General features: G+C 49.5%; 3 protein-coding genes and 1 long non-coding RNA gene across 11 annotated transcripts; 1 reads left to right on the top strand and 3 right to left on the bottom strand.

The window, feature by feature from the left end:
- Positions 1–12,384: 12,384 nt before the first annotated feature.
- LOC132388747 (uncharacterized) lies at positions 12,385–15,749 on the bottom strand. Its single transcript, XR_009510326.1, has 3 exons — positions 15,599–15,749; positions 14,110–14,238; positions 12,385–12,519 (listed from the first exon to the last, which is right to left on the bottom strand). It is a non-coding gene; the product is annotated as an uncharacterized LOC132388747 (long non-coding RNA).
- A 2,891-nt stretch (positions 15,750–18,640) lies between these two features.
- On the bottom strand, positions 18,641–22,709 carry LOC132388748 (cystatin-B-like). Of its 2 annotated transcripts, none has more exons than XM_059961134.1 (3): positions 22,569–22,709; positions 21,114–21,224; positions 18,641–19,099 (listed from the first exon to the last, which is right to left on the bottom strand). In XM_059961134.1, exons 1-3 carry the CDS (start codon positions 22,629–22,631, stop codon positions 18,968–18,970), a joined length of 306 nt encoding a protein of 101 aa, XP_059817117.1. In that variant the 5' UTR covers positions 22,632–22,709; the 3' UTR covers positions 18,641–18,967. The 2 variants fall into 2 exon arrangements, with proteins under 2 accessions (XP_059817117.1, XP_059817118.1); XM_059961135.1 differs by lacking the exon at positions 22,569–22,709 and adding an exon at positions 21,322–21,348.
- A 37,077-nt stretch (positions 22,710–59,786) lies between these two features.
- Positions 59,787–189,687, top strand: LOC132388750 (cystatin-B-like). 2 transcript variants are annotated; one of them, XM_059961143.1, is made up of 6 exons: positions 59,787–60,189; positions 63,196–63,317; positions 92,663–92,715; positions 101,604–101,655; positions 187,204–187,314; positions 189,213–189,687. In XM_059961143.1, the coding sequence occupies exons 2-6, from the start codon at positions 63,294–63,296 to the stop codon at positions 189,336–189,338; spliced, it is 366 nt and encodes a 121-aa protein (XP_059817126.1). In that variant the 5' UTR covers positions 59,787–60,189; positions 63,196–63,293; the 3' UTR covers positions 189,339–189,687. The 2 variants fall into 2 exon arrangements, with proteins under 2 accessions (XP_059817126.1, XP_059817127.1); XM_059961144.1 differs by lacking the exons at positions 59,787–60,189; positions 63,196–63,317; positions 92,663–92,715; positions 101,604–101,655 and adding an exon at positions 185,034–185,151 and having other exon boundaries at positions 189,213–189,680.
- On the bottom strand, positions 61,538–150,670 carry LOC132388749 (NACHT, LRR and PYD domains-containing protein 3-like). 6 transcript variants are annotated; one of them, XM_059961137.1, is made up of 12 exons: positions 150,547–150,670; positions 116,040–116,207; positions 114,597–114,693; positions 112,061–112,402; positions 110,392–110,558; positions 105,546–105,717; positions 105,372–105,437; positions 88,692–90,429; positions 62,870–62,956; positions 62,544–62,714; positions 62,218–62,388; positions 61,538–62,062 (listed from the first exon to the last, which is right to left on the bottom strand). In XM_059961137.1, exons 3-12 carry the CDS (start codon positions 114,604–114,606, stop codon positions 61,891–61,893), a joined length of 3,096 nt encoding a protein of 1,031 aa, XP_059817120.1. In that variant the 5' UTR covers positions 114,607–114,693; positions 116,040–116,207; positions 150,547–150,670; the 3' UTR covers positions 61,538–61,890. The 6 variants fall into 6 exon arrangements, with proteins under 6 accessions (XP_059817120.1, XP_059817123.1, XP_059817121.1 ...); XM_059961140.1 differs by having other exon boundaries at positions 116,040–116,203; positions 150,547–150,655; XM_059961138.1 differs by lacking the exon at positions 150,547–150,670 and adding an exon at positions 128,096–129,645 and having other exon boundaries at positions 116,040–116,203.
- Positions 189,688–288,358: the final 98,671 nt, after the last annotated feature.

The following is a 288,358-nucleotide window of genomic DNA, read 5'->3' on the forward strand; positions in this document are numbered from 1 at the left end:
TTGAATCAGAATGAGGTCGCCACCTCTTCTGGGGTAGGGGGTTCTGTACAAAAGTGACGGGTTACAATTGAATCAGAATGAGGTCGCCACCTCTTCTGGGGCAGGGGGTTCTGTACAAAAGTGACGGGTTACACTTGAATCAGAATGAGGTCGCCACCTCTTCTAGGGCAGGGGGTTCTGAACAAAAGTGACGGGTTACACTTGAATGAGGTCGCCACCTCTACTGGGGCAGGGGGTTCTGTACAAAAGTGACGGGTTACACCTGAATCAAAATGAGGTCGCCCCCTCTTCTGGGGCAGGGGATTCTGTACAAAAGTGACGGGTTACACTTGAATCAAAATGAGGTCGCCCCCTCTTCTGGGGCAGGGGGTTCTGTACAAAAGTGACGGGTTACACTTGAATCAAAATGGGGTCGTCACCTCTTCTGGGGCAGGGGGTTCTGTACAAAAGTGACGGGTTACACCTGAATCAAAATGAGGTCGCCCCCTCTTCTGGGGCAGGGGATTCTGTACAAAAGTGACGGGTTACAATTGAATCAAAATGAGGTCGTCACCTCTTCTGGGGCAGGGGGTTCTGTACAAAAGTGACGGGTTACACTTAAATCAGAATGAGGTCGCCACCTCTTCTGGGGCAGGGGGTTCTGTGCAAAAGTGACGGGTTACACTTGAATCAGAATGAGGTCGCCACCTCTTCTGGGGCAGGGGGTTCTGTAAAAAAGTGACGGGTTACACTTAAATCAAAATGAGGTCGTCACCTCTTCTGGGGCAGGGGGTTCTGTACAAAAGTGACGGGTTACACTTGAATCAGAATGAGGTCGCCACCTCTTCTGGGGCAGGGGGTTCTGTACAAAAGTAACGGGTTACACTTGAATCAAAATGGGGTCGTCAGCTCTTCTGGGGCAGGGGGTTCCGTATAAAAGTGACGGGTTACACTTGAATCAAAATGGGGTCGTCACCTCTTCTGGGGCAGGGGGTTCTGTACAAAAGTGACGGGTTTTACATTGAATCAGAATGAGGTCGCCACCTCTTCTGGGGCAGGGGGTTCTGTACAAAAGTGACGGGTCACACTTGAATCAGAATGAGGTCGCCACCTCTTCTGGGGCAGGGGGTTCTGTACAAAAGTGACGGGTCACACATGAATCAGAATGAGGTCGCCACCTCTTCTGGGGCAGGGGGTTCTGTACAAAAGTGACGGGTTACACTTGAATCAGAATGAGGTCGCCACCTCTTCTGGGGCAGGGGGTTCTGTAAAAAAGTGACGGGTTACCCTTGAATCAGAATGAGGTCGCCACCTATTCTGGGGCAGGGGGTTCTGTACAAAAGTGACGGGTTACACTTGAATCAGAATGAGGTCGCCACCTCTTCTGGGTAGGGGGTTCTGTACAAAAGTGACGGGTTACAATTGAATCAGAATGAGGTCGCCACCTCTTCTGGGGCAGGGGGTTCTGTACAAAAGTGACGGGTTACACTTGAATCAGAATGAGGTCGCCACCTCTTCTGGGGCAGGGGGTTCTGTACAAAAGTGACGGGTTACACTTGAATGAGGTCGCCACCTCTTCTGGGGCAGGGGGTTCTGTACAAAAGTGACGGGTTACACCTGAATCAAAATGAGGTCGCCCCCTCTTCTGGGGCAGGGGATTCTGTACAAAAGTGACGGGTTACACTTGAATCAAAATGAGGTCGTCACCTCTTCTGGGGCAGGGGGTTCTGTACAAAAGTGACGGGTTACACCTGAATCAAAATGAGGTCGCCCCCTCTTCTGGGGCAGGGGATTCTGTACAAAAGTGACGGGTTACAATTGAATCAAAATGAGGTCGTCACCTCTTCTGGGGCAGGGGGTTCTGTACAAAAGTGACGGGTTACACTTGAATCAAAATGGGGTCGTCACCTCTTCTGGGGCAGGGGGTTCTGTACAAAAGTGACGGGTTACACTTGAATCAGAATGAGGTCGCCACCTCTTCTGGGGCAGGGGGTTCTGTACAAAAGTGACGGGTCACACTTGAATCAGAATGAGGTCGCCACCTCTTCTGGGGCTGGGGGTTCTGTACAAAAGTGACGGGTCACACTTGAATCAGAATGAGGTCGCCACCTCTTCTGGGGCAGGGGGTTCTGTACAAAAGTGACGGGTTACACTTGAATCGGAATGAGGTCGCCACCTCTTCTGGGGCAGGGGGTTCTGTACAAAAGTGACGGGTTACACTTGAATCAGAATGAGGTCGCCACCTCTTCTGGGGTAAGGGGTTCTGTACAAAAGTGACGGGTTACAATTGAATCAAAATGAGGTCGCCACCTCTTCTGGGGCAGGGGGTTCTGTACAAAAGTGACGGGTTACACTTGAATCAGAATGAGGTCGCCACCTCTTCTGGGGCAGGGGGTTCTGTACAAAAGTGACGGGTTACACTTGAATGAGGTCGCCACCTCTTCTGGGGCAGGGGGTTCTGTACAAAAGTGACGGGTTACACCTGAATCATAATGAGGTCGCCCCCTCTTCTGGGGCAGGGGGTTCTGTACAAAAGTGACGGGTTACACTTGAATCAAAATGAGGTCGTCACCTCTTCTGGGGCAGGGGGTTCCGTATAAAAGTGACGGGTTACACTTGAATCAAAATGGGGTCGTCACCTCTTCTGGGGCAGGGGGTTCTGTACAAAAGTGACGGGTTACACTTGAATCAGAATGAGGTCGCCACATCTTCTGGGGCAGGGGGTTCTGTACAAAAGTGACGGGTCACACTTGAATCAGAATGAGGTCGCCACCTCTTCTGGGGCAGGGGGTTCTGTACAAAAGTGACGGGTCACACTTGAATCAGAATGAGGTCGCCACCTCTTCTGGGGCAGGGGGTTCTGTACAAAAGTGACGGGTCACACTTGAATCAGAATGAGGTCGCCACCTCTTCTGGGGCAGAGGGTTCTGTACAAAAGTGACGGGTTACACTTGAATCAGAATGAGGTCGCCACCTCTTCTGGGGCAGGGGGTTCTGTACAAAAGTGACGGGTTACCCTTGAATCAGAATGAGGTCGCCACCTCTTCTGGGGCAGGGGGTTCTGTACAAAAGTGACGGGTTACACTTGAATCAGAATGAGGTCGCCACCTCTTCTGGGGTAGGGGGTTCTGTACAAAAGTGACGGGTTACAATTGAATCAGAATGAGGTCGCCACCTCTTCTGGGGCAGGGGGTTCTGTACAAAAGTGACGGGTTACACTTGAATCAGTATGAGGTCGCCACCTCTTCTGGGGCAGGGGGTTCTGTACAAAAGTGACGGGTTACACTTGAATGAGGTCGCCACCTCTTCTGGGGCAGGGGGTTCTGTACAAAAGTGACGGGTTACACCTGAATCAAAATGAGGTCGCCCCCTCTTCTGGGGCAGGGGATTCTGTACAAAAGTGACGGGTTACACTTGAATCAAAATGAGGTCGCCCCCTCTTCTGGGGCAGGGGGTTCTGTACAAAAGTGACGGGTTACACTTGAATCAAAATGGGGTCGTCACCTCTTCTGGGGCAGGGGGTTCTGTACAAAAGTGACGGGTTACACCTGAATCAAAATGAGGTCGCCCCCTCTTCTGGGGCAGGGGATTCTGTACAAAAGTGACGGGTTACAATTGAATCAAAATGAGGTCGTCACCTCTTCTGGGGCAGGGGGTTCTGTACAATAGTGACGGGTCACACTTGAATCAGAATGAGGTCGCCACCTCTTCTGGGGCTGGGGGTTCTGTACAAAAGTGACGGGTCACACTTGAATCAGAATGAGGTCGCCACCTCTTCTGGGGCAGGGGGTTCTGTACAAAAGTGACGGGTTACACTTGAATCGGAATGAGGTCGCCACCTCTTCTGGGGCAGGGGGTTCTGTACAAAAGTGACGGGTTACCCTTGAATCAGAATGAGGTCGCCACCTCTTCTGGGGCAGGGGGTTCTGTACAAAAGTGACGGGTTACACTTGAATCAGAATGAGGTCGCCACCTCTTCTGGGGTAGGGGGTTCTGTACAAAAGTGACGGGTTACAATTGAATCAAAATGAGGTCGCCACCTCTTCTGGGGCAGGGGGTTCTGTACAAAAGTGATGGGTTACACTTGAATCAGAATGAGGTCGCCACCTCTTCTGGGGCAGGGGGTTCTGTACAAAAGTGACGGGTTACACTTGAATGAGGTCGCCACCTCTTCTGGGGCAGGGGGCTCTGTACAAAAGTGACGGTTTACACCTGAATCAAAATGAGGTCGCCCCCTCTTCTGGGGCAGGGGGTTCTGTACAAAAGTGACGGGTTACAATTGAATCAAAATGAGGTCGCCACCTCTTCTGGGGCAGGGGGTTCTGTACAAAAGTGACGGGTTACACCTGAATCAAAATGAGGTCGCCCCCTCTTCTGGGGCAGGGGATTCTGTACAAAAGTGACGGGTTACACTTGAATCAAAATGAGGTCGCCCCCTCTTCTGGGGCAGGGGGTTCTGTACAAAAGTGACGGGTTACACTTGAATCAAAATGGGGTCGTCACCTCTTCTGGGGCAGGGGGTTCTGTACAAAAGTGACGGGTTACACCTGAATCAAAATGAGGTCGCCCCCTCTTCTGGGGCAGGGGATTCTGTACAAAAGTGACGGGTTACAATTGAATCAAAATGAGGTCGTCACCTCTTCTGGGGCAGGGGGTTCTGTACAAAAGTGACGGGTCACACTTGAATCAGAATGAGGTCGCCACCTCTTCTGGGGCTGGGGGTTCTGTACAAAAGTGACGGGTCACACTTGAATCAGAATGAGGTCGCCACCTCTTCTGGGGCAGGGGGTTCTGTACAAAAGTGACGGGTTACACTTGAATCGGAATGAGGTCGCCACCTCTTCTGGGGCAGGGGGTTCTGTACAAAAGTGACGGGTTACCCTTGAATCAGAATGAGGTCGCCACCTCTTCTGGGGCAGGGGGTTCTGTACAAAAGTGACGGGTTACACTTGAATCAGAATGAGGTCGCCACCTCTTCTGGGGTAGGGGGTTCTGTACAAAAGTGACGGGTTACAATTGAATCAAAATGAGGTCGCCACCTCTTCTGGGGCAGGGGGTTCTGTACAAAAGTGATGGGTTACACTTGAATCAGAATGAGGTCGCCACCTCTTCTGGGGCAGGGGGTTCTGTACAAAAGTGACGGGTTACACTTGAATGAGGTCGCCACCTCTTCTGGGGCAGGGGGCTCTGTACAAAAGTGACGGTTTACACCTGAATCAAAATGAGGTCGCCCCCTCTTCTGGGGCAGGGGGTTCTGTACAAAAGTGACGGGTTACAATTGAATCAAAATGAGGTCGTCACCTCTTCTGGGGCAGGGGGTTCCGTATAAAAGTGACGGGTTACACTTGAATCAAAATGGGGTCGTCACCTCTTCTGGGGCAGGGGGTTCTGTACAAAAGTGACGGGTTACACTTGAATCAGAATGAGGTCGCCACCTCTTCTGGGGCAGGGGGTTCTGTACAAAAGTGACGGGTCACACTTGAATCAGAATGAGGTCGCCACCTCTTCTGGGGCAGGGGGTTCTGTACAAAAGTGACGGGTCACACTTGAATCAGAATGAGGTCGCCACCTCTTCTGGGGCAGGGGGTTCTGTACAAAAGTGACGGGTTACACTTGAATCAGAATGAGGTCGCCACCTCTTCTGGGGCAGGGGGTTCTGTACAAAAGTGACGGGTTACCCTTGAATCAGAATGAGGTCGCCACCTCTTCTGGGGCAGGGGGTTCTGTACAAAAGTGACGGGTTACACTTGAATCAGAATGAGGTCGCCACCTCTTCTGGGGTAGGGGGTTCTGTACAAAAGTGACGGGTTACAATTGAATCAGAATGAGGTCGCCACCTCTTCTGGGGCAGGGGGTTCTGTACAAAAGTGACGGGTTACACTTGAATCAGAATGAGGTCGCCACCTCTTCTGGGGCAGGGGGTTCTGTACAAAAGTGACGGGTTACACTTGAATGAGGTCGCCACCTCTTCTGGGGCAGGGGGTTCTGTACAAAAGTGACGCGTTACACCTGAATCAAAATGAGGTCGCCCCCTCTTCTGGGGCAGGGGATTCTGTACAAAAGTGACGGGTTACACTTGAATCAAAATGAGGTCGCCCCCTCTTCAGGGGCAGGGGGTTCTGTACAAAAGTGACCGGTTGCACTTGAATCAGAATGAGGTCGCCGCCTCTTCTGGGGCAGGGGGTTCTGTACAAAAGTGACGGGTTACACTTGAATCAGAATGAGGACGCCACCTCTTCTGGGGTAGGGGGTTCTGTACAAAAGTGACGGGTTACAATTGAATCAGAATGAGGTCGCCACCTCTTCTGGGGCAGGGGGTTCTGTACAAAAGTGACGGGTTACACTTGAATCAGAATGAGGTCGCCACCTCTTCTGGGGCAGGGGGTTCTGTACAAAAGTGACGGGTTACACTTGAATGAGGTCGCCACCTCTTCTGGGGCAGGGGGTTCTGTACAAAAGTGACGGGTTACACCTGAATCAAAATGAGGTCGCCCCCTCTTCTGGGGCAGGGGATTCTGTACAAAAGTGACGGGTTACACTTGAATCAAAATGAGGTCGCCCCCTCTTCTGGGGCAGGGGGTTCTGTACAAAAGTGACGGGTTACACTTGAATCAAAATGGGGTCGTCACCTCTTCTGGGGCAGGGGGTTCTGTACAAAAGTGACGGGTTACTCCTGAATCAAAATGAGGTCGCCCCCTCTTCTGGGGCAGGGGATTCTGTACAAAAGTGACGGGTTACAATTGAATCAAAATGAGGTCGTCACCTCTTCTGGGGCAGGGGGTTCTGTACAAAAGTGACGGGTTACACTTGAATCAAAATGGGGTCGTCACCTCTTCTGGGGCAGGGGGTTCTGTACAAAAGTGACGGGTTACACTTGAATCAGAATGAGGTCGCCACCTCTTCTGGGGCAGGGGGTTCTGTACAAAAGTGACGGGTCAGACTTGAATCAGAATGAGGTCGCCACCTCTTCTGGGGCTGGGGGTTCTGTACAAAAGTGACGGGTCACACCTGAATCAGAATGAGGTCGCCACCTCTTCTGGGGCAGGGGGTTCTGTACAAAAGTGACGGGTTACACTTGAATCGGAATGAGGTCGCCACCTCTTCTGGGGCAGGGGGTTCTGTACAAAAGTGACGGGTTACCCTTGAATCAGAATGAGGTCGCCACCTCTGTCTGGGGCAGGGGGTTCTGTACAAAAGTGACGGGTTACACTTGAATCAGAATGAGCTCGCCACCTCTTCTGGGGTAGGGGGTTCTGTACAAAAGTGACGGGTTACAATTGAATCAAAATGAGGTCGCCACCTCTTCTGGGGCAGGGGGCTCTGTACAAAAGTGACGGGTTACACTTGAATCAGAATGAGGTCGCCACCTCTTCTGGGGCAGGGGGTTCTGTACAAAAGTGACGGGTTACACTTGAATGAGGTCGCCACCTCTTCTGGGGCAGGGGGTTCTGTACAAAAGTGACGGGTTACACCTGAATCAAAATGAGGTCGCCCCCTCTTCTGGGGCAGGGGGTTCTGTACAAAAGTGACGGGTTACACCTGAATCAAAATGAGGTCGCCCCCTCTTCTGGGGCAGGGGGTTCTGTACAAAAGTGACGGGTTACACTTGAATCAAAATGAGGTCGTCACCTCTTCTGGGGCAGGGGGTTCCGTATAAAAGTGACGGGTTACACTTGAATCAAAATGGGGTCGTCACCTCTTCTGGGGCAGGGGGTTCTGTACAAAAGTGACGGGTTACACTTGAATCAGAATGAGGTCGCCACCTCTTCTGGGGCAGGGGGTTCTGTACAAAAGTGACGGGTCACACTTGAATCAGAATGAGGTCGCCACCTCTTCTGGGGCAGGGGGTTCTGTACAAAAGTGACGGGTCACACTTGAATCAGCATGAGGTCGCCACCTCTTCTGGGACAGGGGGTTCTGTACAAAAGTGACGGGTTACACTTGAATCAGAATGAGGTCGCCACCTCTTCTGGGGCAGGGGGTTCTGTACAAAAGTGACGGGTTACCCTTGAATCAGAATGAGGTCGCCACCTCTTCTGGGGCAGGGGGTTCTGTACAAAAGTGACGGGTTACACTTGAATCAGAATGAGGTCGCCACCTCTTCTGTGGTAGGGGGTTCTGTACAAAAGTGACGGGTTACAATTGAATCAGAATGAGGTCGCCACCTCTTCTGGGGCAGGGGGTTCTGTACAAAAGTGACGGGTTACACTTGAATCAGAATGAGGTTGCCACCTCTTCTGGGGCAGGGGGTTCTGTACAAAAGTGACGGGTTACACTTGAATGAGGTCGCCACCTCTTCTGGGGCAGGGGGTTCTGTACAAAAGTGACGGGTTACACCTGAATCAAAATGAGGTCGCCCCCTCTTCTGGGGCAGGGGATTCTGTACAAAAGTGACGGGTTACACTTGAATCAAAATGAGGTCGCCCCCTCTTCTGGGGCAGGGGGTTCTGTACAAAAGTGACGGGTTACACTTGAATGAGGTCGCCACCTCTTCTGGGGCAGGGGGTTCTGTACAAAACTGACGGGTTACACTTGAATCAGAATGAGGTCGCCACCTCTTCTGGGGCAGGGGGTTCTGTACAAAAGTGACGGGTTACACCTGAATCAAAATGAGGTCGCCCCCTCTTCTGGGGCAGGGGATTCTGTACAAAAGTGACGTGTTACACTTGAATCAGAGGGGGACGAATATTCCTGCGGGCAGATGTTTCTGGAGCTGCTCGGAGTGCTTTAAACTAGTATGGCAGGGCGACGGGAACCAGTATAACAGAGCTGAGGATGTGTCAGCAAGTGGATGACGGGTGTCACGTGAATGTCAGGAAGGACAAGCCGATGGTTGGGCACAAATGCAGATCGAGCAAACTGTTCAATTGGACCACAGAGACAAAACTCAAACGGGCGGAGAATGCAGGACTGAAGGTGCTGTATTTAAACGCGCGCCGCAATCCCATTCAGGCGGACGAACTCGTGGCTCAATTAATATTGCTCGATGTGACATTGTGGGCATCACGGAGCCGTGGCCGAAAAAAAAAGGCCATAGTTCGGAGCTTAACATCAAGGGATAGACTTTTGTATCGAAAGTACAAGCGGGACAGCACAGGCAGTGATGTGATTCTGTTGGTAAAAGGTGGAATTATATCTTTGAAAAGTGGCGATATAAGATCAGAGAAAGCTGTCTCTTTGTGGGCGGAGATATGAAATTGCAAAGCTGAAAAACCATTATGGGATCATATATATAGGCCTTCAAATAGTAGCTTGGATATGGGATTGAGACTGTAAATGGTGCTGGAAAGGACATGTAATGTGGGAAATGACACAGTTGTAATGGGTGACTGCAACCTGGAAGGCGACTGGGAAAATCCAGTTGGTGTCGGAACGGAAGAGGGGGAGTTTGCTGAATGCCTACGTGGTGGCTTTTGAGAGTAGCTTGTTCCTGAGCCTACTCAGGGAAAGGCTATCTCAGATTGTGTAGTGACCCAGATTTGATTAGTCAGCTTAATGCAAAGACACCCTGAGGGGGCAGTGGTCATAATATGATGGAATTCATACTGAGAGGGAGAGGCATAACTCACATGTATCGGCATCGCAATGGAATAGAGGGAATTACAGAGGCATGAGAGAGGCGCTTGCCCAGGTGGATGAGAGGGGAAGAGTGGCCGGGATGACGGCGGAACAGGGATGGCAGAAGTTTCTGGAAATAGTTCACGAGGCGCAGGATCGAGATGTCCCACAGAAGCAGCAGTTCTCAAGGGGCAGGGGTAGGCAACCGTGGCTGACAGGGGGAGGCTAACGACTGGATACAAGCCAGGGTAAGGGCATGCAAGATGGCAAACGTGAGTGGGAAGCTGGATGATTGGGAAGCATTTAAAATCCAACAAAAGGCAACTGAAAAAAAACTACATGAAAGGAAAATATGAAATACGAGGGCGGACTAGACAATTATATAAAGCAAGATATCAGGTTTTTTTCAGATATATAAGGAGTAAAAGAGAGGTGAGGGTTGACGTATTATCATTGGAAAATGATGCTGGTGAAGCAGTAATGGGGTGCAAAGAAATGGCAGATGAACTGCATAGCCACTTTGTGTCAGTCTTCACTGGGGAGGCCTCCAGCTGCCAGTGGTCGGTCAGTATCAGGGACCAGGGCAGGAAGTGCCATTGCTATTACGAAGGAGAACCTGTGACGCAAACCGAAAGGTCTTCCGGCGGGTAAGTCACCTGGACCAGTCGGACTGCATCCCAGAGTCCGGGGAGTGGTTGCAATGACGCGATAACTGATACATTGTTCGTGACCATTCAAGAATTACTTGATACCGTCATGGTCCAGTGGAAGTGGAAGTTTGCAAATCTCAGTCCACACTTCAAGAAGGGGGGGAAAGAGAAAAGAGAGGAAATTATCGCCCAGTTAGCCTATCCTCAGTGGTTGGGGACGTGTTGGAGTTCATTATCGAGGACGACGTTTCGGGGTACCTGGACCCGACAGATCAATGAAGACAAAGTCAGCCTGCTTTCTGAATAGGGAAACCTGTTAGAATTCCTCGAGGAAATAACAAGGATGGGCAAAGGAGAGCCGGAGGATGTCATTTATTTCAGTTTAATAAAACATGCGAGAAGCTGCCTCAGATGAGGTTGCTTAACAGGAATAAAGTCCATGGTGTAACAGCAAATGTGCTGGATGGTTAGAGGATTGGCTGATAGGCAGCGAGTGGGTAGAAAGGGGGCTTTTTGTGTTTGGCTGCCGGTGTCTAGTGGTGTTCCTCAGGGGTCAGCATTGAGACCGCTACTCTTTATGTTGCTTGTCGATGATTTAGATGGGGGATTGACGGCTTTGTGGCAAAGTTTGCGAAATAATACCGTTGCAGCGGGACAAATTGATAGAATGGGCAAAAAAAAGTGGCAGATGGAATACCATAAATTTATGGTAATGCATCTTGGTAAAAGGCGGAGTAGAGTAGATTATTGTCTGAATGGGAAGATAATTCAAACATCACAGGTACAAAACGTCTTCGGAGTCCTCGTGCCAGAGTCGCAGAGGGTTAATTCACGGGCTGAGTCTGTGGTGAAGCAGGCAAATGAAATGTTGGCATTGATTTCAGGTGGAACAGAAGGTCAGAGCCCGGAGGTAACGCTGAACCTTCATGAGACATTAGTCAGGCCGCCCTTGGAGTATTGTCAACAGTTTCGGGCCCCACACCTCAGACAGGGAGTGTGGTCTTTGGGCTGAGTCACACCCCTCAAGGAAAAGTTAATTACCAACATAATTTCCAAGAAAAACACATTCGTTTGAAACGGGTTGACCGGAGCGTGGGCCAGGCTGCAGTTACACTGAATTTCCATTCATGAGATCGACAGGCCCAAGAGGGTTGATTAAAACGTTAACCCCGGCATAATTCCGAGCCATGGTTCTTCGTCACGGACTAGCTGAGCCAAATGACCCATTTCTATTCAGTATTGTTCTCCGCCTGAATGATTAAAACTATTTAGCACGAAAGAAATGGGACAACAAGGAATGAGAAGTTTAAAGATCGGCTGGAAATGCGGAACACAACCGATGCCAGGATCTGCACCCACGCAGAACAGATAGGTTAATGATGAACGTCGATTCCAAGAAAATCAGGCACCGTTGAAGCAGTTTGCAGAAAGATGTGGGCATTTCGAGACATACACAATTCTAAAACAATAACCCGTCCCAATCTCATGCTGCATACTATTTATTATAAATTACTACAAATTGCACATTGCACATTTAGACGGAAACGTAACGTGAAGAATTTTACACCACAGTATGTGAAGGATCAGGGTAATAAAGTCAATTCAATTTAATCTTCGCCCTCCACAAGCCTATGACAACAAATGCCAGCCCTCACACACTTCATAAGATCAATGATTAATAATGACAAATACCAAGAAAGTTTTTAAAAATGTTATAAGTTTTCAACTTTACATCCTTGCTTTCATATCCTGGACATCTTGTCATGAATGCTAACATCACATTTGCCTTCATCCGCCTGCAAATTGACCTTTTGGGAATCCCGCAAAAGGTCTCCAAAGTCCGCTTGCACCTCAGTATTTTGTTTAAAATATCTTCACTCCATTCAGAAAATCGTCAGCACAAGGGGACCGAATTTTCTCCAGTTGCGGCCAAACTCAATTTTTCTGAAGGTGCAACATTACTTTCTGACCTTTGAACTCAACGCATCGACTGATAAAGAGAAGGATCCGTTCTTAACCACACTGTCGGCGGGTGTCGGCTGTCTTTTAAGTTCTGCAAACACTGTCGGGAATGAGGACTTTAGCCCAGGTGAGCCATTAGCGGACTGGTCTTGTGCCAGAGCGTTGAGGTTCAGGAAAACTTCACCCACACAGATACGATATGCAGAAACAGACATTCCCAGAAAGACAAACGATTAATCAAACACGTGAATGAAGGTGTGGAGCATTCCAGTGTGGAGTGGTGCGATGACACTGAATTTCCACTGAACAGGTCGACAAAGACAAAACGGATAATTCCGCCGCTGCCCACGTACTGACGCTTTAACCCTATCTATAATCCCAAACACAACCACATAAAACAAGTCTCAATTGCAAGCTCCAGTACGGCCAGCAAACCAGCGAACCAAATACCCTCTGACCCTCAGCAACACCCCACGGCCTACAAAACCTCCCCGCGCCACGTATCCTCGGACACGTAGACAATTCTAAAGCAATACCCCATCCCGATGTCTCACCCCACCCCCGCCTTGCATTCGCAAACCGCTGCCTACACCTGGCACAACTCATCCTCCTAATAAATCGGGAATGAACAAAGTTAGACACCGAGATCAGGAATGAATAAAGATAGATGCTGGAAAAGGCAGCTGGATTTGATCTGTGCAGTGAGATGGACTGAATCAAGACGGATAATTTCCCCACTGACCATCAGTGATACGCTTCACGCTATCTCGAGCACAAAATACTTACTGGGAAAAAATGTCTATATTTATATATACATGCCACAGACAGAGAGGAGATGGTGAACTCTGCTTAGCTGGAGGGATTTTTGAAAAGAAGATAGCGAAGGGGCAATAGGGGCATTCTGAGGGCCGCACATCGCGGGGTATAATTCAGATAACGGTAGTAGAATCATTTCATGTATGTATAAGGATTTGTCAAATGTTAACACACATTCGACTTCATACATTAAAACAAAATGGGAGAAGGGAGGAGGGATAATTATATCTGAGGAAGAATGGACAATAATATGGAGATATCAATGGAGGTGTATCAGTTCACAGAAATGGAGGGAGTTCGGATGGAAAAACTTGATATCTTATTTAATTAAGATATGTTATTACACATTCTCAGAACTCCCATTATGATTGTAACCTCCCTGTTTGCTGGAGAAATTGTGGAAATCAAAATGCAAATCATTATCATATTTTTTGGGACAGCCCTGATATCAAAGACTATTGGAGGGGAATACACAATGCCCTACAAGACATCTTTAATACCCTTAGAGAGTAAGACCATATATTTTGGGTATATACCTCAAGAATGTTTGAAAAGAGATAAATACTTAATGAATATCCTTTAGGTGGCTGGTAAAAAGACTTTTACTAGGAAATGGTTAGCACAGGAGAGCCTAACTTTAAATACATGGATGGAAATTACAATGGACATTTCCAAAATGAAGAAGATAACAGCACCTGTTAATTATAAGCTGGAACAATTTGATTCATACTGGGAAAAATGGTTTAACTACATAATGCCTCATATGACTGATTATATTCTCACACATTAATGAACATATTGTATGAAAAAAAGATTATTCCATACTTGTATGAAGTTTTGTTTTCATTTTTCTAGTTTTTTCTTTCCACTCTTTTCCATAAGTGTATACCTCAGATAATACAATGTGGAGATTTGTGATATATATGATTATATGATATAAATGTACAATGTCTGAAATACATCTTATGGACATGTTTGATGATGAACTTCAATAAAAAAACAAATTACAAAAGAAAAGAAAGAGATTTGGATTAAAAGCATCATCTGCCGTTAGAATACACTTTGGCATGGTCGGTTAGGGTGACTGTGACAATCTAAGGACTTGAAACGGGCGATAATAATTGCCTTCCTCATTTGAAATAACCTGTGAGAATCGGTGGTTTTCACAGCTTCTTTACTACACAACCAACACGGGTTCAACTCCGACCGCTGATTGCAAGGAGCATGTACGTTCCCCGGCGACCGCGTCGTTCTCCCAACGGTTGGTAGGTTACTAGAACATAAAACATAGAATAGTACAGCACATTACAGACCCTTCGGCCCACAGTGTTGTGCCGACCCTCAAACCCTGCCTCCCATATAACCACCCCCCACCTTAAATTCCTCCATATACCTGTCTAGTATTCTCTTAAACTTCACTAGTGTATCTGCCTCCACCACTGACTCAGGCAGTGCACTTCACGCACCAAACACACACTGAGTGAAAAACATGCCTCTAATATCCCCCTTGAACTTCCCTCCCCTTACCTTAAAGCCATATTCTCTTGTACTGAGCAGTGGTGCCCTGGGGAAGAGGCGCTGGCTGTCCACTCTGTCTCTTCCTCGTAATATCTTCTACACCTCTGTCATGTCTCCGTTCATCCGCCTTCTCTCCAAAGAATAAAGTCCTAGCTCCCTTCATCTCTGATCATAATCCATACACCAAACAAGGCAGCATCTTGTTAATCCATACACCAAACAAGGCAGCATCTTGTTAAGTCCCCTTTCCAATGCTTCCACATCCTTCCTATAGCGAGGCAATCAGAACTCGAAACAGTACTCCAAGTGTAGCGTAACCAGAGTTTAAGACAGCTGCATCATTACACCGCGTCATCTAAACTCTATCCCTCGACTTATGAAAGCTAACACCCCATAAGCTTTCTTAACTACTCTATCTACCTGTGAGGCAACTTTCAGTGACCTGTGGACATGTACACCCAGATCCCTCTGCTCCTCCAAACTACCAAGTATCCTGCCATTTTTTTTACTCTGCCTTGGAGTTTGTTCTTCCAAAGTGTACCACCTCACACTTTCCCGGGTTGAACTCCATCTGCCACTTCTCAGCCCACTTCTGCATCCTATCAATGTCTCTCTGCAATCTTCGACAATCCTCTACACTATCTACAACAACACCAACATTTGTGCCGTCTGCAAATTGCCAGCCCACCCTTCTACCCCCACATCCAGGTCGTTAATAAAAATCACAAAAAGTAGAGGTCCCAGAACAGATCCTTGCGGGACACCACTGAATCCACCTGGCCAAACTTCCCTGGATCCCATGGCCTTCTGACTTTCTGAATAAGCCTCACGAGTGGAACCTTGTCAAATTCCTTATTAAAATCCAAATAGATCACATCCACTGCACTATCCTCATCTTTATGCCTGGTCACCTCCTCAAAGAACTCTATCAGGCTTGTTCGACACGATCTGCCCTTCACAAAGCCATGCTGACTGTCCCTGATCAGACCATGATACTCTAAATGCCCATAAATCCTATCTGAGTACGAGATCGCGGTAAACGTAATAAAAGTAGTTAAAAATAAGATCGAATTAAAACAATAACCAAATCTGTGAAACGTACTAAGAGCTCCCACCTGAATAAATCATTTTCATTTTTAGAATCTTTTCATTGGTACATGATCTTCTACAGCTGTAAAATGTTACAAAACATCAACAGATTAATATGTAGACAATCAATAAAGCTGAAGAAAAAGAAAATCTGATCGTAGTACATAAAAATGGAATACATATTTTTCGGAAAAAGATTGAAAAAAAAGAACCCCGTCTAACCATCGTCTCAGTTTTATAAAAATTAATGAAAGCATCAGACAGAAATGCCGCCATTGTAAGGTTATTAAGAATAGGCTGAAATCCAGAGAATTCCTGAGGGTGAGTGAAAACCGGGAATATGTAATTTGGAGATAAGACCGTGAGGTCAGTTTCATCAACAGTGGGCAGATGAAAAGGCGAGTACAGACGTTTACTGATCGGTTGGGAAAGAAGCGCAAAAGCCCGCGACGCGCTGCAGAACCAGCAGCATTGAGCCAGTACAGAGCCCAGAGAGCAGGTCGCTGCATTCACCGAACGAGCAAAAGACAAACATTATGATTACAATTCAATCGAAGTGAACTGTGCGGAGCTCCGAAGCAAACTGAATGATTGTGAAAAGAAAACTGAGCAGGAACTTCAAAGGGGCGGGGTCCTGCCGGTGACGCTTATAGTGACACCACTTTGAAGCTCCAGCCTGGGAATCACCCGACCCCGCCCCCTCCACCGCACCGTCGCCGGTCCCGTCCGAAATTCCGAATTATTTCAGCCCGCTCTTGGGCAGTCTCCCGAGACAGTGACACCATCCGAACTCAGAGGAATTGCAGTCCAGACATGACGTGGGCACTACAGCGACCCCTAGCGCGTCAGGTGAGGAGGACAGCGATAATACAATAAGACTAACAAACGTGACACAGCTTGCTTGAATACAGACCAAGAGAGAGAACACGCCCAGGATTGAAGGTGAAACTATTGTCAATCAATGTATTAACAAGCTAACACCAGTGGTGGCAGTTCTAACAGCAATTGGCTAGATGATTGGCAATCCCCTGAGAGACTTTCAGTGCTCAGCCGACTCTGTGGCTGTAAATGAAGAACTGAAAGTGTTTCAAACATCAAAACTGTCATTGTCTGCACCTGAATTAAGTTTCGCTGCTACAAATAAACTATTTATCCGAGATGTTAACGATAAACACATGATGGAAGTCACACAGGAAAATATAGTCTAAGACCCTGTGTCTATGTATGTTGCAGAAATCTACAGTCTAACACAATATCACTTGCTCTCTCCCTGAACGAACACTAGGGGGCAGCATCAACCCGTCCTTTGACGCCGCGTCACAGATTCTCCCGGGGTTGCGGACCAAACCTATGGCAGTTTCTTCTTCTGCCAGAGATTTGATTCTGCAAAGCTGATGGTCCCTCAATGATTGGAAAGGCAATTCCGATGGCTGGAGTGGGCTGTTGCTCCCGGACGTGAAATACTGACATCAGGAAGCGTGGTTCCCGTTACCTCAGCGCAACGGGCAGAACTAAAGACTCGGTCGGAACTCCAATCAAGAACGGCCAAGCGGAACAAGAACTCATAAGTGACACAAAACTGCCGTCAGAAATTGACAGTCAAAAGCCACTCCAAAAAGAATAATGCGGAGTGGCGTGGGAATGCCTCCGCGGGTGAGGGTGAGGAACGTGTAGCACGGGGAGGGGTAAACGATGGTAGGGTCCTCATTATTAACTGTATGTTAACTGCATATATAAAATGGCTTCTCTGCAGCGTTATAATGAAGTGGTTTTTTTGTGGGTAACTGCTGAGGTAATGGTCTGTTTAGTCGGAATGTTTGGGTTATAATTGATAACGCAGCAACGAACCGACGGTACCAAAGTTGTTCCATTGCCAACACCCCATAAGCTTTCTTAACTACCCTGTCTACCTGGGAGGTAACTTTCAGGGATCTGTGGGCATGTCCCCTGCCGCTTCTCCACACTACCTGGTAGCCCGCCATTTACTTTGTACTCTGCCTTGGAGTTTGTCCTTCCGAAGTGCACACCTCACACTTCCCCGGGTTGAACTCGGGTCCCCCTTTGATCAGCTACTGTTGGTGAAGCTGCGTGCGAGGATTCGCAGGACAGCGGGAAGATCGACGACACCTGTTTACTGGCGTTCCCCCTGTCGTGGATTTCGCCTTGGGTTACAAATATCTCCCTCAACACAACAGAAACAGCTCTGCATTGGAACTGAACCGAACTTTCTAACATCCCATCGTCAGACTGTAACTATTCCCAGCTGAGCTTGTCTTTGTTTGGCGAACTTTATCTGTACTCCTATGGCCGCATAATGTTGCTAACCTTTGATTACCTGGTTAATTTACTATCTTTAGCAGTTACTAATAAAATAGTGACTGTTAACCGCAAACTAAAGTGCGTCCTATTGCGGCTGATAGTTTTACAGGGTTGCGAGCATGTAACAGGTACTCTCCCCAGGGTTGCGTGTACCTAACACCACGCAAACGACCGCCGCCGCGCTTGGCACAGCCTTCCTTTAACTTGCACCTGCTAACCAATCCCAGAGGCCGGCTGGTCGCTGGTCGGAGCTCTTCTTCGTGAATTGCCCCGAAACTCTGGCTTTGAAAATCTCGATCGCCGCCCCGATTGAAAAGTGTCCCTCTTACGCGCTCCCTGCCGCAGATTGTACAACACGAACCGCTCTCTCCACTCGCCCCCTCTCTCCACTGACTCCGACCTCTCCTCCCGCAAACTCCGCCCCTCGTCCCTAACGCGCCCCCTCCTCCCACGAACCCCGCCCTCTATTTCCTCTCATCCCGCCCACCTCACACACCCCGCCCTGTCATCCCACTGACACCATCCACACCTCGCAGTGATTCCCCTCCACACGCCACCTCGAACCGCGCCCCCTCCCCTTGTCTCCGTGACCGCCTGCCTCCGATTGGATCTCCGTCAGACTGTAGGTCAGCGGCCCGCATACGTCCAGCTCCCCCTCTCCCCCTCACATCCGCACTAGCTGCCCCGCAGCGTTGCCCCCGCCCCCAGCATCCGAAAGAGGGGATGGTTAAAGACGACCAGACGGCCAATCGGATCAACGCGTTTTATTAGCGAAAAGCTTGTGCGTCGAACAGCTGACGGTTCAGGTGGCCTCAGCGAGCTGGAGAGGTGGGTCTGCTGGTATTCCGGGAGCGCGGGACCTGTCGGTGAGTTGGCGGGGGTGTAGGGTCTCGGGGAGGTGGGAGTGTGTCTGGGATCTGTGGACAGGAAGAACCAAACCCCGCATTAAACTGTGGGTAGCTGAAGGGTGTCCCAACTACCCCGTGACGAGCTTTGTAGGGAGGGAGGGGTATATTCCCGAGGGGTGGGCCGCAAGCACAGCGAGGGGTTGGCATCGGTCAGGAAACTCTCGTTTCTCAGACCAAGGGTTCCAGCGGATCGCTCATCCTGAAGTTTTCCACGACCGCCAGCAGAACTGAATCAGAGATAGAGTGCTGACGAGGAACGAACACCTCAATGTGGAGGACGTTGTTGTTGCTGATATCGATCTGTGGGGAGAGTCACTCAGTTAGTCATGGGAGACCCGTCCGACAACCCCTCCTTCCCATTGCCACTTCCCTGATCCGCGCTCTCGCCAGGCTTCCCTCCACATCTCCGTCACTTCATCCCGCGCTAATCGCCTCCCCGTCTCCATCACCGCTCCCTCCCCTACACACCCCGTCTCCATCGCCCCTCCCTCCCCTACACCCACCGTCTCCAGTACACCTCCCACCCCTACACCACCCGTCTCCATCGCCCCTCCCTACCCTACACCCCCCGTCTCCATCGCCCCTCCCTCCCCTACACACCCCGTCTACATCACACCTCCCTCCCCTACACACCCCGTCTCCAGCACACCTCCCTCCCCTACACCACCCGTCTCCATCGCCCCTCCTTCCCCTACACACCCCGTCTCCAGCACACCTCCCTCCCCTACACCACCCCGTCTCCATCACCGCTCCCTTCCCTACACCCCCGTCTCCAGTACACCTCCCTCCCCTACACCACCCGTCTCCATCGCCCCTCCCTCCCCTACACACCCCGTCTCCATCACACCTCCCTCCCCTACACACCCCGTCTCCAGCACACCTCCCTCCCCTACACCACCCGTCTCCATCGCCCCTCCCTCCCCTACACACCCCGTCTCCAGCACACCTTCCTCCCCTACACCCACCGTCTCCATCGCCCCTCCCTCCCCTACACACCCCCGTCTCCATCGCCCCTCCCTCCCCTACACACCCCGTCTCCAGCACACCTCCCTCCCCTACACCCACCGTCTCCATCGCCCCTCCCTCCCCTACACTCCCCGTCTCCAGCACACCTCCCTCCCCTACACACCCCGTCTCCAGCACACCTCCCTCCCCTACACCCACCGTCTCCATCGCCCCTCCCTCTCCTACAGCCCCCCGTCTCCATCGCCCCTCCCACCCCTACACACCCCCGTCTCCATCGCCCCTCCCTCCCCTACACACCCCGTCTCCAGCACACCTCCCTCCCCTACACACCCTGCCTCCAGCACTCCTCCCTCCCCTCGTCTCCCACGTCTCCATCGCCCCTCCGTCCGCTACACAACTCCGTCTCCATCACCCCTCCCTCGCCTACAACCCCTCCCCGTCTCCGTCACGTCTTTCATCCGCTACACCCTCCCCGTCTCCGTCACCCCTCCCTCCCCTACCCTCTCCCCGTCTCAGTCACCCCCTCTCCGCTAACCCCTCCCAGTCTCAGTCACCCCCTCCTTCCCCTACCGTCCTCCCCGTCTCCGTCCACCCCCTCCCTCCCCTAACCCCCTCCCCGTCTCCGTCACCCCTCCCTCCCCTACACCCCTCCCGTTTCCGTCAACCCTCCCTCCCCTACACCCTCGTCTCCATTGCCCCTCCGCCTCCTACACAACTCCCTGTATCCATCACCCCTCCCTCGCCTACAAACCCCGTCTCCATCGTCCCTTCCTACCCGACACCCCTCCCCATCCCCTATGCCCCTCCCCGTCTGCGGCACTTCCAATCTTCCCTACACACCTCTCCGTCTCTGTCGCCCCCTTCCACCCCTACAGACCTACCCCATTCGATCACCTCCCCTACACCTCTCCCCTCACACCCTCTCCCGGTCTCCGTTCCCTCCCAGTCCTGCAGCCTTCCCGTCTTTCTTAATCCTAACCTCCCGTACACTTCTCGGTCTCCATTCCCCTCCCACCTCCTCCCGTCTCTATTCCCCTCCCGTCTCCATTCCTCTCCCAGCCCTGCACCCTTCCCGTCTTTGCTATTCCTAACCTACACCTCTCCCCTCCCACCCTCTCCCGGTCTCCATTCCCCTCCCACCCTCTCCCGGTCTCCACTTCTCTCCCACCCCCTCCCGGTCTCCATTTCTCTCCCCTCTCCCTGTCTCCATTCCCATCACACCCCCTCCCGGTCTCCATTTCCCTCCCCCCTCCCGGTCTCCATTCCCCTCACACCACTTCCCGATCTCCATTCCCCTCCCACCCTCTCCCGGACTCCATTCCATTCCCAACCCTGCCCCCTTCTCGACCTTGATCAGGTAAAGTTTTCCCAGCATACAAGTCTGGTCCTGGTCACGGCAGGTTTTCGCGATGTACGTCGTCAGTTTATGGCCGATCTGATGTTCCACACTGGATTTCACCTGGAACAACACAGACATCTGAATCTCCCGGAGAGGGCAGAGCGGGACGAGGTAGGGTGTCTGGAACCGAGTGGCGGTATCATTTTTTCTCTCTCACCCCTCTCTCCATTTCCCCGCTTTTGTTCGCTCCGACGCACGCTTTTCACATCGAACCCTTAATCCTCACTCTCCCTCGACTCTCTCCGACCTGTCATTTCATCCTCAATCCGTCACTCTCTTCCCCCCCTCTCTCCGCCTCCCCGGCTCTTTCACCCACACTCACCGTCTCCCTCTTCCCCCCTCTCCTCCTCCACTGCTCTTATCCCCCTTTCTGTGTGCCTCAATACTCTTTACCCTATCCGGGCATTTCCTCTTTCCTCTTTCGCGTCGCTCCGTCACTGATCTTTCTCCACTTTCCCTGCCCTTGCCAACACCTCCTTCGTCTCACTCTCTGCTACCTCATTCCACAGTCCCTGCTCTTTCTCACACTTTTCCCGTCACGCTCTCGCTCTTCCACCCTCCCCGTCTCTATCCTTTACCTTCTCCTGCTGGAACTCACACCTTTCATCCGTCTCTCTCTTTTTTCTCTCTCTCTACCTCCCACTCTTTCCTTCTCCTTCCCTCTCCGCGCTCGAAAATTCCCCTGCCCTCCCTCCCCTTTCTGGCCTCTCGCATATCTCTATTTTCCCTGCTCTTCTCCCCGTATCCCTGTCTCTCTCTCCCATCTCCCCACTCCCACTACTCTTTCTCCACCCTCCCACCTCTCCCTACTTCCCCTGATCTATCCCCTTCCTCTCCCCGTCTCTCTCTCTCTCTCTCTCTCTCTCTCTCTCTCTCTCTCTCTCTCTCTCTCTCTCTCTCTCTCTCTCTCTCACTCTCTTTCTCTTCGATTTTCAATTATCTCGCTATTCCCCCCTTTTGCTATTTCTCGCTCTCTCCACTCCTGGCTCTTCCTCCTTCCACCTCCCTTTCTCCTACTGTTCCTGCCCCTCGCATTCCGTTTCCTTCTCCAACTTTCCACCCGCACCCTAATCCAAACCCTCCTCCTCCTCCTTACTTCCCACTTTCGTCCCCCTCCCTTCCCAAACCCCCCTTCTCCCTCTACCTCCCTTCCCTCCCCGGTACCGACGCCCTCCCCTATCCTCTCCCATATATAGCCCCCTCACACCTTTCCCGCACTCTCCTCCTTCATCCAGCCTCCGCCCTGTCAGTGTCATCATTATCCTCCCCGTCCTACACTCAATCCTCTCCTCTCCCTTCTCCAAATGGACTTCCACTGCCTTTTCCATGCCTTTACATCTCTACCCGTCTCTCGCATGCATGTATGAGGGTAGTTTAAGGGTTCTGAAAGATTTTGCAACTCACCGCATCTGCGATATTCTGGACGTCTGACGTGGCCGGCCGTTCACCTGTCCACACTGGAGCCATCTCTCTCTCTCTGTTGCACTTGTTCGTTCGCTGATTCTCTCTCCCTCTCTCTCTCTCTCTCTCTCTCTCTCTCTCTCTCTCTCTCTCTCTCTCTCTCTCTCTCTCTCTCTCTCTCTCTCTCTCTCTCTCTCTCTCTCTCTCTCTCTCTCTCTCTCTCTCTCTCTCTCTCTCTCTCTCTCTCTCTCTTTCTCTCTCTCTCTCTCTCTCTCTCTCTCTCTCTCACTCGCTGTCTCGCTACCTGTCAGGGTTGCTTTTAAAGATCTGGCCCCTCCCCGACAGGTCCCTCCCCCGCTCAGCTATTCCCCTCCCCGTTCTGCCCTCTCTTGGGCTCTTCCCCTCCTCCTGGGGCATGGAACCTGACCCAGGCACTGCTCGAATGTGACCTATCTACAGGAAAGATGTACAGAGCATAAAGAACATTCACAAAGATGTTGCTGGGTCAGTATAGAAACATCGAAACATAGAAAACCTACAGCGCAATACAGGCCATTCGGCCCACAAAATTATGCCCTATATCTCCACACCTCAGAAATTACCAGGCTTACCTATAACCCTCTGTTTTACTAAGCTCCATGTACCTATCTAAAAGCCTCTTAAAAGCCCCTATCGTATCTGTATCCACCACCGATGCCGGTAGCCCATTCCACGCACTCACCACTCTCTGAGTAAAACACTTACCCCTGACATCTCCTCTGTACCTACCTCCAAGCACCTTGAAACTGCCTTTTTGTGTTTGCCATTTCAGCACTGGGAAAAAGCCTCTGACTATCCACGTGATCAATGCCTCTCATCATCTTATACACCTCTGGCAGGTCACCTCTCATCCTCCGTCGCCCCAAGGAGAAAACGCCGAGTTCACTCAACCTATTCTCATAAGGCATGCTCCCCAATCCAGGCAACATCCTTGTAAATCTCCTCTGCACCCATTCTACGGCTTCCACCTCCTTCCAGTAGTGAGGCGACCAGAACTGAGCACATTACTCCAAGTGGGGTCTGACTTGGACCCGGGTTTTCAGGAAACATTGAATGAGGTAGGACTGCACTATTTAGAAGGTAGAAGATTGAGAGGGGATTTGATAGAGGTTTACTGGCTTTATCCACGGTGGTTGGGTGAGACTGCAAGCAGAGATCAAGGATCAAGGGTGAAAGGTGAGAATTTTAAGGGGAACATGAGGGGGAAAGTCTTCACTCAGAAGGTCGTGAGAGTGTGGAATGAACTGCGAGCAGGAGTGGACAGGAGGCTTCTGGAAGTCTATGATCCAGCTGTGAATGGACTAGATGGGCGGAAGGGCATGACTGTATGTCGTTTATCTCTATGACTCTGTAAAGTTTGCAACAAAGCTATCGATTCCATCATCCAAATCATTAACATATAACGTAAAAAGAATCAGTCACAGCACAGACCCCTGTGGAACAGCACTAGTCACCGGGAGCCAACCAAAAAAAAGTTCCCTTACTTCCCACTCTTTGGCTGCCAATCAATAGACAATAGACAATAGGTGCAGGAGTAGGCCATTCGGCCCTTCTAGCCAGCACCGCCATTCACTGTGATCATGGCTGATCATATACAATCAGTACCACGTTGCAGCCTTCTCCCCATATCCCTTGACTCCGCAAAGAGCCAATGTTTTTTCCATGCCAGTATCTTTCCTGTAATATCATCAGGTCTTAACTTGTTAAGCACCAGCTCCACAGCAAAGAAAGTCCAGCAGCGTCTCTACTTTTTGCGAAGGCTGAGGAAAGTCCATCTTCCAACCCCCATCCTTATCACATTCTTCAGGGGTTGTATAGGGAGCATCCTGAGCAGCTGCACCACTGCCTGGTTCGGAAATTGCACCGTCTCTGATCGCAAGACCCTGCAGCGGATAGTGAGGTCAGCTGAGAAGACCATCGGGGTCTCTCTTCCCGCCATCACGGAGATTTACACCACAAGCTGCATCCGCAAAGCAAACAGCATCATGAAGGACCCCACGCACCCCTCATACAAACTCTTCTCCCTCCTGCCGTCTGGGAAAAGGTACTGAAGCATTCGGGCTCTCACAACCAGACTATGTAATAGTTTCTTCCCCCAAGCCGTCAGACTCATCAATACCCAGAGCCTGGCCTGACACCTTCATCATTTATTAATATATTGAAATTTGTCCTCTACTGTGCCTATTGTCTTGTTTATTAATTATTGTACTGCCCTGCACTGTTTTGTGCACTTTATGTAGTCCTGTGTAGATCTGTAGTCTGGTGCAACTTTTATATTGCTTTACGTAGTCTGGTGTAGCCTTGTGCTGTCTCACATAGTCTAGTGTAGTTTTGTGTTGTTTCATGTAACACCAGGGTCCTGGAGGAACGTTGTTTCGTTTTCACTGTGTACTGTACCAGCAGCTTATGGTCGAAACGACAAGAAAAAGCGACTTGACTTGATTTGACTAAACAACATCCACCGATTCCCCAGTCTCTAACATGCTTGTTATTTCTTCAAGTAATTCCGACAGATATGTCAGGCAAAAATTTCCCCCAAGGAAACCGTGCTGTCAGCGACCTATTACATCATGTTCCGCCGGGTACACTGAAACCATCTACTTCGCAACCAAGTCCAAACACTGTGGTCAGACTAACTGGCCTGTAATTTTCTTCCTTCTACCTCCCTCCCCTCTGGAAGAGTGGAGTAACATTTGTAATTTTCTATTCCAACACGAACATGCCAGGATCAATTGATTCTTGAAATAGCATTATTAATGCCTCCAACATCTCTTCCACCTCCACTTTCAGAACACTGGGATGTCTATCTTCTTGCCTGGTGACCGTTCAATGTCCCAAGTACCCTCTCCCTGGTAATGGCAACTTCACATTCTTCTTCCTCCTGACACTCTCGAACTTACAGCAGACTGTTCTGCAGTTAACATTGACGCAAAATAACTATTCAGATTTTTCCGCCATTTCCTTGTCCACATCACATCTCCCTCACGTTATTTTAGCAGTCCAATATGTGTTGCAGCCTCATTTTTATGTTTTATATATCTGAAGAAACTTTCGGTGTCCTCTTTAATAGTATTGGCTAGCTTCATATTCCGCTTTTCCCTTCTTCGGTTGGTTTCTCAAACCTTCACAATCCTCTAAATTTTCACTACTTTTATGATTACACTTTGGCTAAATGTTGGCTTTAACTTCTCTTGTCAGCTATGGTCGCGATATCCCCCTTTAGCATACGTCTTGTACTTTGCGATGAGAATATCCCTACATCTTCTGTACCTACTTCCAAGAAGCTTAAAACTGTGTTCTGTCGTGCTGGCAATTTCACCCCTGGGAAAAAAGCCTCTGACTATACACAGGATCAATGCCTCTCATTATCTCATACACCTCTATCAGGTCACCTCTCATCCCCCGTCGCTCCAAGGAGAAGTGGCCGAGCTCATTTAATCTATTCTCATAAGGCATGATCCCCAATGCAGGCAACATCCTTGTTAAATCTTCTCTGCGCCCTCTCTATGCTCTCCACACCCGTCCTGTTGCACGGCGACCAGAACTGAGCACAGTTCTCCAAGAGGGGTCTGACCAGGGTCCTCTTAAAGTTGCAAAATTACCTCTCGGCTCCAAAACACAATCCCGTGATTGACAAAGGCCAATGCACCGTATGCCTTCTTAATCACAGAGTCATCCTGCGTAGCAGCTTTGAGTGTCCTATGGACTCGAACCCAAGATCCCTCGGATTCTCCACACTGCCAAGAGTCTTACCCATTAGTACTATACGGAGAGTAAGGGTTCTAGAACAGATCCCTGAGGTACACCTCTGGAGCCCGACTTCAATGCAGATTGTGATCCGTTTAGAACCACTCTTTGCTTTCTGTGGGAAAGTTAGTTCTGGATCCATAAAACAATGTTCCCTTGGATCCCATGCCTCCTTACTTTCTCAATAAGCCTTGCATGGGGTTCCTTATCAAATGGCTTGCTGAAATTCATATACACTACATCTATTGTCAATGTGCTTAGTCACATCCTCAAAAAATGTGTATGGAACCGGACTAGATAGCAGAGGGATTGGAAAAGGTACAGAGGAGATTTACCAGGATGCTGCCTGGTTTAGAGAGTCTGGATTATGATCAGAGATTAGGGGAGCTAGGGCTTTACTCTTTGGAGAGATGGAGGATAAGAGGAGACATGATACAGGTGTACAAGATATTAAGAGGAATAGACAGAGTGGACAGCCAGCGCCTCTTCTCCAGGGCACCACTGCTGAATACAAGAGGGCATGGCTTTAAGGTAAGTTGTGGGAAGTTCAAGTGGGATATTAGAGGAAGGTTTTTTATTGGTTGGTGTGGAATGCACTGCCTGAGTCAGTGGTGGAGGCAGATACTCTAGTGAAGTTTAAGAGACTACTAGACAGGTATATGGAGGAATTTAAGGTGGGGGGGGTTATATGGGAGGCAGGGTTTGTGCGTCGGCACAACATTGTGGGCCGAAGGGCCTGTAATGTGCTGTACTATTCTGTGTTCTATGTTCTTCTAAGACTACCCTTTCACCCGGTGTTCGACACACCACAGGCTCTCTCTCACTCACGAACAAGGGAGAAAGTGATATCTCGGTTTCCCAGCGAGAGGGGAGAATCAACAAAGCAGCTCGCCAATCTGTGGTGTTAAAAGTCTGTTGCGTCGTTTTGTTTTTTCCGAGCTCGGGTCCCAGGGTGCACAGCCAGCAGCCTGCTCGCTGCTGACGATCTTTCGTGTTCCTCGACCCAGCAGGCGGCGTCACCGGCCTGGAATCTGGCCGTCTCCAGAGCCAGGAAATTCCGGCACACCGAAGGCGCACTCGTCTTCTAGGCCGCACCCTTGGCATGTCGAGAAGCGGCCGGTCGTGAGGCCCCGCAAGGAATCAAAGTCAGCGTGTAACTCCAGGTCGGGGTCTTCTAAAGAAACTGGTCAAGGAAAAAAGAAAGAGATATCAGAGATATAAATAGAGCTGTTTCCGAAGATAGAAGCAAAGGAGTCGCCATTAGACGCATTCGTCTTCCTAAAAGTCAAAAAGAACGAATAGATGGAATGCAATTATAAACTAGCTAATTGCATAAAAGAAGGTAGCAAAACATTTCTTCCGAGTTATAAAGTAATAAAAGAGAGGCGAGAATATGTATGGTAGCATGGTGGCTGGGAAGATGTTGGAGTCGATTGTGCAGGATGTCGGTTCGGTTGACCTGGAGGCACATGATAAAATAGGCCGTAGTCAACGTGGTTTCCTCGAGGGAAAATCTTGCCTGAGAAATTTGTTGGGAATATTTGTAGAAATAGCAAACACGCTGGACAAGTGAGAGTCGGTGGGTACTGTGCCCCTGGGTTTCAGAAGGCCGTTGGCAAGCAGCCACACGAGGCCGTTTAACAAGTTAAGAGACCCCAGTATTATAGGAAAGCTACAAGCATGGAAATTAGTACCGGCTACTCCTCATACGTTAACCCCTTAATTTCCGGAATAATCCGCGTGAACCTACTGTGGACTGTCTCCAATGACAACACATCCCTTCTGAGACATGGGTCCCGAAACTGTTGACAATACTCCACGTGCGACCTGACTAGTGTCTTACAAAAGCTCAGCATTATCTCCTTGCTGTTATATTCTATTCCCCTTGAAATAAATGCCAACATTGCATTTGCCTTCGTTATCACAGACACAACTTGTAAATTAATCTTCTGGCGTCTTGCACGAGGACTCCCAACTTCCTTTGCAATTCTGATGTTTGAGCTTTCTTCCAATTCACATAATAGTCTGCACCATTGCTCCTGTTACTATCAGACATTTCCAAGCACTACATTACATCTGACACTTTTATGCCCGTTCCTCCAAATTGTTTAAGTTTTCCTGCAATCGCATTGCTTCCTGAGCACTAGTTACCCCTCAACCTATCCTAGTAAATCCTGACACAAAACCATCAATTCCGATCGAAATCATTGACAAACAATGTCAAAAGTAGCGAGCCCAAAACAGACCCCTGAGGAACACTGGCAGCCAACCGGAAAAGGCCACTTTAATTCCTGCCTGACAGACATTCCTCTAGCACGCCACTATCCTTCTTGCAATGCCACAGGATTTTATCTTCTTCAGCAGCCTCATGTGTGACACCTTATCAAATGCCTTCTGAAATCTCCAAGTAAATGACATCCACTGCCTCTCGTTTGTCCATACTGCTTGTTACTTCCTCGAAGAACTCGAACAGATCTGTCAGGCAAGATTTTCCTTCACAGAAACCATGCTGACTTTGACTTATTTTATAATTAGCCCACCAACGCCATTTCAGTGGCCCAGTATCAACTTCCACCTCCTTTTAGCCCTTTACGTCACTGAGCAAAAACACCTTTAGCATTATGCTTTATATTATTGGCTAGTCAGCCTTCGTGTTTCGTCTTTTCTCATCTTATGTCTTTTCAGTTGCCTTTTATTTGCTTTGGAAAAGTTCCCAATCATCCAACTTCCCACAGACGTCTGTGCACTATACACCCTTTCCTTGACTTTTGTGCAGTCTTTCACTTCCTCTGTCAGCCACAGTTGCCTAACCCTGTCATTTCGGAGCATTTCCTTCTGTGGGAGATGTCTATCCGGCAATTGTGAACTATTCTGTCTACCGTCATCCCCGACAGAGTGCCCCTCTAACCCTCCAGGGAAAGCTCCTCCCTGCCCTGTCAACAACACCCTTATATTTACAGATTTCCTTAATCTGATTGTCTATCTGTTCCTCAATGTCCCGAAGGCTGTTCGGGGCTCCTGTCAGTCTCATTGCACGCTTCCTACTCCGCAGTCTGAGAGTGTTGAAACATTACCCGTCATCTGTTTTTCCCGACACTGCTGTGTAATCAGCTCACTTCCTCTTTGTTCTTCCAACTGTCTCAGGCTGTGATGCAATCTGTTCCCTTGGACCGCCGAGAGCTGACTGGGGTCTCTGCAGGAACCTGACCCCGACTGAGAGTGAAGTGGTGAAAATCTGAATGCGTGAAATCTGAAATCTAGCTGATTTACCTACCTAGCGTTAATGAGAAGCATAAAAAAAACTACAGCACAATTCTGGCCTTTAGGCCCACAATGCTGTGCAGAACATGTGTTACTTTGGAAATTTTTCAGGGTCTATCAGGTCAAGCGAGATCTGCAAGGCAATATTTTCCATCACAGAAACCATGCTGACTTTGACTTATTTCAGCATTTGTCTCTAAGTACCTCGAAACCTCAACCAGAATCATAGACTCCAACGCTTTCCCACCAACTGAGTTTCGATGAAGTGGCCGATAGGTTCCTTTCTTTTGCCTTCCTCCCTTTTTAAATACTCGAGTGACCTTTGCAATTTAACAGTCCTTCTGGACCATGCCCGGGGGAAGTGATTCTTGAAAGATGACGACCAAAGCTCTTCAGCAATCTGTCTCAGGACTCTGGATGTAGTCCACCTGGTCCAGTTGACTTAGCCATCTTTATTGTCTGAACGGTGTCGAGTTAGGTAAGGGAGAAATGCAAAGAGACCTAGGAGTCCTAGTTCACCAGTCAATGAAGGTGAATGAGCAAGTGCAACAGGCAGTGAAGAGGGCAAATGGAATGTTGGCCTTTGTTACAAGGGGAATTGAGTACAAGAGCAAGGATGTCCTTTTGCATTTGTACAGGGCCCTGGTGAGACCACACCTGGAATATTGTGTACAGTTTTGGTCTCCAGGTTTAAGGAAGGACATTCTGGCCATTGAGGAAGTGCAGCGTAGATTCACTAGGTTGATTCCTGGGATGGCAGGGCTGTCTTACGCAGAGAGATTGGAGAGATTGGGCTTGTACACGCTGGAATTGAGGAGATTGAGAGGGGATCTGATTGAAACGTTTAAGATAATTAAAGGATTTGATAGGATTGAGGCAGGAAATATGTTCCAGATGTTGGGAGAGTCCAGTACCGCATGGATTGAGAATAAGAGGTCAGTTATTTAAAACAGAGTTGAGGAAGAGCTTCTTCTCCCAGAGGGTTGTGGAGGTGTGGAATGCACTGCCTCGGAAGACGGTGGAGGCCAATTCTCTGGAGGCTTTCAAGAAGGAGCTGGATAGATATCTGATGGATAGGGGAATCAAGGGATATGGGGACAAGGCAGAGACTGGGTATTGATAGTGAATGATCAGCCATGATCTCAGAATGGCGGTGCAGACTCGAGGGGCCGAATGGTCTACTTCTGCACCTATTGTCTATTGACATTTGAGGCACCTGGACAAGCTCTTTACCTGGCATGAGGTCCAGTACGGCCTCTCATCCCGTTGGACCGTCAGCATGTTGATTTCAGAAACTCTCCTGGATACGCTTAATCAATTCAGCCCTGTCTGAACTCCTTACATTAAGAAGCCACTAGCTTATATTGGGGAAATAGAAACACCCCCCACCCCGACTCAACGCCATTATTTTACACATTTCCTGAATCTGAAGATCAATATCCCAGTGGCTGTTAGGGGTTGGGTAGTACAAACCCCTCAGCGTAATTGCACCCTTCGTGTTCCTGAGTTGCAAACAAATGGACTGTGTGTTTGAACCCTACGTTATGTCTCCCGTAGTGGAGCGGTGACATTAGCAGTGTAACTACACCCGACCACACACCCGAGATACCATTAATGCTCAATGTGATAAAACACCAGCGGACCTGCTGCTATTCCGGAGATGTTTGTCTGCGAGTGCTGTTGTATCCTTGCCCGTAGAGCATCGCTAACCGACTCTGTTTTGTAATCTGTTCATTTCCTCCTCATTCTTCCATCTGTTTCAGGTTGTGGTGTTTTCTCAAACAAGAGAAAACAGGCCGACGCTGGAAATCCAGGGAGCACACACGGAGTGCTGGAGGAACTCAGCAGGCCAGGCAGCAACTCCGGAAAAGAGTACAGTCGACGTTCCAGGCCGAGATCCTTCAGCAGTTCTGAGGCTGTGACTTCTAGTTCTTGATGTTCCCACAAGAGGAAACAGCCTCTTCACATCCACCTTACCTGCTCCTTTCATCATTTAGTAAGTTGCAATCTGATCCCCTTCCCACATTCTTCTGAATTCCACTGTGCAGACTCAAAGCTGGCAATCGTTCCTCATATGTTAACCCCATTCATTCCCCGAATTACCCTCGTAAACCTCATATCTTCTCTCTGCAAGGACAGCACACTCCTTCTGAGATATGGGGCCCGAAACTGATAGCAGTACTCTAAATGCGGCCTGACTTGTGTCTCATAAAAGCTCAGCATTATTTCCTTGCTTTTATGTTCCAATATCCTTGAAATAAATTCCAAAATTGCATTTGTCTTCGTTATCACAGACTCAACCCGTAACCTGACCTTCTGGGAGTCTGGCACGAGGACACCGAAGGCCCTTTGCACCTCTGGCGTTTGAGCTTTGTTCCCATTTAGATCATGGTCTGCGCTTTTCTTCCTTTTACCCGACTGTATTATCAAACATTTCACAACACTGTATACCATCGGACATATTTATGCACGTTCCTCTAATTTGTCTAAGTTCGACTGCAATCGCATTGCTTTCTGAGCACTATATCCCTCGCAAAATATCTTCGTACACTTTGACACAAAGCCATCTTTGTCACTTGGACCCTGTTCCAGGACTGTTCATCCAGTGAGCGGTCAGTCACCTGGCCAGGCTCCAACAACCAGATGTCGTGGTACATATTGCTTACCGACAACATAGGTAGGAAAAGGGAAGCGGTCCTGAAAGCAGACTACGGGGAGTAAGGAAGGAAGTTGTGAAGCAGGTCCTCATGTGCAGTAATGTCAGGATTACAGCCTGTGCCACACGACAGTGAGTATAGGAATCGGAAAAGATGGAGGATAAATGCGTGGAGCAGGGAGCGGGGATTCAAGTTTCTGGGTCATTGGGACCACTTTGGGGCAGGTGTGACATGTACAAAAAGGACGGGTTTTACTTGAGCCCAGTGGAACCAATATACTGATGGGGAGGTTTGCTACAGCTGCTGGGGAGATTTTAAACTAGAACTTCAACTTAAACGTTTTTTTGTCTAAATCGGACCGGCAGGCTGATAGTGAAGCAGTAAGGAATCTCGTACAAAAACCATTTTTATTCACCGCTCGGGGGAAAAAACGCTGGACTGCGCAGGCGCGTGACGTCAGACAGTAGAGCTCCAAAGGTCTAAACAGGCGACCACTGTATACAGCGGGCAGCGGCGTGAGAGGGAGCAGAGTGGGACGTCTTGAGCTCAACAAGCTTTGACAGAGGACAGGGTGGGTTCCGGTAAGTTTTGCTCTGTTCGCTAAGAGTGGAGAGAATGCCAGGCTGGATGTTGGAATGCTCCTCTTGCAGGATGTGGGAGAGACAACGACACCTGCAAGAAGTTAGTCCAGCTGCAGCTCGTAGGGACCTGGAGCAGGAGCTGGATGACTTCCGGATCATTCGGGAGAATGAGGGAGGTAGTTACGCCAATGGTTACCGTCAGGCGAGGGAAGGGGAAAGGGCAGGCGGTGCAGGGCTCCCCTGTGGCCATTCGCCTCAACAGCAAGTATACCGATTTGGATACTGTTGGGGCCATGAGTTAACTGGGAAAAGCTGCGGAAGCCGGATCTCTGGTACTGAGTCTTGTTCTGCAGTGCAGAAGGGAGGGGGGAAGGGAGAGCGGTAGTGGTTGAGGACTCGATAATTAGAGGTACAGACAGGAGGTTCTGTGGTAGGAACAGAGACTCCCGGATGGTTTGTTGCCTCCCGGGTGCCATGGTCAGGGATGTCTCTGATCGCCTGCACAGCATTCTGAGGTGGGAGGGGGATCAGCCAGATGTCGTGGTACACATCGGTACCAATGACGAAGGAAGAAAGAGTGAGGAGGTCCTGAAGAGTGTGTATAGAGAGCTTGGTAGCAAGTTAAAAAGCAGGACCTCGAGGGTGGCAATCTCAGGATTGTTACCTGTGCCACGTGCCAGTGAGTCTAAGAGTTGGATTCTCTGGAGGATAAACACGTGGCTGAGGAACTGGTTCAGGGGGCAGAGTTTCAGTTCATGCAAAGCTTCAATTGGAAGGGTTGTGTGTGGTGGTAATAATCATCGGAGGTGTGTATTTTACAATGCGAGGAGTATTGTAGAGAAGGCAGACGAGCTGAGAGCATTGATTGACACATGAAATTACAACATTATAGCCATTAGTGAAACATGGCTACAGGAGGGGCAGGACTGGTAGCTTAATTTTCCAGGGTTTAGATGTTTCAGAAGTGATAGAGGCAGAGGAATGAAGATGGTGGGTTGGGCGTATGACATTGATTGTCAGGGAAAATATTACAACAGTACTCAAGTAGGACAGCTTACAGGGCTTGTCTACCGAGGCCATAAGGGTGGAGCTGAGGAACAGGAAAGGGATGACCACATTAATGGGGTTGTATTACAGACCACCCCATAGTCAGCGAGACTTGGAGGAGCAAACCCATGTACACAACATCGACGGTTCTCCTTTGTCTGTCCTGCTTGTTATTTGCTGAAACAACTCCGGCAGATTTTCAGACAGGATTTTGCCTTGAGGAAACCTTGTTGACTGTAGCCTATTTGATCACGTGACTCCAAGTACTCTGAGACCTCATCCTCAATAATCGACTCCAACATCTCTCCGAACACTGAGGACAAACTAACTGTCCTATAAATAAAAATACAAAATGCCGGCAGAACTCAGCAGGCCAGACGACATCTATGGGAGGAGGTAGTGACGACGTTTCGAGCCGAAACCCTTCATCAGGGTCGTCACTACCTCCTCCCATAGATACTGTCTGGCCTGCTGAGATCTGCCAGCATTTTGTGTTTTTATTTATCTCCGGCATTCACTCGTCCCAGCCTATAGTTTACTTTCTTCTGATTCTGTCCATTCTTGACGTGTGAAGTGACATTTGCAATTTTCCAGTATTCCGGAAACATTCCAGACCGTCCTGATTCTTGAAAGACCATGACTAATGCCTCCACGATCTCTTCAGCGACTCACATCGGAGCCCTGTGTTAGACACCATCTGGTCCAGATTAATTACCTACTCTCAGACCCTTCCGTTTCCCAAGAATCCTCCATCTAGTAATGGTCATCTCAGACATTTCATGACCCCAGTCACCCGAAACCCGCAGCAAACGTTCGGTGTCTTCCATCGGGAAGACTGAAGCAAAATGCACACACCTGTTCTGCACGGACTCTCAAATTGTCACTTTTGAAGGCGATTCACCTACCGACCTTTGTTAGGAAATGCAAATCCCACTCCACAATTGCCTGGTCCATTCTGATCAGTACAGGGCTTTTCTCCAAATTATGATCGAAATCCATGGGCCTTAACTCCATTTTTTTCGCATGTCATCTTTGAAACTGTTGGTATTGTGAACACTAGATGCAAGGTATTCCCCTGCATAAACTTCCGTCACCAGCTATGTCGCATTACCAAAAAGCAGATCAACTACACACTGTCCCTGGTTGGAAAACACAAGGAAATAGAACATTGTTAATATGTTTTCGTCTTCTCATTTCCAACCAGACTATGGTCAGCGGGTTGTATCAGTGATCAAGAGCTCAATAGCTCAGTGATAAACTTCTTCTCGCCATGCTTGTGTTTGTTTCCCTGAGGTTGTGTTTACATGTTGGGATTTTTCCACACCTTATATCAAGATTCAGAACGGTCCAAGAATCAGCAATAAACGTTTCATGCGAGTGCTGTACAGCATTAGCCTGCACGATTTTCAAAACATGTTACTTCGATTGAATACATCGATATATATCTGTTTCTTCTGTTTTGTTCTGGTAGATTGAAATTGCTTGGAACTCCTCTCGGTGGCCAGTGGAAGTAAGGATGTTTTTCATTATATTGAAGGTCTGGATGCTTGATAAACCGTGGGCTGGAGATCCGAATCTACCCGAACGAAATAAAAGAAATGTAGAACATAGAACAGAACATCGTTCAGGACAGTACAGGCCCTTCGGCCCACAATGGTGCATCGACCCGTAAACACTGACTCCCATATAACCCCCTACCTTAAATTCCTCGATATAACTATCCAGCAGTTTCTTAAATTTCCCTCGTCTATCTGCCTCCACCACTGACTCAGGCAGTGCATTCCACGCACGAACCACACTCAGAGTAAAAAACCTTCCTCTAATATCCCCCTTGAACTTCCCTCCCCTTACTTTAAAGCCATGTCCTCTTGTGCCGACAGGTGGTGCCCTGGGGAAGAGGCGTTGGCGATGCACTCCATCTTTTCCTCTTAATATCTTGTACACATCTATCATGTCTCCTCTCATCCTCCTTCTCTACAAAGAGTGAAGCCCTAGCTCCCTTCATCTCTGGTCATAATCCATACTCTGTAAACGAGGAAGCATCCTGATAAATCACCTCTGTACCCTTTCAAATGCCTCCACATTCTTATTATATTGAGGCGAACAGAACCAGACACAGTACTGATCCGAATGTTCTGTCGACACCTGAACCCTGCGCTCCATATAACCCAACACCTTAAATTCCTCCATATAACCGTCCAGCAGGCTCTTAAATTTCCCTTGAGTAACTGCCTCCACCACTGACTCAGGCAGTGCATTCCACGCACCAACCACTCTCTGAGTAAAAGACCTTCCTCTAATATCCCCCTTGAACTTCCCTCCCCTTAACTTAAAGCCACGTCCTCTTGTACTGAGCAATGGTGCCCTGGGGAAGAGGCGCTGGCTGTCCACTCTGTCTATTCCTCTTAATATCTTGTACTCCTCTATCATGTCTCCTCTCATCCTCCTTCTCTCCAAAGAGTAAAGCCCATGCTCCCTTATTCACTGATCACAGTCCATACTCTCTAAACCAGGCAGAATCCTGATAAATGTCCTCTGTACACTTTCCAATGCTTCTACATCCTTCCTATATTGAGGCGATCAGAACTGGACACAGTACTCCAAGTGTAGCCTAACCAGACTTTTATAGAGCTGCATCATTACATCACGTCACTTAAACTCTATCCCTCGGCTTATGAAAGCTCACAGCACATAAGCTTTCTTAACTACCCTTTCAACCTGCGTCAACTTTCAGGGATCTGTGGACATGTACCCTCAGATCCCTCTGCTCCTCCACACTACCAAGTATCCTACCATTTACTTTGTACTCTGCCTTGGAGTTTGGCCTTCGGAAGTGTACCACCTCACACTTCTCCGGGTTGAACTCCATCTGCCACTTCTCAGCCCACTTCTGCATCCTATCAATGACTCTCTGCAATCTTCGACAATCCTCTACACTATCTACAACACCAACAACCTTTGTGTCGTCTGTGAACTTGCCAACCCACTCTTCTACCCCCGCAACCAGGTCGTTAATAAAAATCACGAAAAATAGAGGTACCAGAACAGATCCTTGTGGGACACCACTAGTCACAACCCTCCAATCCGAATGTACTCCCTCCACCACGACCCTCTGCCTTCTGCAGGCAAGACAATTTTGAATCCAACTGGCCAAACTTCCCTGGATCCCATGCCATCTGACAGTCTGAATAAGCCGACAGTGAGGAACCTTGTCAAATGCCTTACTAAAATCCATGTAGATTACATTCACTGCACCACCCTCCTCTATATGCCTGGTCACCTCTTCAAAGAACTCTATGAGGCTTGTTAGACACGTTCTGCCCTTCACAAAGCCATGCTGGCTGTCCCTGATCAGACCATGATTCTCTAAATTCCCATCGATCCTAACTTTAAGAATCTGTCAGGCCCCGGGGACTTATCCATCCTAATGTATTTTAACAACTCCAACACCTCCTCTCCCTTAATATCAACATACTCCAGAACATTAACGTCACTCATATTGTCCTCACCGTCATCAAGTTCCCTCTCAGTGGTAAATACCGAAAAGAAGTATTCATTGAGGAGCTCGCTGACTTCCACAGCCTCCAGGCACATCTTCCCATCTTTATCTCTAATCGGTCCTACCTCCTCTCCTGTCATCCTTTTATTCTTCACATAATTGAGGAATGCCTTGGGATTTTCCTTTACCAAGGACTTTTTCTCGCCAAGAACTTCTCATGCCGCCTTCTTGCTCTTCTCAGCCCATTTTTAAACTCCTTTCTTGCTACCCTATATTCCTCAAAAGACCCATGTGATCCTTGCTTCCTAAACTTTATGTATGCTGCTTTCTTCCATCTTTCTAGATTTTCCACCTCACCCGTCACACATGGTTCCTTCACCATACCGTTTAGAACTGAGTTGAGGAAAAACTTTTTCACCCAGAGAGTGGTGGATATGTGGAATGCTGTGCTCCAGAAGGCAGTGGAGGCCAAGTCTCTGGATGCTTTCAAGAGAGAGTTCGATAGAGCTCTTATAGATAGCGGGGTTAAGGGATATGGGGAGAGGGCAGGAACGGGGTACTGATTGTGGATGATCAGCCATGATCACAGAGAATGGTGGTGCTGGCTAGAAGGGCCGAATGGCCTACTCCTGCACCGATTGAGAGAGGGTCAAGGAGACTTGGGGAGGGAAGAGAGAGACTGAGGAGAAAGAGAGAGGTTGGCCGGGGGGAGAGACGGAGGAGTGAGCGGGTGAGGTCTGGAGGTGGTGAGGAATTGCGGGGAGGGTGGGGGTGATTGTCACTGGGTGGGGAGCACAGGGAGGGGATGGGAATCCTGACAAACACCCGCCCCCCCCCCGGTTCCTTCTCGATGGGGCGCCGGACGGCCGAGGACCCCCGGGAGGGCAAGGAGGAGGCTGGGAGCCATTCGAAATGGGTTTGTTCGTTCTGGAACAAGACGGGAGAGGGGGAGCCCCAGCCAATGTGCCCCCAGACACTCTGTCATTCCCTCAACCCCCCTCCCGCTATTTGCCCCCTCCAGCGGATGAACACTCTCCCCTCGTCGGGAAGGGAAGGGGAGAGTGCGAAGTGAGTAAGAAGTGGAGGAGAGAGGGAGGAGGTGAGATTTGAGGGAAATGGGGTGAGGGGGATAGGGAGGGGAGAGTGGGAAATGAGTAAGCAGTTGGGGAAGACGGCGGGAGATTGCGTGAAGGGGATTGGATTGAAGAGGAGGCCAGGGAGAGGGAGGGGACAGTTGGAAATGAGTGAGTGGAGTCAAGGGGGAGGAACTGGAATTTAAGGGACATGGGGTGAAGCGATAGAGAGGAAGAGGCGGACAGAGATGGAGCAGAGAGTCGGAAATGAGTGAAGAGCTCCATCTTGGGTCCAAGCCTACAAAGTACCCAGGACATCCTCAGGGAGCGGTGTCTCAGAGAGGCGGCGTCTGTTATTAAGGATCCCCAGCACCCAGGGCATGCCCTTTTCTCACTGTTACCGTCAGGGAGGGGGTACAGGAGCCTGAAGACACACACTCAGTGATTCAGGAACAGCTTCCTCCCCTCTGCCATCCGATTCCGAAATGGACACTGAACCCTTGGCCACTACCTCGCTTTTTAATAAATATATTATTTCTGCTTTTTGCACGGATTTTTAATCTATCCAATACACTGTAATTGATTTAAGAACATAACATAAGAAATAGGGGCAGGAGTAGGCCATCCGGCCCATCGATCCTGTTCAGTCATTCAATGAGATGATGGCCGATCTGTCCGTAAACTCAGCTCCATCGACCTGCCTTTTCCCCAGAACCCTTAATTACTTTGCTGTGTAAAAACCTACCTAACTGTTTCTTAAGTATATTTAATGAGGAAGCCTCAGCTGCTTCCCTGGGCAGAGAATTCCACAGATTCACAACTCTCTGGGAAAAACAGTTTCTCCCCATCTCCGTCCTAAATCTTCTCCCCTGAACCTTGAGGCAATGACCCCTAGTTCGAGTCTCACCCACCAATGGAAACAACTTTCCTACATCTATCTTATCTGTCCCTTTCAAAATTTTGTCTGTTTCTATAAGATCCCCTCTCATTCTTCTGAACTCCAGAGAGTACAGTCCCAGGCGACTCAATTTCTCCTCATAGGTTAACACCTTCATCCCTGGAATCAGCCCGGTGAACCTCCTCTGCACTGCCTCCAAAGCCAGTATATCCTTCCTCAAGTACGGAGACCGGAACTGCACACAGTACTCCCGGTGCGGCCTCACCAGTACCCTGTAGAGTTACAGCATGACCTCCCTGCTCTTGAATTAGACCCCTCCAGCAACGAAGGCCAGCGTCCTATTTTCCTTCTTGATAGCCTGCTGCCCCTGCAAACCGACCTTTTGCGATTCCTCACAATCCCCGAATCATTTTCCTGACTTGCTCCGCACAGAGCCAAGCTGGCAGTCCACAATTAGGCCAAGGGTTTCCAAGTGCCCATAAATCCTATTGCTGAGAATTCTGTCCGGCTGCTGATGGGGCAGTCGCCATTCTCTAGTTCCCAGGATGATCCCGGTCCCCTTCCTTACCGGCGAATCATCCATCAGTCCTCCGGGACCTCGCCTGCCCGCTCACCTCCGTTCAGGGCCCCAGACAGTCCTTTACATGTGTCCCCCTGTCCCCCGACACTCCCCACCGTTCACGGTGTGTGTCCCACCCTCGTACGCTGAGGTCCCCCTGTCCCTCGACACTCCCCACCGTTCACGGTGTGTGTCCTACCCTCGTACGCCGAGGTCCCCCATCCCTCGACACTCCCAACCGTTCACGGTGCGTGTCCTACCCTTGTACGCCGAGATCCCCCTGTCACTCTACACTCCCCACCGTTCACGGTGCTAGTCCTACCCTCGTACGCCGAGGTCCCCCTGTCCCTCGACACTCCCCACCGTTCGCGGTGCCTGTCCTACCCTCGTACACCGATGTCCCCCGTCCCTCGACACTCCCCACCGTTCACGGTGCGTGTCCTACCCTCGTACGCCGATGACACCCCGTCCCTCAACACTCCCCACCGTTCACGGTGTGTGTCCTACTCTCGTACGCCGATGTCACCCCGACCCTCGACACTCCCCACCGTTCACGGTGCTAGTCCTACCCTCGTACGCCGATGTCCCCCCGTCCCTCGACACTCCCCACCGTTCACGGTGTGTGTCCTACCCTCGTACGCCGATGTCCCCCCGTCCCTCGAAACTCCCCACAGTTCACGGTGTGTGTCCTACCCTCGTACGCCGAGGTCCCCCCGTCCCTCGACACTCCCCACCGTTCACTGTGCGTGTCCGACCCTCGTACGCAGAGGTCCCCCCGTCCCTCGACACTCCCCACCGTTCACGGTGCGTGTCCTACCTCGTACGCCGAGGTCCCCCTGTCCCTCGGCACCCCCACCGTTCATGGTGCATGTCCCACCCTCGTACCCCGAGGTCCCCCCCCCCTTCACTCGACTCCCCGCACCGGTCACAGTTGTCGGAGGGTGGGATCTCGCTGACGACGGTGCCCCTCCCTCCTATCACAAGAGGCTCCTGCCAAGACCATTTACGGCCCGCTGAAGGATGAGGACCGTATCTTCACCAACCTGTATGGCAGGCACGACTGGAGGTGAGAGGAATTCAGAGGCGATCCCTAACCGAGGGGAGATGGTCGCAGGCTCACGGAGGGATGGTGTCCTCTCACTGTGAGGGGAGGAAAACGGGGACGCTCTCTCACAGGGATAACATCGGGGTGACGCTTCCAGACAGTGGAAGGGAAAATGCAGGCACTCCGGGGGGGGGGGGGAGTGGAATTTGTGGGCATTCCCTCATTCAGGGATTGAGGAATTTGTGGACGTTCCCTCATTCAGGGATTGCGGTATTTGTGGACGTTCCCTCATTCAGGGATTGAGGAATTTGTGGACGTTCCCTCATTCGGGGATTGGGGAATTTGTGGACGTCCCCTAATTCAGGCATTCGGGTATTTGTGGACGTTCCCTCATTCAGGGGTTGGGGATTTTGTGGACATTCCCTCATTTTTTGGATTGGAGAATTTGCGGACGTTCCCTCATTCAGGGTTTGGGGAATTTGTGGACGTCCCCTAATTCAGGGTTTGGGGTATTTGTGGACGACCCCTAATTCAGGGTTGCGGTATATATGCACGTTCTCTAATAGAGAGGTGTGGGAATTTGTGGACGTTCCCTAACATTTGAGTTGTGTAATTTGTGGACGTTCCCTCAGAGAGAGATTGGGGAATTTGTGGACATTCCCAAATTCAGGAGTTTAGGTATTTGTGGACGGTTCCTAATTCACAAGGTTGGGGTATTTCTGGACGACCCCTAATTCAGGAGTTGGGGTATTTGTGGACGGTTCCTAAATCAGGTGTTGGGGTATTTGTGGACGTCCCCTAATTCAGAAGGTTGGGGTATTTGTGGACCCTGATAGAGGAGTTGGGGTATTTGTGGACGTCCCTTAATTCAGGGGTTGGGGTATTTGTGGACATTCCCTAATTCAGGGATTAGGGTATTTGTGGACGTCTCCTAATTCTGGTGTTGGGGTATTTGTGTACGTCCCTTAATTCAGGAGTTGGGGTATTTCTGGACGGTTCCTAATTCAGGTGTTGGGGTATTTGTGGACGTCCCCTAATTCAGAAGATTGGGGTATTTGCGGGCATTCACTAATTCAAGGGTTGGGGTATTTGTGGATGTTCCCTAATTCAGGGGTTGGGGTAATTGTGGACATTTCCTAATTCAGGGGTTGGGGTATTTGTGGGCATTCCCTAATTCAGGTTGGGGTATATTTGGACATCCCCTAATTCAGTTGGGGTAGTTGTGGACGACCCTTAATTCAGGGGTTGGGTTATTTGTGGACATTCCCTAATACAGAAGGTTGGGGTAATTGTTGACATTCCCTAATTCACAATGTTGGGGTATTTGTGGACATTCCCTAATTTACAAGGTTGGGGTATTTGTGGACGTCCCCTGATAGAGGAGTTGTGGTATTTCTGGACGTCCCCTAATTCAGGGAGTGGGGTATTTCTGGACATTCCCTAATTCCGAAGTTTTGGATATTTGTGGAATTCCCTATTTCAGAAGGTTGGGGTATTTGTGGACCCTGATAAAGGAGTTGGAGTATTTGTGGACGTCCCTTAATTCAGGGGTTGGGGTATTTGAGGACATTCCCTAATTCAGGGATTAGGGTATTTGTGGACATTCCCTAATTCAGGTTGGGGTATTTGTGGATGTCCCCTGATAGAGTTGTGGTATTTGTCGGTGTCCCCTAATTCAGGTTGGGTTATTTGTGGACATTCCCTAATTCACAAGGTTGGGGTATTTCTGGACGTCCCCTAATTCTGGTGTTGGGGTATTTGTGGACGTACCTTAATTCAGGAGTTGGGGTATTTCTGGACGGTTCCTAATTCAGGTGTTGGGTATTTGTGGACGTCACCGACTTCAGATGATTGGGGTATTTGCGGGCATTCCCTAATTCAAGGGTTGGGGTATTTGTGGACGTTCCCTAATTCAGGGGTTCTGGTATTTGTGGGCATTCCTTAATTCAGAGGGTTGAGGTATTTGTGGACATTCCCTAATTCAGTTGGGGTATTTGTGGACGTCCCTTAATTCAGGGGTTGGGGTATTTGTGCACATTCCCTAATTCACAAGGTTGGGGTATTTGCGGACGTTCCCTGTTTGAGTAATGGATCTTTCTGGGTGCTCATTTTTTAAGGGCGGGGGAACTTGTGATGCCCCCGTACTTAACGGGAGGGGGTGACTTTTCTGAAGCCCCCAAGGCGAAGGGTTATCAATTCTGAGTTGCCTCCATCTGGGACGTGAACGTCAGCACTCCCTGATCGGCCAGGGAAATTCGGATGCTCCATAACTCACAGGAAATTGGGGGCACTCCCTCGCTATCAGGGTGATAACAGGACATAAATCTTTTTCAATCCCCCTCACTCTTTTCCCCTTCTCCCCGCTCCCCTCCACTCTTCTCCCACCAGGCTGAAGGGGGCGCTACAGCGGGGCGACTGGTACAAGACGAAGGAGATCCTGCTGAAGGGGGCGGACTGGATCCTCTGGGAGGTGAAGACGTCCGGGCTGAGGGGTCGGGAAGGGGCAGGGTTTCCGACCGGCATGAAGTGGGTCTTAATGAACAAGCCTTCAGATGGAGGGTGAGGAGGGAGATTCGCTCTGTGTCTGACCCCGGGAGTGTGTGATGGGACGGTATGGAAGGAGATTCACTCTGTGTCCGACCCCGGGAGAGTGTGATGGGACGGTGTGGAGGGAGGTTCACTCTGTGTCTGACCCCGGGAGAGTGTGATGGGACGGTGTGGTGGGAGGTTCACTCTGTGTCTGACCCCGGGAGTGTGTGATGGGACGGTGTGGAGGGAGATTCGCTCTGTGTCCGACCCCGGGAGAGTGTGATGGGACGGTGTGGAGGGAGGTTCACTCTGTGTCTGACCCCGGGAGTGTGTGATGGGACGGTGTGGAGGGAGATTCGCTTTGTGTCTGACCCCGGGAGTGTGTGATGGGACGGTGCGGAGGGAGATTCGCTCTGTGTCTGACACCGGGAGTGTGAGATGGGACGGTGCGGAGGGAGATTCGCTCTGTGTCTGACTCCGGGAGTGTGTGATGGGACGGTGTGGAGGGAGATTCACTCTGTGTCTGACACCGGGAGTGTGTGATGGGACGGTGAGGAGGGAGATTCACTCTGTGTCTGACCCTGGGAGTGTGTGATGGGACGGTGTGGAGGGAGATTCACTCTGTGTCCGACCCCGGGAGAGTGTGATGGGACGGTGTGGAGGGAGGTTCACACTGTGTCTGACCCCGGGAGTGTGTGATGGGACGGTGTGGAGGGCCGTTCACTCTGTGTCTGACCCCGGGAGTGTGTGATGGGACGATGTTGAGTGACATTCACTTTGTGTCTGACCGCGGGAGTGTGTGATGGGACGGTGTGGAGGGAGATTTACTCTGTGTCTGACCCCGGGAGTGTGTGATGGGACGATGTGGAGTGAGAGTCACTCTGTGTCTGATCCCGGGAGTGTGTGATGGGACAGTGTGGAGGCAGATTCACTCTGTGTCTGACCGCGGGAGTGAGTGATGGGACGGTGCGGAGGGAGATTCACTGTGTCTGACCCCGGGAGTGTGTGATGGGACGGTGTGGAGGGAGATTCACTCTGTGTCTGACACCGGGAGGGTGTGATTGGACGGGTAGAGGGAGACTCACTCTGTGTCTGAACCCGGGAGTGTGTATTGGGACGGTGTGGGGGGAAATTCAATCTGTGTCTGACCCCGGGAGTGTGTGATGGGAAAGTGTGGTGGGAGATACACTCTGTGTCCGACCCCGGGAGAGTGTGATGGGAAGGTGTGGGGGGAGATTCACTCCGTATCTGAACCCGGGAGAGTCTGATGGGACTGTGTGGAGGGAAATTCACTATGACTCTGACCCTGGGAGTGTGTGATGGGAAGGTGCGGAGGGAGATTCTGTGTCTGACACCGGGAGTGTGTGATGGGACGGTGTGGAGTGAGAATCACTCTGTGTCTGACCCCGGGAGTCTGTGATGGGACGGTGAGGAGGGATATTCACTCTGTGTCTGACCCCGGGACGGTGTGGAGGGAGATTCACTCTGCCTCTGACACCGGGAGTGTGAGATGGAACGGTGCGGAGGGAGACTCACTGTGTCTGACCCCGGGACTGTGTGTTGGGACGGTGTGGCTTGAGAATGACTCTGTGTCTGACCACGCATGTGTGTGATGGGACGGTGTGGAGGGAGATTCACTCTGCGTATTACCCCGGGAGTTTGTGATGGGAAGGTGTGGAGGGAGATTCACTCTGTGTCCGACCCCGGGAGTGTGTGATGGGACGGTGTGGAGGGAGATTCACTCTGTATCTGACCCCGGGAGTTTGTGATGGGAAGGTGTGGAGGGAGATTTACTCTGTGTCCGACCCCGGGAGTGTGTGATGGGAACGTGTGGGGGGAGATTCACTCTGTGTCTGTCCCCGGGAGTGTGCGATATAACCATATAACCATATAACAATCACAGCACGGAAACAGTCCATCTTGGCCCTCCTAGTCCGTGCCGAACCCTTAATCTCACCTAGTCCCACCTACACGCACTCAGCCCATAACCCTCCACTCCTTTCCTGTCCATTTACCTATCCAATTTTACCTTAAATGACACAACTGAGCTGGCCTCTACTACTTCTACAGGAAGCTCATTCCACACAGCTATCACTCTTTGAGTAAAGAAATACCACCTCGTGTTTCCCTTAACCTTCTGCCCCCTAACTCTCAAATCATGTCCTCTAGTTTGAATCTCCCCTACCTGTTCACGTCAACTCTATCTATCCCTCTCAAAATTTTAAATACCTCGATCAAATCCCCCCTCAACCTTCTACGCTCCAATGAATAGAGACCTAACTTGTTCAACCTTTCTCTGTAACTTAAGTGCTGAAACCCAGGTAACATCCTCGTAAATCGTCTCTGCACTCTCTCTAATTTATTGATATCTTTTCTATAATTCGGTGACCAGAACTGCACACAATATTCCAAATTTGGCCTACGACTGCCTTGTGCAACTTTAGCATTACATCCCAACTTCTGTACTCAATGCTTTGATTTATAAAGGCCAGCGTTCCAAAAGCCATCTTCACCACCCTATCTACATGAGACTCCACTTTCAGGGAACTATGCACAGTTATTACTAGATCTCTCTGTTCCTCTGCATTCCTCAATGCCCTACCATTTACTCTGTATATTCTATTTGGATTATTCCTGCCAAAATGTAGAACCACACAATTCTCAGCATTAAACTCCAACAGCCAACGCTCAGCCCATTCTTCTAACCGGCATAAATCTCCCTGCAAGCTATGAAAATCCACCTCATTATCCACAACACCTCCTACCTCAGTATCATCAACCTTAGTTTCACTTCGTGTCTGACTCCAGGAGTGTCCGATGGGACGGTGAAGAGGGAGATTCACTCTGTGTCTGACCCCGGGAGTGTGTGATGGGACGGTGTGGACGGAGATTCACTATGACTCTGACCCTGGGAGTGTGTGATGGGACGGTGCGGTGGGAGATTCACTCTGTGTCTGACACCGGGAGTGTGTGATGGGACGGTGTGGAGTGAGAATCACTCTGTCTCTGTTCCCGGGAGTGTGTGATTGGACGGTGAGGAGGGAGATTCACTCTGTGTCTGACCCCGGGAGTGTGTGATGGGACGGTGAGGAGGGAGATTCACTCTGTGTCAGACACCGGGACGGTGTGGAGGGAGATTCACTCTGCCTATGACACCGGGAGTGTGTAATGGGAAGGTGCGGAGGGAGATTCACTCTGTGTCTGACACCGGGAGTGTGTGATGGGACGGTGCGGAGGGAGATTCACTCTGTGTCTGAAACCGGGAGTGTGTGATGTGTCTGTTTGACGAGAGATTCCCTCTGTGTGGGACCCCTGGAGTGTGTGATGTGACAGTGATGAGGGAGATTCACTCTGTGACTGACCCCTGGAGTGTTTGATGGGGCAGTGTGGGGGGAGATTCACTCTGTGTCTGACCCCGGGACTGTGTGATGGGACGGTGTGGCTTGAGAATCACTCTGTGTCTGACTCCGGGAGTGTGTGTTGTGACAGTGAGGAGGGAGATTCACTCTGTGACTGACCCCGGGACTGTGTGATGGGACGGTGTGGCTTGAGAATCACTCTGTGTCTGACTCCGGGAGTGTGTGATGGGACGGTGTGGAGGGAGATTCACTCTGTGTTCTTACCCCGGGAGTGTGTGATTGGAAGGTGTGGAGGGAGATTCACTCTGTGTTCTTACCCCGGGAGTGTGTGATTGGAAGGTGTGGAGGGAGATTCACTCTGTGTCTGACCCCGGGAGTCTGTGATGGGACGGTGCCGAGGGTGATTCACTGTGTCTGACCCCGGGAGTGTGTGATGGGACGGTGAGGAGGGAGATTCACTCTGTGTCAGACACCGGGACGGTGTGGAGGGAGATTCACTCTGCCTATGACACCGGGAGTGTGTAATGGGAAGGTGCGGAGGGAGATTCACTCTGTGTCTGACACCGGGAGTGTGTGATGGGACGGTGCGGAGGGAGATTCACTCTGTGTCTGAAACCGGGAGTGTGTGATGTGTCTGTTTGACGAGAGATTCCCTCTGTGTGGGACCCCTGGAGTGTGTGATGTGACAGTGATGAGGGAGATTCACTCTGTGACTGACCCCTGGAGTGTTTGATGGGGCAGTGTGGGGGGAGATTCACTCTGTGTCTGACCCCGGGACTGTGTGATGGGACGGTGTGGCTTGAGAATCACTCTGTGTCTGACTCCGGGAGTGTGTGTTGTGACAGTGAGGAGGGAGATTCACTCTGTGACTGACCCCGGGACTGTGTGATGGGACGGTGTGGCTTGAGAATCACTCTGTGTCTGACTCCGGGAGTGTGTGATGGGACGGTGTGGAGGGAGATTCACTCTGTGTTCTTACCCCGGGAGTGTGTGATTGGAAGGTGTGGAGGGAGATTCACTCTGTGTTCTTACCCCGGGAGTGTGTGATTGGAAGGTGTGGAGGGAGATTCACTCTGTGTCTGACCCCGGGAGTCTGTGATGGGACGGTGCCGAGGGTGATTCACTGTGTCTGACCCCGGGAGTGTGTGATGGGACGGTGAGGAGTGAGATTCACTCTGTGTCTGACCCAGGGAGTGTGTGATGGGACGGTAAGGAGGGAGAATCACTCTGTGTCTGACCACGGGTGTGTGTGATGGGACGGTGTGGAGGGAGATTCACTCTGTGTATTACCCTGGGAGTGTGTGATGGGAAGGTGTGGAGGGAGATTCACTCTGTGTCTGACCCTGGGAGTGTGTGATCGGACGGTGTGGAGGGAGATTCACTCTGTGTCTGACCCCGGGAGTCTGTGATGGGACGGTGCCGAGGGAGATTCACTGTGTCTGACCCCGGGAGTGTGTGATGGGACGGTGAGGAGTGAGATTCACTCTGTGTCTGACCCAGGGAGTGTGTGATGGGACGGTGTGGAGGGAGATTCACTCTGTGTATTACCCTGGGAGTGTGTGATGGGAAGGTGTGGAGGGAGATTCACTCTGTGTCTGACCCTGGGAGTGTGTGATCGGACGGTGTGGAGGGAGATTCACTCTGTGTCTGACCACGGGAGTGTGTGATGGGACGGTGAGGAAGGATATTCACTCTGTGTCTGACCCCGGGACGGTGTGGAGGGAGATTCACTCTGCCTCTGACACCGGGAGTGTGTGATGGGAAGGTGTGGAGGGAGATTCGCTCTGTGTCTGACACCGGGAGTGTGAGATGGAACGGTGCGGAGGGAGACTCACTGTGTCTGACCCCGGGACTGTGTGTTGGGTCGGTGTGGCTTGAGAATCACTCTGTGTCTGACCACGCGTGTGTGTGATGGGACGGTGTGGAGGGAGATTCACTCTGTGTATTACCCCGGGAGTGTGTGATGGGACGGTGAGGAGTGAGATTCACTCTGTGTCTAACCCAGGGAGTGTGTGATGGGACGGTGAGGAGGGAGAATCACTCTATGTCTGACCACGGGTGTGTGTGATGGTACGGTGTGCAGGGAGATTCACTCTGCGTATTACCCCGGGAGTTTGTGATGGGAAGGTGTGGAGGGAGATTCACTCTCTGTCTGACCCCGGGAGTGTGTGATCGGACGGTGTGGAGGGAGATTCACTCTGTGTCTGTCCCCGGGATTGTGTGATGGGACGGTGTGGAGGGAGATTCACTCGGTGTCTGACCCCGGGTGTGTGAGATGGGACGGTGTGGAGGGAGATTCACTCTGTGTCTGTCCCCGGGAGTGTGTGATCGGACGGTGGGGAGGGAGATTCACTCTGTGTCTGACCCCGGGAGTGTGTGACGGGATGGTGTGGAGGGAGATTCACTCTGTGTTTCACACCGGGAGTGTGTGATCGGACGGTGTGGAGGGAGATTCACTCTGTGTCTGACCCCGGGATTGTGTGATGGGAACGTGCGGGGAGAGATTCACTCTGTGTCTGTCCCCGGGAGTGTGCGATGTAACCATATAACCATATAACAATCACAGCACGGAAACAGTCCATGTTGGCCCTCCTAGTCCGTGCCGAACCCTTAATCTCACCTAGTCCCACCTACCCGTACTCAGCCCATAACCCTCCACTCCTTTCCTGTCCATTTATCTATCCAATTTTACCTTAAATGACACAACTGAGCTGGCCTCTACTACTTCTACAGGAAGCTCATTCCACACAGCTATCACACTTTGAGTAAAGAAATACCACCTCGTGTTTCCCTTAACCTTCTGCCCCCTAACTCTCAAATCATGTCCTCTCGTTTGAATCTCCCCTACTCTCAAAGGAAACAGCCTGTTCACGTCAACTCTATCTATCCCTCTCAAAATTTTAAATACCTCGATCAAATCCCACCTCTACATTCTACCCTCCAATGAATAGAGACCTAACTTGTTCAACCTTTCTTTGTTACGTAAGTGCTGAAACCCAGGTAACATCCTAGTAAATCATCTCTGCACTCTCTCTAATTTATTGATATCTTTCCTATAATTCGGTGTCCAGAACTGCACACAAAATTCCAAATTTGGCCTTAACAATGCCTTGTACAACTTTAGCATTACACGCAACTTCTGTACTCAATTCTTTGATTTATAATGGCCAGCGTTCCAAAAGCCATCTTCACCACCCTATCTCCATGAGACTCCACTTTCAGGGAACTATGCACAGTTATTCCTAGATCTCTCTGTTCCTCTGCATTCCTCAATGCCCTACCATTTACTCTGTATGTTCTACTTGGATTATTCCTGCCAAAATTAAGAACCTCACACTTTTCAGCATTAAAGTCCATCTGCCAACGTTCAGCCCATTCTTCTAACCGGCATAAATCTCCCTGCAAGCTTTGAAAATCCACCTCATTATCCACAACACCTCCTACCTTAGTATCATCAACCTTAGTTTCACTCCGTGTCTGAACCCAGGAGTGTGTGATGGGATGGTGAGGAGGGAGATTCACTCTGTGTCTGACCCCGGGAGTGTGTGATGGGACGGTGTGGAGGGAGATTCACTCTGTGTCTGACCCCTGGAGTGTGTGATGGGACGGTGTGGAGCGAGATTCACTATGACTCTGACACCGGGAGTGTGTGATGGGACGGTGAGGAGGGAGATTCACTCTGTGTCTGACCCCGGGAGTTTGTGATGGGATGGTGAGGAGGGAGATTCACTCTGTGTCTGACACCGGGAGTGTGTGATGGGATGGTGTGGCGGGAGATTCACTCTGTTTCTGTTCCCGGGAGGGTGTGATGGCACGGTGTGGAGCGAGTTTCACTCTGTGTCCGACCCCTGGAGTGTGTGATGTGACAGTGATGAGGGAGATTCACTCTGTGACTGACCCCTGGAGTGTTTGATGGGGCAGTGTGGGGGGAGATTCACTCTGTGTCTGACCCCGGGACTGTGTGATGGGACGGTGTGGCTTGAGAATCACTCTGTGTCTGACTCCGGGAGTGTGTGTTGTGACAGTGAGGAGGGAGATTCACTCTGTGACTGACCCCGGGACTGTGTGATGGGACGGTGTGGCTTGAGAATCACTCTGTGTCTGACTCCGGGAGTGTGTGATGGGACGGTGTGGAGGGAGATTCACTCTGTGTTCTTACCCCGGGAGTGTGTGATTGGAAGGTGTGGAGGGAGATTCACTCTGTGTCTGACCCCGGGAGTCTGTGATGGGACGGTGCCGAGGGAGATTCACTGTGTCTGACCCCGGGAGTGTGTGATGGGACGGTGAGGAGTGAGATTCACTCTGTGTCTGACCCAGGGAGTGTGTGATGGGACGGTAAGGAGTGAGAATCACTCTGTGTCTGACCACGGGTGTGTGTGATGGGACGGTGTGGAGGGAGATTCACTGTGTATTACCCTGGGAGTGTGTGATGGGAAGGTGTGGAGGGAGATTCACTCTGTGTCTGACCCCGGGAGTTTGTGATGGGATGGTGAGGAGGGAGATTCACTCTGTGTCTGACACCGGGAGTGTGTGATGGGATGGTGTGGCGGGAGATTCACTCTGTTTCTGTTCCCGGGAGGGTGTGATGGCACGGTGTGGAGCGAATTTCACTCTGTGTCCGACCCCTGGAGTGTGTGATGTGACAGTGATGAGGGAGATTCACTCTGTGACTGACCCCTGGAGTGTTTGATGGGGCAGTGTGGGGGAGATTCACTCTGTGTCTGACCCCGGGACTGTGTGATGGGACGGTGTGGCTTGAGAATCACTCTGTGTCTGACTCCGGGAGTGTGTGTTGTGACAGTGAGGAGGGAGATTCACTCTGTGACTGACCCCGGGACTGTGTGATGGGACGGTGTGGCTTGAGAATCACTCTGTGTCTGACTCCGGGAGTGTGTGATGGGACGGTGTGGAGGGAGATTCACTCTGTGTTCTTACCCCGGGAGTGTGTGATTGGAAGGTGTGGAGGGAGATTCACTCTGTGTCTGACCCCGGGAGTCTGTGATGGGACGGTGCCGAGGGAGATTCACTGTGTCTGACCCAGGGAGTGTGTGATGGGACGGTGAGGAGTGAGATTCACTCTGTGTCTGACCCAGGGAGTGTGTGATGGGACGGTAAGGAGGGAGAATCACTCTGTGTCTGACCACGGGTGTGTGTGATGGGACGGTGTGGAGGGAGATTCACTCTGTGTATTACCCTGGGAGTGTGTGATGGGAAGGTGTGGAGGGAGATTCACTCTGTGTCTGACCCTGGGAGTGTGTGATGGGACGGTGAGGAGTGAGATTCACTCTGTGTCTGACCCAGGGAGTGTGTGATGGGATGGTGTGGAGGGAGATTCACTCTGTGTATTACCCTGGGAGTGTGTGATGGGAAGGTGTGGAGGGAGATTCACTCTGTGTCTGACCCAGGGAGTGTGTGATCGGACGGTGTGGAGGGAGATTCACTCTGTGTCTGACCCCGAGAGTTAGTGATCGGACGGTGTGGAGGGAGATTCACTCTGTGTCTGACCACGGGAGTGTGTGATGGGACGGTGAGGAAGGATATTCACTCTGTGTCTGACCCCGGGACGGTGTGGAGGGAGATTCACTCTGCCTCTGACACCGGGAGTGTGTGATGGGAAGGTGTGGAGGGAGATTCGCTCTGTGTCTGACACCGGGAGTGTTAGATGGAACGGTGCGGAGGGAGACTCACTGTGTCTGACCCCGGGACTGTGTGTTGGGTCGGTGTGGCTTGAGAATCACTCTGTGTCTGACCACGCGTGTGTGTGATGGGACGGTGTGGAGGGAGATTCACTCTGTGTCTGTCCCCGGGAGTGTGTGATCGGACGGTGAGGAGTGAGATTCACTCTGTGTCTAACCCAGGGAGTGTGTGATGGGACGGTGAGGAGGGAGAATCACTCTATGTCTGACCACGGGTGTGTGTGATGGTACGGTGTGCAGGGAGATTCACTCTGCGTATTACCCCGGGAGTTTGTGATGGGAAGGTGTGGAGGGAGATTCACTCTCTGTCTGACCCCGGGAGTGTGTGATCGGACGGTGTGGAGGGAGATTCACTCTGTGTCTGTCCCCGGGATTGTGTGATGGGACGGTGTGGAGGGAGATTCACTCGGTGTCTGACCCCGGGAGTGTGAGATGGGACGGTGTGGAGGGAGATTCACTCTGTGTCTGTCCCCGGGAGTGTGTGATCGGACGGTGGGGAGGGAGATTCACTCTGTGTCTGACCCCGGGAGTGTGTGACGGGATGGTGTGGAGGGAGATTCACTCTGTGTTTCACACCGGGAGTGTGTGATCGGACGGTGTGGAGGGAGATTCACTCTGTGTCTGACCCCGGGATTGTGTGATGGGAACGTGCGGGGAGAGATTCACTCTGTGTCTGTCCCCGGGAGTGTGCGATGTAACCATATAACCATATAACAATCACAGCACGGAAACAGTCCATGTTGGCCCTCCTAGTCCGTGCCGAACCCTTAATCTCACCTAGTCCCACCTACCCGTACTCAGCCCATAACCCTCCACTCCTTTCCTGTCCATTTATCTATCCAATTTTACCTTAAATGACACAACTGAGCTGGCCTCTACTACTTCTACAGGAAGCTCATTCCACACAGCTATCACACTTTGAGTAAAGAAATACCACCTCGTGTTTCCCTTAACCTTCTGCCCCCTAACTCTCAAATCATGTCCTCTCGTTTGAATCTCCCCTACTCTCAAAGGAAACAGCCTGTTCACGTCAACTCTATCTATCCCTCTCAAAATTTTAAATACCTCGATCAAATCCCACCTCTACATTCTACCCTCCAATGAATAGAGACCTAACTTGTTCAACCTTTCTTTGTTACGTAAGTGCTGAAACCCAGGTAACATCCTAGTAAATCATCTCTGCACTCTCTCTAATTTATTGATATCTTTCCTATAATTCGGTGTCCAGAACTGCACACAAAATTCCAAATTTGGCCTTAACAATGCCTTGTACAACTTTAGCATTACACGCAACTTCTGTACTCAATTCTTTGATTTATAATGGCCAGCGTTCCAAAAGCCATCTTCACCACCCTATCTCCATGAGACTCCACTTTCAGGGAACTATGCACAGTTATTCCTAGATCTCTCTGTTCCTCTGCATTCCTCAATGCCCTACCATTTAGTCTGTATGTTCTACTTGGATTATTCCTGCCAAAATTAAGAACCTCACACTTTTCAGCATTAAAGTCCATCTGCCAACGTTCAGCCCATTCTTCTAACCGGCATAAATCTCCCTGCAAGCTTTGAAAATCCACCTCATTATCCACAACACCTCCTACCTTAGTATCATCAACCTTAGTTTCACTCCGTGTCTGAACCCAGGAGTGTGTGATGGGATGGTGAGGAGGGAGATTCACTCTGTGTCTGACCCCGGGAGTGTGTGATGGGACGGTGTGGAGGGAGATTCACTCTGTGTCTGACCCCGGGAGTGTGTGATGGGACGGTGTGGAGCGAGATTCACTATGACTCTGACACCGGGAGTGTGTGATGGGACGGTGAGGAGGGAGATTCACTCTGTGTCTGACACCGGGAGTGTGTGATGGGATGGTGTGGCGGGAGATTCACTCTGTTTCTGTTCCCGGGAGGGTGTGATGGCACGGTGTGGAGCGAGTTTCACTCTGTGTCCGACCCCGGGAGAGTGTGATGGCACGGTGTGGAGCGAGTTTCACTCTGTGTCCGACCCCTGGAGTGTGTGATGTGACAGTGATGAGGGAGATTCACTCTGTGACTGACCCCGGGACTGTGTGATGGGACGGTGTGGCTTGAGAATCACTCTGTGTCTGACTCCGGGAGTGTGTGATGGGACGGTGTGGAGGGAGATTCACTCTGTGTTCTTACCCCGGGAGTGTGTGATTGGAAGGTGTGGAGGGAGATTCACTCTGTGTCTGACCCCGGGAGTCTGTGATGGGACGGTGCCGAGGGAGATTCACTGTGTCTGACCCAGGGAGTGTGTGATGGGACGGTGAGGAGTGAGATTCACTCTGTGTCTGACCCAGGGAGTGTGTGATGGGACGGTAAGGAGGGAGAATCACTCTGTGTCTGACCACGGGTGTGTGTGATGGGACGGTGTGGAGGGAGATTCACTCTGTGTATTACCCTGGGAGTGTGTGATGGGAAGGTGTGGAGGGAGATTCACTCTGTGTCTGACCCTGGGAGTGTGTGATGGGACGGTGAGGAGTGAGATTCACTCTGTGTCTGACCCAGGGAGTGTGTGATGGGACGGTGTGGAGGGAGATTCACTCTGTGTATTACCCTGGGAGTGTGTGATGGGAAGGTGTGGAGGGAGATTCACTCTGTGTCTGACCCAGGGAGTGTGTGATCGGACGGTGTGGAGGGAGATTCACTCTGTGTCTGACCCCGAGAGTTAGTGATCGGACGGTGTGGAGGGAGATTCACTCTGTGTCTGACCACGGGAGTGTGTGATGGGACGGTGTGGAGGGAGATTCACTCTGTGTATTACCCCGGGATTGTGTGATGGGACGGTGAGGAGTGAGATTCACTCTGTGTCTGACCCAGGGAGTGTGTGATGGTACGGTGTGCAGGGAGATTCACTCTGTGTCTGACCCCGGGAGTTTGTGATGGGAAGGTGTGGAGGGAGATTCACTCTGTGTCTGACCCCGGGAGTGTGTGATGGGAACGTGCGGGGAGAGATTCACTCTGTGTCTGTCCCCGGGAGTGTGCGATGTAACCATATAACCATATAACAATCACAGCACGGAAACAGTCCATCTTGGCCCTCCTAGTCCGTGCCGAACCCTTAATCTCACCTAGTCCCACCTACCCGTACTCAGCCCATAACCCTCCACTCCTTTCCTGTCCATTTACCTATCCAATTTTACCTTAAATGACACAACTGAGCTGGCCTCTACTACTTCTACAGGAAGCTCATTCCACACAGCTATCACACTTTGAGTAAAGAAATACCACCTCGTGTTTCCCTTAACCTTCTGCCCCCTAACTCTCAAATCATGTCCTCTCGTTTGAATCTCCCCTACTCTCAAAGGAAACAGCCTGTTCACGTCAACTCTATCTATCCCTCTCAAAATTTTAAATACCTCGATCAAATCCCACCTCTACATTCTACCCTCCAATGAATAGAGACCTAACTTGTTCAACCTTTCTTTGTTACGTAAGTGCTGAAACCCAGGTAACATCCTAGTAAATCATCTCTGCACTCTCTCTAATTTATTGATATCTTTCCTATAATTCGGTGTCCAGAACTGCACACAAAATTCCAAATTTGGCCTTAACAATGCCTTGTACAACTTTAGCATTACACGCAACTTCTGTACTCAATTCTTTGATTTATAATGGCCAGCGTTCCAAAAGCCATCTTCACCACCCTATCTCCATGAGACTCCACTTTCAGGGAACTATGCACAGTTATTCCTAGATCTCTCTGTTCCTCTGCATTCCTCAATGCCCTACCATTTACTCTGTATGTTCTACTTGGATTATTCCTGCCAAAATTAAGAACCTCACACTTTTCAGCATTAAAGTCCATCTGCCAACGTTCAGCCCATTCTTCTAACCGGCATAAATCTCCCTGCAAGCTTTGAAAATCCACCTCATTATCCACAACACCTCCTACCTTAGTATCATCAACCTTAGTTTCACTCCGTGTCTGAACCCAGGAGTGTGTGATGGGATGGTGAGGAGGGAGATTCACTCTGTGTCTGACCCCGGGAGTGTGTGATGGGACGGTGTGGAGGGAGATTCACTCTGTGTCTGACCCCGGGAGTGTGTGATGGGACGGTGTGGAGCGAGATTCACTATGACTCTGACACCGGGAGTGTGTGATGGGACGGTGAGGAGGGAGATTCACTCTGTGTCTGACACCGGGAGTGTGTGATGGGATGGTGTGGCGGGAGATTCACTCTGTTTCTGTTCCCGGGAGGGTGTGATGGCACGGTGTGGAGCGAGTTTCACTCTGTGTCCGACCCCGGGAGAGTGTGATGTGACGGTGAGGAGGGAGATTCACTCTGTGTCTGACCCCGGGAATGTGTGATGGGACGGTGAGGAGGGAGATTCACTCTGTGTATTTCCCCGGGAGTGTGTGATGGGACGTTGCGGAGGGAGATTCACTGTGTCTCACCCCGGGAGTGTGTGATGGGACGGTGTGGAGGGAGATTCACTCTGTGTCTGACCCCGGGAGTGTGTGATGGGACAGTGTGGGGGGAGATTCACTCAGTGTCTGACCCCGGGATTGTGTGATGGGACTGTGTGGGGGGAGATTCACTCAGTGTCTGACCCCGGGATTGTGTGATGGGACTGTGTGGGGGGAGATTCACTCAGTGTCTGACCCCGAGAGTGAGTGATCGGACGGTGTGGAGGGAGATTCACTCTGTGTCTGACCCCGGGACGGTGTGGAGGGAGATTCACTCTGTCTCTGACACCGGGAGTGTGTGATGGGAAGGTGCGGAGGGAGATTCGCTCTGTGTCTGACACCGGGAGAGTGAGATGGAACGGTGCGGAGGGAGATTCACTGTGTCTGACCCCAGGACTGTGTGGTGGGACGGTGTGGCTTGAGAATCACTCTGTGTCTGACCACGCGTGTGTGTGATGGGACGGTGTGGAGGGAGATTCACTCTGTGTATTACCCCGGGAGTGTCTGATTGGAAGGTGTGGAGGGAGATTCACTGTGTCTGACACCGGGAGTGTGTGATGGGACGGTGAGGAGTGAGATTCACTCTGTGTCTGACCCAGGGAGTGTGTGATGGGATGGTGAGGAGGGAGAATCACTCTATGTCTGACCACGGGTGTGAGTGATGGTACGGTGTGCAGGGAGATTCACTCTGTGTATTACCCCGGGAGTTTGTGATGGGAAGGTGTGGAGGGAGATTCACTCTGTGTGTGATCCCGGGAGTGTGTGATGGGACGGTGTGGAGGGAGATTCACTCTGTGTCTGACCCCGAGAGTTAGTTGATCGGACGGTGTGGAGGGAGATTCACTCTGTGTCTGACCACGGGAGATTGTGATGGGACGGTGTGGGGGGAGATTCACTCTGTGTCTGACCACGGGTGTGAGTGATGGTACGGTGTGCAGGGAGATTCACTCTGTGTATTACCCCGGGAGTTTGTGATGGGAAGGTGTGGAGGGAGATTCACTCTGTGTCTGACCCCGGTAGTGTGTGATCGGACGGTGTGGAGGGAGATTCACTCTGTGTCTGACCCCGGAAGAGTGTGTGATGGGACGGTGTGGAGGGAGATTCACTCTGTGTCTGACCCCGGGAGAGTGTGATGGGACGGTGTGGAGGGAGATTCACTCTGTGTCTGACCCCGGGAGAGTGTGATGGGACGGTGCGGAAGGAGATTCACTCTGTGTCTGACCCCGGGAGTGTGTGATGGGATGGTGAGGAGGGAGATTCACTCTGTGTCTGACCACGAGAGTTAGTTGATCGGACGGTGTGGAGGGAGATTCACTCTGTGTCTGACCACGGGAGATTGTGATGGACAGTGTTGAGGGAGATTCACTCTGTCTCTGACCCCGGGAGTGTGTGATGGGACGGAGTGGAGGGAGATTCAATCTGTGTCTGACCCCGGGAGTGTGTGATGGGAGGGTGTGTGGGGAGATTCACTCTGTGTCTGACCCCGGGAGTGTGTGATGGAACGTGTGGGGGGAGATTCACTCTGTGTCTGTCCCCGGGAGTGTGCGATATAACCATATAACCATATAACAATCACAGCACGGAAACAGTCCATCTTGGCCCTCCTAGTCCGTGCCGAACCCTTAATCTCACCTAGTCCCACCTACCCGTACTCAGCCCATAACCCTCCACTCCTTTCCTGTCCATTTACCTATCCAATTTTACCTTAAATGACACAACTGAGCTGGCTTCTACTACTTCTACAGGAAGCTCATTCCACACAGCTATCACTCTTTGAGTAAAGAAATACCACCTCGTGTTTCCCTTAACCTTCTGCCCCCTAACTCTCAAATCATGTCCTCTAGTTTGAATCTCCCCTACTCTCAATGGAAACAGCCTGTTCACGTCAACTCGATCTATCCCTCTGAAAATTTTAAATACCTCGATCAAATCCCACCTCTGCATTCTACGTTCCAATGAATAGAGACCTAACTTGTTCAACCTTTCTTTGTTACGTAAGTGCTGAAACCCACGTAACATCCTTGTAAATCGTCTCTGCACTCTCTTTAATTTATTGATATCTTTCCTATAATTCGGTGACCAGAACAGCACACAATATTCCAAATTTGGCCTTCCCAATGCCTTGTACAACTTTAGCATTACACGCATCTTCTGTACTCAATTCTTTGATTTATAAAGGCCAGCGTTCCAAAAGCCATCTTCACCACCCTATCTCCATGAGACTCCACTTTCAGGGAACTATGCACAGTTATTCCTAGATCTCTCTGTTCCTCTGCATTCCTCAATGCCCTACCATTTACTCTGTATGTTGTACTTGGATTATTCCTGCCAAAATTTAGAACCTCACACTTCTCAGCATTAAACTCCATCTGCCAACGTTCAGCCCATTCTTCTAACTGGCATAAATCTCCCTGCAAGCTTTGAAAATCCACCTCATTATCCACAACACCTCCTACCTTAGTATCATCAACCTTAGTTTCACTCCGTGTCTGAACCCAGGAGTGTGTGATGGGACAGTGAGGAGGGAGATTCACTCTGTGTCTGACCTCGGGAGTGTGTGATGGAACAGAAACCTCAAATTAATCTCGAGTCAGACACAAGACAGGAAGATACAGTGGTTTATTGATTTTTTATGAGAAATATCAATGAAACAATGTGTGAGCTGCTAAGGTGCAGGAATAAATGATCTGCTGACAGTCACACACAATTAACTGACCAGCGACAAGGGGTGACCGGTTGAATAATAACCAGTCCCGTTTCTCACCGTCACTCTGCATCGGGGAACTGATTATAAAATTATAAAACTGATTATAAAATCATACTTCAGGGCCGTGTCCGGGATCGCTGCAGATCCAGGGTCACTGCCGAGGGATTTGTCCATTTAACATCATTATATCGGCCAGGCTGCCGAATGCACCGTCCTCAGCAAAGGGGGCAAAAGGATTCTCTCCCGGGACCATCCCCCCCACCCCGGGACACCGGTGTCCCAGACTGAGCCCCGGACCCCGGGCTCTTCCTGTCCGGGTAATTCCCCGGGGAGTCACGTGGGGAGTCTCCAACACGCACTTCCGGCGGAAGCTGCCCCGCCGGACAACAGGCGGAAACACGTCACTGCGGGACCGCTGCGAGCGACGCACACAGCGCGAGACCCGAGCCGGTTCCGTTAAAACCGTTGGGAATCAGCCCCGGCGCGCGGCCGTTAAAGGTAAGGGCGGGAGTTAAAGGGGAGGGCGGGGAGTCGGCCAAATGTCCCCACCCCGCGGGCGGGGATGTTCACACATTCAGATCCACCATCAGTCCGGGTCTGGGTTCCAGGTAAGATCAAGGTTAAAGGCTAAATGTCCTCAGATCCACTCTCAGTCCGGGTCTGGGTTCCTGTAGAGATCTCAGTTCCTTCCTCCCGGTCTCACTGAACCGATTCACCACATTCAGATGTTCACAGATCCACCATCAGTCCGGGTCTGGGTTCCTGTAGAGATCTCAGTTCCTTCATCCCGGTCTCACTGAACCGATTCCCCACATTCAGATGTTCACAGATCCACTCTCAGTCCGGGTCTGGGTTCCTGTAGAGATCTCAGTTCCTTCATCCCGGTCTCACTGAACCGATTCACCACATTCAGATGTCCACAGATCCACCATCAGTCCGGGTCTGACTCCCTGTAGAGATCTCAGTTCCTTCATCCCGGTCTCACTGAACCGATTCCCCACATTCAGATGTTCACAGATCCACCATCAGTCCGGGTCTGGGTTCCTGTAGAGATCTCAGTTCCTTCATCCCGGTCTCACTGAACCGATTCCCCACATTCAGATGTTCACAGATCCACTCTCAGTCCGGGTCTGGGTTCCTGTAGAGATCTCAGTTCCTTCATCCCGGTCTCACTGAACCGATTCTCCACATTCAGATGTTCACAGATCCACCATCAGTCCGGGTCTGGGTTCCTGTAGAGATCTCAGTTCCTTCATCCCGGTCTCACTGAACCGATTCCCCACATTCAGATGTTCACAGATCCACCATCAGTCCGGGTCTGGGTTCCTGTAGAGATCTCAGTTCCTTCATCCCGGTCTCACTGAACCGATTCCCCACATTCAGATGTTCACAGATCCACTCTCAGTCCGGGTCTGGGTTCCTGTAGAGATCTCAGTTCCTTCATCCCGGTCTCACTGAACCGATTCCCCACATTCAGATGTTCACAGATCCACTCTCAGTCCGGGTCTGGGTTCCTGTAGAGATCTCAGTTCCTTCATCCCGGTCTCACTGAACCGATTCCCCACATTCAGATGTTCACAGATCCACCATCAGTCCGGGTCTGACTCCCTGTAGAGATCTCAGTTCCTTCATCCCGGTCTCACTGAACCGATTCACCACATTCAGATGTTCACAGATCCACTCTCAGTCTGGGTCTGGGTTCCTGTAGAGATCTCAGTTCCTTCATCCCGGTCTCACTGAACCGATTCACCACATTCAGATGTTCACAGATCCACTCTCAGTCTGGGTCTGGGTTCCTGTAGAGATCTCAGTTCCTTCTCCCCGGTCTCACTGAACCGATTCACCACATTCAGATGTTCACAGATCCACCATCAGTCCGGGTCTGGGTTCCTGTAGAGATCTCAGTTCCTTCCTCCCGGTCTCACTGAACCGATTCCCCACATTCAGATGTTCACAGATCCACTCTCAGTCTGGGTCTGGGTTCCTGTAGAGATCTCAGTTCCTTCATCCCGGTCTCACTGAACCGATTCCCCCCCAGCCTGAAACAGATGGGAGAATAAAGATGGAATAAACAGATCACACAACAGTGTCAGTAACAGGGGACCGGGGTTAATGTTTCAACAACACTCACAGACAAATATCACCAGAAAACCCGCGGATCCGCTGATATTTTATCACATTGAACATTAACACAAACACTCACCAGATCAGCTCCAGACTCGGGAGGGTCAGTATGAGGCGGCGGAGAGCGGGGACAGATCGGTCTGTCAGAGAGTTTAATGTCAGGTCCAGCCAAGTCAGTGATGGGTTTGTACTGAGAGCGGAGACGAGATCCTCGGCACCAGAATCTGTGAGACCGACATCCCACAGCCTGGAGATGAGAGAGAGTGAGGGTGAAGGACACAGAGAGACAGGAGACGGTACAAATCCCCAGTGTTTATCAGTAACACAATTACTGATCACATTAATGTTCAGTGTCAGACACCCAGTGACTGTAAACACAATCTCCCACAGTCTGGTACTTACCCCAGTCTCTGTATTTTACACTCCGGGTTCCTCAGAGCCGCAGACACCAGTTTCACTCCTGAATCCCCCAGTTTATTATCACTCAGGTCCAGCTCCGTCAGTGACGGGTTTGTACTGAGAGCGGAGGCGAGATCCTCGGCACCAGAATCTGTGAGACCGACATCCCCCAGCCTGGAGATGAGAGAGAGTGAGGGTGAAGGACACAGAGAGACAGGAGACGGTACAAATCCCCAGTGTTTATCAGTAACACAATTACTGATCACATTAATGTTCAGTGTCAGACACCCAGTGACTGGAAACACAATCTCCCACAGTCTGGTACTTACCACAGTCTCTGTATTTTACACTCCGGGTTCCTCAGAGCCGCAGACACCAGTTTCACTCCTGAATCCCCCAGTTTATTATAACTCAGGTCCAGCTCCGTCAGTGATGGGTTTGTACTGAGAGCGGAGACGAGATCCTCGGCACCAGAATCTGTGAGACCGACACCCCTCAGCCTGGAGATGAGAGAGAGTGAGGGTGAAGGACACAGAGAGACAGGAGACGGTACAAATCCCCAGTGTTTATCAGTAACACAATTACTGATCACATTAATGTTCAGTGTCAGACACCCAGTGACTGTAAACACAATCTCCCACAGTCTGGTACTTACCACAGTCTCTGTATTTTACACTCCGGGTTCCTCAGAGCCGCAGACACCAGTTTCACTCCTGAATCCCCCAGTTTATTATTGTTCAGACTAAACACAAACAGACAAATTGAGGAACATAGTGATTAAAATCGTCCGTCTGAGGGCATTTCTCTCACCCGGATATTTCAGGGAACGTTAAACCCTTCAGTAATTCACTGATCGTAGATCCCATCACTGTCAATGTCCCTCACTGCCCAGCTCCAATGAATTCACCGAATGTCAGTAATTTCGTCTGTCGGTGTGACCCTGTAAACTCCACATATTCTCTCTCATTCCCTGATGGTTAGAAAAGTGTTCCTGACGTGAGACAGTCGGAAAGGGCAGGTGTGAAGGGGAGAAGTCAAACAGTGAGGAAGATTTGAGAATCGGGAAATGTCGATGGGAGATGGAGGAAGAGACATCACCTAAGGTAAAGGATGGAAAGACACAGAAGGAAGCGGATGTGGAAGAGAGATCCCAGTAGAGGAGGGGGATGGAGAGAAATCCCACAGGAGGAAGGGGGACGGGGGAGGGAGATCCCACAGGAGGAAGGGGGATGGGGGAGGGAGATACCACAGGAGGAAGGGGGACGGGGGAGGGAGATCCCACAGGAGGAAGGGGGATGAGGGAGAGAGATACCACAGGAGGAAGGGGAACGGGGGAGGGAGATCCCACAGGAGGAAAGGGGACGGGGAAGAGAGATCCCTTAGGAGAAAGCGGGACGGGGAAGAGAGATCCCTTAGGAGAAAGCGGGATGGGGGGGAGAGATCCCACACGAGGAAGGGGGACGGGGGAGAGAGATCCCACAGGAGGAAGGGGGACGGGGGAGGGGAGATCCCACAGGAGGAAGGGGGACGGGGGAGAGAGATCCCACAGGAGGAAAGGGGACTGGGAAGAGAGATCCCTTAGGAGAAAGCGGGATGGGGCAGAGAGATCCCACAGGAGGAAGGGGGACGGGGGAGGGGAGATCCCACAGGAGGAAGGGGGACGGGGGAGAGAGATCCCACACGAGGAAGGGGGATGGGGGAGAGAGGTCCCACAGGATGAAGGGGGACGGGGGATGGGGGAGATCCCACAGGAGGAATGGGGACGGGGAGGGAGATACCACAGGAGGAAGGGGGACGGGGGAGGGAGATCCCACAGGAGGAAGAGGGACGGGACAGGGAGATACCACAGGAGGAAGGGGGCGGGGGAGGGGAGATCCCACAGGAGGAAGGGGGGCGGGGAGGGGAGATCCCACAGGAGGAAGGGGGACGGGGGAGGGGGATCCCACAGGAGGAAGGGGGACGGGGGAGGGAGATACCACAGGAGGAAGGGGGACGGGGGAGGGAGATACCACAGGAGGAAGGGGGATGGGGGAGGGGAGATACCACAGGAGGAAGGGGGATGGGGGAGGGAGATCCCACAGGAGGAAGAGGGACGGGGCAGGGAGATACCACAGGAGGAAGGGGGGCGGGGGAGGGGAGATCCCACAGGAGGAAGGGGGACGGGGGAGGGGGATCCCACAGGAGGAAGGGGGATGGGGGAGGGGAGATACCACAGGAGGAAGGGGGATGGGGGAGGGAGATACCACAGGAGGAAGGGGGACGGGGGAGGGAGATCCCACAGGAGGAAGGGGGACGGGGGTGGGAGATCCCACAGGAGGAAGGGGGATGGGGGAGGGAGATCCCACAGGAGGAAGGGGGATGGGGGAGGGAGATCCCACAGGGGGAATGGGGACGGGGGAGGGAGATCCAACACGAGGAAGGGGGACGGGTCAGAGAGATCCCACAGGAGGAAGGGATGGGGGAGGGAGATCCCACAGGAGGAAGGGATGGGGGAGGGAGATCCCACAGGAGGAAGGGGGACGGGGCAGAGAGATCCCACAGGAGGAAGGGGGATGGGGGAGGGAGATCCCACAGGAGGAAGGGGGACGGGGCAGAGAGATCCCACAGGAAGGGGGATGGGTGAGGGAGATCCCACAGGGGGATGGGGGAGGGGAGATACCACAGGAGGAAGGGGGACGGGGCAGAGAGATCCCACAGGGGGAAGGGGGACGGGGGAGGGAGATCCCACGGGGAGGTAGACGGGGGAGGGGGATCCCTCGGGGGGAATGGGGACGGCGCCGAGGGATCCCACAGGAGGAAGGTGGACGGGGGAGGAATATCTCACAGTTGGAAGCGGGACGGGGGAGGGAGATCCCACAGGAGGAAGGGGGACGTGGAGGGCGATCCCACAGGAGCAAGGGGGACACGGGAGTCAGATCCCACACGGGGATGGGGGACGGTGGAGAGGGATCCCACAGGGGGGAAGGGGGAGGCGGGAGGGAGAACCCACAGGGAGGAAGAGGGACGGGGGAGCAGGATCCCACAGGGGGAGGGTGGACGGTGGAGAGGGATTCCACAGGGGTGAAGGGGGACACGGGAGCGAGATCCCACAGGGGGGAAGGGGGAGGTGGGGGGGAGAACCCAGAGGGGGGAAGTGGGACGGGGGAGCAAGATCCCACAGGGGGAAGGGGTACAGTAGAGATGGATTCCACAGGGGTGATTGGTGACGGGAATCACAAAAGGGGAAAGGTGGATGGATATCCCACGGGGGGAAGGTGGACGGGGGAGGGGGATCCCACAGGGGGGAAGGGGGACGGGGCAGAGAGATCCCACATGAGGATGGGTGACGGGGAAGAGAGATCCCACAGGAGGATGGCGGACGGGGAAGAGAGATCCCACGGTAGGAAGGGGGATGTGGCAGAGAGATATCACAGGAGGAAGGGGGACAGGGGAGGCAGATCCCACAGGAGGAAGGGGGACGGGGGAGAGGGATCCAACAGGGGGTAAGGTGGACGGGGGACGGAGAGCACGCAGGTGGGAAGGGGGAGAGAGATCCCACAGGAGGAAGTGAGACGAGAGAGAGAGATCCCACGGGGGTGAAGGTGGACGGGGGAGAGGGATCACACAGGGGGATGGGGTACGGGGCAGAGAGATCCCACAGGAGGAACGGGGACATGGGAGGGAGATCCCACAGGAGGAAGGGGGACACGGGAATCAGATCCCACACGGTGAAGGGGGACGGTGGAGAGGCATCCCACAGGGGGGAAGTGGGAGGCGGGAGGGAGAACCCACAGGGAGGAAGGGGGATGGGGGAGGCAAGATCCCACAAGGGGAAGGGGGACGGTGGAGAGGGATTCCACAGGGGTGAAGAGGGACACGAGAGGGAGATCCCACAAGGGGGAAAGGGGACTTGGATCCCAAAATGGGGAAGTGGGAAGTGGGAGGGGGATCCCACAGGGGGGAATGTGGACGGGGATGGAGATCCCACAGGAGGAAGGGGAACACGGGAGTCAGATCCCACAGGTGAAAGGGGTACTCGGGGGTCAGTTCCCACACGGGGATGGGGGACGGTGGAGAGGGATCCCACAGGTGGGAAGGGAGAGGCGGGAGGGAGAACCCACAGGGAGGAAGAGGGACGGGGGAAGCATGATCCCACAGGGGGAAGGAGGACGGTGGAGAGGGATTCCACAGGTGTGATAGGGGACGGGGACCACAAAATGGGAAAGGGGAAAGGGGGAGGGGGAACCCACAGGGGGGAAGGAGGACGGGGCAGAGTGATCCCACAGGAGGAAGGGGGACGGGGCAGAGAGATCCCACAGGAGGAAGGGAGATGGGGCAGAGAGATCCCACAGGTGGATGTGGGACGGGTATGAGAGATCCCACGGTAGGAATGGGAATGTGGCAGAGAGATCCCACAGGAGAGAAGGGGGACTTTGGTAGGGAGATCCCACTGGAGGTAAAGGGGACGGGGGAGAGGGATCCCAGAGGAGGAAGGGGGATGGGGGAGAGAGATCCCAGAGGAGGAAGGGGGATGGGGGAGAGTGATCCCACAGGAGGAAGGGGGACGTGGGAGGAAGATCCCACAGGAGGAAGGGGGAAACGGGGGTCAGATCCCACAGGGGGGATGGGGGACGGGGATCTCAAAATGGGGAAGGGGCAAGGGGAGGGGGATCCCAAAGGGGGTAATGTGGACGGGGGAGGGGGATCGCACACGGGGGAAGGGTGACGGGGCAGAAAGATCCCACAGGAGGTTTGGGGACGGGGACGAGAGATCCCACAGGGGCAAGGACGGGGGAGAGGGATCCCACAGGGGGGAAGGTGGACGGGGGACAGAGAGCCCGCAGGTGGGACGGGGGAGAGAGATCCCACAGGAGGAAGGGGGACGAGGGAGAGGGATCCCACAGGGGGGAAGGTGGACGGGGGATGGTGATCCCACGGGGAGAAGGTGGACGGGGGAGGGGGATCCCTCGGGGGGAATGGGGACGGCGCCGAGGGATCCCACAGGAGGAAGGTGGACGGGGGAGGAATATCTCACAGTTGGAAGCGGGACGGGGGAGGGAGATCCCACAGGAGGAAGGGGGACGTGGGAGGGCGATCCCACAGGAGGAAGAGGGACACGGGAGCCAGATCCCACACTGGAATGGGGGACGGTGGAGAGGGATCCCACAGGGGGGAAGGGGGAGGCGGGAGGGAGAACCCACAGGGAGGAAGAGGGACGTGGAGGGCGATCCCACAGGAGCAAGGGGGACACGGGAGTCAGATCCCACACGGGGATGGGGGACGGTGGAGAGGGATCCCACAGGGGGGAAGGGGGAGGAGAGAGGGAGAACCCACAGGGAGGAAGAGGGACGGGGGAGCAGGATCCCACAGGGGGAAGGGGGACGGTGGAGAGGGATTCCACAGGGGTGAAGGGGGACACGGGAGCGAGATCCCACAGGGGAGAAGGGGGAGGAGGGGAATGGGGGAGGGGGATCCCACGGGAGTAAAGCGGTCGGGGGAGGGAGATCCCACAGGTGGACAGGGGACGGGGCAGAGAGATCCCACAGGAGGAAGGGGGACGTGGGAGGGAGATCCCACAGGAGGAAGGGGGACACGGGGGTCAGATCCCACAGGGGGATGGGGGACGGTTGAGAGGGATCCCAGAGGGGGAATGGGTACGGGGCAGAGAGATCCCACAGGTGGATGTGGGACGGGTGAGCAAGATCCCCCAGGGGGATGGGGGACGGTGGAGAGGGATTCCACAGGGGTGAAGGGGGACACGGAAGGGAGATCCCACAGGAAGAAGGGGGACGGGGAAGCGAGATCCCACAGGAGGAAGGGGGATGGGGCAGAGAGATCCCACAGGTGGATGTGGGACGGGGATGAGAGATCCCACGGTAGGAATTGGAATGTGGCAGAGAGATCCCACAGGAGAGAAGGGGGACTTTGGTAGGGAGATCCCACAGGAGGGAAGGTGGGCAGTGGAGGGGGATCCCACAGGGTGCAAGGGGGACGGGGAAGAGAGATCCCACAGGGGGGAAGGGGGAAGCGGGAGGGAGAACCCACAGGGAGGAAGAGGGACGGGGGAGCAAGATCTCACAGGGGGAAGGGGGATGGTGGAGAGGGATTCCACCGGGATGAAGGGGGACACGGGAGCGAGATCCCACAGGGGGGAAGGGGGAGGTGGGTGGAGAACCCAGATGGGGGAGGTGGGACGGGGGAGCAAGATCCCACAGGGGGAAGGGGGACAGTAGAGATGGATTCCACAGGGGTGATTTGGGACGGGGTCACAAAATGGGAAAGGGGAAAGTTGGAGGGATATCCCACGGGGGGAAGGTGGACGGGGGAGAGGGATCCCACAGGGGGTAAGGTGGACGGGGGACGGAGAGCACGCAGGTGGGAAGGGGGAGAGAGATCCCACAGGAGGAAGTGGGACGAGGGAGAGAGATCCCACAGGGGTGAAGGTGGACGGGGGAGGGGGATCACACAGGGGTTAAGTTGATCGGGGGAGTGGGATCCCACAGGTGGATGGGGTACGGGGCAGAGAGATCCCACAGGAGGAACGGGGACATGGGAGGGAGATCCCACAGGAGGAAGGGGGACACGGGAATCAGATCCCACACGGTGAAGGGGGACGGTGGAGAGGCATCCCACAGGGGGGAAGTGGGAGGCGGGAGGGAGAATCCACATGGGGGAAGGGGGACGGGGGAGGCAAGATCCCACAAGTGGAAGGGGGACGGTGGAGAGGGATTCCACAGGGGTGAAGAGGGACACGGGAGGGAGATCTTACTAGGGGGAACGGGGACTTGGATCCCAAAATGGGGAAGTGGGAAGTGGGAGGGGGATCCCACAGGGGGGAATGTGGACGGGGATGGAGATCCCACAGGAGGAAGGGGGACACGGGAGTCAGATCCCACACGGGGATGGGGGACGGTGGTGAGTGATCCCACAGGGGGGAAGGGGGAGGCGGGAGGGAGAACCCACAGGGAGGAAGAGGGACGGGGAATAGAGATCCCACAGGAGGAAGGGGGATGGGGCAGAGAGATCCCACAGGTGGATGTGGGACGGGGATGAGAGATCCCACGGTAGGAATGGGAATGTGGCAGAGAGATCCCACAGGAGAGAAGGGGGACTTTGGTAGGGAGATCCCACAGGAAGGTGGACGGGGGAGGGGGATCCCACAGGGTGCAAGGGGGACGGGGAAGAGAGATCCCACAGGGGGGAAGGGGGAGGCGGGAGGGCGATCCCACAGGAGGAAGAGGGACACGGGAGCCAGATCCCACACTGGAATGGGGGACGGTGGAGAGGGATCCCACAGGGGGGAAGGGGGAGGCGGGAGGGAGAACCCACAGGGAGGAAGAGGGACGTGGAGGGCGATCCCACAGGAGCAAGGGGGGACACGGGAGTCAGATCCCACACGGGGATGGGGGACGGTGGAGAGGGATCCCACAGGGGGGAAGGGGGAGGAGAGAGGGAGAACCCACAGGGAGGAAGAGGGACGGGGGAGCAGGATCCCACAGGGGGAAGGGGGACGGTGGAGAGGGATTCCACAGGGGTGAAGGGGGACACGGGAGCGAGATCCCACAGGGGAGAAGGGGGAGGAGGGGAATGGGGGAGGGGGATCCCACGGGAGTAAAGCGGTCGGGGGGTGGGAGATCCCACAGGTGGACAGGGGACGGGGCAGAGAGATCCCACAGGAGGAAGGGGGACGTGGGAGGGAGATCCCACAGGAGGAAGGGGGACACGGGGGTCAGATCCCACAGGGGGATGGGGGACGGTTGAGAGGGATCCCAGAGGGGGAATGGGTACGGGGCAGAGAGATCCCACAGGTGGATGTGGGACGGGTGAGCAAGATCCCCCAGGGGGATGGGGGACGGTGGAGAGGGATTCCACAGGGGTGAAGGGGGACACGGAAGGGAGATCCCACAGGAAGAAGGGGGACGGGGAAGCGAGATCCCACAGGAGGAAGGGGGATGGGGCAGAGAGATCCCACAGGTGGATGTGGGACGGGGATGAGAGATCCCACGGTAGGAATTGGAATGTGGCAGAGAGATCCCACAGGAGAGAAGGGGGACTTTGGTAGGGAGATCCCACAGGAGGGAAGGTGGGCAGTGGAGGGGGATCCCACAGGGTGCAAGGGGGGACGGGGAAGAGAGAGCCCACAGGGGGGAAGGGGGAAGCGGGAGGGAGAACCCACAGGGAGGAAGAGGGACGGGGGAGCAAGATCTCACAGGGGGAAGGGGGATGGTGGAGAGGGATTCCACCGGGATGAAGGGGGACACGGGAGCGAGATCCCACAGGGGGGAAGGGGGAGGTGGGTGGAGAACCCAGATGGGGGAGGTGGGACGGGGGAGCAAGATCCCACAGGGGGAAGGGGGACAGTAGAGATGGATTCCACAGGGGTGATTTGGGACGGGGTCACAAAATGGGAAAGGGGAAAGTTGGAGGGATATCCCACGGGGGGAAGGTGGACGGGGGAGAGGGATCCCACAGGGGGTAAGGTGGACGGGGGACGGAGAGCACGCAGGTGGGAAGGGGGAGAGAGATCCCACAGGAGGAAGTGGGACGAGGGAGAGAGATCCCACAGGGGTGAAGGTGGACGGGGGAGGGGGATCACACAGGGGTTAAGTTGATCGGGGGAGTGGGATCCCACAGGTGGATGGGGTACGGGGCAGAGAGATCCCACAGGAGGAACGGGGACATGGGAGGGAGATCCCACAGGAGGAAGGGGGACACGGGAATCAGATCCCACACGGTGAAGGGGGACGGTGGAGAGGCATCCCACAGGGGGGAAGTGGGAGGCGGGAGGGAGAACCCACAGGGAGGAAGGGGGATGGGGGAGGCAAGATCCCACAAGGGGAAGGGGGACGGTGGAGAGGGATTCCACAGGGGTGAAGAGGGACACGAGAGGGAGATCCCACAAGGGGGAAAGGGGACTTGGATCCCAAAATGGGGAAGTGGGAAGTGGGAGGGGGATCCCACAGGGGGGAATGTGGACGGGGATGGAGATCCCACAGGAGGAAGGGGAACACGGGAGTCAGATCCCACAGGTGAAAGGGGTACTCGGGGGTCAGTTCCCACACGGGGATGGGGGACGGTGGAGAGTGATCCCACAGGTGGGAAGGGGGAGGCGGGAGGGAGAACCCACAGGGAGGAAGAGGGACGGGGGAAGCATGATCCCACAGGGGGAAGGAGGACGGTGGAGAGGGATTCCACAGGTGTGATAGGGGACGGGGACCACAAAATGGGAAAGGGGAAAGGGGGAGGGGGAACCCACAGGGGGGAAGGAGAACGGGGCAGAGTGATCCCACAGGAGGAAGGGGGACGGGGCAGAGAGATCCCACAGGAGGAAGGGAGATGGGGCAGAGAGATCCCACAGGTGGATGTGGGACGGGTATGAGAGATCCCACGGTAGGAATGGGAATGTGGCAGAGAGATCCCACAGGAGAGAAGGGGGACTTTGGTAGGGAGATCCCACTGGAGGTAAAGGGGACGGGGGAGAGGGATCCCAGAGGAGGAAGGGGGATGGGGGAGAGAGATCCCAGAGGAGGAAGGGGGATGGGGGAGAGTGATCCCACAGGAGGAAGGGGGACGTGGGAGGAAGATCCCACAGGTGGAAGGGGGAAACGGGGGTCAGATCCCACAGGGGGGATGGGGGACGGGGATCTGAAAATGGGGAAGGGGCAAGGGGAGGGGGATCCCAAAGGGGGTAATGTGGACGGGGGAGGGGGATCGCACACGGGGGAAGGGTGACGGGGCAGAGAGATCCCACAGGAGGTTTGGGGACGGGGACGAGAGATCCCACAGGGGCAAGGACGGGGGAGAGGGATCCCACAGGGGGGAAGGTGGACGGGGGACAGAGAGCCCGCAGGTGGGACGGGGGAGAGAGATCCCACAGGAGGAAGGGGGACGAGGGAGAGGGATCCCACAGGAGGAAGGTGGACGGGGGAGGAATATCTCACAGTTGGAAGCGGGACGGGGGAGGGAGATCCCACAGGAGGAAGGGGGACGTGGGAGGGCGATCCCACAGGAGGAAGAGGGACACGGGAGCCAGATCCCACACTGGAATGGGGGACGGTGGAGAGGGATCCCACAGGGGGGAAGGGGGACGCGGGAGGGAGAACCCACAGGGAGGAAGAGGGACGTGGAGGGCGATCCCACAGGAGCAAGGGGGACACGGGAGTCAGATCCCACACGGGGATGGGGGACGGTGGAGAGGGATCCCACAGGGGGGAAGGGGGAGGAGAGAGGGAGAACCCACAGGGAGGAAGAGGGACGGGGGAGCAGGATCCCACAGGGGGAAGGGGGACGGTGGAGAGGGATTCCACAGGGGTGAAGGGGGACACGGGAGCGAGATCCCACAGGGGAGAAGGGGGAGGAGGGGAATGGGGGAGGGGGATCCCACGGGAGTAAAGCGGTCGGGGGTGGGAGATCCCACAGGTGAACAGGGGACGGGGCAGAGAGATCCCACAGGAGGAAGGGGGACGTGGGAGGGAGATCCCACAGGAGGAAGGGGGACACGGGGGTCAGATCCCACAGGGGGATGGGGGACGGTTGAGAGGGATCCCAGAGGGGGAATGGGTACGGGGCAGAGAGATCCCACAGGTGGATGTGGGACGGGTGAGCAAGATCCCCCAGGGGGATGGGGGACGGTGGAGAGGGATTCCACAGGGGTGAAGGGGGACACGGAAGGGAGATCCCACAGGAAGAAGGGGGACGGGGAAGCGAGATCCCACAGGAGGAAGGGGGATGGGGCAGAGAGATCCCACAGATGGATGTGGGACGGGGATGAGAGATCCCACGGTAGGAATTGGAATGTGGCAGAGAGATCCCACAGGAGAGAAGGGGGACTTTGGTAGGGAGATCCCACAGGAGGGAAGGTGGGCAGTGGAGGGGGATCCCACAGGGTGCAAGGGGGACGGGGAAGAGAGAGCCCACAGGGGGGAAGGGGGAAGCGGGAGGGAGAACCCACAGGGAGGAAGAGGGACGGGGGAGCAAGATCTCACAGGGGGAAGGGGGATGGTGGAGAGGGATTCCACCGGGATGACGGGGGACACGGGAGCGAGATCCCACAGGGGGGAAGGGGGAGGTGGGGGGGAGAACCCAGATGGGGGAAGTGGGACGGGGGAGCAAGATCCCACAGGGGGAAGGGGGACAGTAGAGATGGATTCCACAGGGGTGATTGGGGACGGGGTCACAAAATGGGAAAGGGGAAAGTTGGAGGGATATCCCACGGGGGGAAGGTGGACGGGATAGGGGGATCCCACAGGGGGGAAGGGGGATGGGGCAGAGAGATCCCACGGTAGGAAGGGGGATGTTTCAGAGAGATATCACAGGAGGAAGGGGGACAGGGGAGGCAGATCCCACAGGAGGAAGGGGGACGGGGGAGAGGGATCCCACAGGGGGTAAGGTGGACGGGGGACGGAGAGCACGCAGGTGGGAAGGGGGAGAGAGATCCCACAGGAGGAAGTGGGACGAGGGAGAGAGATCCCACAGGGGTGAAGGTGGACGGGGGAGGGGGATCACACAGGGGTTAAGTTGATCGGGGGAGTGGGATCCCACAGGTGGATGGGGTACGGGGCAGAGAGATCCCACAGGAGGAACGGGGACATGGGAGGGAGATCCCACAGGAGGAAGGGGGACACGGGAATCAGATCCCACACGGTGAAGGGGGACGGTGGAGAGGGATCCCACAGGGGGGAAGTGGGAGGCGGGAGGGAGAACCCACAAGGGGGAAGGGGGACTTGGATCCCAAAATGGGGAAGTGGGAAGTGGGAGGGGGAACTCACAGGGGGGAATGTGGACGGGGATGGAGATCCCATAGGAAGAAGGGGGACACGGGAGTCAGATCCCACACGTGAAAGGGGGACTCGGGGGTCAGATCCCACACGGGGATGGGGGACGGTGGAGAGGGATCCCACAGGGGGGAAGGGGGACGGTGGAGAGGGATCCCACAGGGGGGAAGGGGGACTGGGGAGCAGGATCCCACAAGGGGAAGGGGGATGGTGGAGAGGGATTCCACAGGGGTGAAGGGGGACACAGGAGGGAGATCCCTCAGGGGGGAAGGGAGAGGTGGGGCGGAGAACCCAGAGGGGGGAAGTGGGACGGGGGAGCAAGATCCCACAGGGGGAAGGGGGACAGTAGAGATGGATTCCACAGGGATGATTGGGGACGGGGATCACAAAATGGGAAAGGGGAAAGTTGGAGGGATATCCCACGGGGGGAAGGTGGACGGGGAAGGGGGATCCCACAGGGGGGAAGGGGGTCGGGGCAGAGAGATCCCACAGGAGGATGGGTGACGGGGAAGAGAGATCCCACGGTAGGAAGGGGGATGTGGCAGAGAGATATCACAGGAGGAAGGGGGACAGGGGAGGCAGATCCCACAGGAGGAAGGGGGACGGGGGAGAGGGATCCCACAGTGGGTAAGGTGGACGGGGGACGGAGAGCACGCAGGTGGGAAGGGGGTGAAAGATCCCACAGGAGGAAGTGGGACGAGGGAGAGAGATCCCACAGGGGTGAAGGTGGACGGGGGAGGGGGATCACACAGGGGTTAAGTTGATCGGGGGAGTGGGATCCCACAGGTGGATGGGGTACGGGGCAGAGAGATCCCACAGGAGGAACGGGGACATGGGAGATACCACAGGAGGAACGGGGACGGGGGAGGGAGATACCACAGGAGGAACGGGGACACGGGAATCAGATCCCACACGGTGAAGGGGGACGGTGGAGAGGGATCCCACAGGGGGGTAGTGGGAGGCGGGAGGGAGATCCCACAAGGGGGAAGGGGGACTTGGATCCCAAAATGGGGAAGTGGGAAGTGGGAGGGGTATCCCACAGGGGGGAATGTGGACAGGGATGGAGATCCCATAGGAAGAAGGGGGACACGGGAGTCAGATCCCACAGGTGAAAGGGGGACTCGGGGGTCAGATCCCACACGGGGATGGGGGACGGTGGAGAGGGATCCCACAGGGGGGAAGGGGGAGGCGGGAGGGAGAACCCACAGGGAGGAAGAGGGACGGGGGAGCAGGATCCCACTGGGGGAAGGGGGACGGTGGAGAGGGATTCCACAGGGGTGATAGGGGACGGGGATCACAAAATGGGAAAGGGGAAAGAGGGAGAGATATCCCACGGGGGGGAGTTGGATCCCACAGGGGGGAAGGAGGACGGGGCAGTGAGATCCCACAGCAGGTAGGGAGATGGGGCAGAGAGATCCCACAGGTGGATATGGGACGGGGATGAGAGATCCCATGGTAGGAATGGGAATGTGGCAGAGAGATCCCACAGGAGAGAAGGGGGACTTTGGTAGGGAGATCCCACAGGAGGTAAGGGGGACGGGGGAGAGGGATCCCACAGGGGGAAGAGGGATGGGGTAGTGGGATCCCATATGGGGGAAGGTGGACGGGGGAGGGGGATCCCACAGGGTGTAAGGGGGACGGGGAAGAGAGATCCCACAGAGGAATGGGGGAGGGGGATCCCACGGGAGTAAAGGGGTCTGGGGTGAGAGAACCCACACGAGGAAGGGGGGCGTGGGAGGGAGATCCCACATGAGAAAGGGGGACACGGGGGTCAGATCCCACAGGGGGATGGGGTCGGTGGAGAGGGATCCCAGAGGGGGGAAGGGGGAGGCGGGAGGGAGAACCCACAGGGGGGAAGGTGGACGGGTGAGCAAGATCCCACAGGGGGCAAGGGGGACTGGGATCCCAAAATGGGGAAGGGGGAAGGAGGAGGGGGATCCCACAGGGGGGATTGGGTACGGGGCAGAGAGATCCCACTGGAAGAAGGGGGACGGGGAAGAGAGATCCCATAGGAGGAAGGGAGATGGGGCAGAGAGAGATCCCACAGGTGGATGTGGGACGGGGATGAGAGATCCCACGGTAGGAATGGGAATGTGGCAGAGAGATCCCACAGGAGCGAAGGTGGATGGGGGAGGGGGATCCCACAGGGTGCAAGGGGGACGGGGAAGAGAGATCCCACAGGGGGGAAGGGGGACGGGGCAGAGAGATCCCACAGGAGGATGGGTGACGGGGAAGAGAGATCCTACGGTAGGAAGGGTGATGTGGCAGAGATATATCACAGGAGGAAGGGGGACAGGGGAGGCAGATCCCACAGGAGGAAGGGGGACGGGGGACGGAGAGCACGCAGGTGGGAAGGGGGAGAGAGATCCCACAGGAGGAAGTGGGACGAGGGAGAGAGATCCCACAGGGGTGATGGTGGACGGGGGAGGGGGATCACACAGGGGTTAAGTTGATCGGGGGAGTGGGATCCCACAGGTGGATGGGGTACGGGGCAGAGAGATCCCACAGGAGGAACGGGGACATGGGAGGGAGATCCCACAGGAGGAAGGGGGACACGGGAATCAGATCCCACACGGTGAAGGGGGACGGTGGAGAGGCATCCCACAGGGGGGAAGTGGGAGGCGGGAGGGAGAATCCACATGGGGGAAGGGGGACGGGGGAGGCAAGATCCCACAAGTGGAAGGGGGACGGTGGAGAGGGATTCCACAGGGGTGAAGAGGGACACGGGAGGGAGATCTTACTAGGGGGAACGGGGACTTGGATCCCAAAATGGGGAAGTGGGAAGTGGGAGGGGGATCCCACAGGGGGGAATGTGGACGGGGATGGAGATCCCACAGGAGGAAGGGGGACACGGGAGTCAGATCCCACACGGGGATGGGGGACGGTGGTGAGTGATCCCACAGGGGGGAAGGGGGAGGCGGGAGGGAGAACCCACAGGGAGGAAGAGGGACGGGGAATAGAGATCCCACAGGAGGAAGGGGGATGGGGCAGAGAGATCCCACAGGTGGATGTGGGACGGGGATGAGAGATCCCACGGTAGGAATGGGAATGTGGCAGAGAGATCCCACAGGAGAGAAGGGGGACTTTGGTAGGGAGATCCCACAGGAAGGTGGACGGGGGAGGGGGATCCCACAGGGTGCAAGGGGGACGGGGAAGAGAGATCCCACAGGGGGGAAGGGGGAGGCGGGAGGGAGAACCCACAGGGAGGAAGAGGGACGGGGGAGCAAGATCCCACAGGGGGAAGGGGGATGGTGGAGAGGGATTCCACAGGGATGAAGGGGGACACGGGAGCGAGATCCCACAGGGGGGAAGGGGGAGGTGGGGGGGAGAACCCAGAGGGGGGAAGTGGGACGGGGGAGCAAGATCCCACAGGGGGAAGGGGGACAGTAGAGATGGATTCCACTGGGGTGATTGGGGACGGGGATCACAAAATGGGAAAGGGAAAAGTTGGAGGGATATCCCACGGGGGGAAGGTGGACGGGGGAGGGGGATCCCACAGGGGGGAAGGGGGACGGGGCAGAGAGATCCCACAGGAGGATGGATGTCGGGGCAGAGAGATCCCACTGGAAGAAGGGGGACGGGGAAGAGAGATCCCATAGGAGGAAGGGAGATGGGGCAGAGAGATCCCACAGGTGGATGTGGGACGGGGATGAGAGATCCCACGGTAGGAATGGGAATGTGGCAGAGAGATCCCACAGGAGAGAAGGGGGACTTTGGTCGGGACATCCCACAGGAGGTAAGGGGGACGGGGGAGAGGGATCCCACAGGGGGAAGAGGGATGGGGGAGTGGGATCCCACATGGGGGAAGGTGGACGGGGGAGGTGGATCCCACAGGGGGGAAGGGGGACGGGGCAGAGAGATCCCACGGTAGGAAGGGGGATGTGGCAGAGATATATCACAGGAGGAAGGGGGACAGGGGTGGCAGATCCCACAGGAGGTAAGGGGGACCTGGGAGAGGTATCCCACAGAGGGAAGAGGGATGGGGGAGTGGGATCCCACATGGGGGAAAGTGGACGTGGGAGGGGGATCCCACAGGGTGTAAGGGGGACGGGGAAGAGAGATCCCACAGGGGTATGGGGTGGGGGATCCCACGGGAGTAAAGGAGTCGGGGGTGGGAGATCCCACAGGTGGACGGGGGACGGGGCAGAGAGATCCCACAGGAGGAAGGGGGATGTGGGAAGGAGATCCCACAGGAGGAAAGGGGACACGGGGGTCAGATCCCACAGGTGGATGGGGGACGGTGGAGAGGGATCCCAGAGGGGGGAAGGGGGAGGCGGGAGGTAGAACCCACAGGGGGGAAGTTGGACGGGTGAGCAAGATCCCACAGGGGGATTGGGGACGATGGAGAGGGATTCCACAGGGGTGAAGGGGGACATGGGAGGGAGATCCCACAGGGGGAAGGCTGACGGGATCCCAAAATGGGCAAGGGGGAAGGGGAGGGGTATCCCACAGTGGGGAAGGTGGATGGGGGAGGGGGATCCTACAGCGGGGAAGGAGGACGGGGCAGAGTGATCCCACAGGAGCAAGGGAGACGGGGCCGAGAGATCCCACAGGTGGATGTGGGACTGGGAAGAGAGATCCCACGGTAGGAAGGGGGATGTGGCAGAGAGATCCCAGAGGAGGAAGGGGGATGGGGGAGAGGGATCCCACAGGAGGAAGGGGGACGTGGGAGGAAGATCCCACAGGAGGAAGGGGGAAACGGGGGTCAGATCCTACTGGGGGGATGGGGGACGGGGATCTCAAAATGGGGAAGGGGCAAGGGGAGGGTGATCCCAAAGGGGGGAAGGTGGACGGGGACGAGAGATCCCACAGGGGCAAGGAGGACGGGGGAGAGGGATCCCACAGGGGTGAAGGTGGACGGGGGAGGGAGATCCCACAGGGGGGAAGGGGGACAGGGGACAGAGAGCCCGCAGGTGGGAAGGGGGAGAGAGATCCCACAGGAGGAAGGGGGACGAGGGAGAGGGATCCCACAGGGGGGAAGGTGGACGGGGGAGGGTGATCCCACGGGGAGAATGTGGACGGGTGAGGGGGATCCCTCGGGGGGAAGGGGGACGGCGCCGAGTGATCCCACAGGAGGAAGGCGGACGGGGGTGGAATATCTCACAGTTGGAAGCGGGACGGGGAAGGGAGATCCCACAGGAGGTAGGGGGACGTGGGAGGGCGTTCCCACAGGAGGAAGAGGGACACGGGAGCCAGATCCCACACTGGGATGGGGGACGGTGGAGAGGGATCCCACAGGGGGGAAGGGGGAGGCGGGAGGGAGAACCCACAGGGAGGAAGAGGGACGGGGGAGCAGGATCCCACAGGGGGAAGGGGGACGGTGGAGAGGGATTCCACAGGGGTGAAGGGGGACACGGGAGCGAGATCCCACAGGGGGGAAGGGGGAGGTGGGGGGGAGAACCCAGAGAGGGGAAGTGGGACGGGGGAGCAAGATCCCACAGGGGGAAGGGGTACAGTAGAGATGGATTCCACAGGGGTGATTGGTGACGGGGATCACAAAATGGGAAAGGGGAAAGGGGGAGGGATATCCCATGGGGGGAAGGTGGACGGGGGAGGGGGATCCCACAGGGGGGAAGGTGGACGGGGAAGAGAGATCCCACGGTAGGAAGGGGGATGTGGCAGAGAGATATCACAGGAGGAAGGGGGACAGGGGAGGCAGATCCCACAGGAGGAAGGGGGATGGGGGAGAGGGATCCCACAGGGGGTAAGGTGGACGGGGGACGGAGAGCACGCAGGTGGGAAGGGGGAGAGAGATCCCACAGGAGGAAGTGGGACAAGAGAGAGAGATCCCACGGGGGTGATGGTGGACGGGGGAGAGGGATCACACAGGGGTTAAGTTGATCGGGGGAGTGGGATCCCACAGGTGGATGGGGTACGGGGCAGAGAGATCCCACAGGAGGAAAGGGGACATGGGAGGGAGATCCCACAGGAGGAAGGGGGACACGGGAATCAGATCCCACACGGTGAAGGGGGACGGTGGAGAGGCATCCCACAGGGGGGAAGTGGGAGGCGGGAGGGAGAACCCAGAGGGGGGAAGGGGGACGGGGGAGGCAAGATCCCACAGGGGGAAGGGGGACGGTGGAGAGGGATTCCACAGGGGTGAAGAGGGACACGAGAGGGAGATCCCACAAGGGGGAAGGGGGACTTGGATCCCAAAATGGGGAAGTGGGAAGTGGGAGGGGGATCCCACAGGGGGGAATGTGGACGGGGATGGAGATCCCACAGGAGGAAGGGGAACACGGGAGTCAGATCCCACAGGTGAAAGGGGGACTCGGGGGTCAGTTCCCACACGGGGATGGGGGACAGTGGAGAGGGATCCCACAGGGGGGAAGGGGGAGGCGGGAGGGAGAACCCACAGGGAGGAAGAGGGACGGGGGAAGCAGGATCCCACAGGGGGAAGGAGGACGGTGGAGAGGGATTCCACAGGGGTGATAGGGGATGGGGACCACAAAATGGGAAAGTGGAAAGGGGGAGGGGGATCCCACAGGGGGGAAGGAGGACGGGGCAGAGAGATCCCACAGGAGGATGGGGGACGAGGAAGAGAGATCCCACAGGAGGAAGGGGGATGTGGCAGAGAGATCCCACAGGAGGAAGGGAGATGGGGCAGAGAGATCCCACAGGTGGATGTGGGACGCGTATGAGAGATCCCACGGTAGGAATGGGAATGTGGCAGAGAGATCCCACAGGAGGGAAGGGGGACTTTGGTAGGGAGATCCCACAGGAGGTAAGGGGGACGGGGGAGAGGGATCCCACAGGAGGAAGGGGGATTGGGAACAGAGGCCCAACAGCAGGAAGCGGGATGCGGAAGAGAGATACCTCAGGATGAATGTGTATGGAAAAGACAGATCCCACTGGAGGAAGGGGGATGCGGCAGAGAGATCCCACAGGAGGAAGGGGGATGGGGGAGAGAGATCCCACAGGAGGAAGGGGATGGGAAGGGAGATTCCACAAGAGGAAAGGATGAGGGAGTGAGATCCCACAGGATGAATGTGTATGGAAAAGACAGATCCCACAGGAGGAAGGGGGATGGGGGAGAGATATTCCACAGGAGGAAGGAGCATGGGGAAGTGAGATCCGACAGGAAGAGGGGGCAAGGAGCTGAGGACTCACAGGAGGAAGGGGTTAGGAAAGAGTGATCTCTCGGAAGGAAGGGGGATCGGGAAGAGAGATCCCACGAGAGGAAGGGGGATTGGGAACAGAGGCCCAACAGCAGGAAGCAGGATGCTTAAGAGAGATACCTCAGGATACCTCAGGAAAAGACAGATCCCAAAGGAGGAAGGGGGATGTGGAAGAGAGATCCCACAAAAGGAAGGGGGATTGGGGAGAGAGATCCCACAGGAGGAAGGGGGATGCTGAGGAGAGATCCAACAGCAGAAAGGGGGAGTGGAAACAGAGAGCTCAGAGAATGAATGGGGGATGGGAACGTGAGATCCCACAGGTGGTTTGCTACCCGTACCACGTGCTGGTGAGGCTAGAAATAATGCAGCTAAATACGTGGCTGAGGGGATGGTACATGATGGAGGGGTTCATGTTTCTGGACAATTGGGCTTTTTCCAGGGGAGGTGAGACCAGTTCGAATTGGGCAGTTTGCACCTGAACTGGAGGGGAACTAACATCCTTATCGGTAGGCTAGCAAGTTCTGCTCTGGGGGTTTTAAACAAGGTTGCAGGGGGACGGGGCAGAGTTTTAGAGCAGATAGTGATGTGGAGGAGGATAATGGTCATGCGAGGACTGCCTGTTTCGACAGATATCAATGGTTTGTACGTGATAGAAATGTTCTCAGGTGCATCTATTTCGATGCAAGGAGTATTGTGTGTAAGGCAGATGAGTTTAGGGCGTGGATTGACACATGATGATCTTGACATTATTGCTATTAGTAAGACTTGGTTTGCAGGAGGGGCAGGACTGGCAGCTTCATGTTCCGAGGTTATGTTGTTTCAGACGTGATAGAGGGGGAGGGATGAAAGGGGGAGGAGTGGCATTACTAGTCAGGGGAATCTCACAGCTGTGTGCAGACGGGACAGCCCGGAGGGCTCGTCTACAGAGGCCGTATGGGTGGAGCTGAGGAACGGGAAAGCTGTGACCACACTAATAGGGTATTATTGTATACGGCCCAATCGGAGGAGCAAGTCTGTTGAGAGTTAGCACACCAATGTAAGAAACAGAAAGTTGTAATCGTAGGGGATTTTAACTTCCCACATATTGACCTGGACTCCCACTCTGTGAAAGGGTTAGATAGCGTGGAGTTTGTCAAATGTGTTCAGGAAAGTTTTCTAAATCAATACATTGAGGTACCAACAAGAGAGGGTGCAGTACCTGATCTATTAGGGAATCAGACAGGTCAGGTGACAGAAGTATGTGTCAGCGAACATTTTGGGTCCAGTGACCATAATGTCATTAGTTTCAAGATAATTATGGATAAGGATAGGACTGGTCCACCAGTTAAGGTTCTGAATTGGAGAAGGGCCAATTTGGTGGAAATGAGAGAGGATCTGGGAAGAGTGGATTGGGATAAGTTGTTTTCTGGCAATGATGTATTCAGTAAGTGGAGTTACTGAACTGCGCTTACATCCTGAGTTTGCATGTTCCTGCCAGGATTAAAGGCAAAGTTAACAGGGATAGGGAACCTTGTTTTTCAAGGGATATTGGCGATCTGGTTAAGTAGGTGTTTAGCAGGTACAGGCAACAAGGAACAAATGAGATACTTGAAGAGTATAGAGAATGTAAGGGAATACTAAAGAAGGAAATCAGGAAGGCAAAAAGAAGACATGAGGTTGTGTTGGCAGATAATGTGAAGGTAAACTCGAAGGGTTTCTACAAGTATATTAAGAGTAAAAGGATAGTAAAGGACAAAATTGGTCCCCTAGAAGATCAGAGTGGTTGTCTATGTGTGGAGCATCACGAGATGGGGAAGATCTTAAACAGTTTTTTGCGTCAGTGTCTACTTAGAAAACTGGCATAGTGGATATGGAATTAAAGGAAACAAACAGTATTGTCATGGAACGCCGCCAGTGAGTGAGTGGGCCAGTGAAGGAGTGGAAATATGAGGCTTTGACTTGAGAGATTCTGGCAGTTTTGGCAATTGGACTGTGCAAATCAAGACAACCAAGATTTGAATAGCTCAGACTCAACAGAAAGCAGCTGATTGACCAAGCAGTTTGACAAGCTCGAACAAATAAATAGAGGGGTAGCTCAAGCTGAGCGGCCCGTGGAAAGCGGCCAGTGAGTGAGTGGAGATTTGAGGCTTTGACAGGTCTTTACAATGCCTGCTGAGACGGTGATGTGCCTCTCCTGTGAGATGAGGCATTCTTGGAGGAAATCCCCTCTCCCGCAGAGTCACATCTGCCAGAAGTGTAAGCGCTGGGCGATCTGGAAGACCGTGTGAGGAATCCGGAGCCGCAGCTGGATGACCTTCGACTCATAAGGGAGAATGAGGCTGCCATAGATGAGAGCTACAGGGAGGTAGTCACACCTAGGCTGCCGGAAGCAGGTCGTTGGGTGACAGTCCGAGGGGGGAAAGCGAAGGAGAGTAGACAGGTAGTGCAGAGCTCCTCTGTAGCCATTCCCATGAATAATAAGTTTACCGTCCTGGATGCTGTTGGTGAGGACGACCGACCAGGTGTGAGCCACGGTGGCAGGGCCTCTGGCACTGAGTCTGACCCTGTGGTGTAGAAGGGTGGGACGGAGAGGAGGAGAGCTGTCGTCATTGGAGACTCTATAGTCAGGGGAGCAGAGAGGAGATTTTGTGGACGTGAGAAGGAAACCCGCATGGTTTGTTGCCTCCCGGGTACCAGGGTCCGGGTTGTCTCTGACAGGGTGCATGACATCCTGGTACGAGAGGGAAAGCAACAAGAAGTCGTGATACATATTGGTACCAACGACATAGGTAGGAAGAGGGATGAGGTCCTGAAGTGTGAGTTTCGGGAACTAGGCAGAAGGCCGAAGAAGAGGACCTCAAGGGTGGTGTTCTCAGGATTGTTGCCAGTACTACGTGATAGTGAGGGTAAGAATTGGATGAGATGGCAGTTGAATGCGTGGCTGAGGAGTTGCTGCAGGGGACGGGGTTTTAGATTTTTGGACAACTGGGATCTCTTCAGATGGGTCTATTGAGGAATATAGGGTAGCAAGAAAGGAGTTTAAGAAGGGGCTGATAAGAGCAAGAAGGGGGCATGAGAAGGCCTTGGCGAGTAGGGTAAAGGAAAACCCCGAGGCATTCTTCAATTATGTGAGGAACAATAGGATGACAGGAATGATGGTAGGACCGATTAGAGATAAAAGTGGGAAGATGTGCCTGGAGGCTGTGGAAGTGAGCGAGGTTCTCAATGAATACTTCGCTTTGGTATTCACCAATGAAAGGGAACTTGATGACGGTGAGGACAATATGAGTGAGGTTGATGTTCTGGAGCATGTTGATATTAAAGGAGAGGAGCTGTTGGAGTTGTTAAAATACATTAGGACGGATAAGTCCCCGGGGCCTGCCGGAATATTCCCCAGGCTGCTCCACGAGGCAAGGGAAGAGATTGCTGAACCTCTGGCTAGGATCTTTATGTTCTCGTTGTCCAGGGGAATGGTACGGGAGGATTGGAGGGAGGCGAACGCTGTCCCCTTGTTCAAAAAAGGTAGTATGGATAGTCCAGGTAATTATAGATCAGTGAGCCTTACATCTGTGGTGGGAAAGCTGTTGAAAAGGATTCTTAGAGATAGGATCTATGGGCATTCAGAGAATCATGGTCTGATCAGGGACAGTCAGCATGGCTTTGTGAAGGGCAGATCGTGCCTAACAAGCCTGATAGAGTTTTTTGAGGAGGTGACCAGGCTTATAGATGAGGGTAGTGCAGTGGATGTGATCTATAAGGATTTTAGTAAGCATTTGACAAGGTTCCACACGGTAGGCTTATTCAGAAAGTCAGAAGGCATTGGATCCAAGGAAGTTTGGCCAGGTTGATTCAGAATTGGCTTGCATGCAGAAGGCAGATGGTCATGGTGGAGGTAGAACAATCAGATTGGAGGGTTGTGGCTAGTGGAGTCCCGCAAGGATCTGTTCTGGGACCTCTTCTTTTTGTGATTTTTATTAACGACATGGATGTGGGGGTAGAAGGGTGGGTTGGCAAGTTTGCAGACAACACAAAGGTTGGTGGTGTTGTAGACAGTGTAGACGATTGTCGAAGATTGCAGAGAGACATTGATAGGATGCAGAAGTGGGCTGAGAAGTGGCAGATGGAGTTCAACCCAGAGAAGTGTGAGGTGATACACTTCCGAAGGACAAACTGCAAGGCAAAGTACAAAGTAAATGGCAGGATAGTTGGTAGTGTGGAGGAGCAGAGAGATCAGGGGATACATGTCCACAGATCCCTGAAAGTTGCCTCACAGGTAGATCTGGTAGTTAAGAAAGTTTATGGGGTGTTAGCTTTCATAAGTCAAGGGATAGAGTTTTAGAGACGCGATGTAATGATGCAGCTCTATAAAACTCTAGTTAGGCCACACTTGGAGTACTGTGTCCAGTTCTGGTCACCTCGCTATAGGAAGGATGTGGAAGCATTGGAAAGGGTACTGAGGACATTTATCAGGATGCTGCCTGGTTTAGAGAGTATGGATTATGATCAGAGATTAAGGGAGCCAGGGTTTACTCTTTGTAGAGAAGGAGGATGAGAGGAGACATGATTGAGGTGTGCAAGATATTAAGAGGAATAGACAGAGTGGACAGCCAGCGCCTCTTCTCCAGGGCACCACTGCTCAGTACAAGAGGACATGGCTTTAGGGTAAGGGGAGGGAAGTTCAAAGAGGATATTAGAGGAAGATTTTTCACAGAGAGTGGTTGGTGCGTGGAATGCACTGCCTGAGTCAGTTGTGGAGGCAGATACACTAGTGAAGATTAAGAGACAACTAGACAGGCATATGGAGGAATTTAAGGAGGGGGGTTATATGGCAGGCTGGTTTTGAGGGTCGGCACAACATTGTGGGCCGAAGGGCCTGTAATGTGCTGTACTATTCTATGTTTTATGGAACATATAGAGATTAAAGAGGAGGAGGTGCTTACTGCCTTACAGCAAATAAAGGTAAATAAATCCCCCAGGCCTGACATGATCATTTCTCGGACCTTGAGACAGACTAGTGTAGAAATTGCAGGGGTCCTGGCAGAAATATTTAAAATGTATTTTGCCACAAGAGCGGTGCCGGAGGATTGGAGGGTAGCTCGTGTTGTTCCGTTGTTTGAAAAAGTCTCCAAAAGTGCACCAGGTAATTACAGGCCAGTGAGCCTAACATCGGTGTTAGGTAAATTATTGGAAGGTGTTCTGAGAGATCGGATTTACAAGGAGTTGGATAACCAAGGGCTGATTAAGGATAGTCAGCATGGCTTTGTTCATGGCAGATCGTGTTTAATGAATCCTGTAGAGTTTTTCGAGGGGGTTACCAAGAATGCACATGAAGGAATGGCTGTGGATGTTGTCTACATGAACTTTAGTAAGGCTTTTGACAAGATCCCACATGGGAGGTTAGTTCAGAAGGTTCAGACAGTAGGTATCCATGGAAAGGTTGTAGATTGGATTCCAAATTGGCTGTGTGGGAGAAGACAGAGAGTCTTAGTGGATGATTGCTTCTGAGACTGGAGGCCTGTGACTAGTGGTGTGTCTCAGGGATCTGTGTTGGGACTATTGTTGTTTGTTGTCTATATCAATGTACTAGATGATAGTGTGATAAGTTGGATCAGCACGTTTGCTGATGACACTAAGATTGGAGGCGTTGCGGAGAGCGAGGAAGGCTTTCAAAGCTTGCAGAGGGATCTGCACCGACTGGCAACATGGGCCAGAAAATGGCAGATGGAAATGAATGCAGACAAGTGTGAGGTGTTCCATTTTGTAAGGACAAATCAAGGTAGGACATAGACAGTAAAGGGTAGGACACTGAGGAATGCGCAGGAAGAAAGGGATCTGGGAGTTCAGATACATAATTCCCTGAAAGTGGCGTCACTGGGAGACAGGGTTGTAAAGAAGGCTTTTGGCATCCGGGCATTCATAAATCAACGTTGAGTATAGGAGTTGGAAAGTTATGGTGAGGTTGTACAAGACATTGGTGAAGCCAAATTTGGAGTATTGTGTGCAATTCTGGTCACTGAACTATATGACGGATATCAGTAAGACTGAAAGTGTGCAGAAAAGATCTGCGAGGATGTTGCCGGCTCTTCAGGAGTTGAGTTACAAGGAAGGATTGAACAGGTTAAGACTTTATTCCTTGGAGCGCAGAAGAATGAGGGGAGATTTGATAGAAGTTTACACAATTACGAGGGGAATAGACAGGGTAGATGCGAATGGGCTCTTTCCACACAGATTAGGAGAGATAAATTACAAAAGGACTTTGCTTCAGGGTGAAAGGGGAAAGGTTTAGGGGGAACGTCCTCACTCAGAGAGTTGTGAGAATGCGGAACGAGCTGCCATCTGATGTGGAAAAAGCAGACACACTCTTTGGTTTTAAGAATAAATCTGATAGATGCATGGATGGGAGAGGTCTGGAGGGCGATGGACTGGGTGCAGGTCAATGGGACTAGCGGAATAAAGTTTTGGCACAGAGCAGAAGGGCCGAATGGCTTGTTTTCTATGCTGTAGTGTTCTATGATTTTACGATTCTATGAAGGAATATGGGGAGGTCAGTTGCCACAGGAAGAAGGGGGATGGGGAAGAGAGATCCCACAGGTGGAAGGGGGATGGAGAAGTGAGATCCCACAAGCGGAAGGCGGATGTGGAAGTGAGATCCCACAGGAGGAAGGGGGATGGGGTAGAGAGATCCGACAGGAGGTAAGGGGATGGGGAAGATAGATCCCACAGGAGGAAAGCGGAATGGGAAGGGATACCACTGGAGGGAAGGGAATGGGGAAGAGAGAACCTTCAGGAGGAAGGGGGATGGGGAAGAGAGAACCCATAGGAGGATGGGGGATGGGGAAAAGAGATCTGACAGGAGGAAGGGGGATGTGGAAGATAGATCCCACAGGATGAAATGGGAATGGGAAGGGATACCACTGGAGGGAAGGGGATGGGGAAGAGAGAACCTAGAGGTGGAAGGGGGATGGGGAAGAGAGAACCCATAGGAGGATGGGGGATGGGGAAAAGAGATCTGAGAGGAGGAAGGGGGATGAGGCAGAGAGATCCCACAGGAGGAAGGGGGATTGGAAGAGAGATCCGAAAGGAGGAAGGGGAATTTTTGTACGCGTGTGTTGTGTCTGAACAGAGACCCAGAGGAGATGCGGCCTTGCTCTCTGTGTATCTGGTAGTGAGCAAAGTCACAAACAGGAAAGGGCAGGGGAGGGCAATCTCACAATGGTATTTCTTTCCTTCTCACTGGGACAGTCTGCAGACGGCCTCTTGTCCCTCACCGGGAAGGGGGTGTGAATCTTTGACCCATCTGCTGCAGTCAGTGTCGGTCTGGGTGTCAGTAACAGTGAGAAGGAACATTGTCAATGGACGTGTCACAGGCAGCAGGAAACACGGCCATTCCTGTGATTTACTACCATTAAACCAATGGTCGTTGTTCACTGATCTGATGAAGTCTCCAACATCCCTTCACAAGGAGCCACAGAACCCTCCTGTCCTTGGGGAATTACTGACCGATCCCCTGGGCATTTGTCACAATTCTTCACAATCTGATTTATCACAGTTTATCCGAAATCCATTTACATTGAAATGACACAATAGAACAGTTTCACAGTTCCGAGTGAGAGATAAATCAAGTTACCTCAACACCTGGCACTTGTGCAGCCCGGGTCCCAGCCGCTGGATTCCTTCACACTGAATGTGGCAGTTCTCCAGGTCGAGGTGTTTTATTGTATCACAGAATCCGATGGCATGAGACAGGACCGCGCAGTCAATCGGGGTCAGTGTCAATCTACTGAATGAAAGTGTTTCCACAGATCCCAGTGCGTCCTGAGCCAGTCCACGATTCTGAGACTCAAACAGGTAGTGCAATGTGTTCAGGAGGCTCCTTTTACCAGCTTCACTCTCTGTGTTTCCACTCTGACGTTTAACCTCCTCCTTCACCCAGTCAATCACCCGGCAGGTTGTTTCATGAGGAAATGGACCCAGAATCTCCACCAGGCCCCGAGCTGTCATTGGAGAGGAGAGACCAGCAACAAAACGGAGAAATACCTCAAATCGCCCATCTGTCGTGTTGTGGGTTTCAGTGAGGAGTTTCTTAATATCTCTGCCATCTGGGATCAGGAATTGTGTCACTGCAGCTACAAACTCTTGGATGGTGAGGTGTGGGAATGTGTACACCACGCTCTGGGCAGAATCCTCTCTCTCCAAAAGCTCCATCAGGAACCCGGACAGGAACTGGGAAGGCTGAAGATTGTACTTGATCAAATCTCCATCTGTAAACACAATCTTCTTCTCGGACACTCCTCTGAAGGCCATCTGACCAACCCTGAGTAACACATCACGGGGTCTCTCAATCTCACGGCCGTGGTTTTTCAGGATGTTGTAAATATAGTAGGAGTACAGTTGGGTGATAGTCTTGGGAACTCGCTGTGGGTCCCTGACTCTTTGTGTGAAGAAGGGGCCCAGTGCCAGAGCGAGGATCCAGCAGTAGGAGGGGTTGTAGCTCATGGTGTACAGGATCTCGTTCTCCTTCACGTGTTTGAAAACAGCTTCGGCCACCGTCTGATCTTCAAAATGTCTGATGAAATATTCCTTCCGTTCCTCACCAACAAATCCCAGGATTTCAGCCCGGACACTGATATCCGCCTTTTCCAATAAATGTAACGCAGTGGGGCGGGTGGTCACCAGCACTGAACACCCTGGGAGCAGCTTGCCCTGGATTAAACTGTACACAATGTCCGACACTTCACACCACCACTCGGGATCTGGGCACTGGTGCTTTTGTTCTGTATCTCTCCGACTGTCCGCAAAATCGATTTTGTGTTTGAATTCATCTAAACCATCGAATATAAACAGCAATCCCTCTGGGTTCTTCCAGACTTCTCTCAGGATATTCCCAAAGTAAGGATACTGATCCAGAATCAGTTCCTTCAGGTTTATTCGACAGTCAATACTGTTTAAATCTCGGAATTTGAAACTGAAGACAAACTGGAACTGTTGATATATTTTCCCCATGGCCCAGTCATAAACAATCTTTTGTACCATCGTTGTTTTCCCGATCCCCGGGACTCCGGCCACTGCTGCTGAACTCCCAGATTTGGATTTACTCCGGGAAAAGCTGCTGTGGAATAACTGATCAGTACGGATTTTTTCCAGCTGTCTGCGGAGTTGTTTCTCTCTATAATGCTCATGGTCTCTGCCTCTTGCCAGCAGCTCATGTTCCACCAGTGTCCGATCTCGAACAGTAGAAATGACCGTGAGCTCAGCGTATCGATCAGCCAGCTGGAAAACCTTCACCTTCTCCGTCATCAGGATCGTGTTCACTCTCAGTGTTTCAGTTCGTGTCCGCAGAGTCTCCTTGTGTTTCTGTTGAACATCTTCCATGGGAACAGAGAACATATTCAAAACGTTAAACGGCTCATCTGACAAAGAACTTTATAACGGTATTTCAGCATTCAGTGTTTGAGATTACATGAATAAATTCAATGCTTCCATGGATATTAGAACAGAAAGTAAAATTCTGTTCGCAGGCACAGAATTGACAGCAATGGATGTCCCTGAAATTGTCCAATCCTCATGTTCCGGTTCTAGTTATTTGTGAAGGTGAACATTCCCCTGATTGCACTTTCTGAGGAAGCTTAAACAAGCATCACTCCCCACTAACATCTTAACTATGTTCTACAGAGGCGTGGTTGAGAGTGTGCTGACCTTTTGCATCACAACCTGGTACTCCAGCTGCAGTGCTGCCGACAAAAAAGCCTTGCAGGGGGTGGTTAGGGGAGCAGAGAAGGTTATTGGGGTCTCCCTACCTTCTTCCAAGACCTCTTTCAACGTCGATGCCTCCAGAAGTCACGGTACATAATTAAAAACCCCTCACACCTCTCCATGAACTGTTTGTTCATCTGCCATCAGGTAAATGTTACAGGAGCATCAAAACTAAAACCACAAGGCTACTAAACAGCTTCCTCCCACAGGCAGTCAGACTGCTAAATAGCTGCTCTATCTGACTCTGCTTTCTACACTTTTAACTTGCACCGGACACCTATAACTTGATTTAAAGCAACATGTGGCTGTTGTGTTTTATTTTTTATTGTTGTGTTTATTATTTAGTGTTGCGTTTGTTATGTTATGATTGCACTGCTCCTGGGAACCGCTGTCTCATTCTACCCTGCAGAGCTGATGTACGGTTGGAACGACAATAAAGTTTTTGAATCTTGAATATCCTATTGCAATCCTGACTGCACCTCCCATTACAACAACATTTCACTATATTTAAAGCATTGTTTGACTCATTAACAGACGATGTTAATGTTGATCTGTTGTGGAACTATGGAGAGCAGGTCACTGTGCATTTTGGCAAGGCTGCACACTGGGGAGTCACAGGTGTCCACTGCTCGCATTAAAACAGGAGCAGAATATGCGGGAAATACTCAAGTTGGGCAGCATCTGGGGGAGAATCACAGTGAAGTTGCGGATCAATAACCCATCGGAATGACAGAGATGAAAATGGGTAGTTTTCAATCGCAGTGATGGAGGATTGGTGGAAAGATGGAATCTCTGTTAATGGAAGAAGCCACAAGGGTCTGTCTCAGTGAAGTACATCGTGTCTGTGTGAGAGGGTGGTGAAGTCTTGGCAACTCTACTCATCAGTCTTGCTGTGGGGGTGTGGGGCGCTGTCTTAGGAGGCCTCTGTCTGTCAGAGTCAACCATGGATGTCCTGCCCCTGCAAGCCGGGACACTCCGATATGGAGAGGAAGCTTCTGCCGATGTAGCAAGCTCCCTCTCTCCATGCATCTGATGTGCACAAAGGAACAGCAGAGACTGACACAGCTTGGCACCAGAGGTGTCACAGGAGATGCCAGTCTGCGTTGAACACCATTTAACACTGATTCAGGGACTCCAGCTCCAGGCTTTTCCCACTGGGTTTACTCCCAAACTCTTCCCCATGAGGGGTTACAGTTACAAGGCAGTGGAGTTTTGAGATCAGAGTTTTCTTGTTCCTGGGTGAGCTGTCAATCACAGCCGACAAGCCCCATCTGCCCAAAGTGACTGGTTGTAAGGCACCAGTAACCCACCTCTGCCCCTTCTCCTGTCAGAAGAAACGCTTCCACCGGGATTAGTGGCTAAACCGCACGTGAAGGCCAGGAGCTGGACAGAGGCTACTCGCCACTGGGAGCATTTAATAGGTCGTGGCAGCTCATCCGCACTGTCACCCCCCTCCCCCCCGGTTATAACAATCTTAAGCAACCGAGGGGCGATGTATTATTGACAATGAATCGGTAAATTGGTTTATTATTGTGACATGCACCACTGTAAAATGGAAAACTTTTCTGCATACGATCCAAATAGATCATTACATCACATCGGTGCAATGAGGTTGTACAAGGAATAATGGAACAGAATAGTTCAGGGAAACAGTGTTTCAGTTGCCGAGAAAATGCAGTGCAGGCAGATGATAAGGTAGAAGGCCAAAGGATCATTGGGAGGTCAGCGTTGAGTTTTTTTGGGGCTATGTTCCTAAACTGTAGAATTCAACAGCTTAAACTACAGTACTGTGCAGAAGTCTGAGGTGTATATTAGGACTGACACATTCTGTCTTTTGTTTTCTAGTTTGCACTTTATCCCGTTGTGATGCGGTTTGAATGGCATCGTCTGGATGAAAGGTGCTTTATAAATAAGTCATTATTATTATTATTATTATTATTATTATTATCTTAGCCTAAACTGGTAAAACTTGAGGTACAGGCATAGCCAAGCATACACATGTCTCAATTCATAGGAGATTTCAGACTATTCTCGTGGTGTATAGTGTTATGGCTTTTCGAAGATTTACACGAGTATCGCCGTGTGGGCCTAATTTATTAATACTATTCTGTAAAGCCTTTAGGATGATACCAGTTATCGATATTACGATTGGGATAAATAATACCCTGTTCGTGTTCCATAGTCTTTCATTTTGCCCTTTCAATTCAATATATTTCTGGTATATTTTTTTTTACTAATTCATTTCTGTAAGTTATGTGTGTTTGGAATGGCTATATATATTTAAAAGGTTGCTTTTGCTTGTTTATCCTGTAAAATTACATCCGAACACAGATCATATATTATCCTATCTGAAATAATGATCGGATGCAGTGTGATATGAAGGACTCTAACTCCAAAAGTGGAAGAGGCTTGTATATTTAGTAAATTATGGGGTTTCTCATCAGTTGTAGTTTAAGCAATGTTTTTGTGAATGTTGTTCGCCATTTTATTTTGCTTGTGCAAGTAATGAGATTCAGTTCAACTGCAGGATCTTTTAAAGTCGGATTGTTTGTAGTTTCTCTTATAATTTTCAGCATATATCGTCTTGGACCTATTAGTCGTTTATTCTGTATTATTGATAACTACATGTGTCAACAACCTTGTCCTGTATTGCTACAATGATCCCTTCTGTTTCTGGGAAGAAGTCTCCAAATCTGAGACAGGAGCTCGACGCTTCCTTGTCGACGTCTATGTCAATGGAGCTAATTGTGGATTTCAGAAAAGGCAAGATGAGGGAACACAACACACCAGTCCTCACAGAGGGATCTGATGTGGAAAGAGTGAGCAATTCCAAATTCCTGGCTGTCAATATCTCCGAGTATCTAACCTGGACCCAATATATCGATGAAGCTACAGAGAAGGCACAACAGTGGCAATATTTCATCAGGAGTTTTCAACATCACTTGAATATTTCTACAGGTGTAACTTGCAGAGCATTGTAACTGTCTGCATCACCGTCTGGTTCACGAGGAACGGAGTAAGGTGCACACTCAACGATTCAGGAGCAACTTCTCCTCTACCATGCAGCTTCTGAATGGACATTGAACCCATCGATACTGCCTCACTAATCTCTTTTTAAATTTCTATTTCTGCACTACTTATTTAGTTTAATATTTCATATAATCACACAGACATGCACAGCTATATATGTTCAACTTCCAGGCCCTGAAGCCACTTCGCTGCTCAGCCAGATCCACCGTCTGACAGGCCACATGTCTCGCATGGACAACTCCAGGTTACCGAAAGCAGTACACTACGGAGAACTCTCTCAGGGCAAGATAGATCGTGGTGCCCCGCGCACGAGGTACAAGGGCCAAATTAAGCAGAGGCTCTCTCAGGCAAATATGGAGGTCAACGAGTGGCAGCCGCTGATCCACGGAAAAGCCAAGAATTTTGAGGAACCCAGAAGAGCTACTGCTGAAAAGAAGAGGGGATACAAGAAGATTCCAACAACCCAAGCGCCTGCATCCCAGCTGTCCCTCTGTCCCAACTGCTCCCGAGTCCACAGATTCGGAATTGGCCCCTACCGTCACCAACAATCGTATCGTCATCCAGTACCACCAACCCCCACTCACAGAGACACACACACACACACACACACACACACACACACACACACACACACACACACACACACACACACACACACCACACACACACACACTCACACACACACACACAGACACACACACCACACACACACACACACACACAGACACACACACACACACACACACACACACATACACACACACACACACACACACACACACACACACACACACACACACACACACACCTATTTGGGAAGAGAACAGGATTTCGGGTATGCTTCATGATCATTAATGCTTGGTGGAACCCCGGAATGTCCATGCCCTCAAACCCTTTTGTTCCCCGGATCTGGAGTACCTGGTGCTGCTGTGTAAACCTTTCCGGCTGCCAATGGAGTTCCCGGCTGTTATTATCACAGCTGTGTAATAACAACATCCCCCATTTCTGTGTTATTGTCACAGAGGGGAGATGATTTCCTTCAGAAATCGGTCAGGACTGCCCAAACCACAATATTTGCATCAACAGTTCCGTGTGAACAGCACTTGCCGTGTGACCGACTGCTTACATTGCCGGTGATCAGCAGGAGCTCAAGAAATTCAGCTCCGATCTGTGCAAAGTCATCCAGGCAGCGAAACGACAATACAGAGATCGTATTCAGGCACAGCTCTCCACCAACAACACACACAGCTTATGGCAAGCTCTGCACCCCAATGCAGACTTCAGAGCTAAGTGCAGTGGTGCTGCCAACATCGCTGCCTGTCTCCCAGAGGATCTAAGTCTCTTTACGCTCGGTTCGATATCGCCAACACTGAGACCCCGGGGAGAGCCGACAAAGCGACCTGCACACACACACACACACACACCACACACCACACACACACACACACACACACACACACACACACAGACACACACACACAGACACAAGCACACACACACACACACACACACACACACACACACACACAGACACTCAGACACACACTCACACACACACACACACACAGACACACACAGACACACACACACACACACAGACACACACAGACACACACACACACACACGCACACACACACACACACACACACACACCCTATTTGGGAAGAGAACAGGATTTAGGGTATGTTTCATGATCATTAATGCTTGGTGGAACCCCGGAATGTCCATGCCCTCAAACCCTTTTGTTCCCCGGATCTGGAGTACCTGGTGCTGTTGTGTAAACCTTTCCGGCTGTCAATGGAGTTCCCGGCTGTTATTATCACAGCTGTGTAATAACAACATCCCCCATTTGTGTGTTATTGTCACAGAGGGGAGATGATTTCCTTCAGAAATCGGTCAGGACTGCCCAAACCACAAAATTTGTATCAACAGTTCCGTGTGAACAGCACTTGCCGTGTGACCGACTGCTTACATTGACGGTGATCAGCAGGAGCTCACGAAATTCAGCTCCGATCTGTGCAAAGTCATCCAGGTAGCGAAACGACAATACAGAGATCGTATTCAGGCACAGCTCTCCACCAACAACACACACAGCTTATGGCAAGCTCTGCACCCCAATGCAGACTTCAGAGCTAAGTGCAATGGTGCTGCCAACATCGCTGCCTGTCTCCCAGAGGATCTAAGTCTCTTTACGCTCGGTTCGATATCGCCAACACTGAGACCCCGGGGAGAGCCGACAAAGCGACCTGCACATTGGTCATCTCTGAGGCTGAGGTTCGCAGGTGTTTCCAACGAGTGGACAGTCGCAAGCCTGCGGGACCGGACGGCGTCCCAGGGCGGGTACTCAGGATGCGCGCGGCACAACTGGCAGGTGTATCTACGGATATTTTTAATCTCACCCTCTCCCAGTGTAGAGTTCCCTCCTGCTTCAAATCATCCACCATTGTTCCTGTACCTAAAACGACTAAGGCAACATGTCTGAACGTCTGGCGTCCTGTCGCACTCACCTCAATAATAAGCAAATGCTTTGAGAGACTGGTCAAGGACTACATCTGCAGCTTGTTACCACCCACACTGGACCCCCTACAATTCACCTACCGACACAACCGATCAACAGATGACACAACAGCCACTGCTCTGCACACCTCCTTAAACATCTGGAGAAGAGGGATGCTTGTGTGAGAATGATGTTATTAGACTACAGTTCAGCATTCAATACCATCATTCCCTCCAGGCTTGACAAGAAGCTCAGAGACCTCGGACTTCACCCTGCCTTGTGCAGCTGGGTCCTGGACTTCCTGTCAGATCACCGGCAAGTGGTAAGAGTGGGCTCCCACACCTCTGCCCCTCTGACCCTCAAAACAGGAGCCCCTCAGGGCTGTGTCCAAAGCTCCCTCCTTTACTCTCTGTATGCGCATGACTGTGTCGCTACCCACAGCTCCAAACTGCTAATTAAATTTGCTGAGGATACTATATTTATTGGCCAAATCTCAAATAATAACGAGGCAGCCTACACAGAAGAAGTCACCACCCCGACAAGAAAACAACTTCTCCCTCAATGTCGCAAAAACAAAGGAGCTGGATGCAATGTCGCAAAGACAAGAGGAATGGAGACGGGCCAACCCCTATTGACATCAATGGATCTGGGGATGAGAGAGTGAACAGCTTCAAGTTCCTCGGCATTCACATCACTGAGGACCTCACGTGGTCTGTACTCATCAACTGTGTGGTGAAAAAGGGCACAACAGCACCTCTTTCACCTCAGATAGAACCATAGAACATTACAGCACAGAAACAGGCATTTTCGTCCTTCTTGGCTGTGCCGAACCATTTTTCTGCCTAGTCCCACTGACCTGCACCTGGACGATATCTCTCCAGACCCCTCTCATCCATATACCTGTCCAGGTTTTCCTTAAATGTCAAAGTGATCCCGTATTCACCACTCCATCTGACAGCTCATTCCACACTCCCAACACTCTCTGTGTGAAGCAGCTCCCCCCTTAATGTTCCCTTTAAATGTTTCCCCTTTCACCCTTAACCCATGACCTCTGATTTCTTTTCTCCCCTAGCCTCAGTGGAAAAAGTCAGCTTGTATTCTCTCTATCTGTACCCATCATAATTTTATACACCTCTATCAAATTACCTCCCATTCTCCTACATGCCAGGGAATAAAGTCCTAACCTATTCAAACTTTCCCTGTAACTCTGTTTCTCAAGTCCAGGCAACATCTTTGTAAACCTTCTCCGCACTCTTTCAACATTATTAATATCTTTCCTGTAATTAGGTGACCAAAACTGCATACATTACTCCACATTCGGTCTCACCAATGTCTTATACAACCTCACCATTACATTCCAACTCTTGTACTCAGTACTTTGATTTATGATTTATGATTTATAAAGCTCTCTTTATGACCCTATCTACTTGTGACGCCACTTTTAGGAAATTATGTATCTATACTCCCAGATCCCTCTGTTCTACTGCCCTCCTCAGTGTCCTACCATTTACCTTCTATGTTCTAACTTGGTTTGAGCTTCCGAAGTGCAATACCTCACACTTGTCCGCATTAAACTCCAACTGCGGTTTTCCAGTCAATTTCTCCAACTGGTCCAAATCCCTCTGCAAGCTTTGAAAACCTTCCTCATCGTCCACTACACCTCCAATCTTTGTATCATCAGCAAATTTGCTGATCCAATTTGCCACATTCTCATCCATATCATTGAGATAGATGACAAATAACTGGACCAAGCACTGATCCCCGTGACACATCACTAGTCACAGGCCTCCACTCAGAGTAGCAATCCACCACTACCACTGTCTGGCTTCTTCCATTGAGCCAATGGCTAATCCAATTTACTACCTCTCCATGTATACCTAGCGACTGAATCTTCCTAACTAACCTCCCATGCGGGACCTTATCAAAGGCTTTACTGAAGTCCATGTATACAACATCCACTGCCTTCCCTTCATCCACTTTCCTGGTAACTTCCTCGAAAAACTCTAATAGATTGGTTAACCATGATCTACCACGCACAAGGGCATACTGACTTTTTCTAATAAGTCCCTGTCTATCCAAATACCTGGAGACCCTATCTCTTAGTATTCCTTCCATTAATTTACCTACTACCGATGTCAAACTTACCAGCCTATAATTTCACGGCTTACTTTTTGAGCCTTTTTTAAACAACGGAACTACATGAGCTATCCTCCAATCCTCTGGCACTCGATCCGTGGATATCGACATCAGGTCATGCGGATTTATCTACTCTGATTTGCCGCAAGCACCTCCTCTTATTTAATCTGTATAAGTTCCATAACCTCCCTACTTGTTTGCCGTGTTTCCATAGACTCCATTCCATTTTCCTTAGTAAATACAGATGCAAAAAACCCATTTAACATCTCTCCCATTTCTTTTGGTTCCATACATAGCCGACCACTCTGATCTTCAAGAGGATCAATTTTATATCTTATTATCCTTTTGCTCTTAACATACCTGTAGTTCTTAAAATTATCCTTCACCCTGACTGCCAAAGAAACCTCATGTCCTCTTTTAGCCCTCCTGATTTCTTTCTTAAGTATTTTCTTACTCTTTTTATACTCCTCAAGCATCTTATTTCCTCCTTGTTGCGTATACATGTTATACATCTCTCTCTTCTTTATCACAGTTCCAATATCCCTCGATAGCCAAGGCTCCTTATTCTTATTCATTTTGTCTTCAACCCTGACAGGAACATACAAACTCTGCACTCTCAAAATTTCTCCTTTGAAGGTCTCCCACTTACCAATCACAATCACAACCTGTCCCAATCTACGATTTTTAGATCCCTTCTCATTTCTTCAAATTTGGCCCTTTTCAGGTTTAGAACGTCAAGCCGAGGACCAGATCTATCTTTATCCATGATCAAGTTGAAACTAATGACGTTATGATCACTGGAACGAATGTGCTCCCCTACGCACACTTCCGTCACCTGCCCTAACCCATTTCCTAATAGGAGATCTAATATTGCATCTTCCCTCGTTGGTACATCTATATATTGTTTTAGAAAACGTTCCTGAACACATTTTACAAACTCTAACCCATCTAGACGTTTAACAGTATGGGAGTCCCAATACTTGTGTGGAAAATTAAAATTTCTGTCTCCTGCAGTTGTCTGTTATCTCTCTGCAGATTTGCTCCTCCAATTCTCTCTGACTATTGGGTAGCCCATAATACAACCCTATTAATGTGGTCATACCTGCCTGTTTCTCAACTCCACCCATATGGCCTCAGTAGACAAGCCATCTAATCTGTCCTGCTGAATCACTGCTGTAATATTTTCCCACCACTCACCCTTCATCCCTCTGTCTCTATCACGTCTGAAACATCAGAACCCTGGAACACTGAGCTGCCAGTCCTGCCCCTCCTGTAGCCAAGTTTCAGTAATGGCTATGATGTCATAACTCCATGTGTCAATCCAGGCCCTCAGCTCGTCTGCCTTTCCCACAACACTCCACGCTTTGAAATATACACACCTCAGAAGATTATTACCAACACACACAACCTTGCTATTTGTGACTTTGCATGAACTACCAACATCATTTATTTTTACCCCCGTTCCACTATCGACTCTGGCACTCTAGTTCCCATCTAGTTTAAACCCTCCCCAATAAAACTAGCAAACCTCCCTGCAAGTATATTGGTGTCCTTGTAGTTCAGGTGTAACCCGTCTCTCTTGTACAGGTCCCACCTGTAGCTGAAGTGGTCCCGATGATCTAGAAATCTGAAACCATGCCCCCTACACCAGTTTCTCAGCCACGTGTTCATCTGCCAGAGCATCGCACTCTTACCCTCACTGGCACGTGATCCAGGCAGCAATCCGAAGATTACTACCCTCTATCTCCTGTTTTTCAATTTCCTACCAAGCTCTCTGTCCTCACTCTTCAGGACATCCTGACTCTTTCTACCTATGTCATTGGTAACGATGTGTACCACGACATCTGGCTGATCACCCTCCCACCTCAGAATGCTATGCACGCGATCAGAGATATCCCTGACCATGGCACCCTGGAGGCAACAAACCATCCGGGAGTCTCTGTCACAACCACAGTATCTCCTGTCTGTACCCCTGACTCTGGAATCCCCTATCACTACCGCTCTCCTCTTCCTCCTCCCTCCGTTCTGCACTGTAGAACCAGACTCAGTGCCAGAGATCCGGCTGCCGCAGCTTGTCCCAGGTAAGCCATCCTCCCACCCTCCAACAGTATCCAAATTGGTATACATATTTTGGAGTGGAATGGCCACAAAAGAACCCTGCATTAACTGCCCTTCCCCCTTCACTCAACTGACGGTAATCCAATTACCTGTGCCCTGTTCCTTAGGTGTAACTACCTCCTGGAAGCTACTATCTATAACCTGCTCAGTCTCCCGAATGACCCGGAGGTCATCCAGCTCCTGCTCCAGTTCCCTAACGCTATGTTAGGAGCTGCAGCTGGATGCACTTCTTGCAGGTATCATTGTCAGGGACACTGGAGGTCTCCCTGACTTCCCACATCCTGCAAGAGGAGCATTCCGACATCCTGCCTGGCATATTCTCTCATCTGAACAAAAAAAAACAGAAAAACAGTTCGGTGAGATGGTTGAGGACGTTGGGATGGGCCCCTAAATGCAAACGATTTTCTATAAGGGCACCATTTTGTGTATCCTGACTGGCTGCATCACTGCCTGATATGGGAACTGTACTTCTCTCAATTGCAGTACTCTGCAGAGAGTGGTGCGGACAGCCCAGTGCATCTGTAGATGTGAACCTCCTACTACTAAGGTCATTTCGGACGGGGTAAAAAGGGCCCGAAGGATCATTCTGGACCCAAGTCTCACCAAGCACAAACTGTTCCAGCTGCTACCATTCGGGAAATGGTACCACAGCTTAATAGCCAGGACCAACAGGCTCCGGTACAGCTTCTTCCACCAGGCCATCAGACTGATTAATTCACGCTGATACAATTCTATTTCCACAATTGTGTACATAAATACAGACTCACTGCACACACTTTACTGTAATCGTGCTGATGGCGCAGAAAAACAACTTTCACGACATGTGTCCATGATATTAACCCTGATCCTGAAAATTTTTATCTGGCTGCTGTCTCATTTTTTTTAGATCTGTTATTCATCATCCTCATACTGTCCTCGTTGATATCAATCCAAGTGCACTCCAGTGCACATGGTGTTTTCCAGAAATTGTTATTTAAATTCTTATTTTTTTGCATATTTTCCAGATCTGTTTCAGAGCAGGATAATTTACCAAAATTACACATCAAAATGGGCACAGTGAGTGTTTACTACCTTCATTATATTTTTACTGTTCAGCTCTGTTAGGCAGATTTTCTTGATCCTTGATGTAAATTCAAAGTTTGTTCAGCCAAGCAGTAAATTCAGATTTTCTTCAGCCTTGAAGTAAATTTTGTTGGAAGGTTTTCCTTTATCACACGATGATCTATTTTCTTTGCTTATTGATATCCTAAATATCCGTTTCATATTCTGTTGCATTGCATCCCGATGCTCTGTTTGATATTCTACCGGCTCTATTGCACCTTTCTTTATGTTTAATCATGTTCTGTACTTTCCTAGTCTGAAGTTCATGCTTATATATTTGGAAATTAGTTCCAGTATTTGAAATGTTTGTTTCAGCTTTACTGATGCAAGAGCAAATAATTTCAAATCCTCAATGTATAGCTGTGTCAAGGTAAAATTTGTATTTTTTTCTGATTAGATACCTGATTTTTGTCTGTTTCAGTAAATTATGAGTGGGCTTAAAACCAGACAAAACCACAGTGGGCTCAGTGAGTCGCTCTGGAAAATCCCTCCATTTATTTTGATAGTGGTCGTTGTTCCTCTCTGGTTGTTACTAGCACGATTATTTTACGCGAATGCTTCATCAGTTCTAGAAATTTCACAAGCATTGTATGAATTTTATATATATTTGGAACTTCTCTTAAACACACGAGGAACAGAACCAGATGTGTTTTTTTTATTGACAATATAACACTGTAAGTTTTCTGCTTTCCACAGTGTTTGAAATAGAATTACATAATCTGTTATCTGTTGTTCAAACCCAAACGGTATTCTGTCTGCTCTCCTGTGAGTATATTGTGATTATCGAAGTTGTTATCTGAGTTGTTATTAGTTATGAGATGTACGATGCTATCATTTTAGATATAAAATTGTCTTATTATTGTTAAGAGCCAATAATAACATAGTAGGTGACCATTTAGCAGTCTTATAAATGCAGAAAAAAGCTGTCTTTGAGGCTGGTGGTATATACCTTCAGCCTTTTATATGTTCTCCCCCATGGGAGTATGACAGAGAGGATGAATGAGGTGGTTTGGGGTTCAGTAGCAAGGCTTTGGTTCGGGTTTGTGTCTTGCCAGCTTGATTGAGCTCCTCCAGGAGGTGACAAAGGTGATGGATGCAGTTACACATGGATATTGTCTACTTGTATATTGGTAGAGTGTTTGACAAAGTTCCACATGGGAGGCTCATACAGAATATTAACATGCTTGAGAACTGTGGGGAATTGTCCTGGCTGCCGGGGACACAAACTGGGAGAAATTTCTTGGCAGCCGGGTGGTGAATCTGTGAAGTTATTGTCATAGACGGCTGAGTGAGACACTTGATTGAATATATTTAACATGCAGCTCGATATGTTCCTGATTATGAAGAATGTCAACGTTTACTGGGAAAATGGGGTAGAGAGGAATTGAAGAGTAAATTCACTGAGCCGAATGGCTTAGTTCTGCTACTAGGTCTTATGGTTTTAGTGAACATCTGGAGTCTTGTGTTCACTTCTGATTGTCCAGCTCTTGGAAGGATTGGAGAGGGTGAAGAACAGGTTCATCAGGATCTTGCCTGGAGTCGGTGACATGTGCTACAAGTAGAAGTTCGATAAACTTGGTTTGTTTATTCTGGAGTTAAAATAGAGATCTGACAGAGGTGTACAAGTTTGAGAGATGAGAGTTTGGTCGACAGCCTATATTTTGTTGTTTTATTTTTACATATGACTGGTGTCTGGTACCAGAGGGCATTTGGTTAAGGTGAGATGGGGTAAATTTACAGCAATTGTGGGTAGTTTTTTAACATAGTTGTGGGTGCCTGGAATTTACTGTCTGAGTCAACATGGCTTTGTGAAGGGAAGGTCGTGCCTCACGAGGCTAATTGAGTTTTTTGAAGAGGTAACAAAAAGCAATTGATGAAGGTACGGTAGTAAATGTGGTCGACATGGAGACACTCACGAGAGACTCATCCAGAAAGTCATGAGGCACGGGATAGGTGGAACCTTGGCTGTTTGGATAAATAATTGGCTTACAGGAAAAAAGCAGAGGGTAGTAGTGGAAGGAAAGTATTCTGCCTGGAGGTCTGTGACTAGTGGAGTGCCGCAGGGATCTGTCCTGGAGCCCCTGCTATTTGTGATTTTTATAAATGACCTGGATGTAGAGGAGGAAGAATGGGTGAGTAAATTTGTGGATGACATGGAGGAGTTGTGGATGGAGCTATAGGTTGTCGAAGGTTACAAGCGGATATAGACGGTGCAGATTTGGGCAGAAAAGTGGCAGATAGGGTTCAATCCGGATAAGTGTGAGGTGATGCATTTTGGAAGGACAAACCAGAATGCTGAGTACAAGTTTAATCGTTGGTTACAAGAGTGTGGATGAACAGAGGGAGCTTGGTGTTCAAATCCATACATCCCTTAAGGTCGCTGCACGGATTGATAGGATAGTTAAGAAGGGCGATGGGATGCTAAGCTTCATTAATAGGGAGATTGAGTTCAAGTGTGGAGAGGCAAAGTTGCAGATCTACAACTCTCTGGTGAGACCGCACTTAGAGTATTGTGTTCAATTCCAGTCACCTCATTATAGGAAGGATGTGGAAGTCATGCCGAGGGTGCAGAGGAGATTTACCAGGATGTTGCCTGGTTTGGAGAACAAGTCATGTGAAGCAAGGTTAGCAGAGCTGGGACTTTTCTCTTTGGAGCGCAGAAGGATGAGAGAGCACTTGATAGAGGTCTAAAAAACTAATAAGAGGCATAGATAGGGTGGATTGCTAGTACCTGTTTCCCAGGTCACCAACAGCAAACACTAGAGGGCGTATGTACAAAGTTAATGGAGGGAAGTTTAGGGGAGACATCAGGGGTAAGTTTTTTACAAAGGTTTGTGGGTGCCTGGAACAACTTGCCAGGGATGGTGGCGGAAGCTAAAACATTAAGGGTATTTAAGAACCTCTTGGACAGGCACATGAATGAAAGAAAAATAGAGGGTCACGGGGTAGTGTGGGTTTAGTACTCTTTTTAAAGGAATACATGGGTCGGCACAACATCCAGGGCGGAAGAGCCTGTACTGTGCTGTAGTATTCTAGTGTCTAGAGTCTAGTGACTAGGGTCATGTCGGAGGCATCTATGTTATAGATGCTTCCAGTTATACATGAATGTGCAGGAAATGCAAGGAAATGGTCAATAATATAAGAAAGGATACCAAAGTATTTTTTTTCTTTCCCGGATATTTAAAGAGTGAAAAAAGGGAGAGGGTCAATATCGGACCACTAGAAACTGTTGTTGTAGTTGCAGTAACGGGTGAAAAGGAAAATGCCAGACAAACTCTGTGCAAGTCACTGGCAGAATTCCAAAATGTAAAGAACATCAGCGAACGGAATTGCGTGTAGTGCTATTACAAAGGAAAAGGGGCTTGGAAGATGAAAGGTCTGAAGATAGAAATGTCACCTGGACTGGGTCATACAGTGTATCAGGAGCCTGCCTGGGGTGTGCGGGGATTCCCAGAGCGTGAGGACCTGCAGTGAAGGCTTCAGCAGAACCAGCAGCTGGATTAATAGAAAAGTATATTGTAGAATATTCAGGCTGCAAAGAGACACTCGTTGAACTGTTACTTAAATCCAGAGATCAGCGAATGATTAACGGCGAATTTTGATTCCCAGGTTTTGCCAAGTCACAGACTAACACTTGAGATGTGGTTTGAACTGTGCATTTGATCACTCACCTATCAGCTGAGTGGGTAATTCAGATAAACCTTGGGCGATGTTCATGTATTCCTGTGGATCAGGACCTGTTTAAATATGAAAAAAAAATCCATGGAAACAGAGCTAAAATAATTAAAATAACTAAAATGTTTATCTCAATGTGCCTTTGTGTTCAGAGCGTGGTTTTAACATACCGAGTTCCTGTATTTCCCTCAGTATTCTGTCCAACTTCGGTAACTCAGTCCTCCACATCAGAAAGGATTCCCACATCGCCCTCCGGGCCCGGGAGCCTTTGCCATTCACCAGACTGAGGAAGAGTCTGGAACTCTCTGCCCGGTTTCCCTTCTCTGTCAGTTCAGTGACTTTCTACAAAAGGAAACAATGAATTTATTGTGGAGCAGACAGACATGCATGGAGAATGTGCAGGAAAGTATCTGTTCATGGCCCCGGTAGCTTCAGAACAGATGCAGTCACTGGGCTGCTGCCTCATCCTCTCTGGGTTCAGTCATTAACAGAGAAACAGTAACTGAAGGAAATTCTAAATCAATAGTGTGTAAGAATAAGGATTTCCTGACACCCTGCAGTAGATGCAATGGATTAATTTCCTCGATCTGTCAATGTGCAGCATTACATCAACTAGATGTGACAACAAGAACGGAAGAGAGGAGAGAGAGAGAGAGCAAAATCAAATGGATGGCAGGCATCATTGAATCGTGGCTGACAAAAGTTTACAGTTGGGTGCTTAAATCCAAGGATAAATATTTAATCGAAAGGATACGCAGGTAGGTGAAAGTGTTGGGTCGAAGCTGCTGTCATTAAAAATGAAAAGTCCTGAGAAAGAGGTGATATCGGATTAGACGATGAGGATGTTAAGAAACTGCGTAGGTAAAATGACCCTGATGGAAATTATATACAGGCATGTTAACAGTAGCCAGGATGTGGGCTACAAATTACAACGGGGGAGAGAAGAGTCATTCAAAAAAGTCAATGCTAAAATTCTCACAGGGAGTTTCAATATGCAGGTAGCTTTGGAATATCAGTTCGGTGCTGAATCCCAAGTGAGGGAATTTGTAGAATGCCTATGAGATGGCTTTTGAGAGAAGCCTATGGTTGAGCCCACTACAGGAAAGGCGGGTCTGGATTCTGTGTTGTGAATTGAACCAGATTTGATTAGGAAGCTTCAGCTGAATAAACCCTTAAGAGGCAGTGATCATAAAATAGCAAAACTCAGCCAGCAGGTTGAAAGGGAGAAAGTAAATTTAGAGGGATCAGTGCGACACGAGAATAAAGGAATTACCTCGGCATGAGAGAGGAGCTGGGCAATAATAAATTCGGAAGTGACAATAACAGGGACAATGGCAGAGCAGGAAAGGCTGAAGTTTCTCGGAGGACAAATGATCACAAAGATGAAGAATTATTCTAAAGGGAGGATGATCAACCATGGCTGACGAAGTAGTCAAAGCAGCATAAAAGCAAAGGTGAGGGCAAGATTTGTCTGACTGCCAGGAAGCACAGAATGGGAACAAATAGGGCTTTCTCTGGTCGAATGTTGGTGACCAGTGGTGTTCTGCAGTGGTTGGTTTTGGGACAGTTTCTTTTTCCGTTATGTCAATGATTTGTAGGCTTTATGGCCGTTATTGTAGGCATTACGAAGATATGGGGAGGGAGGGGAAGTGTTGAGGAAGCAGGGATTTCGCGGGAGGACATGGACCTATGAAGAAATGGACACATCAGTGGCAATTGGAATGTAGTATAGTGAGGTACATGGCCATATAGTTTAGCAGAAATAATGAAGACGTAGACTATTTTTGAATCTGGGAGAAAATTCAGAAATCGGATTTGTAAAGAGTCTCTGGAGACCTGGTGCATGATTCCGTGCAGTTTGAGTCGGTGTTAGGAAAGGCAAATACAATGCTAGCATTCACTTCGAGAGGATCAGAATATAAGAACAAGCACTGGCCAGACCGCACTCGCATATTTTGATCCCCTGATCAGAGAAAATATGTGATGGCATTGTGAAAAATCCAGAGAGGAATCTAAACGAACAGAACCAGTGATATTAAACCAGATTTTGATGGGAATGGATCCTGGATGCACTGGTAATAGCCGGAGTGTGAGAGGATGAGGGGGAATCTAATTGTAACCTGTGGAATATCGGAAGACATTGAGAGGATGTGGAGATGATGTTTCTAAGTGGGGGAGTCCAGAACCAGACGGAACAGCCTCAGATTAGAGGGACGTCCATTTGGAACAGAAATGAGGATATTATTTAGCCGAGGAGTAGTGAATCTGCAGAATCCATTGGAACTGACAGCTGCGGAGACCAGGTCATTGGGTATATTTGAAACAGAGGTTGGTATCTTCTTGACTCGTCAGGTCAGCAAAGTTCACTGGAGGAAGGCAGGAGAATGGGGTTGAGAGAGATAGTAAATCATCCATGATGTAATGGCGGAACAGAATCGATGGGCCTAATGGCCAATTGTGCTCTGATGACTTATGGTCTCATCATGTGTAAAGACAAAAGAAGATTAAGAAATGTCAGTGCGGCTATCTTATAATGGAGATGGTTACTGCCTGGCACTGGTACCGTGAAATGGTAATGACTTCCTGAATGCAGGCATGGGCTTCCTGATTAACTGAGGAATTATGAGTTAAACATTGAATAGTCTTCAAGCAACATACATCTATGATGGAATTAAGGTAACTGAATATGGATGGGCTTAGGACCTTGCTCTGAGAAATAAGAGAGGCAGCATTTAAGGGTGAGCACAACATTGTGGGCCGAAGGGCCTGTACTGTGCTGTACTGAAATAAATCAGCATAATTCCCTGATGGCCCACTGCACTGTAAAATAATCCTTCAGTTTCACTGCTACCAGGTCTGAGGAGTTACAGTTGTGAAAGAAATTTAACCAGTAAATCAGACGTCTCCAGATGATAAATTTATCGATCAGCATCATATTTATAGATTTCCTCTTGCCTTTGGATAATGCCTGTGTGATTGATTACAGACAGCGCCAATGAATCCCAAAAAGAACAGAGTTACTCACGGGTGTAACACAGTTGGTTTTCTAATACCACTCATGGCTGAATAGGTCATATCTAGGACAAGACAATCACTGTTTATGAGCTCCAAGGAGAGTGACCTGAAATGGTGTGTCCCTGTCTCTCTTTAGTCAGATATTCAGCAAGTTAGCAGATTTTAGTTTGTTTGCCCCTTCCCTTTCAGGAAATCCTATTGATCTTCTTCCCTTTCAGGACAACCTGTTGATTTTTTGGGATCATGGGATACCAGCAAGTCACCAGATTTATTTTATGTTTTGTGCTTTCTTCTGTTCTTTCAGATCAAACTATTGATGTTTGTGGTCATAAGATATCAGCTTTGTGCGTGATCTTTTACATCCAATCAATCTCAGAGATTGTCGAGGAAGTTACCAGGAAAGTTGATGAAGGCAAGGTTGTGGATATTGTCTACATGGACTTCAGCACGGTTTTTTACAAGGTCCCGTATAGGAGGTCGGTCTAGAAGATTCAGTTGCTTAGCATTCAAGGTAAAGTTAGACACTAACTTTTTTGAAAGAATCCGGAGTGTCACTATAGACTGTTGCATTTCTGATTGGCGCCTGTATCTCGTGCAGTGTCACGGGGATCGGTGCTGTTCCTGTTGTTGTTTGTCATCTATATCAATGATCTGGATGAAATTACGGTTAACAGCATCAGCAAATTTGCTGATGACTCCAACATTGGGAAGGCACAGTGGACAAAGAGGAAGAGTACAAGAGCTTGCAGTGAGATCTGGACCAACCGGAGAATGGGTTTAAAAAGGGCCGATGCAATTTAATACAGACAGGTACAAGATGTAGCACTTTGGATGGACCAATCAGGGTAGATCTTACTGAGAGACCGGTAGAACAAGGTGATCTGGGAATGCAGGTACATAAGCCATTGAAAGTGGCAGCAAATGTTGATAGGCTCTAAAAGAAAGTTTCTTAGCGGACTAACCCTGGTAAATGAAAATATCGTGTCCAATATGATGTTGTATAAGACGTAGGAGAGGCCTAATTTGGATATTATGTGCAGTTCTGCACACCTACCTGCAGGAGAGATGGAAATAAGTTTGAAAGAGTACAGAAAAAACATTACAAGGATGTTACCTGGACTGGAAGACCTAAGTTATAAGAAAAGAGTGAACTGATTAGGACTTTATTCATTGGAACATGAAAGACTGAGCGGAGATTTGATAGAAGTGTACACAATTACATTGGGATATAGGTAGGATAAATGCAAGCAGGCATTTTGTACTGAGGTAAAGAGGTACTACAACAAGAGGTTATCACCAAAGGGTGAAAGGTGAAAAGTTCAAAGGGTACAAAGGTGAAACCTGTTTACTCAGAGGGTGGTGAGAGTGCAAAACTAGCTAGCAGGGTAAGTAGTGCAAGTTGTGAAGAGAATTCTGAATAGATGCTTGCGTAATGAGCATATAGAGCGCCATGGCCCGGTGCAGGTCAGTGGGAATAAGTAGATTCTGTAGTCTGGCATGGAATAGATGGGCCAAAAGGCCTGTTTCTGTACTGTACTTTGCTGCGACTATGACAAGTCAGCCACACATTGTTTGGGAACTCACGGAGCCAAGACAAGCTGTGGTTAGCTGGTTTCCCTCCCTCAGGTACCGCAGTGAAGCCGGTTGGCCTAATTGACAGTTTAATACTCATCCTGGATTAATGAGATGAGGTGAAGCTACCCGTCGGTTCAGCCAAGATTTGAAATGTTTCACACCGAATGCCTTTTGGAAGTCCAGATATGCAGCCACTGCTCTTACTTCACACTGATAAATACAGCAGGTGATACAGGAAAAGGTGATGCTAAACCTGCAGTTCCCAGTGCTCCCCACCTTAAAAACTGAAACCAGATCTGCGAGAGGCAAGTCAGAGATCAAAGTCTCCATTCCCAAGTCGATCTCCTAAAACATGCAGGAGATAAATGTTGATCACTATTCCCTCTGATACCAGCAGATCAGTGACAATACACGGACTGCACTCACCTCATTTTCTTCTCTACTGAAATGTCCCTCCTTTGTCAACATCCAACCCAGTCTCTCAACCTTTTCTTCAATTGCTTGTTTGAGTCTGTCCCTGTAGAACTTTGTCAGTTGGTACAGTCGATATTCCTCCCCTTCTGCCAGGAGTTCAGAGATTGTAAACTCTGGCTCTGTGAATACAAAAAGGAAAATGTAGGCTTGAACTCAGATATCCCTCGTCTCCACCGCTCTCACCCAACTCAACAAAAAAAAACCGTGTCTCGAACCTGCCTCCAGATACAAAATTGGATTAATTCTCCATCTCCAACACCATCACACTGAGCACGGAGTCCCCCTACGGCTGTGTGCACAGACCACTTCTGTTCACTCTGCTGACCCACGACTGTGCTGCAAGACACAGCAAGAACGACAAGTCAGCTTACAGAGAGGAGGTGCAGCAGCTAACGGACTGGTGCCGAGCCAGCAGCCTGGCTCTGTATGTGAACAAAACAAATTTCTTGGTGTTCATCTCGCGGAGAATCTCACCTGGTCCCTCAACACCAGCTCCATAGCAAAGAAAGCCCAGCAGTGTCTCCACTTTCTGCGAAGGCTGAGAAAAGTCCATCTCCAACACCCCCCATCCTCATCACATTCTAAGGTGGTTGTATTGAGAGCATCCTGAGCAGCTGCACCACTGCCTGGTTCAGAAATTACACTATTTTAGATCGCAACACCCTGCAGCGTATAGTGAGGTCAGCTGAGAAGACCATCGGGGTCTCTCTTCCCGCCATCATGGATATTTACACTACACACTGCATCCGTAAAGCCAGCAGCATTACAAAGGATCCTTGCACCCCTCATACAATCTCTTCTCCCTCCTTCCAACTGGGAAAATGCACCGAAGCATTCGGGATCTCACGGCCAGACTATGTAACAGTTTCTTCCCCCAAGCTGTCAGACTCCTCAATACCCAGAGCCTGGCATGACACCTTACTGCCCTATTGTCACGTATATTATTTATTGTAATGTCTGCACTGTTTTGTGAACTTTATGCAGTCCCAGATAGGTGTGTAGTTTAGTGTAGTTGTTGTGTGTTTTTCTTCTTTTCCTCTGTTGTTTTTTTTACGTAGTTCAGTCTAGTTTTTGTAACGTGTCATGTAACACCGTGGTCCTGAAAAACGACTCATTTTTACTATGTACTGTATCAACAGTAATGGTCGAAATGGCAATATAAAAGTGACTTGACTTGACTTGAATCTAATACTTGCCTTAAAGCCTACCCAACAATGTTCTAGGCATTACGTAATAGAAGGACCACATTTAATATAAACCAGTCCATCCCCCATCCGACCCATTCACCTGTTTAAATTTGGATGGGCATAAATGTTGGGATGGTTGGTAATATTTGCTTCCCAGAGATACTCTCTCCATCCTAGCGAATACATTTCCCCTGATACACATCCCGGAAACACTCTCCTCATCTGGACAGCTGCATTTCCTCCAATTCACATCCTGGAAATCCTCAGAGCAGGTAGTACATTTCCTGTAGTGGGGTAACGGCTGCTCAGTGCACCACATGTACCACACCCACACATTTTCCCTCTCCTCTGACCAACCCTCCAACAGGGCTCCACCCTGTTTACCCTCCACCCTGCCGCACTCTGTGAGCACGTCACCCTCATATTTCACTCACCCGATCCTTCTTTGGGACTTGGCAGTCCTGTGTTCAATGAGCTTCCGAGCTGACAGGCAGTCGCCTCACTTGTGCCGGTTCCAGGGTCCTGATCGGTGTCTCTGACGCCACTGTCTCTGGGCTGACAGATAGTCGCCTCACTTGTGCCGGTTCCAGGGTCCGGATCAGTGTCCCTGACGTCACTGTCTCTGGGCTGAATTTTCTCCTCCTTCTCTGCGGCCGGACCGGATTCCATTGGGACACCGCTCTCAATCTGACCCTGCGCTGGTACCTTGCTTCCCTTGTCCCGATCATCTTCCCTTGATGATCCGCCTGGTAAAATCCTCTTCAATACGTTCCATACTAGTTTCAATTTTCCACATGAAATAAGTGATGAATTTCAGGTCATACAAGTGTGATTTAGATCTGAGCAAAACTGATTCAGACTGCAATGGAGCAGAGACTCTGGCTGACCAGATTGGGAGTGGAACTGAGCTGGTTAATGTGCCTCGTATATCCTGTCAGGTGCCCATCCCGATAAGCCGGTGACTGGACACATTTACTCCCAGTAAAATAGCACGATCGGGACAGTAATACCAATCACAGCAGCTGAATGCACGGATGACCACGGGATCATAATGCACCGGTGTCCGGTGATACTGGGAAATATCACTGTGATTATCTTCCACAAGCTAAAATCTCCCTCGGTCACTAACTGTCCAGTAGTCTGTGTCACACAAAGACCAGCAACGGGATTACACATGGTCCAGTCTGCTGGATCACACATTCTCCACTTGCTTTGTCACACGAGGGGCTGGAGACTGGACAAGGGAACTGGAGTTGCTTTCTCCAGTCCCCTTGGTCACCGACTGACCATTCCCTTGAGACGCACGTCCTCCGGTCCCCTGGGTCGCAGGCTGACCATTCCCTTGAGATCTATGCTGTCCTCTCCCCTGGTTGCCATCTTATCCCCCACCTGCTGATCATCATGTAACAACTATGCATGTCACTGGCAAAGTCTTGGTTATAGAGCTTTGTGTGTAGTTGCAGTTGCTAATCTATAGGATGGAGGTGATGAAGCTGGAAAGTGTGAAGTGAAGAATGAACACTACGGTACTGGGCTAGGGTGTTGTTTTTTGTGTTATATGGTTGGGCTGGGACAGCTTGCCCTGGAGCTCAGGAGCTTGAAGGGTGATCTTACACACACACACACACACACACACACACACACACACACACACACACACACACGCACACACACACACAGACACAGACACACACACACACACACACACACACACACACACACACACACACACACACACACATACAGACACACACCCGCACACATACACACACACACACACACACGCACACACACACACACACACACACACACACACACACACACACACAGAGTAATCAGGTGTGCAGATAGGATAGATGGTCACAGTCTTTTTCCCCGGGTAGGGGAGTCTGAGACTCGAGGGCAGAGATTTAAAAGGGACCAAAGGGGCAGTTTTTCACGTGGTGGCTAATGGGTATAAATTACATGCATCCGGAAGAGGCCGCAAACACAAATAAAATTACAAAATTGAGAGCATGTGGGCAGGAAAAATGGGAGATACTAGGGAAATTTGGGAAAACTGCAGGAAAATGTGACATTTAGATCAGCTTGAATTACCTGGGCCGAAGGACCTGTTTCCAGGCTGGAGCATCGTTTCTATTCCATCTGGAATCTCAGATTTGAGCACAATCACAATGTCTACAGGTGACAGAGATATTTGGTCATTGGGTATGCCGGGTTTCCCAGCCAAGATCCTGGGAATTTAAATTCAGGTAGAGGATTATATCAAGAGGGAAATATTTAGAAACTCAGGTTCACCATTTCTCCACAGCCCAGACATTCACTGGGGTGTTAAAACTCCGAAGCAGATCACAAATGTATCTACAATGAGCTGCCTCCTGATCCTCAGCCATTCCCAGCACCGGCAATGATCTCCGCTCCGCTACAGAAAACAGATTTCGGTGACACCCCTCCTCCTTTGCGTAGCAGGCAAGAAAAACCAGGGGGGAGTTGGTATATTTCCTTCCAAAACCTGAAATGCTGTGTTATCATAGAATCTCTGAAATACCGGAAATGCTCCTATCATCTGGTTCTGAATTTTACAAATGAAAGTTGAGGATGTCTTACATATCAGGGCCTGTCTGGAGGTGAAATGGACACTGACCCTGAACATTCACATAAACCACAAGATCACTGTCACATTCCTGTCTGTGTTTCACTCACGACCACCTGATTCAGGAGTCCCTGCTCCCTTCACTCAGCTGAAGGTTTGTGTGGTGAGCGGAGTGATTCGACCATTACTGGTGTCAGGTCCCTGCGCTGGAACTGTTGGGTTGATCAATTACTCAAGGCCGCTTTACCGGTGGGATAAATGACACGGCTTGATGAAATTTTTCTATGCACTGTTAACATCTCTGTCAGTTTTTTTTCATCTGAACTATTGTATACAAACGCGATAAAAGTTTAATTCAAAGACCCCTCTGATCATACCTTTGTCCATTCTGATTCTGACTGACGATTGTTGATTGTCGTCGTCTTGTTCACACTTTGGTCGCTCTGCAGGACAGCTCCACCTGCTGGTGAGGCTCTAAATTTCACAACAAGCAGACAGTGAGTCAGAGAGTACGACTACTTTGCAAATATGACAGTATTTCCATCCCTTGTAGCATTTGGCATGGGGACCAAACATTCCCTGTTAGTAACCACTTCCACACCATATCTGTCCACTGATACCTGGCGCATCTACTGACAGAGTCACAGAGCAAGAAAATGCAAATTCAGAGCGTTCAGCCCAACGACACAATGCCAACCACAGTGCCCACTGAGATGGTCAGAATTTCCTGTGATAGGGCCATCTCCCTTCTGACCTCTTCACTCCATCTACACACCCCAACTGCTTTTTGATTTATGGAACTGCACCTGCCTCATCCACTTCCTCTGGCTGTTTCCTCCACATGATCCCCAACATCTGCATGAATCCGCTGCTGATCAGATTGGGTTTGCAATCTCTTTACCAGACCCTGTCCATTTAGATCCCCTAGATGCTACGATAATCTTCTCTGTGAACAACAAATACTAACGTTGTGCTTTCTGCGAACTTACCAGTCAAGTAATCCTTGTGCAACCGCATCCAAATCATTGCTATAAAATAACGAATATCAAAGGTCCCAACTTGTAGCCCCACGGCACACTGCTAATTACACGCCTCCATTGCGAGGAGAAATCTTCAACCACCACTCTTTGCTTGCTACCTTGAAGCTAATTTTGAATACATCCAATTTGCTCTCTCCGGACAGCATGGAACCTGATCATCGAGACCAAGCTGCCATGGGAGCATAACTTTGAATTTCCACCTCTGCTTCATGTCATCTTCACAGGTTTTGACAATGTAATTAGCAGAAAAGTACTTGATGAGGCCAAGGTCTGTCAAGCTAAATTATGGGTTGCCATGTGCTAGTTTGGACTGAATAAAATGCAGTGTTGGGATATTTTCCTTTATAAATGGTCTGTTCTCAGCAGAAGCCTACGCGACGATGTATTCGAGGGTAAGTATATCACTGCAGATTGCAATAGCCAATGGGATCAAGGGCATGTTGCTGCAGTTCATGGTAATTCCACATTTCTACAATCACTACAACATGACACAGTTGGGGCTTATAAAGGGAGGAAATTGTCAACGCATTTTAAGCTGATTATAACGTAACGAGGAAACATCAGAACTAACCAAAAGCTACTTCAGATGATGCAGCACCTTCAAATGAGCAAACACTCAGAGAATGTGAGTGACTTTAAAGAGCTGGGCTTCTGAAAGCACATTACCAGACCTGGAGTGATTGCAACTTGTTCTGACAGAGGCATTCCACCTATTTCGTACCTTCCTTTGTAAAGGTCTGTAATGTTTACAGGACCAGTGTTCGAGTGAATGAGACTCACCAGACTTTCTCCTGACTGAATCAATGGAAACTCTGAGTCAGAGGTTTCTCTTCAGTTGGTACTCTCAGTCCTCGGGCTGGTTCACTTGTCGCTGTTCCCTCGTTCTCATTCGTGGCTTCTTTCCAGCTGTGGGCTTTTCTTCCAATAAATCTCTCACCGCAGGTCTAACTTTAACCAGAGAATGAAGCACATTAACAATACAAAGGAGAAACGATATTTCTGCTCATTTTTTTCAAAAGCGAATCTCACTGAAGTTTAAACGCTGAAGACAAATAAAAGGATCTCATGGAACAAATCATTAATTTTCCCTCACACGTCACAAATCCGGATACGGGATACGAAGGACTCATCATTCAGTCATGATGAGATATCAGAGCAGAATGAAGTGATTCATTCCATCGAGTCTCCTCCATCATTCAAACATGGTTGATTTTATTTTGCCGCAATGCCATATTCCTGCATCCCCTTATAGTGCTGGAAACTCGGTGCAGCAGATTGCATCTGTGGAAAAAGACACTGTGGAAGACCTAGTATCAGAACTGGGATTATGCAGGATTGTGCGTGATATGCTGAACGCTTAATTGCGCAATTTGGCCCAGATCGCATCCTTGCTCATACCTATAATGGGGGAGGTACAACACACAGTGTTCTGAAAAGATAGTAAAAGTGATTATCGGGGCATTAATAGTGATCTGTAGAGAAACAAAAACGAAAAGCTCTTGAATTTATAGCAAATGGACCGTCTAGTTATTCGCTGCTCAGAATTAGTTCTATATTGTTAAGCACCTGAGCATCATTGCCGTAAAGTAGGCTCCTACGGACAAGGCGAAATTATTATTAATTTTTCTTGCGTTATTCATTACTATTTCCTGGATACCAGAGAGGCTCCCGGTGAAACTGTTTTGTCCACTCTATTGACTTTTAACATCTCCTCTATAACAGGAAGCACGATGATGTACCATATTCAATTGTGATTAATATGCATAGAATGTAATGTGGGTCGGTCTCCAATGTTCCATCTAATGACTATTTTTGCAGCTGCGTGGATCAGCCATTGCTCTGAGACGGAACTTTTCACACGGACTGAGAAAAGCACAACACCATAGATGCGTCCTCTTTTGTAAAATGCATCCATGAATATTTTAGGATTAAGACACACAAGAGAAAAAAAAACATGCTATTGATTTTAATTACTAATTAAAGGATAGGATAAAAATGCAGTACAACAAAGAAAAACTTTCAGGTTTCATAAACGTTTATACAACAGTGTTTAATTCCATCTGCGCTGCAACAAAGGCTCCGTTCGTGGGAGCATTGTGGTTATGCAGACGCGCAGTTTAGAGGGAACAGTGACGGGTCTCTCTCTCCAGATATTCCTCACCTTATAACACTGTTTTGTCCACTGCCTTGCCAGCGACAACCTGTTGTTACAAACATGCAAATCATCAACAATCAGGCCCAGATCTCATCCGTGTGCATATTCGAGATGGGTGAGGGTTTGCTTAAATGGGAAATGTTTTAAATGGCCTCTTTGTTAGGTACAACTCTATACCAGCTCATTAATGTGAATCTGTTAATCATCTGCTTGCAACTCAAAGCACAAACACATGCAGATATGGTCAACGGGTTCAGTTGTTATTCAGGCCAAACATCTGAAGAGGAAATAAATGTGATGTAAGTGACGTTGACCGGGGAATGATCGCTGGTGCCAGACCGGGTGGTCTGAGTGTTACGGAAACTGATCAGCAGCTTGGATTCTCAAGTGTAAATCTCTCAGTTTACTGAGAATGGTCCGGAATCAAACCAAAGGAAAATCCAGTGAACAACGGTTCTAAAGGCCCCGTTAAGGAGAGAGCTCAGTGAGATTGGGCAGACTGATTAAATCCGACAGGAAAGCGGCAAGAACTCACATAACCACGCACTCCAACAGCGGAGTGCAAGAGAGCGTCACTGAGCACCGAACATAGAGACCCAACACTGTCTCCTCCCGTACTTCAAAATACCCTATACTCCGTGCAGATGGACTTTAAACACCCTCCACATGTCAGATGTGGACTTGCCAGTGTTACGAAGGATGAACAGCTCTGATGGGCAGAAGGGTGCAGAGTTGCCCATCTCCCCCCCCCCCCCCCACCCCGCCTTTTGGAGAATCACAAACCGTTACTGTTGCTATGCTGTTAATGAGAGAGAGAGATGTAAGAGAAAACATGCTGGAATTGGAACATCTGCTACAGATAAGAGAGAGAGATAAAGCAGGGGAGTGAGACTTGTTGATCCACCATATTCTGACTTCTGAAAGACTTATGGCTTCTGAGAGGGTTGTTCACCTTGTACCATTCTGTTCATTAAAATTCCTCAGTGGACAGCTGGAGTGGGCTGGTTTGATGGACACAGTCATTCAAAATTGATGGACAACTGAGACCCCGTGAGAAGCGATAAAAGTGAGGTCTGGGGAGCCTCCCTTCAGACACACCAGGAACACACTATTGAGCACTGCTTGAGTGTTGGAACCCACGTGAAGGTTTGGGGCATCGGAGACCGAACAAAGGATCAGTCAGTTTAACACACAGTGCTATAGCAGGGCGGGTGGGGGCTTGTGTGTGTGTCCACTCATGCCAGAGTGACGAGTCCACCACAGAAGGACAGAGGGGTCATACCTGAATGGCCAAACACATCGACGGATCAACAACGTAAAGTAAGGTTTGCCTGCCTGTAGCTGTTACATCTTGCTCTCTCTCTCTCTCTCTCCAACAATTACAACACAACGACCAACATCTACCTCAGCAAGTATGAACTGAACTGTACGTTATATTCACATATGACAATTCATTATCCACTAGACATTGTTAGAGCTTGTTTATTATTGCTTATTATTATACCCACACTTTTCGGTTTAGTATTGCTAACATGTATTATCTATATATTTGCATTATTGATATTGATTTGTGTATTTTACTAATAAACACTGTTTGAAAATAGTACCACCAGACTCCAACGGATACTTCTTTCTCTGCTGGTTAGACACCCAGTTACGGGATACATAACCAAATTGGGGGCTCGTCCGGGATTTGATTCCCAAATTGGGGGGCCAGAGAAATCGGCTATAAGTCCGTTATCTGATCTGTTTGCTTGGGTAACCAGACGGGAACCAGCAGAGATGGGAATAGACAAATTTATAAAGAACCCGACTTTGGGGGCATTGGAGAATGCCAGGATGGTGGAATTGGTGAGTGTTGCGAGACGATTAAATCTCTCGGCGGTGAAATCGTCGATGAGAAAGTGGGAGATACAGAGAGCCATAGGCCAGCATAATATCTCCAAGGCTGTGTTCGCGCTTGATACATTGAACCTGTTTCCTGAGAAGAAACCAGTCGATCGGGCGGCTCAGTTAGAGATAGAAAAAATAAGGTTGGAGATGGAGAAGAGGAAACTGGAGTATGAGATCCTGCTAAAGGAGTTGGAGGCGAAAAGGGAGAAAGGAAGAGCTGAGTTGGTTGAGAAGGAGAAGCAGAGGCAGAATGAACTTCAGATGAGGCAGCTGGAAGGAGGAAGGAGGAAGCTGAAAGGAGGATGGAGGAGGAAGAGAAACAACGGCAGTTCGAGAGGGAGAGATGGCAACATATGCGTAGCGGGGCAGATCGAGCGGAGAAGTTTAATGTAAGTAGGGAGTTTAGTTTAGTACCTCCGTTCGAGAGACGGACGTTGATAGTTACTTCTTGCATTTTGAAAAGGTGGCCGTGAATCAGAAGTGGCCCAGATATCAGTGGGTGGCGTTGTTACAAATTGTATTAAAAGGAAAGACAACAGGCATATGTGGCATTGTCCATGGAAGAGTCTGAGGATTATGAGGAAGTAAAACAGTCTATCCTTCGGGCCTACGAGTTGGTAGCTGAAGCGTATAGACAAAAGTTCAGAGATTTAATGATACTGTGGAATCAGACGTATACAGAGTTTGCCTATGAGAAGGGTGTGCTCTTGGATCGTTGGTGCGCTGCAGAAAGGGTGGAGGAGGATTTCTATCGTTTAAGAGAGTTAATTCTGATTGAGGAATTTATAGGTTGTGTTTCGGATAATATCCGGACGTATCTGAACGAGAAGACGAATAAGTCTATAACGGAATTTGCCAGGTTAGCAGATGAATATGCCCTAACCCACAAGACAAAGTTTCCCCCAAATAAGAGTTACCAGAAAGGCAGTAGAGACGGTAGAGAAAGTCCACGGGCTAAGGTAGAGAATAAGCTGGGAGCTAGTGATAAAGATAAGGAGGAGGACAAGCAAGCTGGCAGGAAGGTTCCTGGCTTGACCTGTTATAATTGTGGAAAGTTTGGTCATATTGCATCTAAATGCTTTGCTCCGAAGAAGGAGACGGGAAAAGGGTAAACGGCCATCCCTACAGGATGCATTGAGTCGATCAGCAAGTCGACAAGGAAGGCAAATGTAGATAGAGTACGAGAGGGCCGTCAGAAATTTATTTCGGAAGGGACGGTGTCTGTGAAAGAAGGAGAAACCCCAGTTCCAGTGAGAATCTGGAGGGATACTGGGACTGACCAGTCATTGATCCTAAGTAAGGTGCTGGATTTCGGTCCAGAAACTGGAGAGGTGGTATTAAGAGGCATAGGAAAAGGGACAGAAGCTGTACCTTTGCACAGGCTCATTTTACAATGTGACCTGGTATCTGGACCTGTCGAAGTCGGGGTGCGTTGAGAATTACCGAGAGACGGCGTGGACGTCCTTCTTGTAATGATTTAACAGGTGGTGACGTGTGTTCAGCAGTGAAGCTGACAGGCAAGCCTGTGAGTGCTGAGGACCCGGCCCTAGATTCTAAGATCTATCCCGCATGCGCAATCACTCGCAGCATGTCGAGTATGGCGGCTGAGAAAGAAGACAGTTTAAATGAGTCCACTGTTGATTTGGCTGAGACGTTTTTACCGACCCTGTATCTAGAGGGGTTAGGGGATGGTAAATCGGAGAATAGGGAGGTGAAAGAAGGTAAAGGAGAGGAGGTAGATTTAACCTTTGCCAAGAGGGAATTTATAGAGGCACAGAGTAAGGATGAGAAACAGATGAGGCAGCTAGAAGGTCCAGGGTTGGACACCGATGATCTGTCTGCCTTGACAGAACTGTTTGAAGAAGTTGAAAAATTTAAATGTGTTCCCGATAATGATATAAGGGCAGTCCTAGATGAAAAGGATGCCATTACCTTGAAGGAGTCTGCTGGGTTAGCAGATGGAGTTGTTTTAACCCGCAGGGTTGAGTTTACTCCGGATAGGAATTGCCCAGAAAGTAACTGGGAGGATCAGGGGAACTTAGAATTTGAAAAGGGGACTGGTATTGGAAGCCTAGAAGAGGCAGATGTCCCGTTTGCTTGTGTTCAGGTTGTTGAAGTACCTGTGGAGTCACAGGATACTGAACCTAGTGTTGAAGCTTAGAAAAAGTCTGAGGTATCTGATTCAGTTGAAAAGGAATGCAGTCCTTTTGGGTCAGATGGACTAGGTTTAGTGAAGAAAGGGTTAAACTTGGTACCAGTGGAAAGTGAGAATTCTCTGTTGTTTGTATTAGAAGATGTGTTAAAAGTTAGTGAGGAGATGAAAGCTGGTGATGTGAATATTATTGAAGGAGAAGGGAAAGGTGTTGTTCCTAAATTGAATAAAGGAAATTTACTGTCTGGATTGGTTTGAGAAGCAGTAACCAGGCTGAAGGAAAAATCGCTTGTTAACAAGGTGCCTGTGAATCAATTACAGTTTGTTTTGGAATTTGAAGGTGAACAATTGCCTGATGTTATTCAAGGAGGTGATTTGGAGAGACTGAACCAAAAGTGTTGGTTGGACAAAGGGGGATCACTTGCAGATGTTAAAATGAAAACTAATAGAATGAAGGTCCTGAAGATAGAATTAATGACTTGCTCAGAAATAAAGAAGTGTGTGGAAGTTCAGAGAATGGGCTAAGTTTGGAAAACATTGGTGATAAGATAAATCCTATGAAAGGAGTATGTGAAGGCCTATTCCACACTCGTGAGCAAGCTAACCATGTGAGAGTTCAGTGGAAAAGGGGCAAAAGTTGACCATGTCTCTGGACCTGATGAAATTTCAGTGGAAATGATACAAGCCCCGGAAGATCTGGGCATGGATATTCATTTTGAAGAGTTTAATGGCATATATGAGTCTGGTGTATTGCCCGACGATCTCTTGAAATGAGTATTTACAATTCTGCCTAAAATTCCTGGAACTATTGACTGCGAAAATTATAGAACAATCAGTCTGATGAGTCACATAATAAAGATTTTGTTGATAATTGTTCTGAGTCGAATTAAAAACAAGTTAAGGCCAGAAACTACTGAACTGCAATATGGGCTGATGGAGGATAGAGGAAAAAGGAACGCAATTTTCATACTACGAATGCTTTCAGAAAGGGCAATTGAGTGTCAAATTGATGTCTTTTTTATTGATTTCACTAAAGCATTCGACAAAGTGTAACATGAAAAACTATTTCAAATTCTCACTTAACTAAACGTTGACGGAAGGGACCAGTAACTTATTCAAATTTTATATTGGAATCAAACAGTGGCTGTAAAAATTGATGATAATATAAGCAGTTGGACTAAAATTCTAAGGGCAGTTAGAGATGCGTTGTGTCACCGGAATTATTTAATATCTATACTGAAATGATTCTCAGAGAAATAGAAGACCTAGATGGGATAAAAATTGGAGGTGTTTGCATCAACAATATATGATATGCAGATGATACCCCCCTAATAGCAAGTGCTGCAGAAGACTTACAAATCCTCCTAGACAAATTAGTACAAACAAGTGCAGATTTTTTTCTAACCATGAACGGTAAAATAAAACACATATATGGAAATATAAAAAGGGCAGGATACTCCCAACTGCCAATTGTCCATCGGTAACCAAGAGATTGAACAAAAGATCGGCTTTAATTACTTTGGTAGCTTTATATCACAAGATGCTAGAAGTAAAGTAGAAATAAAAAGAAGAATTGCCATTGCCAAAACCAACGTCAAAAAATGAATAAAAACACAAAATGCTGGCAGAACTCAGCAGGCCAGACAGCATCTATGGGTGGAGGTAGTGATGACGTTTCAGGCCGAAACCCTTCATCATTCTACCTCCTCCCATAGATGCTGTCTGGTCTGCTGAGTTCTGCCAGCATTTTGTGTTTTTATTCATTTCCAGCATCTGCAGATTCACTCGTGTTTCCAAAAAATGAAACCCATTTTTACCAACAGACACATTTCTATGAAAACCAGGCTTAGGCTACTAAAGTGTTACATCTGGTCAATAACCATATAACCATATAACAATCACAGCACGGAAACAGGCCATCTCGGCCCTCCTAATCCATGCCGAACTCTTAATCTCACCTACTCCCACCTACGCGCACTCATCCCATAACCCTCCACTCCTTTCCTGCCCATATACCTATCCAATTTTACCTTAAATGACACAACTGAACTGGCCTATACTACTTCTACAGGAAGCTCATTCCACACAGCTATGACTCTCTGAGTAAAGAAATACCCCCTCGTGTTTCCCTTAAACTTCTGCCCCCTAACTCTCAAATCATGTCCTCTCATTTGAATCTCCCCTACACTCAATGGAAACAGCCTATTCACGTCAACTCTATCTATCCCTCTCAAAATTTTAAATACCTCGATCAAATCCCCCCTCAACCTTCTACGCTCCAATGTATAGAGACCTAACTTGTTCAACCTTTCTCTCTAACTTAAGTGCTGAAACCCAGGTAACATCCTAGTAAATAGTCTCTGCACTCTCTCTAATTTATTGATATCTTTCCTATAATTCGGTAACCAGAACTATACAGAATATTCCAAATTTGGTCTTACCAATGCCTTGTACAATTTTAACATTACATCCCAACTTCTGTACTCAATGCTTTGATTTATAAAGGCCAGCGTTCCAAAAGCCTTCTTCATCACCCTATCTACATGAGACTCCACATTCAGGGAACTATGCACTGTTATTCCTAGATCTCTCTGTTCCACTGCATTCCTCAATGCCCTACCATTTACCCTGTATGTTCCATTTGGATTATTCCTGCCAAATTGTAGAACCTCACACTTCTCAGCATTAAACTCCATCTGAAACAATCTTGCTGTATGTTTCCGAAACATGGACTGTAACACCTGAACTCCAAAAAAACTTAGAAGCAACAGAAATGTGTTTTTATTTAGAAGAATGCTGAAAATATCATACAGAGATAGGGTAACTAATGAGGCGGTACTCCAACGTGCACATGCAAAAAGATCTTTAATGAGAACATTAAATGAGAGGAGACTGAAATTCCTGGACCATGTCATCAGAAAGGGAGAAATAGAATGCCTTACATTGCAAGGCCCTATGCCTGGGAATCGCGGAAGAGGAAGACAAAGAAGAAAATATATGGACACTGTGAAAGAACTAATAGATCTAAGTGTGCGAGATATCATTGACGCTGTGAGGAGTCATCGGATGTGGTGACCCATGATCGCCCAAGCGTGTAACGCGCAAGGCACATGCAGAAGAAGTATCAATGTCAGCCTCATATGTCCAGACACCCCTGTGATTAACGTCACTTTATGGACAGACAATCAATCGTTTTAAACTATCATACATTATGTATTGTGTTTTGTTTATTATTGTGATCTCTATCATTATTTTGTTTCTGTCTTGCTTTGGATCCAGAGTATGAATTATTTTGTTCTCTTTTACCCTTCATTACTAGAATGACATCAAACATTTTTGAATCTTGAATCCTGGGGAAAATGCCACGACCAACCTCATTATTTATATTCCATCTTGATTTCATGAACTCCTACAATGTCACCCTCATTCTCATCTGGACTAAAGATCCAGCTCAGCCAAATGCTTCCTGTGACTCGGCCCTGTAGTCCAGGCAATATCCTCAGCAATCTCTCCTGCACCCTCTCCAGCTTGATAATATATTTACTACAGTAGGGTGAACACAACGGTACATAATACTCTGTGTAGCCATGTACATTCATATACAAATCAATGGCATGAATAGTAAATTACAGAGATCTCAGCACTGACACTTCCATCCCACTCGTCACAGACCTCCATTCGTTAGAACCATCTACATTCATCCCCCTCTCCTTCTTGTTCTCTAGCCCGGTGTGAATCCTCCTCGCCAGCCCCCTGTGAATCCCACGTGACCGAACTTCCCCGATCAGCTGCCATGCAGGATCTTGTTACAGACTTTACCAAAGTTCAGATGAACAACATCACTGCCCAACTTCACCTAACGCCCTAGTTCATTCTTAAATAATCTCCAAAATACTTGACAGATATGATATCCTATTGGACAGTGTTGACGGTGATTTCCCCATAACCAATGCCCAACCGCCGGGGATTTCAGCTTCACTGCAGACTGAGAAAATTCCGATCCCAGCTGCAGAATTACCAACCTGGACTGTAGCCCGTATACTGCCAATTCCATATCATCAGAGTCACCAGCCCAATATTATCACCCATACAAAGACGCCTTGGTGCCGGCAATTTGACTTGGAGTTCCTGCCATTTCCGATTCACAATCTAAGGTGGAATTAGAACCTAATGACCCTCTGCCGGGGCCGGTGCTCAGGCTGGTTCCCCGGTCTGTATAGAGGATGCGGATACACTTCAGCCTGACCCCAGCAGCTAAACCGGGCACATTTGATCTCTTTGTCATCGCTGTGTGGGATCTTGCCCAGCAGAGCGGGCTGCCATGTTTCCTGCAGTGCAGCAGGAACAAAATGTAAAATTATAAAGTAGAAAATGCTGGGAGCTCAGTACATCAGACTACGTCTCTGAAAGGACAAATGGTGAAAGACCCAGTTCCAGAACTGAGACTGTCCAAGATGCTACCGATCTGCTGAGCGTCTCCAGTATTTTCCCTCCCTTACTTTAAATTTCCTGCAACTGTAGTATTTTCTCCCTCTTCATTTTAATGCACAGATAGTAACTGATTGCCACCCTGAACTGTAAATGCCACCCCACCCCAAACAATTTGTTAGTTCTGAGTTCACTCTGACCCTGGTGTAACACATCCCACACAGTCAATGCTCACAGCATCCTTTCCTCCCTCTATCACTCTGTTACATTTGCTCCCGAGGCCAATGTCTCTACGCTGAGAGGCGGTGACCACAGAGCGATAAAAAGTGCAACACTTGCTGCAGCTCTGACGGGCTGTTACCCTGGAAACAGAGGAAGTGGCTCAACTAAAATAACCGAAAAAGGAAATAACAAACTCAACATCAGATGCTATGAGTTGCATTATGACAAAGATTAACACTGCAGCCATTTTGTAACGGTGAATCTAAAATTGAAATGGTTGCTTTTACCCTGCCACGTGTTGTGTCCAACTAAACCTCTGGTATTCCTAGCGAACAACAACTAACTAACTAACTAACTAAATAAATAAATAAATAAATAAACATCAGGCGGGCACACAAATAAATAAATAAATAGAAAGGTGCAATACTAAACTTAACAATGAAGACAAAGTTTAGAAGAGAGATTGTTGAAATATACAATTGCGGTATTGGGATACAGGCTGGACAAACATTGAGCTAGCAGGTTGATATATATATCATTGAGCTGGTGGCATACAGGCAGGACAGAGATTGAACTAGAAGGTTGATATATATCATTGAGGTGGTGGCATACAGGCTGGACAGAGATTGAACAAGATGGTTGATATATATATCATTGAGCTGGTGGCATACAGGCAGGACAGAGATTGAACTAGAAGGTTGATATATATCATTGAGCTGGTGGCATACAGACTGGACAGAGATTGAACTAGAAGGTTGATATATATCATTGAGGTGGTGGCATACAGACTGGACAGAGATTGAACTAGAAGGTTGATATATATCATTGAGCTGGTGGCATACAGACTGGACAGAGGTTGAACAAGATGGTTGATTTATATCATTGAGCTGGTGGCATACAGACTGGACAGAGATTGAACAAGAAGGTTGATTTATATCATTGAGGTGGTGGGATACAGGCTGGACAGAGGTTGAACAAGATGGTTGATATATATCATTGATGTTACATACCATGTTGATATATCCATCGGTGCGAAGATAAAATAGAACAGAAACATGCCATCGGGCTCAAGGACGGTGTCCATTCTGCTGTTAGAAGCGAACAGCGTGATGAGTGGACTCCTGACCTCACAGTCTAATCGATGTGACCTTGCACCACGTATCTACCTGCACTGCACTTTCTCTGTACCTAGAATGATTTGTTTTACCTCAATGTACTGCTGCAATGTATTGATCTGTGTGGACAATACCGGAGACACGATTTTCACTTTACCTCTGTACAAAATAAAGATTCTCCATTTCAATCGTGTGGAAATATTAGACAGCCTGGGTTGCTCCTTTGGAAATTCTGGAGGGAGTGTACACATTTCCGGGAAACCCAGATAAATGAACAAACCTTAATTCTCGCGTTAATGGGGCCAGATATCGGGAAACACTGTCAGCATTTCGGCAAGTTGTAGCAATGGACTGAAGATGGAAATAAACTTCCCAATCCCCCGTGAGGACGTGAGAGATCTGGATGTCACTGTCCTGTCTGAACGGGGAAAGATGAAACTTCTCATACACATGGAGCAGTGTCCCGAGGGTGCGATTGCTTAATTTAACCCTCTGCCTGCAAGAATACAACAGGCCGAACGGCCGCTTCCAGTGTGCTGGAAATATGTAAAACAATTATCGTCTCCAAGCGTCGATCCAGGTGGAGTTTGGATCCGATAGCGGGCCGGGTGATGGAGGAAACGTTCACCAGGTACATCTTAATGGATGGGTTCAGTCTCGGCATCACCACCTCATCCCGCTCCTGGGACCAGAACACCAGGGGCTGAGCGGCGGCTCATCTCAGGCGGTTCGGTGTGAAGGTCCCATAACCCGGACCGACCACGACAGGTTGTATCCAGGAAGCGGGACGAGGCCGCCAGTTCGAGGAAGTTAACGGGACTCTCTGCCCAACATGAGGTTCCCCGCCCCCGGGATCGACTTCAGTACTCACCGATGGGAACCTGTCGGTTGCGTTCAACCCCAGTGACCGGCCTCAAAACTGACCGATGAGAAGTTCATCAATTTGTCCGGAGAGCAGCGAGATCCGTCCACCGGCTCCCCACAGACGATCAGCTTCAACAGAGAACGGAAAGAAAACCCCCGCCCATCCGGAGACTGTGAGAGCGGGGGCGGGGCCTCGGAAGCAAAAACCTGAGATGCTGCAGATCTGCGTTTGAAATGGGAGCGAGAAACCGGTGACTCTGCTCCTCGCCCCTCACACACTGTCCGACCTACCTGCTGCATTCCCCACATTATTCCATATTTACCAGCTACGTTTTTAGTGTTTCCCTCTGGATCTTTCCCGTCCCCATGGCACCATCTTCCGGTTCTCAGAGTTAAGGGTTCGATTCCCATCCCGGTATGACATACAATTCCCACCCGGAAAGGAATTGTGCAGGTTTCATTGAAATCACTTCTATGTTTCTAAACACTTTTTTTCTATTCACATTCCTCCGGAGCCTCACTGGACAGGAACACTGAAACATCAAGTGAAAAACAGCAGGAGGAGGCCATTCAGCCCCTCTAACCATCAACAAGATGGCGGCTGCTCTCCCATCTCAGCCACATGTTTCTGTCCGATCCATATTTCCTCCATCCCTTCCGTCTCCACACATCTGCCGGCCTTTTTTTTGTGAAAACGATCACTAAGGTCCACCCTGAGGGCGGTCTGATCGAAACGTCGGAATGGGAATCAGAATTAAACCGTTTGGCCACTGCAAAGTCCCCCTTGTGGCAGATGATACAGTGATGCTAAAAAAAAAAACGGTCTCCCAGTTTATGGCGGGTCTCACCAATGTGAAGGAGGCCGCATTGGGAGCACGGGACACAATAGATGACCCCAGCAATAGATTCGCAGATGAAGCGTTGCCTCATCCGGAAGGACTGCTTTGTGTCTCTGAATGGAGATGAGGGAGGAGGGGTACGGCAGGTGTAGCACTTAGGCTTATGCAGGTATAAGTATCTGGAAGAAGATTAGTGAGGAGGGATGAATGAACAAGGGAATTGTGGAGGGAGTGATCCCTGTTGAACCCTGTTTGTGACTTCCTAAACAGATTTGCATGAATGCAATCCCTACATTCATTAGTTATCTCTTTACTGCGATAGAAACGTTATATATTCCATACAGTGAATGCTCAAGGCATCCGGGCACCCACACCGGCTCCTGAGGTCACTGAGGGGCGGTGACCAGAGAGCGATAAATATGTTCAACACTCTGGAGCTCTGCTGGGCTGTTACCCTGGTGATGGAGGAACTGGCTCAGCAGAGCTAACTGAAAATAGGAAGTAAGGAATTCAACTTCACATGCCCTGTTTCATGAATTTATGAACATTTGGAGAGGCATAACATGATCAGGAATAGTCAGCTTGGCTTTATCAAGGGCAGCTCGTGCCTTACCGGCCTGATTGAATTTTCTGAGGATGTGACTAAACACATTTATGGAGGTAGAGCAGTTGATGTCGTGTATATGGATTTCAGCAAGGCACTTGATAAGGTACCCCATGCAAGGCTTATTAAGAAAGTAAGGAGGCATGGGATCCAAGCGGACTTTGCTTTGTGGATTCAGAAATGGCTTTGCCCACAGAACGCAAAATTGTTTGTAGATGGGTCATATTCTGCCTGGACGTCGCTGACTAGTGCTGTTCCTCAGGGATCTGTTCTGGCACCACTTTTCTTCGTCAGTTTTATAAAGGACCTGGATGAGGAAGTGGAGGGATAGGTCAGTACATTTACTGATGACCCAAAGGTCAGAGGTATTGTGGATAGTGTGGAGGGCTGTCGAGGTTATAGCAGGACCCCGATTGGAAGCGAAACTGGGCTGACAAGTGGAAGATGGAGTCTGACCCAGACAAGTGTGAGGTGGTTCGCTTTAGAAGGTAAATACGATGGCAGAATATAGTATGAATTGTAAGACTCTTGGCAGTGTGGAGGATCAGAGGGATCTTGGGGTCTGATTTCATTTGCGCAGACTGACTGTGTGGTTCAGAAGGCATACGGTGTATTGGCCTTCATCAACCTTGTGATTCAGTTCAAGTGCCAAGAGGTAATGTTACTGCTATATAAGACCCTGGTTAGACCCCACTTGGAGTACTGTGCTTGGAGTGCAGTTCTGTTCGCCTCACTACAGGAAGGCTGTGGAAGCTATAGAAAAGAAGAGGAGATTTACAAGGATTTCTCTGGATTGCGGAGCATGCCTTATGAGAACAGGATGAGTGAACTTGGCCTTTTCTTCTTGGACAGATGGAGGATGAGAGGTGACCTAATAGAGGTGTATAAGATGATGAGAGGCATAGATCGTGTGGATAGGCAGAGGCTTTTTCTCAGGGCTGAAATGGCTAACACGAGAGGGCACAGTTTTAAGATGCTTGGGGAGAAGTTACAGAGGCAATGTCAGGGGTAAGTTCTTTAGGCAGAGAGTGGTGAGTGCGTGGATTGGGCTGCCGGCGACGGTGGTGGAGGCGGATACATCAGGGCCTTTAAAGAGACTTCTGGATCGGTACATGGAGATAAAAAGAAGAGGGATGGTGGTTAACCCTAGGAGATCTCTAACGTATGTTCATGTTTGGGAGAGCACTGTTGGACGAAGGGCCTGTGTATTATGCTATGGGTTCTCTATGTTTCTCTGATTCTATGTTCTCAGTTCATTCCATACAGCCAATGCTCACAGCATCCTTTCCTCCCACTATCACTCTGTTACATTTGCTCCCGAGGCCACTGCCTCTGCGCTGAGAGGCGGTGACCACAGAGCGATAAAAACATTGTGCAACTCTTCTTGCAGCTCTGGTGGGCCGTTACCCTGGAAACGGAGGAAGTGGCTCACCGAAAATAACCGAAAAGGGAAATAACAAACTCAACATCGTATGCTGTGAGTGTAATTTTGATAAAGGTTAACACTGCAGCCATTTTGAAATGAAGAATCTAAAATTGTGAAGTCTGCTTTTAACATGCTGTATTCAATAATCCTCTGATAGTTCTGCCTAACAAAAAATGACAATAGTTAGCGATCAATAATATATTAACCTCTGCCGGAAATATATCCAGTGACAGCCCCAATCACCATCTGTTGCAACAAACTCCACAGATCGAGCACTCTTTGGCTGGAGAAGTTACTCTCAGTTTTAAAGGGAAGCTTGATTATTCCGAGGCTGTCCTCTCAGACCCCAGACTGATGGAAACATCCTCCACGTGTCCACTGTCTCCAGGCTGTTCAGTATTTTGTGGGTTTAAATAAGATCCCGTCCACCTCTGTACTTCTGAGCTCAATAGAGTACAGGCTCAGAGTCATCAAATGCTTGTCATACGAGCGGTGGTTGATATGTTCGTGGCCCAAGGTAGAAGGAGTCCATTTTAGAAAACCCAGCACGTTCATTTTTCGACATAGTCCCCGCCTACATTTACACGCTCAGTCCAGCGGTCGTGGAGCAAACGGATCCCTTCTTTGCAGAATTCGACAACTTGGACCTCCAGAGTTGGTCGACAGTAAGAGCGATTGATATGTTCATGGCCTAAGGTAGAAGGAGACGAGTTATACAGCTCTCGTTACATGCACATTCAGATCAACTCTTTGAGTGATCATACATAAAGTTTGAAGTTAATAACTCCTCCATCCACCACAGGCCACAGACTTATCAATCACCCCTCGTACAGAAACCCTCTCGTTCCTGAGATTACTCCTTTGAACCACGTGAGCCAAAGTTGTACTGAACACATCTGCTTCATTTCCAACGACTGGCGGACAGGAGACAATGAGGGGCGATTTCCAAACACAGTTTGAACACCAAACTCACGGGTCTATTTCTACTGTTGCAAACACGGTACAGCCCATTTACTCTCACTGTGAGGGACGGGGTGCTAACTCATCCTCTCCTCGGTGTGGCAGTCATTTCTTCCACAGAAACTCCCGAAACAAACATCTGAGCCCAGAACAGAAATACTGGCTCAACACCTCATAAACCCGGGCAGCTTGAACCCCGGGGCCATTGTACTTGGATCTAAAACGGTGATATCCCAGGACCTAACCTCACAGGGTCACACAGCTGAATCTGCCACTCACCGACCCCCGAATCCTCACACATCGTCCCCGCATCTCACACTGCGTGGTGTAATCAGAAATTTCCCTATAGCCAATGCCCAGCACCCCGAGGCTTTTGATTCATTGTGAAAGGAGGAACATCCAGCCCCCATCTGTGGAAGTATTGACCTGGGTCAAATCCCCGATACTGACAGCTACATGGGCCCAATGTCTCCCAGGGTTACAGCTCAAGCAGCAACTCGCCCAGGACTCCTTGTTGCCAGTAATATGCTGCAGTGTCTCGGCCATTCAGACTTCAAACACCAACACTCCGACATCAGCCTGTGTCAGAACGGGGACCTGATGAACCTCTGACCGGGCCAGAGATCGGGCTGGAAAACCTGGGCGCGGGGCAACAGCAGGCGGGTATAATGTTACACATTGTCTCCTCCAGATAAACTGAGCACATTTTATCATTATGCTATTGTTAAATGAGATCTTGCCCAGCACAATTGCCCGTCACATTTCCTGCAGGCTAATAGGAATAAAACATTTTAAATGTAAAATTGGAAGTCATGTGTTGGAAACCCGATACATCAGATTGGATGTGTGGAAAGAGAAACTGTGGAAGACCCAGTATCTGAACCGGGGCTGTCCAAGACGCTGCCCGATCTGCTGAAGATTTCCACCATTTTCTCTTTTTACTTTAAATGATGCACAACTATTAACTGATTACACGATATTTGTGACGGTCAGAACAAATTAGCACAAATGTAATACCAATATTCATTAGTTTTCTCTTGTCCAATACAGGGATAATGCAGTCAATGCTCACAACATCCATCCCACCCACTATCAATCTGTATTCTCTGCTTCCAACTCTCCTTCCGACAACGATTAATACAGCAGACATTTTAACTTTCAAGCGAAAATCGCAATGGCTGTCTTTAACTTATTCCGTGCTGTATTCAATAAACCCTCCGGTAGTTCCAGGTACAAACACCGATTTCAGTATCAACTCAGTGAGTCAAAAAAACGTCATAATGAAGACAACGGCAGAAGAGAGATTGTTGATATATAATCGTTGATGGGATACAGGCTGGACAGATGTTGACCAAGATGGTTACACTTACATCCTTCATATACATGAGTAAAAACCTTTACGTTTCCGTCTAAATATGCAATGTGCAATTTATAGTACTTTATAATAAATAGTATGTTCAACAATAGAACATAAAATACGATCTTGTCAGCATGAATTAATCATTCTCATAGCTTGGTGGAAGAAGCTGTCCCGGATCCTGTTGATGTCCTGGCTTTCATGTTGTGGAAACACGAGGAAATCTGCAAATGCTGAAATTCAAACAGCACACACAAAATGCTGGTGGAACACAAGCAGGCCAGACAGCATCTATAAGAAGAAGCACTGTCGACGTTTCGGGCGGAGACCCTTCGTCAGGACTAACTGAAAGGAAAGATAGTAAGAGATTTAAAAGTAGTGAGGGGAGGGGGAACTGCGAAATGATAGGAGAAGACCGGAGGGGGTGGGATGAAGCTAAGAGCTGGAAAGGTGATTGGTGAAAGTGATACCGAGCTGAAAGGATCATGTTTTCGGGAGGCCTAGGGAGAAAGAAAGGAGTGGGGGGAACACCAGAGGGAGATGGAGAACAGGCAAACATCTAAATATGTCAGGGATGGGGTAAGAAGGGGAGGAGGGGCATTAACGGAAGTTAGAGAACTCAAAGCTCATGCCATCAGATTGGAGGCTACCCAGCCGGTATATAAGGTGTTGTTCCTCCAACCTGAGTTTAGATTCATTTTGACAGTAGAGGAGGCCATGGATAGACATATCAGAGTGGGAATGGGACGTGGAAATAAAATGTGTGGTCACTGGGAGATCCTGCTTTCTCTGGCGGACCGAGCGCAAGTGTTCTGCGAAACGGTCTCCCAGTCTGCGTCAGGTCTCGCCAATATATAAAAGGCTACACCGGGAGCACCGGATGCAGTATATCACACCAGCTGACTCACAGGTGAAGTGTCGCCTCACCTGGAAGGACTATCTGGGGCCCTGAATGTTGGTGAGGGAGGAAGTGTAAGGGCAGGTGTAGCACTTGTTCCGTTTATAAGGATAAATGCCAGGAGGGAGATCGGCGGGAAGGGATGAGGGTACGAATGGACAAGGGAGTCGCGTAGGGAGCAATCCCTGCAAAAAGTAGAAAGGGGGGGGGAGGAAAGATGTGTTTCGTACTGGGATCCCGTTGGAGGTGGCAGAAGTTACGAAGAATTATACGTTGGACCTGGAGGCTGGTGGCGTGGTAGGTGAGGACAAGGAGAACCCTATCCCGACTGGGGTGGTGGGTGGATGGGGTGAGGGCTGATGTGCGGGAAATGGGAGAGATGCTTTTCAGAGCAGAGTTGATGGTGGAAGAAGGGAAGCCCCTTTGTGTAAAAAAGGAAGACATCTCCTTCGTCCTGGAATGAAAAGCCTCATCCTGAGAGCAGATGCGGCGGAGACGGAAGGATTGTGAGAAGGAGATAGTATTTTTGCAAGAGACAGGGTGGGAAGAGGAATAGACCAGGTAGCTGTGAGAGTCTGTAGGCCTATAGTAGATATCAGCAGATAAGCCGTCTCCAGAGATGGAGACAGACAGGTCAAGAAAGGGGAGGTAGGAGTCGGAAATGAATCAGGTAAATTTGAGGGCAGGGTGAAAGTTGGAGGCAAAGTTAATGAATTCAACGAGCTCAGCATGCGTGCAGGAGGTAGACCCAATGCAGTCGCCGAAGTAGCGAAGGAAAAGAGGGACAGGGAAACCCGTATAGGCTTGGAACATGGACTGTTCCACAAAGCCAACAAAAAGGCAGGCATAACTGGAACCCATGCGGGTGCCCATGGCGACACCGTTGGTTTGGCGGAAGTGGGAGGAGCCAAAGGAGAAACTACACTGGACGTCCATGGTTCCTCCGGCAGTTTGTTCTGGTCTGGATAACCCGTGTTAGTATGGAGAGCGGGATTTTACACCATATTCCAGGTACAATCTCAACAAAACCCAAATAATTGTTACGGTAATTACTACACTTAAACACAAGAAAGCTTGCAGACACTGGAAATTCAAAGCAATACACGCAAATTGCTGAAGGAATTCAGCACAACAGGCTGTATCTGAGGAAAAGAGTAGACCGTTCGTCATTTTGGGCAAAGAGCCTTCTTCATTACTGATGCGGGAGGGGGGAGGTATCTGAATAAAAAGGTAAGTGAGGGGTAAGAGGCGAGCTGGAGGGTGATAGGTGGTCAAGGGCTGAAGATGAAAGAATCGGAGAGTTGTCAATAGGAGAAAGGGATGGAGGGGACCTGGGAGCAATAACAGGCTGGTGAGCAGAAATGAAAGTTCAGAGTAGGGAATAGAGAAGGTTTTTGGTGTGCGGGGGATTTGTTTAGTGGAAGGAGAATTCAATATTCATACAATCAGGTTGGAGGGTACCCAGATGGAATATAAGGTGTTGCTCCTCCACCCTGAGGACGGTTTCCTCTTGGCACAAGAGGATGCCATTGATCGAGATATCTGAATGGGAATCAGAATTAAAATGCAAACACAAGGAAATCTGCAGATGTTGGAAATTCAAACAACACACACAAAATGCTGGTGGAACACAGCAGGCCGGGCAGCATCTATAGGGAGCAGAGCTGTCGACGTTCCGGGCCGAGACACTTCGTCAGGACTAACTGAAAGGAAAGATAGTAAGATATCCCGTAGTGAAACAGTAAGAAAATGCTTTTAATATAAAATTGAAAATAAATCACTGGAAACTCAGTGCAGGATTTTGCCTTTATGTCAGCAAAATGTGCAATATGTCAGCACACATATTGGCCGACTGCAAGATGTTTGTGGCGTCCTGAAGTGATTTGCATAAATGCAATCCCAACATTCATTCGTTATCTCTTTATTCCAGTATAAACATCATATTTTCCATACAGTGAATGCTGAAGGCATCCTCGCATCCACACTGCCTCCTGAAGTCACTGTCTCTCCGCTGAAGGGCAGTGACCAGAGAGCCATAAAAATGTTCAATACTCCTTGCAGCTGTGGTGGGCTGTTACTCTAGTGATGGAGGAAGCGGCTGAGCAGAACTAAAGGAAACTAGGAAATAAGGAACTCGACCTCACATGCTCTGAGTTTCATTACGACAAACATGAATACTGGCCTCTCAGCCATTTTGTAATGGGGAAGCTAAAATTCCAGTGGTTGTTTTAATCCTGCTGCGAGGTGTATCCATTAAATCTGTTGGTATTTCCATCTCTACAGAACTTCCAGCAGTGCGGAAGCTGTTCCAAAAACAAAACACTTTGTTGGATGCGGCCTATCTGCTTCAAATGGCAACTATCGGATATTCACAAAGTATATCACATGGTGATAACCATAAAGTGTACTTCTTTGTTCAATTAAGTGGCTAAAATTCCATCATGTTCTTGTGACTGCCAATAGCTTATATCTATGATCAACTCCAGGCATTGATTCATGTTCAATTCAGATCCTGCTACTGGACAGAATGATGGAAGGGAAGGTCTGCAGAAACAGCTCAATATATTGAGATTGTAACCTCAGTTACTAGACTCCCCTACTGTTGAATACATCTTGTTCCTATCCGCTCCATCCGGACCTCAGGATTTCATGGAGGTTCCTGTTCCCACAGTCATCACCCCTCCATTGAGATCAGGCCCAGAAACACCAGATGCTCCTCATACATAAAACCTTTTCAATCTAGAATCACTCTTGTGAACTTTGTAAACAACAGCTGTAATGAGCACATTCCCTCGGATACAGAGAGTTTGCCGGGGGAATAATTTATTGAGCCTCATGTACTGTTTCGTAGTGCCCAATTAATTGTCAAAAAAGAACATTGTGCTATCTGGTCAAGGAACCGAAAGGGATGGGGTAGATCTTCCATGATTTTTGAATGCCTTTATTTACCTGGGAGACAGATACAGAGACTATAGAAATCGGGAAAAGCTAGTCTTGTTCTAGATTGTATGCGGATTACAGAACAGGTGCTTGCTGAATTAGAATGGACAAATCCCCCGGGCCTGACAAGTTGTTCCCTTGGACCTTGTGGGAGGCCAGTGCAGAAACTGCTCGAACACTGTCAGAGACAAATAAAATGCACAGAGCTATAGCTGATATTGAGGTGGTGGGATACAGTCTGGACAGAGTTTGAAAAAGATGGTTGATATATATCATTGAGCTGGTGGGATACAGACTGGACAGAGGTTGAAAAAGATGGTTGATATATTTCATTGATGTGGAGGGAAATATATTGGACTGAGGGTGGACAAGATGGTTGATATTTATCATTAACTTGAAGAGATACAGGCCGAGTCGGCGGTGAAGAAGGCAAATGCGATCTTTGCAATCAATTCAAGAGGATTGTAATATAAAAGGAAGGATGTGCTGTTGAGAATTTATGAAGTCCTGATGAGGCAACATATAGAAACATAGAAAGATAGAAAAGTTACAGCACAATACATCCTGAGCTTCCTGTAGAAGTAGTAGAGGCCAGTTCAGTTGTGTCATTTAAGGTAAAATTGGATAAGTATATGGACAGGAAAGGAGTGGAGGGTTATGGGCTGAGTGCGGGTAGGTGGGACTAGGTGAGATTAAGGGTTCGGCACGGACTAGGAGGGCCAAGATGGCCTGTTTCCGTGCTGTGATTGTTATATGGTTATATGGTTATGGTTAATACAGGCCCTTCGGCCCACGAAGCTGTGCCCAACATGTACCTTCGAACGACCTGGGCTTCACCAAAAGTCCTCTATTTTCCTGAGCTCCATGTCCCCCTGCAGGAGTCTCTTAAATAACCGTATCGTTTCCTCATCCACGACCGCTGCCGGCAGCTCATTCCACGCACTCACCACTGTGCAAAAACTTACCCCTGACATCTCTTCTGTACCCACTTCCAAGCACCTTAAAACTATGTTCTCTCGTTCTAGCCGTTTCAGCCCTGGGGAAAAGCCTCTTACTATTCACACGATCAAGGCCTCTCTTTATCTTGTACACGTCTATCAGGGCACCTCTCGTCCTCCATCGCTCCGAGGAGAAAAGGCCGAGTTCACTCAAGCTATTCTCATAAGGCACGCTCCCCAATCCAAGCATCATCCTTGCAAATCTCCTCTGCACCCTTTCTGTGGTTTCCACGTACTTCCCATAGTGAAGCGATCAAAACTGAGCACAGCACTCCAAGTGGATCTGACCAGGGTCCTATATAGCTGCAACATTAGCTGTCGGCTCCTAAATTCAATTCCACGATTAATGAAGGCCAATACACCGCATGCCTTCTGAATCACAACGTCAACCTGCGTTGCAGCTTTGAGTGTCCTCGGATCCCAAGATCCCACTGATCTAGCACACTGCCAAGAGTCTTACTATTAATGCAAAATTCTGCCATCATATTTGACCTACTAAAATGAAACACCTCGCACTTTTCTGGGTTGAACTCCATCTGCCAGATCTCAGCCCAGTTTTGCATCCTATCCAAATCCCGTTGTAACCTCTGACAGCACTGCACACTATCCATAACACACCCAACCTTTGTGTCATCAGCACATTTGCTAATCTATCCCTCTAATTCCTCACCAAGGTCATTTATAAAAATCACAAAGAGTAGGTGTCCCAGAACGGATCCCTGAGGCACACCACTGTCACCGGCCTCCATGTGGAATATGACCCGTCTACAACCACTCTTTGCCTCCTGTGGGCAAGCCACTTCTGGATCCACAAAGCCATGTCCCCTTGGATCCCATGCCATCTTACTTTTTCATTACGCCTTGCATGGGTACCTTATCAAATGTTCTTTTAAAATCCATACATACTACATCTGCGGCAAAGCCTCTACAGATTCAGCACTTTCCTTTTGAAGTTAAGAGGCCTAAACCTACTCAGAACACTCCAAGTGCTTCATAAAGTTTCAACATGACATCCTTGCTTTTATATTCTATTCCTCTTGGGATGAATGCGAACATCGCATTTGCCTTCCTCATCACAGACTCAACCTGCAAATTCACCTTTAGGGAATCCTGCACAATGATCCCCAAGTCCATTGGCACCACAGTTTTCTTTTGTATTTAGAAAATAACTAAGACTTTCATTTCGTCTACCGAACTGCACGACTATACACTTCTCCAAACTGTATTCCATTCCTTTGCCCATTTTCCTAATCTGTCAATGACCTTCTGTAGCCTTTCTAATTCCTCGAAACCTCATGCACCTCGAACTATCTTCATACTATCTGCAAACATTGCAACAAAGCCATCAATTCCATTGTCCAAATCATTAACATATGACGTAAAAGAATCGGTCCCAAAACAGACACTGTGGAGTATCACTGGTCACTGGGAGCAATCCAGAAAGTGTTTATTTTATTCCCAGGCTTTGCCCCTTTCCAACCAACCACTGCTTTATCCACGTCAGAATCGTTCTTGTAATACTATGATCTCGTAGCTTGTTAAGCAACCTTATGTGTGGCAGTGTAACAAAGACTTTCTGAAAATCCAAATACACAGCATCAACCGATTCACCTTTGTCTATCAGGCTTATTATTTCTTCAAAGATTTGTCAGGCATGATTTTCCCTTGAGGAATCATGTCCACTACGGCCTATTTTATGACGGGTCTCCAAGTACCCTGAGACGACATCCTTAATCATCGGCTCCTATACCTTCCTAAACACTGAGGTCAGACAAACGGACAGATGGGTTCTCTTCGTTCCCATTCCTTTCTTGAAGAGTGAAGTAACATTTGCAATTTTCCAGTCTCTCAGAACCATTACAGAAGCTGGTGATTCTTGAAAGAACTTTATTGATGTCTCACGATCTCTTCAGCCACCACTTTTAAAATTCTTGTGTACACGCCACCTAGTCCAGGTGACATATCTAAATTCAGACCTTTGAGTTTCCCAAGAAACCTCTCTCTAGGTATGTTAACTTCACACATTTAATGCCCCCGACACCTGGAGCTTCCAATATACTGCTGGTGTCTTCCTCCATGAAGGCTGGTGAAAAATACTTATTCAGTTCGGCCTCCATTCCTGTCCCCATTTACTACCTCTCCAGTGTCGTTTTCCAGCGTTCTGATATCCAGCCGTGCTTCTCTGTTACACTTTATGTATCTGAAGAAACGTTTAGTAACATCTTTACTATTATAGGTTCGTTTTCTTTGGTGGTTCACCTTTACCTTCTTAATGACTTATTGTTGCCTTTTGTTTTCTGTTTGTTTTAACAACATTACCAATCCTCCAGCATCCCACAAATTGCTGCTCTGTTACCATCCCTGCGAGTGACCGTTTCCCATCAATTCTGGCCAATTCCCCTCTCCTGCCTCGGTAATTCCCTGTACACCACTGTAATGCTGGTACTTCTGTAATACTGATACCTCTGCCTTTAGCTTCTCCTTCTGGAGTTTCTGTTTGACTCCCACTAGCTGAGAGACAGGGGACAGTGAGAGGGACTTTCCAAACACGGATTGAACACTAAACCCCGGTCCATGCTTACTGCTGCAAACACGGAGCATCCCATTAACTCACAGCGTCTCACTGCGAGGGAAGGAGAGGTAACTCGTTCTCTTCTTTGCTTCCAAAGGAACTCCAGAACTAAACAGCTGAGCACAGAACATTAATACCAACTCATCACTTCATCCGCCCGGGCAGCTTGATAGACAGGTCCATTTTATATGGGTCAAAACCTGGACCCAAGAGATTCGCAGATCGTCGCACGTCTCACGTAGAATTCCCCGCAGCCCATGCCCATCTGTCCGAAACGTTTGCTTTATTGGGGAAAGAGGAACGCCCAGTGCCATCTGTAGTAGCAACAAGCTCAGACGAACACCAAACACTACAAATACTATATTCCTGGAGTCCCCATCCCAGGATGATAACCTTGGCCCAGGACTCTTTGCTGCCGCTGACGTAATTCGGTGTCTCAGCTATGCCCAGTTCACAAACTAAAACTCCTGAACCAACCCATGACGGAATAGTAGCCGGTGGAAGCTTTGTCTGGACGGGGATCGGGGTTGAATTCCGGGCCTTGGGTCACAGCGCGGACGCGGATACCTTTCAGCAGGTAAACTGAAAACACTTGTTGATTATTTTATTGTTGAGTGGAGGGAGCATATTTGCCTTTTCTATCGATGCATAAATATTGACTGATTGCAAGATGTTTGTGGCAGCCTAAAATGATTTCCACAAATGCAATCCCAACATTCATTACTCATCTCTTCATTCCAACACAGGCATCATATATTCCATACAGTAAGTGCTCAAAGCATCCTGGAATCCACCCCTGTTTCTGAGGCTACTGTGTCTGCACAGTGATCACAGTGCGATAAAATGTCCAACCCTCCTTGAACCCTACTAACCGAGCAAGAGGCCCACCAGAAGTAAATGAAAAAGGAAGTAACAGTCTGAACCTCACATGTTTTGAGTTTCCTTATGACCACAATGAATATTGAACACTCAGCAATGTTGTAATGTTGAAATCAAAATGCCAGTATCCAGTCAATCTGCTGTTAGCTCCTTCTCCACAACACTTGCAGCAGTGCTGAGGCTGGTCATTAAATACGGTCAGTCTGCTTCAAAAGTCGGTTATCTGTTATTTACAAAATACATTACACAACACATTGTGGTGATATTCATGAAGTTTCCTTCTTTGCTTAGTTAAGCGATTAAAAATTCTGACAAATATTTGTAGCTTTGAATAACGTAAAAGTACGGTTCACAATACAGGCAGCATTCTGACCCAACTACTGGATAGAATGTTGGAGGAGAAGGCTTGTAGATACATCTCAGTGGTTTGTGAGGTTTTTTTCTCTGTTTCAAGACACCTCTCCTGATGAAAATATCTTTATCCGTCCACTCTATGGAGTCATCAGTATTTGCTACGTTTCAATGAGTTTCCCTCCGCTAGCGTGCCCCATCATCCATTTGAGAACAGGCCCAGGGACAGCAAATGCTTCAAATACATTAAGCTTTTCAATCCAGAAATCATTATTATAAACAATTATTGTAATGAGCACATTTCCACGAGTAACAAACTATTTGGTATCAGTATATTTATTTGAGAAAACCTGTTGTTTCCCTACTGCCACAATAACTGGACAAACGAACTTCTGAAGATCAGCGTGCTTATGTACGCATGGAGCGAAAAACATTGGGGGAGATCCACACTGACTCCTGAAGTCACTGTCTCTCCGCTGAAGGGCAGTGACCAGAGAGCCATAAAAATGTTCAATACTCCTTGCAGCTGTGGTGGGCTGTTACTCTGGTGATGGAGGAAGCGGCTGAGTAGAACTAAGGGAAAATAGGAAATAAGGAACTCGACCTCACATGCTCTGAGTTCCATTATGACAAACATGAATACTGGCCTCTCAGCCATTTTGTAATGGGGAAGCTAAAATTCCAGTGGTTGTTTTAATCCTGCTCCGAGGTGTATCCATTAAATCTGTTGGCATTTCCATCTCTACAGAACTTCCAGCAGTGCAGAAGCTGTTCCAAAATCAAAACACGTTGTTGGATGCGGCCTATCTGCTTCAAATGGCAACTATCGGATATTTACAAAAGATATAACATGGTGATAACCATAAAGTGTACTTCTTTGTTCAATTAAGTGGCTAAAATTCCATCATGTTCTTGTGACTGCCAATAGCTTATATCTATGATCAACTCCAGGCATTGATTCATGTTCAATTCAGATCCTGCTACTGGACAGAATGACGGAAGGGAAGGTCTGCAGAAACAGCTGAATATATTGAGATTGTAACCTCAGTTACTAGACTCCCCTACTGTTGAATACATCTTGTCCCTATCCGCTCTATCCGGACCTCAGGATTTCATCGAGTTTCTTGTTCCCAGAGTCATCACCCCTCCATTGAGATCAGGCCCAGAAACACCAGATGCTCCTCATACATAAAACCTTTTCAATCTAGAATCACTCTTGTGAACTTTGTAAACAACAACTGTAATGAGCACATTCCCTCGGATACAGACAGTTTGCCGGGGGAATAATTTATTGAGCCTCATGTACTGTTTCGTAGTGCCCAATTAATTGTCAAAAAAGAACATTGTGCTATCTGGTCAAGGAACCGAAAGGGATGGGGTAGATCTTCCATGATTTTTGAATGCCTTTATTTACCTGGGAGACAGATACAGAGACTATAGAAATCGGGAAAAGCTAGTCTTGTTCTAGATTGTATGCGGGTTACAGAACAGGTGCTTGCTGAATTAGAATGGACAAATCCCTCGGGCCTGACAAGTTGTTCCTTTGGAGCTTGTGGGAGGCCAGTGCAGAAATTGCTCGAACACTGTCAGAGACAAATAAAATGCATAGAGCTATTGCTGATATTGAGGTGGTGGGATACAGACTGGACAGAGGTTGAAAAAGATGGTTGACATATTTCATTGATGTGGAGGGAAATAGATTGGACAGAGGTTGGACAAGATGGTTGATATGAATCATTGAGTTGAAGAGATAAGCTGGACAGATTTTGAACAAAATCGGCTTCGGTTAAGCTGATGGAACCATGTGGGAGTAAGGATCAATGGCAATCACAGATGGTCCTCCAGGAATGCACAGATACTAAATTAAAATCGAATGGAACGATAGAGATAGAACAAGCAACGGGAACTTTGAATTGTGACCTCTGCCCCTCAGTAAATTTCATCAACCTACCATAGAGAGCATCCCAACAGGATTCTTCACGCGTTCATACGGCTCCTGTTTTACTCGTAAGTGCAAGGAACTGCAGAGAGCTATGGACAGCTGAGGACAGCATAGAAACCAATCTGCCCACCATGGACTGTGCCTGCAATTCCTGTTTGATTGGTAAAGCAGGCACAGCATAACCTCACATCCCGGGACAGTCTGACATCCCAGTTGGGTAGAAGTTTAAAAAAATGGAAAACACTGCAACCAGGCTTAAGGACGGTTTCCGTTCTGTTGTTATAAGCAAAATGAACGGTGGCCAGCAAGATAAGGAGGACTTTAACCTCACAATATAACTGTACCACATGTCTCCCTGCCCTGCAATTTCTCTGAAATAGTAATGGACAAGAGGGGCCGAAAGTAATTTTTTAAAATAGGTGCAAAGATACGTGGGAGTGCGTGTGTAATTTTCCTGCAGGTTAATTTACAGGCCGAGTCGGCAAATGCGATCTTTGCAACCAATTCAAGAGGATTGTAATATAAAAGGAAGGATGTGCTGTTGAGAATTTATGAAGTCCTGATGAGGCAACACATAGAAACATAGAAAGATAGAAAAGTTACAGCACAATACCGGCCCTTCGGCCCACGAAGCTGTGCACAACATGTACCTTCGAACGACCTAGGATTCAGCAAAAGTCCTCTGTTTTCCTAAGCTCCATGTCCTCCTGCAGGAGTCTCTTAAATAACCGTATCGTCTCCGCGTCCACCACCGCTGCGGGCAGCCCATTCCACGCACTCACCACTGTGCAAAAACTTACCCCTGACATCTCTTCTATACCCACTTCCAAGCACCTTAAAACTATGTTCTCTCGTTCTAGCCGTTTCAGCCCTGGGGAAAAGCCTCTTACTATTCACACGATCAAGGCCTCTCTTTATCTTGTACACGTCTATCAGGGCACCTCTCGTCCTCCTTCGCTCCAAGGAGAAAAGGGCGAGTTCACTCAAGCTATTCTCATAAGTCACGCTCCCCAATCCAAGCATCATCCTTGCAAATCTCCTCTAAACCCTTTCTGTGGTTTCCACGTACTTCCCATAGTGACGCGATCAAAACTGAGCACAGTGCTCCATGTGGATCTGACCAGGGTCCTATATAACTGCAACATTAGCTGTCGGCTCCTAAATTCAATTCCACGATTAATGAAGGCCAATACACTGCAGGCCTTCTGAACCACAAAGTCAACCTGCGTAACAGCTTTGAGTGCCCTCGGATCCCAAGATCCCACTGATCTAGCACACTGCCAAGAGTCTTACTATTTATGCAAAATTCTGCCATCATATTTGACCTACTAAAATGAAACACCTCGCACTTATCTGGGTTGAACTCCATCTGCCAGTACTCAGCCCAGTTTTGCATCCTATCCAAATCCCGTTGTAACCTCTGACAGCCCTCCACACTATCCATAACACACCCAACCTTTGAGTCATCAGCACATTTGCTAATCTATCCCTATAATTCCTTACCAAGGTCACTTACAAAAATCACAGAGAGTAGGTGTCCCAGAACGGATCCCTGAGGCACACCACTGTCACCGGCCTCCATGTAGAATATGACCCGTCTACAACCACTCTTTGCCTCCTGTGGGCAAGCCACTTCTGGATCCACAAAGCCATGTCCCCTTGGATCCCATGCCATCTTAATTTCTTATTACGCCTTGCAGATGTTGTTCCCTTTTCAGGGAAGGCTCGGGAAATTATAGGCTAGTGAGTCTGACTTCAGTGGTTGGCATGTTGATGGAGAGGATCCTGAGAGGCAGTATTTATGCCTTATTTTTGCCTTATCAAATGTTTTGCTAAAATCCATACATACTACATCTGCGGCTCTATTTTAGTCAATATGTTTAGTCACATCCTCAAAAAAATTCAATCAGGCGCGAAAGGCACAACCTGCTTTTGACAAAGCCATGCTGACTATTCCTAATCATACTTTACCTCTCCAAATGTTCATAAATACTGCCTCTCAGGATCCTCTCCATCAACATGCCAACCACTGAAGTCAGACTCACTAGCCTATAATTTCCCGAGCTATCCCTGAAAAGGGAACAACATCTGCAATCCTACAATCCTCCGGAACCTCTCCCGTCCTCATTGATGATGCAAGGATCATTGCCAGAGGCTCAGCAATCTCCTCCCCCGCTTCCCACAGGAGCCCGGGATATATCCAGTCCGGTCCCGGTGACTTATCCATCTTGATACTTTGTAAAAGCTCCAGCACATCCCCTTTCTTAATATCTACATTCTCAAGCTTTTCAGACCAGTGCGATCACCCTTGCAATCGCCAAGATCCTTATACGCGGTGAATACTGAAGAAAAGCATTCATTAAGTACCTCTGCTATCTCGTCCGGTTCCATACACGCATTTCCACTGTCACACTTGATTGGTCCTATTCTCTCAAGTGTTATCCTCTTGTCGTTCACATGCCTGGGTCTTTCCTTAATCCTGCCCGTCAAGGCCCTCATGTGCTTGCTCTCTTGAAGTGAGTATAGATGGTTAAATCTCCAGGGCCTGACAATATATTCCCTAGAAGCATTTGGGACGCCAGTATTGAAACTGCGTGAATGCTGGCAGACATATAAAATGGTCACAGCTACAGATGATGTGCCAGCCGACCAGAAGAGAGCTAAATTTTCTCATTTGTGTGGGAAAGGTTCGGTAATAGAACATAGAACAATAAAGCACTGTAAAGGCTATTCGTCCCACGATGTTGTGCCGACCCTTAAGCCCTGCCTCCCATATAACCCTTCACCTTAGATTCCTTCATATACCTGTCTGGTCGACTCGTAAATTTCACTAGTGTTTCTGCCTCCACCACTGAATCAGGCAGTGCATTCCACGCACCAAACACTCTCTGAGTAAAAAACCTTCCTCTAATATCCCCCTTGAATTTTCCTCCCATTACCTGAAAGCCATGTCCTATTGTATGAGCAGTGGTTGCCTGAGGAAGAGACGCTGGCTGACCACTCTATTTATTCCTCTTAATAACTTGTATAACTCTATCATGTCCACTGTCATCCTCCTTCTCTCTAGAGACTTAACCCCTAGCTCCCTTAATCTCTGATCATAATGCATACTCTCTAAACCAGGCAGCATCCTAGAAAATCTCCTCTGTACCCTTTCCAATATTTCTACATGCTTCCTATGGTGAGGCGACCTGAACTGGACACAGTACTCCAAGTGTGGCCTAACCAGAGTTTTATCGGGCTGCATCATTACCTCACGACTCTTAAACTCTGTACCTCCACTTATGAAAGCTAACACTCCATAAGCTTTCTTAACTACCCTCTCTACCTGTGAGGCATCTTTCAGGGATTTGTAGACATGACATCTTTGTACTCCGCCTTGGAGTTTGTCCTTCCAAAGTGTACCACCTCACACTTCTCCGGGTTGAACTCCATCTGTCACTTCTCAGCCCACTTCTGCATCCTATCAATGTCTCTCTGCAATCTTCGACAATCCTCTACACTATCCCAAACACCACCAACTTTTGTGTCGTCTGCAAATTTGCCAACTCACCCTTCTACCCCTACATCTAGGTCGTTAATAAAAATCACGAAAAGTAGAGGTCCCAGAACAGATCCTTGTGGGACAAGTCACAACCCTCCAATTCGAATGTACTCCCTGCAACGGCCCTCTGCCTTCTGCAGGCAAGCCAATTCTGAATCCACCTGACCAAACTTCCCTGGATCCAATACCTTCTGACTTTCTGAATAAGCTTACCGTGTGGTACTTTGTCAAATGCCTTACTAAAATCCACGTAGGTCGCATCCACTGTACTCCCCTCATCAATATGCCTGGTCATATCCTGAAAGTAAACTCTATCAGGCTTGTTAGACACGATCTGCCCTTCACACGATCTGTCCCTAATCAGACCATGACTCTCTAAATGCCCATAGATCCTATCTCTAAGAATCTTTTCCAACAGCTTTCCCACCACAAACGTAAGGCTCACTGGTCTATAATTACCCGGACTATCCGTACTAACTTTTTTGAACAAGGGGACAACATTCACCTCCCTCCAATCCACCGGTACCATTCCCGTGGACAACGAGGACATAAAGATCCTAGCCAGAGGCTCAGCAATCTCTTCGCTCGCCTCGTGGAGCAGCCTGGGGAAGATTCCATCAGGCCCCGGGGACTTATCCGTCCTAACAACTCCAACACCTCCTCTCTCTTAATATCAACATGCTCCAGATCTTTAACCTCACTCATATTGTCCTCACCGTCTTCAAGTTCCCTCTCATTGATGAATACTGAAGAGAAGTATTCATTGAGGACTTCGCTCATTTCCACAGCCTCCAGGAACATCTTCCCATCTTTATCTCTAATCGGTCCTACCTTCCCTCCTGTCATCCATTTGTTCTTCACATAATTGAAGAATGCCTTGAGGTTTTCCTTTACCCTACTCGCCAAGACGTTCTCATACCCCCTTCTTGCTCCCCTCAGCGGCTTCTTCAGCTCCTTTCTTGCTACCCTATATTCAATAGACCCATCTGATCCTTGCTTCCTGAACCTCGTATATGATGCCTTCTTCCGCCTGACTAGATTTTCCACCTCACCTGTCACCCATAGTTCCTTCACCTTACCATTGGTTATCTTCCTCACTGGGACAAATTTATCCCTAACATCCACAAGAGATCCATAAACATCGACCACATGTCCATAGTACATTTCCCTGCAAAAACATCATCCCAATTCACACTCGCAAGTTCTTGCCTTATAGCCTCGTAATTTGCTCCTCCCCAATTAAAATGTTTCCTGTCCTCGCTGATTCCATCCTTTTCCATGATAATGTTAAAGGGAGGGGAGCGGCGGTCACTGTCCCCCAGATGCTCACCCACTGAGAGATCTGTGATTGACCCGGTTCGTTACCTAATATTAGATCCAGTATGGCATTCTCCCTAGTCGGCCTGTCAACATCCCGTGACAGGAATCCGTCCTGGGCACACTTAACAAACTCTGCCCCAATTAAACCATTGAACTAATATGGTGCCAATCAATATTAGGGAAGTTAAAGTCACCCATGATGACAACCCTTTTATTTTTGCAACTTTCCAAACTCTGCCACCCGATCTGCTCCTCGGTATCTCTACTGCTACCGGGGGGACTATAGAATACTCGAAATAGAGTGACTGCTCCCTTCCTGTTCCTGATCTATCCGTGCTGGCAAAAATAGGATTCTGCTACAATACCCACACTTTCTGTAGCTCTAATATTATCCCTGACCAGTAATGCTACCCCCTCCCCTTTTTCCGCCCTCTCGATCCCTTTTAAAACACTGAAATCCAGGAATATTGAGAATCCATTCCTGCCCTGGTGCCAGTCACGTCTCTGTACTGACCATTACCTCATAATTCCACGTATGTATCCAAGCTCTCGGTTCATCACATTTGTTCCTGATGCTTCTTGCATTGAACTGCACGCACTTTCGCCCTTCTACCTTTACACCCGTTATTCTGCTTATCTTTCCTCAAAATCTTTTTTTATACGTCGATCTGGCTTTACTCCATGCACTGTACTCGCAGTTCTCGCATGACTTTTATCCCTCTCAACCTCACTATCTGCTGTAACACTCTGGATCCCCTCCCCCTGTAAATCTAGTTTAAACCCCTCGGAACAGTACTAGCCAACCTTCCTGCGAGGATATTAGTCCGCTTCCAGTTCAGGTGCAACCCGTCCCGTCAGAACAGGTCCCACCTTCCCTGGAACAAGGCCCAATTGTCCAGAAACATGAAGCCGTCCCTCCTAGACCAAATCCATAGCCAAGTATTTCGCTGCATCATCTCCCTATTTCTAGCTTCACTAGCACGTGGCACTGGTAGAAATCCTGAGATTATAACCTGTCCTTCAACTTTTCACCTAACTCCCTAAACTGTCTTTGCAGGACCTCGTCCTTCTTCCTATCCATGTTATTGCTCAGCTCATTTTTAATTTTTACAGAGAGCGAGAGAGAGAGAGAGAGAGAGAGAGAGAGAGAGAGAGAGAGAGAGAGAGAGAGAGAGGGACAGAGAGAGAGAGAGAGAGAGCGAGAGAGCGAGAGAGAGAGAGAGAGAGAGAGAGAGAGAGAGAGAGAGAGAGAGAGAGAGAGAGAGAGAGAGAGAGAGAGAGAGAGTCAGAGAACTGAAGGAGAGAAAACAGAAAACACAACGACGGCCACCCAGAACGAGAGGCCGTGAGAGATCTGGATCTCACTGCCTTGTCTGAACGGGGGAAAGATGGATCTACTCAGACAGACGGAGCAGTGTCCCGAAGGTGCGATTACTCGGTTTAACCTTCTCTGTCTGCAAGAACACAACAGGTGGAAGGGCCGCTTTCCGTGCCCTGGAATGATGGAAAACTATTGTCGACACCGGATATCGACCCCGGTGAAGTTTGGACCCGATACGGGGCTGGGTGAGGAAGGTAAAGTTCCCGGGATAAACCTCAATGGATGAGTGCAGTCTCGGTATCACCACCCCATCACGCTCCTAGGACCAGGGCAAGAGGGGCCGAGCGGCGGCTCATCTCAGTCGGTATGTTGTGAAGGTCCCACAACACAGAGCGACCCCTACAGGTTCTGTCCAGCAAGCGCAGAGAGGCCGCCAGATCGGGGAAGTTAACTGGGCGCATTACCTTACATCAGACGTCCACACTCGGGACCGGCCTCAGTACTCACCGATGAGAACTTGTTTTCACGCCCGGACAGTGAACCCTCCCCCGGATTCCCGACTCTGGGGGTGATGGTCGTCTCCTAATCCGGATCCTGCAGACGATCCGCCGCCGCCGCCGACCCGCTTCAACACAGAACTGAAGGGAAGTCAGGACTGGAATTCCCGTCATCAGAGCGGGGGGCGGAGCCTCGGAAATAAGGCAGATCTGCGGTAAAATGGGAGCGGGGAAAGAGCTCACGTGACTTACATATAGCTAAGTCCACGGAATGGGGAAAGTGTTTTGGGGAACTTCATTTGATTCTGACAGCAAAATGAGACTGACAGCTCCAGCTCCCGGTAGCGGCCCATGTTCAGACACTCTGAACAAATCAGCGAGTACTGCTGGGAGAAGCATGCTCTCATTGGTTGAGGAGTGTCAGTGGGCGGGACGGTGTGCGCCCGGAGCGGTCTGGGGAGAGGCCGGAGATTGGGAGCTGCACTTCGGGTAAAGGCTGCAATACTGGCCGGGGTCTAGTTGCGCATCTATTTGTCACTCATGGTTACCAACTGCGGTGGAGAACGCTCATTTTCAAAACAGAAAAGCATTAAAAATGAACTAAGGTGCACCCTGGGTCAAAACAGATTGAACAATCTCTCTCTAATGAGCATTGAACATGAACCTCTGCGTGAAATAGACATTTCCAGTATCACCAACAAATTTGCTCACGATGATTATAGAAAATCTAACTTTTAAATTGTACTTTTGTTACTTTTGAAATTTGAAATGGATACGTGCATGTAAGTAATACTATTGCTGAAGTGTCAGACATTTGTCGCATTATCTGGCTGTACAGCAAATGGGAATTTAGGGCCCCTTTATAACATATGCTACAGGCCCTGCTCTAGCTTAATCCGTCCCTGCCACTACCCCCAGGGTTGTATAAACATAGAAATCCTAAAGCAAAATACGGCCTAAAAGGCTGTGCCGAACATGTCACTACCTTAGAGTTACCTGGGTTTCACCCATAGTCCTCTATATTTCTAAGCTCCATGTAGCCATCTTGGAATTAAAAGATCCTATCGTTTCCGCTTCCACCACCGCGGCCGGCAGCCCATTTCACGCACTTACCGCTCTCTGCGTAAAACAAAGATTACTGCTGACAACTCCTGTGTACCTACTTCCAAGCACCTTAAAATATGTCCTCTCGTGCTAGCCATTTTAGCCCTGGGGGAAAAGCCTCTGACTATCCACACGATCAGTACCTCTCAATATCTTGTCCACCTCTATTAACTCACCTCTCATCCTGCGCTATCCGGACTGTGTACTCTGTCCTCTGCTCTCCAAACTGCTGTCTGACGTCTGCACTGCCAGATTCAGCTCAAACAACATCATCAGGTTCCGTGATGACATCACAGTGGTCGGTATCATCAGCAACAATGGTGATTCAGCACACGGAGAGGAGGTTGAGAGGTTTGTTCAATGGTGCGAGAACAACAGCGCGAGTGTCAGCGCGGAGAAGAGAAAGTGAAGCGTTGATGGGGGACCAAGAAGGCAGAGATCGACCACTGCCCATTGATCATCAACGGCTCTGCGCTGGAGAGGATGAAGAGGACCAAGTTCTTTGGTGTGCACATAACAAACGATCTAACCTGGACCCACAACACCTTCACACTAGTCAGGAAGACACAGCAGCATCTACTGGAGCACCACGGAGAGTGTCACGACCGGCGCCATCTTTTTATGCTACGGAAGCTGCAAGGCATCGAACCACAAGACAATACGGGGGAGAGCAAAAACCTCCGAGAGGATGATCGGGTTCTCACTCGGCCCTGTTTGTGACACTTTCCGGGAGCGTTGCAGTCGAAGGGGCCAAAGCATTGTTGAGAATCCCTACCACCCATCCCATGATCTCTTTGACACACGGCGGTCAGGATGAAGGTGCATGCATTTCAGCACTAGGAATGCCGGGTAATAACATCTTCCCTCGGGTTGCGAGACTAATGAATATCCCGCCAGCACTGACGTCTCGTTACTTGGACAGCGAGCTGTTTACTAAATGTTTACTGTTTCCCAGTGAGGTGCTTTACTACACGCACTTGGTATTCCATTAACAAGTTTCAAGTACAATATATTGGTTTGTCGGTTGTGTGTGATAGAGGTTTTGTGGTTGCATCAGGGTCCTGAGGAAGGGTTTTTCGCTTATGTCGAGAATTTTGGTCAGCTGCGCTGGGTAAATACCTTTGCGGGTCTTTAGCATCTTGTGTCTGTGTTGCTTAATGCCTGGATCAGTATAAAATGCTGATGGCGCCCTCTAGCGTCGACAAAACACTACGTCGTACTGCCCTCTGGCCCGCAGCGGTACACCGCGAGGCCACGTGACTTCAGTGTTTTTTTTTCCCCCTCTAGCTTGCTCTGAACAATACCTAATATGAAATGTTGAACAAACCATACCCGTTAAAATCAACCATGAGGATTGTAAGCGAAGGCGTTGCTCTCCGGAGGGACTGCTCTCCATGTCACGTCAATACAGAGTCTCCAACGAAAACCCGAGTCCCAGTCTTGTGTGGAAAGGAAAAATCCCTGAATCTGGCGGCGAGGATGGGATCCCTGTGTACGGGGTCCAGCTGAGCCCCGACAGAGTAACTGGCCCCTCGGACAGGAATCTCATTCTTACCTGTGTGACTTCCCTGAAAGACGGGAGTCAAGATCAGGACCAGGGCGAGGTGGGAGAAAGTCTGTCCCTGACTGGCCGGTGTCCAGTTCCTAAGCTCTGGTAAGAACAAGAACGAAACTGGGAGAGGGAGATCAGACACAATGGACAGAATATATCTGTTAAATTTCAGGGGAACCTGGTAATCGTATATGTTAATCAGATGATTACGAAATACGGTTTGCATGGGAAATAGAACATGGAATACTAATAACTGGAATAAATGAGGATAGAAATACACGTTAAAATGGGAAACCAAGCCAGTAAATCTTGGTCAAGCGAACTGGAGAAGAACAAAGGACGCCCCCGGGAACGACGCCCGGCCGATCCGAACACGAAGGCCCCAGTGAATAAGGACACGGAGAGGAAAATTGCAAAATTCAAGAACACAAAACAATAATTGCGCGACACGTTAATTCCTCCGGGTTCCTCCGCCGATAAGGTTTGGTTGGAACCAAGGAACAACAGGTACTCTGTTACCTTTACCAGTGATTTACATGGCTGGGTCAAGGAGACTGGCCCTATGGAGACTATTTCGATTTGGTAAAAATGGAAGACTGCAAGGGAGACACTGCGTTGAGTCTGGGGGTGAGGATACTCGCTGGGATCTTAATTACATATGTTACTAAATGGGAAGAGGTGGGAAAGCGGCGCTAGCTCCCTAAGGGAAACGCCAGAAATAGGGAAGGTAACAGTCCGATGGCAGATTCTAGTGTCACTCCGAAAGCTCGATTGGGAGACCTGTAGGCTCCGCTGGCGCTTCCACCGCCCCATGAGGCCCCATGCAGATAGGGAGGTTATTGAGGTGGCAGTGGGATTGAAACAAAGACCACAGAACGGGCTGCCAGCCCCGTCTGCGGCAGCACCGGATGCTCTCCAGGACCGGAGCACTGCCGCTCTGCCCGATTCTTTCGGAGCCTGGGGCGGGGACGGACTCTCCGTTCATCGAGGTTCGGGTTTCCACCAGAGAGGGGAGAGGTGTTGCCCGATAGCCGCACAAGGCGAGGGACCTCTCTATTCCGCCGGATAATGGTGGACGATGTCCCTATTTTAAAACCCTGGACTCCGGCTGAGTTACGTAGTCCGATCAAGGACACCCCGATCCGCTGAGAAAACCTGTAGCCACCCATAACTGGCATACTCCGACCTGTCAAATATTGAACCCGCTGCCTGGCGTTTTACAGGCGCCCCTCCGTATCATATACGGAATTTCCTTGCCTGGGGCGGAGACCAACCTCTCCTGCCGAGGCTACTCCCGAGAGAGACTGGCCACCGTCAGTTGCAGATGGTGCCGACAGGCTGTGGAAACGTGGGTGCGCGAACTTAAAGCCCGTATCGTTTATCGTTCGAGAGCGGAGTATCGTATGCATACGTACACAACACTGCAAGAACTCGGCATCCGTGAGAAAAGAGTAGCCAACGTTTCGGAACGAGACCCTTCATCAGGAGTGGGGGGGGGGAAGAGAGGGCCGAAGCCCAGTAATAGAGATACGGGAGGGGGTAGGGCCCAGAGGCGACAGGTGGAAAACCAATCAGAGGAAAGATAAACGGGGGAGAGGGAGGGAGGGGATAAGCATGAAAGAACTGTAGAGATAAAGGAGCAGAAAGTTAAAAGGGGAGAGAGGCAGAGAGGGACTTTGGATAGCAGAAGGGGAAGGGGAAGGGGGAGGTGGAGGGAATTACCGGAAATTGGAGAATTCAATGTTCATACCACCAGGCTGGAGGCTACCCAGACGGTAGATGAGCTGTTGCTCCTCCAACCTGAGTTTGGCCTCATCATGGCAGTAGAGGAGGTCATGATATTGTATGCATTTTGCCCCTTTTGACCTCCAACTGACCCTGCTGGGTTGGCTCTTAAATGTCGCTTCACTTCACGGGGGAACAAATCCTGGTGTACGCAAACGCACGCAGAACCGGATTTTAATTTCGGAAACTCCCGATGTTTCGGAGTCTAACCCGCAAGGGATCTAATCCATTCACAAACAAGAGAATATCTGCAGATGCTGGAAATCCGAGCAACGCACACAAAATGCTGGAGGAACTCAGCAGGCCGGGCAGCGTCAATGGAACAGGGTACAGTCGACAGTTCCGGCCGAGACGCTTCAGCAGGACGGACTTGCTGAGGGGGCTCGGCCCGTAACGTCGTCTGTTCACTTTTTCATTGAGTGTATCACAAGAGATGTCTACTTCTCCCCGCTGAATCTCACCGGCGATCCGCTTCCTGCATTCCCTTCAAACTTGCAGCGATTTCTGAAAACACTGCGCAATAATTTAAATATGAATTTAAAGCATGTTGCTCTATTGATTCGGAAAAGCACTAATAGCCCGTAACGGTGCAGAAGCTCGGGATTATCGGAGTTTACTTCGACAGCCTGACATGAATCATATCTCCGATCTTCTACTCTGCATCTATTTCAACCGCCAGGTGATTTTCAGTCGAGGGCACGGATTAAACAGCAAGGAGATTTCTGAACGAACACAGAGATTTATCACAATGTCTGCACCGCTCTCATTTATACACCGGCATCACAACGCTGTCGGTAACTGAACGAGTTCACAGACCGCGCACAGAAACCCGCAATTGTTCGTTCGCCTGTGTTCTTACCACGATCGCCGATAACGGCGATGATCATGTACCATGTCTTTCTCACACGGTAAAATGCTTCAAGCATTTTGTGTGAGATTCAGCCTGTCTTCTACCTGCCCGCGATCTCGCTGAAGAATCTCTGAGCTGACGAATCTCCACGGTCATTCATCTATAATCGCTCCAGCACACTGAATATTCAATACTACACAAGGCTGGCGTGTCTTCCAACAGCTGCGGTAAAAATAAAAATGATGTAATTCAAGGAAAATCCCAATTGTGATGAGTTTGCATAATCTCAAAGACAAAGAAATGACGATTCTAGTGTAACCCCCTGGGTCGCCTAGGCTCGCTCAGCTCGTTCCCGTCTAGGGGGAGCAGCCTCCGGCCCCGCCAAACTGGGTAATCAGCTGGTGTGGATGCTGTGTGATGTCCCCGCCTCGCCCAAAAACAGACAGTACACCATAAGCGATTAAATGAGTACAATTTATAAAGGTTACTGTAACTAAGTGATTAATAACGATACAGTATATATGAAGGAAAAAAAATAAAGAAAAGGCGCCAAACTTATCAAAGTCCAAACCCCTTCGTGCACAACGGTTGGAGCTCAATTACTGAAGTCTTCTGGCCACCATTCGATCCCCTCCGAACTCCTCGACTCGCAGCTCAGGACCCACCGAGTGGTCAACCAAGCACATCTAGCTTCATTCCCTCTCCTTGGAGTACCTCCTGGCCTCGGACCCCCGCTTAGGGTCTGTTCCTCGCCCAGTTTACAGCATCACATCCTCTCTCTCTCATCCCCTCACGCCGATCTCCCAAAAGTCCGCCAACAATAGCTTACAGACTCAGAAGAAAGAATAACATTAATCCCAATTGGTTTACAAAGGAATACAATTCTCGTTGTCAGTAAATTTTAACCCAAACAAGCTTCCAGCACTCTCTCGCAACAAAGAAGCATTCCTGCTTTTAACAAAACAAAGAAGCCATTTTGATTACATACACAGTAACAAAGAAAAAAGAATAAAAGAATAAACCCCCTTTACTCTCTACACCCACCAAATAAAAGTCATGTCCTCATGACTATTAAATAACTCGCCACCTTTCCTGCCAACACAGCGTAACCCAAGCACAAACAGTGACATCTCCTCCCCACACAGTAAACCTGACGCCCTGTTCCTCAGGCGCTACATAGGCCAACTATCTGGGAGTTCCCTAATCCTTCTCCGTACCCCCTCACCTAAACGTTTCAGGCTCGGACACAACTGGGGATACCTTGGGCCCACTGCCAACTCCTCTCTCAACCTCTCACTCATGCCCCACACTGCACACAGCTAAGCCTCCCCGCTACACCTGACTCAGTGGGAGAAGGGCCAATGGTCTCTTCCTCAATCGAGGGAAAGTCAGCAAAAGGCAGCATGTACCACACATCCAGCACATTATCCATCGAATCTGTATTCTTCCTCATTTCTGTGATCGGTAGTTGCTGTTTGTTCTTCTCCAAACGGAAACACGTGGCCTGCACTGCTCCGGCTGTCTCTTCAGCCTCCTGCAACTCTCGCCACAGGCTCAGCAGTTCTGACTCACGCATCCCGGCCATCTCAATCGGGGAGGCAGTTACTCCAACAGCTTCTTCCACCCCGACCGGAAAAGCAGCAGTTAAAGAATGGTCAGCCTCCAGTTCAGTATTCACTGCACTTCTCTCCAGTTGTTCCTTCCTCATGACTTCTTCCAGATCAACTTTCAGGTTTTGCACTTCATTTGAACTGTCGATGGTCATCTTCAGGTTCCCTTCAAGCTTCCGCTTCCCTCTTCCGAGATTTGTCTGTGATTTCTTCACCTCCGCAAACTCCCCTCTCCAGCTTCTCAGTTTGCTGTTGCCCTCAGTCAGACAAATTTCTGCGTTCTCTCCTGCAGTGGGAGGGAGAGCAGCCGGAGGTCGTGGTACATATTGGTCCCAAAAGGAGAAGAGGTCCTGAAAACAGACTCCAGGGAATTAGGAAGGAAGTTGAGAAGCAGGGCCGCAAAGGTAATATTCTCGGCATTACTGCCTGTGCCACGTGATAGTATAGGAATGGAATGAGGTGAAGGTTAAATGCGTGGCTGAGGGATTGGAGCAGAGGGCAGTGATTTCTGGATCATTAAGACTAATTTTGGGGCAGGTGTGACCTGTACAAAAAAGATGGATTGCACTTGAATCCCGGAGAGGGCGGGGAATATCCTATTTTGGAGATTTGCTAATGCTACTGGGGAGAGTTTAAACTGGAATGGTTGGGGGGTGGGAACTGCGGAAGAGGCGGTTGGCTCGCAAATAGAGGAAGCTTGGAGACAATGTGTGAGAAAGGATAGGCAGGTGATAGAGAAGGGACGCTCAGACCGACGGTTTGAGATGTGTCTGATTTAACGTAAGGAGTATTGTGAATGAAGCGGTTGAGCTTCGGGCCTGGATCAGACCTTGGATCTATGATGTTTTGGCCATTACAGAGACTTGGATGGCTCGTTGACAGGAAAGTGCAGGGTTTTAAATGTTTCAGAAAGGGCAGGGAGAGAGGCAAAAGAGGTGGGGCGTGGCACTGTTGATCAGAGATAGTGTTAAGCTTGCAGAAAAGGTGGACGTCATGGAGTGATTGTCTACGGAGACTGTGGGTGGACGTTAGGAACAGGAAGGGGTCAATAATTGAACTGGGTCTTTTATTTATAGGCCGCCCAGTAGTAACATTGATATCGAGGAGCAGGTAGGGAAACAGATCGTGGCAGGTTATAAAAATAACAGTTGTCATGGTGGGAGATTTTAATTTCACAAATATAAATTGGCATCTCCCTAGAGCAAGTGTTTTAGATGCGGTGGAGTTTGTTCGGTGTGGAGTTCTCCGTCGGTACGTTCCGATGAGACAGGGAAGTTATGGTAGGGTTTGGGAGCGAGGAAAGTTTGCCTGTCGACCTCTGTTTTGAGACTGGCGATGAAGATCTACCGCAGAACAATTATCTGAAGTATGTGTCCGAGATGCGAAGGGAGCTGAAAAGGGCTGATGAATTAGCTGAGGTCTCGGCTCCCAGGCAGAATCAAAGAAATAACAGGAGGTATGATCAAAAAGTTAGGTTCTCCTCACGCATGCATGCAGACTGAGTACTCATAAATATCAGGGGCGACCTGGGAAGCATAAGTTGTTTGGCCGCTGGGAGTTGCGCCCAATGTAATGGAGACCGGGGTGTCAAACGTACCAGTGTTATGCACGATACCAGAGCATGGGAATGGATTCTGAAACGGAACATCTGGGGCAAGAGTTGCCTCAACTGGACCCTACACTTAGTAAGAGGACTCTGCGGCAACGTGGAGAGATTGAAGGACTCAGAGGATGAGGAAAAGGGGTTGTGGTATCTGCTGCATTTCGCCAACTCCACAAAATGTGAGGAGGAGATTCCTAACCTTTCCCACACTGAGGCAGGTGACCTGGTCGGGGGTGGAGGTTGTGGCATTAGCAGTGCTCAGGCAGGCTTGCAGCTGGACCAGGAAGGGGGTGTGGGCTCCACAGTAACTGGGGATGAAACTGAGCAGGGGGATCCGGTTTGCAGGAAGGCACGAGTGATAGACCGGGGGAAGCCTCGTCATGTACACCAGAGGTATCCCTAGGAGTGTATGAAACTGAAGGAATAGTTGATGGAACAAAGGGGTCTCAAAGAATCAGGAGACCCCCAGGTAGGCTTGTCTATGTACCATCAGGGGAACTGAGTGCTACGAATATCCCACGAGGGAGATATGTCACCACCCTTTACAAGTGGACTAGAGTTGCTGACATCAGGAAATTCTACTGAAAACGGTTTTATTATTCTGAGATGACAAGTTGACAAGATGACAAGTCATGAGGACATGACTATTTTGGTGGGGGGAGAGTGTAATGCCACGGTTCTTACTTTTACTGTTATGCTGTATGTCTTTCATATTGGCTGTTCTGTAAAAGCAGCTTGTTTTCAGCTTGTTTGGTTGTGGTTGAACATAAGAGATGAGGGGACATGTGCGCCATCCGATTCGGATGGTTGAGTTAAGGAGATGATTCTCTGGTGAGGGACACTAAGGTTGGGCTTGGGTTTTGTTCTGCGGGGGATGGGGAGAGAAGACGCTGCAGAGAACCGGTCGAAGCATAGGATCCGGTGGGAGAGCCGCTTGTTCGAGGTGGATTGCGAGCGACGTGCGGAAGGTGGTGTGAGCTTTCAGCTTGACCGAGGACCCAGTGACAGAGAAGTTCCAGATGAGCTCCAACTTGTGCACATTTGACTGTTTAATTTGGATTGGGCAGTTTCCGTTTGTTACTCTTTACTAACCTTCCAGTTAAGTCGAGATTCATAAGCATAATTCCTTTAATCGTATGCAGCGTACAGTCTGTTATTTGTAACCGGATATAAAATTACACAGCATCCACACAACCCGGGGTCTGAGGTGGGTTCGAGCCGTCTCAATCTCACCGGTTCGGCGGGAATTGAGTGTGCTCTCCTTAGACTTTCGCAGCCAAGGAAACGGTGGCGTTTCACCCGTATACCAGTGCATGTGGCCAGACACATGAAGATCAGAACTTAACCGGAACAGGGAATTAAAGTGGCAGGAACTGAAACGTCGACGATAAGCAGGAGCGGTTCCTCAGCCGCCTGTCGTTTGTCCAAACCACAGGCGGCGTGTCTTTAAACGTTCCATCGAGTACACAGAAATAACAGATGTACCACTCCATTACTGTTTCCTCTGGATGGAGTGAAAAAAAACTGTGTGAACATGGAACATCGATATTTACAGCACATTACAGGCCCTTCGGCCCACAGCAGAGAGACCTACTCTAGAGGGCCAAGAATTTCGCCAGCGCTCAGCCCGCTATTTTGCTCAGCTCCATGTTCCTGGATCACAGTGGACGGGCCTCATCCAGGACCAGGACTTAATGGTGGCGAGGGCCGAATCGTTCAGAAAATCAGGGAGAAATGTTCCCTTAAAAATGCTGAAAGTCGCGGAGTGGCAGAGAATATAAAAAGAGTTGTGAAGGTTGGTGGAATCTTGCTAACTAATAGAAATTGAAGAGCATGAAGACCAGGCCAATAACACCGTGCTGAATTCGGAAGGGGTGTGGGGAGCACATGCAGAGGAAATAATTGAGATGCAGAAAGGAATTTCTTTCCATTGGCAGAGGGACGGAACTTCAGAGAAACCCGTGTGGAGAAGATTCCAATATTGGAAAAGTACAGCGGAGACATGGAAACTGTGAGAATGGAATACAGCTTCAAATGAAGAGTATGACGGTGGGGAATGGATGTAGGAGGCGGGGCTGAGGAGAACCACAGAGTGAATACAATGGACAGAAATGAACTGACTCATACTTCCAAACTGAAGACAGGATACAAAAGAAAGGACACAGAAAGAATTTTCCCCAGGTGAGGGGTTAGGAAACGGGAGGATTTAGAACTGTGACGGGAAGAATACCCTTCAGCAAATGTAGTGTACGTTTACAACATTTCACCCGAGGTTCCTTGGAGGCTCAGTCTTTGAAATACTTCATAATATTCATTTTTTTATATAAATCGATTAAGTTAGAGGCGGAAAAAGGAGAAAAAAAACTTCTTCGTGGGAAAATATTAGCCGTGACAATGTCTCATTAAGGAATCGCTTCTGCTTGTATTTCATATGTCCATCCGGATTTCCGCGGATTTTCCCAGTGTGATCCCTATTCCCCAGTTATTACCCAGGAGACTATGCTTTATTTGCCCCGTTTCGTTCTCCTGGAATGCATCATTTACGTGTCCTTTATCACTTGGCTTGCAGAATTTTAGTGGGTGAGTTTTTGTCGGGAAGCGGATCTCGCCCAGCTTTTCACTGAGCCAATGCCCAAAAATGGAAGGAAAAGATAGGCCACTGAGCGGACGGGTGTTACTGCGCAATTCTCACCTCAGGCAGCTGAAGGATGGATGTCCGCGGTGGAGGGAGGCCCATTCGGGAATGACTGAAAGAGCGCTGAACTCTGGGATCATGGGTCTGATTTGGACGGGACTTTGGAGTGATTTCCATACAAGTGCATAAATTCTGAACCCAGCGTTCTCGATTAAGCTGTGCCGTTAGTCATGTAAACATCTGTCTTCAATTTATCCCCCAAACTCCTTTTACAGTTTGTGGCTCTTAAATTCATTTTTCTCCCTTCTTCACTGATTCCACATCGCTCCCATTATCACTTCATTTCTTGAATATTGAGATCAGTTCTCTTTATATCAGTGTGGGAATATCATGCGGGAAAATTCCGGTTAACAAAATTGATGTATATACAGCCCGGATGGTAGTCCATCTAAGCGAATAATGAGTTAGTGTTGTCGTGTGACAGGGCCGTCATGTCTCAGAAATATGACTGTGATTTTAAAGGAATAATCTCGGCGATTTAACGAAGCAGGAAGGTAGAGGGAGTTTGGATGGGCTTCAGTAATGTTTCTCAGAAGGCTCCAATGGCAGATACAGAGACGCCAAGATGAGATGGCAAACTAGTTACAATATTAGCGTGGTAAATGGATGCAAATGATAGTGTGCGTGTGTCTCTCTCTTCCCGGACGCCGGCAATAGGCGGCGAGTGTAGATTTGCTGCTGGATCCTTCATTGTTTGCAAAACAGTATGTGAAACAAAATGTGACTTAATGTACTTTGTGAAATAAGATTCTGGGACCTTTGTAGGGTCGCTTTTCGTTGTAACCTTGCAATGCTGGGTCATACCTCTCCGAATGCAGTGGGACAAGTGGACAGTACAAGGGGTTTTTGTTATACTTGCTTTGTCCAACAAGGCTTTGAGCGATGGTAGATCAAAATTCACCGGATTGTTTCTGGACTGTGGGGAAGGGAAAAAACTATAAGGAGAAGTTTGATTGATTGATATAGAAAATAAATTGAAGGGTTCTTTTATAAGTTTACACAATTATGAGGAGGTGTATATTGTACGGATAGCCAACAACTTTGGCTTTTCCTACGCCAGTAGCAGCTAAAACTACAGGCACATGCAGACACAGATCTGAATACATTCTTTTTTTCGCCCAGTGCAGCGTGGTTATGTCTCCAGCAGAGGTGCCGGATGCAGGTGATAAACAAATAATGGAAACGTGTCTGGATCGCCCTTGGTTAACGAAGGTAGCGAGGGATACCGGCTGTATTATGGCTCTGGGGATTAGCTTAGTTCTCCATCGTCGAGCTGGGGCAGAATCTGTGCAATATTCATCCCCCGCTACAATCTACAAGATGGTGGCTCTGTCACAGCGTTGACCGCAGTGGCTCTCCACTGTCAGTGTAAAAGTCACTGCGATTGCTCCAAATGAGCCCTGAGTGTCAACGCAGCTGCGAAGCGGAAGGAGTGAATGAAATCCCGGATACCGGGATTGTTGATGACGTCACGCTGTCAAGGGCGCTCCTGCACGGAAATGGAGTTGAGTGTTATTTTATTCTAAGGCAATTTAATAGCGAGACCCATTATACTTAAACGCATAAAACCGAAATGCACATCGCGACCCAATGACGGATGCCCAAAGCGGAGAATTAGTTGTTAATGAACTTTTGACCTTTCGGAACATGTGCTTTGCTGTAACTGTGTTTTTTAATCAATATTAAAAACCAAGTCCAAGGAGATTTTAACACCCGCCGCATTTCTTGTCTAAACTGAGCCTGGGTCGCTGTGTAAATGCAGGTGTTGGTGCAGGAGCTCAGGCACATGACCATGCAGCCGGCTTCAGTGGCGACATAGGCGGCAGAGTCGGTGTAATCGCCGTGGTAATGCGCGGTTCCTGCGAGTCGGGTGGTCAGAAAGCTCTAGGCGGCCGTCAGCCACAACAGAATGAAACTGCCGGACACACTGAAGAGTAAAATGATGGATTTCCGGCGGCCTTCCATCTCCGGATCTTTCTGCGCCTGACTGCTGTGAACGCGCAGTCCGCGGCTCACCTCACTGTCAGGCAGTTAAACAGAGAAAAAGGTATTATAACCGTTAAAATACTCTGCCGAAAGGAGAATGTGACTCCCACAAGAGACTTCATGAACCATGAGCTCGGCTGACAGCCCCATTGAATACCATTAACTACATACACAGGTTTATACTGAAATAGACACGGGACGCTCTGTAAATGCATCAGGAACGGCACGGTTATAATGCCGGCAACAGCTGTCCTGACTGTGCAATATTTCGCTCTAAGCTTCCGACAGCAGATCGGGACAAAGCGATCGCCGGTGAACAGGACAGTGAACCAGACCGAGGTTTGCAGGCTGGTCGACGTGAAGTACACGACGTCCTTACAAGCGGATGTGTAGGTCAGGAAGGAGAATGGAAACTGGCACATGACGACATGATACCCGATTACACAGAACGTCATCACCAGGAGATCTGTCATTGCCATGGCAACCATGAAGTGGGATATACATTTGGAAAGGCCGCAATTCCCTCGGGAGCGGACCGCCATTGTCAATAGGTTCGCTAGGGAAAGAATCACAAATCGTGAGTTACAAACAGGGAGAGGAGCAGTGTTTGCGAAGTCCAATGTGAAAATACTATTCCGACAGTGATCGGTAAAATTACTGGCGAAATATGTTCCAAGCCGGAATATTTTAAAAATATTTCAATAGAGACTGGAAACTCCTCATTCAGTGAAGTAAAACGGTTTGCAGCCGAACTGCGCATTTGCTCCGGGTTAATTTGCTGATGACATGCTCTCGGTTTCACTTTGGCGATGTAACCGAGAGGGGCAGAACCTCTGCTCATTCGCCACCATAACCCAGAAAAGCAGAGATCACCACCTTCTCCCATACCTCCCTTGCGCCCTACATCCCCTACCCGTGGGATCGTCATTTCAATGTCTCTTACCCTCGAAACCACATTCAGGCACCAGCTGTCGGGAATGAGAGCCGGGACAGAGCTGAACCCGGCAGCTGCAGGAGGGCCGGCTGATGTGAACTCGACAGACTCCACTCAACGGAGCTGTCATGATTATTGAGCCAGTACTGCCCCGGACTAAGTGGGGTCGTGCTACTCTCGGTCACCAGGCCCAGTGTGAAACTGATGCACTCGTTCCCTGCTTTTAGACAATGAATGAGCACGGGGCCCGTTGAGCAGAAATGGACTTCACTGACTCGTCCAGTGTCGCCTGTACACAAACTGACGGAAACTCAATAGTTTCAGAAATGTCGATCAGTAAATAAGCTCCTCCTCTGGGATATATATCTGCCCTCTTGATCGCATTCGTTATCATCTTGCAGGTGAATTATTTCAAATCCCCAGCTGGACATGCTTGTGATAGCTATATTTAATATAATTCCCAACTGGTACAGGTAAGACATCTTATCAAAGGTTTGATCGAAAAGCCTAAAGTGGCGGGGCGCGGGGGAGTGGGGGGTGGGGGAGAGAGAGAGAGAGAGAGAGAGAAAGAGCAGAATTTATCTTGAAACTCCACTCTCAATTATGACAGACTGGAGGGTGCTGGTACAATCCACAATGATCCAACAATTCGTACTCTTCTTCAAAAATAAGTTATATCACAAGATTTATTTCAATCCGTAACTATGCGTGGTTGCCAATTTACTCCTGCCAGCGGGGAGGATTGGAGAGAGAGACAGAGAGAAAGAAAGGGAGTGCACAAACAGTAACAGCTATTGTCTTGCAAACCTTCCTTTACGATTTTGATCAGTCGATGCGTTGTTGTTGTGGCCATTCAAGTGAGACCCCTCCGTCCTTTAGCTGGACCGTTCTGTGATGGACTCGTCACCCAGGCACACACAAGCCCCAACCGGCCTCGCTGTAAACACTGTGAGTTAAAATTTACCTATCCTTCGTCCGGTCTCCGATGTCCCACCCTGTCTCGTGGGTTTCTGATGCTCACTAGCGTGTCTCCTGGTGCGTCTGACGGGTGTCACCCCAGACCTCCCTTTTATCACCCACTCACGGGGTTTCAAGTGTCAATCAGTTTTGAATGACTTAGCCCATTAAACCAGCCCACTCCAGTTGTCCCCTGAGGGATTTCAATGAATTGCATAGTATCAAGTAAACAATCCTTCTCCAAAAGACAATAGCAGTAAATCAATGGCTCCTCTCCTCTTTTGTCAGTGGGAGACGTTCCACCTTGTGTAACTCTTATCTGTCTCTCTTTCTCTTTCTCTTTCATGAGCTGTTATCAGTAACAGCCGCCCTGGCAGGTTTTCTTTTGTCTCTCTTACTTCCTTGTCAGCAACATCGGAATCGTAGCGATTTGCGATTCTCCAAAGGGGGCAACTCTGCACCCTTCTGCCCATCAGAGTTGTTCATCCTACGTTACAATATATGTCACAAATCTCCACTTAGTATTGATCTGAGGTAAAACCTGTATAGAAAACAGCGGAAAGAAAAAAAAACAAAAAAATGAAAAAAAAACTATGTACAAGAAGGGAGTGATTTTTCTTTTAACAACATATTCATTGATTTCTAAGAATAAAACCTGGCCTATGAGACATTATGTAGTTAACCCATTTTACCTAGTATGAATCAAATTGTTTCAGCTTACGATAAAAAGATGCTGTTATTTTATCCATTTTGAAAATATCTATTGTAATTTCCATTCATGCATTTAAAGTTGGGCTCCCCTGTGATAACCATTTCCTAGTAAGAGTCTTTCTACCAGCCACCAACAGTATATTCATTAAATATTCATCTCTATTAAACCATTCTTGAGGTATAGACCCATATACCCAAAATTTATGGTCTTTCTCTCTAAGGGTCTTTCACATTTAACGATGTCTTGTAGGGCATTGCGTATCCCCCTCCAATAGTCTTTGATACGAGGACAGTCCCAAGAATATGATAAAGATTTGCATTTTGATTTCCACAATTTCACCAGCGAACAGGGAGGTTACTATCATAATGGAATTTCTAAGAGGGTATAATAAAATATCTTATCATGTGATTTCCATCCGAACTCCCTCCATTTCTGTGAACTGCTACTCTTCCATTGATAATAATGGACATATTATTGTCCATTCTTCCTCAGATATAATTATCCCTCATTCATTCTCCCATTCTGCTTTAATGTATGAAGACGACTGTGCTTTATTTCACAAAAACTTATACAAGTTTGAAATGATTCTGCTACCGTTAACTGAATTATATGCTTTTCTAAATAGCTCTATCAAGCATGTACTTGCCCCGGTTACATTTTTAAGCGTCCTATTAACATATTGTCGCATAAGTAAATATCGATAAAAATCTTGTTTTTCTAATGTGTTTCTCTTTAAGCGTTTCGAATCTGAACAGTGTTGCTTCTTTCATTATGTTGCAAGGAACTGTTATTCCTTTAGCTGCCCAGTCCTTAAACCTAGCATCCAGTTTATTTGGCGTAAAATCCGAGTCATATGCACACCATTTAATAATTGCAATATTTCCCTCTAGATTATATTTTTTGATAGTAGTTTTCTATATTTTAAGAGTCAATTTCACCCATGAGTTATCAATAGTATTTATGTACCTTTGCAGGTTGTTAGCAGCCAAAATTGCTTGTATGGGGATGGGAAGTACCCGCTCCTCAAAGTTTTTCCACTGAGCGTCATATGATGGTTTGCACCAAGATTTCACAGTTCTCAACTGTGCTACAAAATAATAATCTCTAAGAGAAGATAGGCTCCATCCCCTTTTCCTTTGTTAATTTCAAAGTTTTAAGAAAACCTTTAGGCCTTTTACCCTGCCAAATATTCCTTGATAACATCTCGTTCCATTCATTGAATTGATTTTGATTCATCTCTATTGGTAGTGTATGAAAGAGATATAACAGGCTGAGCAATATATTCATTGTAATAGACTCAATCCTTGAACTGAGACTAAAAAAATAGAAATCAGGTTCCATCTTGCCATATCTTCCTTAATTTGTTTTATATAAAGGCTAATAATTACATTCTGACAATTTTGCCAAATTTTTTGGCATAATGATGCCCAAATATTTGAAAGACTCTGTTTGCCATGCCCGAGGTATCGACTTTCAATTTCTTTTGGTGGGCTATAGTTATATGAAAGTAATTGGGTTTTAACTATGTTGATCTTCTATCCTGATAATTGATCATATTGTTCAAAGGATTGCATCAATTTAAGTAAAGAATATGTTGGTTGCCCTAGATAGATCAAAATGTCGTCAGCTTAACAAGCCAATTTATGCTCTGTCACTTTAATACTATTTCCCCTGATATCTTCATTTTGCCTGATGTATTGAGCTAATGGTTCCAGACACAATGCGAAGAGTAGCGGTGACCATGCACAACCCTGTCTCGTGCCCCTTTCTAGAGTAATACTATTTGATAAATATCCATTGATTTTAATCCATGTCATACAGTTATGTCTTCAGCAGGACAGTAACATCTGGTGAGCTGTTATGTCCGCTTGGGACAATCCACGCCGACAAAAAAATAAAAACTAAAAACAATAATGTACAAAATACAGGACTGCACTTGATCAAGCTCAACGGTGAACAGCTGACTGCAGCGATCGCAGAATGGGTTGTACAAATCACCACCTGAATTTCGTACAGACGGGAAACTTCAAGCATGCATTCTTAGCAATGCATATTATTGAATAATTAGGGTACGCTCTGACATCATCTCTTTGGTCAGCTAATTGTGCAGAGGAAACAACGTCATCATCATGGCCAACGAAGGGCGCGGATTAGTAATGACGCGGTCAGCATGGCTAGAAATGATATCATCAACATCTCAGCTCAGTGATGGTTTAAGAAGCAGTGATAGCCTCAGCGTGGCAAGTGGCAAGTGTTAATGAAAGCGCAGCGCAGACCATTCTGCTTATGTAAAGGGAGAATCTATATGAACAATAAACCAGGCCCCGTACTCGTTCAAACATATCAACACTACTGTCAACGTGCCTGCTTTGTGTCAGATGACGTGCTAACCCAGTCCAGGTGGTGGCGCTGCAGTCGCACAGAGAGATGAGGGCGAGTGCGCCTCCTGGTGAACTTGGGAACATTCATCAGACTGTTTCACATCAATTCCCACTTACAGAGACATCTTTGTTCTGCTCCTTTTCTCTTATTACAGCAATATCTACAAATCTTTTGAAAATCTCTCAGAAAATATTGTCTTACTTTTCTTGCACATAAACATGTAGATGGACGTTTCCCGTAAATCTGCAAGTGCCTGAATATAAATGGTTAACGGCATCGCTTATTGCCTGCAATGAATCTGATTAGGATTGTACAGCAACTCTCCTTTGTTGTTGATACACAGCATGGTTCAAACAGCAGAAACATGAATATTTATTGGAAGCATTCAGCGCATTATAGTTTTTTAGATGTTAAGTATACTAAACGTATGTATACGTGTGAACAGAAAAGTTGAAAACAGTCAGTCATGTAAGTCGCGATATTCTTAGGTCCCATTCTCCGCAGCCACTGAATACAAGGTGCATCTCTTTTCATAATTTATACTCTTTATCCAGTGAACGATGGCCGGATTTGTCTTCGTGCAGACAGACCAAATGAAAGAGCGTAAGAAGCCTTGCAAATAAATCAATGACACCAAACGTCATTTAGATTTACGGAAAGAAAACAAAATGTGCCGAGAAAGAAAACATTCGGATAGCTATGTCGCAGGGTGCAGACGTTCTGGTCCCCGGGTTATTCAGAAAAACAGAACTAGGAGAGAAATCACAGCCCCGTTGACGATGACCTCTGGGTACGCACTCGCCACAGGAGTAGTTACAGAATGCTGGAGGGTGACAAATGTTGTTCCTTTGCTTAACGCTCCAGAGTTCTGAGAGGAAGTACTTACTGAAACTTCGAGAAACCTCCACTGATATTTAGTAAACCTCTATGATCGGCAGACTGTTTTGCCCTCAAAAGGAAGGGACTGAGAGCAAATGGAGATCATTGAGCCTGGTGGTCGATGGGCAGTCGTGTTGCGCGGGGTCTGTTCTGGGTACCCTGCCCTTTTTGGCTTTAACACAAAAGCTTTTTGCGAAAGTGGAAGGTTTGCTTTTCACGATTGTGGCTGACCCGAAGACTGTTCGTTTTATGATTAATGTAATTGGTTGTCGTAGCTTAGAGCGGACCATGAGTAGGAAGTGAAGCTGGGCTGAGAAGTGGAAGTCGACGTTCAATCCGGAAAAGTGTGAAGCAGTGCGCCGTGGTGGGCCGAAATACAAGGAGAAGTCTGGGATTATTGACAGGATTCTTCGCGGTGAGGAGGTACATACGGGACTTGGTGACCACCTGCACAGGTCAAAGTTACCGCGCAAGTTGATAATGAGGCTCAGCAGGTGTTAAACCTCCTCATTCTGGGGACGAGGTGATAATGCAACAGCACCACAAATTCTGTTTAGACCACACTGGCAGAAACGAGTTCAGTTCTGGCCCCACATTATTAAAGAATCCCAATAGATAGGCATTAACTTGGAATAGATGATTAGGAGGATTAGTTCTTGCTTAGCCAGACGGCGGCGAATCTTGTGCATACACTTCCCCTCTCGGCTGTGGAGGACAAGTTATGGATGCAGTATTTAAAGCAGAACTTGTCAGGTTCTTGGTTAGTCAGGACTTCAAAGGTTTAGGGGAGAAGGAACAGAATGGTATTGCGAGCGATGTCAAGTCATCAATGATAGCATGTTGGAGCAGAATAGGCCGTATGGATAGGAAGCCTTAAATAGGATGCAGAAAGTATTTACGAGGAGCAGGTCTTATGAGGGAAAAATGAGCGCCCTCGGTTTTTTCCACGATAAGAGTTATTGATAATTGAACAGCGAGCCATTATCGAGGGCGTTAATGGATAATGTGAGGGATATAGTAGTAAGCTAATTGGAGGAAATTGTCGAGGGGATGTCAGAAGTACGTTTTTTTTGTTTACACAGAGAATGTTGCGGGCTTGGCACATGCTGATGTACGTGGCTGAAAGATTACGGGAGTTTCGGCGACACCTGCATGAAAGTAAAATAGAGGATTATACAGAGAAGTCGTTTGTTATATATTGGAGTAGGTTCCAGTGACGGTGGGACCGGTGCAAAAGAGACGGACTAATGTCCCAGCGGGAAGGTCTGTTGGTGCTACATGCAAGGTAGGGGTGGGGTTGGAATTTTAATAACCAGGGGAATGGGAACCAGACTGCCAGATCACGGAGAACTCGCCTAGTGAGGCATTCCGGGTGGAACTGGGCGGAGTAATGGGAAAGCTCCGCCCACGTTAATGGGGCTACAATGCAGACCACACAACTGTCCGAAGGTTTTCGAGGAATAAATTAGCAGAGATTGCAAACTGTTGCAAGAAAAAAAAGGTGATATGAGGTGATTTTAACTTTCCAGAGTTTGACTGGAAATTCGATGAGTAGAGTTTGTCAGATGTGTTCTGGACAGTTTAGTTAATAAGTGGAAGTCCCACACGTGAGGGGGTGCGAGAGAGAGAGAGAGAGAGAGAGAGAGAGAGAGAGAGAGAGAGAGAGAGAGAGAGAGAGAGAGAGAGAGAGAGAGAGAGAGAGAGAGAGAGAGAGAGAGAGAGAGAGAGAGAGAGAGAGAGAGAGAGAGAGAGAGAGAGAGAGAGAGAGAGAGAGAGAGAGAGAGAGAGAGAGAGAGAGAGAGAGAGACTTTTGCGGAGGGGAACACGACAAAGTTTGTGATCCGAATGGCTTCAGACTCGAAGTAAATATGCATAAAAGGTGGGTCTGGTCCGATAATATTGGGTCGGACTGCAACCAGTCGCGTCTGGTTCAGGTGTAAGGTGCAGAGGTTCAGGGGAACTATGTGAAACCTCTTCAGTCAGAGGGTGGTGAAAGTGCGGGACGAGCTGCCAGCACAAGTGGTACATGCGAGCTGGAGCTGAACGTTTAGGAGACAGGGTAGAAGGCAGGGGGTGTGGTCGGTACGGTCCCGGTGCAGGTCGATGGGAGTAAGCAGTTTAAGTAGTTCGGCCGAAGGGCCTGTTTCTGTGCTGTACTTTTCAAACCGAGACTTGGTCGCTGATTCATAACAGACCACAGGTTGGTTACTCAAAGATCAGAAATAAATACCACGATTTGAATTATTCACACCTAAATTCACCGAGAAAATTCGCGGATATTCTTGGATATGTTTCGAGGTCGTTCCAAACTGCCCCGCCCACTGCTCTAATCGCTCCCTCCCACCGATCTGAGAAGAGGCCAGATGAATGATTGGGACGTGCGGGTTGTTTTTCTGTGAGAAGCGGAGTTCAGGAATGTGAGTTAGTAGCCGTCTGGACCTGTACATTCTTCAGAACAGGGAGCGGCCTTTCTGCAGAAACCAAATCCAGCCTGTTCGACGATTCACTCTCATTCGGCTGTGAACAAAATCACTGTAATGTTGTACTTAACCATTTCTGCTTCAGGGACGAGCGATAGGATCTTTACCGTGATTCAAAGAAAACTACCTGGGGTTTCGAACCCGCACCGTTACCGGTGACAGCTGCTGCCCTGTGCGCAGCGCGTTTCCAGCGTTTTAGTTTTACCTCAGACCCGCATCATCTGCAGGTATTTTAAATATGTATATGTTATTTAAATATAAAGAAACAAGTATTTGAAACTGATAAGGAAGGACTGAATAGATTCGAACTGGGTTCCTTTGAACGAAGAATATGTGACAGAGGTAGTCAAAATGGAGACTGCCGATCGCAAACATGCAAGCAGTCGTTTTCCACTGAGGTGGGGTGGAGCTCCAGGCAGAGGTCACGGGTTAATGGTTGAAGATGAAAAGGTTAAGGGGAACATCTTCACTAAGCGGGTCGTGAGAGTGTGGAACCAGCTGTCAGCTACACATGTTACAAGTGGGTTCGATTTCAACCATGAAGAGATAGTTTGGATGGAAGGGGTATGGAGCGCTTTGGCCCCGGTACAGCTCGATGGGATTCGGTATTTTAAATGTCTGAGCCGAAAGTCCTGGTTTTGTGTTGTACGATCCTGTGTCTCCTTGATCTCTGACTCATAACAGAGACAACGCGCTGATTAAACAAAGATCAAAGAATAGTCTAACAACAAGGATATATCCTGAAGATTTTTTCAAGCTGCCCCTTCTCTCTGCCCCACGCCTGACCTTTCGTAACCATGGTAACACACACACTGCTGGAGGAACTCAGCAGGACCGGCAGCATCGATGGAACGGCGAAATTAGTCCAGCCTGCGGGACAAGACCCTTCAGAGGGACGTGAAATGTAGGTGAAGATGGCAGGTCGTGGATTGATTTAAAAGATGCGGGTAGTTGTTCTGTGAAACTCGGAGCTCAGGGTCTGTGTGGAAGGCGTCTGCTGGACCCGCACATTCCTGGGAACCGGAAACGGCCTCTCCAACCGGTCCGACAATTCACTGCCATTCAGGAGTGAAATCGCTCACTTGTATAATGTGTTCAAAACATTCCTGCGGCATAAAGGACCGATAGAACCATTAATGTGCCTGTAAGTAATTTTCCTGGAGTCTCAAACCGTAACAATACCCGGTACAGTGCGGCGAGTGTTTGCTGCGAGTTTCTAGCATTTTATGTTCCCCACGGACTCGCATCATCTGCAATTATTCATCAAGTATTTCCAGGATTCCTTCAGATAATCAGTCCGTGGCATTGCGAACCGCAACATTAACTTGGCTATGTTCCCGGTTACCGTTGCCAGTAATTTTTAAATACTTGCTGTAACTGCGAGGGTGAAGGGGAGGGAGAGGCTGATGGAAGGTAGGAGAGTGCGGTTGGAACGGGTGAGCAGGCGGAGGAGGGGCAAAATGAATGTGTGGAAGTTGAAGAGGGGCAAGATGAAGTTGCGTCGGGGAGCCGGCGGAGTGAGAGAGTTTTAAAGAGATAGGGGACATAGAGAGGGCGAGAGAGAGGGGGAGTCTGAGAAAGAGGAGGCAGTGAAACAGCTGGAGGGAAAGGGGAGGGAAAGGAAGGGACAGAAAGAGGGCGGAGAGAGGGGGAGAGTTTGAGAGAAAGGGAAGGGACACAGAGAGGGCGGAGAGAGGGGGAGAGTTTGAGAGAAAGGGTAGGGACAGAGAGAGGGCGGAGCGAGAGGGAGAGTTTGAGAGAAAGGGAAGGGACAGAGAGAGGCGGAGAGAGAGGGAGAGTTTGAGAGAAAGGGTGTGAGGCATCAGGAGTGGGTAAATGTGAAGGGTAGCGAGTGCGGCTGGAGAGGTGGAGAGAGGTTGAGTCAGGAGTAAGGAGGGGAATAGGATGGGAGAAAGTAAGGTGAAAATGGAGTAGAAGGGAGAGAGGGGAGGATAAGGGTTCACAGAATGGGAGAGACGATGATGGAGAGGGCTGCGTGGAGGGTTGGGTGACAGAGAGGAAGGGGTGTGAATGAGGAGGGGTGAGAGAGAAGTTCAGTGAGCAAGAAGGGTGAGTGACCGGGACAACATAGGAGAGAGGAATGAGTGAGGTGGGCGGCAAAGAGAGAGGGGTGTGTGGAGATACTCTTTACATCTCGTGATCATAATGCCACCAGAATCAAAGGAGATATGGAAAAGGGTGTCTACATGGGTTGAGATTAAAATTTGGAAAGAACAATTTTGATGGTATCAGAAATGAGCTGGCCAATGAGATGGATACAGAGTATGTATAAGTACTGAGGTCCTGGATCCTTTGTGGATTAGAGAGGATCCTGTGTTTCAGAAAGGGTCTAAAAACGCTGTTAGAATGTTATCGGCAGTGAGTCTGATATCAGTAGTGGGACAGGTATCGGGAGCTATTCTTAAAGATAGGATATATGAATTATTTGATAGGTATTGACTGAGTATGGATGGTCAGTATGGCGTCGTACGAGGTTGGTCTTGTCTCAGCAAACCTCTGGGTATTTCTGAGGGTGTTTTCACGAAAGCTGATGAAGACAAGGCAGTCAGGGACTTTATGTCTTCATGGACTTTAGAAGGGAATTGCCAAGGTCTCGCATGGGAGGAGAGTCAAGAAGGTCCATTCACTCGGCATTCAATAAGCTGGGTAAGACATTGTCCTGGTGGGAGAAACCAGGAAGTAGCAGTAGATGGTTACCTCTCTGACTGGAGCCCTGTGACCAGCGAATGCTTCAGAGATCAGTGCTGGCTCGGTTATTCTTTGTCATCGAAACCAACAATCTACATGATAATGTAATTAACTGGATCTGCAAATTTGCAGACACCGCCAAGATTGGTGGCGTATTGGACATCAAGGAAGATTAGCATGACTTGCCACGGAAATTGGACCAGCTGAAAGAACGGGCTAAAAAAAGTCAAACATTATTTAACGCAGACTAATGTGAGATGCTGCACTTCGGTAGGAACAACCAGGGTAGGACTTAAGCATTAAAAGTTAGGGTCCTGAGGAGTGTGGAAGAAGGAAGGGATCTGGGGTTACAGTTACATAATTCGTTGAAAGTAACGTGACAGTTAGAAGGGGTCGTAAGGAAATTATTTCCGAACATTCGCCTTCATAAGTCTATTTATTGAGTACATGAGATGGGATGTTATGTTGAAATTGTATAAGACTTTGGAGTACAGCGTGAAGGATTAATCAGTGAAGATGTGAGTACACTTGTAGGAGTATCGAAACATATTTCAAGGACGTTGCCGGTTCTGGCGGACCTGAGTTAGAAGGACTGATTTAATAGGTTGGGAGATTGAGAGGAGATTTGATCGAGGTATACAGAATTATGAGGCATGTACGTAAGATAAGTGCAAGCAATCTTTTTTTTCCACTGAGGTTGAGTGGGACTGCAACCAGAGGTCATGGGTGAAGGGTGAAAGATGAAAAGTTTAAGCGGAACATGAGCCGAGACTTCTTCGCTCAGAGGGCCGTGGAATGGGCGGCCAGCAAAAGTAGCGCATGCGCACACGGTCTCACTGTTTAAGCCATCGTTTGGATGGGAGGAGTATGGTGGACTATAGACCCAGCGCAGGCCGATGTGATTAGGCAGTTTAAATTCCTCGGCCGAAGGGCCTGTTTCTGTGCTGCACTTTTCTATGACTCTGTGACTCTTTGACCTCCGACAACGGGCTGATTAAGTTATGGTCCAACAACGGATGTGTTTTGGATTCGTTTAACACTGCCTTGCTCTATGCCCGACAAGCTCCCTCTCGCAGATCTTTCATAACCACGGTAACACACAAGATGCTGGAGGAAGTCAGCAGTTCCGGCAGCATCTATGGAACTGAATCATTAATCGATCTTTCGGACTGAGGCCCCTCAGTGGAATTGGAAAGGAATGAGGAAGAGGCCAGATCATTGATTTGGAAGATGCGGGTTGTTGTTCTTTTTGACTCTGAGCTCAGCGTCTGTGTGTCAGCAGCTGCCTGTCCGCACACATTCCTTACAACAGGGAGCGGCCTTTCTGCTGTAATGAAATCGGACCAGTTTGACAATTCACCCTCATGCGGGTGTGAAAAATGTCACTTCAATATCGTATTTAACCATTTCAGCTGCAAGGTAGAGTGATAGATCCTTTAACATGATCTAAAGAAAATTGCCCATGGTCTCGAACCCGCAACGTTACCCTTAACAGTTGCTGCCCTGTTTGCTACGAGTTTCCAGCACTTTGTGCTTACCTCGGCGTTGTATCGTCTGCATTTGGGTTAAGAATAATTTTCAATGATCTTTTAAATAAATCAGTCCATTGCATTCCCAAATACAACATTTCTTAATTATCCAGGGACCGGAACCTGCAGAGTCCCCAGTTACAGTTGCAACGAATCTTTAAAGTGCTATTGAGGACATGGTGAGGGTGAGGGGCAGGAGCAGAGTGAGGGGTGAACAGGGTCAAAAGGAAGCTGACGATGATGGTGAGTGTAAGAGGAGGTAGAGGGTAGTAATAAATGCAGAGAGAGAGGGTTAGAGAGGAAAAGGGAGAGAATGTGAAAGAGAGAGAGAGAGAGAGAGAGAGAGAGAGAGAGAGAGAGAGAGAGAGAGAGAGAGAGATGAACAGAGACAGGGAGAGAAAGGGAGTGGGACTTTTGATGAGTGGGAGGGGTAGAGAGATGTGGAGATTGAAAGAAATGGGAGAGACGGGATAATAGGGAGGGATTAAGGGGATGTGAGAATTAGTGAGAGTGTGAGGGATAGGAGTAGAGTTGGACTGACAGCATATGTTATTGAGAGTGAAAGTGAGACGGGAGGAGGATTGGAGGAGTTGAGGGAGGAGCGTTGAGCACGTCTGGGCATGGGGTGGGGGAATGGGTGACCGAGAGGAGCAGCGAGCAAGACAGGCTGAGCGATAGGGGAGGCAAGAAGAGAGGAATAAGAAAGATGTGTGACAAGCGGGAGGAGTGGGCAATTACAGTGAGGAGGAAGGATGACTGCGTTGGGTGGCGGGGAAGGGCGGGTGAGCGAGAATGGCGTCAATGAGAGAGAGGTGAGGGAGACGGGTTTGATACAGGAGTGAAGGTGTGTGGTGCAGAGAGTGCTGTGACTACCAACGGGTGGTGAGAAAAGGAGGGTGGAGGGTGATGGGTGGCGAGGAGAGTGGGCCGAGCTGGGAGGAGAGAATGATGGCATTAGAGAAGAGAGCAGAGTGAAGGACCCATGGATGCGTGAGAGAGGCGCTGAGTCTGGCCAGAAACATTGAGATGCATTGCAGTTATAGATTGGTGGGAACAAATGTGGTACATATGGAGTCGAGGAAATGCAATATAACACTTAAGAAAGAAACCCGAATACTTATAAAAAAGGCAACACGTTTCCCTAGCAGACAAGGTTGTGTAAAGTCCATGAAATAATACATATGCTTTAAGTGAATGAGAATCAGAATCGGGTTTATTATCAGCGACATGTGACGTGAAATTTGTTAATTTAACAGCGGCTGTTCCATGCAGTATATAATCTAGCAGGGGGAAAGCAATAAATAAAATATTAATATTCCAATGAATAACATTTACAATTACAATATAACATATTGAATACATTTTAAAACGTGCAAATACATGAATATTGTAAAAAAGTGAGGTCGTGTCCAAAGACTCAGTGTCCATTGATTAGTGGAGCAGTGTCCAAAAATTCAATGTTCATTTAGGAATGGGATGGCAGAGGGGAGAAAAAGCTGTTCCTGAATCGCTTAATGTCTGCCTTCAGACTTCTGTATCTCCTTCCCGATGGTATCAGTGAGAAAAGGGCATGCCCTGGGTGCTGGAGGTCATTTCCAATGGGCACTGCCTTTCTGAGCACCGCTCACTGAAGATATCCTGGGTACTTTGTAGGCTAGTACTCAGGATAGAGCTGACTAGATTTACAACTTTCTGCAGCCTCTTTCGGTCCTGTGCAGTAGCCCCTGCATACCAGTCAGCGATGCAGCTTGTGAGAATGCTCTCCACGATACAACTATAAAAGTTGTTGAGTGTATTACTTGATAATAAACTCAGAACAAAAGGATTGCAAGGGAGAGAATTGACCTTCTGGATTATCAGAATGGTAATTTATGCATGGAGGCAAAAATGATGTTAGAGATCTTAAATGGATTTTTTTTTTTGCATTTGTGTTTACGGACACAGAATCTATTGAAGTGAACCACAGCAGAGTAAGGTCATGATCCTGTACGAGTACAGAGGGGGAGGTGTTTTCTGACTGGATAGAAATTAGGTTAGAAAAATCTTCAGCGGCTAACACGTCGCTCACTCGGACCAAGAAGGAGGCAATTGCGGAAATTGCAGGGGTTGTCGCAGGTATATGTGAAATAATGCTCAGCATCAGGTAAGTTACGGAGGCTTGTGACTGGTGGAGAACATCGGAGATCGGTTCTGTGTCTGTTGTTGTTTGTCATCTATATCAATGATCTGTATGAGAAGGTGGTTAACTGAATTAATAAATTTGCGGATTACAACAAGATTGGGGCATAGTTGACAGTGAGGAAATCTGTCAGAGCTTACAGTGCAATTTGGACCAGCTGGAAAAATAGGCAGATGGAATGTAATGCAGGCAGGCATGACAAAACAGGATAGATATTACACTATCAGTGGGGCACTGAGGGGTCCGGTAGAACAACGGGTCTGAGCGACAGAGCTCCACTGTTTATTGAATATAGTATCACAGGTTGATGGGCTAGTAAATAAAGCTTTTGCACATTGACTGTCATAAATGACTGCATTGAGTCCAGGAGATGCATTGTAACTCTGCAGTTACATAAGACATTAGATAGGCCGAGTTTGGTGGATTGTGTGTATTTCTGGTCACCTACCCACAGAAAAGATGGAAATGTGGTTGAATGAACACAGACAAAAATTGCAAGGATATTGCTGGGTCTGGGGAAACTGAGCTATGAGAAGTGACTGAATAGTTTAGGACTTTATTCTTCTCAAAGCAGATAATTGTGATGAGATTTGAACCAGGTATACAACATTATGAAGGGTATAGATAAGATAAATGCAAGTAAAGTTCATATAACGGTTAAGGGTGCAATGTGAAAGGTTTATGCGGAATGTGACGGCAATATTCTTTACTCAGAGCGTCCTGAGAGTGTGGAACGAGTTGTTCAATGTGAACTCGATTTCAACGTTGAAGAGAAGTTTGGATGATAGAGGTATGGTGGGCCATTACCCCGGGGAAGGCCGATGGGAGAAAGCTGTTTCAGTGGCTCAGGTTCTGTTTCTGTGAAAGGGCTGCTGATGGTCTCGGCCCAAAACGTCTACTGCACTCTTTTCCATAGATGCTGCGTGGAGAGCTGAGTCACTGCAATAGTGTATTACGGTTTCTATTACTCTATGACTAATTAATCATAACGAGTTGATTAAATAAAGATCCAAAATAAATATAACCATACAACCATATAACAATTACAACACGGGAAAGGCCATCTTGGTCTTTTTAGTCCGTGCTGAACGCTTAATCTCACCTAGTCCAACCGACCTGCACACAGCCCATGACCCTCCATTCCTTTCCTGTCCATTTATCTATCCAATTTTACTTTAAATGACAATATCGAACCTGCCTCTACCACTTCTACTGGAGGCTCGTTCCACACAGCTTCCTCTCTCTGAGTAAAGAAGTACCCTCTCGTGTTACCCCTAAACATTTGCCCCCTAACTCTTAACTCATGTCCTCTTGTTTCAATCTGCCCTATTCTGAAAGGGAAAAAAAGCCTTCCCACGTCAACTCTATCTACCTCCTTCATCATTTTAAATACCTCTATCAAGCCCCCCCCCCCCCCCTCAACCTTCTACGCTCCAAAGAATAAAGCCATAACTTGTTCAACCTTGTTCTGTAACTTAGGTGCTGAAACCTAGGTTACATTCTGGTAAATCTTCTCTGTGCTCTCTCTATTTTGCTGACATCTCTCCTATAATTCGGTGACTTGAACTGTACACAAATACTCCAAATTTGGCCTTAATAATGCCTTGTACAATTTCAACATTATATCCTAACATCTATACTCAATGCTCTGATTTATAAAGACCTGCATACCAAAGGCTTTCTTCACCACCCTATCCACATGAGATTTCACCTTCGAGGAACTATGCACCATTACTCCTAGGTCACTCGGTTCTACTGCATTCTTCAATGCACTACCATTTACCATGTATGTCCTATTTTGATTATTCCTGCCAAAATGAAGTACCTCAAACTTATCAGCTTTAAACTCCATCTGCCATCTTTCAGCCCACTCATCTAACTGGCCTAAATCTTTATGAAAGCTTTGAAAACCTACTGTACCTGCGCCATCTACCTTAGTATCATGTCCATACTTACTAATCCAATTTACCACCTCATCATCCAGATCATTAATGTATATGACAAACAACATTGGACCCAGTACAGATCCCTGAGGCACATCACTATTCACCGGCCTTCATCCTGACAAAGAGTTACCCACCACTACTCTCTGGCATCTCCCAGCCTGCCACTGTTGAAGCCATTTTACTACTTCAATATTAATACCTAACGATTGAACCTTCCTAACTAACCTTCCATGTGGAACCTTGTCAACGGCCTTACTGAAATCCATATAAACAACATCAACTACTTTACACTCGTCAACTGTCCTAGTAACCTCTTCAAAAAATTCAATACGATTTGTCAAACATGATTTTCCACGCACTTACCCATGTTGACTGTTCCTAATCAGACAGTGGCTGCCCAGATAATTACATATACCATCTCTAAGAATATTTTGCGTTCATTAACCCACCTCTGGCGTCGAACTTACAGCCCTATAATTGACGGGTTTACTCTTAGAACCCTTTTAAACAATGGAACAACGTGAGCAATCCACCAACCCTCTGCTCACCATCCCCGTTTCTGACGACATTTGAAACGTCAGAGCCCCTGCTATTTCTGCACTAACTTCCCTCAAGGTTCTAAGGAATATCCTGTGAGGACCCGGAGACTTATCCACTTTTATATTCTTTAAAAACGCCTTAATCATCATATTTTCCATAACTTCCCTACTTGTCTCCTTGACCTTACACAATTCAATATCCTTCTCCTTAGTGAATACAGAAGAAAAGAATTTGTTCAAAATCTCCCCCAACTCTTTTGGTTCCACACATAGCTGTCCACCCTGACTCTCTAAGGGACCAATTTTATCCCTCACTATCTTTTGCTATTTATATAACTGTAGAAATCCTTTGCATTTATTTGCACCTTACTTGCCAAAGCAACCTCGTATCTTCTTTTAGCGTTTCCAATTTCTTTCTTAAGATTCTTCCTACATTCTTTATATACTTCGAGCGCCTCATGTACTCCATGCTGCCTATATTTGTTGTAGATATCTCCCTTTTTCCAAACCAGTTTCCAAAATCCCTTGAAAAACATTGCTCTCTCAAACTTTTAACCTTTCCTTTCAACCTAACAGGAACATAAAGATTCTGTACTCTCGAATTTTTACCATTAAATTACCTCGATTTCTCTATTACATCCATCGCATAAAACAAATTGTCCCAATTCACTCCTTCAAAATCCTTGTGCATCTCATCAAAGTTAACCTTTCTCCAATCAAAAATCTCAACCCTGGTTCCAGTCCTATCCTTCTCCATAATTATATTGAGACTAATGGCATTGTGATCTCTGGACCCGAAGTGCTCCCCAAACACATACCTCCGTCACCTGACCTATCTCATCAGTTGAAATATTCAACACATTAATTCCCCAGGAATATTCTCAACAGTGTAGATATGTTTAAAGTCGTTTCACAGTGCTTTGTCCAATGCCCGACAGTCTCCCTGTCGCAGATCTTTCGTAACCACAACAACACACAAGATGCTGGAGGTACTCAGCAGTTTAGGCAGCATCTATGGAACTGAAAAATAAATCGATATTTCGGGCTGAAACACGTAGTGGAATTAGAAAAGGGAATGAGGAAGAGGCCCGATCATTGATTTGGAAGATACGGGTTGTTGTTCTGCTTGACTCTTAGCTCAATGTCTGCGTGCAAGCAGATGCTGGTTCGCTTACATTTCTCAGAACATGGCGCGGCCTTTATGCTGAAACCAGATCTTATCAGCAATTCACCCTTATGCGGGTGTGTAAAAAAAAAGTCACATCAAAATTGTATTTTACTCTTTCTGCTGCAAGGTAATGCCATAGAATCTTTAACATCAATGTAAAAAAAATACCGAGGGTCGTCAACCAGCACCTTTAGCAGTTACAGTTGTTGCCCCATTTGCTGCGAGTTTAGAGCATTTAATGTTCACCTCAAGCTCGCATCATCTGCTGCTGTTTATTTTTTTTTCATGATGTTTTTAAGTATATACATACAATAACGACATTCCACAAAATAAAGACCGTTATCACGTGTCTGGAAGCTGGTTCATTCCCAAACACAGTTACCAGTAAACGTTTAAATAGTGTTGATGTATGGGTGAGAGTGAGTGGAAGGGGCACAGTGATGTGGGTGTTCAGGGGTGATCAGAGGGAGGGGTAGCCCAGAATGTGGTTGTGGAACTTGGTAAAGCCGTAGATGTGTTTCACTCTCTGAGGCAGATAGGGTGAGAAAGAAGGTGGGAGGCGAGAGAGAGACAGCTAGGAAGAGAGAAAGAAAGACAGCAGAGAATGAGAGGATGAGGGTAGGGAGAGTGCGGAGGACAGAGAGTGGAGACAGTGCGAGTTAGAGGAGGAGGTTGTGAGAGAAAGAGACTCGGGGATGGTGAGAAAGGGAGAGAGCAGAGCGAGTGAGATAGTAGGGAGGGGTGTGTTGTAAAGGGGGAGAGAGGGGGGAGTAAGGGGTAGGGAGAGAGAAATCAAAAGGTGAAGTATGATATGATGATGTACTGGTGGTGATATGACTAATATTTAAGTGCAATAATAATTGAAGGACACGAGGATGAGCTACTGTGGCCATTAGACTTGTTTGCCGGACGGCAGGGCTGGCAGCTCAGAATTACCGGGTTCCGTTGTTTGAGATGCAGGAATGTGGGAGGGATTAAAAGGGGCTGGTGGCGTTCCTATCTCGGGGGAAATGTCATGAGACTGCTCAGTTAGGGCAGCCTGGAGAATTCTTCCACATAGAACATAGAACAGCATAGCACAGGAACAGGAAATGCGGCCCACAATGCAGTGCCAAAGCAAATCAAAGCACACAAGCATTAATCCCTCCTACCTACACTTTGTCCATATCCCCAATCTTCCATACATCCATGTGCCAATCCAACCGTCTCTTAAAAACCTCTCATGCCTTTGCCTCCATACCAGGCAGCACTTGCTCCGAACACGACTCTCTGAATAAAGAGACTTACCCCTCACATCCCACTTCTGTCTTCAGCGTCTGCCCTCGAGTATTAGACATTTCAACCTTGGGAAACTGATAACCCCTGTCCAATCCATTTAAGCCTCTGATAATATTTTAAAATTCTATCAGATCTCTCGTCAACTTTAGTGCTCCAGTGAACTACACATTTATCCAGCTCCTCATGGTAGCTCACATCCTCTACAGAGCAGCATCCTTGCAAACGTCCTCTGCACCCCCTCCAAAGCCTCGACTACAGTGGAATGACCAGAAATGTCCCAGTGCTCCAAATCTGGCCTTACTAGAATTGGACCTTAAGATATAGGAAATAAGTAGGTCATTCGGCCCATTGAGTCTGCTCCGCCATTCAATCATGTGCTGATCAAATTATTTTAGTCATCTACATTCCCCTGCCTTCTTCCCATACCATTTGATGCCCTGGCTAATTAAGAATGTCTGTCTCGGCCTTCAATACCCCAATGACGGCCTCCAGAGCCGCTCGTGGCAACAAATCCGACAGATTTACCAGCCTCTGACTAATGGAAGTTCTCCACATCTCAGTTTGAAAAGAAAGTCCTTCAACCCTGAAGTCATGCCCTCTTGTCCTATAATAGAACATAGACATTGAATAGTACAGCACAGTACAGGCCCTTTGGCCCACAATGTTGTGCCAACCCTCAAACTCTGCCACCCATATAACCCCCCCCCCCCACCTTCAATTCCTCTATATACCTGTCCAGTAGTCTCTTAAACTTCACTAGTGTATCTGACTCAGGCAGTGCATTCCACATACCAACCACTCTCTGAGTGAAAAACCTTCCTCTAATATCCCCCTTGAACTTCCCTCTCCTCACCTTAAAGCTATGTCCTCTTGTACCGAGCAGTGGTGCCCTGGGGAAGAGGCGCTGGCTGTCCACTCTGTCTATTCCTCTTAATATCTTGTACACTTCTATCATGTCTCCTCTCATCCTCCTTCTCTCCGAAGAGTAAAGCACACAGAGAAACACGACTTACAGGGACGCCCTTCGGCCCATCTAGCCCATGCGGAAACCATTTAAGCTGCATTATACCAGCCCGCTGCAGCTGCATCATAGACCCCCGGAAGCCTCCTATCCATGTACCCGTGCAAACATCGCCTAAACGTTGGAATCGAGCTCGCACGGACCAGTCGTGCTCGCAGATCATTCCACACTCTCACGACCTTCTGAGTGAAGGCGTTCCCCCTCATAATTCCCATAAACTTCTCACCTTTCACCCTTAACCTTTGATCACTGTTTGCAGTCCCACCCAACCACAGCGGATAAAGCCAGTGAACCTCCATCAAATCCCCTCTCAATCTTCTACGTTCATTAGAATCCTGTCCCATTCAATGTTTCCTGAAACCAGAGGCCCCGCAGACCCAGGAGCATCTCTGTGAATGTTCCCTATGCTCTGTACACCTTTCCCGTAAGTAGGTCACATCCGTAAGGGGCCGGGGTCAGGTTCCATGCCCCAAGCGGAGGGCAAGAGCCCGAGAGAGGGCAAAACGGGGCGGGGGAATAGCTGAGAGGGGGGAGGGGCATGTCGGAGGGGTGGGGGAGGGGCCAGATCTTTAAAAGCGGCCGTGACAAGTGGCGAGAGAGAGAGTGAGAGAGAGAGCGTCAGCGAACGAACAAGTGCAACAGAGAGAGAGAGAGATGGCACCAGTGTGGACAAAAGAACAGCCGGCCACGACAGAGGTCCATAAGGTCGCAGATGAGGTTTGTTCCAAACTCTTCCAGAACCAGGAGCACAGTCCTCCCCACTCCCACACCCCTTAAACTGCCCTCCTCAGGGGTAAGGAAGAGAGAGGCGGGGTGAGAAAGTGAATAAAATAGTGATATATATATATATATATATATATATATATATATATATATTTATATCTCCAGGCGAGATAGGGGAAGGAGGGCAGAGGAATTTTCGAGCACGGAGAGGGAGAGAGAAGGAAAGAGCGGGAAGTAGATATATATATATGTGTGCGAGAGACGGGTAGAGAAGTAGAGGTACGGAATAGACAGTGGAAGTCCATTTGGAGCAGGGAGAGGAGAGGATTGAGCGTAGGACCGGGGGGGGGGGATAATGGCGACAGTGACAGGGCGGAGGCTGGATGAAGGGGAATAGTGCAGGAAAATTGTGAGGGGGCGATATATGGGAGAGGAGAGGGGAGGGGAGGGAGGTAGAGGGAGACGGAAGAAAGGGGGATGGGAAAGGGGGACGAGAGAGGGAAGGAAGGAGGAGGAGAAGGGGGAGAGTGAGTGTTTGGATTAGAGGGCGGGAGGAAAATTGGAGAACGAAACGGAATGCGGGGGGCAGGTAGGAGAAAGGGAGGTGGAAGGAGGAGGAGCCAGGAATGGAGAGAGGGAGAAATAGCAAGAGTGGGGGAATAGCGGGGTAATTGGAGATCGAACAGAGTGGGGGAGAGAGAGGGGGGAGGTAGAGAGAGAGGGAGAGGGAGAGAGAGACGGGGAGAGGGAGGGGATAGATCAGGGGAAGTGGGGAGAGGTGGGAGGGTGGAGAAAGAGTAGGGGAAGTGGGGACATGCGGGAGAGAGACAGCGATATGGGGAGAAAGAGCAGGGAAAACAGAGAAACGTGAGAGGCAGAGAGCCAGGGAGCCAGGCGAGATAGGGGAAGGAGGGCAGAGGAATTTTCGAGCACGGAGAGGGAGAGAGAAGGAAAGAGCGAGAAGTAGAGTGCGCGAGCGAGAGAGAGAGAGTGAGAGGGAGAGAAAGAAGGTAGAGACACGGATTTAAAGGTGAGAGTGCCAGCAGGGGAATTGGAGAGATTGTAGATGGATACAGACGGGGAGAGGGAGAAGAGCGAAAGCGAGATGGGAAAAGTATGAGAACGAGCAGGGAATGTGGAATGAGGGAACAGAGAGTGAGGCGAAGGACAGGGCAGGAGAAGGGGAGAAAGATCAGTGACGAAGCGACAGAGATGTAGAAAAGCCTGGCCAGGGTAAAGATTATAGAGGCACACAGAAAGAGGGGGAAAGAGCAGGGGTGGGGGAGAGAGCGGTAGGAGAGAGAGACGTTGAAGCGTGGTGAGACAGCAGGGAAATCGAAGAGAGGGGGAAGAGGGAGACGGTAAGGGGTGTGAGAGAGCAGGGGAGGTGGAGAGAGGAGGAAGAGAGAGAGACGGTGAGGGGGGTGAGAGAGCAGGGGAGGTGGAGAGAGGAGGAAGAGAGAGAGACGGTGAGGGGGTGAGAGAGCAGGGAAATCGAAGAGAGAGGGAAAAGGGAGACGGTGAGGGGGGTGAGAGAGCAGGGAAATCGAAGAGAGGGGGAAGAGTGAGACGGTGAGGGGGGTGAGAGAGCAGGGAAATCGAAGAGAGGGGGAAGAGGGAGACGGTGAGGGGTGTGAGAGAGCAGGGGAGGTGGAGAGAGGAGGAAGAGAGAGACGGTGAGGGGGGTGAGAGAGCAGGGAAATCGAAGAGAGGAGGAAGAGAGAGACGGTGAGGGGGGTGATAGAGCAGGGGAGGTGGAGAGAGGAGGAAGAGAGAGACGGTGAGGGGGTGAGAGAGCAGGGGAGGCTGAGAGGGGGAAGAGGGAGATGGAGTGAGGATAAAATGATAGATCAGAGAGAGACGAGGAAGAGTGGGGAGTACGGGTACGAGGTGGGGAAAGGCGAGAGACGGAACGAGAAAAAGCGGAGAAATTGTGGGTGGGGAGAAGTAAAAAAGAAATAGTACCGCCCCTCGCTTCCGGACACCCTTCCTCGTCCCGCTCTGTCCTCCCCGGGAGATACAGAAGTTTGTGTTGTTCATGTCCAGGTGAAATCCGACGCGGAGAGTCACATCCACGCCTTAGAGCAGATATTCGTCGCGAAAACGTACCGTGAGCAGGACCAGACCATCATGCTGGGGAAACTTCTGCTGATCAAGGTCGAGTTTCCACACAGAAGCCGGAAGGGAGCAGGGGTGGGAGGGGAATGGAGACCGGGAGAGGGTGGGAGGGGATAGGAGACCGGGAGAGGGTGGGAGGGGAAAGGAGACCGGGAGGGTGTGGGAGGGGAAAGGAGACCGGGAGACGGTGGGAGGGGAATGGAGACCGGGAGAGGGTGGGAGGGGAATGAAGACGGGAGGGGATTGGAGACCAGGATGGGCTGGGAGGGAAATGGAGACCCGGAGGAGCTGGGAGAAGAATGGAGTCCGGGAGGGGGTGGGAGGGGAGAGGTGTAGGGCCGGTTAGGATTAACAGAGACGGGAAGGGAGCAGCTCTGGCAGGGGAATGTAGACGGGAGGGGTGGGAGGGGAATGTAGACCGGGAGAGGGTGGGAGGGGAATGGAGACCGGGAGAATGTGAGAGGGGAATGGAGACCGGGAGGGGGTGGGAGGGGAATGGAGACTGGTAGAGGGTGTGAGGGGAATGGAGACCGGGAGAGGGTGGGATGGGAATGGAGACTGGTAGAGGGTATGAGGGGAATGGAGACCGGGAGGGGGTGGGAGGGGAATAGAGACCGGGTGGGAGGGGAAAGGAGACCGGGAGGAGGTGGGAGGGGAAAGGAGACCGGGAGAGGGTGGGAGGGGAATGGAGACCGGGAGAGGGTGAGAGGGGAATGGAGTCCGGGAGAGGGTGGGAGGGGAAAGGAGACCGGGAGGGTGTGGGAGGGGAAAGGAGACCGGGAGACGGTGGGAGGGGAGAGGAGACCGGGAGGGTGTGGGAGGGGAAAGGAGACCGGGAGACGGTGGGAGGGGAATGGAGACCGGGAGAGGGTGGGAGGGGAATGAAGACGGGAGGGGATTGGAGACCAGGATGGGCTGGGAGGGAAATGGAGACCCGGAGGAGCTGGGAGAGGAATGGAGTCCGGGAGGGGGTGGGAGGGGAGAGGTGTAGGGCCGGTTAGGATTAACAGAGACGGGAAGGGAGCAGCTCTGGCAGGGGAATGTAGACGGGAGGGGTGGGAGGGGAATGTAGACGGGGAGGGGTGGGAGGGGAATAGAAATCGGAAGGGTGTAGGAGGGGATTGGAGACGGGGAGGGGTGGGAGGAGAATGGAGACCAGGAGGGTGTGGGAGGGGAATGGAGACGGGGATGGGTGGGAGGGGAATGCAGACCAGGTGGGTGTGGGAGGGGAATGGAGACGGGGATGGGTGGGAGGGGAATGCAGACCAGGAGGGTGTGGCAGGGGAATGGAGACGGGGATGGGTGGGAGGGGAATGGAGACCAGGAGGTCTGCCAGTGACGTAGATGGGGTTGGGGAGAGAGAGTAAGATGGAGATGGGGACGGACGTAGTGGAGCGAGTGCATGACGGAGATTTCAGGAGATGTAGGAGCTGGAGTGGGTGACGAGACGAGGAGAGGTTCAGGGGAGGTTGGAGGTGACGGAGACCGGGAGGGTTAGAGGGGAGAGACGGGATGACAATGAAGTGGACGGGGTGGGTCAGAGACGGGGAGAAGTGCAGGGGACGGAGCGTGTGACGGTGTCGGAGAGGGGTTTAGGGGAGGGAGGGGGTGATGGAGACGGGGAGAGGTGTAAGGGAGGTTAGGATTATCAAAGACGGTGAGGGATGTGGAGGAGGGAGGGACGATTAAAACGGGGCGGTAGTGTAGGGTAGGGAGGGGTGATAGAGACGGGGAGGGGTGTAGGGGAGGAAGCGGTGATGGAGTCGGGGAGGTGTGTAGAGGAGGAGGGCTTGAAGGAGTCGGAGAGGGGAGCTGCGAGGGATGAAGTGGCGGGGATGTGGAGGGAAGTCTCGCGAGAGCGCGGGTCACGGAGGTGGCAGTGGGAAGGGGGTTAGCGGACGGGACTCCCATGACTAACCGAGTGACCCTGCCCACAGGTCGATATTGGAAACCCCAACAACTTCGTCCACATGGAGGTGTTCGTACCCAGTAACAAACTGCCAGTTCTGGTGGCGATCCAGGAAAACTTCAGTAACTGCGCTCCGCTGGAACCCTTGGTCTGAGAAACGAGAGTTTCCTGACCGATGCCAACCCCTCGCTGTGCTTGCGGCCCACCCCTCGGGAATATTCCCCTCCCTCCATACAAAGCTCGTCACACGGGGTAGTTGGGACACCCTTCAGCTACCCACAGTTTAATGCGGGGTTTGGTTCTTCCTGTCCACAGATCCCAGACACACACCCACCTCCCCCCCCCGCCAACTCACCGACACGTCCCGCGCTCCCGGAATACCAGCAGACCCACCTCTCCAGCTCGCTGAGGCCACCTGAACCGTCAGCTGTTCGACGCACAAGCTTTTCGCTAATAAAACGCGTTGATCCGATTGGTCGTCTGGTCGTCTATAACCATCCCCTCTTTCGGATGCTGGGGGCGGGGGCAACGCTGCGGGGCAGCTAGTGCGGATGTCGGAGGGGGAATGTATAATTTCGGAAGTCCGCGGGCCGCTGAACTACAGTCTGACGGAGATCCAATCGGAGGCAGGCGGTCACGGAGACAAGGGGAGGGGGCGCGGTTCGAGGTGGCGTGTGGAGGGGAATCACTGCGAGGTGTGGATGGTGTCAGTGGGATGAGAGGAAATAGAGGGCGGGGTTCGTGGGAGGAGGGGGCGCGTTAGGGACGAGGGGCGGGGTTTGCGGGAGGAGAGGTCGCAGTCAGTGGAGAGAGGGGGCGAGTGGAGAGAGCGGTTCGTGTTGTACAATCTGCGGCAGGGAGCGCGTAAGAGGGACACCTTTCAATCGGGGCGGCGATCGAGATTTTCAAAGGCAGATTTTCGGGGCAATTCACGAAGAAGAGCTCCGACCAGCGACCAGCCGGCCTCTGGGATTGGTTAGCTGGAGCAAGTTAAAGGAAGGCTGTGCCAAGCGCGGCGGCGGTGGTTTGCGTGGTGTTAGGTACACGCAACCCTGGGGAGAGTACCTGTTACATGCTCGCAACCCTGTAAAACTATCAGCAGCAATAGGACGCACTTTATTTTGCGGTTAACAGTCACTATTTTATTAGTAACTACTAAATACAGTAAATAGTAGTTAGCAGCATTACGCAGCCATAGGAGTACAGATAAAGTTCGCCAAACAAAGACAAGCTCAGCTGGTAATAGTTACAGTCTGACGGTGGGATGTTAGAAAGTTCGGTTCAGTTCCAATGCAGAGCTGTTTCTGTTGTGTTGAGGGAGATATTTGTAACCCAAGGCGAAACCCACGACAGGGGGAACGCCAGTAAACAGGTGTCGTCGATCTTCCCGCTGTCCTGCGAATCCTCGCACGCAGCTTCACCAACAGTAGCTGATCAAAGGGGGACCCGAGTCCAACCCGGGGAAGTGTGAGGTGTGCAGTTCGGAAGGACAAACTCCAAGGCAGAGTACAAAGTAAATGGCGGGCTACCAGGTAGTGTGGAGAAGCGGCAGGGGACATGTCCACAGATCCCTGAAAGTTACCTCCCAGGTAGACAGGGTAGTTAAGAAAGCTTATGGGGTGTTGGCAATGGAACAACTTTGGTACCGTCGGTTCGTTGCTCTATTATCAAGAAATATAACCCAAGCATTCCAACTAAACAGAGCATTACCTCAGCAGTTACCCACAAAAAAAAACACTTTATTATAACCCTGCAGAGAAGCCATTTTATATATGCAGTTAACATACAGTTAATAATGAGGACCCTACCATCGTTTACCCCTCCCCGTGCTACACGTTCCTCACCCTCACCCGCGGAGGCATTCCCACGCCACTCCGCATTATTCTTTTTGGAGTGGCTTTTGACTGTCAATTTCTGACGGCAGTTTTGTGTCACTTATGAGTTCTTGTTCCGCTTGGCCGTTCTTGATTGGAGTTCCGACCGAGTCTTTAGTTCTGCCCGTTGCGCTGAGGTAACGGGAACCACGCTTCCTGATGTCAGTATTTCACGTCCGGGAACAACAGCCCACTCCAGCCATCGGAATTGCCTTTCCAATCATTGAGGGACCATCAGCTTTGCAGAATCAAATCTCTGGCAGAAGAAGAAACTGCCATAGGTTTGGTCCGCAACCCCGGGAGAATCTGTGACGCGGCGTCAAAGGACGGGTTGATGCTGCCCCCTAGTGTTCGTTCAGGGAGAGAGCAAGTGATATTGTGTTAGACTGTAGATTTCTGCAACATACATAGACACAGGGTCTTAGACTATATTTTCCTGTGTGACTTCCATCATGTGTTTATCGTTAACATCTCGGATAAATAGTTTATTTGTAGCAGCGAAACTTAATTCAGCTGCAGACAATGACAGTTTTGATGTTTGAAACACTTTCAGTTCTTCATTTACAGCCACAGAGTCGGCTGAGCACTGAAAGTCTCTCAGGAGATTGCCAATCATCTAGCCAATTGCTGCTAGAACTGCCACCACTGGTGTTAGCTTGTTAATACATTGATTGACAATAGTTTCACCTTCAATCCTGGGCGTGTTCTCTCTCTTGGTCTGTATTCAAGCAAGCTGTGTCACGTTTGTTAGTCTTATTGTATTATCGCTGTCCTCCTCACCTGACGCGCTAGGGGTCGCTGTAGTGCCCACGTCATGTCTGGACTGCAATTCCTCTGAGTTCGGATGGTGTCACTGTCTCGGGAGACTGCCCAAGTGTGGGCTGAAATAATTCGGAATTTCGGACGGGACCGGCGACGGTGCGGTGGAGGGGGCGGGGTCGGGTGATTCCCAGGCTGGAGCTTCAAAGTGGCGTCACTATAAGCGTCACCGGCAGGACCCCGCCCCTTTGAAGTCCCTGCTCAGTTTTCTTTTCACAATCATTCAGTTTGCTTCGGAGCTCCGCACAGTTCACTTCGATTGAATTGTAATCATAATGTTTGTCTTTTGCTCGTTCGGTGAATGCAGCGACCTGCTCTCTGGGCTCTGTACTGGCTCAATGCTGCTGGTTCTGCAGCGTGTCGCGGGCTTTTGCGCTCCTTTCCCAACCGATCAGTAAACGTCTGTACTCGCCTTTTCATCTGCCCACTGTTGATGAAACTGACCTCACGGTCTTATCTCCAAATTACATATTCCCGGTTTTCACTCACCCTCAGGAATTCTCTGGATTTCAGCCTATTCTTAATAACCTTACAATGGCGGCATTTCTGTCTGATGCTTTCATTAATTTTTATAAAACTGAGACGATGGTTAGACGGGGTTCTTTTTTTTCAATCTTTTTCCGAAAAATATGTATTCCATTTTTATGTACTACGATCAGATTTTCTTTTTCTTCAGCTTTATTGATTGTCTACATATTAATCTGTTGATGTTTTGTAACATTTTACAGCTGTAGAAGATCATGTACCAATGAAAAGATTCTAAAAATGAAAATGATTTATTCAGGTGGGAGCTCTTAGTACGTTTCACAGATTTGGTTATTGTTTTAATTCGATCTTATTTTTAACTACTTTTATTACGTTTACCGCGATCTCGTACTCAGATAGGATCTATGGGCATTTAGAGTATCATGGTCTGATCAGGGACAGTCAGCATGGCTTTGTGAAGGGCAGATCGTGTCGAACAAGCCTGATAGAGTTCTTTGAGGAGGTGACCAGGCATAAAGATGAGGATAGTGCAGTGGATGTGATCTATTTGGATTTTAATAAGGAATTTGACAAGGTTCCACTCGTGAGGCTTATTCAGAAAGTCAGAAGGCCATGGGATCCAGGGAAGTTTGGCCAGGTGGATTCAGTGGTGTCCCGCAAGGATCTGTTCTGGGATCTCTACTTTTTGTGATTTTTATTAACGACCTGGATGTGGGGGTAGAAGGGTGGGCTGGCAATTTGCAGACGGCACAAATGTTGGTGTTGTTGTAGATAGTGTAGAGGATTGTCGAAGATTGCAGAGAGACATTGATAGGATGCAGAAGTGGGCTGAGAAGTGGCAGATGGAGTTCAACCCGGGAAAGTGTGAGGTGGTACACTTTGGAAGAACAAACTCCAAGGCAGAGTAAAAAAAAAATGGCAGGATACTTGGTAGTTTGGAGGAGCAGAGGGATCTGGGTGTACATGTCCACAGATCACTGAAAGTTGCCTCACAGGTAGATAGAGTAGTTAAGAAAGCTTATGGGGTGTTAGCTTTCATAAGTCCAGGGATAGAGTTTAGTTGACGCGGTGTAATGATGCAGCTGTCTTAAACTCTGGTTAGGCTACACTTGGAGTACTGTTTCGAGTTCTGATTGCCTCGCTATAGGAAGGATGTGGAAGCACTGGAAAGGGGACAGAGGAGATTTAACAGGATGCTGCCTTGTTTGGTGTATGGATTATGATCAGAGATGAAGGGAGCTAGGACTTTATTCTTTGGAGAGAAGGCGGATGAGCGGAGACATGACAGAGGTGTAGAAGATATTACGAGGAAGAGACAGAGTGGACAGCCAGCGCCTCTTCCCCAGGGCACCACTGCTCAGTACAAGAGGGCATGGCTTTAAGGTAAGGGGAGGGAAGTTCAAGGGGGATATTAGAGGCATGTTTTTCACTCAGTGTGTGTTTGGTGCGTGAAGTGCACTGCCTGAGTCAGTGGTGGAGGCAGATACACGAGTGAAGTTTAAGAGAATACTAGACAGGTATATGGAGGAATTTAAGGTGGGGGGTGGTTATATGGGAGGCAGGGTTTGAGGGTCGGCACAACACTGTGGGCCGAAGGGTCTGTAATGTGCTGTACTATTCTATGTTCTCTGTTCTAGTATCCCACCAGCCGGTGGGAGGAACGTACATGCTCCTTGCAATCAGCGGTCGGAGTTGAACCCGTGTTGGTTGTGTAGTAAAGAAGTTGTGAAAACCACCGATTCTCACAGGTTATTTCAAATGAGGAAGGCAATTATTATCGCCCGTTTCAAGTCCTTAGATTGTCACAGTCACCCTAACCGACCATGCCAAAGTGTATTCTAACGGCAGATGATGCTTTTAATCCAAATCTCTTTCTTTTCTTTTGTAATTTATTTTTTTATTGAAGTTCATCATCAAACATGTCCATAAGATATATTTCAGACATTGTACATATATATCATATAATCATATATATCACAAATCTCCACATTGTATTATCTGAGGTATACACTTATGGAAAAGAGTGGAAAGAAAAAACTAGAAAAATGAAAACAAAACTTCATACAAGTATGGAATAATCTTTTTTTTACAATATGTTCATTAATGGGTGAGATTAAAATCAGTCCTATGAGGCATTATGTAGTGAAACCATTTTTCCCAGTATGAATCAAATTGTTCCAGCTGATAATTAACAGGTGCTGTTATCTTCTTCATTTTGGAAATGTCCATTGTAATTTCCATCCATGTATTTAAAGTTAGGCTCTCCTGTGCTAACCATTTCCCAGTAAGTGTCTTTTTACCAGCCACCTAAAGGATATTCATTAAGTATTTATCTCTTTTCAAACATTCTTGAGGTATATACCCAAAATATATGGTCTTACTCTCTAAGGGTATTAAAGATGTCTTGTAGGGCATTGTGTATTCCCCTCCAATAGTCTTTGATATCAGGGCTGTCCCAAAAAATATGATAATGATTTGCATTTTGATTTCCACAATTTCTCCAGCAAACAGGGAGGTTACAATCATAATGGGAGTTCTGAGAATGTGTAATAACATATCTTAATTAAATAAGATATCAAGTTTTTCCATCCGAACTCCCTCCATTTCTGTGAACTGATACACTTCCATTGATATCTCCATATTATTGTCCATTCTTCCTCAGATATAATTATCCCTCCTCCCTTCTCCCATTTTGTTTTAATGTATGAAGTCGAATGTGTGTTAACATTTGACAAATCCTTATACATACATGAAATGATTCTACTCCCGTTATCTGAATTATACCCCGCGATGTGCGGCCCTCAGAATGCCCCTATTGCCCCTTCGCTATCCTCTTTTCAAAAATCCCTCCAGCTGAGCAGAGTTCACCATCTCCTCTCTGTCTGTGGCATGTATAAATATACACATTTTTCCCCAGTAAGTATTTTGTGCTCGAGATAGCGCGAAGCGTATCACTGATGGTCAGTGGGGAAATTATCCGTCTTGATTCAGTCCATCTCACTGCACAGATCAAATCCAGCTGCCTTTTCCAGCATCTATCTTTATTCATTCCTGATCTCGGTGTCTAACTTTGTTCATTCCCGATTTATTAGGAGGATGAGTTGTGCCAGGTGTAGGCAGCGGTTTGCGAATGCAAGGCGGGGGTGGGGTGAGACATCGGGATGGGGTATTGCTTTAGAATTGTCTACGTGTCGGAGGATACGTGGCGCGGGGAGGTTTTGTAGTCCGTGGGGTGTTGCTGAGGGTCAGAGGGTATTTGGTTCGCTGGTTTGCTGGCCGTACTGGAGCTTGCAATTGAGAATTGTTTTGTGTGGTGGTGTTTGGGATCATAGATAGGGTTAAAGCGTCAGTACGTGGGCAGCGGCGGAATTATCCGTTTTGTCTTTGTCGACCTGTTCAGTGGAAATTCAGTGTCATCGCACCACTCCACACTGGAATGCTCCACACCTTCATTCACGTGTTTGATTAATCGTTTGTCTTTCTGGGAATGTCTGTTTCTGCATATCGTATCTGTGTGGCTGAAGTTTTCCTGAACCTCAACGCTCTGGCACAAGACCAGTCCGCTAATTGCTCACCTGGGCTAAAGTCCTCATTCCCGACAGTGTTTGCAGAACTTAAAAGACAGCCGACACCCGCCGACAGTGTGGTTAAGAACCGATCCTTCTCTTTATCAGTCGATGCGTTGAGTTCAAAGGTCAGAAAGTAATGTTGCTCCTTCAGAAAAATTGTGTTTGGCCGCAACTGGAGAAAATTCGGTCCCCTTGTGCTGACGATTTTCTGAATGGAGTGAAGATATTTTAAACAAAATACTGAGGTGCAAACGGACTTTGGAGTCCTTTTGCGGGATTCCCAAAAGGTCAATTTGCAGGCGGATGAAGGCAAATGTGATGTTAGCATTCATGACAAGATGTCCAGGATATGAAAGCAAGGATGTAAAGTTGAAAACTTATAACATTTTTAAAAACTTTCTTGGTATTTGTCATTACTAATCATTGATCTTATGAAGTGTGTGAGGGCTGGCATTTGTTGTCATAGGCTTGTGGAGGGCGAGAAGTAAATTGAATTGACTTTATTACCCTGATCCTTCACATACTGTGGTGTAAAAATCTTCACGTTACGTTTCCGTCTAAATGTGCAATGTGCAATTTGTAGTAATTTATAATAAATAGTATGCACCATGAGATTGGGACGGGTTATTGTTTCAGAATTGTGTATGTCTCGAAATGCCCACATCTTTCTGCAAACTACTTCAACGGTGCCTGATTTTCTTGGAATCGACGTTCATCATTAACCTATCTGTTCTGCGTGGGTGCAGATCCTGGCATCGGTTGTGTTCCGCATTTCCAGCCTATCTTTAAACTTCTCATTCCTTGTTGTCCCATTTCTTTCGTGCTAAATAGTTTTAATCATTCAGGCGGAGAACACTACTGAATAGAAATGGGTCATTTGGCTCAGCTAGTCCGTGACGAAGAACCATGGCTCGGAATTATGCCGGGGTTAACGTTTTAATCATCCCTCTTGTGCCTGTCGATCTCATGAATGGAAATTCAGTGTAACTGCAGCCTGGCCCACGCTCCGGTCAACCCGTTTCAAACGAATGTGTTTTTCTTGGAAATTATGTTGGTGATTAACTTTTCCTTGAGGTGTGTGACTCAGCCCAAAGACCACACTCCCTCTCTGAGGTGTGGGGCCCGAAACTGTTGACAATACTCCAAGGGCGGCCTGACTAATGTCTCATGAAGGTTCAGCGTTACCTCCGGGCTCTGACCTTCTGTTCCACTTGAAATCAATGCCAACATTTCATTTGCCTGCTTCACCACAGACTCAGCCCGTGAATTAACCCTCTGCGAGTCTGGCACGAGGACTCCGAAGACGTTTTGTACCTGTGATGTTTGAATTCTCTTCCCATTCAGACAATAATCTGCTCTACTCTGCCTTTTACCAAGATGCATTACCATAAATTTCCCAACACTATTCCATCTGCCACTTTTTTTTGCCCTTTCTACCAATTTGTCCCGCTGCAACGGTATTATTTCGCAAACTTTGCCACAAAGCCGTCAATCCCCCATCTAAATCATCGACAAGCAACATAAAGAGTAGCGGTCTCAATGCTGACCCCTGAGGAACACCACGAGACACCGGCAGCCAAACACAAAAAGCCCCCTTTCTACCCACTCGCTGCCTATCAGCCAATCCTCTATCCGTCCAGCACATTTGCTGTTACACCATGGACTTTATTCCTGTTAAGCAGCCTCATCTGAGGCAGCTTCTCGCATGTTTTATTAAACTGAAATAAATGACATCCTCCGGCTCTCCTTTGCCCATCCTTGTTATTTCCTCGAGGAATTCTAACAGGTTTCCATATTCAGAAAGCAGGCTGACTTTGTCTTCATTGATCTTTCGTGTCCAGGTACCCCGAAACGTCGTCCTCGATAATGAACTCCAACACGTCCCCAACCACTGAGGATAGGCTAACTGGGCGATAATTTCCTCTCTTTTCTCTTTCCCCCCTTCTTGAAGTGTGGACTGAGATTTGCAAACTTCCACTTCTCCTGGACCATGACGGTATCAAGTAATTCTTGAATGGTCACGAACAATGTATCAGTTATCGCGTCATTGCAACCACTCCCCGGACTCTGGGATGCAGTCCGACTGGTCCAGGTGACTTACCCGCCGGAAGACCTTTCGGTTTGCGTCACAGGTTCTCCTTCGTAATAGCAATGGCACTTCCTGCCCTGGTCCCTGATACTGACCGACCACTGGCAGCTGGAGGCCTCCCCAGTGAAGACTGACACAAAGTGCCTATGCAGTTCATCTTCCATTTCTTTGCACCCCATTACTGCTTCACCAGCATCATTTTCCAATGATAATACGTCAACCCTCACCTCTCTTTTACTCCTTATATATCTGAAAAAAACCTGATATCTTGCTTTATGTAATTGTCTAGTCCGCCCTCGTATTTCATCTTTTCCTTTCATGTAGTTTTTTTCAGTTGCCTTTTGTTGGATTTTAAATGCTTCCCAATCATCCAGCTTCCCACTCACGTTTGCCACCTTGAATGCCCTTTCCCTGGCTTGTATCCAGTCGTTAGACTCCCCCTGTCAGCCACGGTTGCCTACCCCTGCCCCTTGAGAACTGCTGCTTCTGTGGGACATCTCGATCCTGCGCCTCGTGAACGATTTCCAGAAACTTCTGCCATCCCTGTTCCGCCGTCATCCCGGCCACTCTTCCCCTCTCATTCACCTGGGCAAGCGCCTCTCTCATGCCTCTGTAATTCCCTCTATTCCATTGCGATGCCGATACATGTGAGTTATGCCTCTCCCTCTCAGTATGAATTCCATCATATTATGACCACTGCCCCCTCAGGGTGTCTTTGCATTAAGCGGACTAATCAAATCTGGGTCACTACACAATCTGAGATAGCCTTTCCCTGAGTAGGCTCAGAAAGAAGCTACTCTCAAAAGCCACCACGTAGGCATTCAGCAAACTCCCCCTCTTCCGTTCCGACACCAACTGGATTTTCCCAGTCGCCTTCCAGATTGCAGTCACCCATTACAACTGTGTCATTTCCCACATTACATGTCCTTTCCAGCACCATTTACAGTCTCAATCCCATATCCAGGCTACTATTTGAAGGCCTATATATATGATCCCATAATGGTTTTTCAGCTTTGCAGTTTCATATCTCCGCCCACAAAGAGACAGCATTCTCTGATCTTATATCGCCACTTTTCAAAGATATAATTCTACCTTTAACCAACAGAATCACATCACTGCCTGTGCTGTCCCGCTTGTACTTTCGATACAAAAGTCTATCCCTTGATGTTAAGCTCCCAACTAGGGCCTTTTTTTTCGGCCACGGCTCCGTGATGCCCACAATGTCACATCGAGCAATATTAATTGAGCCACGAGTTCGTGCTCCTGAATGGGATTGCTGCGCGCGTTTAAATACAGCACCTTCAGTCCTGCATTCTCCGCCCGTTTGAGTTTTGTCTCTGTGGTCCAATTGAACAGTTTGCTCGATCTGCATTTGTGCCCAACCATTGGCTTGTCCTTCCTGACATTCACGTGACACCCGTCATCCACTTGCTGACACATCCTCAGCTCTGTTATACTGGTTCCCGTCGCCGTGCCATATTAGTTTAAACCACTCCGAGCAGCTCCAGAAACATCTGCCCCCAGGAATATTCGTCCACCTCTGATTCAAGTATAACCCGTCACTTTTGTACAGAACCCCCTGCCCCAGAAGAGGTGGCGACCTCATTCTGATTCAAGTGTACCCCGTCACTTTTGTACAGAACCCCCTGCCCCAGAAGAGGTGGCGACCTCATTCTGATTCAAGTGTACCCCGTCACTTTTGTACAGAACCCCCTGCCCCAGAAGAGGTGGCGACCTCATTCTGATTCAAGTGTAACCCGTCACTTTTGTACAGAACCCCCTGCCCCAGAAGACGTGGCGACCTCATTCTGATTCAAATGTAACCCGTCACTTTTGTACAGAACCCCCTGCCCCAGAAGAGGTGGCGACCTCATTTTGATTCAAGTGTAACCCGTCACTTTTGTACAGAACCCCCTGCCCCAGAAGACGTGGCGACCTCATTCTGATTCAAGTGTAACCCGTGACTTTTGTACAGAACCCCCTGCCCCAGAAGAGGTGGCGACCTCATTTTGATTCAAGTGTAACCCGTCACTTTTGTACAGAACCCCCTGCCCCAGAAGAGGTGGCGACCTCATTTTGATTCAAGTGTAACCCGTCACTTTTGTACAGAACCCCCTGCCCCAGAAGAGGTGGCGACCTCATTTTGATTCAAGTGTAACCCGTCACTTTAGTACAGAACCCCTTGCCCCAGAAGAGGTGGCGACCTCATTCAAGTGTAACCGGTCACTTTTGTACAGAACCCCCTGCCCCAGAAGAGGTGGCGACCTCATTCTGATTCAAGTGTAACCCGTCACTTTTGCACAGAACCCCCTGCCCCAGAAGAGGTGGCGACCTCATTCTGATTCAAGTGTAACCTGTCACTTTTGTACAGAACTCTCTGCCCCAGAGGATGTGGCGACCTCTTTCTGATTCAAGTGTAACCCGTCACTTTTGTACAGAACCCCCTGCCCAAGAAGAGGTGGCGACCTCATTATGATTCAAGTGTAACCCGACACTTTTGTACAGAACCCTCTGCCCCAGAAGAGGTGGCGACCTCATTTTGATTCAAATGTAACCCGTCACTTTTGTACAGAACCCCCTGCCCCAGAAGAGGTGGCGACCTTATTTTGATTCAAGTGTAACCCGTCACTTTTGTACAGAACCCCCTGCCCCAGAAGAGGTGGCGACCTCATTTTGATTCAATTGTAACCCGTCACTTTTGTACAGAACCCCCTGCCCCAGAAGAGGTGGCGACCTCATTCTGATTCAGGTGTAACCCGTCACTTTTGTACAGAACCCCCTGCCCCAGAAGAGGTGGCGACCTCATTCTGATTCAAGTGTAACCCGTCACTTTTGTACAGAACCCCCTACCCCAGAAGAGGTGGCGACCACATTCTGATTCAAGTGTAACCCGTCACTTTTGTACAGAACCCCCTGCCGCAGAAGAGGTGGCGACCTCATTCTGATTCAAGTGTAACCCGTCACTTTTGTACAGAAGTCCCTGCCCCAGAAGAGGTGGCGACCACATTCTGATTCAAGTGTAACCCGTCACTTTTGTACAGAACCCCCTGCCGCAGAAGAGGTGGCGACCTCATTCTGATTCAAGTGTAACCCGTCACTTTTGTACAGAAGTCCCTGCCCCAGAAGAGGTGGCGACCTCATTCTGATTCAAGTGTAACCCGTCACCTTTGTACAGAAACCCCAGCCCAAGAAGAGGTGGCGACCTCATTCTGATTCAAGTGTAACCCGTCACTTTTGTAGAGAACCCCCTGCCCCAGAAGAGGTGGCGTCCTCATTCTGATTCAAGTGTAACCCGTCACTGTTGTACAGAACCACATGCCCCAGAAGAGGTGGCGACCTCATTTTGATTCAAGTGTAACCCGTCACTTTTGAACAGAACCCCCTGCCCCAGAAGAGGTGGCGACCTCATTCTGATTCAGGTGTAACCCGTCACTTTTGTACAGAACCCCCTGCCCCTGAAGAGGTGGCGTCCTCATTCTGATTCAAGTGTAACCCGTCACTTTTGTACAGAATCCCCTACACCAGAACAGGTGGCGACCTCATTCTGATTCAAGTGTAACCCGTCACTTTTGTACAGAACCCTCTGCCCCAGAAGAGGTGGCGACCTCATTTTGATTCAAATGTAACCCGTCACTTTTGTACAGAACCCCCTGCCCCAGAAGAGGTGGCGACCTCATTTTGATTCAAGTGTAACCCGTCACTTTTGTACAGAACCCCCTGCCCCAGAAGAGGTGGCGACCTCATTTTGATTCAAGTGTAACCCGTCACTTTTGTACAGAACCCCCTGCCCCAGAAGAGGTGGCGACCTCATTTTGATTCAAGTGTAACCCGTCACTTTTGTACAGAACCACCTGCCCCAGAAGAGGTGGCGACCTCATTCTGATTCAAGTGTAACCCGTCACTTTTGTACAGAACCCCCTGCCCCAGAAGAGGTGGCGTCCTCATTCTGATTCAAGTGTAACCCGTCACTTTTGTACAGAATCCCCTACACCAGAAGAGGTGGCGACCTCATTCTGATTCAAGTGTAACCCGTCAATATGTACAGAACCCTCTGCCCCAGAAGAGGTGGCGACCTCATTTTGATTCAAATGTAACTCGTCACTTTTGTACAGAACCCCCTGCCCCAGAAGAGGTGGCGACCTCATTTTGATTCAAGTGTAACCCGTCACTTTTGTACAGAACCCCCTGCCCCAGAAGAGGTGGCGACCTCATTTTGATTCAAGTGTAACCCGTCACTTTAGTACAGAACCCCCTGCCCCAGAAGAGGTGGCGACCTCATTTTGATTCAAGTGTAACCCGTCACTTTTGTACAGAACCACCTGCCCCAGAAGAGGTGGCGACCTCATTCTGATTCAAGTGTAACCCGTCACTTTTGTACAGAACCCCCTGCCCCAGAAGAGGTGGCGACCTCATTCTGATTCAAGTGTAACCCGTCACTTTTGAACAGAACCCCCTGCCCCAGAAGAGGTGTCGACCTCATTTTGATTCAGGTGTAACCCGTCACTTTTGTACAGAACCCCCTACCCCAGAAGAGGTGGCGACCTCATTCTGATTCAAGTGTAACCCGTCACTTTTGTACAGAACCCCCTGCCCCAGAAGAGGTGGCGACCTCATTCTGATTCAAGTGTAACCCGTCAATTTTGAACAGAAACCCCTGCCCCAGAAGAGGTGGCGACCTCATTTTGATTCAGGTGTAACCCGTCACTTTTGTACAGAACCCCCTGCCCCAGAAGAGGTGGCGACCTCATTCTGATTCAAGTATAACCCGTCACTTTTGTACAGAATCCCCTACCCCAGAAGAGGTGGCGACCTCATTCTGATTCAAGTGTAACCCGTCACTTTTGTACAGAATCCCCTACCCCAGAAGAGGTAGCGACCTCATTCTGATTCAAGTGTAACCCGTCACTTTTGTACAGAACCCTCTGCCCCAGAAGAGGTGGCGACCTCATTTTGATTCAAATGTAACCCGTCACTTTTGTACAGAACCCCCTGCCCCAGAAGAGGTGGCGACCTCATTTTGATTCAAGTGTAACCCGTCACTTTTGTACAGAACCCTCTGCCCCAGAAGAGGTGGCGACCTCATTTTGGTTCAAATGTAACCCGTCACTTTTGTACAGAACCCCCTGCCCCAGAAGAGGTGGCGACCTCATTTTGATTCAGGTGTAACCCATCACTTTTGTACAGAACCCCCTGCACCAGAAGAGGTGGCGACCTCATTTTGATTCAAGTGTAACCCGTCAGTTTTGTACAGAACCCCCTGCCCCAGAAGAGGTGGCGACCTCATTTTGATTCAAGTGTAATCGGTCACTTTTGTACAGAAACCCATGCCCCAGAAGAGGTGGCGACCTCATTCTGATTCAAGTGTAACCCGTCACTTTTGTACAGAACACCCTGCCCCAGAAGAGGTGGCGACCTCATTCTGATTCAAATGTAACCCGTCACTTTTGTACAGAACCCCCTGCCCCAGAAGAGGTGGCGACCTCATTCTGATTCAAATGTAACCCGTCAGTTTTGTACAGAACCCCCTGCCCCAGAAGAGGTGGCGACCTCATTCTGATTCAGGTGCAACCCGTCCCTTTTGTACAGAACACCCTGCCCCAGAAGAGGTGGCGACCTCATTCTGATTCAAGTGTAACCCGTCAATTTTGTACAGAACCCCCTACCCAAGAAGAGGTGGCGACCAGATTCTGATTCAAGTGTAACCCGTCACTTTTGTACAGAACCCCCAACCCCAGAAGAGGTGGCGACCTCATTCTGATTCAAGTGTAACCCGTCACTTTTGTACAGAACCCCCTGCCCCAGAAGAGGTGGCGACCTCATTTTGATTCAAGTGTAACCCGTCACTTTTGCACAGAACCCCCTGCCCCAGAAGAGGTGGCAACCTCATTCTGATTCAAGTGTAACCCGTCACTTTTGTACAGAAACCCCTGCCCCAGAAGAGGTGGCGACCTCATTCTGATTCAAGTGTAACCCGTCACTTTTGTACAGAATCCCCTACCCCAGAAGAGGTGGCGACCTCATTTTGATTCAAATGAAACCCGTCACTTTTGTACAGAACCCCCTGCCCCAGAAGAGGTGGCGACCTCATTTTGATTCAAGTGTAACCCGTCACTTTTGTACAGAACCCCCTGCCCCAGAAGAGGTGGCGTCCTCATTTTGATTCAAGTGTAACCCGTCACTTTTGTACAGAATCCCCTACCCCAGAAGAGGTGGCGACCTCATTTTGATTCAAATGAAACCCGTCACTTTTGTACAGAACCCCCTGCCCCAGAAGAGGTGGCGACCTCATTTTGATTCAAGTGTAACCCGTCACTTTTGTACAGAACCCCCTGCCCCAGAAGAGGTGGCGACCTCATTTTGATTCAAGTGTAACCCGTCACTTTTGTACAGAACCCCCTGCCCCAGAAGAGGTGGCGACCTCATTTTGATTCAAGTGTAACCCGTCACTTTTGTACAGAACCACCTGCCCCAGAAGAGGTGGCGACCTCATTCTGATTCAAGTGTAACCCGTCACTTTTGTACAGAACCCCCTGCCCCAGAAGAGGTGGCGACCTCATTCTGATTCAAGTGTAACCCGTCACTTTTGTACAGAAACCCCTGCCCCAGGAGAGGTGGCGACCTCATTCTGATTCAAGTGTAACCCGTCACTTTTGTACAGAACCCCCTGCCCCAGAAGAGGTGGCGACCTCATTCTGATTCAAGTGTAACCCGTCACTTTTGAACAGAACCCCCTGCCCCAGAAGAGGTGGCGACCTCATTTTGATTCAGGTGTAACCCGTCAGTTTTGTACAGAACCCCCTGCCCCAGAAGAGTTTGCGACCTCATTCTGATTCAAGTATAACCCGTCACTTTTGTACAGAACCCCCTACCCCAGAAGAGGAGGCGATCTCATTCTGATTCAAGTGTAACCCGTCACTTTTGTACAGAACCCTCTGCCCCAGAAGAGGTGGCGACCTCATTTTGATTCAAATGTAACCCGTCAATTTTGTACAGAACCCCCTGCCCCAGAAGAGGTGGCGACCTCATTCTGATTCAGGTGTAACCCGTCACTTTTGTACAGAACCCCCTGCCCCTGAAGAGGTGGCGTCCTCATTCTGATTCAAGTGTAACCCGTCACTTTTGTACAGAATCCCCTACACCAGAACAGGTGGCGACCTCATTCTGATTCAAGTGTAACCCGTCACTTTTGTACAGAACCCTCTGCCCCAGAAGAGGTGGCGACCTCATTTTGATTCAAATGTAACCCGTCACTTTTGTACAGAACCCCCTGCCCCAGAAGAGGTGGCGACCTCATTTTGATTCAAGTGTAACCCGTCACTTTTGTACAGAACCCCCTGCCCCAGAAGAGGTGGCGACCTCATTTTGATTCAAGTGTAACCCGTCACTTTTGTACAGAACCCCCTGCCCCAGAAGAGGTGGCGACCTCATTTTGATTCAAGTGTAACCCGTCACTTTTGTACAGAACCACCTGCCCCAGAAGAGGTGGCGACCTCATTCTGATTCAAGTGTAACCCGTCACTTTTGTACAGAACCCCCTGCCCCAGAAGAGGTGGCGTCCTCATTCTGATTCAAGTGTAACCCGTCACTTTTGTACAGAATCCCCTACACCAGAAGAGGTGGCGACCTCATTCTGATTCAAGTGTAACCCGTCAATATGTACAGAACCCTCTGCCCCAGAAGAGGTGGCGACCTCATTTTGATTCAAATGTAACTCGTCACTTTTGTACAGAACCCCCTGCCCCAGAAGAGGTGGCGACCTCATTTTGATTCAAGTGTAACCCGTCACTTTTGTACAGAACCCCCTGCCCCAGAAGAGGTGGCGACCTCATTTTGATTCAAGTGTAACCCGTCACTTTAGTACAGAACCCCCTGCCCCAGAAGAGGTGGCGACCTCATTTTGATTCAAGTGTAACCCGTCACTTTTGTACAGAACCACCTGCCCCAGAAGAGGTGGCGACCTCATTCTGATTCAAGTGTAACCCGTCACTTTTGTACAGAACCCCCTGCCCCAGAAGAGGTGGCGACCTCATTCTGATTCAAGTGTAACCCGTCACTTTTGAACAGAACCCCCTGCCCCAGAAGAGGTGTCGACCTCATTTTGATTCAGGTGTAACCCGTCACTTTTGTACAGAACCCCCTACCCCAGAAGAGGTGGCGACCTCATTCTGATTCAAGTGTAACCCGTCACTTTTGTACAGAACCCCCTGCCCCAGAAGAGGTGGCGACCTCATTCTGATTCAAGTGTAACCCGTCAATTTTGAACAGAAACCCCTGCCCCAGAAGAGGTGGCGACCTCATTTTGATTCAGGTGTAACCCGTCACTTTTGTACAGAACCCCCTGCCCCAGAAGAGGTGGCGACCTCATTCTGATTCAAGTATAACCCGTCACTTTTGTACAGAATCCCCTACCCCAGAAGAGGTGGCGACCTCATTCTGATTCAAGTGTAACCCGTCACTTTTGTACAGAATCCCCTACCCCAGAAGAGGTAGCGACCTCATTCTGATTCAAGTGTAACCCGTCACTTTTGTACAGAACCCTCTGCCCCAGAAGAGGTGGCGACCTCATTTTGATTCAAATGTAACCCGTCACTTTTGTACAGAACCCCCTGCCCCAGAAGAGGTGGCGACCTCATTTTGATTCAAGTGTAACCCGTCACTTTTGTACAGAACCCTCTGCCCCAGAAGAGGTGGCGACCTCATTTTGGTTCAAATGTAACCCGTCACTTTTGTACAGAACCCCCTGCCCCAGAAGAGGTGGCGACCTCATTTTGATTCAGGTGTAACCCATCACTTTTGTACAGAACCCCCTGCACCAGAAGAGGTGGCGACCTCATTTTGATTCAAGTGTAACCCGTCAGTTTTGTACAGAACCCCCTGCCCCAGAAGAGGTGGCGACCTCATTTTGATTCAAGTGTAATCGGTCACTTTTGTACAGAAACCCATGCCCCAGAAGAGGTGGCGACCTCATTCTGATTCAAGTGTAACCCGTCACTTTTGTACAGAACACCCTGCCCCAGAAGAGGTGGCGACCTCATTCTGATTCAAATGTAACCCGTCACTTTTGTACAGAACCCCCTGCCCCAGAAGAGGTGGCGACCTCATTCTGATTCAAATGTAACCCGTCAGTTTTGTACAGAACCCCCTGCCCCAGAAGAGGTGGCGACCTCATTCTGATTCAGGTGCAACCCGTCCCTTTTGTACAGAACACCCTGCCCCAGAAGAGGTGGCGACCTCATTCTGATTCAAGTGTAACCCGTCAATTTTGTACAGAACCCCCTACCCAAGAAGAGGTGGCGACCAGATTCTGATTCAAGTGTAACCCGTCACTTTTGTACAGAACCCCCAACCCCAGAAGAGGTGGCGACCTCATTCTGATTCAAGTGTAACCCGTCACTTTTGTACAGAACCCCCTGCCCCAGAAGAGGTGGCGACCTCATTTTGATTCAAGTGTAACCCGTCACTTTTGCACAGAACCCCCTGCCCCAGAAGAGGTGGCAACCTCATTCTGATTCAAGTGTAACCCGTCACTTTTGTACAGAAACCCCTGCCCCAGAAGAGGTGGCGACCTCATTCTGATTCAAGTGTAACCCGTCACTTTTGTACAGAATCCCCTACCCCAGAAGAGGTGGCGACCTCATTTTGATTCAAATGAAACCCGTCACTTTTGTACAGAACCCCCTGCCCCAGAAGAGGTGGCGACCTCATTTTGATTCAAGTGTAACCCGTCACTTTTGTACAGAACCCCCTGCCCCAGAAGAGGTGGCGTCCTCATTTTGATTCAAGTGTAACCCGTCACTTTTGTACAGAATCCCCTACCCCAGAAGAGGTGGCGACCTCATTTTGATTCAAATGAAACCCGTCACTTTTGTACAGAACCCCCTGCCCCAGAAGAGGTGGCGACCTCATTTTGATTCAAGTGTAACCCGTCACTTTTGTACAGAACCCCCTGCCCCAGAAGAGGTGGCGACCTCATTTTGATTCAAGTGTAACCCGTCACTTTTGTACAGAACCCCCTGCCCCAGAAGAGGTGGCGACCTCATTTTGATTCAAGTGTAACCCGTCACTTTTGTACAGAACCACCTGCCCCAGAAGAGGTGGCGACCTCATTCTGATTCAAGTGTAACCCGTCACTTTTGTACAGAACCCCCTGCCCCAGAAGAGGTGGCGACCTCATTCTGATTCAAGTGTAACCCGTCACTTTTGTACAGAAACCCCTGCCCCAGGAGAGGTGGCGACCTCATTCTGATTCAAGTGTAACCCGTCACTTTTGTACAGAACCCCCTGCCCCAGAAGAGGTGGCGACCTCATTCTGATTCAAGTGTAACCCGTCACTTTTGAACAGAACCCCCTGCCCCAGAAGAGGTGGCGACCTCATTTTGATTCAGGTGTAACCCGTCAGTTTTGTACAGAACCCCCTGCCCCAGAAGAGTTTGCGACCTCATTCTGATTCAAGTATAACCCGTCACTTTTGTACAGAACCCCCTACCCCAGAAGAGGAGGCGATCTCATTCTGATTCAAGTGTAACCCGTCACTTTTGTACAGAACCCTCTGCCCCAGAAGAGGTGGCGACCTCATTTTGATTCAAATGTAACCCGTCAATTTTGTACAGAACCCCCTGCCCCAGAAGAGGTGGCGACCTCATTTTGATTCAAGTGTAACCCGTCACTTTTGTACAGAACCCCCTGCCCCAGAAGAGGTGGCGACCTCATTTTGATTCAAATGTAACCCGTCACTTTTGTACAGAACCCCCTGCCCCAGAAGAGGTGGCGACCTCATTTTGATTCAAGTGCAACCCGTCACTTTTGTACAGAACCCCCTGCCCCAGAAGAGGTGGCGACCTCATTCTGATTCAAGTGTAACCCGTCAATTTTGTACAGAACCCCCTACCCAAGAAGAGGTGGCGACCAGATTCTGATTCAAGTGTAACCCGTCACTTTTGTACAGAACCCCCTACCCCAGAGGAGGTGGCGACCTCATTCTGATTCAAGTGTAACCCGTCACTTTTGTACAGAACCCCCTGCCCCAGAAGAGGTGGCGACCTCATTTTGATTCAAGTGTAACCCGTCACTTTTGCACAGAACCCCCTGCCCCAGAAGAGGTGGCAACCTCATTCTGATTCAAGTGTAACCCGTCACTTTTGTACAGAAACCCCTGCCCCAGAAGAGGTGGCGACCTCATTTTGATTCAAGTGTAACCCGTCACTTTTGTACAGAACCCCCTGCCCCAGAAGAGGTGGCGACCTCATTTTGATTCAAGTGTAACACGTCACTTTTGTACAGAACCCCCTGCCCCAGAAGAGGTGGCGACCTCATTCTGATTCAAGTGTAACCCGTCACTTTTGTACAGAACCCCCTGCCCCAGAAAAGGTGGCGACCTCATTCTGATTCAAATGTAACCCGTCACTTTTGTACAGAACCCCCTGCCCCAGAAGAGGTGGCGACCTAATTCTGATTCAAATGTAACCCTTCACTTTTGTACAGAACCCCCTGCCCCAGAAGAGGTGGCGACCTCATTCTGATTCAGGTGTAACCCGTCACTTTTGTACAGAACAACCTGCCCCAGAAGAGGTGGCGACCTCATTCTGATTCAAGAGTAACCCGTCACTTTTGTACAGAACCCCCTACCCCAGAAGACGTGGCGACCTCATTCTGATTCAAGTGTAACCCGTCACTTTTGTACAGAACCCCCTACCCCAGAAGAGGTTGCGACCTAATTCTGATTCAAGTGTAACCCGTCTCTTTTGTACAGAACCCCCTGCCCCAGAAGAGGTGGCGACCTCATTTTGATTCAAGTGTAACCCGTCACTTTTGTACAGAACCCCCTGCCCCAGAGGAGGTGGCGACCTCATACTGATTCAAGTATAACACGTCACTTTTGTACAGAACCCCCTACCCCAGAAGAGGTGGCGATCTCATTCTGATTCAAGTGTAACCCGTCACTTTTGTACAGAATCCTCTGCCCCAGAAGAGGTGGCGACCTCATTCTGATTCAAGTGTAACCCGTCACTTTTGTACAGAACCCCCTGCCCCAGAAGAGGTGGCGACCTCATTTTGATTCAAGTGTAACCCGTCACTTTTGTACAGAACCCCCTGCCCCAGAAGAGGTGGCGACCTCATTCTGATTCAAGTGTAACCCGTCACTTTTGTACAGAAACCCCTGCCCCAGAAGAGGTGGCGACCTCATTATGATTCAAGTGTAACCCGTCACTTTTGTACAGAACCCCCTGCCCCAGAAGAGGTGGCGACCTCATTCTGATTCAAGTGTAACCCGTCACTTTTGTACAGAAACCCCTGCCCCAGAAGAGGTGGCGACCTCATTATGATTCAAGTGTAACCCGTCACTTTTGTACAGAACCCCCTGCCCCAGAAGAGGTGGCGACCTCATTCTGATTCAGGTGTAACCCGTCACTTTTGTACAGAACCCCCTGCCCCCGAAGAGGTGGCGACCTCATTCTGATTCAAGTGTAACCCGTCACTTTTGCACAGAACCCCCTGCCCCAGAAGAGGTGGCGACCTCATTTTGATTCAAGTGTAACCCGTCACTTTGTACAGAACCCCCTGCCCCAGAAGAGGTGGCGACCTCATTGTGATTCAAGTGTAACCCGTCACTTTTGTACAGAACCCCCTGCCCCAGAAGAGGTGGCGACCTCATTCTGATTCAAATGTAACCCGTCACTTTTGTACAGAACCCCCTGCCCCAGAAGAGGTGGCGACCTCATTTTGATTCAAGTGTAACCCGTCACTTTTGTACAGAACCCCCTGCCCCAGAAGAGGTGGCGACCTCATTTTGATTCAAGTGTAACCCGTCACTTTTGTACAGGACCCTCTGCCCCAGAAGAGGTGGCGACCTCATTTTGATTCATATGTAACCCGTCACTTTTGTACAGAACCCCCTGCCCCAGAAGAGGTGGCGACCTCATTTTGATTCAAGTGTAACCCGTCACTTTTGTACAGAACCCCCTGCCCCAGAAGAGGTGGCGACCTCATTTTGATTCCAGTGTAACCCGTCACTTTTGCACAGAACCCCCTGCCCAAGAAGAGGTGGCGACCTCATTATGATTCAAGTGTAACCCGTCACTTTTGTACAGAACCCCCTGCCCCAGAAGAGGTGGCGACCTGATTCTGATTCAGGTGTAACCCGTCACTTTTGTACAGAACCCCCTGCCCCAGAAGAGGTGGCGACCTCATTCTGATTCAAGTGTAACCCGTCACTTTTGCACAGATCCCCCTGCCCCAGAAGAGGTGGCGACCTCATTTTGATTCAAGTGTAACCCGTCACTTTTGTACAGAACCCCCTGCCCCAGAAGAGGTGGCGACCTCATTTTGATTCAAGTGTAACACGTCACTTTTGTACAGAACCCCCTGCCCCAGAAGAGGTGGCGACCTCATTCTGATTCAAGTGTAACCCGTCACTTTTGTACAGAACCCCCTGCCCCAGAAAAGGTGGCGACCTCATTCTGATTCAAATGTAACCCGTCACTTTTGTACAGAACCCCCTGCCCCAGAAGAGGTGGCGACCTAATTCTGATTCAAATGTAACCCTTCACTTTTGTACAGAACCCCCTGCCCCAGAAGAGGTGGCGACCTCATTCTGATTCAGGTGTAACCCGTCACTTTTGTACAGAACAACCTGCCCCAGAAGAGGTGGCGACCTCATTCTGATTCAAGAGTAACCCGTCACATTTGTACAGAACCCCCTACCCCAGAAGAGGTGGCGACCTCATTCTGATTCAAGTGTAACCCGTCACTTTTGTACAGAACCCCCTACCCCAGAAGAGGTTGCGACCTAATTCTGATTCAAGTGTAATCCGTCACTTTTGTACAGAACCCCCTGCCCCAGAAGAGGTGGCGACCTCATTTTGATTCAAGTGTAACCCGTCACTTTTGTACAGAACCCCCTGCCCCAGAAGAGGTGGCGACCTCATTCTGATTCAAGTATAACACGTCACTTTTGTACAGAACCCCCTACCCCAGAAGAGGTGGCGATCTCATTCTGATTCAAGTGTAACCCGTCACTTTTGTACAGAACCCTCTGCCCCAGAAGAGGTGGCGACCTCATTCTGATTCAAGTGTAACCCGTCACTTTTGTACAGAACCCCCTGCCCCAGAAGAGGTGGCGACCTCATTTTGATTCAAGTGTAACCCGTCACTTTTGTACAGAACCCCCTGCCCCAGAAGAGGTGGCGACCTCATTCTGATTCAAGTATAACCCGTCACTTTTGTACAGAACCCCCTACCCCAGAAGAGGTGGCGATCTCATTCTGATTCAAGTGTAACCCGTCATTTTGGACAGAACCCTCTGCCCCAGAAGAGGTGGCAACCTCATTCTGATTCAAGTGTAACCCGTCACTTTTGTACAGAACCCCCTGCCCCAAAAGAGGTGGCGACCTCATTCTGATTCAAGTGTAACCCGTCACTTTTGTACAGAACCCCCTGCCCCAGAAGAGGTGGCGACCTCATTTTGATTCAAGTGTAACCCGTCACTTTTGTACAGAACCCTCTGCCCCAGAAGAGGTGGCGACCTCATTTTGATTCATATGTAACCCGTCACTTTTGTACAGAACCCCCTGCCCCAGAAGAGGTGGCGACCTCATTTTGATTCAAGTGTAACCCGTCACTTTTGTACAGAACCCCCTGCCCCAGAAGAGGTGGCGACCTCATTTTGATTCAAGTTTAACCCGTCACTTTTGCACAGAACCCCCTGCCCAAGAAGAGGTGGCGACCTCATTATGATTCAAGTGTAACCCGTCACTTTTGTACAGAACCCCCTGCCCCAGAAGAGGTGGCGACCTCATTCTGATTCAAGTGTAACCCGTCACTTTTGTACAGAACCCCCTGCCCCAGAAGAGGTGGCGACCTCATTTTGATACAAGTGTAACCCGTCACTTTTGTACAGAACCCCCTGCCCCAGAAGAGGTGGCGACCTCATTCTGATTCAAGTGTAACCCGCCACTTTTGTACAGAACCCCCTGCCCCAGAAGAGCTGGCGACCTCATTCTGATTCAAATGTAACCCGTCATTTTGTACAGAACCCCCTGCCCCAGAAGAGGTGTCGACCAAATTCTGATTCAAATGTAACCCCTCACTTTTGTACAGAACCCCCTGCCCCAGAAGAGGTGGCGACCTCATTCTGATTCAGGTGTAACCCGTCACTTTTGTACAGAACAACCTGCCCGAGAAGAGGTGGCGACCTCATTCTGATTCAAGTGTAACCCGTCACTTTTGTACAGAACCCCCTACCCCAGAAGAGGTGGCGACCTCATTCTGATTCAAGTGTAACCCGTCACTTTTGTACAGAACCCCCTACCCCAGAAGAGGTGGCGACCTAATTCTGATTCAAGTGTAACCCGTCACTTTTCTACAGAACCCCCTGCCCCAGAAGAGGTGGCGACCTTATTTTGATTCAAGTGTAACCCGTCACTTTTGTACAGAACCCCCTGCCCCAGAAGAGGTGGCGACCTCATTCTGATTCAAGTATAACACGTCACTTTTGTACAGAACCCCCTACCCCAGAAGAGGTGGCGATCTCATTCTGATTCAAGTGTAACCCGTCACTTTTGTACAGAACCCTCTGCCCCAGAAGAGGTGGCGACCTCATTCTGATTCAAGTGTAACCCGTCACTTTTGTACAGAACCCCCTGCCCCAGAAGAGGTGGCGACCTCATTTTGATTCAAGTGTAACCCGTCACTTTTGTACAGAACCCCCTGCCCCAGAAGAGGTGGCGACCTCATTCTGATTCAAGTATAACCCGTCACTTTTGTACAGAACCCCCTACCCCAGAAGAGGTGGCGATCTCATTCTGATTCAAGTGTAACCCGTCATTTTGGACAGAACCCTCTGCCCCAGAAGAGGTGGCAACCTCATTCTGATTCAAGTGTAACCCGTCACTTTTGTACAGAACCCCCTGCCCCAAAAGAGGTGGCGACCTCATTCTGATTCAAGTGTAACCCGTCACTTTTGTACAGAAACCCCTGCCCCAGAAGAGGTGGCGACCTCATTTTGATTCAAGTGTAACCCGTCACTTTTGTACAGAACCCCCTGCCCCAGAAGAGGTGGCGACCTCATTCTGATTCAAGTATAACACGTCACTTTTGTACAGAACCCCCTACCCCAGAAGAGGTGGCGATCTCATTCTGATTCAAGTGTAACCCGTCACTTTTGTACAGAACCCTCTGCCCCAGAAGAGGTGGCGACCTCATTCTGATTCAAGTGTAACCCGTCACTTTTGTACAGAACCCCCTGCCCCAGAAGAGGTGGCGACCTCATTTTGATTCAAGTGTAACCCGTCACTTTTGTACAGAACCCCCTGCCCCAGAAGAGGTGGCGACCTCATTCTGATTCAAGTATAACCCGTCACTTTTGTACAGAACCCCCTACCCCAGAAGAGGTGGCGATCTCATTCTGATTCAAGTGTAACCCGTCATTTTGGACAGAACCCTCTGCCCCAGAAGAGGTGGCAACCTCATTCTGATTCAAGTGTAACCCGTCACTTTTGTACAGAACCCCCTGCCCCAAAAGAGGTGGCGACCTCATTCTGATTCAAGTGTAACCCGTCACTTTTGTACAGAACCCCCTGCCCCAGAAGAGGTGGCGACCTCATTTTGATTCAAGTGTAACCCGTCACTTTTGTACAGAACCCTCTGCCCCAGAAGAGGTGGCGACCTCATTTTGATTCATATGTAACCCGTCACTTTTGTACAGAACCCCCTGCCCCAGAAGAGGTGGCGACCTCATTTTGATTCAAGTGTAACCCGTCACTTTTGTACAGAACCCCCTGCCCCAGAAGAGGTGGCGACCTCATTTTGATTCAAGTTTAACCCGTCACTTTTGCACAGAACCCCCTGCCCAAGAAGAGGTGGCGACCTCATTATGATTCAAGTGTAACCCGTCACTTTTGTACAGAACCCCCTGCCCCAGAAGAGGTGGCGACCTCATTCTGATTCAAGTGTAACCCGTCACTTTTGTACAGAACCCCCTGCCCCAGAAGAGGTGGCGACCTCATTTTGATACAAGTGTAACCCGTCACTTTTGTACAGAACCCCCTGCCCCAGAAGAGGTGGCGACCTCATTCTGATTCAAGTGTAACCCGCCACTTTTGTACAGAACCCCCTGCCCCAGAAGAGCTGGCGACCTCATTCTGATTCAAATGTAACCCGTCATTTTGTACAGAACCCCCTGCCCCAGAAGAGGTGTCGACCAAATTCTGATTCAAATGTAACCCCTCACTTTTGTACAGAACCCCCTGCCCCAGAAGAGGTGGCGACCTCATTCTGATTCAGGTGTAACCCGTCACTTTTGTACAGAACAACCTGCCCGAGAAGAGGTGGCGACCTCATTCTGATTCAAGTGTAACCCGTCACTTTTGTACAGAACCCCCTACCCCAGAAGAGGTGGCGACCTCATTCTGATTCAAGTGTAACCCGTCACTTTTGTACAGAACCCCCTACCCCAGAAGAGGTGGCGACCTAATTCTGATTCAAGTGTAACCCGTCACTTTTCTACAGAACCCCCTGCCCCAGAAGAGGTGGCGACCTTATTTTGATTCAAGTGTAACCCGTCACTTTTGTACAGAACCCCCTGCCCCAGAAGAGGTGGCGACCTCATTCTGATTCAAGTATAACACGTCACTTTTGTACAGAACCCCCTACCCCAGAAGAGGTGGCGATCTCATTCTGATTCAAGTGTAACCCGTCACTTTTGTACAGAACCCTCTGCCCCAGAAGAGGTGGCGACCTCATTCTGATTCAAGTGTAACCCGTCACTTTTGTACAGAACCCCCTGCCCCAGAAGAGGTGGCGACCTCATTTTGATTCAAGTGTAACCCGTCACTTTTGTACAGAACCCCCTGCCCCAGAAGAGGTGGCGACCTCATTCTGATTCAAGTATAACCCGTCACTTTTGTACAGAACCCCCTACCCCAGAAGAGGTGGCGATCTCATTCTGATTCAAGTGTAACCCGTCATTTTGGACAGAACCCTCTGCCCCAGAAGAGGTGGCAACCTCATTCTGATTCAAGTGTAACCCGTCACTTTTGTACAGAACCCCCTGCCCCAAAAGAGGTGGCGACCTCATTCTGATTCAAGTGTAACCCGTCACTTTTGTACAGAAACCCCTGCCCCAGAAGAGGTGGCGACCTCATTATGATTCAAATGTAACCCGTCACTTTTGTACAGAAACCCCTGCCCCAGAAGAGGTGGCGACCTCATTATGATTCAAATGTAACCCGTCACTTTTGTACAGAACCCCCAACCCCAGAAGAGGTGGCGACCTCATTTTGATTCAAGTGTAACCCGTCACTTTAGTACAGAACCCCCTACCCCAGAAGAGGTGGCGACCTCATTCTGATTCAAGTGTAATCCGTCACTTTTGTACAGAACCCCCTACCCCAGAAGAGGTGGCGACCTCATTCTGATTCAAGTGTAACCCGTCACTTTTGTACAGAACCCCCTACCCCAGAAGAGGTGGCGACCTCATTCTGTTTCAAGTATAACCCGTCACTTTTGTACAGAACCCTCTGCCCCAGAAGAGGTTGCGACCTCATTTTGATTCAAGTGTAACCCGTCACTTTTGTACAGAACCCCCTGCCCCAGAAGAGGTGGCGACCTCATTCTGATTCAAGTGTAACCCGTCACTTTTGTACAGAATCCCCTACCCCAGAAGAGGTGGCGACCTCATTCTGATTCAAGTGTAACCCGTCACTTTTGTACAGAACCCTCTGCTCCAGAAGAGGTGGCGTCCTCATTTTGATTCAAGTGTAACCCGTCACTTTTGTACAGAACCCCCTGCCCCAGAAGAGGTGGCGACCTCATTTTGATTCAAGTGTAACCCGTCACTTTTGTACAGAACCCCCTGCCCCAGAAGAGGTGGCGACCTCATTTTGATTCAAGTGTAACCCGTCACTTTTGTACAGAACCCCCTGCCCCAGAAGAGGTGGCGACCTCAATTTGATTCAAGTGTAACCCGTCACTTTTGCACAGAACCCCCTGCCCCAGAAGAGGTGGCGACCTCATTTTGATTCAAGTGTAAGCCGTCACTTTTGTACAGAACCCACTACCCCAGAAGAGGTGGCGACCTCATTCTGATTCAAGTGTAACCCGTCACTTTTGTACTGAAACCCCTGCCCCAGAAGAGGTGGCGACCTCATTCTGATTCAATTGTAACCCGTCACTTTTGTACAGAACCCCCTACCCCAGAAGAGGTGGCGACCTCATTCTGATTCTAGTGTAACCCGTCACTTTTGTACAGAAACCCCTGCCCCAGAAGAGGTGGCGACCTCATTATGATTCAAGTGTAACCCGTCACTTTTGTACAGAACCCCCTGCCCCAGAAGAGGTGGCGACCTCATTCTGATTCAGGTGTAACCCGTCACTTTTGTACAGAACCCCCTGCCCCAGAAGAGGTGGCGACCTCATTCTGATTCAAGTGTAACCCGTCACTTTTGCACAGAACCCCCTGCCCCAGAAGAGGTGGCGACCTCATTTTGATTCAAGTGTAACCCGTCACTTTTGTACAGAACCCCCTGCCCCAGAAGAGGTGGCGACCTCATTTTGATTCAAGTGTAACACGTCACTTTTGTACAGAACCCCCTGCCCCAGAAGAGGTGGCGACCTCATTCTGATTCAAGTGTAACCCGTCACTTTTGTACAGAAACCCCTGCCCAGAAGAGGTGGCGACCTCATTATGATTCAAGTGTAACCCGTCACTTTTGTACAGAACCCCCTGCCCCAGAAGAGGTGGCGACCTCATTCTGATTCAAGTGTAACCCGTCACTTTTGTACAGAAACCCCTGCCCCAGAAGAGGTGGCGACCTCATTATGATTCAAGTGTAACCCGTCACTTTTGTACAGAACCCCCTGCCCCAGAAGAGGTGGCGACCTCATTCTGATTCAGGTGTAACCCGTCACTTTTGTACAGAACCCCCTGCCCCAGAAGAGGTGGCGACCTCATTCTGATTCAAGTGTAACCCGTCACTTTTGCACAGAACCCCCTGCCCCAGAAGAGGTGGCGACCTCATTCTGATTCAAGTGTAACCCGTCACTTTTGTACAGAAACCCCTGCCCCAGAAGAGGTGGCGACCTCATTATGATTCAAGTGTAACCCGTCACTTTTGTACAGAACCCCCTGCCCCAGAAGAGGTGGCGACCTCATTCTGATTCAAGTGTAACCCGTCACTTTTGCACAGAACCCCCTGCCCCAGAAGAGGTGGCGACCTCATTTTGATTCAAGTGTAACCCGTCACTTTGTACAGAACCCCCTGCCCCAGAAGAGGTGGCGACCTCATTGTGATTCAAGTGTAACCCGTCACTTTTGTACAGAACCCCCTGCCCCAGAAGAGGTGGCGACCTCATTCTGATTCAAGTGTAAACCGTCACTTTTGTACAGAACCCCCTGCCCCAGAAGAGGTGGCGACCTCATTCTGATTCAAATGTAACCCGTCACTTTTGTACAGAACCCCCTGCCCCAGAAGAGGTGGCGACCTCATTTTGATTCAAGTGTAACCCGTCACTTTTGTACAGAACCCCCTGCCCCAGAAGAGGTGGCGACCTCATTTTGATTCAAGTGTAACCCGTCACTTTTGTACAGGACCCTCTGCCCCAGAAGAGGTGGCGACCTCATTTTGATTCATATGTAACCCGTCACTTTTGTACAGAACCCCCTGCCCCAGAAGAGGTGGCGACCTCATTTTGATTCAAGTGTAACCCGTCACTTTTGTACAGAACCCCCTGCCCCAGAAGAAGTGGCGACCTCATTTTGATTCCAGTGTAACCCGTCACTTTTGCACAGAACCCCCTGCCCAAGAAGAGGTGGCGACCTCATTATGATTCCAGTGTAACCCGTCACTTTTGTACAGAACCCCCTGCCCCAGAAGAGGTGGCGACCTGATTCTGATTCAGGTGTAACCCGTCACTTTTGTACAGAACCCCCTGCCCCAGAAGAGGTGGCGACCTCATTCTGATTCAAGTGTAACCCGTCACTTTTGCACAGAACCCCCTGCCCCAGAAGAGGTGGCGACCTCATTTTGATTCAAGTGTAACCCGTCACTTTTGTACAGAACCCCCTGCCCCAGAAGAGGTGGCGACCTCATTTTGATTCAAGTGTAACACGTCACTTTTGTACAGAACCCCCTGCCCCAGAAGAGGTGGCGACCTCATTCTGATTCAAGTGTAACCCGTCACTTTTGTACAGAACCCCCTGCCCCAGAAAAGGTGGCGACCTCATTCTGATTCAAATGGAACCCGTCACTTTTGTACAGAACCCCCTGCCCCAGAAGAGGTGGCGACCTAATTCTGATTCAAATGTAACCCTTCACTTTTGTACAGAACCCCCTGCCCCAGAAGAGGTTGCGACCTAATTCTGATTCAAGTGTAACCCGTCACTTTTGTACAGAACCCCCTGCCCCAGAAGAGGTGGCGACCTCATTTTGATTCAAGTGTAACCCGTCACTTTTGTACAGAACCCCCTGCCCCAGAAGAGGTGGCGACCTCATTCTGATTCAAGTATAACACGTCACTTTTGTACAGAACCCCCTACCCCAGAAGAGGTGGCGATCTCATTCTGATTCAAGTGTAACCCGTCACTTTTGTACAGAACCCTCTGCCCCAGAAGAGGTGGCGACCTCATTCTGATTCAAGTGTAACCCGTCACTTTTGTACAGAACCCCCTGCCCCAGAAGAGGTGGCGACCTCATTTTGATTCAAGTGTAACCCGTCACTTTTGTACAGAACCCCCTGCCCCAGAAGAGGTGGCGACCTCATTCTGATTCAAGTATAACCCGTCACTTTTGTACAGAACCCCCTACCCCAGAAGAGGTGGCGATCTCATTCTGATTCAAGTGTAACCCGTCATTTTGGACAGAACCCTCTGCCCCAGAAGAGGTGGCAACCTCATTCTGATTCAAGTGTAACCCGTCACTTTTGTACAGAACCCCCTGCCCCAAAAGAGGTGGCGACCTCATTCTGATTCAAGTGTAACCCGTCACTTTTGTACAGAACCCCCTGCCCCAGAAGAGGTGGCGACCTCATTTTGATTCAAGTGTAACCCGTCACTTTTGTACAGAACCCTCTGCCCCAGAAGAGGTGGCGACCTCATTTTGATTCATATGTAACCCGTCACTTTTGTACAGAACCCCCTGCCCCAGAAGAGGTGGCGACCTCATTTTGATTCAAGTGTAACCCGTCACTTTTGTACAGAACCCCCTGCCCCAGAAGAGGTGGCGACCTCATTTTGATTCAAGTTTAACCCGTCACTTTTGCACAGAACCCCCTGCCCAAGAAGAGGTGGCGACCTCATTATGATTCAAGTGTAACCCGTCACTTTTGTACAGAACCCCCTGCCCCAGAAGAGGTGGCGACCTCATTCTGATTCAAGTGTAACCCGTCACTTTTGTACAGAACCCCCTGCCCCAGAAGAGGTGGCGACCTCATTTTGATACAAGTGTAACCCGTCACTTTTGTACAGAACCCCCTGCCCCAGAAGAGGTGGCGACCTCATTCTGATTCAAGTGTAACCCGCCACTTTTGTACAGAACCCCCTGCCCCAGAAGAGCTGGCGACCTCATTCTGATTCAAATGTAACCCGTCATTTTGTACAGAACCCCCTGCCCCAGAAGAGGTGTCGACCAAATTCTGATTCAAATGTAACCCGTCACTTTTGTACAGAACCCCCTACCCCAGAAGAGGTGGCGATCTCATTCTGATTCAAGTGTAACCCGTCACTTTTGTACAGAACCCTCTGCCCCAGAAGAGGTGGCGACCTCATTCTGATTCAAGTGTAACCCGTCACTTTTGTACAGAACCCCCTGCCCCAGAAGAGGTGGCGACCTCATTCTGATTCAAGTATAACACGTCACTTTTGTACAGAACCCCCTACCCCAGAAGAGGTGGCGATCTCATTCTGATTCAAGTGTAACCCGTCACTTTTGTACAGAACCCTCTGCCCCAGAAGAGGTGGCGACCTCATTCTGATTCAAGTGTAACCCGTCACTTTTGTACAGAACCCCCTGCCCCAGAAGAGGTGTCGACCAAATTCTGATTCAAATGTAACCCGTCACTTTTGTACAGAACCCCCTACCCCAGAAGAGGTGGCGATCTCATTCTGATTCAAGTGTAACCCGTCACTTTTGTACAGAACCCTCTGCCCCAGAAGAGGTGGCGACCTCATTCTGATTCAAGTGTAACCCGTCACTTTTGTACTGAACCCCCTGCCCCAGAAGAGGTGGCGACCTCATTCTGATTCAAGTATAACACGTCACTTTTGTACAGAACCCCCTACCCCAGAAGAGGTGGCGATCTCATTCTGATTCAAGTGTAACCCGTCACTTTTGTACAGAACCCTCTGCCCCAGAAGAGGTGGCGACCTCATTCTGATTCAAGTGTAACCCGTCACTTTTGTACAGAACCCCCTGCCCCAGAAGAGGTGGCGACCTCATTTTGATTCAAGTGTAACCCGTCACTTTTGTACAGAACCCCCTGCCCCAGAAGAGGTGGCGACCTCATTCTGATTCAAGTATAACCCGTCACTTTTGTACAGAACCCCCTACCCGAGAAGAGGTGGCGATCTCATTCTGATTCAAGTGTAACCCGTCATTTTGGACAGAACCCTCTGCCCCAGAAGAGGTGGCAACCTCATTCTGATTCAAGTGTAACCCGTCACTTTTGTACAGAACCCCCTGCCCCAAAAGAGGTGGCGACCTCATTCTGATTCAAGTGTAACCCGTCACTTTTGTACATAACCCCCTGCCCCAGAAGAGGTGGCGACCTCATTTTGATTCAAGTGTAACCCGTCACTTTTGTACAGAACCCTCTGCCCCAGAAGAGGTGGCGACCTCATTTTGATTCATATGTAACCCGTCACTTTTGTACAGAACCCCCTGCCCCAGAAGAGGTGGCGACCTCATTTTGATTCAAGTGTAACCCGTCACTTTTGTACAGAACCCCCTGCCCCAGAAGAGGTGGCGACCTCATTTTGATTCAAGTTTAACCCGTCACTTTTGCACAGAACCCCCTGCCCAAGAAGAGGTGGCGACCTCATTCTGATTCAAGTGTAACCCGCCAATTTTGTACAGAACCCCCTGCCCCAGAAGAGCTGGCGACCTCATTCTGATTCAAATGTAACCCGTCATTTTGTACAGAACCCCCTGCCCCAGAAGAGGTGTCGACCAAATTCTGATTCAAATGTAACCCGTCACTTTTGTACAGAACCCCCTGCCCCAGAAGAGGTGGCGACCTCATTCTGATTCAGGTGTAACCCGTCACTTTTGTACAGAACAACCTGCCCGAGAAGAGGTGGCGACCTCATTCTGATTCAAGTGTAACCCGTCACTTTTGTACAGAACCCCCTACCCCAGAAGAGGTGGCGACCTCATTCTGATTCAAGTGTAACCCGTCACTTTTGTACAGAACCCCCTACCCCAGAAGAGGTGGCGACCTAATTCTGATTCAAGTGTAACCCGTCACTTTTCTACAGAACCCCCTGCCCCAGAAGAGGTGGCGACCTTATTTTGATTCAAGTGTAACCTGTCACTTTTGTACAGAACCCCCTGCCCCAGAAGAGGTGGCGACCTCATTCTGATTCAAGTATAACACGTCACTTTTGTACAGAACCCCCTACCCCAGAAGAGGTGGCGATCTCATTCTGATTCAAGTGTAACCCGTCACTTTTGTACAGAACCCTCTGCCCCAGAAGAGGTGGCGACCTCATTCTGATTCAAGTGTAACCCGTCACTTTTGTACAGAACCCCCTGCCCCAGAAGAGGTGGCGACCTCATTTTGATTCAAGTATACCCCGTCACTTTTGTACAGAACCCCCTACCCCAGAAGAGGTGGCGATCTCATTCTGATTCAAGTGTAACCCGTCATTTTGGACAGAACCCTCTGCCCCAGAAGAGGTGGCAACCTCATTCTGATTCAAGTGTAACCCGTCACTTTTGTACAGAACCCCCTGCCCCAAAAGAGGTGGCGACCTCATTCTGATTCAAGTGTAACCCGTCACTTTTGTACAGAAACCCCTGCCCCAGAAGAGGTGGCGACCTCATTATGATTCAAATGTAACCCGTCACTTTTGTACAGAAACCCCTGCCCCAGAAGAGGTGGCGACCTCATTATGATTCAAATGTAACCCGTCACTTTTGTACAGAACCCCCAACCCCAGAAGAGGTGGCGACCTCATTTTGATTCAAGTGTAACCCGTCACTTTAGTACAGAACCCCCTACCCCAGAAGAGGTGGCGACCTCATTCTGATTCAAGTGTAATCCGTCACTTTTGTACAGAACCCCCTACCCCAGAAGAGGTGGCGACCTCATTCTGATTCAAGTGTAACCCGTCACTTTTGTACAGAACCCCCTACCCCAGAAGAGGTGGCGACCTCATTCTGTTTCAAGTATAACCCGTCACTTTTGTACAGAACCCTCTGCCCCAGAAGAGGTTGCGACCTCATTTTGATTCAAGTGTAACCCGTCACTTTTGTACAGAACCCCCTGCCCCAGAAGAGGTGGCGACCTCATTCTGATTCAAGTGCAACCCGTCACTTTTGTACAGAATCCCCTACCCCAGAAGAGGTGGCGACCTCATTCTGATTCAAGTGTAACCCGTCACTTTTGTACAGAACCCTCTGCTCCAGAAGAGGTGGCGTCCTCATTTTGATTCAAGTGTAACCCGTCACTTTTGTACAGAACCCCCTGCCCCAGAAGAGGTGGCGACCTCATTTTGATTCAAGTGTAACCCGTCACTTTTGTACAGAACCCCCTGCCCCAGAAGAGGTGGCGACCTCATTTTGATTCAAGTGTAACCCGTCACTTTTGTACAGAACCCCCTGCCCCAGAAGAGGTGGCGACCTCAATTTGATTCAAGTGTAACCCGTCACTTTTGCACAGAACCCCCTGCCCCAGAAGAGGTGGCGACCTCATTTTGATTCAAGTGTAAGCCGTCACTTTTGTACAGAACCCACTACCCCAGAAGAGGTGGCGACCTCATTCTGATTCAAGTGTAACCCGTCACTTTTGTACTGAAACCCCTGCCCCAGAAGAGGTGGCGACCTCATTCTGATTCAATTGTAACCCGTCACTTTTGTACAGAACCCCCTACCCCAGAAGAGGTGGCGACCTCATTCTGATTCTAGTGTAACCCGTCACTTTTGTACAGAAACCCCTGCCCCAGAAGAGGTGGCGACCTCATTATGATTCAAGTGTAACCCGTCACTTTTGTACAGAACCCCCTGCCCCAGAAGAGGTGGCGACCTCATTCTGATTCAGGTGTAACCCGTCACTTTTGTACAGAACCCCCTGCCCCAGAAGAGGTGGCGACCTCATTCTGATTCAAGTGTAACCCGTCACTTTTGCACAGAACCCCCTGCCCCAGAAGAGGTGGCGACCTCATTTTGATTCAAGTGTAACCCGTCACTTTTGTACAGAACCCCCTGCCCCAGAAGAGGTGGCGACCTCATTTTGATTCAAGTGTAACACGTCACTTTTGTACAGAACCCCCTGCCCCAGAAGAGGTGGCGACCTCATTCTGATTCAAGTGTAACCCGTCACTTTTGTACAGAAACCCCTGCCCCAGAAGAGGTGGCGACCTCATTATGATTCAAGTGTAACCCGTCACTTTTGTACAGAACCCCCTGCCCCAGAAGAGGTGGCGACCTCATTCTGATTCAAGTGTAACCCGTCACTTTTGTACAGAAACCCCCGCCCCAGAAGAGGTGGCGACCTCATTATGATTCAAGTGTAACCCGTCACTTTTGTACAGAACCCCCTGCCCCAGAAGAGGTGGCGACCTCATTCTGATTCAGGTGTAACCCGTCACTTTTGTACAGAACCCCCTGCCCCAGAAGAGGTGGCGACCTCATTCTGATTCAAGTGTAACCCGTCACTTTTGCACAGAACCCCCTGCCCCAGAAGAGGTGGCGACCTCATTTTGATTCAAGTGTAACCCGTCACTTTGTACAGAACCCCCTGCCCCAGAAGAGGTGGCGACCTCATTGTGATTCAAGTGTAACCCGTCACTTTTGTACAGAACCCCCTGCCCCAGAAGAGGTGGCGACCTCATTCTGATTCAAGTGTAACCCGTCACTTTTGTACAGAACCCCCTGCCCCAGAAGAGGTGGCGACCTCATTCTGATTCAAATGTAACCCGTCACTTTTGTACAGAACCCCCTGCCCCAGAAGAGGTGGCGACCTCATTCTGATTCAAATGTAACCCGTCACTTTTGTACAGAACCCCCTGCCCCAGAAGAGGTGGCGACCTCATTCTGATTCAGGTGTAACCCGTCACTTTTGTACAGAACAACCTGCCCCAGAAGAGGTGGCGACCTCATTCTGATTCAAGTGTAACCCGTCACTTTTGTACAGAACCCCCTACCCCAGAAGAGGTGGCGACCTCATTCTGATTCAAGTGTAACCCGTCACTTTTGTACAGAACCCCCTACCCGAGAAGAGGTGGCGACCTAATTCTGATTCAAGTGTAACCCGTCACTTTTGTACAGAACCCCCTACCCCAGAAGAGGTGGCGATCTCATTCTGATTCAAGTGTAACCCGTCACTTTTGTACAGAACCCTCTGCCCCAGAAGAGGTGGCGACCTCATTCTGATTCAAGTGTAACCCGTCACTTTTGTACAGAACCCCCTGCCCCAGAAGAGGTGGCGACCTCATTTTGATTCAAGTGTAACCCGTCACTTTTGTACAGAACCCCCTGCCCCAGAAGAGGTGGCGACCTCATTCTGATTCAAGTATAACAAGTCACTTTTGTACAGAACCCACTACCCCAGGAGAGGTGGCGATCTCATTCTGATTCAAGTGTAACCCGTCATTTTGGACAGAACCCTCTGCCCCAGAAGAGGTGGCAACCTCATTCTGATTCAAGTGTAACCCGTCACTTTTGTACAGAACCCCCTGCCCCAAAAGAGGTGGCGACCTCATTCTGATTCAAGTGTAACCCGTCACTTTTGTACAGAAACCCCTGCCCCAGAAGAGGTGGCGACCTCATTCTGAATCAAGTATAACCCGTCACTTTTGTACAGAACCCCCAACCCCAGAAGAGGTGGCGACCTCATTTTGATTCAAGTGTAACACGTCACTTTAGTACAGAACCCCCTACCCCAGAAGAGGTGGCGACCTCATTCTGATTCAAGTGTAATCCGTCACTTTTGTACAGAACCACCTACCCCAGAAGAGGTGGCGACCTCATTCTGATTCAAGTGTAACCCGTCACTTTTGTACAGAACCCCCTACCCCAGAAGAGGTGGCGACCTCATTCTGATTCAAGTATAACCCGTCACTTTTGTACAGAACCCTCTGCCCCAGAAGAGGTTGCGACCTCATTTTGATTCAAGTGTAACCCGTCACTTTTGTACAGAACCCCCTGCCCCAGAAGAGCTGGCGACCTCATTCTGATTCAAGTGTAAACGTCACTTTTGTACAGAATCCCCTACCCCAGAAGAGGTGGCGACCTCATTCTGATTCAAGTGTAACCCGTCACTTTTGTACAGAACCCTCTGCTCCAGAAGAGGTGGCGTCCTCATTTTGATTCAAGTGTAACCCGTCACTTTTGTACAGAACCCCCTGCCCCAGAAGAGGTGGCGACCTCATTTTGATTCAAGTGTAACCCGTCACTTTTGTACAGAACCCCCTGCCCCAGAAGAGGTGGCGACCTCATTTTGATTCAAGTGTAACAAGTCACTTTTGTACAGAACCCCCTGCCCCAGGTGAGGTGGCGACCTCAATTTGATTCAAGTATAACCCGTCACTTTTGCACAGAACCCCCTGCCCCAGAAGAGGTGGCGACCTCATTTTGATTCAAGTGTAACCCGTCACTTTTGTACAGAACCCCCTGCCCCAGAAGAGGTGGCGACCTCATTCTGATTCAAGTGTAACCCGTCACTTTTGTACAGAACCCCCTGCCCCAGAAGAGATGGCGACCTCATTCTGATTCAAGTGTAACCCGTCACTTTTGAACAGAACCCCCTGCCCCAGAAGAGGTGGCGACCTCATTTTGATTCAGGTGTAACCCGTCACTTTTGTACAGAACCCCCTGCCCCAGAAGAGGTGGCGACCTCATTCTGATTCAAGTATAACCCGTCACTTATGTACAGAATCCCCTACCCCAGAAGAGGTGGCGACCTCATTCTGATTCAAGTGTAACCCGTCACTTTTGTACAGAATCCCCTACCCCAGAAGAGGTAGCGACCTCATTCTGATTCAACTGTAAGCCGTCACTTTTGTACAGAACCTTCTGCCCCAGAAGAGGTGGCGACCTCATTTTGATTCAAATGTAACCCGTCACTTTTGTACAGAACCCCCTGCCCCAGAAGAGGTGGCGACCTCATTTTGATTCAAGTGTAACCCGTCACTTTTGTACAGAACCCCCTGCCCCAGAAGAGGTGGCGACCTCATTTTGGTTCAAATGTAACCCGTCACTTTTGTACAGAACCGCCTGCCCCAGAAGAGGTGGCGACCTCATTTTGATTCAAGTGTAACCCGTCACTTTTGTACAAAACCCCCTGCCCCAGAAGAGGTGGCGACCTCATTTTGATTCAAGTGTAACCCGGCACTTTTGTACAGAAACCCCTGCCCCAGAAGAGGTGGCGACCTCATTTTGATTCAAGTGTAACCCGTCACTTTTGTACTGAACCCCCTGCCCCAGAAGAGGTGGCGACCTCATTTTGATTCAAGTGTAACCCGTCACTTTTGTACAGAAACCCCTGCCCCAGAAGAGGTGGCGACCTCATTCTGATTCAAGTGTAACCCGTCACTTTTGTACTGAACCCCCTGCCCCAGAAGAGGTGGCGACCTCATTCTGATTCAAATGTAACCCGTCACTTTTGTACAGAACCCCCTGCCCCAGAAGAGGTGGCGACCTCATTCTGATTCAGGTGTAACCCGTCACTTTTGTACAGAACACCCTGCCCCAGAAGAGGTGGCGACCTCATTCTGATTCAAGTGTAACCCGTCACTTTTGTACAGAACCCCCTGCCCCAGAAGAGGTGGCGACCTCATTCTGATTCAAGTGTAACCCGTCACTTTTGTACAGAACCCCCTGCCCCAGAAGAGGTGGCGACCTCATTCTGATTCAGGTGTAACCCGTCACTTTTGTACAGAACACCCTGCCCCAGAAGAGGTGGCGACCTCATTCTGATTCAAGTGTAACCCGTCACTTTTGTACAGAACCCCCTGCCCCAGAAGAGGTGGCGACCTCATTCTGATTCAAGTGTAACCCGTCACTTTTGTACAGAAACCCCTGCCCCAGAAGAGGTGGCGACCTCATTATGATTCAAATGTAACCCGACACTTTTGTACAGAACCCCCAACCCCAGAAGAGGTGGCGACCTCATTTTGATTCAAGGGTAACCCGTCACTTTTGTACAGAACCCCCTACCCCAGAAGAGCTGGCGATCTCATTCTGATTCAAGTGTAACCCGTCACTTTTGCACAGAACCCCCTGCCCCAGAAGAGGTGGCGACCTCATTCTGATTCAAGTATAACCCGTCACTTTTGTACAGAACCCTCTGCCCCAGAAGAGGTGGCGACCTCATTTTGATTCAAGTGTAACCCGTCACCTTTGTACAGAACCCCCTGCCCCAGAAGAGGTGGCGACCTCAATCTGATTCAAGTGTAACCCTTCACTTTTGTACAGAACCCCCTGCCCCAGAAGAGGTGGCGACCTCATTCTGATTCAAATGTAAGCCGTCAGTTTTGTACAGAACCCCCTGCCCCAGAAGAGGTGGCGACCTCATTCTGATTCAAATGTAACCCGTCACTTTTGTACAGAAACCCCTGCCCCAGAAGACGTGGCGACCTCATTCTGATTCAGGTGTAACCCGTCACTTTTGTACAGAACACCCTAACCCAGAAGAGGTGGCGACCTCATTTTGATTCAAGTGTAACCCGTCACTTTTGTACAGAACCCCCTACCCCAGAAGAGGTGGCGACCTCATTCTGATTCAAGTGTAACCCGTCACTTTTGTACAGAAACCCCTGCCCCAGAAGAGGTGGCGACCTCATTCTGATTCAAGTGTAACCCGTCACTTTTGTACAGAACCCCCTGCCCCAGAAGAGGTGGCGACCTCATTCTGATTCAAGTGTAAGCCGTCACTTTTGTACAGAACCCTCTGCCCCAGAAGAGGTGGCGACCTCATTTTGATTCAAATGTAACCCGTCACTTTTGTACAGAACACCCTGCCCCAGAAGAGGTGGCGACCTCATTTTGATTCGTGTAACCCTTCACTTTTGTACAGAACCCCCTGCCCCAGAAGAGGTGGCGACCTCATTTTGATTCGTGTAACCCTTCACTTTTGTACAGAACCCCCTGCCCCAGAAGAGGTGGCGACCTCATTCTGATTCAAGTGTAACCCGTCACTTTTGTACAGAAACCCCTGCCCCAGAAGAGGTGGCGACCTCATTCTGATTCAGGTGTAACCCGTCACTTTTGTACAGAACACCCTAACCCAGAAGAGGTGGCGACCTCATTTTGATTCAAGTGTAACCCGTCACTTTTGTACAGAACCCCCTACCCCAGAAGAGGTGGCGACCTCATTCTGATTCAAGTGTAACCCGTCACTTTTGTACAGAACCCCCTGCCCCAGAAGAGGTGGCGACCTCATTTTGATTCGTGTAACCCTTCACTTTTGTACAGAACCCCCTGCCCCAGAAGAGGCGGCGACCTCATTCTGATTCAAGTGTAACCCGTCACTTTTGTACAGAAACCCCTGCCCCAGAAGAGGTGGCGACCTCATTCTGATTCAGGTGTAACCCATCACTTTTGTACAGAACACCCTAACCCAGAAGAGGTGGCGACCTCATTTTGATTCAAGTGTAACCCGTCACTTTTGTACAGAACCCCCTACCCCAGAAGAGGTGGCGACCTCATTCTGATTCAAGTGTAACCCGTCACTTTTGTACAGAAACCCCTGCCCCAGAAGAGGTGGCGACCTCATTCTGATACAAGTGTAACCCGTCACTTTTGTACAGAACCCCCTGCCCCAGAAGAGGTGGCGACCTCATTCTGATTCAAGTGTAAGCCGTCACTTTTGTACAGAACCCTCTGCCCCAGAAGAGGTGGCGACCTCATTTTGATTCAAATGTAACCCGTCACTTTTGTACAGAACCCCCTGCCCCAGAAGAGGTGGCGACCTCATTTTGATTCGTGTAACCCTTCACTTTTGTACAGAACCCCCTGCCCCAGAAGAGGTGGCGACCTCATTCTGATTCAAGTGTAACCCGTCACTTTTGTACAGAACCCCCTACCCCAGAAGAGGTGGCGACCTCATTCTGATTCAAGTATAACCCGTCACTTTTGTACAGAACCCTCTGCCCCAGAAGAGGTTGCGACCTCATTTTGATTCAAGTGTAACCCGTCACTTTTGTACAGAACCCCCTGCCCCAGAAGAGCTGGCGACCTCATTCTGATTCAAGTGTAACCCGTCACTTTTGTACAGAACCCCCTACCCCAGAAGAGGTGGCGACCTCATTCTGATTCAAGTGTAACCCGTCACTTTTGTACAGAAACCCCTGCCCCAGAACAGGTGGCGACCTCATTCTGATTCAAGTGTAACCCGTCACTTTTGTACAGAACCCCCTACCCCAGAAGAGGTGGCGACCTCATTCTGATTCAAGTGTAACGCGTCACTTTTGTACAGAAACCCCTGCCCCAGAAGAGGTGGCGACCTCATTTTGATTCATATGTAACCCGTCACTTTTGTACAGAACCCCCTGCCCCAGAAGAGGTGGCGACCTCATTTTGATTCAAGTGTAACCCGTCACTTTGGTACAGAACCCCCTGCCCCAGAAGAGGTGGCGACCTCATTTTGATTCAAGTGTAACCCGTCACTTTTGCACAGAACCTCCTGCCCCAGAAGAGGTGGCGACCTCATTTTGATTCAAGTGTAACCCGTCACTTTTGTACAGAACCCCCTGCCCCAGAAGAGGTGGCGACCTCATTCTGATTCAAGTGTAACCCGTCACTTTTGTACTGAACCCCCTGCCCCAGAAGAGGTGGCGACCTCATTTTGATTCAAGTGTAACCCGTCACTTTTGTACAGAACCCCCTGCCCCAGAAGAGGTGGCGACCTCATTCTGATTCAAGTTTAACCCGTCACTTTTGTACAGAACCCCCTGCCCCAGAAGAGGTGGCGACCTCATTCTGATTCAAATGTAAGACGTCACTTTTGTACAGAACCCCCTGCCCCAGAAGAGGTGGCGACCTCATTCTGATTCAAATGTAACCCGTCACTTTTGTACAGAACCCCCTGCCCCAGAAGAGGTGGCGACCTCATTCTGATTCAAATGTAACCCGTCACTTTTGTACAGAACACCCTGCCCCAGAAGAGGTGGTGACCTCATTCTGATTCAAGTGTAACCCGTCACTTTTGTACAGAACCCCCTGCCCCAGAAGAGGTGGCGACCTCATTCTGATTCAAGTATAACACGTCACTTTTGTACAGAACCCCCTACCCCAGAAGAGGTGGCGATCTCATTCTGATTCAAGTGTAACCCGTCACTTTTGTACAGAACCCTCTGCCCCAGAAGAGGTGGCGACCTCATTCTGATTCAAGTGTAACCCGTCACTTTTGTACAGAACCCCCTGCCCCAGAAGAGGTGGCGACCTCATTTTGATTCAAGTGTAACCCGTCACTTTTGTACAGAACCCCCTGCCCCAGAAGAGGTGGCGACCTCATTCTGATTCAAGTATAACCCGTCACTTTTGTACAGAACCCCCTACCCGAGAAGAGGTGGCGATCTCATTCTGATTCAAGTGTAACCCGTCACTTTTGAAAAGAACCCTCTGCCCCAGAAGAGGTGGCAACCTCATACTGATTCAAGTGTAACCCGTCACTTTTGTACAGAACCCCCTGCCCCAAAAGAGGTGGCGACCTCATTCTGATTCAAGTGTAACCCGTCACTTTTGTACAGAATCCCCTGCCCCAGAAGAGGTGGCGACCTCATTATGATTCAAATGTAACCCGTCACTTTTGTACAGAACCCCCAACCCCAGAAGAGGTGGCGACCTCATTTTGATTCAAGTGTAACCCGTCACTTTTGTACAGAACCCCCAACCCCAGAAGAGGTGGCGACCTCATTCTGATTCAAGTGTAACCCGTCAATTTTGTACAGAACCCCCTACCCCAGAAGAGGTGGCGACCTCATTCTGATTCAAGTGTAACCCGTCACTTTTGTACAGAACCCCCTACCCCAGAAGAGGTGGCGACCTCATTTTGATTCAAGTGTAACCCGTCACTTTTGCACAGAACCCCCTGCCCCAGAAGAGGTGGCGACCTCATTCTGACTCAAGTATAACCCGTCACTTTTGTACAGAACCCTCTGCCCTAGAAGAGGTGGCGACCTCATTTTGATTCAAGTGTAACCCGCCACTTTTGTACAGAACCCCCTGACCCAGAGGAGGTGGCGACCTCATTCTGATTCAAGTGTAACCCGTCACTTTAGTACAGAACCCCCTGCCCCAGAAGAGATGGCGACCTCATTCTGATTCAAGTGTAACCCGTCACTTTTGAACAGAACCCCCTGCCCCAGAAGAGGTGGCGACCTCATTTTGATTCAGGTGTAACCCGTCACTTTTGTACAGAACCCCCTGCCCCAGAAGAGGTGGCGACCTCATTCTGATTCAAGTATAACCCGTCACTTATGTACAGAATCCCCTACCCCAGAAGAGGTGGCGACCTCATTCTGATTCAAGTGTAACCCGTCACTTTTGTACAGAATCCCCTACCCCAGAAGAGGTAGCGACCTCATTCTGATTCAACTGTAAGCCGTCACTTTTGTACAGAACCTTCTGCCCCAGAAGAGGTGGCGACCTCATTTTGATTCAAATGTAACCCGTCACTTTTGTACAGAACCCCCTGCCCCAGAAGAGGTGGCGACCTCATTTTGATTCAAGTGTAACCCGTCACTTTTGTACAGAACCCCCTGCCCCAGAAGAGGTGGCGACCTCATTTTGGTTCAAATGTAACCCGTCACTTTTGTACAGAACCGCCTGCCCCAGAAGAGGTGGCGACCTCATTTTGATTCAAGTGTAACCCGTCACTTTTGTACAAAACCCCCTGCCCCAGAAGAGGTGGCGACCTCATTTTGATTCAAGTGTAACCCGGCACTTTTGTACAGAACCCCCTGCCCCAGAAGAGGTGGCGACCTCATTTTGATTCAAGTGTAACCCGTCAATTTTGTACTGAAACCCCTGCCCCAGAAGAGGTGGCGACCTCATTCTGATTCAAGTGTAACCCGTCACTTTTGTACTGAACCCCCTGCCCCAGAAGAGGTGGCGACCTCATTCTGATTCAAATGTAAGCCGTCACTTTTGTACAGAACCCCCTGCCCCAGAAGAGGTGGCGACCTCATTCTGATTCAAATGTAACCCGTCACTTTTGTACAGAACCCCCTGCCCCAGAAGAGGTGGCGACCTCATTCTGATTCAGGTGTAACCCGTCACTTTTGTACAGAACACCCTGCCCCAGAAGAGGTGGCGACCTCATTCTGATTCAAGTGTAACCCGTCACTTTTGTACAGAACCCCCTGCCCCAGAAGAGGTGGCGACCTCATTTTGATTCAAGTGTAACCCGTCACTTTTGTACAGAACCCCCTGCCCCAGAAGAGGTGGCGACCTCATTCTGATTCAAGTATAACCCGTCACTTTTGTACAGAACCCCCTACCCGAGAAGAGGTGGCGATCTCATTCTGATTCAAGTGTAACCCGTCACTTTTGTACAGAACCCTCTGCCCCAGAAGAGGTGGCAACCTCATACTGATTCAAGTGTAACCCGTCACTTTTGTACAGAACCCCCTGCCCCAAAAGAGGTGGCGACCTCATTCTGATTCAAGTGTAACCCGTCACTTTTGTACAGAAACCCCTGCCCCAGAAGAGGTGGCGACCTCATTATGATTCAAATGTAACCCGTCACTTTTGTACAGAACCCCCAACCCCAGAAGAGGTGGCGACCTCATTTTGATTCAAGTGTAACCCGTCACTTTTGTACAGAACCCCCAACCCGAGAAGAGGTGGCGACCTCATTCTGACTCAAGTATAACCCGTCACTTTTGTACAGAACCCTCTGCCCTAGAAGAGGTGGCGACCTCATTTTGATTCAAGTGTAACCCGCCACTTTTGTACAGAACCCCCTGACCCAGAGGAGGTGGCGACCTCATTCTGATTCAAGTGTAACCCGTCACTTTAGTACAGAATCCCCTACCCCAGAAGAGGTGGCGACCTCATTCTGATTCAAGTGTAACCCGTCACTTTTGTACAGAACCCTCTGCCCCAGAAGAGGTGGCGACCTCATTTTGATTCAAATGTAACCCGTCACTTTTGTACAGAACCCCCTGCCCCAGAAGAGGTGGCGACCTCATTTTGATTCAAGTGTAACCCGTCACTTTTGTACAGAACCCCCTGCCCCAGAAGAGGTGGCGACCTCATTCTGATTCAAGTGTAACCCGTCACTTTTGTACAGAACCCCCTGCCCCAGAAGAGATGGCGACCTCATTCTGATTCAAGTGTAACCCGTCACTTTTGAACAGAACCCCCTGCCCCAGAAGAGGTGGCGACCTCATTTTGATTCAGGTGTAACCCGTCACTTTTGTACAGAACCCCCTGCCCCAGAAGAGGTGGCGACCTCATTCTGATTCAAGTATAACCCGTCACTTATGTACAGAATCCCCTACCCCAGAAGAGGTGGCGACCTCATTCTGATTCAAGTGTAACCCGTCACTTTTGTACAGAATCCCCTACCCCAGAAGAGGTAGCGACCTCATTCTGATTCAACTGTAAGCCGTCACTTTTGTACAGAACCTTCTGCCCCAGAAGAGGTGGCGACCTCATTTTGATTCAAATGTAACCCGTCACTTTTGTACAGAACCCCCTGCCCCAGAAGAGGTGGCGACCTCATTTTGATTCAAGTGTAACCCGTCACTTTTGTACAGAACCCCCTGCCCCAGAAGAGGTGGCGCCCTCATTTTGGTTCAAATGTAACCCGTCACTTTTGTACAGAACCGCCTGCCCCAGAAGAGGTGGCGACCTCATTTTGATTCAAGTGTAACCCGTCACTTTTGTACAAAACCCCCTGCCCCAGAAGAGGTGGCGACCTCATTTTGATTCAAGTGTAACCCGGCACTTTTGTACAGAACCCCCTGCCCCAGAAGAGGTGGCGACCTCATTTTGATTCAAGTGTAACCCGTCACTTTTGTACTGAACCCCCTGCCCCAGAAGAGGTGGCGACCTCATTTTGATTCAAGTGTAACCCGTCAATTTTGTACAGAAACCCCTGCCCCAGAAGAGTTGGCGACCTCATTCTGATTCAAGTGTAACCCGTCACTTTTGTACTGTACCCCCTGCCCCAGAAGAGGTGGCGACCTCATTCTGATTCAAATGTAAGCCTTCACTTTTGTACAGAACCCCCTGCCCCAGAAGAGGTGGCGACCTCATTCTGATTCAAATGTAAGCCGTCACTTTTGTACAGAACCCCCTGCCCCAGAAGAGGTGGCGACCTCATTCTGATTCAAGTGTAACGCGTCACTTTTGTACAGAAACCCCTGCCCCAGAAGAGGTGGCGACCTCATTATGATTCAAATGTAAACCGTCACTTTTGTACAGAACCCCCAACCCCAGAAGAGGTGGCGACCTCATTTTGATTCAAGGGTAACCCGTCACTTTTGTACAGAACCCCCTACCCCAGAAGAGCTGGCGATCTCATTCTGTTTCAAGTGTAACCCGTCACTTTTGCACAGAACCCCCTGCCCCAGAAGAGGTGGCGACCTCATTTTGATTCAAGTGTAACCCGTCACTTTTGTACAGAACCCCCTGCCCCAGAAGAGGTGGCGACCTCATTTTGATTCAAGTGTAACCCGTCACTTTTGTACAGAACCCCCTGCCCCAGAAGAGGTGGCGACCTCATTTTGATTCAAGTGTAACCCGTCACTTTTGCACAGAACCCCCTGCCCCAGAAGAGGTGGCGACCTCATTTTGATTCAAGTGTAACCCGTCACTTTTGTACAGAACCCCCTACCCCAGAAGAGGTGGCGACCTCATTCTGATTCAAGTGTAACCCGTCACTTTTGTACAGAAACCCCTGCCCCAGAAGAGGTGGCGACCTCATTCAGATTCAAGTGTAACCCGTCACTTTTGTACAGAACCCCCTACCCCAGAAGAGGTGGCGACCTCATTCTGATTCAAGTGTAACCCGTCACTTTTGTACAGAAACCCCTGCCCCAGAAGAGGTGGCGACCTCATTCTGATTCAAGTGTAACCCGTCACTTTTGTACAGATCCCCCTACCCCAGAAGAGGTGGCGACCTCATTCTGATTCAAGGGTAACCCGTCACTTTTGTACAGAAACCCCTGCCCCAGAAGAGGTGGCGACCTCATTTTGATTCATATGTAACCCGTCACTTTTGTACAGAAACCCCTGCCCCAGAAGACGTGGCGACCTCATTCTGATTCAGGTGTAACCCGTCACTTTTGTACAGAACACTCTGCCCCAGAAGAGGTGGCGACCTCATTCTGATTCAAGTGTAACCCGTCACTTTTGTACAGAACCCCCTGCCCCAGAAGAGGTGGCGACCTCATTCTGATTCAAGTGTAAGCCGTCACTTTTGTACAGAACCCTCTGCCCCAGAAGAGGTGGCGACCTCATTTTGATTCAAATGTAACCCGTCACTTTTGTACAGAACCCCCTGCCCCAGAAGAGGTGGCGACCTCATTTTGATTCGTGTAACCCTTCACTTTTGTACAGAACCCCCTGCCCCAGAAGAGGTGGCGACCTCATTCTGATTCAAGTGTAACCCGTCACTTTTGTACAGAATCCCCTACCCCAGAAGAGGTGGCGACCTCATTCTGATTCAAGTGTAACCCGTCACTTTTGTACAGAACCCTCTGCCCCAGAAGAGGTGGCGACCTCATTTTGATTCAAGTGTAACCCGTCACTTTTGTACAGAACCCCCTGCCCCAGAAGAGGTGGCGACCTCATTTTGATTCAAGTGTAACCCGTCACATTTGTACAGAACCCTCTGCCCCAGAAGAGGTGGCGACCTCATTTTGATTCAAATGTAACCCGTCACTTTTGCACAGAAACCCCTGCCCCAGAAGAGGTGGCGACCTCATTCTGATTCAAGTGTAACCCGTCACTTTTGTACAGAACCCCCTGCCCCAGAAGAGGTGGCGACCTCATTCTGATTCAAGTGTAAGCCGTCACTTTTGTACAGAACCCTCTGCCCCAGAAGAGGTGGCGACCTCATTTTGATTCAAATGTAACCCGTCACTTTTGTACAGAACCCCCTGCCCCAGAAGAGGTGGCGACCTCATTTTGATTCAAGTGTAACCCTTCACTTTTGTACAGAACCCCCTGCCCCAGAAGAGGTGGCGACCTCATTCTGATTCAAGTGTAACCCGTCACTTTTGTACAGAATCCCCTACCCCAGTAGAGGTGGCGACCTCATTCTGATTCAAGTGTAACCCGTCACTTTTGTACAGAACCCTCTGCCCCAGAAGAGGTGGCGACCTCATTTTGATTCAAATGTAACCCGTCACTTTTGTACAGAACCCCCTGACCCAGAAGAGGTGGCGACCTCATTTTGATTCAAGTGTAACCCGTCACATTTGTACAGAACCCTCTGCCCCAGAAGAGGTGGCGACCTCATTTTGATTCAAATGTAACCCGTCACTTTTGTACAGAACCCCCTGCCCCAGAAGAGGTGGCGACCTCATTTTGATTCAAGTGTAACCCGTCACTTTTGTACAGAACCCCCTGCCCCAGAAGAGGTGGCGACCTCATTTTGATTCAAGTGTAACCCGTCACTTTTGTACAGAACCCCCTGCCCCAGAAGAGGTGGCGACCTCATTTTGATTCAAGTGTAACCCGTCACTTTTGTACAGAACCCCCTGCCCCAGAAGAGGTGGCGACCTCATTTTGATTCAAGTGTAACCCGTCACTTTTGCACAGACCCCCTGCCCCAGAAGAGGTGGCGACCTCATTTTGATTCAAGTGTAACCCGTCACTTTTGTACAGAACCCCCTACCCCAGAAGAGGTGGCGACCTCATTCTGATTCAAGTGTAACCCGTCACTTTTGTACAGAAACCCCTGCCCCAGAAGAGGTGGCGACCTCATTCAGATTCAAGTGTAACCCGTCACTTTTGTACAGAACCCCCTACCCCAGAAGAGGTGGCGACCTCATTCTGATTCAAGTGTAACCCGTCACTTTTGTACAGAAACCCCTGCCCCAGAAGAGGTGGCGACCTCATTCTGATTCAAGTGTAACCAGTCACTTTTGTACAGATCCCCCTACCCCAGAAGAGGTGGCGACCTCATTCTGATTCAAGGGTAACCCGTCACTTTTGTACAGAAACCCCTGCCCCAGAAGAGGTGGCGACCTCATTTTGATTCATATGTAACCCGTCACTTTTGTACAGAAACCCCTGCCCCAGTAGACGTGGCGACCTCATTCTGATTCAGGTGTAACCCGTCACTTTTGTACAGAACACCCTAACCCAGAAGAGGTGGCGACCTCATTTTGATTCAAGTGTAACCCGTCACTTTTGTACAGAACCCCCTGCCCCAGAAGAGGTGGCGACCTCATTCTGATTCAAGTGTAACCCGTCACTTTTGTACAGAAACCCCTGCCCCAGAAGAGGTGGCGACCTCATTCTGATTCAAGTGTAAGCCGTCACTTTTGTACAGAACCCTCTGCCCCAGAAGAGGTGGCGACCTCATTTTGATTCAAATGTAACCCGTCACTTTTGTACAGAACCCCCTGCCCCAGAAGAGGTGGCGACCTCATTTTGATTCGTGTAACCCTTCACTTTTGTACAGAACCCCCTGCCCCAGAAGAGGTGGCGACCTCATTCTGATTCAAGTGTAACCCGTCACTTTTGTACAGAATCCCCTACCCCAGAAGAGGTGGCGACCTCATTTTGATTCAAGTGTAACCCGTCACTTTTGTACAGAACCCCCTGCCCCAGAAGAGGTGGCGACCTCATTCTGATTCAAGTGTAACCCGTCACTTTTGTACAGAAACCCCTGCCCCAGAAGAGGTGGCGACCTCATTCTGATTCAAGTGTAACCCGTCACTTTTGTACAGAACCCCCTGCCCCAGAAGAGGTGGCGACCTCATTCTGATTCAAGTGTAAGCCGTCACTTTTGTACAGAACACTCTGCCCCAGAAGAGGTGGCGACCTCATTTTGATTCAAATGTAACCCGTCACTTTTGTACAGAACCCCCTGCCCCAGAAGAGGTGGCGACCTCATTTTGATTCAAGTGTAACCCTTCACTTTTGTACAGAACCCCCTGCCCCAGAAGAGGTGGCGACCTCATTCTGATTCAAGTGTAACCCGTCACTTTTGTACAGAATCCCCTACCCCAGAAGAGGTGGCGACCTCATTCTGATTCAAGTGTAACCCGTCACTTTTGTACAGAACCCTCTGCCCCAGAAGAGGTGGCGACCTCATTTTGATTCAAATGTAACCCGTCACTTTTGTACAGAACCCCCTGCCCCAGAAGAGGTGGCGACCTCATTTTGATTCAAGTGTAACCCGTCACATTTGTACAGAACTCTCTGCCCCAGAAGAGGTGGCGACCTCATTTTGATCCAAATGTAACCCGTCACTTTTGTACAGAACCCCCTGCCCCAGAAGAGGTGGCGACCTCATTTTGATTCAATGTAACCCGTCACTTTTGTACAGAACCCCCTGCCCCAGAAGAGGTGGCGACCTCATTTTGATTCAAGTGTAACCCGTCACTTTTGTACAGAACCCCCTGCCCCAGAAGAGGTGGCGACCTCATTCTGATTCAAGTGTAACCCGTCACTTTTGTACAGAACCCACTACCCCAGAAGAGGTGGCGACCTCATTCTGATTCAAGGGTAACCCGTCACTTTTGTACAGAAACCCCTGCCCCAGAAGAGGTGGCGACCTCATTTTGATTCATATGTAACCCGTCACTTTTGTACAGAAACCCCTGCCCCAGAAGACGTGGCGACCTCATTCTGATTCAGGTGTAACCCGTCACTTTTGTACAGAACACCCTAACCCAGAAGAGGTGGCGACCTCATTTTGATTCAAGTGTAACCCGTCACTTTTGTACAGAACCCCCTACCCCAGAAGAGGTGGCGACCTCATTCTGATTCAAGTGTAACCCGTCACTTTTGTACAGAACCCCCTGCCCCAGAAGAGGTGGCGACCTCATTCTGATTCAAGTGTAAGCCGTCACTTTTGTACAGAACCCTCTGCCCCATAAGAGGTGGCGACCTCATTTTGATTCAAATGTAACCCGTCACTTTTGTACAGAACCCCCTGCCCCAGAAGAGGTGGCGACCTCATTTTGATTCAAGTGTAACCCGTCACTTTTGTACAGAACCCCCTGCCCCAGAAGAGGTGGCGACCTCATTCTGATTCAAGTGTAACCCGTCACTTTTGTACAGAATCCCCTACCCCAGAAGAGGTGGCGACCTCATTCTGATTCAAGTGTAACCCGTCACTTTTGTACAGAACCCTCTGCCCCAGAAGAGGTGGCGACCTCATTTTGATTCAAATGTAACCCGTCACTTTTGTACAGAACCCCCTGCCCCAGAAGAGGTGGCGACCTCATTTTGATTCAAGTGTAACCCGTCACATTTGTACAGAACCCTCTGCCCCAGAAGAGGTGGCGACCTCATTTTGATTCAAATGTAACCCGTCACTTTTGTACAGAACCCCCTGCCCCAGAAGAGGTGGCGACCTCATTTTGATTCAAGTGTAACCCGTCACTTTTGTACAGAACCCCCTGCCCCAGAAGAGGTGGCGACCTCATTTTGATTCAAGTGTAACCCGTCACTTTTGTACAGAACCCGCTGCCCCAGAAGAGGTGGCGACCTCATTTTGATTCAAGTGTAACCCGTCACTTTTGTACAGAACCCCCTGCACCAGAAGAGGTGGCGTCCTCATTTTGATTCAAGTGTAACCCGTCACTTTTGCACAGAACCCCCTGCCCCAGAAGAGGTGGCGACCTCATTTTGATTCAAGTGTAACCCGTCACTTTTGTACAGAACCCCCTACCCCAGAAGAGGTGGCGACCTCATTCTGATTCAAGTGTAACCCGTCACTTTTGTACAGAAACCCCTGCCCCAGAAGAGGTGGCGACCTCATTCTGATTCAAGTGTAACCCGTCACTTTAGTACAGAACCCCCTACCCCAGAAGAGGTGGCGACCTCATTCTGATTCAAGTGTAACCCGTCACTTTTGTACAGAAACCCCTGCCCCAGAAGAGGTGGCGACCTCATTCTGATTCAAGTGTAACCCGTCACTTTTGTACAGAACCCCCTACCCCAGAAGAGGTGGCGACCTCATTGTGATTCAAGTGTAACCCGTCACTTTTGTACAGAAACCCCTGCCCCAGAAGAGGTGGCGACCTCATTTTGATTCATATGTAACCCGTCACTTTTGTACAGAACCCCCTGCCCCAGAAGAGGTGGCGACCTCATTTTGATTCAAGTGTAACCCGTCACTTTGGTACAGAACCCCCTGCCCCAGAAGAGCTGGCGACCTCATTTTGATTCAAGTGTAACCCGTCTCTTTTGCACTGAACCCCCGGCCCCAGAAGAGGTGGCGACCTCATTTTGATTCAAGTGTAACCCGTCACTTTTGTACAGAACCCCCTGCCCCAGAAGAGGTGGCGACCTCATTTTGATTCAAGTGTAACCCATCACTTTTGTACAGAACCCCCTGCCCCAGAAGAGGTGGCGACCTCATTCTGATTCAAGTGTAACCCGTCACTTTTGTATTGAACCCCCTGCCCCAGAAGAGGTGGCGACCTCATTTTGATTCAAGTGTAACCCGTCACTTTTGTACAGAACCCCCTGCCCCAGAAGAGGTGGCGACCTCATTCTGATTCAAGTGTAACCCGTCACTTTTGTACAGAACCCCCTGCCCCAGAAGAGGTGGCGACCTCATTCTGATTCAAATGTAACCCGTCACTTTTGTACAGAACCCCCTGCCCCACAAGAGGTGGCGACCTCATTCTGATTCAGGTGTAACCCGTCACTTTTGTACAGAACACCCTGCCCCAGAAGAGGTGGCGACCTCATTCTGATTCAATTGTAACCCGTCACTTTTGTACAGAACCCCCTACCCCAGAAGAGGTGGCGACCTCATTCTGATTCAAGTGTAACCCGTCACTTTTGTACAGAACCCCCTACCCCAGAAGAGGTGGCGACCTAATTCTGATTCAAGTGTAACCCGTCACTTTTGTACAGAACCCCCTGCCCCAGAAGAGGTGGCGACCCCATTTTGATTCAAGTGTAACCCGTCACTTTTGTACAGAACCCCCTGCCCCAGAAGAGGTGGCGACCTCATTCTGATTCAAGTATAACACGTCACTTTTGTACAGAACCCCCTACCCCAGAAGAGGTGACGATCTCATTCTGATTCAAGTGTAACCCGTCACTTTTGTACAGAACCCTCTGCCCCAGAAGAGGTGGCGACCTCATTCTGATTCAAGTGTAACCCGTCACTTTTGTACAGAACCCCCTGCCCCAGAAGAGGTGGCGACCTCATTTTGATTCAAGTGTAACCCGTCACTTTTGTACAGAACCCCCTGCCCCAGAAGAGGTGGCGACCTCATTCTGATTCAAGTATAACCCGTCACTTTTGTACAGAACCCCCTACCCCAGAAGAGGTGGCGATCTCATTCTGATTCAAGTGTAACCCGTCACTTTTGTACAGAACCCTCTGCCCCAGAAGAGGTGGCGACCTCATTTTGATTCATATGTAACCCGTCACTTTTGTACAGAAACCCCTGCCCCAGAAGACGTGGCGACCTCATTCTGATTCAGGTGTAACCAGTCACTTTTGTACAGAACACCCTAACCCAGAAGAGGTGGCGACCTCATTTTGATTCAAGTGTAACCCGTCACTTTTGTACAGAACCCCCTACCCCAGAAGAGGTGGCGACCTCATTCTGATTCAAGTGTAACCCGTCACTTTTGTACAGAAACCCCTGCCCCAGAAGAGGTGGCGACCTCATTCTGATTCAAGTGTAACCCGTCACTTTTGTACAGAACCCCCTGCCCCAGAAGAGGTGGCGACCTCATTCTGATTCAAGTGTAAGCCGTCACTTTTGTACAGAACCCTCTGCCCCATAAGAGGTGGCGACCTCATTTTGATTCAAATGTAACCCGTCACTTTTGTACAGAACCCCCTGCCCCAGAAGAGGTGGCGACCTCATTTTGATTCAAGTGTAACCCGTCACTTTTGTACAGAACCCCCTGCCCCAGAAGAGGTGGCGACCTCATTCTGATTCAAGTGTAACCCGTCACTTTTGTACAGAATCCCCTACCCCAGAAGAGGTGGCGACCTCATTCTGATTCAAGTGTAACCCGTCACTTTTGTACAGAACCCTCTGCCCCAGAAGAGGTGGCGACCTCATTTTGATTCAAATGTAACCCGTCACTTTTGTACAGAACCCCCTGCCCCAGAAGAGGTGGCGACCTCATTTTGATTCAAGTGTAACCCGTCACATTTGTACAGAACCCTCTGCCCCAGAAGAGGTGGCGACCTCATTTTGATTCAAATGTAACCCGTCACTTTTGTACAGAACCCCCTGCCCCAGAAGAGGTGGCGACCTCATTTTGATTCAAGTGTAACCCGTCACTTTTGTACAGAACCCCCTGCCCCAGAAGAGGTGGCGACCTCATTTTGATTCAAGTGTAACCCGTCACTTTTGTACAGAACCCGCTGCCCCAGAAGAGGTGGCGACCTCATTTTGATTCAAGTGTAACCCGTCACTTTTGTACAGAACCCCCTGCCCCAGAAGAGGTGGCGTCCTCATTTTGATTCAAGTGTAACCCGTCACTTTTGCACAGAACCCCCTGCCCCAGAAGAGGTGGCGACCTCATTTTGATTCAAGTGTAACCCGTCACTTTTGTACAGAACCCCCTACCCCAGAAGAGGTGGCGACCTCATTCTGATTCAAGTGTAACCCGTCACTTTTGTACAGAAACCCCTGCCCCAGAAGAGGTGGCGACCTCATTCTGATTCAAGTGTAACCCGTCACTTTAGTACAGAACCCCCTACCCCAGAAGAGGTGGCGACCTCATTCTGATTCAAGTGTAACCCGTCACTTTTGTACAGAAACCCCTGCCCCAGAAGAGGTGGCGACCTCATTCTGATTCAAGTGTAACCCGTCACTTTTGTACAGAACCCCCTACCCCAGAAGAGGTGGCGACCTCATTCTGATTCAAGTGTAACCCGTCACTTTTGTACAGAAACCCCTGCCCCAGAAGAGGTGGCGACCTCATTTTGATTCATATGTAACCCGTCACTTTTGTACAGAACCCCCTGCCCCAGAAGAGGTGGCGACCTCATTTTGATTCAAGTGTAACCCGTCACTTTGGTACAGAACCCCCTGCCCCAGAAGAGCTGGCGACCTCATTTTGATTCAAGTGTAACCCGTCTCTTTTGCACTGAACCCCCGGCCCCAGAAGAGGTGGCGACCTCATTTTGATTCAAGTGTAACCCGTCACTTTTGTACAGAACCCCCTGCCCCAGAAGAGGTGGCGACCTCATTTTGATTCAAGTGTAACCCATCACTTTTGTACAGAACCCCCTGCCCCAGAAGAGGTGGCGACCTCATTCTGATTCAAGTGTAACCCGTCACTTTTGTATTGAACCCCCTGCCCCAGAAGAGGTGGCGACCTCATTTTGATTCAAGTGTAACCCGTCACTTTTGTACAGAACCCCCTGCCCCAGAAGAGGTGGCGACCTCATTCTGATTCAAGTGTAACCCGTCACTTTTGTACAGAACCCCCTGCCCCAGAAGAGGTGGCGACCTCATTCTGATTCAAATGTAACCCGTCACTTTTGTACAGAACCCCCTGCCCCACAAGAGGTGGCGACCTCATTCTGATTCAGGTGTAACCCGTCACTTTTGTACAGAACACCCTGCCCCAGAAGAGGTGGCGACCTCATTCTGATTCAATTGTAACCCGTCACTTTTGTACAGAACCCCCTACCCCAGAAGAGGTGGCGACCTCATTCTGATTCAAGTGTAACCCGTCACTTTTGTACAGAACCCCCTACCCCAGAAGAGGTGGCGACCTAATTCTGATTCAAGTGTAACCCGTCACTTTTGTACAGAACCCCCTGCCCCAGAAGAGGTGGCGACCCCATTTTGATTCAAGTGTAACCCGTCACCTTTGTACAGAACCCCCTGCCCCAGAAGAGGTGGCGACCTCATTCTGATTCAAGTATAACACGTCACTTTTGTACAGAACCCCCTACCCCAGAAGAGGTGACGATCTCATTCTGATTCAAGTGTAACCCGTCACTTTTGTACAGAACCCTCTGCCCCAGAAGAGGTGGCGACCTCATTCTGATTCAAGTGTAACCCGTCACTTTTGTACAGAACCCCCTGCCCCAGAAGAGGTGGCGACCTCATTTTGATTCAAGTGTAACCCGTCACTTTTGTACAGAACCCCCTGCCCCAGAAGAGGTGGCGACCTCATTCTGATTCAAGTATAACCCGTCACTTTTGTACAGAACCCCCTACCCCAGAAGAGGTGGCGATCTCATTCTGATTCAAGTGTAACCCGTCACTTTTGTACAGAACCCTCTGCCCCAGAAGAGGTGGCAACCTCATTCTGATTCAAGTGTAACCCGTCACTTTTGTACAGAAACCCCTGCCCCAGAAGAGGTGGCGACCTCATTTTGATTCAAGTGTAACCCGTCACTTTTGTACAGAACCCCCAACCCCAGAAGAGGTGGCGACCTCATTCTGATTCAAGTGTAACCCGTCACTTTTGTACAGAACCCCCTACCCCAGAAGAGGTGGCGACCTCATTCTGATTCAAGTGTAACCCGTCACTTTTGTACAGAACCCCCTACCCCAGAAGAGGTGGCGACCTCATTCTGATTCAAGTGTAACCCGTCACTTTTGTACAGAACCCTCTGCCCCAGAAGAGGTGGCGACCTCATTTTGATTCAAATGTAACCCGTCACTTTTGTACAGAACCCCCTGCCCCAGAAGAGGTGGCGACCTCATTCTGATTCAGGTGTAACCCGTCACTTTTGTACAGAACACCCTGCCCCAGAAGAGGTGGCGACCTCAATCTGATTCAAGTGTAAACCGTCACTTTTGTACAGAACCCCCTACCCCAGAAGAGGTGGCGACCTCATTCTGATTCAAGTGTAACCCGTCACTTTTGTACAGAACCCCCTGCCCCAGAAGAGGTGGCGACCTCATTCTGATTCAAGTGTAACCCGTCACTTTTGTACAGAAACCCCTGCCCCAGAAGAGGTGGCGACCTCATTCTGATTCAAGTGTAACCCGTCACTTTAGTACAGAACCCCCTACCCCAGAAGAGGTGGCGACCTCATTCTGATTCAAGTGTAACCCGTCACTTTTGTACAGAAACCCCTGCCCCAGAAGAGGTGGCGACCTCATTCTGATTCAAGTGTAACCCGTCACTTTTGTACAGAACCCCCTACCCCAGAAGAGGTGGCGACCTCATTCTGATTCAAGTGTAACCCGTCACTTTTGTACAGAAACCCCTGCCCCAGAAGAGGTGGCGACCTCATTTTGATTCATATGTAACCCGTCACTTTTGTACAGAACCCCCTGCCCCAGAAGAGGTGGCGACCTCATTTTGATTCAAGTGTAACCCGTCACTTTGGTACAGAACCCCCTGCCCCAGAAGAGCTGGCGACCTCATTTTGATTCAAGTGTAACCCGTCTCTTTTGCACTGAACCCCCGGCCCCAGAAGAGGTGGCGACCTCATTTTGATTCAAGTGTAACCCGTCACTTTTGTACAGAACCACCTGCCCCAGAAGAGGTGGCGACCTCATTTTGATTCAAGTGTAACCCATCACTTTTGTACAGAACCCCCTGCCCCAGAAGAGGTGGCGACCTCATTCTGATTCAAGTGTAACCCGTCACTTTTGTATTGAACCCCCTGCCCCAGAAGAGGTGGCGACCTCATTTTGATTCAAGTGTAACCCGTCACTTTTGTACAGAACCCCCTGCCCCAGAAGAGGTGGCGACCTCATTCTGATTCAAGTGTAACCCGTCACTTTTGTACAGAACCCCCTGCCCCAGAAGAGGTGGCGACCTCATTCTGATTCAAATGTAACCCGTCACTTTTGTACAGAACCCCCTGCCCCACAAGAGGTGGCGACCTCATTCTGATTCAGGTGTAACCCGTCACTTTTGTACAGAACACCCTGCCCCAGAAGAGGTGGCGACCTCATTCTGATTCAATTGTAACCCGTCACTTTTGTACAGAACCCCCTACCCCAGAAGAGGTGGCGACCTCATTCTGATTCAAGTGTAACCCGTCACTTTTGTACAGAACCCCCTACCCCAGAAGAGGTGGCGACCTAATTCTGATTCAAGTGTAACCCGTCACTTTTGTACAGAACCCCCTGCCCCAGAAGAGGTGGCGACCCCATTTTGATTCAAGTGTAACCCGTCACCTTTGTACAGAACCCCCTGCCCCAGAAGAGGTGGCGACCTCATTCTGATTCAAGTATAACCCGTCACTTTTGTACAGAACCCCCTACCCCAGAAGAGGTGGCGATCTCATTCTGATTCAAGTGTAACCCGTCACTTTTGTACAGAACCCTCTGCCCCAGAAGAGGTGGCAACCTCATTCTGATTCAAGTGTAACCCGTCACTTTTGTACAGAAACCCCTGCCCCAGAAGAGGTGGCGACCTCATTTTGATTCAAGTGTAACCCGTCACTTTTGTACAGAACCCCCAACCCCAGAAGAGGTGGCGACCTCATTCTGATTCAAGTGTAACCCGTCACTTTTGTACAGAACCCCCTACCCCAGAAGAGGTGGCGACCTCATTCTGATTCAAGTGTAACCCGTCACTTTTGTACAGAACCCCCTACCCCAGAAGAGGTGGCGACCTCATTCTGATTCAAGTGTAACCCGTCACTTTTGTACAGAACCCTCTGCCCCAGAAGAGGTGGCGACCTCATTTTGATTCAAATGTAACCCGTCACTTTTGTACAGAACCCCCTGCCCCAGAAGAGGTGGCGACCTCATTCTGATTCAGGTGTAACCCGTCACTTTTGTACAGAACACCCTGCCCCAGAAGAGGTGGCGACCTCAATCTGATTCAAGTGTAAACCGTCACTTTTGTACAGAACCCCCTACCCCAGAAGAGGTGGCGACCTCATTCTGATTCAAGTGTAACCCGTCACTTTTGTACAGAACCCCCTACCCCAGAAGAGGTGGCGACCTCATTCTGATTCAAGTGTAACCTGTCACTTTTGTACAGAACCCCCTGCCCCAGAAGAGGTGGCGACCTCATTTTGATTCAAGTGTAACCCGTCACTTTTGCACAGAAACCCCTGCCCCAGAAGAGGTGGCGACCTCATTTTGATTCAAGTGTAACCCGTCACTTTTGTACAGAACCCCCTGCCCCAGAAGAGGTGGCGACCTCATTTTGATTCAAGTGTAACCCGTCACTTTTGTACGGAACCCCCTGCCCCAGAAGAGGTGGCGACCTCATTCTGATTCAAGTATAACCCGTCACTTTTGTACAGAACCCCCTACCCCAGAAGAGGTGGCGATCTCATTCTGATTCAAGTGTAACCCGTCACTTTTGTACAGAACCCTCTGCCCCAGAAGAGGTGGCAACCTCATTCTGATTCAAGTGTAACCCGTCACTTTTTTGCAGAAACCCCTGCCCCAAAAGAGGTGGCGACCTCATTCTGATTCAAGTGTAACCCGTCACTTTTGTACAGAAACCCCTGCCCCAGAAGAGGTGGCGACCTCATTATGATTCAAATGTAACCCGTCACTTTTGTACAGAACCCCCAACCCCAGAAGAGGTGGCGACTTCATTTTGATTCAAGTGTAACCCGTCACTTTTGTACAGAACCCCCAACCCCAGAAGAGGTGGCGACCTCATTCTGATTCAAGTGTAACCCGTCACTTTTGTACAGAACCCCCTACCCCAGAAGAGGTGGCGTCCTCATTCTGATTCAAGTGTAACCCGTCACTTTTGTACAGAACCCCCTACCCCAGAAGAGGTGGCGACCTCATTTTGATTCAAGTGTAACCCGTCACTTTTGTACAGAACCCCCTGCCCCAGAAGAGGTGGCGACCTCATTCTGATTCAAGTGTAACCCGTCACTTTTGTACAGAACCCCCTGCCCCAGAAGAGGTGGCGACCACATTCTGATTCAAGTGTAACCCGTCACTTTTGAACAGAACCCCCTGCCCCAGAAGAGGTGGCGACCTCATTTTGATTCAGGTGTAACCCGTCACTTTTGTACAGAACCCCCTGCCCCAGAAGAGGTGGCGACCTCATTCTGATTCAAGTATAACCCGTCACTTTTGTACAGAATCCCCTACCCCAGAAGAGGTGGCGACCTCATTCTGATTCAAGTGTAACCCGTCACTTTTGTACAGAATCCCCTACCCCAGAAGAGGTAGCGACCTCATTCTGATTCAAGTGTAAGCCGTCACTTTTGTACAGAACCCTCTGCCCCAGAAGAGGTGGCGACCTCATTTTGATTCAAATGTAACTCGTCACTTTTGTACAGAACCCCCTGCCCCAGAAGAGGTGGCGACCTCATTTTGATTCAAGTGTAACCCATCACTTTTGTACAGAACCCCCTGCCCCAGAAGAGGTGGCGACCTCATTTTGATTCAAGTGTAACCCGTCACTTTTGTACAGAACCCCCTGCCCCAGAAGAGGTGGCGACCTCATTTTGATTCAAGTGTAACCCGTCACTTTTGTACAGAACCCCCTGCCCCAGAAGAGGTGGCGACCTCATTCTGATTCAAGTATAACCCGTCACTTTTGTACAGAACCCCCTACCCCAGAAGAGGTGGCGATCTCATTCTGATTCAAGTGTAACCCGTCACTTTTGTACAGAACCCTCTGCCCCAGAAGAGGTGGCAACCTCATTCTGATTCAAGTGTAACCCGTCACTTTTGTGCAGAAACCCCTGCCCCAAAAGAGGTGGCGACCTCATTCTGATTCAAGTGTAACCCGTCACTTTTGTACAGAAACCCCTGCCCCAGAAGAGGTGGCGACCTCATTATGATTCAAATGTAACCCGTCACTTTTGTACAGAACCCCCAACCCCAGAAGAGGTGGCGACCTCATTTTGATTCAAGTGTAACCCGTCACTTTTGTACAGAACCCCCAACCCCAGAAGAGGTCGCGACCTCATTCTGATTCAAGTGTAACCCGTCACTTTTGTACAGAACCCCCTACCCCAGAAGAGGTGGCGACCTCATTTTGATTCAAGTGTAACCCGTCACTTTTGTACAGAACCCCCTACCCCAGAAGAGGTGGCGTCCTCATTCTGATTCAAGTGTAACCCGTCACTTTTGTACAGAACCCCCTACCCCAGAAGAGGTGGCGACCTCATTTTGATTCAAGTGTAACCCGTCACTTTTGTACAGAACCCCCTGCCCCAGAAGAGGTGGCGACCTCATTCTGATTCAAGTGTAACCCGTCACTTTTGTACAGAACCCCCTGCCCCAGAAGAGGTGGCGACCACATTCTGATTCAAGTGTAACCCGTCACATTTGAACAGAACCCCCTGCCCCAGAAGAGGTGGCGACCTCATTTTGATTCAGGTGTAACCCGTCACTTTTGTACAGAACCCCCTGCCCCAGAAGAGGTGGCGACCTCATTCTGATTCAAGTATAACCCGTCACTTTTGTACAGAATCCCCTACCCCAGAAGAGGTGGCGACCTCATTCTGATTCAAGTGTAACCCGTCACTTTTGTACAGAATCCCCTACCCCAGAAGAGGTAGCGACCTCATTCTGATTCAAGTGTAAGCCGTCACTTTTGTACAGAACCCTCTGCCCCAGAAGAGGTGGCGACCTCATTTTGATTCAAATGTAACCCGTCACTTTTGTACAGAACCCCCTGCCCCAGAAGAGGTGGCGACCTCATTTTGATTCAAGTGTAACCCATCACTTTTGTACAGAACCCCCTGCCCCAGAAGAGGTGGCGACCTCATTTTGGTTCAAATGTAACCCGTCACTTTTGTACAGCACCCCCTGCCCCAGAAGAGGTGGCGACCTCATTTTGATTCAAGTGTAACCCGTCACTTTTGTACAGAACTCCCTGCCCCAGAAGAGGTGGCGACCTCATTCTGATTCAAGTGTAACCCGTCACTTTTGTACAGAACCCCCTGCCCCAGAAGAGGTGGCGACCTCATTCTGATTCAAGTGTAACCCGTCACTTTTGTACAGAACCCCCTGCCCCAGAAGAGGTGGCGACCTCATTCTGATTCAAATGTAACCCGTCACTTTTGTACAGAATCCCCTACCCCAGAAGAGGTGGCGACCTCATTCTGATTCAAGTGTAACCCGTCACTTTTTTACAGAATCCCCTACCCCAGAAGAGGTAGCGACCTCATTCTGATTCAAGTGTAAGCCGTCACTTTTGTACAGAACCCTCTGCCCCAGAAGAGGTGGCGACCTCATTTTGATTCAAATGTAACCCGTCACTTTTGTACAGAACCCCCTGCCCCAGAAGAGGTGGCGACCTCATTTTGATTCAAGTGTAACCCAACACTTTTGTACAGAACCCACTGCCCCAGAAGAGGTGGCGACCTCATTTTGGTTCAAATGTAACCCGTCACTTTTGTACAGCACCCCCTGCCCCAGAAGAGGTGGCGACCTCATTTTGATTCAAGTGTAACCCGTCACTTTTGTACAGAACTCCCTGCCCCAGAAGAGGAGGCGACCTAATTCTGATTCAAGTGTAAACCGTCACTTTTGTACAGAACCCCCTGCCCCAGAAGAGGTGGCGACCTCATTCTGATTCAAGTGTAACCCGTCACTTTTGTACAGAACCCCCTGCCCCAGAAGAGGTGGCGACCTCATTCTGATTCAAATGTAACCCGTCACTTTTGTACAGAACCCCCTGCCCCAGAAGAGGTGGCGACCTCATTCTGATTCAGGTGTAACCCGTCACTTTTGTACAGAACACCCTGCCCCAGAAGAGGAGGCGACCTCATTCTGATTCAATTGTAACCCGTCACTTTTGTACAGAACCCCCTACCCCAGAAGAGGTGGCGACCTCATTCAGATTCAAGTGTAACCCGTCACTTTTGTACAGAACCCCCTACCCCAGAAGAGGTGGCGACCTCATTCTGATTCAAGTGTAACCCGTCACTTTTGTACAGAACCCCCTGCCCCAGAAGAGGTGGCGACCTCATTTTGATTCAAATGTAACCCGTCACTTTTGTACAGAACCCCCTGCCCCAGAAGAGGTGGCGACCTCATTTTGATTCAAGTGTAACCCATCACTTTTGTACAGAACCCCCTGCCCCAGAAGAGGTGGCGACCTCATTTTGGTTCAAATGTAACCCGTCACTTTTGTACAGCACCCCCTGCCCCAGAAGAGGTGGCGACCTCATTTTGATTCAAGTGTAACCCGTCACTTTTGTACAGAACTCCCTGCCCCAGAAGAGGTGGCGACCTCATTCTGATTCAAGTGTAACCCGTCACTTTTGTACAGAACCCCCTGCCCCAGAAGAGGTGGCGACCTCATTCTGATTCAAGTGTAACCCTTCACATTTGTACAGAACCCCCTGCCCCAGAAGAGGTGGCGACCTCATTTTGATTCAAGTGTAACCCGTCACATTTGTACAGAACCCCCTGCCCCAGAAGAGGTGGCGACCTCATTTTGATTCAAGTGTAACCCGTCACTTTTGTACAGAACCCCCTGCCCCAGAAGAGGTGGCGACCTCATTCTGATTCAAGTATAACCCGTCACTTTTGTACAGAATCCCCTACCCCAGAAGAGGTGGCGACCTCATTCTGATTCAAGTGTAACCCGTCACTTTTGTACAGAATCCCCTACCCCAGAAGAGGTAGCGACCTCATTCTGATTCAAGTGTAAGCCGTCACTTTTGTACAGAACCCTCTGCCCCAGAAGAGGTGGCGACCTCATTTTGATTCAAATGTAACCCGTCACTTTTGTACAGAACCCCCTGCCCCAGAAGAGGTGGCGACCTCATTTTGATTCAAGTGTAACCCATCACTTTTGTACAGAACCCCCTGCCCCAGAAGAGGTGGCGACCTCATTTTGGTTCAAATGTAACCCGTCACTTTTGTACAGCACCCCCTGCCCCAGAAGAGGTGGCGACCTCATTTTGATTCAAGTGTAACCCGTCACTTTTGTACAGAACTCCCTGCCCCAGAAGAGGTGGCGACCTCATTCTGATTCAAGTGTAACCCGTCACTTTTGTACAGAACCCCCTGCCCCAGAAGAGGTGGCGACCTCATTCTGATTCAAGTGTAACCCGTCACTTTTGTACAGAACCCCCTGCCCCAGAAGAGGTGGCGACCTCATTCTGATTCAAATGTAACCCGTCACTTTTGTACAGAATCCCCTACCCCAGAAGAGGTGGCGACCTCATTCTGATTCAAGTGTAACCCGTCACTTTTTTACAGAATCCCCTACCCCAGAAGAGGTAGCGACCTCATTCTGATTCAAGTGTAAGCCGTCACTTTTGTACAGAACCCTCTGCCCCAGAAGAGGTGGCGACCTCATTTTGATTCAAATGTAACCCGTCACTTTTGTACAGAACCCCCTGCCCCAGAAGAGGTGGCGACCTCATTTTGATTCAAGTGTAACCCAACACTTTTGTACAGAACCCCCTGCCCCAGAAGAGGTGGCGACCTCATTTTGGTTCAAATGTAACCCGTCACTTTTGTACAGCACCCCCTGCCCCAGAAGAGGTGGCGACCTCATTTTGATTCAAGTGTAACCCGTCACTTTTGTACAGAACTCCCTGCCCCAGAAGAGGAGGCGACCTAATTCTGATTCAAGTGTAAACCGTCACTTTTGTACAGAACCCCCTGCCCCAGAAGAGGTGGCGACCTCATTCTGATTCAAGTGTAACCCGTCACTTTTGTACAGAACCCCCTGCCCCAGAAGAGGTGGCGACCTCATTCTGATTCAAATGTAACCCGTCACTTTTGTACAGAATCCCCTGCCCCAGAAGAGGTGGCGACCTCATTCTGATTCAGGTGTAACCCGTCACTTTTGTACAGAACACCCTGCCCCAGAAGAGGAGGCGACCTCATTCTGATTCAATTGTAACCCGTCACTTTTGTACAGAACCCCCTACCCCAGAAGAGGTGGCGACCTCATTCAGATTCAAGTGTAACCCGTCACTTTTGTACAGAACCCCCTACCCCAGAAGAGGTGGCGACCTCATTCTGATTCAAGTGTAACCCGTCACTTTTGTACAGAACCCCCTGCCCCAGAAGAGGTGGCGACCTCATTTTGATTCAAATGTAACCCGTCACTTTTGTACAGAACCCCCTGCCCCAGAAGAGGTGGCGACCTCATTTTGATTCAAGTGTAACCCATCACTTTTGTACAGAACCCCCTGCCCCAGAAGAGGTGGCGACCTCATTTTGGTTCAAATGTAACCCGTCACTTTTGTACAGCACCCCCTGCCCCAGAAGAGGTGGCGACCTCATTTTGATTCAAGTGTAACCCGTCACTTTTGTACAGAACTCCCTGCCCCAGAAGAGGTGGCGACCTCATTCTGATTCAAGTGTAACCCGTCACTTTTGTACAGAACCCCCTGCCCCAGAAGAGGTGGCGACCTCATTCTGATTCAAGTGTAACCCGTCACATTTGTACAGAACCCCCTGCCCCAGAAGAGGTGGCGACCTCATTTTGATTCAAGTGTAACCCGTCACATTTGTACAGAACCCCCTGCCCCAGAAGAGGTGGCGACCTCATTTTGATTCAAGTGTAACCCGTCACTTTTGTACAGAACCCCCTGCCCCAGAAGAGGTGGCGACCTCATTTTGATTCAAGTGTAACCCGTCACATTTGTACAGAACCCCCTGCCCCAGAAGAGGTGGCGACCTCATTTTGATTCAAGTGTAACCCGTCACTTTTGTACAGAACCCCCTGCCCCAGAAGAGGTGGCGACCTCATTTTGATTCAAGTGTAACCCGTCACTTTTGTACAGAACCCCCTACCCCAGAAGAGGTGGCGACCTCATTCTGATTCAAGTGTAACCCGTCACTTTTGTACAGAAACCCCTGCCCCAGAAGAGGTGGCGACCTCATTCTGATTCAAGTGTAACCCGTCACTTTTGTACAGAACCCCCTACCCCAGAAGAGGTGGCGACCTCATTCTGATTCAAGTGTAACCCGTCACTTTTGTACAGAAACCCCTGCCCCAGAAGAGGTGGCGACCTCATTCTGATTCAAGTGTAACCCGTCACTTTTGTACAGAACCCCCTACCCCAGAAGAGGTGGCGACCTCATTCTGATTCAAGGGTAACCCGTCACTTTTGTACAGAAACCCCTGCCCCAGAAGAGGTGGCGACCTCATTTTGATTCATATGTAACCCGTCACTTTTGTACAGAAACCCCTGCCCCAGAAGACGTGGCGACCTCATTCTGATTCAGGTGTAACCCGTCACTTTTGTACAGAACACCCTAACCCAGAAGAGGTGGCGACCTCATTTTGATTCAAGTGTAACCCGTCACTTTTGTACAGAACCCCCTACCCCAGAAGAGGTGGCGACCTCATTCTGATTCAAGTGTAACCCGTCACTTTTGTACAGAAACCCCTGCCCCAGAAGAGGTGGCGACCTCATTCTGATTCAAGTGTAACCCGTCACTTTTGTACAGAACCCCCTGCCCCAGAAGAGGTGGCGGCCTCATTCTGATTCAAGTGTAAGCCGTCACTTTTGTACAGAACCCTCTGCCCCAGAAGAGGTGGCGACCTCATTTTGATTCAAATGTAACCCGTCACTTTTGTACAGAACCCCCTGCCCCAGAAGAGGTGGCGACCTCATTTTGATTCAAGTGTAACCCGTCACTTTTGTACAGAACCCCCTGCCCCAGAAGAGGTGGCGACCTCATTCTGATTCAAGTGTAACCCGTCACTTTTGTACAGAATCCCCTACCCCAGAAGAGGTGGCGACCTCATTCTGATTCAAGTGTAACCCGTCACTTTTGTACAGAACCCTCTGCCCCAGAAGAGGTGGCGACCTCATTTTGATTCAAATGTAACCCGTCACTTTTGTACAGAACCCCCTGCCCCAGAAGAGGTGGCGACCTCATTTTGATTCAAGTGTAACCCGTCACATTTGTACAGAACCCTCTGCCCCAGAAGAGGTGGCGACCTCATTTTGATTCAAATGTAACCCGTCACTTTTGTACAGAACCCCCTGCCCCAGAAGAGGTGGCGACCTCATTTTGATTCAAGTGTAACCCGTCACTTTTGTACAGAACCCCCTGCCCCAGAAGAGGTGGCGACCTCATTTTGATTCAAGTGTAACCCGTCACTTTTGTACAGAACCCGCTGCCCCAGAAGAGGTGGCGACCTCATTTTGATTCAAGTGTAACCCGTCACTTTTGTACAGAACCCCCTGCCCCAGAAGAGGTGGCGACCTCATTTTGATTCAAGTGTAACACGTCACTTTTGTACAGAACCCCCTACCCCAGAAGAGGTGGCGACCTCATTCTGATTCAAGTGTAACCCGTCACTTTTGTACAGAAACACCTGCCCCAGAAGAGGTGGCGACCTCATTCTGATTCAAGTGTAACCCGTCACTTTAGTACAGAACCCCCTACCCCAGAAGAGGTGGCGACCTCATTCTGATTCAAGTGTAACCCGTCACTTTTGTACAGAAACCCCTGCCCCAGAAGAGGTGGCGACCTCATTCTGATTCAAGTGTAACCCGTCACTTTTGTACAGAACCCCCTACCCCAGAAGAGGTGGCGACCTCATTCTGATTCAAGTGTAACCCGTCACTTTTGTACAGAAACCCCTGCCCCAGAAGAGGTGGCGACCTCATTTTGATTCATATGTAACCCGTCACTTTTGTACAGAACCCCCTGCCCCAGAAGAGGTGGCGACCTCATTTTGATTCAAGTGTAACCCGTCACTTTGGTACAGAACCCCCTGCCCCAGAAGAGGTGGCGACCTCATTTTGATTCAAGTGTAACCCGTCTCTTTTGCACTGAACCCCCGGCCCCAGAAGAGGTGGCGACCTCATTTTGATTCAAGTGTAACCCGTCACTTTTGTACAGAACCCCCTGCCCCAGAAGAGGTGGCGACCTCATTTTGATTCAAGTGTAACCCATCACTTTTGTACAGAACCCCCTGCCCCAGAAGAGGTGGCGACCTCATTCTGATTCAAGTGTAACCCGTCACTTTTGTACTGAACCCCCTGCCCCAGAAGAGGTGGCGACCTCATTTTGATTCAAGTGTAACCCGTCACTTTTGTACAGAACCCCCTGCCCCAGAAGAGGTGGCGACCTCATTCTGATTCAAGTGTAACCCGTCACTTTTGTACAGAACCCCCTGCCCCAGAAGAGGTGGCGACCTCATTCTGATTCAAATGTAACCCGTCACTTTTGTACAGAACCCCCTGCCCCAGAAGAGGTGGCGACCTCATTCTGATTCAGGTGTAACCCGTCACTTTTGTACAGAACACCCTGCCCCAGAAGAGGTGGCGACCTCATTCTGATTCAATTGTAACCCGTCACTTTTGTACAGAACCCCCTGCCCCAGAAGAGGTGGCGACCTCATTCTGATTCAAGTGTAACCCGTCACTTTTGTACAGAACCCCCTACCCCAGAAGAGGTGGCGACCTAATTCTGATTCAAGTGTAACCCGTCACTTTTGTACAGAACCCCCTGCCCCAGAAGAGGTGGCGACCTCATTTTGATTCAAGTGTAACCCGTCACTTTTGTACAGAACCCCCTGCCCCAGAAGAGGTGGCGACCTCATTCTGATTCAAGTATAACACGTCACTTTTGTACAGAACCCCCTACCCCAGAAGAGGTGACGATCTCATTCTGATTCAAGTGTAACCCGTCACTTTTGTACAGAACCCTCTGCCCCAGAAGAGGTGGCGACCTCATTCTGATTCAAGTGTAACCCGTCACTTTTGTACAGAACCCCCTGCCCCAGAAGAGGTGGCGACCTCATTTTGATTCAAGTGTAACCCGTCACTTTTGTACAGAACCCCCTGCCCCAGAAGAGGTGGCGACCTCATTCTGATTCAAGTATAACCCGTCACTTTTGTACAGAACCCCCTACCCCAGAAGAGGTGGCGATCTCATTCTGATTCAAGTGTAACCCGTCACTTTTGTACAGAACCCTCTGCCCCAGAAGAGGTGGCAACCTCATTCTGATTCAAGTGTAACCCGTCACTTTTGTACAGACCCCCCTGCCCCAACAGAGGTGGCGACCTCATTCTGATTCAAGTGTAACCCGTCACTTTTGTACAGAAACCCCTGCCCCAGAAGAGGTGGCGACCTCATTTTGATTCAAGTGTAACCCGTCACTTTTGTACAGAACCCCCAACCCCAGAAGAGGTGGCGACCTCATTCTGATTCAAGTGTAACCCGTCACTTTTGTACAGAACCCCCTACTCCAGAAGAGGTGGCGACCTCATTCTGATTCAAGTGTAACCCGTCACTTTTGTACAGAACCCCCTACCCCAGAAGAGGTGGCGACCTCATTCTGATTCAAGTGTAACCCGTCACTTTTGTACAGAACCCTCTGCCCCAGAAGAGGTGGCGACCTCATTTTGATTCAAATGTAACCCGTCACTTTTGTACAGAACCCCCTGCCCCAGAAGAGGTGGCGACCTCATTCTGATTCAGGTGTAACCCGTCACTTTTGTACAGAACACCCTGCCCCAGAAGAGGTGGCGACCTCAATCTGATTCAAGTGTAACCCGTCACTTTTGTACAGAACCCCCTACCCCAGAAGAGGCGGCGACCTCATTCTGATTCAAGTGTAACCCGTCACTTTTGTACAGAACCCCCTACCCCAGAAGAGGTGGCGACCTCATTCTGATTCAAGTGTAACCCGTCACTTTTGTACAGAACCCCCTGCCCCAGAAGAGGTGGCGACCTCATTTTGATTCAAGTGTAACCCGTCACTTTTGCACAGAAACCCCTGCCCCAGAAGAGGTGGCGACCTCATTTTGATTCAAGTGTAACCCGTCACTTTTGTACAGAACCCCCTGCCCCAGAAGAGGTGGCGACCTCATTTTGATTCAAGTGTAACCCGTCACTTTTGTACAGAACCCCCTGCCCCAGAAGAGGTGGCGACCTCATTCTGATTCAAGTATAACCCGTCACTTTTGTACAGAACCCCCTACCCCAGAAGAGGTGGCGATCTCATTCTGATTCAAGTGTAACCCGTCACTTTTGTACAGAACCCTCTGCCCCAGAAGAGGTGGCAACCTCATTCTGATTCAAGTGTAACCCGTCACTTTTGTGCAGAAACCCCTGCCCCAAAAGAGGTGGCGACCTCATTCTGATTCAAGTGTAACCCGTCACTTTTGTACAGAAACCCCTGCCCCAGAAGAGGTGGCGACCTCATTATGATTCAAATGTAACCCGTCACTTTTGTACAGAACCCCCAACCCCAGAAGAGGTGGCGACCTCATTTTGATTCAAGTGTAACCCGTCACTTTTGTACAGAACCCCCAACCCCAGAAGAGGTGGCGACCTCATTCTGATTCAAGTGTAACCCGTCACTTTTGTACAGAACCCCCTACCCCAGAAGAGGTGGCGTCCTCATTCTGATTCAAGTGTAACCCGTCACTTTTGTACAGAACCCCCGACCCCAGAAGAGGTGGCGACCTCATTCTGATTCAAGTGTAACCCGTCACTTTTGTACAGAACCCCCTGCCCCAGAAGAGGTGGCGACCTCATTCTGATTCAAGTGTAACCCGTCACTTTTGTACAGAACCCCCTGCCCCAGAAGAGGTGGCGACCACATTCTGATTCAAGTGTAACCCGTCACTTTTGAACAGAACCCCCTGCCCCAGAAGAGGTGGCGACCTCATTTTGATTCAGGTGTAACCCGTCACTTTTGTACAGAACCCCCTGCCCCAGAAGAGGTGGCGACCTCATTCTGATTCAAGTATAACCCGTCACTTTTGTACAGAATCCCCTACCCCAGAAGAGGTGGCGACCTCATTCTGATTCAAGTGTAACCCGTCACTTTTGTACAGAATCCCCTACCCCAGAAGAGGTAGCGACCTCATTCTGATTCAAGTGTAAGCCGTCACTTTTGTACAGAACCCTCTGCCCCAGAAGAGGTGGCGACCTCATTTTGATTCAAATGTAACCCGTCACTTTTGTACAGAACCCCCTGCCCCAGAAGAGGTGGCGACCTCATTTTGATTCAAGTGTAACCCATCACTTTTGTACAGAACCCCCTGCCCCAGAAGAGGTGGCGACCTCATTTTGATTCAAGTGTAACCCGTCACTTTTGTACAGAACCCCCTGCCCCAGAAGAGGTGGCGACCTCATTCTGATTCAAGTATAACCCGTCACTTTTGTACAGAACCCCCTACCCCAGAAGAGGTGGCGATCTCATTCTGATTCAAGTGTAACCCGTCACTTTTGTACAGAACCCTCTGCCCCAGAAGAGGTGGCAACCTCATTCTGATTCAAGTGTAACCCGTCACTTTTGTGCAGAAACCCCTGCCCCAAAAGAGGTGGCGACCTCATTCTGATTCAAGTGTAACCCGTCACTTTTGTACAGAAACCCCTGCCCCAGAAGAGGTGGCGACCTCATTATGATTCAAATGTAACCCGTCACTTTTGTACAGAACCCCCAACCCCAGAAGAGGTGGCGACCTCATTTTGATTCAAGTGTAATCCGTCACTTTTGTACAGAACCCCCAACCCCAGAAGAGGTGGCGACCTCATTCTGATTCAAGTGTAACCCGTCACTTTTGTACAGAACCCCCTACCCCAGAAGAGGTGGCGTCCTCATTCTGATTCAAGTGTAACCCGTCACTTTTGTACAGAACCCCCTACCCCAGAAGAGGTGGCGATCTCATTCTGATTCAAGTGTAACCCGTCACTTTTGTACAGAACCCTCTGCCCCAGAAGAGGTGGCAACCTCATTCTGATTCAAGTGTAACCCGTCACTTTTGTACAGACCCCCCTGCCCCAACAGAGGTGGCGACCTCATTCTGATTCAAGTGTAACCCGTCACTTTTGTACAGAAACCCCTGCCCCAGAAGAGGTGGCGACCTCATTTTGATTCAAGTGTAACCCGTCACTTTTGTACAGAACCCCCAACCCCAGAAGAGGTGGCGACCTCATTCTGATTCAAGTGTAACCCGTCACTTTTGTACAGAACCCCCTACCCCAGAAGAGGTGGCGACCTCATTCTGATTCAAGTGTAACCCGTCACTTTTGTACAGAACCCCCTACCCCAGAAGAGGTGGAGACCTCATTCTGATTCAAGTGTAACCCGTCACTTTTGTACAGAACCCTCTGCCCCAGAAGAGGTGGCGACCTCATTTTGATTCAAATGTAACCCGTCACTTTTGTACAGAACCCCCTGCCCCAGAAGAGGTGGCGACCTCATTCTGATTCAGGTGTAACCCGTCACTTTTGTACAGAACACCCTGCCCCAGAAGAGGTGGCGACCTCAATCTGATTCAAGTGTAACCCGTCACTTTTGTACAGAACCCCCTACCCCAGAAGAGGCGGCGACCTCATTCTGATTCAAGTGTAACCCGTCACTTTTGTACAGAACCCCCTACCCCAGAAGAGGTGGCGACCTCATTCTGATTCAAGTGTAACCCGTCACTTTTGTACAGAACCCCCTGCCCCAGAAGAGGTGGCGACCTCATTTTGATTCAAGTGTAACCCGTCACTTTTGCACAGAAACCCCTGCCCCAGAAGAGGTGGCGACCTCATTTTGATTCAAGTGTAACCCGTCACTTTTGTACAGAACCCCCTGCCCCAGAAGAGGTGGCGACCTCATTTTGATTCAAGTGTAACCCGTCACTTTTGTACAGAACCCCCTGCCCCAGAAGAGGTGGCGACCTCATTCTGATTCAAGTATAACCCGTCACTTTTGTACAGAACCCCCTACCCCAGAAGAGGTGGCGATCTCATTCTGATTCAAGTGTAACCCGTCACTTTTGTACAGAACCCTCTGCCCCAGAAGAGGTGGCAACCTCATTCTGATTCAAGTGTAACCCGTCACTTTTGTGCAGAAACCCCTGCCCCAAAAGAGGTGGCGACCTCATTCTGATTCAAGTGTAACCCGTCACTTTTGTACAGAAACCCCTGCCCCAGAAGAGGTGGCGACCTCATTATGATTCAAATGTAACCCGTCACTTTTGTACAGAACCCCCAACCCCAGAAGAGGTGGCGACCTCATTTTGATTCAAGTGTAACCCGTCACTTTTGTACAGAACCCCCAACCCCAGAAGAGGTGGCGACCTCATTCTGATTCAAGTGTAACCCGTCACTTTTGTACAGAACCCCCTACCCCAGAAGAGGTGGCGTCCTCATTCTGATTCAAGTGTAACCCGTCACTTTTGTACAGAACCCCCGACCCCAGAAGAGGTGGCGACCTCATTCTGATTCAAGTGTAACCCGTCACTTTTGTACAGAACCCCCTGCCCCAGAAGAGGTGGCGACCTCATTCTGATTCAAGTGTAACCCGTCACTTTTGTACAGAACCCCCTGCCCCAGAAGAGGTGGCGACCACATTCTGATTCAAGTGTAACCCGTCACTTTTGAACAGAACCCCCTGCCCCAGAAGAGGTGGCGACCTCATTTTGATTCAGGTGTAACCCGTCACTTTTGTACAGAACCCCCTGCCCCAGAAGAGGTGGCGACCTCATTCTGATTCAAGTATAACCCGTCACTTTTGTACAGAATCCCCTACCCCAGAAGAGGTGGCGACCTCATTCTGATTCAAGTGTAACCCGTCACTTTTGTACAGAATCCCCTACCCCAGAAGAGGTAGCGACCTCATTCTGATTCAAGTGTAAGCCGTCACTTTTGTACAGAACCCTCTGCCCCAGAAGAGGTGGCGACCTCATTTTGATTCAAATGTAACCCGTCACTTTTGTACAGAACCCCCTGCCCCAGAAGAGGTGGCGACCTCATTTTGATTCAAGTGTAACCCATCACTTTTGTACAGAACCCCCTGCCCCAGAAGAGGTGGCGACCTCATTTTGATTCAAGTGTAACCCGTCACTTTTGTACAGAACCCCCTGCCCCAGAAGAGGTGGCGACCTCATTCTGATTCAAGTATAACCCGTCACTTTTGTACAGAACCCCCTACCCCAGAAGAGGTGGCGATCTCATTCTGATTCAAGTGTAACCCGTCACTTTTGTACAGAACCCTCTGCCCCAGAAGAGGTGGCAACCTCATTCTGATTCAAGTGTAACCCGTCACTTTTGTGCAGAAACCCCTGCCCCAAAAGAGGTGGCGACCTCATTCTGATTCAAGTGTAACCCGTCACTTTTGTACAGAAACCCCTGCCCCAGAAGAGGTGGCGACCTCATTATGATTCAAATGTAACCCGTCACTTTTGTACAGAACCCCCAACCCCAGAAGAGGTGGCGACCTCATTTTGATTCAAGTGTAATCCGTCACTTTTGTACAGAACCCCCAACCCCAGAAGAGGTGGCGACCTCATTCTGATTCAAGTGTAACCCGTCACTTTTGTACAGAACCCCCTACCCCAGAAGAGGTGGCGTCCTCATTCTGATTCAAGTGTAACCCGTCACTTTTGTACAGAACCCCCTACCCCAGAAGAGGTGGCGACCTCATTCTGATTCAAGTGTAACCCGTCACTTTTGTACAGAACCCCCTGCCCCAGAAGAGGTGGCGACCTCATTCTGATTCAAGTGTAACCCGTCACTTTTGTACAGAACCCCCTGCCCCAGAAGAGGTGGCGACCACATTCTGATTCAAATGTAACCCGTCACTTTTGAACAGAACCCCCTGCCCCAGAAGAGGTGGCGACCTCATTTTGATTCAGGTGTAACCCGTCACTTTTGTACAGAACCCCCTGCCCCAGAAGAGGTGGCGACCTCATTCTGATTCAAGTATAACCCGTCACTTTTGTACAGAATCCCCTACCCCAGAAGAGGTGGCGACCTCATTCTGATTCAAGTGTAACCCGTCACTTTTGTACAGAATCCCCTACCCCAGAAGAGGTAGCGACCTCATTCTGATTCAAGTGTAACCCGTCACTTTTGTGCAGAAACCCCTGCCCCAAAAGAGGTGGCGACCTCATTCTGATTCAAGTGTAACCCGTCACTTTTGTACAGAAACCCCTGCCCCAGAAGAGGTGGCGACCTCATTATGATTCAAATGTAACCGGTCACTTTTGTACAGAACCCCCAACCCCAGAAGAGGTGGCGACCTCATTTTGATTCAAGTGTAACCCGTCACTTTTGTACAGAACCCCCAACCCCAGAAGAGGTGGCGACCTCATTCTGATTCAAGTGTAACCCGTCACTTTTGTACAGAACCCCCTACCCCAGAAGAGGTGGCGACCTCATTTTGATTCAAGTGTAACCCGTCACTTTTGTACAGAACCCCCTACCCCAGAAGAGGTGGCGTCCTCATTCTGATTCAAGTGTAACCCGTCACTTTTGTACAGAACCCCCTACCCCAGAAGAGGTGGCGACCTCATTTTGATTCAAGTGTAACCCGTCACTTTTGTACAGAACCCCCTGCCCCAGAAGAGGTGGCGACATCATTCTGATTCAAGTGTAACCCGTCACTTTTGAACAGATCCCCCTGCCCCAGAAGAGGTGGCGACCTCATTTTGATTCAGGTGTAACCCGTCACTTTTGTACAGAACCCCCTGCCCCAGAAGAGGTGGCGACCTCATTCTGATTCAAGTATAACCCGTCACTTTTGTACAGAATCCCCTACCCCAGAAGAGGTGGCGACCTCATTCTGATTCAAGTGTAACCCGTCACTTTTGTACAGAATCCCCTACCCCAGAAGAGGTAGCGACCTCATTCTGATTCAAGTGTAAGCCGTCACTTTTGTACAGAACCCTCTGCCCCAGAAGAGGTGGCGACATCATTTTGATTCAAATGTAACCCGTCACTTTTGTACAGAACCCCCTGCCCCAGAAGAGGTGGCGACCTCATTTTGATTCAAGTGTAACCCATCACTTTTGTACAGAACCCCCTGCCCCAGAAGAGGTGGCGACCTCATTTTGGTTCAAATGTAACCCGTCACTTTTGTACAGCACCCCCTGCCCCAGAAGAGGTGGCGACCTCATTTTGATTCAAGTGTAACCCGTCACTTTTGTACAGAACTCCCTGCCCCAGAAGAGGTGGCGACCTTATTCTGATTCAAGTGTAACCCGTCACTTTTGTACAGAACCCCCTGCCCCAGAAGAGGTGGCGACCTCATTCTGATTCAAATGTAACCCGTCACTTTTGTACAGAATCCCCTACCCCAGAAGAGGTGGCGACCTCATTCTGATTCAAGTGTAACCCGTCACTTTTTTACAGAATCCCCTACCCCAGAAGAGGGAGCGACCTCATTCTGATTCAAGTGTAAGCCGTCACTTTTGTACAGAACCCTCTGCCCCAGAAGAGGTGGCGACCTCATTTTGATTCAAATGTAACCCGTCACTTTTGTACAGAACCCCCTGCCCCAGAAGAGGTGGCGACCTCATTTTGATTCAAGTGTAACCCAACACTTTTGTACAGAACCCCCTGCCCCAGAAGAGGTGGCGACCTCATTTTGGTTCAAATGTAACCCGTCACTTTTGTACAGCACCCCCTTGCCCCAGAAGAGGTGGCGACCTCATTTTGATTCAAGTGTAACCCGTCACTTTTGTACAGAACTCCCTGCCCCAGAAGAGGAGGCGACCTCATTCTGATTCAAGTGTAACCCGTCACTTTTGTACAGAACCCCCTGCCCCAGAAGAGGTGGCGACCTCATTCTGATTCAAGTGTAACCCGTCACTTTTGTACAGAACCCCCTGCCCCAGAAGAGGTGGCGACCTCATTCTGATTCAAATGTAACCCATCACTTTTGTACAGAACCCCCTGCCCCAGAAGAGGTGGCGACCTCATTCTGATTCAAGTGTAACCCGTCACTTTTGTACAGAACCCCCTGCCCCAGAAGAGGTGGCGACCTCATTCTGATTCAAATATAACCCGTCACTTTTGTACAGAACCCCCTGCCCCAGAAGAGGTGGCGACCTCATTCTGATTCAGGTGTAACCCGTCACTTTTGTACAGAACCCCCTGCCCCAGAAGAGGTGGCGACCTCATTCTGATTCAAGTGTAACCCGTCACTTTTGTACAGAACCCCCTGCCCCAGAAGAGGTGGCGACCTCATTTTGATTCAAGTGTAACCCGTCACTTTTGTACAGAACCCCCTGCCCCAGAAGAGGTGGCGACCTCATTTTGATTCAAGTGTAACCCGTCACTTTTGCACAGAACCCCCTGCCCCAGAAGAGGTGGCGACCTCATTCTGATTCAAGTGTAACCCGTCACTTTTGTACAGAACCCCCTGCCCCAGAAGAGGTGGCGACCTCATTTTGATTCAAGTGTAAACCGTCACTTTTGTACAGAACCACCAACCCCAGAAGAGGTGGCGACCTCATTCTGATTCAAGTGTAACCCGTCACTTTTGTACAGATCCCCCAACCCCAGAAGAGGTGGCGACCTCATTCTGATTCAAGTGTAACCCGTCACTTTTGTACAGAACCCCCTACCCCAGAAGAGGTGGCGACCTCATTCTGATTCAAGTGTAACCCGTCACTTTTGTACAGAACCCCCTACCCCAGAAGAGGTGGCGACCTCATTTTGATTCAAGTGTAACCCGTCACTTTTGTACAGAACCCCCTGCCCCAGAAGAGGTGGCGACCTCATTTTGATTCAAGTGTAACCCGTCACTTTTGCACAGAACCCCCTGCCCCAGAAGAGGTGGCGACCTCATTTTGATTCAAGTGTAACCCGTCACTTTTGTACAGAACCCCCTGCCCCAGAAGAGGTGGCGACCTCATTCTGATTCAAGTGTAAACCGTCACTTTTGTACAGAATCCCCTACCCCAGAAGAGGTGGCGACCTCATTCTGATTCAAGTGTAACCCGTCACTTTTGTACAGAACCCTCTGCTCCAGAAGAGGTGGCGACCTCATTTTGATTCAAATGTAACCCGTCACTTTTGTACAGAACCCCCTGCCCCAGAAGAGGTGGCGACCTCATTCTGATTCAGGTGTAACCCGTCACTTTTGTACAGAACACGCTGCCCCAGAAGAGGTGGCGACCTCAATCTGATTCAAGTGTAACCCGTCACTTTTGCACAGAACCCCCTACCCCAGAAGAGGTGGCGACCTCATTCTGATTCAAGTGTAACCCGTTACTTTTGTACAGAACCCCCTACCCCAGAAGAGGTGGCGACCTCATTCTGATTCAAGTGTAACCCGTCACTTTTGTACAGAACCCCCTGCCCCAGAAGAGGTGGCGACCTCATTTTGATTCAAGTGTAACCCGTCACTTTTGCACAGAACCCCCTGCCCCAGAAGAGGTGGCGATCTCATTTTGATTCAAGTGTAACCCGTCACTTTTGTACAGAACCCCCTGCCCCAGAAGAGGTGGCGACCTCATTCTGATTCAAGTATAACCCGTCACTTTTGTACAGAACCCCCTACCCCAGAAGAGGTGGCGATCTCATTCTGATTCAAGTGTAACCCGTCACTTTTGTACAGAACCCTCTGCCCCAGAAGAGGTGGCGACCTCATTCTGATTCAAGTGTAACCCGTCACTTTTGTACAGAAACCCCTGCCCCAGAAGTGGTGGCGACCTCATTATGATTCAAATGTAACCCGTCACTTTTGTACAGAACCCCCAACCCCAGAAGAGGTGGCGACCTCATTTTGATTCAAGTGTAACCCGTCACTTTTGTACAGAACCCCCAACCCCAGAAGAGGTGGCGACCTCATTCTGATTCAAGTGTAACCCGTCACTTTTGTACAGAACCCCCTACCCCAGAAGAGGTGGCGACCTCATTCTGATTCAAGTGTAACCCGTCACTTTTGTACAGAACCCCCTACCCCAGAAGAGGTGGCGATCTCATTTTGATTCAAGTGTAACCCGTCACTTTTGTACAGAACCCCCTGCCCCAGAAGAGGTGGCGACCTCATTCTGATTCAAGTGTAACCCGTCACTTTTGTACAGAACCCCCTGCCCCAGAAGAGGTGGCGACCTCATTCTGATTCAAGTGTAACCCGTCACTTTTGAACAGAACCCCCTGCCCCAGAAGAGGTGGCGACCTCATTTTGATTCAGGTGTAACCCGTCACTTTTGTACAGAACCCCCTGCCCCAGAAGAGGTGGCGACCTCATTCTGATTCAAGTATAACCCGTCACTTTTGTACAGAATCCCCTACCCCAGAAGAGGTGGCGACCTCATTTTGGTTCAAATGTAACCCGTCACTTTTGTACAGAACCCCCTGCCCCAGAAGAGGTGGCGACCTCATTTTGATTCAAGTGTAACCCGTCACTTTTGTACAGAACTCCCTGCCCCAGAAGAGGTGGCGACCTCATTTTGATTCAAGTGTAACCCGTCACTTTTGTACAGAACCCCCTGCCCCAGAAGAGGTGGCGACCTCATTTTGATTCAATGTAACCCGTCACTTTTGTACTGACCCCCTAACCCAGAAGAGGTGGCGACCTCATTTTGATTCAAGTGTAACCCGTCACTTTTGTACAGAACCCCCTGCCCCAGAAGAGGTGGCGACCTCATTCTGATTCAAGTGTAACCCGTCACTTTTGTACAGAACCCCCTGCCCCAGAAGAGGTGGCGACCTCATTCTGATTCAAATGTAACCCGTCACTTTTGTACAGAACCCCCTGCCCCAGAAGAGGTGGCGAACTCATTCTGATTCAAGTGTAACCCGTCACTTTTGTACAGAACCCCCTGCCCCAGAAGAGGTGGCGACCTCATTCTGATTCAATTGTAACCCGTCACTTTTGTACAGAACCCCCTGCCCCAGAAGATGTGGCGACCTCATTTTGATTCAAGTGTAACCCATCACTTTTGTACAGAACCCCCTGCCCCAGAAGAGGTGGCGACCTCATTTTGGTTCAAATGTAACCCGTCACTTTTGTACAGAACCCCCTGCCCCAGAAGAGGTGGCGACCTCATTTTGATTCAAGTGTAACCCGTCACTTTTGTACAGAACTCCCTGCCCCAGAAGAGGTGGCGACCTCATTTTGATTCAAGTGTAACCCGTCACTTTTGTACAGAACCCCCTGCCCCAGAAGAGGTGGCGACCTCATTTTGATTCAAGTGTAACCCGTCACTTTTGTACTGAACCCCCTAACCCAGAAGAGGTGGCGACCTCATTTTGATTCAAGTGTAACCCGTCACTTTTGTACAGAACCCCCTGCCCCAGAAGAGGTGGCGACCTCATTCTGATTCAAGTGTAACCCGTCACTTTTGTACAGAACCCCCTGCCCCAGAAGAGGTGGCGACCTCATTTTGATTCAAATGTAACCCGTCACTTTTGAACAGAACCCCCTGCCCCAGAAGAGGTGGCGACCTCATTCTGATTCAAATGTAACCCGTCACTTTTGTACAGAACCACCTGCCCCAGAAGAGGTGGCGACCTCATTCTGATTCAGGTGTAACCCGTCACTTTTGTACAGAACACCCTGCCCCAGAAGAGGTGGCGACCTCAATCTGATTCAAGTGTAACCCGTCACTTTTGTACAGAACCCCCTACCCCAGAAGAGGTGGCGACCTCATTCTGATTCAAGTGTAACCCGTCACTTTTGTACAGAACCCCCTACCCCAGAAGAGGTGGCGACCTCATTCTGATTCAAGTGTAACCCGTCACTTTTGTACAGAACCCCCTGCCCCAGAAGAGGTGGCGACCTCATTTTGATTCAAGTGTAACCCGTCACTTTTGCACAGAACCCCCTGCCCCAGAAGAGGTGGCGACCTCATTTTGATTCAAGTGTAACCCGTCACTTTTGTACAGAACCCCCTGCCCCAGAAGAGGTGGCGACCTCATTCTGATTCAAGTGTAAGCCGTCACTTTTGTACAGAACCCTCTGCCCCAGAAGAGGTGGCGACCTCATTTTGATTCAAATGCAACCCGTCACTTTTGTACAGAAACCCCTGCCCCAGAAGAGGTGGCGACCTCATTTTGATTCAAGTGTAACCCATCACTTTTGTACAGAACCCCCTGTCCCAGAAGAGGTGGCGACCTCATTTTGGTTCAAATGTAACCCGTCACTTTTGTACAGAACCCCCTGCCCCAGAAGAGGTGGCGACCTCATTTTGATTCAAGTGTAACCCGTCACTTTTGTACAGAACTCCCTGCCCCAGCAGAGGTGGCGACCTCATTTTGATTCAAGTGTAACCCGTCACTTTTGTACAGAACCCCCTGCCCCAGAAGAGGTGGCGACCTCATTTTGATTCAAGTGTAACCCGTCACTTTTGTACTGAACCCCCTAACCCAGAAGAGGTGGCGACCTCATTATGATTCAAGTGTAACCCGTCACTTTTGTACAGAACCCCCTGCCCCAGAAGAGGTGGCGACCTCATTCTGATTCAAGTGTAACCCGTCACTTTTGTACAGAACCCCCTGCCCCAGAAGAGGTGGCGACCTCATTCTGATTCAAATGTAACCCGTCACTTTTGTACAGAACCCCCTGCCCCAGAAGAGGTGGCGACCTCATTCTGATTCAAATGTAACCCGTCACTTTTGTACAGAACCCCCTGACCCAGAAGAGGTGGCGACCTCATTCTGATTCAGGTGTAACCCGTCACTTTTGTACAGAACACCCTGCCCCAGAAGAGGTGGCGACCTCAATCTGATTCAAGTGTAACCCGTCACTTTTGTACAGAACCCCCTACCCCAGAAGAGGTGGCGACCTCATTCTGATTCAAGTGTAACCCGTCACATTTGTACAGAACCCCCTACCCCAGAAGAGGTGGCGACCTCATTCTGATTCAAGTGTAACCCGTCACTTTTGTACAGAACCCCCTACCCCAGAAGAGGTGGCGACCTCATTTTGATTCAAGTGTAACCCGTCACTTTTGTACAGAACCCCCTGCCCCAGAAGAGGTGGCGACCTCATTCTGATTCAAGTGTGACCCGTCACTTTTGTACAGAACCCCCTGCCCGAGAAGAGGTGGCGACCTCATTCTGATTCAAGTGTAACCCGTCACTTTTGAACAGAACCCCCTGCCCCAGAAGAGGTGGCGACCTCATTTTGATTCAGGTGTAACCCGTCACTTTTGTACAGAACCCCCTGCCCCAGAAGAGGTGGCGACCTCATTCTGATTCAAGTATAACCCGTCACTTTTGTACAGAATCCCCTACCCCAGAAGAGGTAGCGACCTCATTCTGATTCAAGTGTAAGCCGTCACTTTTGTACAGAACCCTCTGCCCCAGAAGAGGTGGCGACCTCATTCTGATTCAGGTGTAACTCGTCACTTTTGTACAGAACTCCCTGCCCCAGAAGAGGTGGCGACCTCATTTTGATTCAAGTGTAACCCATCACTTTTGTACAGAACCCCCTGCCCCAGAAGAGGTGGCGACCTCATTTTGGTTCAAATGTAACCCGTCACTTTTGTACAGAACCCCCTGCCCCAGAAGAGGTGGCGACCTCATTTTGATTCAAGTATAACCCGTCACTTTTGTACAGAATCCCCTACCCCAGAAGAGGTAGCGACCTCATTCTGATTCAAGTGTAAGCCGTCACTTTTGTACAGAACCCTCTGCCCCAGAAGAGGTGGCGACCTCATTCTGATTCAGGTGTAACTCGTCACTTTTGTACAGAACCCCCTGCCCCAGAAGAGGTGGCGACCTCATTTTGATTCAAGTGTAACCCATCACTTTTGTACAGAACCCCCTGCCCCAGAAGAGGTGGCGACCTCATTTTGGTTCAAATGTAACCCGTCACTTTTGTACAGAACCCCCTGCCCCAGAAGAGGTGGCGACCTCATTTTGATTCAAGTGTAACCCGTCACTTTTGTACAGAACTCCCTGCCCCAGAAGAGGTGGCGACCTCATTTTGATTCAAGTGTAACCCGTCACTTTTGTACAGAACCCCCTGCCCCAGAAGAGGTGGCGACCTCATTTTGATTCAAGTGTAACCCGTCACTTTTGTACTGAACCCCTTAAACCCAGAAGAGGTGGCGACCTCATTTTGATTCAAGTGTAACCGTCACTTTTGTACAGAACCCCCTGCCCCAGAAGAGGTGGCGACCTCATTCTGATTCAAGTGTAACCCGTCACTTTTGTACAGAACCCCCTGCCCCAGAAGAGGTGGCGACCTCATTCTGATTCAAATGTAAGCCGTCACTTTTGTACAGAACCCCCTGCCCCAGAAGAGGTGGCGACCTCATTCTGATTCAAATGTAACCCGTCACTTTTGTACAGAACCCCCTGCCCCAGAAGAGTTGGCGACCTCATTCTGATTCAGGTGTAACCCGTCACTTTTGTACAGAACACCCTGCCCCAGAAGAGGTGGCGACCTCAATCTGATTCAAGTGTAACCCGTCACTTTTGTACAGAACCCCCTACCCCAGAAGAGGTGGCGACCTCATTCTGATTCAAGTGTAACCCGTCACTTTTGTACAGAACCCCCTACCCCAGAAGAGGTGGCGACCTCATTCTGATTCAAGTGTAACCCGTGACTTTTGTACAGAACCCCCTGCCCCAGAAGAGGTGGCGACCTCATTTTGATTCAAGTGTAACCCGTCACTTTTGTACAGAACTCCCTGCCCCAGAAGAGGTGGCGACCTCATTTTGATTCAAGTGTAACCCGTCACTTTTGTACAGAACCCCCTGCCCCAGAAGAGGTGGCGACCTCATTTTGATTCAAGTGTAACCCGTCACTTTTGTACTGAACCCCTTAAACCCAGAAGAGGTGGCGACCTCATTTTGATTCAAGTGTAACCCGTCACTTTTGTACAGAACCCCCTGCCCCAGAAGAGGTGGCGACCTCATTCTGATTCAAATGTAACCCGTCACTTTTGTACAGAACCCCCTGCCCCAGAAGAGGTGGCGACCTCATTCTGATTCAAATGTAACCCGTCACTTTTGTACAGAACCCCCTGCCCCAGAAGAGTTGGCGACCTCATTCTGATTCAGGTGTAACCCGTCACTTTTGTACAGAACACCCTGCCCCAGAAGAGGTGGCGACCTCAATCTGATTCAAGTGTAACCCGTCACTTTTGTACAGAACCCCCTACCCCAGAAGAGGTGGCGACCTCATTCTGATTCAAGTGTAACCCGTCACTTTTGTACAGAACCCCCTACCCCAGAAGAGGTGGCGACCTCATTCTGATTCAAGTGTAACCCGTCACTTTTGTACAGAACACCCTGCCCCAGAAGAGGTGGCGACCTCATTTTGATTCAAGTGTAACCCGTGACTTTTGCACAGAACCCCCTGCCCCAGAAGAGGTGGCGACCTCATTTTGATTCAAGTGTAACCCGTCACTTTTGTACAGAACCCCCTGCCCCAGAAGAGGTGGCGACCTCATTCTGATTCAAGTGTAACCCGTCACTTTTGAACAGAACCCCCTGCCCCAGAAGAGGTGGCGACCTCATTTTGATTCAGGTGTAACCCGTCAATTTGTACAGAACCCCCTGCCCCAGAAGAGGTGGCGACCTCATTCTGATTCAAGTATAACGCGTCACATTTGTACAGAATCCCCTACCCCAGAAGAGGTAGCGACCTCATTCTGATTCAAGTGTAAGCCGTCACTTTTGTACAGAACCCTCTGCCCCAGAAGAGGTGGCGACCTCCTTTTGATTCAAATGTAACCCGTCACTTTTGTACAGAACCCCCTGCGCCAGAAGAGGTGGCGACCTCATTTTGATTCACGTGTAACCCATCACTTTTGTACAGAACCCCCTGCCCCAGAAGAGGTGGCGACCTCATTTTGGTTCAAATGTAACCCGTCACTTTTGTACAGAACCTCCTGCCCCAGAAGAGGTGGCGACCTCATTTTGATTCAAGTGTAACCCGTCACTTTTGTACAGAACTCCCTGCCCCAGAAGAGGTGGCGACCTCATTTTGATTCAAGTGTAACCCGTCACTTTTGTACAGAACCCCCTGCCCCAGAAGAGGTGGCGACCTCATTTTGATTCAAGTGTAACCCGTCACTTTTGTACTGAACCCCCTAACCCAGAAGAGGTGGCGACCTCATTTTGATTCAAGTGTAACCCGTCACTTTTGTACAGAACCCCCTGCCCCAGAAGAGGTGGCGACCTCATTCTGATTCAAGTGTAACCAGTCACTTTTGTACAGAACCCCCTGCCCCAGAAGAGGTGGCGACCTCATTCTGATTCAAATGTAAGCCGTCACTTTTGTACAGAACCCCCTGCCCCAGAAGAGGTGGCGACCTCATTTTGATTCAAGTGTAACCCGTCACTTTTGTACTGAACCCCCTAACCCAGAAGAGGTGGCGACCTCATTTTGATTCAAGTGTAACCCGTCACTTTTGTACAGAACCCCCTGCCCCAGAAGAGGTGGCGACCTCATTCTGATTCAAGTGTAACCCGTCACTTTTTTACAGAACTCCCTGCCCCAGAAGAGGTGGCGACCTCATTTTGATTCAAGTGTAACCCATCACTTTTGTACAGATCCCCCTGCCCCAGAAGAGGTGGCGACCTCATTTTGGTTCAAATGTAACCCGTCACTTTTGTACAGAACCCCCTGCCCCAGAAGAGGTGGCGACCTCATTTTGATTCAAGTGTAACCCATCACTTTTGTACAGAACTCCCTGCCCCAAAAGAGGTGGCGACCTCATTTTGATTCAAGTGTAACCCGTCACTTTTGTACAGAACCCCCTGCCCCAGAAGAGGTGGCGACCTCATTTTAATTCAAGTGTAACCCGTCACTTTTGTACAGATCCCCCTGCCCCAGAAGAGGTGGCGACCTCATTCTGATTCAAGTGTAACCCTTCACTTTTGAACAGAACCCCCTGCCCCAGAAGAGGTGGCGACCTCATTTTGATTCAGGTGTAACCCTTCACTTTTGTACAGAACCCCCTGCCCCAGAAGAGGTGGCGACCTCATTCTGATTCAAATGTAAGCCGTCACTTTTGTGCAGAACCCCCTGCCCCAGAAGAGGTGGCGACCTCATTCTGATTCCAATGTAACCCGTCACTTTTGTACAGAACCCCCTGCCCCAGAAGAGGTGGCGACCTCATTCTGATTCAGGTGTAATCCGTCTCTTTTGTACAGAACACCCTGCCCCAGAAGAGGTGGCGACCTCAATCTGATTCAAGTGTAACCCGTCACTTTTGTACAGAAACCCCTACCCCAGAAGAGGTGGCGACCTCATTCTGATTCAAGTGTAACCCGTCACTTTTGTACAGAACCCCCTACCCCAGAAGAGGTGGCGACCTCATTCTGATTCAAGTGTAACCCGTCACTTTTGTACAGAACCCCCTACCCCAGAAGAGGTGGCGACCTCATTCTGATTCAAGTGTAACCCGTCACTTTTGGACAGAAGCCCCTGCCCCAGAAGAGGTGGCGACCTCATTTTGATTCAAGTGTAACCCGTCACTTTTGTACAGAACCCCCTGCCCCAGAAGAGGTGGCGACCTCATTTTGATTCAAGTGTAACCCGTCACTTTTGTACAGAACCCTCTGCCCCAGAAGAGGTGGCGACCTCATTTTGATTCAAATGTAACCCGTCACTTTTGTACAGAACCCCCTGCCCCAGAAGAGGTGGCGACCTCATTTTGATTCAAGTGTAACCCATCACTTTTGTACAGAACCCCCTGCCCCAGAAGAGGTGGCGACCTCATTTTGGTTCAAATGTAACCCGTCACTTTTGTACAGAACCCCCTGCCCCAGAAGAGGTGGCGACCTCATTTTGATTCAAGTGTAACCCGTCACTTTTGTACTGAACCCCCTAACCCAGAAGAGGTGGCGACCTCATTTTGATTCAAGTGTAACCCGTCACTTTTGTACAGAACCCCCTGCCCCAGAAGAGGTGGCGACCTCATTCTGATTCAAGTGTAACCCGTCACTTTTGTACAGAGCCCCCTGCCCCAGAAGAGGTGGCGACCTCATTCTGATTCAAATGTAAGCCGTCACTTTTGTACAGAACCCCCTGCCCCAGAAGAGGTGGCGACCTCATTCTGATTCAAATGTAAGCCGTCACTTTTGTACAGAACCCCCTGACCCAGAAGAGGTGGCGACCTCATTCTGATTCAGGTGTAACCCGTCACTTTTGTACAGAACACCCTGCCCCAGAAGAGGTGGCGACCTCAATCTGATTCAAGTGTAACCCGTCACTTTTGTACAGAACCCCCTACCCCAGAAGAGGTGGCGACCTCATTCTGATTCAAGTGTAACCCGTCACTTTTGTACAGAGCCCCCTGCCCCAGAAGAGGTGGCGACCTCATTCTGATTCAAATGTAAGCCGTCACTTTTGTACAGAACCCCCTGCCCCAGAAGAGGTGGCGACCTCATTCTGATTCAAATGTAAGCCGTCACTTTTGTACAGAACCCCCTGACCCAGAAGAGGTGGCGACCTCATTCTGATTCAGGTGTAACCCGTCACTTTTGTACAGAACACCCTGCCCCAGAAGAGGTGGCGACCTCAATCTGATTCAAGTGTAACCCGTCACTTTTGTACAGAACCCCCTACCCCAGAAGAGGTGGCGACCTCATTCTGATTCAAGTGTAACCCGTCACTTTTGTACAGAACCCCCTGCCCCAGAAGAGGTGGCGACCTCATTCTGATTCAAGTGTGACCCGTCACTTTTGTACAGAACCCCCTGCGCCAGAAGAGGTGGCGACCTCATTCTGATTCAAGTGTAACCCTTCACTTTTGAACAGAACCCCCTGCCCCAGAATAGGTGGCGACCTCATTTTGATTCAGGTGTAACCCGTCACTTTTGTAGAGAACCCCCTGCCCCAGAAGAGGTGGCGACCTCATTCTGATTCAAGTGTAAGCCGTCACTTTTGTACAGAACCCTCTGCCCCAGAAGAGGTGGCGACCTCATTCTGATTCAGGTGTAACCCGTCATTTTTGTACAGAACCCCCTGCCCCAGAAGAGGTGGCGACCTCATTTTGATTCAAGTGTAACCCATCACTTTTGTACAGATCCCCCTGCCCCAGAAGAGGTGGCGACCTCATTTTGGTTCAAATGTAACCCGTCACTTTTGTACAGAACCCCCTGCCCCAGAAGAGGTGGCGACCTCATTTTGATTCAAGTGTAACCCATCACTTTTGTACAGAACTCCCTGCCCCAGAAGAGGTGGCGACCTCATTTTGATTCAAGTGTAACCCGTCACTTTTGTACAGAACCCTCTGCCCCAGAAGAGGTGGCGACCTCATTTTGATTCAAATGTAACCCGTCACTTTTGTACAGAACCCCCTGCCCCAGAAGAGGTGGCGACCTCATTCTGATTCAGGTGTAACCCGTCACTTTTGTACAGAACACCCTGCCCCAGAAGAGGTGGCGACCTCATTCTGATTCAAGTGTAACCCGTCACTTTTGTACAGAACCCCCTACCCCAGAAGAGGTGGCGACCTCATTCTGATTCAAGTGTAACCCGTCACTTTTGTACAGAACACCCTGCCCCAGAAGAGGTGGCGACCTCATTTTGATTCAAGTGTAACCCGTGACTTTTGCACAGAACCCCCTGCCCCAGAAGAGGTGGCGACCTCATTTTGATTCAAGTGTAACCCGTCACTTTTGTACAGAACCCCCTGCCCCAGAAGAGGTGGCGACCTCATTCTGATTCAAGTGTAACCCGTCACTTTTGAACAGAACCCCCTGCCCCAGAAGAGGTGGCGACCTCATTTTGATTCAGGTGTAACCCGTCAATTTGTACAGAACCCCCTGCCCCAGAAGAGGTGGCGACCTCATTCTGATTCAAGTATAACGCGTCACATTTGTACAGAATCCCCTACCCCAGAAGAGGTAGCGACCTCATTCTGATTCAAGTGTAAGCCGTCACTTTTGTACAGAACCCTCTGCCCCAGAAGAGGTGGCGACCTCCTTTTGATTCAAATGTAACCCGTCACTTTTGTACAGAACCCCCTGCGCCAGAAGAGGTGGCGACCTCATTTTGATTCACGTGTAACCCATCACTTTTGTACAGAACCCCCTGCCCCAGAAGAGGTGGCGACCTCATTTTGGTTCAAATGTAACCCGTCACTTTTGTACAGAACCTCCTGCCCCAGAAGAGGTGGCGACCTCATTTTGATTCAAGTGTAACCCGTCACTTTTGTACAGAACTCCCTGCCCCAGAAGAGGTGGCGACCTCATTTTGATTCAAGTGTAACCCGTCACTTTTGTACAGAACCCCCTGCCCCAGAAGAGGTGGCGACCTCATTTTGATTCAAGTGTAACCCGTCACTTTTGTACTGAACCCCCTAACCCAGAAGAGGTGGCGACCTCATTTTGATTCAAGTGTAACCCGTCACTTTTGTACAGAACCCCCTGCCCCAGAAGAGGTGGCGACCTCATTCTGATTCAAGTGTAACCAGTCACTTTTGTACAGAACCCCCTGCCCCAGAAGAGGTGGCGACCTCATTCTGATTCAAATGTAAGCCGTCACTTTTGTACAGAACCCCCTGCCCCAGAAGAGGTGGCGACCTCATTTTGATTCAAGTGTAACCCGTCACTTTTGTACTGAACCCCCTAACCCAGAAGAGGTGGCGACCTCATTTTGATTCAAGTGTAACCCGTCACTTTTGTACAGAACCCCCTGCCCCAGAAGAGGTGGCGACCTCATTCTGATTCAAGTGTAACCCGTCACTTTTTTACAGAACTCCCTGCCCCAGAAGAGGTGGCGACCTCATTTTGATTCAAGTGTAACCCATCACTTTTGTACAGATCCCCCTGCCCCAGAAGAGGTGGCGACCTCATTTTGGTTCAAATGTAACCCGTCACTTTTGTACAGAACCCCCTGCCCCAGAAGAGGTGGCGACCTCATTTTGATTCAAGTGTAACCCATCACTTTTGTACAGAACTCCCTGCCCCAAAAGAGGTGGCGACCTCATTTTGATTCAAGTGTAACCCGTCACTTTTGTACAGAACCCCCTGCCCCAGAAGAGGTGGCGACCTCATTTTAATTCAAGTGTAACCCGTCACTTTTGTACAGATCCCCCTGCCCCAGAAGAGGTGGCGACCTCATTCTGATTCAAGTGTAACCCTTCACTTTTGAACAGAACCCCCTGCCCCAGAAGAGGTGGCGACCTCATTTTGATTCAGGTGTAACCCTTCACTTTTGTACAGAACCCCCTGCCCCAGAAGAGGTGGCGACCTCATTCTGATTCAAATGTAAGCCGTCACTTTTGTGCAGAACCCCCTGCCCCAGAAGAGGTGGCGACCTCATTCTGATTCCAATGTAACCCGTCACTTTTGTACAGAACCCCCTGCCCCAGAAGAGGTGGCGACCTCATTCTGATTCAGGTGTAATCCGTCTCTTTTGTACAGAACACCCTGCCCCAGAAGAGGTGGCGACCTCAATCTGATTCAAGTGTAACCCGTCACTTTTGTACAGAAACCCCTACCCCAGAAGAGGTGGCGACCTCATTCTGATTCAAGTGTAACCCGTCACTTTTGTACAGAACCCCCTACCCCAGAAGAGGTGGCGACCTCATTCTGATTCAAGTGTAACCCGTCACTTTTGTACAGAACCCCCTACCCCAGAAGAGGTGGCGACCTCATTCTGATTCAAGTGTAACCCGTCACTTTTGGACAGAAGCCCCTGCCCCAGAAGAGGTGGCGACCTCATTTTGATTCAAGTGTAACCCGTCACTTTTGTACAGAACCCCCTGCCCCAGAAGAGGTGGCGACCTCATTTTGATTCAAGTGTAACCCGTCACTTTTGTACAGAACCCTCTGCCCCAGAAGAGGTGGCGACCTCATTTTGATTCAAATGTAACCCGTCACTTTTGTACAGAACCCCCTGCCCCAGAAGAGGTGGCGACCTCATTTTGATTCAAGTGTAACCCATCACTTTTGTACAGAACCCCCTGCCCCAGAAGAGGTGGCGACCTCATTTTGGTTCAAATGTAACCCGTCACTTTTGTACAGAACCCCCTGCCCCAGAAGAGGTGGCGACCTCATTTTGATTCAAGTGTAACCCGTCACTTTTGTACTGAACCCCCTAACCCAGAAGAGGTGGCGACCTCATTTTGATTCAAGTGTAACCCGTCACTTTTGTACAGAACCCCCTGCCCCAGAAGAGGTGGCGACCTCATTCTGATTCAAGTGTAACCCGTCACTTTTGTACAGAGCCCCCTGCCCCAGAAGAGGTGGCGACCTCATTCTGATTCAAATGTAAGCCGTCACTTTTGTACAGAACCCCCTGCCCCAGAAGAGGTGGCGACCTCATTCTGATTCAAATGTAAGCCGTCACTTTTGTACAGAACCCCCTGACCCAGAAGAGGTGGCGACCTCATTCTGATTCAGGTGTAACCCGTCACTTTTGTACAGAACACCCTGCCCCAGAAGAGGTGGCGACCTCAATCTGATTCAAGTGTAACCCGTCACTTTTGTACAGAACCCCCTACCCCAGAAGAGGTGGCGACCTCATTCTGATTCAAGTGTAACCCGTCACTTTTGTACAGAGCCCCCTGCCCCAGAAGAGGTGGCGACCTCATTCTGATTCAAATGTAAGCCGTCACTTTTGTACAGAACCCCCTGCCCCAGAAGAGGTGGCGACCTCATTCTGATTCAAATGTAAGCCGTCACTTTTGTACAGAACCCCCTGACCCAGAAGAGGTGGCGACCTCATTCTGATTCAGGTGTAACCCGTCACTTTTGTACAGAACACCCTGCCCCAGAAGAGGTGGCGACCTCAATCTGATTCAAGTGTAACCCGTCACTTTTGTACAGAACCCCCTACCCCAGAAGAGGTGGCGACCTCATTCTGATTCAAGTGTAACCCGTCACTTTTGTACAGAACCCCCTGCCCCAGAAGAGGTGGCGACCTCATTCTGATTCAAGTGTGACCCGTCACTTTTGTACAGAACCCCCTGCGCCAGAAGAGGTGGCGACCTCATTCTGATTCAAGTGTAACCCTTCACTTTTGAACAGAACCCCCTGCCCCAGAATAGGTGGCGACCTCATTTTGATTCAGGTGTAACCCGTCACTTTTGTAGAGAACCCCCTGCCCCAGAAGAGGTGGCGACCTCATTCTGATTCAAGTGTAAGCCGTCACTTTTGTACAGAACCCTCTGCCCCAGAAGAGGTGGCGACCTCATTCTGATTCAGGTGTAACCCGTCATTTTTGTACAGAACCCCCTGCCCCAGAAGAGGTGGCGACCTCATTTTGATTCAAGTGTAACCCATCACTTTTGTACAGATCCCCCTGCCCCAGAAGAGGTGGCGACCTCATTTTGGTTCAAATGTAACCCGTCACTTTTGTACAGAACCCCCTGCCCCAGAAGAGGTGGCGACCTCATTTTGATTCAAGTGTAACCCATCACTTTTGTACAGAACTCCCTGCCCCAGAAGAGGTGGCGACCTCATTTTGATTCAAGTGTAACCCGTCACTTTTGTACAGAACCCTCTGCCCCAGAAGAGGTGGCGACCTCATTTTGATTCAAATGTAACCCGTCACTTTTGTACAGAACCCCCTGCCCCAGAAGAGGTGGCGACCTCATTCTGATTCAGGTGTAACCCGTCACTTTTGTACAGAACACCCTGCCCCAGAAGAGGTGGCGACCTCAATCTGATTCAAGTGTAACCCGTCACTTTTGTACAGAAACCCCTACCCCAGAAGAGGTGGCGACCTCATTCTGATTCAAGTGTAACCCGTCACTTTTGTACAGAACCCCCTACCCCAGAAGAGGTGGCGACCTCATTCTGATTCAAGTGTAACCCGTCACTTTTGTACAGAACCCCCTACCCCAGAAGAGGTGGCGACCTCATTCTGATTCAAGTGTAACCCGTCACTTTTGCACAGAAGCCCCTGCCCCAGAAGAGGTGGCGACCTCATTTTGATTCAAGTGTAACCCGTCACTTTTGTACAGAACCCCCTGCCCCAGAAGAGGTGGCGACCTCATTTTGATTCAAGTGTAACCCGTCACTTTTGTACAGAACCCTCTGCCCCAGAAGAGGTGGCGACGTCATTTTGATTCAAATGTAACCCGTCACTTTTGTACAGAACCCCCTGCCCCAGAAGAGGTGGCGACCTCATTTTGATTCAAGTGTAACCCATCACTTTTGTACAGAACCCCCTGCCCCAGAAGAGGTGGCGACCTCATTTTGGTTCAAATGTAACCCGTCACTTTTGTACAGAACCCCCTGCCCCAGAAGAGGTGGCGACCTCATTTTGATTCAAGTGTAACCCGTCACTTTTGTACTGAACCCCCTAACCCAGAAGAGCTGGCGACCTCATTCTGATTCAAGTGTAACCCGTCACTTTTGTACAGAGCCCCCTGCCCCAGAAGAGGTGGCGACCTCATTCTGATTCAAATGTAAGCCGTCACTTTTGTACAGAACCCCCTGCCCCAGAAGAGGTGGCGACCTCATTCTGATTCAAATGTAAGCCGTCACTTTTGTACAGAACCCCCTGACCCAGAAGAGGTGGCGACCTCATTCTGATTCAGGTGTAACCCGTCACTTTTGTACAGAACACCCTGCCCCAGAAGAGGTGGCGACCTCATTTTGATTCAAATGTAACCCGTCACTTTTGTACAGAACCCCCTGCCCCAGAAGAGGTGGCGACCTCATTCTGATTCAGGTGTAACCCGTCACTTTTGTACAGAACACCCTGCCCCAGAAGAGGTGGCGACCTCAATCTGATTCAAGTGTAACCCGTCACTTTTGTACAGAAACCCCTACCCCAGAAGAGGTGGCGACCTCATTCTGATTCAAGTGTAACCCGTCACTTTTGTACAGAACCCCCTACCCCAGAAGAGGTGGCGACCTCATTCTGATTCAAGTGTAACCCGTCACTTTTGTACAGAACCCCCTACCCCAGAAGAGGTGGCGACCTCATTCTGATTCAAGTGTAACCCGTCACTTTTGCACAGAAGCCCCTGCCCCAGAAGAGGTGGCGACCTCATTTTGATTCAAGTGTAACCCGTCACTTTTGTACAGAACCCCCTGCCCCAGAAGAGGTGGCGACCTCATTTTGATTCAAGTGTAACCCGTCACTTTTGTACAGAACCCTCTGCCCCAGAAGAGGTGGCGACGTCATTTTGATTCAAATGTAACCCGTCACTTTTGTACAGAACCCCCTGCCCCAGAAGAGGTGGCGACCTCATTTTGATTCAAGTGTAACCCATCACTTTTGTACAGAACCCCCTGCCCCAGAAGAGGTGGCGACCTCATTTTGGTTCAAATGTAACCCGTCACTTTTGTACAGAACCCCCTGCCCCAGAAGAGGTGGCGACCTCATTTTGATTCAAGTGTAACCCGTCACTTTTGTACTGAACCCCCTAACCCAGAAGAGCTGGCGACCTCATTCTGATTCAAGTGTAACCCGTCACTTTTGTACAGAGCCCCCTGCCCCAGAAGAGGTGGCGACCTCATTCTGATTCAAATGTAAGCCGTCACTTTTGTACAGAACCCCCTGCCCCAGAAGAGGTGGCGACCTCATTCTGATTCAAATGTAAGCCGTCACTTTTGTACAGAACCCCCTGACCCAGAAGAGGTGGCGACCTCATTCTGATTCAGGTGTAACCCGTCACTTTTGTACAGAACACCCTGCCCCAGAAGAGGTGGCGACCTCAATCTGATTCCAATGTAACCCGTCACTTTTGTACAGAACCCCCTGCCCCAGAAGAGGTGGCGACCTCATTCTGATTCAGGTGTAACCCGTCACTTTTGTACAGATCCCCCTGCCCCAGAAGAGGTGGCGACCTCATTCTGATTCAAGTGTAACCCTTCACTTTTGAACAGAACCCCCTGCCCCAGAAGAGGTGGCGACCTCATTTTGATTCAGGTGTAACCCGTCACTTTTGTACAGAACCCCTTGCCCCAGAAGAGGTGGCGACCTCATTCTGATTCAAATGTAACCCGTCACTTTTGTACAGAACCCCCTGCCCCAGAAGAGGTGGCGACCTCATTTTGATTCAAGTGTAACCCATCACTTTTGTACAGATCCCCCTGCCCCAGAAGAGGTGGCGACCTCATTTTGGTTCAAATGTAACCCGTCACTTTTGTACAGAACCCCCTGCCCCAGAAGAGGTGGCGACCTCATTTTGATTCAAGTGTAACCCGTCACTTTTGTACAGAACCCCCTGCCCCAGAAGAGGTGGCGACCTCATTTTGATTCAAGTGTAACCCGTCACTTTTGCACAGAACCCCCTGCCCCAGAAGAGGTGGCGACCTCATTTTGATTCAAGTGTAACCCGTCACTTTTGTACAGAACCCCCTGCCCCAGAAGAGGTGGCGACCTCATTTTGATTCAAGTGTAACCCGTCACTTTTGTACAGAACCCCCTGCCCCAGAAGAGGTGGCGACCTCATTCTGATTCAAGTATAACCCTTCCCTTTTGTACAGAACCCCCTACCCCAGAAGAGGTGGCGATCTCATTCTGATTCAAGTGTAACCCGTCACTTTTGTACAGAACCCTCTGCCCCAGAAGAGGTGGCAACCTCATTCTGATTCAAGTGTAACCCGTCACTTTTGTACAGAACCCCCTGCCCCAAAAGAGGTGGCGACCTCATTCTGATTCAAGTGTAACCCGTCACTTTTGTACAGAAACCCCTGCCCCAGAAGAGGTGGCGACCTCATTATGATTCAAATGTAACCCGTCACTTTTGTACAGAACCCCCAACCCCAGAAGAGGTGGCGACCTCATTTTGATTCAAGTGTAACCCGTCACTTTTGTACAGAACCCCCAACCCCACAAGAGGTGGCGACCTCATTCTGATTCAAGTGTAACCCGTCACTTTTGTACAGAACCCCCTACCCCAGAAGAGGTGGCGACCTCATTCTGATTCAAGTGTAACCCGTCACTTTTGTACAGAACCCCCTACCCCAGAAGAGGTGGCGACCTCATTTTGATTCAAGTGTAACCCGTCACTTTTTTACAGAACCCCCTGCCCCAGAAGAGGTGGCGACCTCATTCTGATTCAAGTGTAACCCGTCACTTTTGTACAGAACCCCCTGCCCCAGAAGAGGTGGCGACCTCATTCTGATTCAAGTGTAACCCGTCACTGTTGAACAGAACGCCCTGCCCCAGAAGAGGTGGCGACCTCATTTTGATTCAGGTGTAACCCGTCACTTTTGTACAGAACCCCCTGCCCCAGAAGAGGTGGCGACCTCATTCTGATTCAAGTATAACCCGTCACTTTTGTACAGAATCCCCTACCCCAGAAGAGGTGGCGACCTCATTCTGATTCAAGTGTAACCCGTCACTTTTGTACAGAATCCCCTACCCCAGAAGAGGTAGCGACCTCATTCTGATTCAAGTGTAAGCCGTCACTTTTGTACAGAACCCTCTGCCCCAGAACAGGTGGCGACCTCATTTTGATTCAAATGTAACCCGACACTTTTGTACAGAACCCCCTGCCACAGAAGAGGTGGTGACCTCATTTTGATTCAAGTGTAACCCATCACTTTTGTACTGAACCCCCTAACCCAGAAGAGGTGGCGACCTCATTTTGGTTCAAATGTAACCCGTCACTTTTGTACAGAACCCCCTGCCCCAGAAGAGGTGGCGACCTCATTTTGATTCAAATGTAACCCGTCACTTTTGTACAGAACTCCCTGCCCCAGAAGAGGTGGCGACCTCATTTTGATTCAAGTGTAACCCGTCACGTTTGTACAGAACCCCCTGCCCCAGAAGAGGTGGCGACCTCATTTTGATTCAAGTGTAACCCGTCACTTTTGTACTGAACCCCCTAACCCAGAAGAGGTGGCGACCTCATTTTGATTCAAGTGTAACCCGTCACTTTTGTACAGAACCCCCTGCCCCAGAAGAGGTGGCGACCTCATTCTGATTCAAATGTAACCCGACACTTTTGTACAGAACCCCCTGCCACAGAAGAGGTGGCGACCTCATTTTGATTCAAATGTAACCCGTCACTTTTGTACAGAACTCCCTGCCCCAGAAGAGGTGGCGACCTCATTTTGATTCAAGTGTAACCCGTCACGTTTGTACAGAACCCCCTGCCCCAGAAGAGGTGGCGACCTCATTTTGATTCAAGTGTAACCCGTCACTTTTGTACTGAACCCCCTAACCCAGAAGAGGTGGCTACCTCATTTTGATTCAAGTGTAACCCGTCACTTTTGTACAGAACCCCCTGCCCCAGAAGAGGTGGCGACCTCATTCTGATTCAAGTGTAACCCGTCACATTTGTACAGAACCCCCTGCCCCAGAAGAAGTGGCGACCTCATTCTGATTCAAATGTAAGCCGTCACTTTTGTACAGAACCCCCTGCCCCAGAAGAGGTGGCGACCTCATTCTGATTCAAATGTAACCCGTCACTTTTGTACAGAACCCCCTGCCCCAGAAGAGTTGGCGACCTCATTCTGATTCAGGTGTAACCCGTCACTTTTGTACAGAACACCCTGCCCCAGAAGAGGTGGCGACCTCAATCTGATTCAAGTGTAACCCGTCACTTTTGTACAGAACCCCCTACCCCAGAAGAGGTGGCGACCTCATTCTGATTCAAGTGTAACCCGTCACTTTTGTACAGAACCCCCTACCCCAGAAGAGGTGGCGACCTCATTCTGATTCAAGTGTAACCCGTCACTTTTGTACAGAACCCCCTGCCCCAGAAGAGGTGGCGACCTCATTTTGATTCAAGTGTAACCCGTGACTTTTGCACAGAACCCCCTGCCCCAGAAGAGGTGGCGACCTCATTTTGATTCAAGTGTAACCCGTCACTTTTGTACAGAACCCCCTGCCCCAGAAGAGGTGGCGACCTCATTCTGATTCAAGTGTAACCCGTCACTTTTGAACAGAACCCCCTGCCCCAGAAGAGGTGGCGACCTCATTTTGATTCAGGTGTAACCCGTCAATTTGTACAGAACCCCCTGCCCCAGAAGAGGTGGCGACCTCATTCTGATTCAAGTATAACGCGTCACATTTGTACAGAATCCCCTACCCCAGAAGAGGTAGCGACCTCATTCTGATTCAAGTGTAAGCCGTCACTTTTGTACAGAACCCTCTGCCCCAGAAGAGGTGGCGACCTCCTTTTGATTCAAATGTAACCCGTCACTTTTGTACAGAACCCCCTGCGCCAGAAGAGGTGGCGACCTCATTTTGATTCACGTGTAACCCATCACTTTTGTACAGAACCCCCTGCCCCAGAAGAGGTGGCGACCTCATTTTGGTTCAAATGTAACCCGTCACTTTTGTACAGAACCTCCTGCCCCAGAAGAGGTGGCGACCTCATTTTGATTCAAGTGTAACCCGTCACTTTTGTACAGAACTCCCTGCCCCAGAAGAGGTGGCGACCTCATTTTGATTCAAGTGTAACCCGTCACTTTTGTACAGAACCCCCTGCCCCAGAAGAGGTGGCGACCTCATTTTGATTCAAGTGTAACCCGTCACTTTTGTACTGAACCCCCTAACCCAGAAGAGGTGGCGACCTCATTTTGATTCAAGTGTAACCCGTCACTTTTGTACAGAACCCCCTGCCCCAGAAGAGGTGGCGACCTCATTCTGATTCAAGTGTAACCAGTCACTTTTGTACAGAACCCCCTGCCCCAGAAGAGGTGGCGACCTCATTCTGATTCAAATGTAAGCCGTCACTTTTGTACAGAACCCCCTGCCCCAGAAGAGGTGGCGACCTCATTTTGATTCAAGTGTAACCCGTCACTTTTGTACTGAACCCCCTAACCCAGAAGAGGTGGCGACCTCATTTTGATTCAAGTGTAACCCGTCACTTTTGTACAGAACCCCCTGCCCCAGAAGAGGTGGCGACCTCATTCTGATTCAAGTGTAACCCGTCACTTTTTTACAGAACTCCCTGCCCCAGAAGAGGTGGCGACCTCATTTTGATTCAAGTGTAACCCATCACTTTTGTACAGATCCCCCTGCCCCAGAAGAGGTGGCGACCTCATTTTGGTTCAAATGTAACCCGTCACTTTTGTACAGAACCCCCTGCCCCAGAAGAGGTGGCGACCTCATTTTGATTCAAGTGTAACCCATCACTTTTGTACAGAACTCCCTGCCCCAAAAGAGGTGGCGACCTCATTTTGATTCAAGTGTAACCCGTCACTTTTGTACAGAACCCCCTGCCCCAGAAGAGGTGGCGACCTCATTTTAATTCAAGTGTAACCCGTCACTTTTGTACAGATCCCCCTGCCCCAGAAGAGGTGGCGACCTCATTCTGATTCAAGTGTAACCCTTCACTTTTGAACAGAACCCCCTGCCCCAGAAGAGGTGGCGACCTCATTTTGATTCAGGTGTAACCCTTCACTTTTGTACAGAACCCCCTGCCCCAGAAGAGGTGGCGACCTCATTCTGATTCAAATGTAAGCCGTCACTTTTGTGCAGAACCCCCTGCCCCAGAAGAGGTGGCGACCTCATTCTGATTCCAATGTAACCCGTCACTTTTGTACAGAACCCCCTGCCCCAGAAGAGGTGGCGACCTCATTCTGATTCAGGTGTAATCCGTCTCTTTTGTACAGAACACCCTGCCCCAGAAGAGGTGGCGACCTC

The sequence above is a fragment of the Hypanus sabinus genome, unplaced genomic scaffold (assembly GCF_030144855.1).
Source record: "Hypanus sabinus isolate sHypSab1 unplaced genomic scaffold, sHypSab1.hap1 scaffold_399, whole genome shotgun sequence".
Classification (NCBI taxonomy): Eukaryota; Metazoa; Chordata; class Chondrichthyes; order Myliobatiformes; family Dasyatidae; genus Hypanus; species Hypanus sabinus.

Coding starts and splice junctions, on each gene's coding strand:
- LOC132388749 (XM_059961137.1), bottom strand. Junction 62,957..88,691: donor CACAAGTGCCAGGTGTTGAG/GTAACTTGATTT, acceptor GTTTGTGTTTAG/TCTGAACAATAATAAACTGG. Junction 62,063..62,217: donor TGTAAAATACAGAGACTGGG/GTAAGTACCAGA, acceptor TCTCATCTCCAG/GCTGTGGGATGTCGGTCTCA.
- LOC132388750 (XM_059961143.1), top strand. CDS start 63,294: ATGGAGGAAGAGACATCACCTAAG. Junction 92,716..101,603: donor TGGCATCGTCTGGATGAAAG/GTGCTTTATAAA, acceptor CATATTTTCCAG/ATCTGTTTCAGAGCAGGATA. Junction 101,656..187,203: donor TACACATCAAAATGGGCACA/GTGAGTGTTTAC, acceptor GTTCATGTCCAG/GTGAAATCCGACGCGGAGAG.
- LOC132388748 (XM_059961134.1), bottom strand. CDS start 22,631: ATGGCTCCAGTGTGGACAGGTGAACGGCCGGCCACGTCAGACGTCCAG. Junction 21,225..22,568: donor TCCAGAATATCGCAGATGCG/GTGAGTTGCAAA, acceptor GTGTTGTTCCAG/GTGAAATCCAGTGTGGAACA. Junction 19,100..21,113: donor GAAAACTTTACCTGATCAAG/GTCGAGAAGGGG, acceptor CTCTCCCCACAG/ATCGATATCAGCAACAACAA.